Source organism: Metopolophium dirhodum, chromosome 7, assembly GCF_019925205.1.
Source record: "Metopolophium dirhodum isolate CAU chromosome 7, ASM1992520v1, whole genome shotgun sequence".
Classification (NCBI taxonomy): domain Eukaryota; kingdom Metazoa; phylum Arthropoda; class Insecta; order Hemiptera; family Aphididae; genus Metopolophium; species Metopolophium dirhodum.
In genome coordinates, this window is record NC_083566.1 from 22070282 (window position 1) to 22314074 (window position 243793).

Here is a 243793-nt window from a genome sequence, read left to right on the forward strand (position 1 = left end):
TCTGGACATTTTAGTTTGAAGTTTTTAATTTCAATTTTTTTTTGTTTTCTAAAATGCATTTGCCTGCGGGTGCCAACACCCTCCTTCAATTTTTTTTTTTTGTTATGTGACTAGTTGAATTTTTTGTATAGACTTTGAAATGTGCATTCCTACAATAATATTTTTTTAAAATTTTTTTTTGTGTTCTAAAATGATTTGCCTGTGGGCGCCAACACTCTCCTTCAATTTTTTTTTTAGTTATGTGACTAGTTGAATTTTTTGTATAGACTTTGTAATATGTATTCCTACAATAATATTTTTTTTAAATTTTTTTTTTGTTTTCTAAAATGCTTTTGCCTGCGGGCGCCCACACCCACCTTCAATTTTTTTTTTGTTATGTGACTAGTTGAATTTTTGTATAGACTTTTTGAACATTGATAACCTGGTGCACTTTGAATAATCCATCATTAATGAACTAAATATTTTGAATGGTTTTTTTCTGGTTAAGATTCTGGACATTTTAGTTAGTACTTTTTAATGTGTATTCATACACAATTACTAACAACTATAACAAACCATCAAAAAGTTATGAAGTAGTTGAAGTATTAAATTTTAAATAAGGATCGGGGTGATATCATACTTTTAAATTATAAAACTTCTGTATCTTTACTCCTCGAGTCCTCTTGGACAGTTGGACTCATAATGCAATGTGAAAATTATAAATCCCTCTGCTCTAGTAGCCTAGTTCGCCTCTGTAGAGGCAGAAACAGACTAAAATTCAACGCTATAGACTACTATGGTAAGCCGAAAATGTGCGAATGCCATTCTGCGACAAAATTAATACTTATTCAACGTTAAATTTGATATTTATTTATTTATATTAAAATATGTTTTATTGTTGTATAAATAACGAAAAATGTTATACCTACAAGAGAAGTGCAGTTTTTGCTTTCGATGTGGATTAGGCCTACAGGGGACACCTCAATAAAATGCACCACGTGTAATACCTCATGCTTTTAAATAATTTAGAAAGTGTGATATAATGTCGTTTAATAAGCATAGGTGGTGTGGAAACTTACTCGACGCTGCAGTAATCCTATACCTACATCGAGTACACTAAAGTAATATAGATAACAATAACCATTAACCAATAATAATAAGATAAAAAACTGTACCTATAACATAAGACCGTGGAAGAGATTAAAGAAATATATTTTTGAAGCTATTCAGATCACAGGTGGCTTTAGCGCAAATTTACGAAATCTCAGAGACTGGAGAAATATTCGGACGCTTCCCTTCATGACAAAATCGCATTTAAAAATTATTTTTTTCTAAACATCACTGCGGCAGGCACCATTTTAAGACGCGTAGGTATGTAAAAAATTGAAAAACAATTATTTTATGATAAATGATTCCTATTATAATAGTATATTCAATAAATTATAATCAATATACCTACTTCAATAACCAATTATAAACAAGGAGAGTGGAGACAATATCAATGCGCTCACATTCATAGACAGTCTTTCATCCTGTCAAAGATAAAGATAAAATGTCGTTATCCTGTGTTCAAAGTTATTTCGTCAACCGATAATATAATAATATTATGACTATAGTTACACAAATAAGTAATAACTACGTATCTATGACCTGTTCTGTTCAACACATTAAATAAGCTAAAGATTATTTCATAATATCATGTTATAGCTTGGAACATAATAGCGAAGTTTTATTCCTCAATATACAATAATATAATATAGCCATATAGGTATAGGTATTATAGTACAACATTTTTGTATTTATTGATAATTTTTAGTTCAAAATAATCAAAATATATAATGGAAAGTCTTTTTTCTTTTGGTAGGTGCACATTTTAAACTGAGGGGGGGGGGGGTACACAAGTCCCCTCAGTATATCCCTAGTTGCGTCAATGGAGATGAGGAGAATAATAAATAATATAATATTTTATGAAAAAATTTAAAAATAAAATTTGGCGGCTAGTGATAAATATATAGTGATAATATGATTTGTTATTTATTCCAAGTCGAACGGAAATATAATTATTTTATGATGATAATACACGGATTTACCTGATAACTGTTTATTTTCTAGTGATATAAAAGTATTTTTTTACTGTCTGGTAGCATTGAAATATTATTATCAATCGACAATCAGCAATCGTCGTCTAAAAGTTTATACCTTGATAAAAAATAAATGTTAACTTGAAATGAAACTACGACATGCTAAATTGCTAAGTGCTAACAACTAGTGTGTTATTATTCAACGTTTTTCAACCAATAACCCTAGTCAAATTAACATTTGACATATTTTTATTGAGGAGTTTACATTTTGCTCTACAATGATTTAAGAATCTGTACCCTCAAAACATTTCAATGCCAGGAAGTATGACATTTTATTTGTATTCGTTTTTTTTTTCCTTTTTATGTACTTTTTTGTTCGATTGATTAGCTAGATTGAACTATGACATGTTTTGTTTCATTCAATACATTCGATGGTTCTTTTAAAAATATTTTTTTTATTGGGATTCAATATCTGTTTTTCTAAATACCAATTTAATTAAATAGTAATTTATGATTAATTGTTACATAATTCAAAATTAATGAAAATGAATATTTTTTGTTCACTCTTTATGATCATATTTTTTTTAATCTTCAACGTTTTGAATGTTTATTGTTTAGAAATTTAAAATCTTTATAAACAACATATTATAATGATCTCAAGAAGTCTAAAAGGTAAGGATATTTTTAGGATATAATTGTTTTTAAATATTCTTTTTACAGTATATTTTTAATTTTAAAACCATAAGCATATAATGCAAAATATAATAATATGTGTGTATACATGGTACATATAATATAAATAATTTTATATTTAAATAGTTAACATATTTTGTAATTTTTTTTGTCTCAAATATTGAATATAAATTAGGTATACTTATAATATATTAATGTACCTATTATATTTTGTATAGTGTGCATTATCCATTCCTTTCTTATATACCTACACTTTTATTTACACGGTCATATCTTGTCAATTTTTGTGCACCATATCAATTGTTTTTATTACAACTACCTATTAATTTAGGTAGAATATATATTTTTGTAATGTTTTGTATGTTAAGTATAAAAAAATGTTAGATTAACTAAATTATAAATTGATTAGTGATCATTGTGAATTGAACATCCTGTATGTTTATCAATAACTTGATAATTATTTTATGACATCCTCTGTTTATTACAATACATTTGTCTGTTTTAGATGATAACATGTTACCCATTCCAAATAACACAGATGTTGTTTGTTACTTTGTAACGAAACATTCTTGGAGGGGCAAGTATGTAACAATAGTAATTCAATATTTATTTATTCCACTTAAAATATTCTATCTTTTTCAGATATAAAAGAATATTTAGTGTTGGTACTCATGGTATTACAACATATAATCCAAATAGCTTAGAAATAACCAATCGATACTCATATAACCAAATAATATCTATACAAGTAGATCCACAAAATGCAGGTGGTTTTGTGTTATCTGTTCGAGACAAAAATAAACTTGATAAATTTAAATTTTCAACTGATTTTCGTTCAAATTTATTAACTGATGCTCTCAAGTTTAGACATCAATTTTCTGAACGTGGTCAAGAAGAAATATATGTAAGCTATAAAATAATTATAGTCTCTTTTATTGTATACAAATTTAGATTTTTTAGTTGACACTGTTAAATTATTATAGAATTATGAAGCTCTAAAGTATCATTGGTCTGATACTCGACTTCCAGTAACTATAAATGTCACTCCTATTTCTATTGATCAATTAGATACTGCAACTGCTCAAGTTCTTGCTAGTTATCGATACAAGGACATAGAAGCTATTCAGCATGTTGAAGATATCCCAGGTGGTTTTGTTATTATATCACGGCCTTATGGAAGAATGGTAAAAATACAAACATTTTGATTTAAGTATTTATTTATTAATAAGGCATAATTGTTTAGCATTTATTCATCAGCTCAAATAGAGAAGAAATATTTCAAAAAGTCAAGGAAAGAGCTATGATATACTTGCAAATACCTATAGAATTTTTTCGACACAGTATAACACATGACGATTTTTTGACCAAAAGACTAGGGCGATATAGTTCAGATGAACATGTTACATCTGTCTGCGAGTTTCAAGTAAAAAAAATTGGTGTTCCTAGACATCAAGAATGTCCACAACGGAGATTACTATGCTTAAGTGAAGTTTGTTTACTGGAGAGAGATCCTCAAACATATACGGTTGTCACATTAAGACCATTGTCATCTGTGTTTGCATTAATACGAGATCCAGTTGATGCACAACAGTTCTGTATCGAGTATGCAGATTCATCATGTCGTTCATATACTGCTACCAATAGGTACTTAGTACACTAAACTCACCTAATAAATGTTTTACAGATTAATAATAATTATTACATTTATAGAGATTCCCTCCTGGCTACTTTATTAGATAGTGTAAGGTCATCTGGAAATCATCATATACATGTTAAACTTTCTCCTACTCCTCGAGATAAAAGGCTTATACCTTTTAATGTATCACCTGATCAAGAGGTAAGGTGGTTAATTCAATTTTTTAAGTATTGTTTGTTATAAAATTTATTTTATTTTATTGTTTAGATTGAATCTAACCATTTAAAGTGTATTAAAGAACCTCCACCGAGAAAGTCATTTGCTGAAGTTTTAGATAGATTTAATGCTAATATTGAGTACAGTGGCTTAATTCATTCTGTTTCTGAAGATGTAAGTTATAAAATTATATATACAAATAAGAACAATGTTTTAAATTAGGTAATACTTATTTACTATTATTTCTCAAAATTAATTTTTATATCATAAAAGACGAATAATATTAACTTATTATTTTAAGAAAATATTGCATAAAATTATGCAGTTAGTATTTGTTTATTTTATTGATATGACATTACTATAATTAGTATTTACAATCATTTCTGATTTTAAGAAGTCTTTAAATTTAATTATTGGGTTCATAAACAATGTAATGAAAACTGAGCTTTTAATTGCTACCTACCTATCAAAATTTCTTTAAAAGTGTTTATTTTATTCAACAAATAAATTTTCCATAAGAAAGAAAAAAAACAAATAAATTGATAGTGACTTAATATAATAAAATGTAATTTTGGGTCTTTGAGACTACAAAATTATATGTTTTATTGCTATATTCATATTATATAATAAAAGATTACTAGCTTGCTTTAATGGATTAAGCTTTAAGTATACTGTATTATAATTAGGTTTTTATTTATCTAGTTAATTTATTAATTATAAGTTAATGATGTGATGCTAAATAATTATTGTATTTAGTTATTAATTTAATTGAATTCAAAAGATTATTAGTATATTATTATTTCAAAAAGAAATAATTATATTCCTATTATCTAACATTGAATTTAAACGTGAATTTTCTTAATTTATAGAAACTATTTACTGAAAATAAAGAAAAATTGATTGTCATGGCTCTTACGTCAATTATTGCTCATCAAGGTGATCAGAATGAGATTGCTGTTCATGAACTAGAGGCACAATTTCATGCTTTAAGAAGATTATTTGCTACTAAAGCAGGCTTTTCTACTTTTATCATGTTACCAGAGTATGTAGTTTAAAAATATTTTTCTTGAATGCAAGCTGTATTTATATTATTATTATCATTCTAATATGTAATAGGTATTAAAATATTTACTTACACTTTTTATCTTCTACAATCAGCATTCAACATTGCATTATACAATAACAACTTAATTTGGATCAGTGGCACTACCAGTGGAAAGGGGGGGGGGGGTTGTGTTGTGTTATAACCCTTCCTCCCCCAACCAAAATTATTTTCTAGTAGCGCCACTGACTGGGATCTACTAATGATAATACACAAATAGCCATATGTTCTTAGGGTGTAATTGTAGATTAATGCATATAATATGCAGCTGATGGTTCATAGGCTGTATACATATTTATATATTTATAAACACCCTTATAGTAAATATAATGAAATACAACACATGATATGAATTATAAAGTAAAAACTAGACATTTAAGATAAGTAAAGAAGAAAAGAATAAACAAAATAAGAATATAATAATAATGAAATAACAAGTAACAAATATAAGTATATAATATATATATATATACATCTGTAATATTTTGGTCTAATTGTGAGTTGGTCAAATTATTGATATTTACTTTACATGTAGCTAATAATAAGTGTTGGATTGAGAGAAATATTTTGAACCAGTTGTTTCTCGTGGAATATAAAATTTAAAATTTATATTATTAATTTTTAAATGCTTATTCAAAATACATTACTATTTGTTGAGAAAATAATATCTAATCATAACATTTATCTGGTAATTAAAATTTTTGCTCAATGATAACAAACTTTGACCGTTTTATTTTTATGCTGCATCTGAAATAAAAATATGCGTAGGCCTATGATAGTAAAAAAGTATAATATCTTGTTTACATATTTATGCTACCTGATGATAAAATGCTACACAATTAAAAATTTTAAAATCATGAATGGTAACTACTGCTGCAGATAATATCAATTGGCGTAATTTAGTATAGTTATCCTATTGATGTTATTCGCACATTATTTTTCAATGTACTGTAATTCAGTCAACGTTACCTATAAACAGTTATAAAACTTATCTTTCATCTATGTTACCTACAAATATTATTTTATATGTATGCAAGTTGTATGTTGATAATTCTATTATTAACAAATTGGCGACAATAAAAAAGTCTTTTTTTTCTTACGCACATGTAAACATGACGTATACTAATATGACCAGCCGTGAATGTGTTAACTATAGTCTATTATATATAATTTAAAATTTTTCCTGATTCGTAGTAGTCAGTTTTACAGATAGAAAATAACAATTTTTAAGTTGAATAAAAAGCCTTTTTTCACTCTTAAAATTGTAGACAAATATCATTGTATTTGTTATAGAAAGCATACAAAACAACTACTAATGTATCAAAGTCTATAAATATTTATTACAAAAATAAAAATAATTATTTTTCTAGACTTAAAGACAAACTTGGAAGAAAAGTGACTCGAGCATTAAAAAGGGATCATGAAGCTATAACTCATGCTGCTTTAGATATGATATGTACTCTCATGCAACCTATGCATCGTGACAGTGATATACGGCAAGAGCAGCTCAATAAAGCATCCCTTTTGGCTACTTCTAGTTTTTTAGAATCATTGCTCGATATGTGGGTGGAACATATAGTAAGTTTCATATCTTTACAGTCTAAGTAAAAGAACTAAATTTAACATAACTTACTTTTTTTTTCTAAGAAACGTGGAACAGGTGCGTTAGTGGTATCTGCTATGTTGGATATTCTTACTTTTGCACTTTGTGTTCCCTATAGTGAAACAACTGATGGTACACATTTTGATACATTATTAGCATTGGTGGCAAAACGGGGAAGATATTTATTTCAACTTTTTCAGGTAAATAATTTCTTATTTTTAGTTTTTAGTTTTTGTTAGTATCCAAACAGTGCCTCTGCTTTGATTTTCAAGAATAAAATAACTTTTTAATAGGCATAATAATATGTGTACTGTATCTGAAATATTTATCTATTATTTTTTAAATATTATAAATATAAATATTATTTTATCAATTTTAAAAATGAACTATATAATGTGTCCCATTAAGAAGTGACCGGCCAGCGCCATATGATAGTATACCTTAAGTTATGAAAAAACCCCTTGAAAGCGGAAGAAAAAATTTCTAATTTAAATCTCAAAAATCCTTTTTGAATCATACAGTCTACTCTTTATAATATTACATATGTGCATGAATCAACATGCATACGTTCTGAGGTATTCTTGAAATTGGCAATAACAATGGACGACGCAATAGCAATTAGAAATATCACGGTGCGGTGGTCGTAAGTCCATCTCAATTATAATGACATATATATATATATATAAGCAGCGATCATTTTTCAATGTTTGCTGAAGAAACGACTACTCGATAGCAAATAAAAATCAGTAATGAACATCATTGCTTCTTTCTAGTTATTTCTGTAGAATAATGAAATAAAAATCCTATCAAAAATGCTACATTTTTATTTTCCTTTGTTTATGTTAAAAATAGTTTGTATATTAATGGTTTTATTGTGTATGTTAATGAGAGCATAATAATTAGAAATTAAAAAAAAATTTATGATAAAATGTTGAAAAGTCGTACATCAGCAAATATGCGGTTCGTTTTGTTTAAAAAAAAAGTTGAATTACCCATAACTAAAAAAATAAAAAGTTAGACCCATCCTTTAAAGGAGTTTTTTTTCATAACTTAAGTACACTATCATATTATGCCGGCCAGTCACTTACTGTGCTTGAGCCATCATAGGCGTTTATTCAAATAAATAAATAACTAATTTAAATTGTTGAATTTTATTTTGTAGCATCCATCATTAACTGTGGTAAAGGGTGCAGGATTAGTTATGAGAGCAATAATAGAAGAAGGTGATGCTGAAATATCTGGAAGAATGCAAGAATTAGCATTAGCTGAAGCAGCATTACCTAGTCATTTACTAACAGCATTATTTACTCGTGATGATAATAGACGTATGCTCGTACATAGACAGCTTTCTAGGCACTTGGTTGGATTGTGGGTCACTAATAATACTATTGCTATGGATTTATTAACCCGATTAATGGTAAATTTGATATGATGCCCAAATACTTTTTAGGAAAATTATTAATATTTAATATTTATTTATTTAGCCATCCGGGTTAATTCGGTTTTTGGAATCAAACGAGTCTGTAGAAATGGATGAAAATGAGGATCATTTAATTACTAGAGATAATCTAAAACTTGCTCAAGATCATGCAGCGAAAAATCAACGAAATCCACACTTGGCAGCGTTAGAAAGAAAACTTCGCACATTAGAGAAAGAAGTAGAAATTGCTTTGGGTCACTGGGGAGCATCATTAGGCTTAGAAAGAAAAGAAGACAAATTACAAGTCCGTCCAATCGTATTAAGAAGACGCAGAGAAAGAATTAAAAGTCAAGCAAATTGGAAATTATTTTATTACAAGTTCAATAAAAACCACACTTCTCCTAGTCTGTTATGGAATCATCAGGTACTTTTTTAGTTATTGTATACATTATTATGAATTATACTCTTGTTTCAGATATAAGGTAGTTATGTAAGAATAATTTTTAAAAAAATACGTGATTAATTTAAGATGAAATGAAATTAATAACGAATCCAAGTCTTATATTTGGCTTATCAGTCTCTAAAATTGAACCAATCTACTGTTGTTCCCTAGAAGTAATTATGTCTCCCAAAATGTTTTAATATTAATACATCTAACCAACTTACATGCCAAAATAAGACATTCAGCAGACAATTCCGATAACCAAGGTATCAGCTCTATAGACAAAAATCCTGTAACTGCTTCTGAGAGCTTACAAACTCATCTCAATTTGTTGTCTGAACTCTGAATATTATACTAATCATAATTAAAATAAATAAGTTCATATGTTACTGTTTTTCTCCTAGAATCTCTCAATACATTCCTACTTCTGTCTCATTCAGGGATATATTTAGGATTAAACACTTGTCTAGTCTGAAATAATCACATCAATATTAAGAGATTTTCTTTTAATTCTCATTTTCATAGGCTACGTAGTACATACTCTCACTTTCAAATAATGACCATACCAAACTATTAGTCAAAACCCTTGTGTATACAACGTAACTGAAAATTCTATGGACATAATATATACTATATAGTGTTTAATTATATGGTATTGCTCAAATCCTCATCACAAATTAAAATATTGTACTCAGGAAAACTAATAACATTCTTTTTTAAATGCTTCCGTAATAGTTAAAAATTACTACAACCTATTAATAAACAGTTTTTACATCAAACTTGGTATAAATCTTGTAACCTCTGGCATTGCCCTAAGTGAATTTAGTGTTGAAAACAACTCAAGTCTAGTGTCATTAAGAGGACATTGAATCCGAATATTTGTTATTTGTGCTAATAACGTACAAAGTATATAGCAATTTTGTGTTGTTAGCTTTAATATTAAAGTGAAGTGACCTATTATCAAACTTAAAAGTAGAAATTTTATCTAGAATGTCTCAAAGGCTTTTAACTATATTTAAATTTTAATATGAGTTATAACTTATGTAACTTACTAACTATGTAAAATATTACAATTTTAAAATGCCTTTAAATGACTTCTAAGTTTAAATATTATAGTTAATAATATATATGATAATAGGTAAATTCACTCATGTTATAGTTAACAACTCTAAATTGGTTCTGCAGAACGTATATTTGCTGTATTTTACATGTATGTATACTTGTATGATGGAGACAACACAGCAGGATCCTACTCAGTGTGTCTTCATATTCACGCGAGCTTTTATTCCATAACATCTTTTTGTGCTAATATTTATAGATTATTATTTTTCAATATAATATAAAAACTATATTTTTATTTTTTGATGATAGACCCGAGAAGAACTCCATGATGCTTTGAAAAAAGAAATACAAGCATTTAATTCAGATCGCCAACTTACTACAAATAGTTTAATTGCTTGGAATCATGATGAATTTGAGGTCCAATACCCTAGTTTACAAGATGAAGTTTGTATTGATGGTTACTACTTGAGATTACTTTTAGATGGAAGTATAGATTTTGCAATAAAAAATCCGTAAGACGTAAAAAAATGTATGTCATATCCAAGTTTTATTAATGTTTAATTATTTGCAGATTCCGATTTTTTTATGATTTATACCATCGATTTTTATTAGCTTTAAAAATAGAAATGAAATGTTTGTGTCTTCAAGCAATGACTGTGATTTATGGACAATATTTTGAGGAAATAGGACCTTTTACGGATACAAAATATATTCTAGTAAAATTAGAAAAGGCGAGTCAACTTTTAATAAATAATAATTATAATTAATTCAAAATTTTATTTTTATTCCTAATGATATCTGTATGTGGGTTGGATATTTGCTTTTCTCCGAGAGAATATAAAAATACTTTTACTTTATTAAAGAATTTAGAAATTATCAAACCTATTAAATAATATAATTATCAGTATGTGGCTTGGCGCGGTGTGGTAGCTGCAATCAATCATGCAACATGATTGAGAGTACATACCGCCCGATGGCTTTAGTTTCCAGATGGGTGACAAAACGGGTTCTTAGAGGCAAAAACCTTGCTACACATACATGTGTTGCCTGCTAACCAATCCAATCCTACCAATCATAACCCCTACAATAGCTAATGGCTATAGTTGCCGCGGTCAAATCAATAAAAAAAAATTATCAAAAAATTTTATACAATTTCAATTGTAATTTATAATTTTTGTTTTAGACTGTTGAAAAACTTGAAAGAGACAGGTTGCTCTTATTCCTGAACAAACTTGTACTAAATAAACAGAATGTTAAGGATATAATTGAATCGAAAGGTGTAACTATTCTTGTCGATTTGCTAACATTGGCACATTTACATACAACAAGAGCTGTTGTTCCTACACAATCCAACTTGATAGAGGCTGGCCAAGATATGTTACTTGATAATGAAAAACAGTGGTATTATGGACTTGGAAATGGTGATAAATCCAATGGTCCCATTACTTTTCAAGAGGTATAAGCAATAACAAATTATCTTATATTTTGTATTAAATTATTTGTAATTTACTAGATGAAAGATTTATACAAAGAAGGTGTTTTAAAACCTATGTCAAAATGTTGGACTCCTGGACTAGAGGGATGGAAACCTCTTTTTAAGTTAAGTCAGTTCAAATGGACAGTACTGGCAAAAGATCAAAGTTATATGAATGAAAGTGATCTAGCCTCTCTTATACTTTCTATGTTGATAAAAATGTGTCAATATTATCCCAGCAGGTAATAATTTTGGATGATTCTTTCAAATATATAAAAAAAATTGATGTTAATTCTATAATTGTTTGTATATTAGAGATAATGATGGGGCGATTATTTGGCCGATTGCACGTATCAGGAGAGCTTTAACTGATTCTCTTCATCTGCCCCATGTGGTTCAACTTCTTTTAACATTTGATCCTATTCTTGTTGAAAAAGTTGCTTATTTACTGTGTGAAATTGCATCAGACAACCCAAATGCGGCTAAGTTGTACATGACTGGAGTGTTCTTCTTTTTGCTGATGTATACAGGTTCAAACATTTTGCCGATTGCTAAATTTTTAAGGCTTACCCATACTTGTCAAGCTTTTCGAAATGAAGAAGTAAGAATATTATTTAATTGTACATATAATTATATGTAAATATGTGATGTTTTTATAGTATAATATTAATTTAACATTTGATAGGTGCAAAGTGGAGAACTTATGCAAAGAAGTGTACTTGGACCTTTACTGCCAGAAGCAATGGTCTTTTATTTAGAAAACCATGGCCCTGAAAAATTTGCTCAAATATTTTTAGGAGAATTTGATACTCCAGAAGCTATTTGGAACGCTGAAATGAGACGAATGTTGATTGAAAAAATTGCATGTCATATTGCTGATTTTACACCCAAACTTCGTGGCAATAATAGAGCATACTACCAATATTGTGCTATACCAGTTGTGCGTTACCCACAGCTGCAATCAGAATTATTTTGTAATATATTCTATTTAAGGCATTTGTGTGATGTACAAAGATTTCCAGACTGGCCAATTAATGATCCAGTAGGATTATATTATTTGTATTTTTAAACTATAGATTGCTTGAATAAGCACAATAATGTATTTATTTTGTATTATATTTACTTTAGATAACACTTTTGAAAGATGTACTAGAAGCTTGGAAAAATGAAGTTGAAAAAAAACCACCTGTCATGTCTATAGATGATGCATATATGTCTTTAGGCTTAGAACGAGGACATCATTATGACGAAGCCACTACTAGAAAAGCCTATTATAAACTTGCCCAAGCTAATCACCCTGATAAAAACCCTAAAGGGCGGGTAAGTAGCATTGCTATTTTAAGTTTAAATTTACTTATTGTTAATTTGATTTAATTTAATTAATTATTACTTAAAATTAATAATTAGTATATATATATATATATATATATACATATATTGATGAGTTAGATCAAATTTGAAGTAATTACTTTAGGACAACAGACAATAGGACTCCTAACGTTCACATATGACATCATTCTTAGGTTAGAATTGATTAGAAGTGATGTAAAGATAAATTGGGAGAAAAATGCATAAAACGCACAAAGACATTTGAATTAACTGTTAGCGGTAATAGGACAGAATATCTAATTGTTAGCTAAAGTAATAGAAACCATTTCTAAAAGAAAACATTAAATTAAAAGTACAAAATAAAAATATTTGAAGATGATTATTACTCAGAAAAACGATGTGAAAACAGAGGTATTGTCGAGAGTAAAATCAGTGAATATAGTATACTATAGAGTATTGACTAATAAACATTCTCAAATTAAGGACTTTTTGCAAAAACCTTAAAATAAAGATGTACATGATATTAATACAATTATTCTGAATGGTTCAGAGATGTGGCCATCGAGACAAACCAAAGATAATCAATATTCGAGAAAAAATTTCCTAGTAAAATATATGGCCTGATATTTGATGTTACTCGTAAGGTAAAGAGGAGAAGTAATGATGAACATTAAACTCAATTCCAAACGCTCAATGTAGTTTAACAGATGCTTAAAAAAATTCTAATTTTGCAAGGCGTAAACAAGAATCTTAATTAAGTTGGTAATTGAAAGAGAAAAATCCTCTAGAGAAACTAAGGTTAAGGTAGGAAGACTATTTTAAGGAAGATATTATGGCAATGGAGCCTAACATCCAATGCAGCAAACAGGCTGAGAACAGGGATAGGTTAGGTTATCTAGAGGTAATGTCTTGAAGACCTAAACCTATGAGAAAAGAAGAAAATGATACTATATAGATGAATAATTATAATATATAATGTATATTTCAAATTAAAATGGTTTTTAGTTGACAGGTGTAACATTTTTTTTTTACTTACGTTATGCTTTATTTAAAATATTGATTTATGAATGACTAATCTGCGATTATCTTGTTGACTATATCATTGTTGGTATCTCAGTTATATTCATCTATTATTTAACATCAATATTTAAAACATTAATTGGTGTTTTCTGTATCAAGCTTTAAGCTCTAAAATTAAAAATTATTACTGTTATTAATTCTTATGTTGGGAAAAATATCAACATTTTTGATTAAAAAAAATAGTTGTATTTTAAATAAAAATCCAGGTTTTTAAAAACCATAAAAAGAATTTCAAGTAAGAAATTATTATATAATAATCACATTTTACCATACAAAATAATTGATAACTTGGTTTCATAAAGATCCTAAAAGAAATGTTAACTAACCATATAAAACAAGAATATTACTTAATATAATTACTTAATATTTTAAATCAATTTAGGTTAGGTTATTTTTTAGCTAGCTATGTTCAAACATTTTTTCATGAAAATATAATATATGAATAATAATATTATATATTAAGATTAATTTATATTTCCTAGGAAATATTTGTTGCGGCAAATAGGGCATATGATTTTCTTTGCAGTAGAAGTCTATGGGTACATGATGGTCCAAATCCTAATAATATTCTTTTGATACTTCAAACCCAAAGCATTTTATTCCACCGTTATTCTAAAGGTTTGTTTCATTATTGATATTGTATTAAAATATTAAATAGGTTAATAGATTATTTATTTATTTATTCACAGATCTTGAACCTTATAAGTATGCTGGATACAAACAATTAGTTCAGACCATCAGGTTAGAAGCAAGTGATGAACAGTTGTTTTCTAAAGGTAACATGTTACTTGCCGCTGCTAGTGAACTTACATACCATACAGTCAATTGTTCAGCATTGAATGCAGAGGAGCTCAATCGAGAACAAGGATTTATTGTTAGTGAAATATGGATTTTATGTGTTATAATTTTATAAATACAAATATGTTTAATTTTTTCAGACTTATTTAGGTATATATTAATATTTTAACCCAAACTACCAGGCTGAACATTTAAATAGTAATGTGTATTTGCTGTGTTATAAATACATATTGTAACATGGTAAAATAGATATATTATTAACTATCCCTATAAAATTCACTTACCAAAATTGACCACCAGAATCATATCAGTTTACATAAATATAGTATAACTTATTGCCCAAAATTATAAATTTGACAGATTGTGATTTAAATATTATCAAATAGAATATTTGTATACATTTAATTTTAAAAACTCAAATTTAAAATGTAATAAATGGTTAAAAATCTAGTAATAAGTAGAGCAAAGTATTCACCATTCAACTAAAAATGGGTTAATTTTAAAACTAGATATTAACATACAAATTAGTCAATATATTTTTTTTTATAAAATACTAAATTTAAATCTAAAAGAATATTATTATCTTTAACAAACAATTTAATATTTATTATAATACATTTTTATATTTGGTTTTAGGATTTACTTGGAGCTTACTCTAGATGTGTCTCTGTATTAAATAAATCATCAACACAGACAGAAATGTCAGTATCAGTTTGTACATACTGTACACTTTGTTTTAAAGTTGCATCTCAATTTCCTATGTGCCGAGATACATTCTCTCAAATGCCTCAGCTAGTAAACGATATCACTAGAATATTGTATTTCAAGGTATTTATATATATATTTATTGTTTATTGTAATAAACAGCTAAGTAACATTGTATAAAAATATACAATTATAACTCCCCGCTTATGTTCCTAGTAGAGTGACTTAATTTAGGTAATTCTGTTTTAATAATCTATATTCATTAGTCAATACTCATAATTCCTTTTATGGGTTCAATATCAAAAAACTGAACTGTATTTGTAGAACTTACCAAAATTACATTGTGATGCTGTGGATTGTATTTCTGCAATGGCGTCTGATTCAAATCTTCAAATAAGTTTTCTACAAAAAGGTGCGATCTGGCATTTATTAACATACATGTTCTCATATGATTATACATTAGAAGAATGTGGAGTTGAACGGTCAGAAGAGGCTAATAATCAAGTAAGATTAAAGACATACATTTTATTCTTATATTTATCAAAAATTAAAAAGTAAATGTTAATTTAATTTAATTTTTAGGAAGTGCTTAATAGATTATCTAAGTTATCAGTAAAAGCATGTGCTAGATTAGGTGGTTATTATGAAGGCGATTTATCTACTCCTGAAAACTTAGTGGCAAAATCTCTGTTCGAAAAATTACTGACTCCTTATGTTGCAGAACAGCTGTCAGAAGAGAATCCGCATCAAGTAATATTTTTCTTTAGTATTTTAATTAAATTAATTTACATTTTATACGTCATACTTTCAGTTGCTAAAAACACTTGGCAGCAATTGTGAAACACCTTACATGGTTTGGGATAATAGTACAAGAGCTGAACTAAGTGATTTTCTGGATACTATGTGCAATCAGAAAGAATCTGTTAACTTAGAAACAATTGGATTAACATTTTCTAGTCATAGAAATGAATTAATTGTTGGAAATATATTTATAAGAGTGTTTAATGAACAACCTCAATACACAATCAAAGTAAATACTAAATTTTAATTTATTTAATTTAAAGTATAAACTATCAATATTACCCTTTAGATTGACTTAAATTAATAATATATTTACAGAATCCTAAAGCATTCTTGTTGGATCTCTTAGAATACATAAAAGCCAATAATCCACTGAATAATATTTTAGATGAAAAACGGGTTACCAGTTTTATAATGGTGTTGAACGCACTTAATAATTTAATTTTAAACAATCCTGGTAAGTACCGTTTTCAATTAATTTGTATTTGGTGACATTCCTAAATCAATTTTGTATTTTATAGGTCTTGAAGTGAGTTGTATAGGTTACTTTGATTTACTCTTCAGTTTATTACGTGTTGAAACTATTCGAATAGTACAGCATTGTGCTCTGAACATAATTTTAACAGTGACTAAAAATAATGAATGTATCACAGATATTGCTAATTCTGGAGTAGTTATTTATGTTTTACTTTGTTTGTACTCAACACCATCAGACCAAATGATCATTCTAGATATTCTTATTACATTATCAACATCCTCAACAATTGTAAAAGATATACTTAATAAAGGAGGACATTTGTTTGCTGTTGATTTATTATGTAATGGTGATAATGAATCTGGTCTTAGAGATAAAAGTGCAATGTTTTTGAGCCGTTTGATGACTGAAAAATTAAGTGGTCCAAGATTGCGTTTAGCATTGGCACAGATTTTACCATTAGCAATTGTGGATACTATGAGGGATTTACCATCATCTACTGTTAGACTTTTAGATAATGATCAGGAAAATCCTGAACTTGTCTGGAATGAAAAATCAAGAACTCATATTTTTGGAAATGTGAACAAAATATCTAGAGAGTAAGAATACATTTTTTAACCTCATCTATAATATAGTATAATAATTATTTTTCACTTACTTTAGGCATTACATAGCACTTCGGCAAAATCCTAAAGGTGTTATCAAATTACCAGATACCAGTATAGTTTTATCATCACCTACAAATGAGACTGTTGTTGCTGGAGTCTATTTAAGATTATTTAATAACAACCCTGGTTGGAATGTTAGGAGACCAAAAGAATTTTTATCAGAACTTTTAGACACATGTATTAGTTCTATGACAAAAGAAAAGGTATTTTACTAAATAGTACTAATAGAATTATTTAAGTTGAGATACTTATTTAATATTGGTGGTTTTTGATGGAATTAAAACTAAAATTTGTTTTATTATTTCAGAATGATAAGTTAGAAATAATAACAACGTCTATTGTTAAATTATTAGAAGCACAACCTCATCTCAGTGACCAAGTTCCAGCATTAGGTCACATACCTCGTCTTTGTTTTCAATTATCATTGCTATCCAATCCTGATGTACCAAAATCGGTGCTTATGATATTGCATCAATTATCACTTAATGAGGTACCATATTATTTAAATATTATATCAATAGTTTAAAATTGTAATATTGGTCTAATTTTAACAATATTTTTTTTTTGCTTTATTATTTTATTTTTATTTATTAATTGAAGGTTTTATTTTCAAAATCCCACCAATTCTTGGAATTTCTGTTAGGACATTGTTAAATGACTGGGTACTGTAATTTATTAAAAATAATCAAACTAAGAGTTTGGCAATTTCTTTTAGTATAATACTCATCTAGGCAATATACAATGTCTAATCATAATATTTTACAAGTTCATTTTTGTTCTGATATGTACATTGTACATAATATACTAATATTTTGTAATTTACACAATAATTGTACATCTATTACATATTTATATTATAACTATTACTAGATATGTGTTGGATGCATATCTCAAACTGAGTGTATTGGTCCAATGAAAAAAGCAATGCAAGAAAATTCCAGTTTAATTTATGTCTCATCTGAAACACTCAGTCGAATGTTTGCAGCAAAAAAAGATTACCTTGTAAAACAGGTATAAAATATCAGTTATAATTTATAATAAAAGAAATTGGTAATTTCTGACAATTTGAAAATATTTTTAGGCGTTAGATACAGACTTAATATCATATTTAGTTGGATTGCTTGATGGTCGGTTAGATGGAGTCAATGGAAGTGCCAGAGCTAAAGCACAGATTGTGAAAGCATTGAAAACAATGTCTTCAAGTTTGTCATATGGTAGTTTAGTCCAAGCACAACTGGATAAGCTTCCTGCGTGGTCTGCTTACAAAGATCAAAATCATGATCTATTCATTTCAAGTGCACCTTCAATGCCTTATTTAATGGGTAAGTTATGATGGTATATTTGTATGCTCATTAGAAAATAGCAAGATTCATTTTGAATTGAAAAATGTTGTATAATTTTATTTTCAGGTGTGCAAAGTGTTGGTGGCTACTTAACGGAGGGCCGTTCAAACTCTACTACAAGTAATGTACCTCCACCGTTGATTAAAAAAGACTTTTCTCCATATTAGCAGAATTCAAAACTATAATTTCCCATGTTTGGTTTTAGAATGTATAAAGTTAGATTTTATTTAAATTATGAACAACTCAAAATATGTAGTATTAATATAATTACTATTTACTTTCATTCATATAATATTACTTATACTAATATATTTCACGTTAAGTAACTATACTATTATAAATATATATATTCTATATTATTATGCATAATCTTTTTAATATTATAATGGTTAACATGTTTAATGTTTAGTCAATAACCCAGTACAATAAATGTTTAGAATTAAATTTAAAAAAAAAACTGTGATAATTTTATTTTTATAATACCACAATAAATTAGTTTTATAAGGTTATTAAATATTCCACTGTTTTATTTTGTACTATTTTATTTAATGCAATACCATCTTTTACAATTTATATTATTTATACTTAAACTTATTGTGTTTTATATATTATGTGTAAATGTAATGTATTTGTTATTATGTAATACCTATACATTTTATAAATCATAATTCATAATACTGGTAATATCTATAGAGCCTATAAATCACAGCATTAATCTGAATAAATTATTTAATGTTATAAATACAAACAGTGTAAATTTAATATGTATATATAAAAACTAAAAACAATTTAATATTTATCTAATGATGTAACATTTACTTAAATATATTTTTACATATATGTTCAGTTCAAATAATTATATCTGTAAAGTAAATTTCTTTGATTTTGATGTTCTATCGCTGCACTTAGGTATGATCAAAAAACTAAAAAAACGCAAAGAACAATATCACACACAGATTTTATTGAATTTTCAAATTTAAAAAAAATTATTTATTTAAGAGTGACATGTGTTTAATCACTATATGCTTTAGCAGGCAGTTAGGCAGTCATTGATGTGAACCTTAAAAACCAAGAATCCACTCTGCTGTTTGGTAGGTGTTGAGTAGGTCCATATTTGTTTAATTATTGCTACATACAATAGACAAACTTGAAAAAAAGAAACAATGCATAAGTATTTTTAATTGGTAAGTACTTATAAATAGCTATAAGCAGTGGCGTCAATTGGGGGGGGGGGGCAACTGGGGCATTCCAAACAAACTTAAGTCGGCCCATTTACCGTGCCCCCTCCCCTGTTAACCTCTATGGCACTATGCTATAAGAATCTGAGTGAAAAAAATTTTGAGTCGGAAAAACAGTAAAAAATTGCCCTAGTGTAATAAAAACTGAAATGACGCCACTGGCTATAAGAACAACTTACTTATGTGAGATCCTGTGTTCAATTTTCAAGCTTTTTGACCAAGCCTAAATATATTCATCAACACTAAAAAAAATTTACTATTTAGATACTACTAACTAGGGCACGGATTTTAATGCAAAGAGCATCTTTTTATAGGTTGAAAACTAATAAAAATATTTTGAAAATTTTATGGTGTATAGAAAATGCAAATTTAAACATTCAGTGAAAATTTCATGTATATACGATCATATGTTTTAAAGTTACACCAAAAACTAAAATCGATTTTGCGTAAAAATTCCCTTTTTTCCTTAATATTTTTTTGTTTTTCCTGGCGATTTTGTAAACTATTAGGAAATTTTACTTTTGACCCCCCCAAAATATCAACTAGATTCACTTTTCTATCAGAAAAGATACTTTTAAAGAAAATTAATCATTTTTATTGTCCTAAAAGGTGATTACAGACAAAAAAAAAATTTTGAAAAGCGGGTAAGTGGATGTTGCTCTACTGTACAGTAGGTTACAAGTGGATCCGTGTTTAATGGATTGAATTAAACTTGAATTCAATTTTAAAAATATCATTGTAAAAGAAAAACTATTCTGAGCGGAGACGGTTTGTCAGTCTGGATATTTTATACCAGGTTAAGCGCCACGTCATTTTTCGGTGCATTGCCAAAAGCGCTACGTGTACCATTTTTGGTACACGTTTTGTTTTACGAACTAGTCCATTGAAATTTTAAAAATTAAGTAAAAAAAATTTCAAAAAAAAAAGCTGGATATGTGGATGTCGCTCTGCTGTACAGTAGGTTACAAGTGGGTCACTGTAATGGATGGTGTTAAATTTGAATTCAATGATATAATATCATCGTATAAGAAAAACGATTCTGAGCGAAAACGGTCAGTCAGCCTATGATTTTACCAAGTATATTTGATGATATTATTGTGAATAAAGTAATTTATATATAACCTATTTACGTGGAGCCTTGTTTTAAATTTTCAATCCTTAGCCATAAAAGTTAAAATTCAAAAATTTATAAATTTTTAACCACAAAATAATTAATAAATTATAAATTTGATAAATGTTGTCAAAATTTGAACTTTAAATGCTTATAAAAAAAAATTGTGCCATTGTATTTTTAATATTTTTTAACTTCTATTAGAACGATATATCAGGAACCTTATATTAAATTTTAACGCTTTTTTACCCAACAAAAAATTTTTTATCGATATTTATAGATAAAAAAACTAAATAAATTGAAAACTGACAATGTCCGTAAACAGCTCAAAAAGAGTCAAAATATTTTCAAAATTTTATGGTGTATAGAAAATGCTAATATAAACATTCAGTCAAAATTTCATGTCCCTACGGTCATTTGTTTTAGAGTTCCACCAAAAACCAAAATCGATTTTCTCGAAAACAGATTTTGCGTAAAAATTCCCGTTTTTCCTTAATTTTTCTTTTGTTTTTCACGTCGCTTGTGAAAACTACTGGGAAATATTTACTTTTGACCCCCCCATAGTACTAACTAGATTCACTTTCCTATCAGAAAAGTTACTGATGAAGAAAATCCAAGCACTTTTACTGTCCTAAAAGGTAATGACAGACACAAAAAAAAAAAAAATAAAAAAAAAAAAAACATCATTGTAAAATCAATACATTCATCGCTTCGCTCAGAATCTATAAAACAATAATGTATTTGTTTCTAATAATATTATAAACGTGCGTATACGACAACTAATAACTATCAAGCGAAAGACAATGATGCAATATTATTTGTTGACAAGTCTAAAAATATACTTTTTCTAAACAAACATATTTTACAATTAATAATACAAAATCATCATCAGTTATGAAACCGCACTCAACAAGTGGTCAAAAATAGTATTATTTACATTCACTATTCAACGATATTATCTAACCAACGAAATTATAATTTATTAATTATCGAATTATATTAATATCTGACATTCCCAGGGGGCTACGTGTACCATATTTGGTACACGATTGAAAATCATCAATTCCGATACAAAATCTTGTATAATCATAATAAACTAAAATGAAAATCAAACGTTTTCATAAAATTTTAGGTCCGTAGCAAATCAGGCATGTTGAGTTAATATTATTATTTTTATTTTTTCATTCGTTTCTATGGTGATATTATATTATTGAATTCAAGTTTAATACAATCCATTATACACTGATCCACTTCTAACGCACTGCACAGCAGAGCGACATCCACTTACCCGCTTTTTTTATTTGTATATAGAAATTAGGAAAATTTGTTCACATTTTATTTAAAAAAAAATATTTAATCAACTCGTTATGAATTATGCTTTTTGGTGATAAGAAAAATAGCTTAATTGTTGCAAAAAATTGCCAGGGTAAAATTAAAGAAGATTTTGATATTGATGATCTTAAACAAGTAGTTACTGAAGATGTAAATATTTAAATTTATATACTACAATTAACTTTCACTATACCTACGTTAATTTCCTTCAATGCGGCGCTTAAAAGCTTGTCAGAGAACAAAAATGATACAAGAACGATTTTCAAATGTATTAATACAATATACCTAAATATCGAAAGAGATGTAACTATAAGGAACAAATTCACTTTAGCTGCTCACCGCGTTTTTGGAATTTTTTTTTTCGAAATATACGTATTTCGACGAGTTAACAACGATGGAGCAAAAACCATTTGCGGAAACCATTATTTTAGAAGTTATTATAGCCATCCAAAGTTTGCGTTATTACGTTTATACGCTGCGCGCCACACTACTTTAATGTCACGCGCAGCGCCGATAATTAATTACAAATTTTTCTTATACGTATTTTAATTTCGATTTGTTGTGTAAAACCACCTTGGGTGGCAGGCCTTGGAATTAAACAAAGCTGTTAAAAAGCACATAATGTGCTAGCGTTGCCACTCGCTCGTTGCGCTGCACTCGGACAAAAAAATCAAAAATATCCCCCGATTTGCTGTGTAAAACCACCTTGGGTAGGCCTCGGAATTAAACAAAGTTGTTGTGGCCAGTCTGTTAAAGTCACATAAGTATATTATAGTGGCTCCCTCCGCGTGGCATTAAGTATATAGTGTTGCGCACATGCGTATTAAACCGAAAACTTTGGATGGCTACAACTTCAAAAATAATGGTTTTTGCACCATCGTTCCTTGACTCGTTGAAACACGTATATTTCGAAAAAAAATTCCAAAAATTTACCGAGTAGCTAAAGTGAGTTTATGCCGTAACTAATAGTCTTGGCACACAAACAATAATTATTGATACATTTAGAAAATTATCATAGAAAATTATTATTGATTTAATATTATTTTATATGATTGATATTAGGTACTTTTATGTAACTACATTTTGTATTTGAGTAAAAGTTGAATTAATAATGTGTCGCGTGGTATTGGTATATAATTATTTGTAATTTTAATTAAGCTACCTAGTTTTATATGAATTTATTCGTGTATACTGTTAGTAGCCAGCCGGTATATTAGTTAGGGTGGTGCAGGGGTGAAGCACCTGCTGGTCTTTATTCTGGTTATTTATTTAACCTATAGGTACATACTGACATACTGTATACCCAATTTATCTATCAATTTTTCAATTTTTTGTCCGATTAATATCTTTAATATCTTACAGTGATGTATTGTAAAAAGGTTAAAAATACACTCTGCATAGTATTATAAATTATTATTTGTTATTGATGTGCAGTCGAAAAGGCGAATACGCCAGCGAATCGTGAAATACTGAAATTGTGCTCAAATGAGTTTTTTCTTAGATAAATGTGCGCAATATTGTTGTAGACAATGAGAAATTGTACCCAGGCGCGGACTGGTAAAATAGGGCACGGGATGCTACACAATTTAAAGGACAAATAACAAAAAATTGTTGGGGAAAATTTAATACATGTAGATTATTTATAAAATATTAATATATTTTATTTTGTTTTAAAAAATATTGAATATACGTTAAAAACGTAAATAAGTACCAATTTACAACTAACTTTCAATCAAAATTGTACAATATTATAGATTACTAGTAGGTAATCGTAAGTTGGTAACAATCTGCTGTTCATTAGGTGTCTAGAGTCTTTAAATATATAATAAACAATATTAGGAAAATGTATTTTGCCAGTTCGCTCCTGTTTGTACCCATTTTTAAGTACCGCGAAGACAAAATTACTCAAAGTTATCTCATTATGATATATCATATATATAATATATAATTTTTCATTTTTGTCCATCTGCAGTGGCCCGATACAGGCCTAGTTCCAACGTTTCACAAATGATTCAACTATTCGAGTATAAGTACTGCGCATAAAATAATATGTGTAGGTAGTAGGTATATACGAATTAAAATAGCATATCAAGTTGGCTTATTTTTTTTTTCTAAGATATATTTTGACGTTTTGATAGAGCAACAAATTTTGATTGGTTATAAACACGTGGTGTTTCTATAATGTTTCAGCTTCACAACCTTGCGCCAAGTGCTGTTGAAATAGTAGCTGTATATTATGCTTATACTTAACAACTTAACAATCAAAGAAGGTTATCCAGTCAACATATCAGGATTTACTGTTGTTATTAAAATTGACTAATTATTTTGCTTTTTGTTTTTCTATTTGTTGTACAGTTATAGTTATGTAAACACGGAGAAGTTATTCAATTGTATTTTATTAACAATTGTTCAAAACAAAAAATTTCAAAACAATAATTATATTTCTTTAAACTTTATAACATTATATTATTACATAATGATAATACATTATACTTTAAATTACCAAGTTGATATTTACCTACTCACTTTAAGCTGTAAGCAAGCTTGTGGTGAGAAAAGGGAGTTTATAAATGTATATAGGTAACAATAACTATAGCCTATAGGTTTACTGGTATAGTATATAGTAAGTACGTACAATAGTTGTTGTGTAATAGAATTTAACGTATATATTTAAATTTTCAATTTCAATACCTAACTGTTACGTGTTAACAATAGTAATAATACTAATGATATTGTTAATGAGACCCTAATAAAATTACCGCATGTATAGCTGTGCCGCTGTATAGACTATAGAGGTACCTACATATTTTTGTATTAATTTAAATTATAATCAATGAATGAATTGATGATTGATTGAAATATAATTGTATCCCTCTATTTATATAATAATTCCCCATAATCCACCAAATAGTTGTTGTTGGTTTAATTATTAATATTGAGTTGCCATTATTCTACTAATTTTGTTTTAAACGTATTATAAAATTAAAAATTTTTTAATCGTGTACATTTTAGGTTTTATAGTTTGTGTCTTTTTTTAATTTAATTTTTCTGACCGTCACCTTTTTGGAGCATTAAAAATGTTTTGATTTACAACTTTCAGGATGGTTTATGGAACTAAATTGGATCTTGTTGGTATATTAGCGAGTCAAAAGAAAAACATTACCAGACATTTTTAAAATAACTGGGAAAAACAAAAAATAAACAAAGGAAAAACAGGAATTTGTACTCAAAAAACCAATTTTTGACATAATCGATTGTTTTTTTTTGTAAATCAGGAATGAATAAAATATGCAGCGACTTCAAATTTTCACAAAATATTCATAAAAGCATTTAATAGTTCATGACCCAAACCATACGAGATGTCCAGCAGGGACGATGTTATTTTTGGCCACCTACGAATATAGGCCACATCCGCATGAAAAAAACCCGCCACCTCATGGCCAAAGAAGACCCACCCTCATGCCCTACTTGTGGAACACTCATTACTCATTATGGTCAAACATAATTTATTATACTCCTCGAATGTTACCAGCTAAATTAAATACGCATCAAACAGGAACTACCTGATTTTCCCCTATATGAGATACTTGCACCCACTCCCGAAGTCCCGAGACATCCAAAAAACTAAAGAATTTCATCAATAAAACTGCAGAACTCCGTCATCTTATTAAGAAATATTACCTGGAAAACAATGTACTGCAAGTATAAAATAGTAATTAAGTAATTAATTAATGTAATTTAATAAAGTGCAATGTGAAATTCAACCAATTATTTCAAATGTAATGATAGCTAATAAACCTATTGCAGTTGATGCCTTAAAAAAATTTACTATAAAAATTATAAAAAAAATTGAGCGCAATAATTCCTCAAATATTTTTTATGAGCGCCTGGAGAATAAATATTGATATTCACTACGCAATAATGGGTATTCGTCCAATATGCTATCTACCGCACGTTTGATGGTTTGGTATGCTATCTACCGTAAATATTTTATCTACCGTCATTTTATGTTGGTTTAGTATGATAAATGCAGTATTGCTACTTGTGTAGTTATGTATACAAATTGCTGACCACTCCGAGGAATGATTCGAACAAGTTATTTTGCAGGACATGTCTCCAAGGAGTTTCTATGGTTCGTGTCTCGGCACCAATTTTTGGGTCAGTGAAATTTTCCGAATGATTAACCGTTTTATGGATAAACCCGTGTTCATTTAAAGTAGAATAGGAAATATATTTTATAGGAATATATAGTAGTACCTTGTTCAACTTCATTTAATATAATTGGTAGTAAGGTATTTTGCCTTTGAACTTTAAAAATATGTCTCTCTCAAATGCAATCATGCTTACAACATAAGCCAAAAATCTATGGCTCTTGAGTTTGTTGTCCATAATTTAAATTATTTATTACACAGTATTCATCATCTTAATCATCATCAGACTTTTCCTCAGGTTTGCGATCTCCAAGATATTATTATCTTCCACGATTATATTTAATTTTATCTTAGAACAAGGTTTCATCTAAATCCTTTCATGCTTAATCTAGATTACGAAATGATAAAGTATATTATGATACAATATTTACTGTAGATGTCTTATTAAACTATCATACAATTATGGTAGATAACATATTTACAGTAGATAGCATATTGGACGAGTACCCAATAATGATTTGTTATAATTCAAAAAGTATTAGTCGTAGAAACTTAAGACATTCCACTAGCTGCGTTACCTTCATAAATTATAATTTCCCATACTCAATGAAATTTTTAAAATATTTAGACTAATATTTTATGCTATTTATCATAGGTATCATAGTAATAGGGTCCCGTTTTACCTTACGGAACCCTAAAAACAATAAATAACTATTTTAGTTATTTTGTTGTAATTCAAAAAATATTATTCGTAGAGACCTTAATATATTAATGGACGGTATACGGGCATGTTTGTTCGTCGGGTTTTTACAAGATTTTAATTTGTAAGCTTGTTATAAACATTTTAATTTCCAATATTTTTCTTAGGTACCAACCTATCTTGTTTAAACATATTTTAAATATAAAAAAACCTACGTAACTTGTTTTAATTTGAATTCCTGCAGTACTAAAAAATGTTAAGCAGTCTGCAGTAATGGTAAATCTCATTTTTTTTTTTATCGCATTTAGCATTTCTTAATTTTATGATAATGAAAATATGATGTAAATAAAGGTAGATATTATACTATTATTATTTCGCAAATTTATTTTTATATATACCTTAAATGTTTTAACTTTTTCAACTTGATATTGATAAAACTTCATAAATTACTTTGTATAATATTCTACCATTGCCTATACATGGCTACACAAGGCATGTCATATATTTCCTTATTTTATACTTTAATATTTTATCCGTTACAAAATATTTTTAGGTTGGTTTTCTACAACACTGGTAAATGGTAATATCATCACAACCAAATCGATTATAATATCTAATACCTTTCTGCAGGCTACCTATTTATATACCTTTGTATGCATAGTATATGACTGTAATATCTCTATATACATCGACTTGTACTTATTCGGTCTACAAATTAAAATACAAAATATGAAACTATATTATATTGTTAATTCATCGATATAGCCGATATAGGTACTTATGGAAAAATAGGTCCACGAGAAATAATAATATTACGTGTTATTGAGTCAGATTATATCATGCCTTGGCCGGTATATATACATATTATTATTATGCTCGTATACACCGGGACCGCTATATAGACGCCGATTTATCTGTTTTCAATGCTAACGTGAATGACGCCGACGACGACGACGACAATTAATTTTACGACGAGCAAGATGAATAAAATAAAATAAATACCTCAACACTGTGGGATTGTGGGAAACCAGTGTCCAGCTATACTATGATATTATGTATACTGTTTAACGAATGCCCTCTGTGACTGGGTGACTTGAGCATAAAATGTGTACAGTTGAGGACCGTGTGGTATATATGGTGGATGTTGGGTAATCGTCTCGTCGTATTATTAATTTATATACTGCTCTGCTCACCTTGGGGCGAGCCGGTATTGTACACGGGCACACGGCAATATATATGTGTGCTTAATATACCTATGGTATTATATTTAAAAAAAATACAAATATAATATTACTCGTTAAAAATGAAAGCCATAATAAAAAATATGTTAGGAAATCGGAAAACTATATTCAATAAGCTCGTGGTCAACTTTATATTAAATAAATATTATGTCCCACTATTCGCAGTACCTACTTATAGTTGTGATAATTAATAACTATATGGCTATATATTATCATTTAACAATTATCACAGTTCGTAATCATAATTATTGTTATTATAGTATTTTACTATGGACTTATTATTGAGTCTTAGGTACGAGGTACCCATAAATAAACAAGCTTCGCTTTTAAAAACGTCCAGAAAAGAGGGACACGATTAAATACGATTACGCTGTGGCCTGTGGTATCATCAGTTTTCTACTTTAGTCCATGTAATATATACGATATACCTATTAAGAATTATTTATATTATTTAATACACATGTTTCGAAAAAATACTTTAATACTAAATTAAAACAAATAAAGTATAAACAATGGGAAGTGGTCTAAAGATGCGATTGCAGGTAAATACATTTTAAGAAGTGAAAATAAAATAAATAAATAAACAAAATAAAACAAATAACTAATTTTATATAATGGTATATATTATGTATAAAATAAAATAAGTGGATGTCGCTCTGCTGTACAGTAGGTTACAAGTGGATCACTGTAATGGATGGTGTTAAATTTGAATTCAATGATATAATATCATTGTATGAGAAAAACGATTCTGAGCGAAAACGGTCAGTCAGCCTATGATTTTACCAAGTATATTTGATGATATTATTGTGAATAAAGTAATTTATATATAACCTATTTACTCGGAGCCTTGTTTTAAATTTTCAATCTTTAGCCATAAAAGTTAAACATTTTATCCATTTATAACCACAAAATAATTAATAAATTATAAATTTGATAAATGTTGTCAAAATTTGAACTTTAAATGCTTATAAAAAAAAATTGTGCCTATGTATTTTTAATATTTTTCAACTGCTATTAGAACGATATATCAGGAGCCTTATATTAAATTTTAACGCTTTTTTACCCAACAAATAAAAATTTATTGATATTTATAGAAAAAAAAACTAAATAAATTGAAAACTGACAATGTCCGTAAACAGCTCAAAAAGAGTCAAAATATTTTCAAAATGTTATGGTGTATAGAAAATGTTAATATAAACATTCAGTGAAATTTTCAAGTATCTACAGTCATTCATTTTTTAATTACAATAAAATAAGAAAATTGTTACATAAGAAATCGAGTAAATATCAAATGTTGTAAAAATATAAATTTCAGACGCTCATAAAAATTTAATTTAAGTTTCTTCTAGACATTTTTTTTTTTGATAAAGGTAGACAAACTTATGAGTAATCTTATATTACATTTACAAATCTTAGATTTAAAAAGAAAAATTTTTATGAATTCTCATCAAAATAATTTGCTATTTTTCGTGATTTTTCCGTATTTTGTCAAAATTTGAACTTTAAATGCTTATAAAAAAAAATTGTGCCATTGTATTTTTAATATTTTTTAACTGCTATTAGAACGATATATCAGGAACCTTATATTAAATTTTAACGCTTTTTTACCCAACAAAAAATTTTTTATCGATATTTATAGAAAAAAAAACTAAAAAAATTGAAAACTGACAATGTCCGTAAACTACTCAAAAAGAGTCAAAATATTTTCAAAATTTTATGGTGTATAGAAAATGCTAATATAAACATTCAGTCAAAATTTCATGTCCCTACGGTCATTTGTTTTAGAGTTACACCAAAAACCAAAATCGATTTTCTCGAAAACAGATTTTACGTAAAAATTCCCGTTTTTCCTTAATTTTTCTTTTGTTTTTCACGTCGCTTGTGACCCCCCAAAGTACCAACTAGATTCACTTTCCTATCAGAAAAGTTACTATTGAAGAAAATCCAAGCACTTTTACTGTCCTAAAAGGTGATGACAGACACAAAAATAAAAAAAAAAATAAAAATAAAAAATAAAAAATAAAAAAATAAAAAAAAAAACACACATCATTGTAGAATCAATACATTCATCGCTTCGCTCAGAATCTAAAATTGAAAACTGACAATGGCCGTAAACAGCTCAAAAAGAGTCAAAATATTTTCAAAATTGTATGGTGTATAGAAAATGCTAATATAAAACATTCAGTGAAATTTTCAAGTATCTAAATTCGTTCGTTTTTGAATTACAACAAAATAAGGAAATCGCTACATGAGAAATCGAATGAATATCCAATGTTGTAAAAATTTGAATTTCAAACGCTCATAAAAATTTAATTTGATTTTCTTATAGACATTTTCTTTTTGATAAAGGTAGACAAACTTATGAGGAATCTTTTATTACATTTTAAAACCTTAGATTTAAAAACAAAAATTTTTACGAATTTTTAACTCAAAATAATTTGCTAATTTTCATGATTTTTCCATATTTTGTCAATTTATGAACTTTGAATGCTTAGAAAAAAAAACTGTGACTAAGGATTTTTAATATTTTTCATCTGCCTTTGAAACAATATACTAGGAGCCTTCTATTAAATTTTCAAGCTTTTTTAGCCAACAAATAAAATTTTATTGATATCTTTAGAAAAAGAACTAAAAAAAAATGGAAAATGAAAATGTCCCTAAACAGTTCAAAATAAATCAAAATATTTTGAAAATGTTATAGTGTATAGAAAATGCAAATACAAACAACCAGTGAAAATTTCAAGTATCTACGGTCATTTGATTGGTGTAAAGTTACACCAAAAACCATTTTCAATTTTGTGAAAAATCAATTTTGTGTAAAAATTCCCGTTTTTCCTTAATTTTTCTTTTGTTTATCTTGTCGCTTGTGAAAACTATTGGGAAATTTTTACTTTTGACCCCCCAAAGTACCAACTAGATTCACTTTCCTATCAGAAAAGGTACTGTTGAAGAAAATCGAAGCATTTTTACTTCTCTAAAAGGTGTCCTCAGACACAAAAATAACAAAAAATAAAAAATAAAAAAACACACATCATTGTAAAATCAATACATTCATCGCTCCGCTCAGAATCTAAAACTAATTGGAAAAAGTCCAGGGCTATCCGCAGATAAATGAAATCAAAAATATGTATGATTAATTATAAATGTATGCGTTGTATTGGAAGTTGAAGACTGCAGTCTTATTCGAATCAAAAAAAATGAATGAAAGATAATGATGGGTGGAATTATAAGTATTAGGTAAATCGTATATGCCACTTACGACTTTCTAGTAATAACTAATAGGTTGCCAGGTTTGGTGTTTTTTCACCTGAACTGGTGATTTATAATACCTACGTAGTCTGGTGGCTGAATTTTTAAATAGACTGACATTCTTGTTGATTCACATTCATTGTATTTAATAATTTAATAGTTATTATTTAAAATATAAAATTATGTAAAACAATTTTTTGTGAAAAATGTGAACAATAATTTTAAATAATGTATAATGGTTCATAATGCCTACTGTTGAATTATCTCCATAGTTCAAAAGAAATATCTTTACCACGATATCGTGACGTATACTGTATGTTGAATTACTGTTTTATTTGTATGAATACCAATACAATATAGTATTGTTAAGAGGACACTACACCGAAATGTATTGTCTCTGTCTTACAAGTGCGTAACATAGCAAATTTTACGCTCAACAGATCACGTTTAGCTCCGTTAGTTTATCAGTTAAATCAGAGTGAATTTAACTCTAGAAAAGGTAAGATCATTATCTAGAGCATCTCATAGGATTTGTATTATATTTTAATTTTAAAGAGAGTTATGAGTATTTTAAAATTGTAAATCTCAAAATTCCTGTTTGAGTACCTTATTATAAGATAATAATTCTAAGTTTGTATTTATAATTACATAGGAATATTGGATACAAACATAAAATATAAAACCATTTTTATACAATCCAACGTATTTAGCTATATTTGAAGAACAGATTTTTTTTTTTTTTGGGGGGGGGGGAGATGATTAGCTGACGAATCAATTTCACACATGTCACATTTTATTATTTGCAGGGAGTTGGGAGCGTGTAACCCTATGACTGTGACACTGTGTGAGGGGACGAGTTTCCACACGAGTTATTTACTTGATTTTCTATTAATTGTATCCATAGGGCATAGACGATAGACATATTATTAATAAATGGCCAACGGGACGCTGATAAGTGATTATTGTAAAACCAGCGTCATAATATCATAATCACATGTTCAATTTGTATTTTAAATTTAAATTGTGTACACAGTGCAGAAGCCAGATGTACCACGTAGGTACCCAACGGTAGGCGTGTCGAACTTTAAATTTAAATACACAATGCGATGAACTATACGATTGCTCATTAGGTCTTCACTATTTTTAAACCATAACAACGTTACACAATAATAGATATTACTTATTAGCGAATAGTGGGGCAAACTAATAACAAAGTTGTGGCCTTGACGGCTTGGCACTACTGTTGTATAATATATAGTAGTTGTACTGTTGTAGTGTCGGGGTCGCCGAGGGAATACGTAGAACTGTAGAGTGTAGAAGTTCGACAAATTTAATTGAAGGCAACCAGTTTTTACTTCGTATGAGGTCCCCCCCCCGTAAAGATATCCGTCATATTATTTAAATTTTAAACTTTTAAAGCTTAATCTACAAGTGAGTGGTGGAGGATCAGACTGTAATAAGCATAGGTGCAAATAGCCCAATTTCTTGAGGGGAATAAAGCCCTATAATAATACAACTGATATATAAATGATATAATATGCTCAATACTAAGTGGGTAGGCACTGACTTTTTAATCGGGTGCACTTGGTAGACATTTGGAGGGATTAAGTCCCCCCCAACCCTCGCTATTTGCGGTAATTGTAATGACCACCTACCCAAATGTAGGAACTTGTACCATAGAATAGAATTATGCTTGTACCTATCTACGATATCTATACGACTATACACGATTTACATTTTAAATATCACGATTTAATCGATTAGCGGCCATTGGGATTTCTGTCTTCTGACCATAATGCATGGGATAATATTAAGTAATAAATAATAAATTATTGTTTGGTAGTAAAATTAAAAAAAAAAACTGATAATTTTACACGTCACGGTGTAGTATGAACCGTGTACACTGCACAGAACATAACTATCTGGTTCCGAGTTCTGACGGTCACAACAGCTGATCGATTAATGACCTCGTTATCATTCGATGGATTATCATTTATTAGTATTTAGTTGTTAAACAAAATAAACAAAACTCGGTAGGTAACAAATAACAATATTGAACACCTACCTACCTATTCCACGGACATTGTAGTCACTAGACAGTAGACAGTCTCCTCTCGGCGGTCACTAGTCAGTAGTCGCCAGTCTGTCGTACCTAAAATATTATTGTTTGGCTTCGAACTTCGAAGGATTTCTTGTGGGGCGTACATAGGTACTTGTAACGTTTTATTCCCGGGACGACGACGTGCCTATAGAAGAAGCTATTTCAAGTACGTACTCAATTTAAAAATAAGGTTTCATTTTTCGTCAGTCCTAAAAATTATTTTAATTTAAATTGTCAAAAGCAGGCTTGTTTTAAAAAAAAAATCGTGTTAAATTAACCCTAATGTTTGTTTTATTTTGACGCACAGGCTCTTGAAATGGCGACTAGATTGTGTTCAAAATGTATACAATCCAAACTGTACACTAATTATTTAAATTTATCAAGAAACTTGAGTAAGTAAAGATGATTATTAAAGTCCATAGATGATAATTTGGTGTATAACCTTGTCCTTGCATTTTGAAGGTGTGTTGACCCATGGCCATCACAAAAGAGACACTGTTCACCAACGTAATTTCCAGACGTCGCCTAGTTATTGGAATGTAGAAAACTCAGGAACAGGACGCAAGGGTGATAATACAGGTCATACGGGAATCGTTTGTCCAAAGTGCACAACTGCCAATTTAGAGTTCTTTTTAAGTAATATATTGACAACATTTAAAAATTATTAAATGCAAAATATATTTTATGTGTTTGTCCTGTTATAGCTTCTAATCGATTTTTGAGATGTCAGCGATGTTATCATATATTCAAAGTAATTTCTGCTGAAGAAAATAATTTAAAAGATGTAACAGAAGAACAAAATAAATATAAACCACCACCAATTCCAAAAGAAGTGAGTAATTATTTCTAGAATTATTATTTATCATTATTGTAGTACATTTATTATAGTACCTGCTATTGTAGAATTTACTAACATTATATTATAGTGTTTGACATTAGTGTAATCATTTAAAATTAAAATTAAAAAATTATTTTTGGTTGAAGTTGAGTATAAAGTTTTGATTTTATGTATTCAATCATGCCTAAAATTTATTTCAAAATTTAACTCATAATTTGTCAATTATTTTTATTATGCTAAAGTTTATTTTCATATTATTTTGATAAAGTTAAATTTATGATGAGTCTTTAGTTATGTACGTAAGTTTCAAAGTTCAGATATGTAATAATAATTAAGAATAATGAATAAAGTATTTTGAAATATAGATATGAAGATATTTATAATTAGATAAATACTGTCGTAATAATTGTGTTTGGTTCTTAACTAAATTAATTATTATTTAATCCATATATTTTAAATACTTTGTTCAATACAGATTTTTGTGAACCTTAATAAGTATGTGATTGGTCAAGACTTAGCTAAAAAAGTGTTAGCTGTGGCAGTTTACAATCATTGTAAACGTATTATTCATAATATTACAACACCAAAAAAGAATGATGTGATTGATCAACGGTTACTAGATAATTTACAAAATTCAAGAGGTAACAAAATATGAATGATGTGTTTATGATTATATACAAATACAACTTTGTTTTTATAAGTATACAAATTAATTTATCTATTTATATACAAAAAATATTAATAAGTACAAGGTCATTTAAATTTTATACAATAGAACCTCTTTATATTGAAATCGCTCTGGGCCAATTGATTTTTCGGATTTTTTCCCAATAAAAGAAGAGAGACTAAAATATGCAGGATATAGCCATTTGGGTTGAACGGAACTGATGTTATTGTTCGTTATTAGAAGATTTCTGTCTTATAGGGCAGGGATGGGCGACTCAATGCTACTAGAAGGCCAATTTTAAATGTGCAAAAATCTAGCGGGGCCAGAGTACACGGAAAGCAAAAAAAAAACCTAATGTTAACTATACTCCTTTAAATAATATAATATAATTTACATTTAATAATTCAATACTAGATAAGCATTTATATCTACGTTTTACGATAAACATTATATCAATTTTAATGATTTTTTAAATATAATAAAATGAAATACAAAAAAATCTTAACATTTTATATTTTGATAAACTAAATTGAAATGTAGCACATGTCAGTGAAAAATGATACGCGGCCTGCCAGTTGCCTATCCCTGTTATAGGGTGTTAATTATAAAGAGGTTGTAGTGTAGTGCTGTGTTACTATAACTATATATACAATATAATCATATAATTCTTACTATTTTTTTAAATACACAATTTAAATAATGATGTATGTTTGTTTATAATATGATAATATGATATACTTAATTTAAAAATTCTATAAATAATATCAAACATTGATGATATAATATTCTAATTTAGAGAATTTATCTAACAACCATATATTTGGAATGCCACAAATGGATAGTACAAAAAACAATCAAGACGAAATTAAAATTACTTCAATATTTGAAGATACACTGTTAGAAAAGAGTAACATTATATTGTTGGGGCCTACAGGATGTGGTTTGTAATTGTTCACCGTAATACTATTTTAGAAGTACAATATTTAAATATATACTTATTATTTAAAATGTATATTTGCCACAGTATAATTTATAAATTTGACTATATTTTAGTTATTTATTTTAATTAGGAAAAACATTATTGGCTCAAACAATAGCTAAGCAATTAGATGTACCATTTGCAATTTGTGATTGTACTAATTTGACACAAGCTGGTTATGTGGGAGAAGATATTGAAAGTGTAATTGGAAAACTCCTACAAGCCGCTAATTATGATGTTGAAAAAGCTCAAACTGGTAATATATAAATTGTAATAATTTATTTGTTCAATATTCTAATATCTATATAAAAATGTGTTTAATATTTAAGATATTAAAAATGAGTATGTCTATGACACTATCAGCACTAATGTGGCTTGAATTGAGTTTTAACATTTTATTTACAATATTCCAAATTAGGTATATTTATTATTTTTAGTATTTTCTGCCTTCTAAAATACTAATTTTACATTTATCTATTAGTTTTCTGATCTTACACCAAGAAGAGTTAGCTTCTCAATATATTAAAATTAAATCTTAGTTATTACTTATAAGTTTAAAAGGACATCACACCCATATATGTTGTCTCCGTCTTACACACGTACAATGTAGACAAAATGTGTTTATGCAGTCTGAGTAGAACAATTTTGGTGTTAGAATGGTTTAATAAAAAAATCTATTACAAAATTAAAAAATGACAATATTTTAGAGGGCAAGACGTTGAGTTTTTTTTTAAAAAATTTAAATTTTAAAAAGTTAAACGTATTTTATTAAATGTTGAAATTTTTGCTATTTCTAAACGATATAATGAATGTCATGTTGGGTATAATAGAAAAAACGCAACAACTTGCCCTCAGAAATATTGTCACAATTCAATTTAACAATAGGTATTTTTACCCTAGAACCAAAATTGAGCAAGTTCCACTCAGACTGCGTAAACATGTTTTGTCTATGTCGTACGTAAGTAAGACAGAGACAATACATGTGGGTGTGACGTCCTCTTAAGTACCAAGTACGCTAGTAGCTAGCTATGTTTTCAGGCATTATATTTTACCAGTCATCTAATTTATTACTCAAAATTGTATTATATATATTATATAATTTCATGACATAACTGAATGTTATGTGACATAATTTGTATGACTTAATCATGTATAAGATTCGTGGTTAGATTAAAAACATATAAACAATGTAATACTATTGGGTCAAATCAATGCTAACAATGCATTATGTATCATAATGCCTATGGATTATTATTATTCTATTGTTTTAAAATTTGTGAATAAAAACGATTAGGTATATTATATTAAAAATAACAATTGAAGCAAATGTTTGAAGGTTGTGAAGACATTTTTTAATCTATTATAATATCATCTGTTGTTGGAACTATAATTTGGTTGTTTATGTTTTCTAAACATGATTGAAACACTTAGTTTCAATAATTGGTATATAGTCTTGTTTTCAGGAAATAATGTAAATATTTTATCATAGAATTAAACATTCAATTTTTGAAATGTTCTATTGTTCACGATTCAGGAGTGCTAATAATATTATGGAATATGGATACAATTATTTATGTTTAGAAATTAATTTATGTATTGTAAAATATTTTTTACAAATGTATACATCATGTTGTGCTTAGAAATTAATTTATATATGGTAAAATATTTTTTACCAATGTACACAATATTATGATTGTGTATGATTTATTCTAATCTTTAGATCCTTATATATGAGTATATTGTCTTTAGCGTCTTAATTTTTAGTTATTTTTTCTGAACAACTGACAAGATTCTTTTTGTTGCCATCAATCGATCAGTTATGCCGGTTACATCTATAAATATTGTTGTATTTGCTGAATAGTGAATAGTCTTATGCTTACTTGATTTACCTGAATGTTGTCAAGTTTTATCTATATAATTTTATAAACTTATTTCTAAAATGTTAGAGTGGAATATTAGGACTTCCAACATTTTCATTCAATATAGTATACCAATGTAAATATATGTGTAGTTTTAACTGTTTTAAGTATAGTGATATTAAAATTTAAAATAGATTATTTATTTCTGTATTGAAAATTTATGTCTAAAAAATATTATTTATATTTTTTTTAATTTATCATTGTTTAATAAAAATGTGGTGACTATTCTCAGAAACTATCTAACAATTTAAAAGAAATCTCTATTTATAGTATTTTACATTAAGTCTAAAAGCAATTTCTTACTTGCTCTGCTAGGAATTCAAAAATAATTACAATATTAGTCAATTTAATTTTTTAAGTTATTTATGTAAGACAATACATATTATCAAATATGTATACAAATACGATAAAGTAGGTAGTACTTATTCATAAATACTATTAATATTATACATTTTATAATTCAATATGATAAAAAAAATGTTTTAGGTATTATTTTCTTGGATGAAATTGATAAAATCGGTGCAGTGCCCGGAATTCATCAATTGAGGGATGTTGGAGGTGAAGGAGTCCAACAGGGAATGTTGAAAGTAATTTTTAATTTTTAATCGTTAAATACATTTAATAAAGTTGTTTTAATAATGAATACATTATACATTATTTATACATTGATTAATCAATAATAAATGTTTTACAAATAAATTATTTATGTTTATTTGGAGTTCTTTGACGATAAATCTGTTTTGATTTAATCTCTTATATTTGACAAATGATTTTTAGAGGTGTTCTCTGGCATATATGAAAAAAAAAAACAAATGTGTAGTCTAATTTTTGATTGTGGTATTATTAACTTTATCCCTACCTTCTCCAAAAAAGGTTTGATTACTCAATAAACTGGAAATTTATGTTATAAATAATATATCTATTGGTTAATTTAGGCATTAATTAAGAAACTAAATTTCTAATAATTTATTATCTCAACATTTTTTTATAAATATACCTTTTACATTTTTTAAAAAGTAATAATTTTGGTAACATTAACAAAAAAAAATATGTACTTTACCCATGGGCTATGCACTGTCATTTTTATATATAGATTATTCTCAGAACTTATTATACAATAAATTGTAGAAATTGTTATAGGATCATTATCAAGAATATCATACATTAGGTATACTCATCAAAAATGTTATCAGATTTATTTGTTAGTCATTATATACGATTCATTTTTCCATTCCTTTCTCAGTTGATATACAACAATGACATTGATTAAATTATATTATTGAACAAAATAATTGTGAATCTAATAAGATGGTAGATAGGCTGAATGTATCGTTATTGATAATAATGAGCTAATAAATACCTTTCTCATCACAATTGGACATTGTACTAGGAAAATAAATCAGAAAAAATTACCATCACTAATATACAGCTATTATAATCTATTTTATAATACTTAGGACCGTTCTCACAATGTCCGGTTAAAGTTAATCGACACTTTACCGGACATTGTAAGAATGGCCCTTAATACATAAACTATTTTCAAGCATATAATATTTTTATTGAAGTTTTTGTCTCTTTTTCCATGGCAATTTGCAACAAATTCTTATTTTTAAAAACCGTCCTTTTATGATGTATTTTTTATGTATTGTAATGCTTACAGATGTTGGAAGGTACTGTTGTTAATGTACCAGAAAAAAATACCAGAAAACTTCGAAATGAAACAGTTCAAGTTGATACTACTAATATCCTGTTTGTTGCTTCTGGCGCATTTACTGGTCTTGATAGACTTATAAGTCGCAGGACAAACCAAAACGTAAGGAACGAAATAGCTTATTCACATTATACTGTCTTAAATTGAAGTTAATTAATTAATTTTATTTATATTTTTCAGAGTCTGGGATTTGGAGCAGAAATTAATAATGAAATGGGAAGTAGTAGAGCTGCTGCTGAAGCCGACCGTGTTGCTTCAACAACTTCATACACTGATATTGAAAAGGAAAATGCTGAACGAGATGGACTATTAAAAAAAGTTGAACCAAGAGATTTAATTCAATTTGGAATGATACCTGTAATTAATAATTCATTTATTATTAAAATTAATGTGGCATACCGAATAGACTTATTGATGTGGGTAGATTATTTATCTTCTTTAAAAATTGATTTAAAGTGTTATTTGAATTTCAATATATCATATATATATATATATATATCAATATATCGGAGGGATGCTAAGGTCACTAAGGCGTGAAGTAGCCGCCCTCGAGAAATATGGCTAAAGGTCTAACAACCCCCGGGGGAATGGTCTTATACTCCCCGTCACACAGTGGTTTACAATATCATTTTAATATTTTTTTTTTTATATACTAGAAATAATAATAATAATAAAAAAGTCTGAGGCACTAGGGAGCTGCCGCGGTAAAGGTATTGCATAACAATTTATTAATCGGAAATATTTTATTTGAGACTTTTTGCTTAGCAACTGGTTAGACTGTAAATAACAAAAATAACAATAACATCTTACGGTCACGCTTTTACGTTCTGAAAATTTTTTTACAGTCACCACGCCAGGCCCGCTATAAAAGCTATACAATAGCTTAAAAAAACCATTTCTCAATTACATTACATTTTCAGTTAAATTGTTGATAATTTATATATCATAGTTATTCAAAGTAAATTATTCACAAATTCCTTGAAATAACAGAACATTTTAAATCAAATAATTCTCATTGAGTTCAGATTTTAAATTTATGTAAAAAGTAATATGTAGAAAATAAAATATATTAACTTTTTTAATTAAATATAATTTTATTTAATATCATTAATTTTAAAATGCCCGTCCCTAGTCTCTATACCAAATTCTAAATCATGCCAATAATGATAAATGTTTAACAATTTTAATTTATATTAGTAAAATATTGCTTTACGATTGATAGAGTTTATCACTCATCAGTACTTTAAAATTATTTATTAAATACTTGAATATGTAGGTATTATACGCAATTTTCAGTAGGTATCATTAAGTATTTTATATGCTTTAAATAGCCAAATCTGAAAAAGGAATCGGTCATTGGATAATGTTTTTGTAAGGTCAAAAGTGGGTCAGGTGGAGATATTAAACAGTAATTATTAAAAGTTTTACAATAATTCATAAATTATAATTATTATAAGTGTTATATCATTGCTCCAGTAATTTGATCGAAACAAAGGTTCTCTGTCATGAATTATGTGTAGTTAAAATATTAATTTTAATAAAATTAATGTTTTATTCCAAGTTTTTTAATATAATATATTTTATTCATGTTAATTTTTTTACCAGGAGTTTGTGGGAAGGTTTCCAGTTTTAGTTCCATTCCACTCTTTAAATAGAAACTTGCTTGTACGAATTCTTACCGAGCCAAAAAATAGTACAGTTAAACAATTCAAATTACTGTTTGGATTAGACAAAGTTGAATTAACATTCACGGATGAAGCACTTAGAGCGATTGCCTCACAAGCCCTAGAAAAAAAAACAGGTGCTCGAGGATTACGAGCAATTGTGGTAATATTTCATTCTAAATTCTTATTTTATACAATAATGTGAACACTGAATAATTAGTAACTCAAACTTAACATTTACTAACAAAATACCATGAATATTAAATTCATTAATTATTTTAATTAAATATAATATCAGTAGAATTACTGTCTCGGCTTATTTGTGTCGTTGACTAAAAATGTGCTTACATACTATAAATTGCACTTTACTACTGCACTGCTAACTGTTAACTTTATCAACTGTGTAAATATTTCAATAATAATTTATATGACATTTTACTTACAATTTCTACAGGAATCCATTTTGTTGGACCCAATGTTTGAAATACCTGGATCTGATGTAGTTAGTGTTCATGTCACTGAAGATGCAGTCAATGGAAAAATGAATCCACATTGTATAAGAGGCCGTCCAATTGATGAAGGAGAAGCCAAAATGGATACAAGAGCTAAAGTTGAATGAATTAACATTGTTTTTAAAAATGTATATTAAATATTGTCAAAAACTACTAAAGTTTGTTAAAAAATGATAAAAACCTTCATTCTAGAAACATCTATTTCTTGTTAAATTAATTTTGTTTATTTATCATTAAATTATTTTAATATTTAGGTTTAAAATGTTCTGTAAATTGCATTATAAGATTATAGGTACATAGTTTATGTATTATTTGTGATACTATATGAGATATAAGTATTCATAAATAAATCAATTCTTAACAATAATATTTATTATTATTTTCTTTAGAATATTTAGTTATATTATTAAATATCGACTTATTTTTGGATATGTCATAACCATCGATTCATATTAGGTATGTTGTATACTTGTGTCACTGATTATAATTTATAAATAATATTTACAATATTTATAATCAATGGTTGTATGTATAGTTATTATTATTATGCAATATTAATATTTATTGAATTTTAAAAATAAATAATTTTTTTTCAAAGGTCATAAGTTATGAAGCACCATTTGTTTAACCCTTTCACTACTCTAGACGTACTATTACATCCAAAATATTTACCCCATTCACTGCTCCAGAAAGTGCCACAAAAACCGCAGGGGCAGCCAGGGCAATATCCCTGTAAAGAGGTAATGCCCCAATGCCCCTATAAAGGGGTCCCTTGGTTTTTGGTTCCAGGGCCCCGCCGTCATATAGGTCATTGCATTATGTTCTCATCATGTTCAATTCAAATTATTTAAAAGTTATTGATGAATATACACTAATTTTTATAATTTTACTGTGTTATTATATTTTATCAGAACAGGGCCCTCCGGTTTGCATACATTTGCGCTTCCGAGTGACCGAGTGTTTAAACAGACGATCTTAACCCGTTCCTAAGAAAACCACACGACCACACGGGTCGCAATTTGCGTACTATTCAACTATTGGGACAATATTATTATGATTATTTATAGATATAGTGATATTCTCAGAATACATAATTTGAGATGCGACAGCACCGCTTGTCATCCACCCCACCGTTCGCCATAAGAAATTGCAAACTACAGAGAAATTGAGGAAACTTTATTGGCTGATTGGTAAACACTCCGAACTAGACCTTACAAGTCAGAAAACACGAGATGAGGCTAGATCAACACACCAATCCAGCAGCAATTCAACTAGGTACTTGATAACTCTCAAGACATAAGGCGTATCAAACGCCGAAGACTATAATGACTTTAGACTTAGTATAAAATATTATACCAAGGCCGGGACCTCTCCACTGGGAGTGATAACCCAAGCATGTTCTTGTATATATTACTAAAATATTTATTCATTAATGTTTAATATTTATGTAAACCTCTAAAATGTATTGTTAAAGATCATTGAAACCTTGTAACTTATACTGTACTTAGCAGAGCGACATCCACTTACCCACCTTTTTTTTATTTGTGTTTGCGTACACAATAAGTAGTAGATATCATACATGGATTTTCTTCAACAAGTATCTTGTTCGATGGGAAAGTGAATCTATTTGGTGCATTCGGGAGGTTAAAGTTTAAAATTCCCAATAAGTAGTTTAAAAACGCCCGAAAAAAAAAACAAAATTAAGGAAAAACAGGAATTTTTTCGCAAAATTGATTTTTGATAAAATCTATTTTGGTTTATGGTGTAACTCTAAAATAAATGACCGTAGATACATGACATTTTCACTGAATGTTTATAATTAGACATTTACAGTCAAGTATAACCCATATAGAATAATAATAGCCAATAGTTATACTCCGGTTATAGGTAGGTATAAGTGTATAACAGAATTTATGGTAGACAAACCGTAGAGGTCCTCCATGACTGGTATGGTTGCCGACCACAGACCTATAAACTAATGGACGGCGCATAGAGAGAGAGGTCAGGGGTACGATATAGAGTAAAAGAGTAAAGAGAACGTGAGGGAAATACAGTATTAGTTTCCATAGACGATAGACATGTGATTACCCCCTTTATGTTCTTTCTCTCTTTTCTCTCTTCGTTCTTCGTTCTTTCTTTCTCTTATATGATTCCCGTGCATTGTTGGCAGGGCGGAGTGGAATGCGCTGTTCATAGGTTATAGGCACGAATTAAGATTTAGGTATATCTTAATTCGTGGTTATAGGTCTATGGTGCAGACTGCAGACAGAACGACAGATCAAAATAGAATTATGATAACGGTTTATCAGTGGTAACTATTATCATTGTGTATCCTTTTTTAGGTAAGCTGATGCATGATAGTAATTAGTGATAGGAATATAGGATTTGAGTGTTTGAGTTTGACTTAGATGTTGAAACAGAACTGTATACATTGTACAAGAGTGTCAGGAGTCCGTTCCGCATTCATACGAATTACGTTTTACTGTAGAACTTCTACTTTTTGTTACTTAGATTAACTGTAATAAACTCAACTAAAAGAGAAGAAAAAACATCAATCGGTTGGTGCTCAAGACATGCGAAAGAAAAAACACTAATATAGTCAGATATTTACAGCTCACCATGTCTCATATTGGTAAATTCGGACTACACGGAGGAAACTTTAAAAAACCGCCTCAGCGAAAAACTAGGTATGTGTACAAAGTGTAAAACAAAATGTAGCTGCATTTGTATTACCTACTGTATTAATAACGGGTCGGCTTGTTCGTTTAGATTGAACCGTTCATTTGAAGAGTTGACTCCTATATCTTGGAGTGAGTATTTTGAACACAAACGCTTTGTTGACATTGATGGTAACAAGTTTGCGACCTACTCACTGGGCAATGTTGAATCCGTGCTGATTGTCTTGCTCCACGGCGGGGGGTTTAATGCCCTCACATGGTCTCTTTTCGCAGTGAGTATATCCATAATGTAGTGATGTAATATCAGTTTGGTAGTTACTAGTATTAGTTTACCTGATATTTTGTCAGGATTAGTATTTAGTAGGTATTATGTTTATTTTAAGAAGAACATAATAATAAAACAAAAATAATATTTATTTAATCACAGTTTATTATTGAAAACAAATTAATAAATATCATTAAAAAAAAAATTTAAAAAACATTACGTCGCATTGTTACTATCACTAGTTTTCAATTAATACTAGTTGTATGAAATTATGTTTCCGTTTTTTTGATGCACAGTGTTGTAATGTATTATGTAGATATATATGTAAGCATTAAGCATTGCAAGCATAATATTCATGTAGTCTTTAGAATTTAAATTCTTGATTTTGTAAACAATTTTAATTTAATTAATATAATGTGAGTATACAACACCTAACCTTGGGTGATTGCTTTGAAAAATTAACCCACCTACATCACATTTTAAACAGTCATAAGCATTTGGTATTAGTAATTGAAAACACATATGACACAATTTAATGTAATCCTTTGAACTATTAAATTATTTTCTTTCTCAAACAAGAAACCAATTTTGTTCCATGACCCAAACTTATTCAGGGATTAAAATGTTATATAATTATTTTATATTTTATTGTAATTTCAAATTACATTATGAATGTTATTGCTTTAATACAATATTATGATTTTAAATTAAATAGTGTTCAAGAATCATAAATGGTATATTGTAAATTAAATCGTTTTTTTTTAGAAACATTTAGTAAAACAATGTGAATGCCAAGTTTTAGCAGTTGATCTTCGAGGGCATGGGAATTCATTTACAACAGATGATAATGATTTATCTATGACAACTTTTACTAGGTATACTATTTTGGTACATTTAAATTTTTGTACAGAATATTTTAATTGAATTATTAAAATTTATTGCAGCGATATCATAAGTTTACTACGTAAATCATATCCAGACAAAATGCCATCAATAGTTTTAATGGGCCATAGTCTTGGAGGAGCTATTGCTGTAAATATTGCTTCTACAGCAGAATCAGATTTGCCAATTATTGGTTTGGTTGTCATCGATGTAGTTGAAGGTTCAGCAATGGAATCATTAGCTAGTATGCAAAGTTTTTTGAGAAGTCGTCCAAAATCGTTTAAAAGTTTAATGGATGCTATTTCATGGGGGTATGTATATAATATATTATGTTTAAGACTTAGATTTAAAGTTACAGCTTAAGTATTTAACTAATTAATAATAACAGGTACACCAAAAACATTAAAGTATGTTAAAATTTACCTCAAAACGCTAGTACATTAGTAAAAATAACAATGATATTTAATAATATATAATATTTATTGTAATAAAATTTAATTCATTTAAAATTAGTTAACGTGTTTTAAGTGTCTAAAGAAAACATGTGTTTAAACTATTAAAAACTTGTAATTTTATAAGTTACTACTTAATGTTGAAATACCAGATTATCTGTACACATTTTCAAAAGTTATTGATAGAAAGTTACATGTTTTTAGTGTTCATTAAATGTATTTTGTTACTGTTTGCAAATTTAGAATGGGAAATGGTCATATAAAAAACGAAGAATCTGCCAGAGTTTCCATTCCAGGACAGATAAAAAAGTAATTTTATAATTATTCATTAATCTGTTATTTAAATTTTAAACATTGCTAATTGTTTTGGTTTTAGTGTTGCCACTGGTAAACTTGGTACGGACGAATTTGAGGAACCAACAATTGAGACTCCAGTATTAACAGAAGCTATTTCAGAACCTCAATATTCAATAGATTCTATTATAGAAGATGAAGAGTGTGGTGCATCTTCATTTTCTGTGAGTTTAACCTATGTAGTTACTAATATTATTATATTATATGAGTATGTTAATTTATATCTTATGTTTTCCAGAATGAAAAATCATTGGGCAATTATACATGGAGAATTGATTTGTGTAAGACAGAAAAGCATTGGCCTGGATGGTTTCAAGGACTTTCAAAAAAATTCTTATCTATACATGCGCAAAAATTATTATTACTGGCTAACATTGATCGTATGGACAAAGATTTGACTGTTGGTCAAATGCAAGGTAACATAATATTATTATTATTTTTTTTTTTATTGGTCTAGAGCCCGGTAACTATGGCAATTAGCTATTGTAGGGATTACGTTTGGTATGTTTGTTGGTTGGCAACACATGTATTTGTGGCAAGGTTTTTGCTACTATGGACTCGGGTGGTCATCTCTCCGGGAACTAGTGCAGCGGCCGTTGTTTACTCTCAATCACATTCGGTGATTGATTTTAGCCACTGCGCCGCGCCAAATCAATAACATATTAATATATTAATGAATAATTGTATTTATTAGAAGTGAATTTAATGCCTTGATTAGTATTATTCTGAATTGTTCATAAATTAAAAAATATTTTATTTTATTTTTCATTTTTAGGTAAATTTGAAATGCAAGTATTAACTAGAGTTGGACATGCTGTACAAGAAGATGATCCAGAAAAAGTCGCAAGTATTTTGTCAAATTTTTTGGTACGAAACAAATTTGCTAATCCAACAGGAGATTTTGTTCGGTAAGTTAAAATATTTGTTTAAATTTGAAATATTTTGTAAATATGGTGATTGTACAATGTACATGCATTTTTTAAAAATATTCAATAAAAATAAACTAAAATAAATAATTAGGTACATTTTGGAAGGGTCACAAGACTGCAGATAAAAGTTAATGAAAAGGTTAGGTTGTGTATCATACATTTGCATAACAATTCATTGATTCAAACAGGCAGCAATTAATTACAATTTATAAAATGAACTTATATAAAAAATAATGTCTATGTATGACAGTTTTTTAAATTTTTTTTTTTCATTTGGACAATATTGCGTTAATAAATAGTCTAGGATGGATGTGGATGGAAGTGACTAATACAATCAAACATACATTTTTTATAATATTTATATTAAATGTTGTTTTGATATCAATGTTGTATTCAATATACTTTCAAATGTGTGTTGCAGTATTCTTCCTGGCTGTTAAGCCATTTAATCAAGTATTCAGCTGACCAATGGTCTTCTCAAATAAATATGATTATTGGGTATGTCGATTTAAGAGTTAGACATATTTATATATTTTTAATACAAATGCTTATAACTATAACAAAAACATTGAATTATATAAACAATTATTAAAATGACAAACATATAATTGCGTGTATAAACTGTATCCTATTAATAATTAATACTGTACTTATAAAAATCAAGCATGTGTAATTAATTTTCCTATGCAGTTTACAATAATCTGTATTTTTATATACATATGGAATTTGATTTTGTTAAGTGTTCTTAATAAAATTTATTTGTGTTATATTTCTTTTGAAATTTCTTTTTTCATTAGTTATATCTATGAAAAAATTTAATTTAATTTAAGTATCTATTATAAATATTTATGTATTGAAAAACAAACAAGTTACTCAAGTTATTACAAAGAGACAAACATTTAATAAAATAAAACTTAATTTAAACTAGAGTTAATTATTAATTAGGAGTTTTAATTTCATGTTTCAAACAGATTTTGAATGCATCCCATCCTTCATTTTTTGTGTATGACTAAAACAAAGTACCAACATAAATTATTAAAATACATATTTTAATTTTTAAATACTATGAACAGTTTTATATATTAATATTTACAAAAAAATATGCTATGGATTTATCTAATAAGAATTTGTCACGAGTCATTGACGAAAGTACCTAAAAGGAATTAATTTATATAATGTTCATATTTTGAAAACAATCACAACGGTAGAATGAAATACTATAGCAAATTAGTACCTTGAATCCTCTATTTAGCCGGTCCTTCATAATAGCAATAAACTCTCTATAACTCAATTGACCATCACCGTCCTCGTCAAAGATGGCAAACACAGTATGCACAAGGTGCTTGCTCAAACTGGTCCCTGTACATATCTTAACAGCTCTATGAAATTCATCTGTAAAGTAAATTAAAATATTATTTTAATGGCTAAAATAAAAATATACCAATGAACGATGGAGTTTCTACATCTAAATGTTAATCAGTGTTAAACAATTGTAATTTAGCTGAGTTTCTTAAGTAAATAAATGATTGATAGGTAACATTATTTTTTTAACTGCAATAATTATAAAATATATTTTGTACAATATAAGCAAATTAAAATAATTTCATAACAACTAAAACCACACAACTTCATAGTTTGTAAAATGTATAATAATTATTAATAAATAAAGGGGCCCAGGTATGGGGGTCTGAGCCGACTGGGATCTATGGGTTAGTTGTAAATGATTATTAGTGTGCGTAAAATTATATGTGGTCACCATTCCTGTACGCGCATGCACATGAAATTAAATCTATGACAATATAAAATTAATTATACAAATTTTACGACAACTTGCTTATTGTTTTGAAAAACATTAAAATTAGTTAACATTGTCTGAGTTTGATTCTAAAAAATTTAATATGAACTTAAATTTAAATTATGATTTGAAAAAACTCATATTTTTAAGTTTTCAATTAGGTACAGTTCACAATAATATAAGATTTAGTTTTTATAATAGAGACAATCTACAATCTATAGACAATTTTCTGCATAGATCAAATTTTTTTTCAAAACCAAAATTAACTTCAATTTTGTCAAAACTATTTTGAGTTTTGAGCTAAAATTGACTGCAGTAGCAGGCCCCTTAAGTGATTTCCAGCCCCTCTGCATTTTCTATTTTGTATTAGTTGCTTATGCTGTTCAGATATTAATATTTTATTAATTAATTAGTTATTACCTTTAGATATTGGGTGATCGGCCAGTGTATACATTCTCATAGCAATAGTAAAGTCCTCCAAATTATTTAAGAATTGACAAAACACTTTAAACTCATCAAACGAAATGCCTGGTGGTATGCCTTTGTCCATTTTGATTCTCTCCAACAATCGGTCCAGATATGTATCGCACCTATTGTAAATATACATTTCCAAATTTTAAAAGACATCAACAGTGTATAAAATAAATTTAAATAGCTTACAGATCAGTATCCAAGTGAGTATATCTCAATAATATTTTGGCAAAATCCATTTCACTTATGGTATCTCCTCCTTTGGCAAACTGTTGGAACTCCATTTCAAGTACTTCAGTTTGTAGATTTTCCATAAAACTAACAGAAAGTATCAAAATACTGTGAAGATACCTTAATACCTATCTAATTTGTCATGGTCCGATGTACCTAACCTGATTATCTACGAGTAAAACGAATTTAAACGGTTTAAAACCTCTCATCCCATTTAATAAAAAATGCCCATAGTTTGAGTTTTCTACGCACACCACGATATATTATAAATGTGATAATATGTAAAAATAAAATACATAATAATGCAAAAATTATTACTTTCTGAAGTCTTCGTACAGTAGCACGTTGTCTCCCTTTTTGCCGAAAAAATGAACGATCAACGTGGTGTCGACCAAATGTTTTTTTTGTAGACCCTGAGCGTCATCAACAAAATCGTCGGCGCCTATTTTGTCCGTGTCGGGCTTGCCGTCTTCCACGCCGTGTTTGTCCTTCCAAGACTGGCTAAAGATTTTTTCCATCTAAACATCATACGTCAAATGTCAATTGTACACAGTTTATTGTGTTAGTATATTGTTAAGTAAGTAGTAGGTAGTGTAGCAATTGTGTAGGTACGTTTATTAAACAAAAAATATTTTGTGGATAAATGAAAAAAAGTCGTAAGCGCAACACGCAAACATAAAATGTACACAATATAAACAATATGTGTGTGTGTGTGTGTGTGTGTGTAGAAAGCAAAGCAAATAAATACGTAAACAAAAAGATAAACCGACCAAATCATCAGCAGCGCGGTTAATGATGTTTGAATCTTCGTCCGGCACCCGTTGAACGACAGCGACTTGTTTCGTAGATAATTGGGACAACTGTAATATCACATTTATATAACAAATAAGCACCCACTCATTTTTTTAAGCCACGTAACATTTTGTTCCCCTCACCAGATCGTCAAAATTTCCATTATTTTTTACTTTTACTTTGCAGGATAATAGGGTAGACAAATATACGGTGACGATGTTAATAATTCATAAGAATGTGTTATGTATTCATGTATACACAAATATATATATTTTTTTAGGGGAGGATGGGTGTGTGCGACAGATGAATTTATAGTCCTCGATGCAAAACGATAAAATCTTATCGTTTTTAACAATAATACTCGAGTGTCGAGTCCCATCTCCCCCCCAAACACAAGACATCAAGTTTTTAAAAGCAACCAATTTTAAAAAATAATATTATATTGAATGTTATTATATAGTATTTTGTGTGGCAAGGGCGGGAGTGAGATATTTCATTCGCGGGCAAAAATTTATTGTCACGCCTGCACCGAAAGTTTGGTTTTCAATAGCGGTTGACGCGTTGGAAAGCGTCCTTTTTCCGTCCAGCGGGCGGTAAAGTGGGAATCCCTAATAGTGCCGGGCGGTAAAGTGGATATCCCAAAAAGTGCTGCGCTCACTTTTCACGCGAGTATACCCTACACAATTACACAAACAGACACTTAAATCTATATCATGGTCCTTACAAAACATAAACCTTTGGTTACATCTTAATAATCTTATAGTCATATTATAATCATATTAACCTCCATGCGTGACGCTTAAAATAAATAAAACCAGATCGTTTCTTTCATGAAATATTGTTGTTGTAGAATTATAGTCTAGTTGTTGCATAGATCTCTGCATTGTTTTTGCCGTGATCGATGAATGCAGAGGAGTGACAAAAAATAGTATGTGTGTCAGTCTTGGGCGAAATAGCTCACTTCCCGCCCTTGCCACACAATATACTATTACTGGGAGCTGTCCACAGCCGTCATAGAACCATTAAGTAAAATAATTATTTTTTTAAATTAGAATCATTGAAAAAAATCGTAATTTTTGTGAATGAAAACGAGAATTAAAAATATATTTGCGGCTTACCTGTGATCTAATAATGTATACAGTCCACCTTGAACTTGTCTACCTATTTATATATATAAATAGTAAAATATTTTTTTAATGTAGGTATTTAGTTTTATAATAAAAATTATTATTGAAATTACAAATAATATGATATAATTATTTTTAAGATTTATAAATCACCGTTCAAACTACTTTAATGTAAATATATAATTGTTAAAAACAATGGACATGTCCCTCGAAAGCAACCAAATAGTTTTATTAAAAATAGTATTATAACTTATAAGGAATAAAGATACTCCACCACGATTCGATTAAAAATAAATTCTAAATTTACGTTTTTTAAAATTTTTAAATAGTTATATGTATATCATAAAACCTCGGGAGCAATCCTGGTGTTGTGCTACACCATTTTTTTTCACATAAGACACCATATAAACTCAATAATTATTGTATTTTTAGTTTTTACCAAGTTGTTACCGAGGATCAACAAAATTCTCGCTATAATTAACCATTTTTTGCACTTCATGGAAATATCCTATTTGAGAGGGGCCATTATAACCAGCTCATCCATTAAAATGGAGCATTAATCCAAGTTTCACTTCTTGTTCAACTATTTAATGTAAAGTTGTCTTGCCCCCTTCCAAAATCTTCCTTTACGCATATTCTATATGTGTACCGCTTACTATACTCCGTGGGCACAGATTAATATATTGAATACAAAACTAGGTGCCTTATCAGAAATATTTTATCATACGTTCGTTGCGTATCCAGTATATTAATCCGTGCCCATGGGTTCTGAAAATAACCTCCATTATATTTAAATTTTCTTATTTTCGTAATTTTCAGCGTAAATAGTTGAACTGGTACAACGCAACAAAATAATACTATGCCAACCGCTTTGACTGCTATTTTATCTAATACAGTAATACATAAAATTTTAATATTTTAACTATAGGCACGAGGGACCTATTGAATGCGATATTATATATTTAAATTCCATATAGAATAAGTTATATACTCATATGCAATATGTTACGGGTTTGTAATTTGTAAAGCATCATATTAGTAAAGTAAGTATAATTGGTTATTAGTGTTTTTACGTATTGTAACTATATATATTATATTATGTCCACGTTGTTCGTAAATTGTATTAAGTATAGGTATATTTTAATTTGTATTAATAAAAGCATACAAATTACATCGGACAAACCGCGAACAGATAATAGGCAACAAGACGAATATTAATTGTTTAGGTACCTATACTGGTGACGAGTGATGTGCGATCTTTGTTATTGTAATTTATGGGAGAATATTTGTTTAGTCAATATATTATAAATATAAACGACAGTTATATAGTTTGGACGAGAAATGAATGACCCAGACATTACACAAAATACAGACAAACAAGAGAAGCATGATATTAATTTACAATTCATCCAATTTTGTTTTATAAATATCGATTATAGAACAATCATATTTTTATTAATAAGTGCCTACGCATTTAAAGTTAAGATGAATAGAGTACTAAACATGTCAACGATTTTCCAGTTAAAGTTAGCTTTCTATATAAACTTTATTTTTAATTTTCCAATTTTACCTTTTTTAGTAGAACAAACAACAATAAAGTAATGATAATAGACAATATTATAAGGTGTTGTCGTGCATACGTAAAATATTTCGGTAGTAATAATAGTTATAATTATAGAGTTATTGTTTAATAATTATGAGTTATTATTATGTATGCTCCACACCGAATAGATTAATTTTAAATTTCTTAAAGGATACTTTATTTAGATATCATGAACCGTGGTATATTCAACCGTCATTATCACTAAGTACTGTTACCTAGATGCCACCCTATTATCCGTATTTAAAAAGTATAATAAATAAATAACCATATTATAGACAACTCACTCACAATTTCTTTAGCATGTTTATTAAGATCTATTCTGAAGGCTGGTTTTCCAGCTAGGAGCCGTGTTATCTGATAAAACATAAAATAAATAATAAAATAAAAGTAATGTGAACAACGACATTAAAAAACCCAATACATATTTTTTTTAAACGAAAAATATTTAGTGAGAACAAAAAAAACTGGAAAACTAAACCTTTATCTTATTATATTATACAATTGAACAACGTTCAAAACAAACAGTTGAATCAAGTATAGTTACCGCGATAAATAAATAAATACGAATCACTTAACTTTTATATATTGTTGTTTGTAGAAAATTTGTCTAATAAAACCGAACGAACTGTAAGATTTACATTTAAATGCAAAAGAATTCAAATGAAATAGGTATAAAATTGAGGCATTGAACTCAGTTTAATTAGCTACTAGGGTGAAAAAAAAATATTATTTTAGTTTGGAAGAAAGCTATACAGGTACCAGCTATACACGTACCTATATCATTTTAACTGTATACTTTGATTGTAAGATAAAATACATATCTACCTATATATTATCAATGCATGCAATATGAACGTTAAACCCCAATAAGAGAAAAAGTTTTACGTCCAGAAATTATAAAAGTGAAAATATATAAATGAAAATGGTGAAAACATGCAGGATGGTATAAGGTAAAACTCAATGTTTCAAAAATACAGTAAGACGCCGATAACTCATAATTATTATAACATAAAATATTAATATAATATAATTACCTACGTTATGAAGATAATTTATTTGTTAAAAAATTTAAACCCGAATAAGTTTAATCTTTGTATTACTGTATTATTAAAAATACTTATAGGTACTATATTACGTACAATAATTAATAATTATGTGGTAACGGTATGTGCGATAATATTATTCTTACCACCAGAAATTCATTTTTGTCTACCCTATGGTTACCATCCGTATCAAACATATTAAATGCTATACGAAATCCACTCTGTGGTTCTGCAAAACGATTTTAAATTCACAATTAGTATAAAATATATTATGCCAAATCGGAAATATATATTTAATATCATGATTTACTTACTGGTTAACACGGATAGTAAGAACAAATATTCTGTATACGATATGATTCCTTTGTCTCTGAGTGTTCGAAAAAGTTGTGAAGATCCCTTTTTTAGCCCAGGTACTTTATCTCGAATTTCATCCAAATCTTTATCAGTCATAAAGTGTCTCTGAAGCCGAGCTAGAAAAAAAAACACAAATTTGGAAATTAAAGGAGGATCTATATTATGTATGCATTATTTAGTAAATATAATATATTATTATGGTAAATATAGTGTACAAGCCAAATTTATGAAAAATAACGGTTATTCCTCCACCAAATTTAGTTATTATATGTTTTATTTATAAAATATTAATCATAGGCACTTAAAACTTTTCGCCATTACGTATATTATTATTTTTTATACATAGTAACATTTTTTTAAATATTTAGACTAATTTTAAGGTGTTTATGCTCTAGGATCATGTTTACAAGTTAATAACATCAATATATGATATAATATTATAATAATTATTAATTAATTAATAATATATTATATGCGATGTTTTGACAAAAAAATAGTTCAACACAGGTAGGTCACCTACCGCATTTCTAATAAAATAAAATAAAATCACGTATAAATTAGTAATACAATTACTAATAGCATTTTTACTACCCCAAAAGGTGAACGACAGACACAACATTCAAATATACAAACTCTTCAGTTTTATAATATTAGTATAGTCTATACTCTATAGATTATATATTTTAATATTTTAAACGTTAATGAAATAATCTTATTATTTTGTTAGTAGATGATTTTTTTATACCTCTAGGTTGCTCGTCAACGAATGATTCCAAAAAGTCTTGCGGAGTCATATAAAGTTGTCCATGGTATTCAACTGAAGCGAACTTAATGAAACGTTTCTCGCGTGATGTCAAGTGTAGACCGCTTAGATATTCGTCATTTGCTCTCTGTATAATGTAAATAAATTGTAAAATTGTTGTTAAATGTTTGTTGTATTGTATAATTTTACCAATTTGAAAATCAATAACAATCTACAATCTAAATATATTTAATAGGTAACTAAAAAGTAATTAGGTATGTGTTGGATAATTTTGGAAGTTATACATATAACACTTGTAATATAAATTATTTAAAATCATAATTATTAATTACTAAAAAATACAATTACAAAATTGTCTTCAATTTACATGTATTACTATTTATTATACATTACAAATTTTCAACCTATAGCCAGAAAAATAATTAAAATGTATATTATTATTATTTATTACATTATCTTCAAATTATTTCAATGAATTACATTTTTACAGGTTTCATAATATTTTCTGATATTTTGTATCATTGATGGATTTCAATAAAAAAAAAACATTACGTGTGAATATAGTTCATATTAATTATTTAATTTGGGTCTTTCGGTATAGAAGCATTCAAGCCATTGCTAACAGTTATTCTTTGAAAATGTTCTAATAGTTAATATGTATTATTTAAATTAACTGCGTCATCTTATCACTGTTATGTGAATAATTTTGCTACACGTACTCAAATCCGAAACAATAACCTTAGATTGTCTAATGTCTAATCTAGAATGCCAATTAGATTCCAATAACCTCAAGGGCGTTATAATAACAATATTTTTTAATTTTAAAGATACTTTAAAAGTATTACGGAAAACGTAGTGTTTATTAATTATTATTAACCAGTGTTGCAGAAGTAGATTATTCGACTGAATATTATTTTAAATTATGGTTATTGTGCTGTCTTAAAAATTCTTAGACAAAACTTAAATATTCAAAAATCTTTAAATTTCTGAAAAGAAAGTAAAAACAATCGTACCATCGTGATTGTACCAATAGTTACTCAGTAGCTTTTAGAACTCGGTGATGATCACCATTAAATTGCATAAAACATATTCTTCAAGAAAATATCATATGTTTGAATATTTCTTATTTTAATATAACATATTAAAATAATTCGTGCACATATTTAGTTACAATTTATTGAACTTTTTTAACTTTGTTAGTGGTAAAATAAAATAAGACATATTGATATACAGTCATATTATTTGCGTATAATACAAGTACCTATTATGAAATAGTAATAATTATTAAATACAGGATTATTGTAAACTTACTAAGTATAAAACATTAAATTTAAATCATATTATTTAATACCTATAATACAAAATTATAAATATTTTAAAAGTTTAAAAATCTTTTTGTTGAGATAAATAAATATTTTTTTCCCAACAAGTGATCAACTATAAAAAAACATAATCCTTATCAATTTAAAGACGTACTGTCGTACTGGTTGTTCAGAAGTTAGGATGGTTCGGTCGAATATCATCTTTGACACTCCATATTAATATACCATGTTAAGTATATTATTTATTTATTCATCAAGAAAAAAATGAGACCCACTGAATAGATTTGTGTAGAGGCAACATAATGCCCGAACATAAGTGTTCACCCCCAAAAATGTAACGGCAGACCCTTGTAGCAGCTGTTAAAATAACAAATAATTATCCCAAAAAGTATTTTTAAAATTAGTTGTGAATAAATACAAGAAACAAAATTGATTGATTTCTTCCTTCATAGCTATTGGATTTTATTTCACACACGTGGGTCATTCAAGGCGTATGTCATCAAATGCGTCTAACAGATGGACTATCAAACTTTCTCGGAAAAAAACACAGCTGTAAATTCGGACACCTTTCAACGCTACTATATGAAGCCGAAAAAAAATACGAGAGTAATAAAGAAGAGTCAGCAGTTAAGAACTTCTTGATAAGAACAATAATATTAAGGGTATATAAATTATCAAGACACAATTTAAATTAAACACATTTACCCTTTTATAGTAAAAATATAGCTTGGCGATTGATTGAACAATCAATCATGATGTCAAAATGTACGTGATGTTTAGTTTCACACGACTGTGATCTTGGAAATGAATCTAATGGGCTGTTAAAATAAAAGATATCGTGAAGACATCAGACTATTAAGGAGAACAACAAAGGGTTGTTTTTATTGTTCAAAGACCCAAGCCATACTTAAACACACTAAAACAATGAATATTTACGATCTCACGAATTTTTAGATGGTATCCAACTATTCAAGGAAAACATTATGTGGACATGTATGTTGTATATAGGTACGTAGAAGTATGTTGTACTCCAGTAGTAGTGTTGTATATTGTGTAATACTACATGTCTACATAAGTATTTTAAATTACCTTATGGTAATATGCAACTACAAAGGTATATGATTACAGTTTAACTAGTTTAAGTGAGATGATGATAGGCATTAGGAAATTTATTACATCGCCACATCGGTATAATAGGTTTGGTTCTTAGGTAAGGCCCTTTAAGGAACTTAGGTAAACTCGAAAATCACCTAGAGACTATTTGCTATATTACATAATATTTTACTAATCTATAGTAGTTTATAAATATAACAGAACATATTTCTAAGTTAATTTAATAATCAAAATTAGTTCATTATTTTTGGTCAAGTTGAGATTTTTTGAATTTTTTTTTACCACACGAAAATGACAATAATACAAATAGGTAATTATAATATAAGTAAAAATTAAATGTTTTGAAAATACACTAGTTGAATAAAAATTTGAAATTAAATGGAAATGGGTGTAGCAGCCGATTTCGCAAACAAAAATATACCTAGGGTAGGCCTAACCTAACTCAGCGGCGTAACTAGAACTTCAATGCCCGTGGAAAAATAATCCAGCGGGCCTTTAGTTTTACAAATTTATAGGGACAACCACTGCAGATTTATCATAATCGTAGTTTTTATTTGTAAATGTTTTGATTGGAATCATGAACTTAGATAGTTCATAGTATCTTAGTTCTGTATAAGAATTTAAACATTTTTTCTTATTAAAATATTGGGAGTTAAGCATTGATATCAAATATTAATTAGATTTCATAATTTTATTATATTATCATGGGCCAATATTTCATAATCACCACAGATTACCTGTATAGGTAGTAGGTACCTCTATACCTACATATTAAAATAGATTAGAAACTCATTTTAATAGGCAAAATCCATTATTTCGTGAGAATTATTTCAAAGAAATTTGTCAGAGTTAATTACTTTATTCGCAGTAATATCATCAAATATACTTGGTAATATCATAGGTTGAATGACCGTTTTCACTCAGAATCGTTTTTCTTATACAATAATATTATATCATTAATCATTGAATTCAAATTTAACACCATCCATTACAGTGACCCACTTGTAACCTACTATACAGCAGAGCGACATCCACTTAACCACCTTTTTTTTTGTATTTAGCTGGGTATATTAAAAAGATCGGCATACTCTGCGAAAAAAGTCTACGCACGCCAATAATAGCCTGGACTATCTACAACACGCTTTTTGAATTATAATCGTATAACACAGCCACTAAATCCTATTTTTAAACAAGATTTGAACATTGTAAAATAATATTTTTCTGAAAAGGATCTACATCTACTATCTATATTTTTAGCAAAAGGATAACCTAAGCTAACCGTTCCACAATTATTGGTAATAGATAGGTACTTCAATTTGTTTTAAGCTTTTATTATACTTACATAACATAGGTAACATATTGCCGCGATACCGCTAGTAGGTACTACCTACTACATAAAGTATAAATAACTATTATAGTATTAAATAGTATACCTAACATAGTAACATATTATATAATACCTATGTTTAGTATTTTAAATATTAAACCCATTATTTTTATATTATCTATAAAAATAGAAAATTACTTCATAAGTTCAAATTATTTATTATGTATATACGTTAATTTACATACCTAGGTAATTAATGTTATTTTGAAAGGTAAATTTTTCAGAGCAAATAACTAAATATTTCAATATTTGACATTTGGAACAATATATTATGTAGGCAAATATTAATATAGGTACATAATTATAAATCAATAATCTTTAATTACGCGGTTGAATAATAAATAAACTGAAGATTGAAAAGATAAACTCTCTAAGTAATTTTCCAGTCTTAGTATAATATAAAACGTATAATGAACATAGATAATAATATAATATTATGATGGAAATATGGAATAAATATTATCAAGAAATAAAACTAAGATAAACGATCTTCAATAAATGTTAAACTTGACATCCAACTTTTTTTTTACTAACGTGCTAGCAGGGAGCAATATTTGTGTGTTTTACTATATTTATGTAAGTAGACCTAAACATTTAACAATAAGGTGACAAGGGGGTAGACCGACCGAGTTCAGATAGCATCAGTGTTATAAATGGCCGGTTGGTGAGACACCACAGGGTATTTTTGTCGACTGTTTCATCATTGCTTTTCAAAAGCTGTTGTTACTGTAGAATACTGATTGTATTATATCGTTATCGTCATCTTTAATTATGTGTAAATACTTAATACTAACTGGATGAGGTAAATCTCTTGGGGAAAAAAAAACTTTTTAAATATTCCTACTATGATTGCTGTACGTCCTCCGTCGACATGCTTTGCATCTTGAAATATACTTATCTACCTTTAGATAATTTAGATATACATATTATATTGTGTACTACTCATATACTACTAATAGTACTAGTCAATTTTATTCTTATATTACAATTTATAAAAACTATTCAAATCTTAACAAAAAATGAAAAAAAATATCATTTTAGTTTTAAGTTTAAATAAATAATACTGACATCTCTGCAAAATTTTTTGGTTGGCCACTTTTTTTTCTCTAATTTTTGTAGAACTATTGCTGGACAGAGTATAGAATACTTATCACATTTTTTTTTTTAGGGGAGGCACTTAACACCATTGTCCTCTGGCTACAGCACTGATACCTAGTGTTATATAATTATTCAATACATTTATATTAAATTGTTGTAAAAAAATGAATTTAAATTTTAAATGGACAAAACATAAATAGTTTAATTAAAAATATTAGACATTTAAAATTAATAAGTTTAAAAAATGTTTCTAAGAAAAGTAGGTAGGTACTTAAGTAAGTGTATATATTATATATATATATATATATATATATATAATATTATAGGCATACATAGGTTCATATAAACAACTTAATTAATTTAACTCCAATAGTTATTTTTATTTAGTTAAAAAAACTAACATTATAATAATACATATAAGTAAGAATTTTCTAATACAGTTTTTAAGACCCATGGTCCACGGAAAAACACCTTTTTTGTACTATAAACATACTATATTACATATTTTTTCATATTTTACCAATTGTTATGATACATAAATCCTAGCCCTAGTTATTACTTAGTAATATACTTTTGTAAAACCAAATCCATTTATGTTTAGCTTTATTTTGGTTTTTAGTTATGCAGGTTATACTGTTACTGTAAAATAACAATCACATTACAGATAAATAGATTTGAGTTAGATGAAAAGCTCCAGTGTTTAATAAAGTACATGTTAGTGAAAATAATAGTACAAGAGTGAGAGTTGAGAAGGAGGTTGATATTGTGGGAAGTTAGCAGCCGATCTGTGAAATAGGAAAAGAGTCCTGATAATGAATCATTAAAATAGAAATTAGTGGTTGAAAGTAAATAGTAATATTGTATAGAATTTTTCAAAAAGTAATAATTAAAGTAGGCCATGTGATTATTAACTAAAAATTACATCTAATAACAACTAGGTAGGTATCTCATATCTTTGTATGCCAGTGCCGTGCCAACTTTCATTGGCACCCCTAAAAAAGTACATATATAAACATTTTCCGCCCTTTAAAATAATTGTCTAGGGCACTTGCCCCCCCTCCCATGTCCCTATAATCATTTTTGTTTGGAACAATGAATATATTATAACATGTCAATAAATATTTACCTCCCATTTAAAAGGACTAAAAAAAAATTACCACCTTCAGTATTGTACATTTGCTTCCAAGCCCCAAACAAATACATGACTATTAGTTGACCGCTAAAAAGTTATTTTCCTATGCTGGTCTGAAATTTCAATTTTTCCCTGCCTATGGTTTAGCCTTATCAAATATGGGACGGCGCATTAGTAGTAGAACATTTATTAATTTATGACAAATGTCCACCGTTGAAGTTATTTATTAGCATTCGGTTATTCAAAATTTAAAGAATGGGTATATATCATAATGTATAAGATACATTGTGATAATAAGACCTAGTAGTATGACTAATTTATAATAATATACCTATCTACATTTATAGAATTGTAATTTGCATTTTAGGCATTTATATATTTCACGTATCAATTATACGTATTTTAAGTGGTTACACGTTAAAAATATACATCTTAAATCTATACACCTATTAAAGGTAAATCATATAAGTGTAAATTTAATTAGGTATTTTCTCTCAATCGACAATATTCTGGTACAGTTGTAGCCCTCTTATAGATCATGATTGTGTATTTGTGTATATCAAAATAAAATGTTTTGTAGATGTACTCGCTATCAATAAGAGTTTATCATCTTTATGTACAAAATTGTCAACTTCAATGAATTACATTTGTAATAAGTTTTACTTACATCTTTCTTTGAATAGGCATACACTTTGAAGTCAGATGTAAACCCATATGCTATGATACTTATAATGCCTGCTCCTGTGATCCCAGCAACCTTTGAATATTTCCGTAATAGTTGAGAACCCGTGGAAAATCTACGGCCAACAGGAATATTATTGATTTTATGCAGTCTAGTTAACTGAATGCTACATCTCAACACTTTAGAAGAATTCATTTCTCTAGCAAGTTCATAAACTATACTATATTAAAAACAATATTTATAATTAAACCAGGGTAATATTATTATTAAGTTAATTTTTATTGCTTACTAAATTTCAGAAATTCAATTAATAAATAATATTAAAATAGTTTGTATAATAATAATATATCGGTACTGAATGATGATAAATTGATAAGTTTTCTGATATTAAAATGATGATAATAAAACATATGGCAGTTTTTTAGTATATTCCAATTACTAGATGGCGATAGTGAGATATTAAATAGTAGAATTTACTATAAATAAAAAAATAAAACCTATACCTATAATAGTATTATTATGCTACTCAGCTACTGGGCTCTCGGCATCGGGCACTGACACATTTAGGCACATATGAGTAGGTTAGTCAGTAGGTACTTACTTGACACGGCAGTCGCCAAGTTGCATTAATTTACTCACATTTAATAGTTTAATACCAGTTGCCATATATAAATTATAATATAGGTATATTGTATATAATAATAATATTAGATTCTGATTGTACTAATTTTTCAATGATGTGTGTTTTTTTTATTTTTATTTGTGTCTGGGTACACGATACGTAGTCAAAATAATGCTTCGATTTTCATCTTCAGTACCTTGTTTGATGAAAAAGTGAATCTAGTTGGTGCATGGGTAGGTCTGCAAAATAAAAAACGACCGGAAGTAGTACCGGAAAATACCGGGAAAAACAAAAAAAATTAAGGGAAAAGAGGAGTTTTTACGCAAAACCAGTTTTTGACAAAGTCAATTTTGGTTATTGATGTAACTCTAAAACAAATTACCGTAGATACTTTACATTTTCACTGAACATTTATAACAGCATTTGCTATACACCATAAAATATTCAAAATATTTTGTTTTGAGCTTTTTATGGATATTTTCAATTTCCAATTTTTTTAGGCTTTTTTATATATATGTCAATAAAATTTTATTCTTTGGGTCAAATGCTTGAAAATGCAATGCATTAACAACCATATTAATAATTATAATATAATATAAAATATCCTTGGTGAACAAACCGTCTCGGCTCAGAATCGTTTTTCGACATGATTTTAACAATTTAACATGGGGTGTACCTAATACTGTTCATGTTCATTTTTTTTGGCATGGACTTACATGACTTTTTGATCATAAAATATGATATTTAATATTGTTATAAAGCAAAAAATATATGATGACATTATATTATTAGCTGCAAAAACCAGGGAAGCCCAGACTTGCCTTGTTTTTAACCATAAACTACTAAAGGTGGTAAGTCCATTAGCACGTTATCTCCGTAAACAACGATTGGGCATACCTTGTTTTTGAACAGTATTAACCGTGACGATAATATGGCGCATTCGAAACAATCAAAAAATGATTTTCGAGAAAAGTTGACTTGCCTAGTTGTTGCAGTAAGCCCTTCAATAACTAGTGTAAAACAACGAAGACTGAAAACGTTTGAAAACAAAATCTGGAGAAGGATATGCGATCGGGTCAGGGATACAAAGACGGATGACCGGTCAATGACATATGAAGTTTAACCAAGAATTGAAGGAAGAATTAAAAATGGTAATATTTAATAGCTTCATAAAGGTTAATAAAGTCAAAGGATACATTGGCTAGGACATGTCACGAGGCGTAATACAGAAGCAGTAACCAAGATAGTGTTAAATTGGAAACTGAAAGGAAAAATATCACGGGGTCGAAAGCTCTTGGAATACAAAATTAGAGAGATATAGTACAGGGTCGAGACAAGTGGAGGGATTTGGCGATGGCGGCGAAACAAAAGAGGTCTTGGAGAGTTACGAAGACTGGAAGAAGAAAAAGAACTAACCTTTTAAATGCCAATGACTCATTGACTCAGCTGCATAATTTATAGTTTGTAGGTATCCTTATCCAGAATTTCAGTCCTAATTTCTGAAGGATATGTGTTAGAAACAATGTATATCTCTAAAATGTAATCATACTGGCCATTTCGGGATATACACATACAGTTTTATATCGGTTATTTTACTTTTTCTAGTAAATTAATATTGTTCTCAAAACTTTATACTCTGATATAGCTAACTGTATACGTCGGTAAGTACAATTTCTACTAATATTATCAAATACATTCAAATACACTTCACTTGAAGCAAAACGTATACGGAATATAGGGAAATTACACGCAAGCTGATAATGTTTATCCTACTGGTGGGGTAACCGCCTAACCATCAGTATGGCAGGCGTCGACAGCAAGCCCACTGTTAATTTGTTTTCCCAATATTTGACATTTTTAGATGCAAGTCATTTAATAAAGGTAAATAGAGTATTATAAATTATAATTTATAATAAACAAATAAAATGTAAAAATACTAGGTTAATATTATAGTTATTAAAGGTTAATATTTGAGAAACAGTATTTATATATTTCTATTTTTAAAACTTTTAGTTCAATATTTCTTCTTTAGTAATTGTTTGAATTATTCTAAAAACTTGATTTTAGATTCTGAGCGAAGCGATGAATGTATTGATTTTACAATGAAGTGTGTTTTTTTTTTTGTGTGTCTGTCATCACCTTTTAGGACAGTAAAAGTGCTTGGATTTTCTTCAACAGTAACTTTTCTGATAGGAAAGTGAATCTAGTTGGTACTTTGGGCGGTCAAAAGTAAAAATTTCCCAGTAGTTTCCAAAAGCGACGTGAAAAACGAAAGAAAAATTAAGGAAAAACGGGAATTTTTACGCAAAATCTGTTTTCGAGAAAATCGATTTTGGTTTTTGGTGTAACTCTAAAACAAATGGGGACATGACATTTTGACTGAATGTTTATATTAGCATTTTCTATACACCATAAAATTTACAAAATATTTTGACTCTTTTTGAGCTGTTTACGGCCATTGTCAGTTTTCAATTTTTTTAGTTTTTTTTTCTATAAATATCAATAAAATTTTATCTGTTGAGTAAAAAAGCTTGAAAATTTAATAGAAGGCTCCTGATATATCGTTGTTTAAAATGTAATATAAGATTACTCATAAGTTTGTCTACCTTTATCAAAAAAAAAAAATGTCTACAAGAAACTTAAATTAAATTTTTATGAGCGTCTGAAATTTATATTTTTACAACATTTGATATTCACTCGATTTCTCATGTAACAATTTTCTTATTTTATTGTAATTAAAAAACGAATGATTGTAGATACTTGAAAATTTCACTGAATGTTTATATTAGCATTTTCTATACACCATAAAATTTTGAAAATATTTTGACTCTTTTTCAGCAGTTTACGGACATTGTCAGTTTTCAATTTTTTTAGTTTTTTTTTCTATAAATATCGATAAAAATTTTTTTGTTGGGTAAAAAAGCGTTAAAATTTAATATAAGGCTCCTGATATATCGTTCTAATATCAGTTAAAAAATATTAAAAATACATAGGCACAATTTTTTTTATAAGCATTTAAAGTTCAAATTTTGACAACATTTATCAAATTTATAATTTATTAATTATTTTGTAGTTAAAAATGTATAAAATGTTTAACTTTTATGGCTAAGGATTGAAAATTTAAAACAAGGCTCCACGTAAATAGGTTATATATAAATTACTTTATTCACAATAATATCATCAAATATACTTGGTAAAATCATAGGCTGACTAGTGACTGACCGTTTTCTCTCAGAATCGTTTTTCTTATACAATGATATTATATCATTTCAAAATTCAAATTTAACACCATCCATTACAGTGACCCACTTGTAACCTACTGTACAGCAGAGCGTCATCCACTTATCCACCTTTTTTAATTTACATTTTTGAATATGAATATTATATATTCCTATTATAGGAATAATTATCTATAATAATGGCATGCAGAGTTGATAAAGTTGTTATTTGTTTTTATTAATAATTACGTATACATAATATAGACTCGGTATAGGAGTACCAAAATAATATTAAAATAAACTAAATTAATCAAATATAGCTATCAACTATATTTATTATTCATGTTTAATAAAATAAATAATTCTAAAATCACCGTATATATTTTACTAACTAATAACGTGCAATAATTCATAAGTGTATTAATTATTTTTTTTATTAACATCAAATGATCCCAATAAGTAACATTAGTAAAAACTATAAACCCGTTAAATTGGTTGATAAATACTTAATGTGAGATTGTATAATATATTATATAGATATAGCATAGTGTAAATAGGGTACTTTGTAAGTTTTTATCTATGTAATTTTAAATGGATAATATTTTTAACCTTTTACATTTTAAATTAGAAATTACACCTCTAGGCTCTAATTATTGTTAATGATAAATGTATATGATAGATAAATCATAAATGTAATAAATTGGTGCATTTAAATATGATTAAATAATATCGATTAGGTAGGTATGTACTATGTGCGTAGTATCTTAAATTATATTTAGTTAAATGTTATTGACGTTGCATTTTGGCAATATAAATAAATTATATTATAACTAGCTAATCCCGTGCACTTCGTTGTCCTTAAAAAATGACAACCCTTTAAAAAATTGTAATTGTTCAAATCCTTATTGGGATGTAACTCGCAGCAGTAAGTGCAATACAGCCACCCTGGTAGGCAATCCGACCATTATACGTCGGATCGCGGACAATGTGCGACAGCATATCAAAGATACCTATGTATAGTATATCTAATATTTAAAATAATTAGGAAAAACAAAAGTAAAATATAATTATCTGTGAATATTTTAATATTATTATTAAAATAATAAAATAAAATTTTATGTACCTTTTTATAAAAAAAAAATATGTTCAGATTCATTTTTTCCTAGAGCTCTATTATTATGTAATTCAATTTGTAATGAAGTCGATTTATTTTTTATGTCTCGTGAATCTTTTAAATCAAAAGCTTTATACCTACTATCTAATTGAAATTTAATTATTTTATATATATGTAAATTTTTGTTATAATTCACCTTTCAAACTGTATTAATTATTTTTATATGTATGGTTTTTCTTGATTATTATGTATTATATCCTATGTAAAAGGGCTTGTCCCGTTAAACTTAATAATAAATAAATAAATAAATAAATAAAAATAATAAATTGTTTAATATCCTTGGTTTTGTTTTTTGTTATTTTCTATAAAGTGTTCCAAAAGCTTAAAAATATAATACAAGGTTCCAATATAAATTATTAATACTGAAATAAGAAAAAAATAATTAGACCGTAGATCGTAAATAATTTTTAATGATTCTGCATGCATTTTAAATGTTGAGAAAATTGAATTTACACATAAAATATTTCTCTTAAAACGATATGTTCTTATATATGCTGACTGACCGTCTATGCTTAAAATCGTTTTTTATGTATAATTATTTATTATTGAATTGACATTTAACACATACCTGCATTTTAGTAACTTACTCAATGTCGAGGTATTTACTTGAAACCTATTTAATACTGGAGAGCTACAGCCCCCTATTTTGTTTTACTTATATTTCTAAGACAATATGGTAAAATGATTTTATTAATTTGTATATCATATATACTGTATAAAAGATTCTATTGAAATGTAACATAATATGTTATATATTTAGAGATTACCTATCTATAGAGTGTCTATCTACAGCACAATCAAAAAGTTTAATATTAGTATGTAATGCAAAGTACAATAACCAAGATAGAATAGAATGTTTATACATTTCAGCAATGTAACAATTTTTTTCCCAATATAGCGTAATGAGCTCAATGGCAAATAAATAGTAATAAAATATGTTACTGTTGCAACTTGCAATCCTTACGAGTTACTCTCAAATCTAAATAAAAAAATCTCTCAATTCTAAATCTATATGTCATAAACATTTTAATTACTACGAAATAAATTTTAAAAAAATTGGGAAAGTATCTCTGCTGTATAGTAGAATTTAAGAGTAACTCGCGTCAATTTGTAGGTCAATGTAATAGATGTTTTATTTGAATTAAATGATAAACTATTGCATAAAATGATTCTGAGCGGAGACTGCAGTAGTCTTTATTTCTAAGGATATATAATTTTTTTTTTTTTATTACATACTAGCTGGTATACTGTATAGGTTAAACTAATTTTGCCAATATCAAAGCGACAACGCATGTTAATTTTGTGAATTCAAGCTATAAATCAATACCCTCGTACCATAGAATGGTATAAATACGTTTGTCAAATAAATACTTTAAAAATAATCAAAATATTTTGAAAATGATAGTGTAAATAAAAAATAATTATAGGTAGGTACGCATAAAATAATAAAAAGTATCAATGCCTATTAAGTAATAATTAAATTTTTTTTAAATATTATAATTCATAACAAGGTAACTAGAATTATTCTTATTTTCCGTTTAAAGGTTTAATATTCAATTTATTCAAAATTGTATTTGAAAAGTCTATACAAATTGTATGCATATTTATTTTTGAGATTTTTTGGTTGCCATAAGAATATCTAAATATATTTAAGAGTCTTAGTTATTAAAATTTGAAACTTCAAACGATTAAAAAAATTGTGCCTAATTATTTCCAATATTTTTATTTTGCTATAAGAATAACTTATATGGAGTCTTATACTCAATTTTAAAGCTTTTTGACTGACCTAAAATTTTTCATAAAAACTGAAAATTCAACAATTTTAAATGCCTTAAAATAGTTTAAATGTCACGGTGTACCGATGAGTAATGACAATTTATGTAGGTATAGACGTATAGTGGAATGTTTTTAGTTTCTAAAGTTAATTTATTTGAAAAATAACAAATTATCAACAATTTTGAGGATAAATCTTTATAAGATGTTTAAGTAGGTATCCCGCGCAATGTCGTTATTATTTGAAGTACAATCGCTCAAAAAATATATTTGTGGCTTTAAACTTTTTTTTAAATATCAGTAAAAATGAATTATGAGGAATCTTCAGAGCTGACAAACAAAAGTTCAATCATTCATAAATAAAAAATATGTTAAAAATTATAGTAGCTATAATGTATATCTAGTAAATGCTAATATAAAAATTCTGTAAAAATCTATTTTTTTGAAAACTGAATTGGCATAGACATTTTTTCGCGATTATTTTGAAGACTACTAAGAATTCTTACATTTGGTCCTTAAGGTAACAACTAGATCAGTTTCTTCTATAGCCAACCCTCGTCCCTCTATGTTGAAACTTAAAGCAGTGTTCAGTAGTAATGCTTCAAATATAGTTATGACAGACATAGGCTTAATTTGGGGGGGGGGGGATTGAGTGTGCTTAGCATCCCTAATTTGTTTCATGTTAATTTACATTTTAACATTCATTATGTGGGAATCCATTACTATAAGAAAATATAAAAATAAAAGGGGAAACCCCAGTTTTTTCATTGAAATTGCGCCCGTGACAGAAACAAAAAAATACAAAATAACACATATTTATATAAAACATTTATTGCTATATTTTTCAAATAAACCTGCTCATAATATCAAAAAGACATTTCCATAAAATATAAATCGTCATTGGCCATGAATGATCATTTGTTGTCATTATCACTTATTCAGTATTCTAGACTATAGTATAAGAGTTAGTGGATATCTTTAGATTCGCTATGTAATTATTATTTTAGTTAAACAATTTTCTTGATCAAAACCTAAATAAATTATAAAATAAATATAGAAATTACCTACTATACATGCATAGGCGCAACGAGGGACATTATTCTGGCGGGGAAGGGGTCTTAAAATTGTATCAGCAGCACAATCCAGATAATTAATATAATTATATAATGGGGGCTACGTACAAAACAAGGGGGCTTAGCCCCCCCCCAAGTCACCCCTAATTTTACCTAAGACTACAGTCTACATTACATGACTCAATCAAACAAATATTTAATATTTGTATACCTGGTAACTACTAGCTAGTAGATATAATAATATATGAGTTTATTTTTGAAGACAGCTAACTTTTCTTTAAGTATAATTTAACTCAATACATAAAATTGAATATTAATATATTAAATATGCATATAATTTAATCTTATTTAAATGATCTATTATGTCTTGAAACAGTAGTTAGTTCAATTAAATTATAATACTGATTGTTCGTTCCTTTAACCTTTTATGTTTATGTCCAACGTTACATCATCATTCATGCCAAGAGAATTTGACGTTTAAAAACTTTCTAGTCTATTTGTATTGATTATTTCTACTATCATTCAATTGGCATAGTCATCTAGGTATTAGGCACTACTAAGGTAGTGAGGTCTGAGAATAATATATTACCATAAAATATATTATTTTATTGAACAATTAAATGTTTTAAGATCTTTAGATCATAACCAAAATATTAAGGAGTAATATTTAGGCAATTTACATGACATGTACATTTGGGCTATGTCTGTGTGTGAGTAATAAATGAATATTAGCGAGTGTTTTCGAGAATCGCTACCGATCCGAGTATTTCTCGCACGCGCACATACTTGTCAATACTTCGCGAAAATGAAATATATTCTTGTTTGCGTAACTATAAAAACTACTAGAAGTGGTAGTAAATTAAACATACTTTCTGAAGTTCGATTGTAATAAAAAAAAAATGGTTGAATTCATAAGCTTTTAGTCTAGCGTATGCTCTTTAGGTTTAGGAATCACTTTTTTGATTTACAATCAGATGTGCCCAAAATAAATACAAATGTAATGCAATTATTTCATGGGATTTTTAAGAAAAATCTTAATTTCAAGGTTTTTTAATATTGAAAATCAACTTTCTAAAAAGCCTAGATGTTTTGTCAAAAATAATATGACGTATAAAAAATAAAAATCGGACATTTCGAAGTATGTGTACTTAACCACCGCTTATTGGTCTAATATTTATATTTATTAATTTCATAATTAATTGCGTTATTATTATCAATTATACATTTGTATGGGAGGCATCTGTCATACAAATATATCATGAAAAATAATAAAAAAAAAATTACTAGACCAAAGTTTTTGAGTAGTTATTTAGTTTAGTTAGTTCTATAAAAAATAATAGTTATCATATATTTTAATATGACCTTAGAGACACATTAGGTATAAATAAAATATTTTACATGCCTATCTGGCTAATGGTAACTATAATTACTTATTATAGTAAGTACTAAGTAGTAACTATATAATGCATAGTCTATTTTTGTAAATTACATATACCTTGACACAATAGATATAAATTGTACCTAAATAATATTTTTATTTAAAAAATGAACATGCTTGAATGTTTTATACTCTTAATAGGCAGTTAATTTAATATTATATATTAATTAATTTGTAATTAGGTTATTTTATTTACTTATCATATGGCTATTAACTATTACAAACATTAATCACACAACATCAATACCTATGGTACCTATAATCTATAATAATTCTACAGTATGATTATATACCGGCTGATGATTTTGTTCTATATTTCATAAGTAACTCGTAAATAACGTTTATAATAAATTAAATAAAATAATTTATATACGTCTGCATTGAATTCATTGTTAAATTGATTGTTTTTTTTCTAAAAATAAGTAGGTGATAAAATGTGATTTTTAACATATTATTTGACAATCAACACCTGCATTATATTCAGTAAAGTGTAAAGCATTAAGCAATTAGATATTTTAATTAATTTTGATGATCTACGATCACAGATATATAAAAATAAAAGTTAGATAATTCTATTTTCTTTTGACGTAGTTTATCAATTTGTGTAGGTATATAATATATACGGATGTATCAATAATTGTGAGTAATACACTGATGCCATGTTGCATAAAAAATTGATTAATTTAATGGACCAATCACGGGCCACTAAATCTTTTTTAAGGTTCCATTAGCTCACAATTGATTCATTAAATGTTTAGTGATTGTTTGTGTGACTTGGCATTAGTAGTTTGTAATTTAAAATTTAAATAATATTTAGGTAGATACAAATAAATTTGCTTATGGCTTGCACATTTCATACAAATTATTTGCATATTGTAGTGTAAAAATACACGTAATATGTATATGTAAAAATAAAAATAATATTTTCAATTTTTTAAAAAGAGCGATTTATTAGAAGCGCAGCGAATTGGAAATTGTGGTTTCCACGTGTATAAGCACGTGATTTATCAAGGATAACAATTTGCAAATTGCTGCAAATTGCAAATAACACGATCGTTGGAGAGGTAGCAGGCAATATTGCCCAGGGTATTGCTATTTATTTGCGTACGTGATTGGCGACATGTGTGCGAATTCGATTATTTTTTTTTCTCCTACGTCACGTCCGCTGGTATGGAGTACAGACCAGTGGCCAAACGTATAGCCGACACCGGGCACAGACCGTGTCCCGACGACGTCATCACAGATTTCGCAGACCCGCGCATACCATATTACCATCACAGCCACGAGTCGTCATAATAATAATTAATTACAACTAGGCAATCATTCCCACTGAATTATATGCATCGTGTCTGTACTCCCAAACGGTTATTATGTGTTGCTATAACCTATATATAATAGTTATTATTACACTTTTGGCGGTTTACCGTTAGCTATATAGGTACACAAATATATTAAAATATATATATAAATGAATAGGGACCTACCTAACTCTGCAGTCTGCGGTATTTCATATTATATTTTATTTTATTTTGGATCACTTTTGCAGACTCACCTATATTTGAACGACATAGAGATATTGTAAATCTATAGAAGCACAATAATTCTTTATTTAATGTCGATTGTTTTTTTTCTTACTACAAATTACAAGTGTTGGTCAAGGTCTTATATAGGTGAATGGGTTTGTAAATAGTAAATGCGATATCACTATATCGGGATATAATACAATACTTAGTTTAGTGTGAATAAACTAGCTGTGCTTTTTGGAATTTATCGTGAACCGATTGGTAAGGATAAACTGATTTTAAGGTTTATATAGTTTTTTGTTGGTTAAAATAGTGTCATGTAACATTAACTACACCAGCGAATAAATTATATAACTATGTAGGTATTAATTTTATATTTACAAACAACGTATTATTTTCAAATATTTACGTATTACGTGTCATTTTTTTCATTAGTTTTACGATTAATTTTATTTAATTACATTTTTTTTTTTATTGGCAATAAATGTCGATAAATTAAATTTTATATTACACTTATAAATATATTATTATATTATGTGTTTATATCATTTGTTTCATACATCACTACCTATGTATTTTTTTTCTAATTTTAGATCAGAATTTTGTATTTAATCTGAATTATATCGTAAATTAGTAGCGTTGACAAAATATGTAGAACAATTATTTGATAAAACGATATAATATGGATTACGTTTAATATTATCAAAGAGTAAAGACCTGCGTCCCATGTATATCTATGTATAAATAAAAGATAAGATTGTTCCAATAAAAGTAAAATTTAAAAAAATTACCACTTCAAATTACCAACTAATAACTATATTCGATTTCTACTCAATAGATAGGGCTAACAAATATATTTGGTATACCTAACACCCGCACAGTAATTAATTGTTAAAAAATACTTAGCTGTTGGGTAATTTGATTGTTCAAATCAGTGCAATAGGTACTAATATTTATTACACATAATATTGACATATTATGAGTTTATGAGATGTACCTACATTGTTGATTATACACTACTACACTAATATACTCATTAATCACAAATAAAATCAATTTTTAAGAGCACAATAATTTATATTATAAAAATGATACTTATAAGTTATATCTTTACATTTTTCAAATATCGTAGTAGTATAATGTATTCATTATAATATTATATGGTGTTAGTCAATGCAGATATTCTGGCCATGGGTTACATATAAAAGTTCATTTGAGTTTAAAATAAAAACTAAACTTTTAGTACCTAAAATGCTTAAACATCCATAAACTATATAGTTGAAAATTTTAGGAAGTATTAAATTTTAATGATCTGTTAAATTTAACAAATTGTTTTGCAATTCGTCATCAATCATAATATTTTTTTGTTGTCGTTGCAAATAAATTCATGTTTTTTTAGTGGATATTAGGTAGGTACCTACATATTATATGATAAACTACTATACTATAGTATACCTACAACATGTACATAATATTATTATATGATTTATATGCATCTACATTCTATACACAATTTCGTTAAGGATTAAAGTATTTTACTAAGGTACCTAATTAAAACAATGTTTCAAGTGCTAACTTAAGTGTTGAGATATTCACTTTCATTTTATCTATAACGAATTACTGAACCACAGCTAGGGCTATAATAATACTTCCTCTAGATTTTTTATTATCCAAAATATTCATAGAACATAAATTATTTTTGAAACTTACAGTTTTTACATGTATCTATTACCTAGTATAGCTGTCTTATTTATTCAACCATTTAAAATTGTTTAAAGGTCCTCACACCCGAATTTATTATAATATATATATAACAATTTTTCTTTCAGAAGTTTCAGTTTTGCTTTGTTAGTTTTTGTATTAATGTACATATTTGCCTATAATCAAACTTTCAAGTAAGAACATTATCTGTGTTCTTTCGTTGGTTTTTTACACTAAAATATGTTACATACTCAAAACTTTAGCTTAAAAATTAAAATATTGTAAAATACCAACTGGTAACGAGGGTACGGGACACACAGATTGTAAGTTCTTACCTTTATGTTTGATAATAATATAGTTCAATCATCCAAATATAAAATACAATACAAAATTGGAACTGTTGAACGCTAATTTGCTAATTACTATGTTGTACACGTTTGTAAGACAGAGACAACTGTTGTGGAGGTCTTCTTAAATACTTTGAAAAAAAGTTAAGCTTTTAAATAAAACGTAAATATACCTATAATATATTATTTATTTTGCAATCGTGTTATGTGATCTTAATAAATACAATATGTTTATGGTTTATCTTCTTTTTTTTTTTTATTAGGGTTAAGGCTTCGACTACTAGGTTATTAGCCTGTGGTACTGTAGATTTGTTTACACGTATGTGTTAGTTTTGCAGAATTTTTGATTTGGGTACCCGTAGGTATCTGCCATGCCCGGGTGGGGGATGGCGGCACTTGTTCTCCGGACACCGTGACTTGCCCGAAGAAAAATGCCGCCCGCGACCGAGGTACGAACCAGCGCCGGTGTGCGTTGCAACCGACGCCTTAGTCCGCTCGGCCACTCCGTCCCCCTCTTCTTCTTTATATTTGTTATTATTATTTATTATTTATATATAATTAATGTACCTATATAAATATTTGTTTTGATTTTTGGGTCACAAAATAGTGAATCACGATAGCCAATAGGTCTATTAGGTACTACCTATGTACGATGAACCTCTGAAGTTGTAATTCTTTTATTCTTAAAGATTCTTAGCATTCTAATTTAATAATATTATGTTTTGCGTTGGTATGCAATACGATACCAATTACCATTGTCGAATAACGCCAATAAGTCTTTACTCGTTATTAATTTTATCACGAAATATTCGGAATAAACAATTAATACCCATACCTACCTATCAAAGTAATTTATATTTTTTAAATGAAAAGTACCTACTAACCTACTATAGATTTACGTGGATGATAGAATTGTAAATTTGCCGGACAAAAAATTCCTATACGGCTATACACAAAAAATACACATTACACAATACACATATCGTGGCAAAAGTTTTCCAACAAGTATAGGTAAGCGCTTATTAAAATAGGTGACTAAACTATATCTTAACGTGTATTTAACTACTGTTATAGGTACGACTGGTACAAGTATAAGACAATCACGAACACGTTCGAGTTTTATGTTTGCATATTATCATGATCATACAATATAATAATAACTAGGGACGGATGAGAGAGAAAATAAGAAACTGTAGTCATTGCAGAATCACATACAGGAAACCGCGAACACATTTATGGTATATAAATTAAAAGTGACAGGTATAGACTACATAGGTATTAATGTACAGAACTGTACTACCATGCAAGCAGGTAATAAAGCACGGTAAGCAACGCGGTGGTATACGTATTATAACATATAGCCGAATGGCGCGGTTTTAATAGTGTTGTCATAACCGGGCGTCCGTGTTATTCTCGGTCCGACGATTGCTAAAATAGCGACAACAACAACGAAAAGCACCGTGTACGAGGTCCAAACGAAACGGACAGTAATATTATAACAAATAACAACACGCCATTCCGGCACAACAACGCGTACCTAAATGTTGGTTGGCCACGCGCGCGTGCCGTTCCGGCGGGATAACAAACATAATAATTTAACATTATATTATTAATTGTCTATACTACCTCGGTGGCTAGGTATACGCTATGACTTATGACCAGAGTACGGATTTTGACGTCGTTTGGTTTTTTTTACCTCCACAAAACGAATCTTTATCGGCTGCAGCAAGCTGCTGCATACATGTATATTATGTGCGATTTAAACATGGCGAAATCGCGTAGAATAAATGGACAACATTTTATTTATCTTTTTCGGAGTTGATTTCAGATTCTTTATGGTTATGTTATTTTAAATGCCTTTTATTATTAATTACCTAACCTTTATTAATGAATGAAAGAGTACTAATTATTTAAAACGACATACATTTTTTTTCAATTTCTAATAAAAATTAAAATCGAGTATAAATAAAACACTTGATTGTAAGTTATAGTGCTTCAGATAAAAGGCCATTTTATCGTGCAGCCGTGCAGGTTACAGGTACATATTATTAGAACCCTATATTATCTTTTTAATTACTAGTATATGTTTATTAAATACTAAATAACAATATATTATACGAAAAAAAATGGTAATAATTTTAAGGGCTTTAAAGGTATAATACGTAGGTTTATTATTACTTGATTTTAAATGCTGTTACAGGATTTTACTTTATAGTGCTTCAATGTCCGTACTCTACTCATGACGAACGTTTGAATTTCAACACAATATAGTTTATTATACTTAACTTAACGATAATCGTATCAACCACAACAAGAACAAGAACAAAATAATAAACACATCCATATCCATACTAATCGAGCATCGCAGCGGCGCGGCGCGCGCGAACCACCAGACCGGCTATAGTGGCTCCATCTGTGGGCCGCACGCGCGCGCCGGGTCACATGGTCTGACCGACAAATTGAATACCGTCTGGCGGTCCCCGTGATTCCGTGATTCCTCGCGTTCGCCACTCTCTCGGCCAGTCACCAACCGCACGTCGCGCAGTTTATTAGAGGGGAAAGAACAGAAGACGTAAAGAGGAAAAAATTAAATAAATAGTGATCCGATCGACAAGACGACGCGAGCGAGACGGACGCGGCACACGACGTGACCGACCGGCCGGCCGTTTCTCGAGTAAAAACGATAATAACATAAATAATAATATTAATATTATACAAAAAACGAGACGAACAAGTGACCTTTTTTTTCGCGCAAATTTATCAGTTTGATTTTTTTTTTATTATCATTACCTACCTACGTTTTCGCGCGTTCGACCTCTAACGCGTTGCAAAATTCGAGCGCGCGTGATCCGGCCTCGTACCTATTATAGTCGCATGCCTAATATTCACACGTAGTTTTTCCGCCAGTTTAAATTTTTTCCGTTGGTTTTAAAAAAAAAAATTTATTAAAAGTTGTTTTTTGGAGCTTTTGGATTACGAAAACCGCGGCGTAACCGCCGTTTGATCGGTCCGCGGATATGTCGGCGGGACGGGTCACCCCGTAGGGTAAACACTCGCCGTAACAATATTTCGGCCTTTGATCAGCCGAATAATATTATCCTCGTCGTCGACACCCGCAAATCGCTCGCCCGATCATCGCGTACCCGCCGGCGGTATGCGGACGCCGTGCGAAGCGGGCACCGGCGTCCGGCGCGACGGACCCTGACCCGGCGGTACCCTGCCCGGTACCACCCAGCAATGGCCTAAAGTCATGGTGAAACGGTCGCACTGCAGCAGCAGCAACAGTGGCGGCGGCCACCGGCGGAGTGTTGTGGTGACGGTCAGCGTGTTGGCGTTATACGCCGTGTTGTGCGGTGGCGCGGTGTCGGGCACGTCTGCACTCGGGGACCGGGCCGCGTATTACGGCGTCGCGGCGGCCGCGGAACGGGTGGACGACGTGGCGCTGGTGGCCGCGGTCGCGGGCTCGGCGGCCAGGAACGGCCGGTCGTCGGCCAACCTGTCACACATAACAGGCACCGCCAGGAAAATCAAGATGTTCATTAAAAACAGATACCTGCAGGTGTTCCCGGACGGCACGGTGAACAGCACGGCCGAGGATACGAACGATTATGGTGAGTCCGACATTGTTATTATTGCCTATAATATATAAAGACTAAAGACGGGAGTACTATAATATTATACAATGATAATAATAATAATAATAATATAATACCTACCTACCGATATACCTACGCCTACCTACCTATATAATATAATATTATAATAATTATTATATAATACGCACAACGTTTTATATGTTTTATCGTATAATATCGCTGTGTCGGTCAAGATGAGTAGTGGTAACGTTTATTAAAAAATAATTTTTCTATTTTTTTCCTTATTTATTCCACCGACAAGATAATGCGCGCGATTTAAACGCGACCGCACTGCCGGGTCGTCGTCGGAAATCCTAAATCTCCAATGCCCACACGTTCCTATTAACCGAAATACGTCTTGTAAGCATTTATAATACCTGTAGCATTATGTATAATGTGTATCGAACGAAACGATCGGTTGTTATTACTCTATATATTATAATATTATAATGTTATACGCGCCATATTATCGAAACGCCTCAGCGCCGAGGTGCAAATTTAATGTTGTGTTGCGATAGGTAAAATATTATCAGTCACACGACGCTCCGAGATTATTATTTATTAATCGGATATAATCACGGTTAATGGGCCTATAATAATAATAATAACACGGCCTATACGGCTGTATTATATACGTGTTTTATATTATACCTCCACACACGGCGGAAACGAATATTCCTGTTTTCGGTACCGACGCCTCAGGTACCGATCGATATCTTTCAATTTGACAAGTTTCAAGCGATGTATGCATGCATGTAATATGTGTATATGTGTGCGTGTGTGTGAATGTGTTTTTAAACACTGCGATTACATATTTTTATGTCTAAAGCGATTACGTTTTGTTTTAACTTATCTGAATTATAGTACAGGCACAAAAATATTGTATATTATAACATATACATCTGTTGTCGAATTAACCAATGTTTACGCAGATAAAACGAGAATACTTAAAATCATTGAACGATTCTTAAACAGAAAGACATTTTGGCGATTTTAACATTATTAGCACAGTAGTCATAGTAACTATGGAAATAGGTTATTAAACTAAATAATGCATTAATGCATCATAATTCATACATATTATATAGTATTACCTATTATAGATTATTTGTACACAATTAACCGTTTGATCACGTGGTCGTAGGTTTCACCACATATTACAATGATATATATAAATGTCCCTAATATTGTAATTAAATGCATACAACTAATAAGTGATTTAAAGTTACACAATTTGTGAATATTTGAAACGTATAGGTGATAAAATTTGGTTTTACTTCAATCACGTAAGAAATATTGTATTTTGTTTTGTAACTTGACTATTACGTATACACTCGAGGTTTTTGGATTAAATATTTCATAATTATTTTCAAAGTAGGTATATCAATAAATAAATTCCACGAGGTCTTACGTTTATTTTTATAAGTATTCAGTGTTTATTTAAATGGAACTTTAAAGTAAATTGTTTTTAAAGTGCAAGACATTTTATCTGCAATTAAGTAAGTGCTTAAACAAATGTTGGTTTGGCTAAATTAGTCATTAGTAACATTAAAATATTAATCAAAGTAATCATCACGAATTGTATAAAATATTATTATTACGATATTTGATTTCTTTGTGAGTATAATTAAATTAAATTCAATTAACTATTATCAATCAATTTTAACAACAGTGTATCAAAATATTATACACATCAACATTTAATATGACATCAGTTTAAACTAAAATTCATCGTTATAGCTTATAAGTTATAACATAATATAAACGATACGTGTTCGCACTTATAACAAAAAGGAAAAAAAATGTAAATATATTTGTATAATTAATGTCTAAATTAAAAATGCAATTTATAAAATATATTATACTATCTTTCGATCAAAATGTAAATTACATAGGTACATATAGCTGTATGTATATTAAGTAGGAGATCTAATGAACTGTTTTGTTCACAATAAAAAATAAAAAAACAATTAGATACATTTTAATATAAAATGCATTGAGTTCTAGTTACTTATATTTATAAAGTAATTTCGTTGCAAAACACCTCTTAAAAACAGTTTATTATAATTTAAAATAAATCCTGATTATTTATTAAAATTGGTATTATGAAAACAAATCTATATATATATATATTTTATTTAATAATATTACATTAAGTTTGTAGGTTTACACAGTTTTAATAAATTGTTATCATTATCGTTTATAACTATTTAATACTACTCGAATCATAATATTGATGTATTGTTTTAATTTATTATTAATTATTCATTTATTATTATATAATATTTATCAAATATTTTTTATATAAATGTAAAATATCGCCTTTGAATTTTGATGGATACAACATAATTAGTTTTATAAATCTTTTTTTTATTAAATTGTTGTAATTAGTATATTGAAAATGGATCATGTTTTTTTTATCAATCTATAATAATTATAATACAAGAGATTTTATTTTGTGAAGAACAAACAAAATTGTCAACATATTACGTAACATTTATGTTTTTAGTGCAATTATTTATCATTGACCATTATATTCATATATTATAAAGACTTTAAAGTTTCAGTGGTTTATACAACTCTCCTATTTTATTTTTTAAATATTGTGCTACATATCTACTTCCTCGATCAAAACTCGTGTGATATAACTTTTTGAATTATTTAATCATTAAAAAATATTTAGCAATTAAACACCGTTTAAATACATTTATGTATATATATTAATATATTAGGTTAGGTTTCCCTATTTAACTTGTCTATCTCGGAAAAATTATAGGTAGGTACCTATCTACCATCTTCAATAGTTTAGTCACTTTATCCTCTTTAACTCTTTAAGGATGGCTTAATAAATATTTTTTTTTGGGAGGGGTATAAATCTAATTATAATTTTCTTTCAATAAGTAGTATTATTTATTTATATATTTTCTCAGGTAATTGATATTTAATTTCTTAATTGTTACCTACCAATATAAAATAACTCAATTCCATTAAACATAATTGACCTTTCTGGGTGTTTAAAAAAATAACTAGATATTGTATGAAATAGATTTTGAATTTAATATATGGAACAAAGTGAAGTTTTTCGTATTTTAAAAATAACACTCAAACGCCACTACGAAACCAAAATCGTTGTTCGAGAGTTAAAGTTCATCGTTACTTTCAATTTTAAACTCAAAACTTAACTCTGAAATAACCGTTAAACGTAAACTATCCAATTCTGGCATTTGGGTCTATTCTTTTAAACTTAAATTGTATTTTCGACTGTACTGAAATATAAGTATGTCTACAGACAGGCGCCAATCCTGCTTATCCTTTACTGAAATAGTTTTTATATGTTTTTATTTTTAATCTTGTGTTTTATTTTAAATTTGAATTATTTTGTTAATGTTATCTTAATTATTTTTGAATGATAAAATCTATATTGTTTCTAAATATACTTGTTTACATCATAAATAATTTTATACCATGCTACAATGATACATACTTCAGAAAATACTATTAATTATTTGGATATAAATTATATAATTGTTTTTATCTTCTTTAAAATGTGTATTTCGATAAGAAATAGAATTAACGAGTGATCTACTATTTGTTTGAAGTATGATGTCAGAAAAATAATTATGTAAACATCAATTACAATTTTTCTACTACAAAGAACTAAATTTAATATAGCACGTATCTCGATGTTTGTATTTTTTATATAAACGTAATTTAAATTTTTTGGTATTTGTAGCATAAATTTCCAGTCCAATTTAAAAAAAATAAATACAATTTGGGTATCAAGGTCACCCAATGTTAAGTTGAGAATAATTTTTCCCTTCACACACATATATAATATATATACAACATAGATAGTTGAATTTTGTGAAAACGTAAAGAGAACCGGCTTCTGTTCATTGTCCTCCGGAATTCTTTAGATTCGGATGATGATGAAAAGATAATTTGTTAATAAACGAATGTTGAATGAACTACCATTGGCAATAAATCAATAGGACCAGCTAGTTTACCAATACCAAAAAAACTCCATTCGTTATACCAAAAGATTTTAATATTTTAATTTTATACAAGTATCATTTTGGTTACAAACAATTCTTTTCTATTCCGTAATATACTAGTTATAACAATTAATTGTTTAAAAATGTCTAAATTATAAATAAATAATTTATTTTTTACTCCATACCTAGTAACAAAATTGGTACCTACGTAAACCGTATGTAACCGTTGCGCTAGGAGCAAATAAAATATTGTTCAGAATTACTCAATTACATTTTATGATGTGTAGATTTGGTGTTTTGAATAATGCTCGAAAGTAGGTAACTTTTATAGAAGTAGTTGTTTTTACAAGTATGTTGACAATTATGAATGAACGTTACCTTCTCGAAGTTAATATTATAATAGATTGTTTTTTAGTAATTTTACGGTGTAGTGTTTAATAAGTAGTTTCTTATACTACAGCCAGCAGACCATAACCAAAAACCATACTACCCGATTGTTACTCCACCGCTAAGAAAACCGATAAACACCATTCGTAGTTCGTTTTTGACGTAAGTAGGTAAATCATTATTTTCTCTGTATAATTTATTATTTTAATATGCAATTTTATTGGTATTCGTCTTTTGTAAATCATTGTAATTTAACATAATTATTGTATTACTATTATAACGAAGTTCATGGCTAATACGCTTATAAGTAATATTAATTTATATAAAAATAATTGATAATAATATAACATTAAATTAATTTCTAAAGTATAATATGCATATTTACTCATAGAATTCCACAACAATTACGTTTATATCCTACACTTTTCACAGTATTCAGCAAACTTATCATGGCTTTAACTTTCACATCATATATGTATTTGTTAGCAATTTTGTTATTGATTGTCTAATTTATTTTTAGTCATAAAATAATTCTCGTAATTGTGATTTTAAAACACTACCGTACATTTACACGATATTTACATATTTATACTGCATTGTAATAGTAATGTAAGAAATTTATAAATATATAACCAGATGATGTTTAAAATTGAATATATTTTTTAAATATTATTTCGCAATACAAATATATAGGTATTTACATACGCGTGGCTTATCTCCATTCAAAAAATCAAAAATAAATATAATACGTATAGACATTTTATTGGTGGTCACACGTGTGTGTACTAAATAGGACAATATAGGTACTAATAAAAAATAAGGTGTACCGTGTACCAGGTACCTACTGAGGAGTGAGAAAGCTTATAAAATCTTTATAACGATATGTATAGGTATTTAACCGTTGGTTTATTATTACAATTTTTTGTATGCAATAGATTAGAACTCTAGTGGATGTGACTTCTAAAAAAATTATCAGTTATTACTTATTATGTAGCATAAATGTTAAATGTAAATACAATGAATTTGACACTAATTATAATTATTATTATAATTTAACTAAGTATATAATATTACATTCATGTGGGTTACAAGAACCTTCAGCAAAAGAGTCGAGGTCAAATTGTTTTAATGCTATATAGATACAAACAAAAATTAAGATCTAACGGTCAAATTAATTTGCTAATGCCACATCAAACTGAATAATTTGACAACGTAAATAAAATATGAATATAACATAATAGTTATATTATGTCAGTGATTGACGGCACCTATAGTTATTATTACAATAATCCACATTTTTTGATAAAATCACACTATCTTAGATAATTATATTTGACATATTTTTTAGTTTTTGTTTTAATTCTGATCAGGTTTAAGCATCACGATTTAAATTCTCATTGACCAATGAAAAAATATCGAACATACGAATTTTTAAATGTGTACAGTTAAAACGAAATTACAGAAGCTGTTGATTCTATATACTATAATATCTTATGTAGACCATACAATCTTAACGCTATAACCAGTTTACAACAGTAGTGGACATAGAAAACTGTTTTTTCACATCAACAGTTGCACAATTCAATAAACTGTTTAGTTCCGATAATTAACAAATAACACTTCCTTGTTCATAATAAATAAAAAAAACAATGTGCAAAATAGAAATATTCAGACTAATAACGTACTTACTACTTACTATAGCCACTTCAATATTTTAAAAACATACAAATAATCGAATACAATCATCAGGGTTGATAAAAATAGCTTTCGTTAAATATTATTGATTAAATCTGTTCTAAAATAATACGAGTTAACTTTATAAAAAATCATTTTTAAATTAAAATTGTATCATTACAAAATTGAACTAGATCATTGTAATATTCATATAAGCCATAACTGATACTAAAAAATATATTTTAAAAAGATTAAATAATGAATTTAAATTATGCATGGTGCCTACTACTAAGTACCTAGTACTTATCACATACCAACTGAAAATGATTTACAACTTAGCTTAAAATATATTATATTTTTAAAAATCTATTTTATAATCTTTAAAAATTATTTTTAAGTTATATTCCATAGTTAATTTTTACATTTTTAATGCGTCACTGAACTTTATATTATAGTAGCCAATATGTATTAGGTGTGTTATGTATATTAACTATTAAATGATAAATTTTTTAGTATTTTTTTTTCAATAATAAATGAAAACACAAAGAACTTCAACGTGTACCTATACAAGTTGTGTGTGATTACTAATTTATTTATAATTTTTACTATATTAAGACGTGTGCATTTTGTCCAAAACCATCATGACGACATAGGTATATATTTTTTTATAAGCAGAAAATACTCCGTAAGGCGTAATTAGTATCAATAAACGTAAGTTACTGTTATTTTGAAAAATGAAACTTTTTGTTGGCATATTGTCATTTTAAAATAAACCCCGAGTACCCCCTACGTGTTTTTAAATGGGCTTAAAAATATATACAATATGGAAGACTGATTAGTTATCATATTTTTAGTGCTAATCCTCTTTAGTTTGATTCTCATAGATATTACAGCTCTATGACCTCAATGAACTGTCTCGTTATTATTCTTTTCTCATTCATATTTCATTTTTAACTATTTACATCCAAGTCCATTACACTAATAACGTGTTACATGTGTATTATGACCTCTTGTAAGTTGCAACGATTACATTTAGTTACTCGTAATATATTAATATACTAGTATTAATATATATAATCTTTTTTAATCTATTCAAGGACATATCTGGGTAATAATCAAAAAATCAATATGGAAAAAATAAAACTTATGTCAATCCATATTTGAATCGATAGTATATAATTCAAAATTGTACATCAATGTTTTTTAGTTAGGGGGATTTGAAGTGCAGTTTTTCTGTCTTTGTCTGACACAGGTACGCCAAATTAGAATTTAGACATGTTTTCATTTCAATGTGCCGTGGTTGATCTAATACAGGGATAAGAATCATGAAAAACCAAATTTCCATAAAATAATGATTTCAAAACATCATAAATATGAGGTGTATTATTGACTATTGTGCTTTACAAAGTTAATGTTAAAAGTTTATTATGACGATTATATTATGTTGATTAAAATAAAGAATAAAATAAAACTATTGATAATAATAATATATTAGTAAAACCTTTTTTTTTTTTTTTTTTCATTGAAGTAATCTACAATCTATATACATGTTCTTAGTATAATAAATAGGTTTGATGAGTGACGAGTAAGAATGATATGATAATAAGATTAGGGAAGGTACCCAGTGGTAACACCCAATTGTAAAACCTTAGTCATAATTTTTTTTTCAAATTTATTTGCAATATATTAAGGTAATGTTAACATTATAATTATTGTTATATTTTTCACGACTCTATAGAGCAATCGTATGAACTGATTTCTTCGTAAAACTATGATATTAAAAATATATTTTCATTTTCTCATTTTCTATTTTATTTGACTTTATGCCGATTATGTAGGTATTTGTTATTTATAATACAATATAATTTGTTTATAAAGAGTTTAATGTTTCAAACTATTTAAATCGAATAACTTTAATATAGGCTATGATTTAATAACCTGTATTTATTAGATCTATTGTTTTTAGATATATTTATCTTTAATAACAATTATTTTTATATGGCAACGTAAATTGACGTTACATTAATCTTACGAGTAGGTATATTATAGTCTATGCTGTCTATGGCCTAAAAAGTACGGGTGCTTTCACATTGACGTGACATTGGAGACGACTATCCAACAAACGTCACACGTACGTTCTCACGGCGAGATGAAAACACTGATATAAATATTATACTTAATCTTAATACATCTGTGTATGGATGTGTCGATGTGAACGATAATCATTTGATGCATTTCAATCGGTAACATATGGACAACAATAGTTGGTAGTTGAGTCTTAGATTTAGCTAAATAGCCATAACTCTTTAGGTTGTGCGCCACTCTCGTCAATATTATTTTATTACGTTTATCTCCGTGGAAAGATTCTTTATTCCGTGAACCATGTATTTTTTTCATCTTGGGAATCACACTCACGTATTGTTCATTATGTTGTGTTTGTATTACATTATAATAATATATTCTAACAGAATGTGAAATAAAAAATTTAAGTTAAGAAAAAATGTCGTTCGTGTAATTTATGATGACCGCGTTCATTAGAAATATTAATAATTTGAAAATTAAAATCAACATTATAATAATTGTAGGTACAAGTTACTTGTATCATATCTAATTAATGTTATTACAGTTTAATAACATGGCGGATAAACTATAATGAATAATCTCAACATGCAATTTTGCACCAATTAATAAAAAAATCATCAACAAAGATCATAGACAAATTTGTTTTAATAATTATTATATAATTTATAACATTTGTATACAGCGATAGTATTTAGTTTTTAAAGTATAATTATAATATATTTTCATATCTAGGTACATGAAATGGTCTCGGAAATAGGATATCGGGAAATCGTTTTAGATGTAATTTAGTGTATATTAAGCACTATGTCCCGGGGGGGCATTTCAAGGTGTGGGACCGCTTGTTAAACACTTCGATTTTAGGTTCGTATATTCTTTTTATTACCTATGTTAAACAGTTGGGAAGAAGTGTTGTTATATAATATTATTGTCGAGTTATTACTTATTTTCTCTGGGCCACTAGACCGCCGCGAAAACGTATTTTTTTAAATATTGTTTATTTGAATTAAAAGTGTAAATTGAATAATTCTGAATTCCATTAACTCCAAATCATCTATTCGTGAATGAGTTATTGAAACGTTTGTTTAGATTTTCACAAACCAGTTTAGTTTATTTTGGAGGTCTCCAATATCCAGCATGCCGGTAATATTTACGTATTTGAACATCTGGAATACGTTTTCATATAGGTACGTTCGGACGTTCATCTTAAGATCAGATACCACTTGGACTTGGTTCAATTATAAATAACTAATATATAAATTAACTAAAAATCTAAATCTTTGTGTACGACGTAGGTACGTGTATATTTTAAATTATCTTATGATAACTTTTATTAACCATTTTTAAAATAAATAATTTAATGCTATTAATACACTTTTATCCACTTATAATGTCGTTATAGGATTTATAGTGAGTTAAAAGAAAATTGTTTTTGTTACCTACTAAAATGGTCTGCTGAAAATAGAAAATCTGAATAAGTTGTTTAAAATTTCAAACACTCGTTTCTAAAGGCCGAGAGAGTCGTTACAAATAAAAATTATGCCAAAATATTTGATGTTACGTGCGGTTAAAATATTAATACATATGTTTTTGTTTATATATAACACTAAAATATAATATGTACCTCTTTAACTGTCAAATATATATTTATATATATATATTGTTAAAAGATTTTATTGTTAGAAAAGTTATGATTTCGAAGATAGGTCGACTTAATATCATAACGGTATTTACGATATTAGTACCTTATGTATTATATTTATATGGAGTAATTTTATATCACTAAATTTAGAATACATAATTTGTTTTGTGATATATATCACTGACGTTTACAATGTACGCATACTATTTTTATTTTTGGCATATGACGATATTGATACAAACAATAAGTACCATGTCCGCAAACTTGTTAACAAAATATGCAAAATATTCTTTTAAGGATAAAGTAGATTATTTTTTTTTTATGTATATTATGTTTTAATATTATTGATTTTCAACTTATAATTGTGTTATAATTTTTTACGTTTTATTAATTTTTTATAATATAGATACTTGTAGTAAAATAGTAACAACTAACAATATTGAATACCTAACTAGTTATAATTATGTTAAAATAATTTTAACTATCGTATAATATATTATGATTTAAAATCGAATGACATGAAAGTGATAAATATAGTATGTATTGGCATACTTTCAAAGACAGAAATGAGAAAAGGTATGTAATTGGTATCTAAAATTATCTCGATACTTTGGTCAAAGAGTTTCTTACTGTAGTTGGTACCTACATAATATAAATATTACAGAACATTTTGTTTTCTAGTATAAATTATATCAATATAATTAATTTTTGATAATAGATGATGGGTACTTTACTTAATCTTTCTTTCTATAAAAGCTCTACATATCTCCTAATTTTCATAATATTATTTTACAATTTACGTAGTACTTTTTGTGTATTTAAATTGATGCACATGATTATATAATTATAATAAACACATTGTTATACTTTATATTTAAAAAATAACACTGTAAGTATAACTTTAGTGGCTCATTTTAATGTTTAGTATAAAAACAAATTCAGTTGTACTGAGGTTTCAATTATTGTTTTTTGTTTTTATATTTTGTTGATAATTTTAAATTTTAAACACTTATCTGTGTAGTGTGTACTATTACAAATTACAACAGTAATCAAATGAAAAATGTTAAATGAACACCCAATGTTTAGACTAATAGTTTATACTGTTTATAGTGTGTGAAATGTTTAAATAATATTAATTAGTAATTCTTTTATATTATTCGATTACAATAATTGTATACTGGTAACAAGTGTAACTTAAAAATAGTGCGATTAATATAATTACATAGTGTATCATTTTTAGATTAAAATGCATAATACTACATAATTTTCGTACCCATTCATAATATGGTTAATATAATATAAGTATGCACTGTTAAAATCTTTAAATTAAAATTTTTCACTGATACAGATCGGCATCACATTTTACAGCAGAGGATATTTTGTAATTAATATTAGTTTCCTTTGAGTGCGCTGTTTGATAAATAATAACCGTATGACCTATTAAAAATATTCTTAATATCACACACGCGCTCATTGTACTAATGGACTTTTTAAACGACAATATTATTATTACGCTATATCGGTTGTTTGGTAATTTCAAAGATCGTGTTTCGTAGAATAGAATTCCTAAACTGTTGTTGGAGTGCATAATTCGAATTATTTAGACTCAAGGGACAGCGCCACCGGGATATTTATCGTGGGCACCGTTCATTTTTACCGGTCCGACGTACACAATAGAGACCAAAAAGCGTTTGTAAATAACTTCAGTGGCGTATTAACTCACAAAAGTAGCCCGGAACCACACACATACTTGAAGGTATGCGAGATTTTCCAAAAAAATATAGTTACGTATGATCGGAATTTCATTTGCCTCCTTACTGATCTCTCACGGATCTCAGTAAAGTGTTATGTATTTTTTACGTACAAAACTCGACCAACAAGTCGAAGCCCACACTGCTGTGTGCCGTGAGAACGTCATGCGCCTACTCATTGGAGTAATAATAGTGCCTATTATATATTTTTAAGAAGTATTTTTTTTAATAGTATTTATATTTTTAATTGTTCTACTATACAAGTCGACCAGTATAATATATATTAATGGAAGAAATCATCTTTAGGCCACCTATTACCTTCTATAGTTAATGCACAGAGTTGCATTATTTTTGTTTTCGATGTTTGTTTTTATTTGATTTGTGTAAAAAGGTAATAGAATATATTAGAATATAAATGCCTGCATAGATGATATTTTTAAAAGGAGACTTTCTTGCCTGTGACAAAAAAAAATTAAATAATAATCAGCGTTTGTTTTTTTTTCTATTATATAAATCACCAGCAATAATAAAAAAAAACCTTAATTTTTGTATTTTAAAGACAAAATGCGTGACGTGTGTGCCACCAGCTTGTAGGGGTTGAATTCCGGAATAAAAAGTATATCTTTATAAAGATCACGCATTGCAAAGCCTTCTATCTGTTTGTGAAAATTACGTTAAAATTGGTTCTGCCGTTTCAAAGATTAGATACATAGACAGACACAGCAATTTTATTTATTAGTATGGACTATAGACTAGGTATATAATATAGATAGTTTTAATTTCAACATTACCTTCTACCGATGTATGGTTAATAATCATTGATTATCATTTAAACTGGTGTAACTGTGTAAGGTTATCCACTACTATATACTTCAATTATTATTCGTTATAACAATAAATTATCCTTTATTACTACCTACACCTACCTACGGTTTTAGACTTCTTGAAATGATTTAATTTCTTATCTAGTTCGATCTTTTTGGGTTGTAAAAGTAAGGGTGTAGAAGTAAAAATATGCATGAACAATTCTCATATTTCACATATAAAGTATACAAAGCATTAAAAAAAATCGTTGATATACTTAAGATAAATTTGAATATTAAATACTTAATAGTTAATATGTATAATCAAAGTTTTCGTAAAATCACATTTTTTATCAAATTCAGAGTTGTATAATAATTAGGTACTGTTTACATATACGTCACGGATACTGTTCAGTGATTAAATGTGTTTTAAATTATTATCTAACATGTCTTCAAATCTTCTTAACGTTATAATGTCAATATGAAGAGTCTGGGGAATCGTAAGTAATCGATGTGGATTATACGAGTACAGTGCATGCCTTTACTTAACGTGTGACTAGGCGAGAAAAATTCCTAATGGCCGATGGAGCGGGCACGCGTCTCCCAGATTTGGTAATAACCGGTCAAGTTTGGTAAACGAGTCGAAATAAACGGTTGGATCTCAAGGGAATCGATCAAACTACAAACCGTAGTTTCTAGTCAGTTTACCGATTGTATCAAATAATACATATATATATATATATATATATAATAATAATAATAAGACAAACGCAATAATATATCATCGACCGGTATCCTCGATAGACACAATAGAATCAAATTTGTACTCATTCAAAGTCAAGAATTTGTATTGTTACACTTCAGTAGCTGTATGACTAAACTGGTTAGTAATCTTGATCCCTCGATCCGCAACTAAAAATCAAGCCATAGTTACTGGAAATATATAATATGATAATATTGTTTTGATTCCTTAAATTAATCTATCTTGCACAGACATACCAAACGGCGGATACGTATAGGTATATGTTTTATAATATTTGAGCAACGGAGCCTATATTATTATTTTATTTTGTCACTGGTACTTCGAATTTGTATGCATGTACGTCACATTAAAAATATATTGGTAGGCTGGTACTAAGATCGGACTACAGTTTCAGAAATTATGTTTTTTTTTTGGCCTGATGTATTATGATAATTCATACGAAAGAGAAAGAGAAAACAATAATTTACTGTGGAATATTCGAGAGTGGCGTCTACACGAATTTCATCTCGAATTTAAAACTGAAATAATCGATTCATCAAAATCTGTCTGTTTGTACCTGCAGTGCAAATAGTGCCTAGATAGGTACTATTATTTTGTATACCTACCGTTTGATATCCGACCGAAGTTTTCGGGACACGATTCTCGATGTTCAGGGGCCCCCCTCGACGATCGCGATTAAGTTAATCGATTCGTCTGCACGTTATAACATAATTATATAGGCGCGGGTTCTTGGCGAGTTATTACACATGTATTCATGTAAACGTGTGGAGTGTACCCACAGACAATTAAAATAAAATAAAAAAACCTACACGCGACAAAACGCCGCGGTATCGTATACGCGATCGACACGCGAATAATATTACATTATGAACGTACGGCTACCGTAATATTGAAACACTCAAACACGTCGGGCAGGCGGTCCGTAAATAGTAGGACTTGGTGTCGTTTATTGTATACCTGTATTGCATAATTATTGCTCGACCTCGGTATAAAATGTCTATAGTGTTATTAGATAGCGGTATATAAGGCTCAGTAGATTTCGTACGATTGCGGTGCGCGCTAAAAATGATACATATTCAATAAACAATGAAATAAGCATATTGATAACGAATTAACAATATTATATAAAAAAAACATTACAATTTGAAAATTAATAACCAACTTAAAATAGAAAAAATTACACCACAATATTATAAGGGGAAGTACCTACGAAAAGTTATACCGTCACGCGGCGCATTATAGAGTATCACACGATAAAGCGAGGAGTTGTAAAATTGACTGGTAGTTATGGAATATAAAAGATATTGGTGAATCTAGTTTGACGGATAGGCATACATTAAAAATAATTTTTGAAACACGTGCTGGAATTGCACTAGATACTAGATATTGTTAAGAAATAAATTTCACGGCATGAGTGGAATTTAAGGGGGTAATATACGATTCCGAATGGAACGATTGCGAACGGACCTTTTCCGGATTATACGTTTTTACCTGCCTTTAATCGTGCGGTGTTGTCAGATTTGGTGTTAGTCAATAACAAATTTTTAAATGCCCGAATGCCCCAGCCTTGAAGAAGGTCGTGTATTTACAGACTATTTAGTATCGACATATATTGCACCTGATGCATTATTTCCACCATATCTTTGGGCACAAGAACCTTCAGTAAATCCAAGGTATGATTTAAAAAAAAATTTACTTGAATTCTTGTTCTTTCCCAAATTTTACCAGTAAATACAAGATCTCTAAGTTTTTATAATTATTTTGTAGAACTACCAATGGCCCAGAGAGCTTTCATAGGACGTACAATGGTCAGTTTTATATAGCCCCCATCCTCCAACACACGTCGTGATATCAGTTTTAAAAGAAACACAAGCTCTAACTTTGACAATAATAAATTCAATTAAAAACAACGTATATAATCCTATGGCTAAAAAAGATAAATCTAAAATTGAATTAACATTACAAAATTATGATGATTATAAAATACACAAGGATCTAATTTTATATTTAAGAAAAACTGGAAAGGAAAAAATTTAAAAAAAGCAAAAATGTAGAAAACAATTTTTAAAAACCATTATTTTGTATGTATTATTTTATTTATTTTTCAGCCTTTAACGTAACATTAACACGTAGATTTTGTAATAGAATTATTAATATTTATAATTAAACTATATTTTATTTTATTTTAGTTTGTAACGTAGTTATTGTTTTCATTGTGTAATTAATATCAATAGTTTTTATTTAAAAAAATATTTTGGAAACTTGGCAACGTGGTCTATAAAAACGTTCGCAATCGTTCGTTTTTCAGCTAAAACACCAAATTCTCTGATAAGCGTCATTCGTTCGCAATCGTGTTATAAAAAAGGTAAAACGATCGCAATCGTGTTGTAACCAATTTAAGGAACCTTAAGGATACCTAATATAATAGGCATCAAAGTGCAAGAATCTGCGTTGAACTCTCTCAATCGATACGAGAGCAGTAGAGACTAAAGTGTTTATACTAAAGTAAACACGGTCCGGAAACGGTTTCCGTATTGAATTAGAGACTTACGTGTCATAATTTATGTAGCTATAGTGAAGAATGGATATGTGATACGGTACATTTTATTCATAATATTCGCTTAAATATATCGTGTTATCTTATTCTAGTTTGATTAATATTAAAATAACGCATTATTTTATGAAATCACAACTTTATCGCATGAGCGTTGTCAATCGTTAGAAATAAGTCACAGCTATACTTTATATAACAAGTAATTAATTCACTAAATTAGTGTTAAATTGGTAAACTCGGTGTTGGGTAAGTAACTTATCTAACAGTGCATATAAATTCATAATACTAATCGTGGGTAATGGAATGTGTTTTTCAAACAGAGACGAGACACAACGAACGTAATACGATTCCCTCTCCTCTCCACCATATAATTTGTACCGTAGGTACTTCTATATACGTAATACTAAAATCACAAATATGTAGTAACTGTGTTGCCGCAGTAGAGGGAAGTCTTCTACGAACTAAATAATTTTTTCAATAAATATTTAAATGTTATGATACAATATAATATTACATAGTTATATTACAATTTACATACATTTATACCTACTCACTACCTCACAACCTTACCTTCATAAGTATATCAATATTTAGATTTTTAATTTATATCTTGTATCAATAGTAATATTTGTAGGTAGCTTAGAGTCCAGGAGTTTATATAGAATGACTCTGATGAGCTGAAAGCAGTTATATATATATAGGTACTGCAGTGAAAATGGTATAAATTAATATGGTACCATATTACAATATTCAGTTAAAATTCAAATCATCCGTATAGGATGTTATTAAAATTAATCAAATTAGTATATTATATGTGTATAGAATATAAATAATGTAAAATAATAGCACACGCTGGCACGCTGTTATATAACAATGGAATACCGAATAGGTATAAAATAGCGAAAAACTATAATGTATGAAAAAAAAATCACAATACAATCACGAACTCGTTTAATATATTTGACTGTACAATCAACTGAATTTTGGCTAAAAATCAATTCAAAATATTTATTTTGCATAAATTAAATAAACCACGCCACAATATAATATACCTACCCTACGTTCTTAGTATATTCTACATAATTGTAATATAATTATTAACATTTTTGTTTTTCATCATTTTTGTGCCTGCTATAGGTACCTGCTGCAACTCTATACCTTTTTGATATCTCTGTACGAATTACGATCAAGTTTTCAGCTATTTTACCCACCGCGAAGTGAAAAGTCTCAGATCTGTGTATACTTTGGCGTGACCGCGTGAGTTCTAAATGCCAATTCTGCGATGCGGCCGGTCGCCAAAAACGCATATCGGGCTATAATATTAATATATAGGAGCGACATAATGATAATAATATTATACTTTATACGAAATATTATAACATATATAGTTATACCTGCGTAGTGTTCCAAGTTACAATCTCGCGTAATATTATATATAGCCACACCTGATTTCGTGCGTGTAACATTCTTGTGTGCCGCGTGCGTATCACCCGTATACATAAATGTCCGTCAGCTATTTATCAATAATAATAATAATAATAATAACACGATGATTTATGCGAAACCAAGTCCGTTGGAACGTTCGTGCGCGTACCTAGGTATCATAATAATATCAGAGAGCTTATACGCGGTGATGGACGGTGAAGTTACAAACAGGTTCGAGGTGTTAACGCGCGTCGATATTCAAAAAATCCGCGGGCCACGTATTATTATTATTATTATTAATATGCCAAGTGCAGTGGTCGTGTTAAGTCGAACACGGAATGAAAAAAATACCAACATACTATTATACAGGGCGAGCCTCTGCATTTACCCTCAGCAAAGACTGTCCATCATATTGTACACAATAAATACATTATTATTTATCATGGAATATTTTTCCAAACGGAATAATATCCTCCATTTCGTATCGTATCATAATAATATGTATATTGTATAGTCGGATTTCGATTTTCATACCGGTAGCTCCGATACAACCAGTTCTGCGCGGACGACAACAATCTAATTAAGACCGACCGTGTTTTTTTCTACTTAAAATCGTAAACAGTCGAATTACAATGGGGCCGAACCGAGTTTTTTCATCTCTCAGTGTCTGAATTTACCGACAGGGCAATACCGGGGACCGACGCATAATTATTGCGCGCTGATTTGCGTCAAAACTTACTATAAAATTAATATAGAATAAATATTGTTTATTAAATATAAATACCTAATATACACGTCCACACTATAATAATATTATGTCCCATGGGCAACGAATACCTATAATATTATATTCCATACCTATTTTAGATGGAATTCGTAGAGAATAAAATAATATTGTTTGTTGTACATATTATAATAATTACCGCTCATCTATTTCGAATATTATAATATAGTCACACAATATACTGCAACAGTAAAATTTAACTGATTTATATATTTTGAAATACAGGTTAACCTATGTTTTTTTTAAGCTATTTGACTGATTAATTTAATATAATCTCATAAGCTTATAATACAAAAAACAATATACATCCTACGTATTATTATTATTATTATTATGTAATTCCACATCTTAACTTATGATTATAGCATACTATTTGATCAATTAATTTACATTTATACACTTCAAACCATAAAATATCGTCACTTATTTTAATTTATATTGCAAATAAAACCAATTAGTTCGGTAGGAATTTTTAGTCATTATTCAAATGCGTTTATACACAAGCAAAATTATTACTGCAATACTGAGTACTATAAAGAATTGCATTTTCTACGTATAGAATATAGATAATTTTAAATTATATATATATCGTACATTCTGCGTGGAACCCAATTTGTCAACACACAGACAATAAAACAGAACTATAAGTTATTGGAGTATCATAAATTCATATTTAATAACTAATAACTAATATAAGTATTATAATTATGCTAAATGACTGCACACTTTAGATTTGAGCTACGCTATAAAACTGCACACTACAAAAATCATTAAATTTTTTTATTTTTGTTGGTCAACATAAAAACATAAAATATTGCTGTGCAATTATTAGTCGTGTTGCAATTATATGACATTTATTATAAACAGCAAACATTTCAAGTACATATTTTTATATGCGGAAACACTTATGAATGCACATATGCACTATATATGAATATTGAATATAATATACTTTCATTCTTTATTGGATTTATTTTTAGCTTAAACATTAATAAACTCATTAGAACATTGTAACGGTATTTATGATCGCTTGTTAAGATTATTTTTTTTTTTTTTTTTTTATTGGGTAACCCGCGGCAACTTAGGCCATTGGGTGTGGGGAGGGCACTGTAGGTTTTATATTGGGTAGGTTTGGTAGGTTTTATATTGGGTAGGTTGGTACACGTGTGTGTTGTGTTTTGGCAGAATTTCTAATGGGGCACCCGTAGGTTTCTGCCGTGCCCCGGGGTGGGGGGATGGCGGCACTTGTTCTCCGGACACCGTGACTTGCACGGAGAAAAATGCCGCCCAGTGGTCGAGGATCGAACTCGGACCGGCTGTGCCGAATCCGTCGCGTTAGACCACTCGGCCACCTCGTCCCCCCGTTAAGATTATTATATTTTACAATAATCATATAATACTGCAACCATTTGATTAGAATATAACACTTGTGGTTTTTTTTTAAACGTATTTACTATGCAATCGAATTAGCGCAGAATTGCATCTGGTCAATTTAAACATAAGTGTAAAGTGTTTTACACTACACAACTGGTTCGAAATGAGATATTTTAGACAAATATTTTGAATGATATATTAAAAATTATATTCTCATAATACGACTACTTAATATACAATATTATAATATGTATTCTCGTATTTAAAATATTATTGCAATTATTTTAACCATAGTCGTTTCTCTTGGAAAATTGCACTTTTAATGGCCGTATGTAAAAACTTTTGCAGCAATAACTTTTTGAAAATATAATACGTGTAAACTAATATTAATTTAATTTTTCACTGTCAACCATCCGCAAAGATAAAACTAACAAATTGTGGTTCATAGTTATAATGATGCGCAAAATTCATTCACAAACTATAGGTACAAATCGGAACATGAAGATGTAACTTAATTCTACAGACCCAACGCACAATTTGATGCTTACTAAATGGAAATTCGGAGTGATGTAGATTCAAAAAACTTCAGTTACTCGGTCTGTTAATATTTTTCGGAAAGTAGCAAAGAATTTTAATAATCATATTTTAGGTTTACAGATTTTTTTTCATAGAATGTGATGTAAAATATTGTTTTATGTTTGAGTCAATGCCTTACCAATCACACAACTCCAAATATCGATACTTAGTTTTGTTAAATAATTTTTTGTTCATACCTTAACGTGGGCTTCTGAAGATAATTAGTTGAAAAAAAATTGACTAATAGTCTATAAAAAGTAGTAATTATTATACGATCATCGTTTTAAGAATGACGCGATCGACTAAATTTCTATTTGAATCATTATGTATATACCATTGTACCTTTGTAGTATTATATTCTATACATGGATATTTTAATAAATACAGTTATGTATAAGATCAATTTTTTTGTAAGAGCTTACATATATAAACCAATATTATAGATTTTTTCGTAGGAGTTTGCAACCTCCTGTTCTAGCAACGAGCCCAATATTATAATCGTTATCCTCCTCCTCCTCACCATATGATACGTCTGATATTACTATTATGATACCTACATGTAAGAATATAATTTAAAAAACCAAGCTATTATTATATATTACTGCAGAGTCAGACTTGTGATGACTTACACATTATATGCTATTAATAAATATTATACACACATATTACTGTAAGTACACAATAATAATATAGTATATTATTGCGTATATTACTATGGATATTGCGATTAATTCGGCTGCAAACGGTAGATGGTGACAAACGATTTTGAGCGATTTATGTATTTTTATACAGTACAATTCGGCGCGCATAATATAGGTCGAGATAGCAATCTCATGAGCGGCGGCACGTTTATTGTTTCGATGTACATTTTTTGTCAGCTCGTGTTCACCTATATACCTACGTATTATATGATACGTGATATATATATACGATGAGCAGATTTCGGTTTATAAAATAACCACCCCCGCCGATTCGCGACCACCAAATCACGGGGTTCGTCTTAAATGAAACCAAGACTCCGTGGACTCGCCGTCAACCACATCGCGAGTCTGTCTGTCACGGCGGTGCCTTTGTGTCTGCAGCAAAAGGTCATATTCTATAAACCAATACTGAAGATATCGCATTTCGCGGGTTCTCCGAGGAGGCCGGCTGACGTGTGAAACCTTTTCGAACGAATATGCGCGATAATATACGACATGCATTATATATCGGCTGTTTGTAAAATATAATATAATAGTAATATTTTGTGTGCGATGGATTTTCTGCAGTAGGTAGTGTTCTCGAAATACGATACTCTGTGCTCGCATGTCGATGATCGAGTGGTACCCCTCCCCCGACACAACCGCGATTGGTTTGGCGGACGTTAAAAAACATCAATGAACGATGTACACAAAGCGTTCCCGTTCCTACGCGAGTTCCAGAGGAGCCAATAAAGATCCCATTAAAATAATAAATTTTGATTTCGGCAGTGTCGTCGTAATGGTTTTTTGTCAATTAACCGGAGCAAAATGATGATATATGGCCGCTATACGTATATACTATATAACACACACACACACACACACACACACACACACACACACACACACACACACACACATATATATAGTTTATTAGTGCTACGCTGACGGCGCCGCAATACGCGTAAACACGAATAATAATATGATCGAAAATAATAATAAATCGCCTCAACTATTTATCACGGGTGTCATAAAAATACTCGTGCGTATATCTGCTGCGTACCTATATAGTTGTACGAATCAATAGTAATAGGATAATAATATTATTACACAACATCAAACATATTATGATATTATGATAAGTAACTATAGTGTTAGTTGTGAGCATAATAATATTATCATTACTTATTACTTATTAGTTTCCGAACGATTTTCGGACTAAACTACAGTGTAGAACGAACGGTAATGAGATTTAAAATTATTTTACATATTTTGAGAGTTGAACACACCACTATATGTTGTGACCAGTGGTTTTCGTTTACGATATAATCAATTATTATGATCGTTCTACAGTTATTTCGTAACAGAATCGAGAAAATATTTGCATAACATAATGTGTCTGAAATTAAATACCATTCCTCTAATTAATATTATGTATATTTGTACGCGCATCGTTAACCGTAATATATATTATAATATATTACCGTATGCTAAAGATATAAATATATATTTTCACGGTGTGATAGATATTATTCGTCTGTTAATTATTATGCTGCACATGAACGGGTGTTTCTGTTGTTGTCTTGACCGTTTGATAATATCCTTGTACATGTACCTCATTTTTTAGGTTAATTCGAAGTGATAATGTTATCGGCTTGCCAAAAATGACGACGAGTTCAATGTTCTTATTTGAAACGTGCTCTATGCGTTTATACGCCTATAATACACAACTGTCTAATCGAAATAGATTGTTTGATATTGTAAAAAAGTAGTGACGTATTCTCATATTATGCGTATTAACATGGCGTAGGTACTTAATATCAAACATAGAATTAATATGAACATATGGCTGAGATAATGTATAATTATTTTTTATAGTCTTTCTAAAAATTAATTTTTTTTTTATGTAATTATTTTGAATGCTGTCCGTAATGAAATTCGTGTTTAGGATGTTTAGATAAACGTATGCAAAGCATTTTGGAGTTCTCCGTTATAAAAATGATATGTGTGAGTTAGTAAATCAATTAATACTTAAACTTAATTCTATATAAAACATTATTTAATGTCGTATACGTTGTATAGTTATATCTATATTTTACTTTTAAGACACTTATTTATAATAATTCAATCTTAAAGTTCGTCAATACAGTCATTAGTGATCATCACATTTAATTTAAAATTACAATATAGTTAATGCATATTCGTATTTTTTTTGTGATACCTACATATAATACTTTTTTTTTGTGAAGATAATAACATTTCATTAGAAATCATATTTATAAAAACAACAGAAATCGTGTATTTAATTGTTTACAACTAGCTGATAGAAGTTTCAAATTAAATGTGTAAAAAAAAAATTGATTAGGATTTAAATATTGGAAAATATTTAGTATTAACTAATAAAAGGAATTTTAATTAATTTAATTTTAATAATTTACTGCAATTATTTTATATTATTGAATATTTTTTTCCGATAGATTTAAAATTAAATTATTTATCAATTGTATCATAAAAAAAAAACATTCTCTATATTCTATAATAATTGTAGTTTAATCTTTTGAATAATTAAAAAGATGTAAGAAGAAACTTTAACTATATAGTATTCATATAAGCAAAATTGTACCTATAAAGTTCATGGCTATGGTAATAATTAAAATCATTTAAACTTAACGTAGAAAATATTACTTTTATATCATATGGTTGTGGGTTTGATTGGTTTTTTGTGTTTATGTAATTTACTTTATTTGCCAGCCAATTATTTGTGTTTAATCAATGGTTCGTTCTTTGTTTGATTAACAATTATTTTATTTCAAGCGTTACTATTTGCTTATTATGTTATGTTAAAATATAGTTATTCAAATATGGCTTCGAAAAGATCCTAACAGCAGCACTCATAAGTCGCATTATCCGAGAAAAATCACAACATCGCAATGTTTAACATTTTATCATGTGAAAAACAAAGTGGCTTCTATTATAATATTCTAAATGCATTGCCTTTTAAGTTCAGATCCATAAACTAGTTTTTTAACTCTTTGAAAGCAAGAGTAAATCAACTGATATAAAGAGGGGACGTTTTTTATTTGTTTATTTTTAAATTGTTTTAAAATGTTTATTATTCGAATGGCGTCTAAATGGTCCGCGCGTCTATGCGTACACTCCGATTGTGTCTAGCCGAAAAAAACTCTTCAGACTTCATTGCGTATTTATTGCCTACCTAAAACGCCGAGATAAAATGCCGAATGCTTGATAAATTTGGATATCGATTAGCCACCGTAGAAATGTAGATTGATAATATACGAGTTAAACGTAAGCATTTGTTTCAATTCAAAAACGAACCACCCGTTGTCGGATATGTGACTGCAGCAAATGAGATATAAGTATTCAAACCGGCAACCGACCAAAATAATGACTTATACTCGTTTATTTTAAAAATAGTTTGTTCATTTATATCAATCGTTTATATTTTTGTTTTTTATTAAATGCGTTATTTTAATTGGCTTTATTAAAGTAAAGAGTACCTACTAACCTATCTTCTAGGCATTGCTTTTTGACAGGTTTGGGAAATGTCAGTTGCGACATGAAACGTTTTATTTTGTTTTATTTTTTTTTTTTGACGTTGTGACGACTACAAGGTGGCCTGAGACGTATACCGGTATTTCGTACGATTCATATTATGTATATAAAAAAATGTAGACCTTCTCAATAATTGACAATGGACGGGCGGACCTTACCCGAGGGCAATTCTCTATTAATTACCGAAATAAAAAATATAAACACTGCGGTGCTTGTATTTATTATTTACATTTCAGTGTAAAATGTTAAAAGACGTAAACTTTCACAAAACTCCATGAGCGAGGGATTCGTTTTTAAAATCAAATACAGTTACCTATCATTCTGTAAAATATTCATAATTATCATTTAGGTAGATATTCATATTTGTTTTTAATTTATTTCTCATTTCCCCGTGCAAGTATATTGTAGGTATACATAATTTATATTTTGATATATAATTGACCTACCTAACTTCGTTTATTTTATTCAATTTACAGCATTTAAACATTGCGTAAATGAACAAAAGCGTATATGTAGGAAGTATTACATACTATTTTATTAAAATAATATAATCGTTATTATAGTGTAAATTCGTTTTAACTTATAATATTTTAAAACTTAAGTGTTTCTAGTAACTGGCTTGAAACGTAGCGCAAACCATATCAATGAAATTTATGTTTTTAAAATTGATGATCAAGAATATAACTCGGCATATTAATAACATTTTGATTTACCTACTATTTTAGAAGTATTCACAGATTATAAAGTGATTTGTAATTAGAATGCCTAAAACTACACACCATTTACAAAATTTATAATGGAGGTAATTTGCATAATGAGCAGCCACTTTATAAACACGATCTTCCAATGCTATTTGTGAAAATGGGCTGGTCCTTGATTTATGCATTCATTTGATTCACGGCCCACACAATTTACAATTATGTCTAATGTCTATAACCATTAGCAAAATATACAAATTCGCAAAAATAGTTTTTATTAGCTTATGCGTACATATTTGTATCAGTGATTTCTTTTTAGAATTTTAGAAGTGCATTTTATTTAATAGTTACACAATACACATAATATACAAATTTAAATTGTACAATATAAACTCAGCCCAAGAGGGGCGGTAGTCCTCATTCCTCACCCGTATTATAATATAAGACGGCACTGTGCACAATATAGAATTATAGGAATTTGATTTTTTATACAAAAATAATAATTATTGTGTAGATATAATTTAAGAGAATTCTAGTTTCATTTATGTTTTTTTATGCTACACTTCTATACTTACGACAATAGTGTTTTTTTAGACAACAGTTCGTATTTTTGAAAATAAATACCTAAATATAAAAGATTACTTATATTTCCTTATTTTAAACAATAATATACGTACTTATCACATCGTTTACTGGTAATAATAACTGTTTGTATAAAAATATACCGTATTGCCTTCCCTATAATGATTACGCAGTTGCAGTAAAAACTGATTTGAGATTTCACATAACACATTACGCATAAAATATATTATGTGTTTCGACTGTATGAATTCAACATGGTAAAGTGTACGACGATTGCCGTTATAAAAGCATACAGGGAACGTGTGTGAATATCTATTGCATGCGAACGCATGTTTAAGATTACAATGCTATTTTTTGTATCAAGTGTACTGAAGTAATAAAAATTTACGAGTTATAAAACGTGTCGCTGCAGTATTATACGTTCGGAGCGCAGAGGTGCCGAAGGATTCGGAAATAAATAATAATACAAAATGCCAAAAAACGACACTCACCGTTCCGTATCGTATAGAAACACATCACCATAGTCCATAAGTATAATATGTTATACTATATACATAATATATAATAGACATATAGTATAATATTCAATCATCATAGTTATGAATGATTTAAATACTTTTCCCATTTAAATGCCACCTATATGGCGCGTGTCGTTTTCCGGTATTTCGATCCAAATTTTGTGGTCTCTATACATGACAACGCGGTAACACAACAGTGATTTTCAAACAGCAGCCCTAATAACTGCATACCTACTAAGCTACAGTTTGGTAGGACCCTCCCCTAACACAACCATAATATTGCGTCGCTGAGCTCGATTTTATTTCATTATATTATGTATACACCGCGATGCAGCGATGCGAGAAACATATTGTATCAACCATATTTTACACGCAAGGGCCGAAGCTCGAGGGGGAGGGATCGTATAGTTCCGCCTGCAGCAGACTGTTTCCGCGGCAATTCGAATGGTCACAATTTTTATTTTTTCGGATTTTCGGGGAAATTTTGTTCGGCTTCTGTGTTATTGAACCGCACGCACGCGCGGCTCTGCTTTTATAAAATATAATAATAATAATATGCGCACACTGCACCGAAAATACATCGTTTATATTTATGACTTTCATTTGTTATAAACGCGCGGTTACGCTTATACGTTATGACTTACATACAAATACTCACACACACATATATTTGTATAATGTATATGGTATATATATATTATTAAGTGGCCCACCATCGTCTCGGCGTGTGACGATGACAATAACTTAGAACGGATTCTTTTTATTCTGTTCCGCACTCTTCTCGTGCGTCGTCCACCGACTACCCAACACGACACAACCCCTCCCCCCTCTACCCACGACACCACGGTATGTGCGTGTATAAACACATCCGTACATAATATAATATACAAGACTTACACGTGTAATACTCGCTGTAGGATTACACTCGGCTCGGATTTATTGTTATTATTATTTTATTACAAACACTCGAGTGCGACTGGTGCCCGGTTAAGTATACTATGTACTAGGTATGTATATAAATACGTTATGATTTGAAACGAGGGAAAGCGCGTAATATATAAGCTCGCGGACACCGGGGTCGTGCGGACTCGCGCGGGTCAAAGGGATCCGATACATGACGATTATAATTAAAGAACAAACTGGAGTCCTTTAGCAAACCTATTTAAAAAAAAAAAATAAATAAATACGGGTTGGTGTGTAAAGTAATTTGTTCGTAAAGATTAATGTCTTTTCGGAGATATGTATATCTCGTTATGACTTCATTTAAATGCGTCCATAAATCAGGTGTGCGCGCAAGTATAATAGACTCTCCTGCGTAAGGGAAACACAAACTACGTCTTACCTACTTGTATAAATCACATCTGAATGAAAATACAAAATCGTTTTTGGAATATTTTTTTGACGGGTAAGGTATACACTATTGTAGAGTTCAATGTAGATTCATATACAAATACAGGTATCTCTACCTATGTTTAGGTAAACACACCCAAGTGGGGCTTTAGTTCTTTAAATACATAACAATAGTTTATGTACATCGCTCTCCTGTAAGATGGGACTTTTTAAATCGTTCATGATATTATATTAGTAGGACTGTGCGTACAATAATACAAATATCAAAATATTACGATACATAATATAATTATTTAGGTAATATATCAATATCGTATAGGTATCGGTATCGTCCATTACTTCCTAAATTAATATTAGCGTTTTATTTTTCTATTATATAATATATAATATTAATATAGTTTGTTTCCAAAAGTTCCAACATGCGATAATGTTTTCTTATTATAATAATTATACACCAACCACCTACATCGTACGGAAATGTGTAAAATGCCTAGCTATTTGCATAATCATAAAAAACTAGAATTTATATGCGTATAAGTATGTATATTGTATGTATTCGTGTGTAGGTATATGTGTGTAAATGCGTACATAATTTATTATATTTTCATAGTTGTATACTACTGATATACAACCGTATAATATATTATAATACTGTAAGACATAAATATTTACTCGCTAGTAGTTTTACATACTTCCTGAATTATGTCATCAATAAATATTAATTTGTGTTTTAGATTTCAATAGCAATACATATTCTAATCTACTAAGTGTTCTGGAATCTGGCTTACATTTTTGTACTATAATTTTTTTATCTGTTCTTCGATTTACCATCACCGACAAATTATGGTAATAAAAAATATTTTGTGTGTATTAAAAAATGCGTATATCTACCGTTTAGGTACACATTATTATTCTATATACTTATATATTATGATGACACGCATAATGCGTATAATATACCCATTGTACCTATATTATAAATGATAACATATAATATATTGACGATTAATGAAAAATATAATACACACTTCACGTATATAGGTGACTGTACTAAAATAGTATATTGCTTTACCGATGGGTATTATGTGTGTAAAAACAAATATAATTATTGTCAACTGAGCCATATAAAACTCAAACTGTCGGCGATGCGGCGGTCGTTGAACAATAATGATAGCCATGTGGCTATATTCACGTGTTTATTTTCTTAGACAATTGCGTTCTGTACCATAAAAACTGTACATAATATCCCGTACGGCCGTATATCGGACGAAAACGACAAAATACGTACAGATTTTGAGTGTCGTGCGCAGAAAAAAAAAATAATAATAACAAAATAGCTTTGAATATAATATATAACTCTACCTATATACGCATTATACGGATCATACGGTATTTGAATAGACATTTTTCAGCAGAAGCAGCAGCTGTAGCTGTAAAACGAGCAGTGTTCGAAATTCTAAAAGAACTCCTAATAGCGCGGCGGCGCGACGTTTGTATATCAGTGTGAGGTCGAATCGTAAATTTCCCGGATAGGTACTTGCGTTTTATTCGAAAGCCAGACGCGCATGTGTAACGCGTCTTTATGCAGCTCAATGAAAGATTCGTATATGGCCATAAAAATCAGTACCTAAATATGCAACGAAAATGCCCGCGCAGACTTCAAGGTCCCCCCCTTCCCCTGCAGTAGGTATTTAATATTGTATATTCATTATACAATAATGGTGTTCGGGTTTGATCACACACACACACACATACCAATAATATATATCATTCGAATGTGACAAATTATCGGGATAATAACACTGCGGGAATCGCACGTGTCCGGTTTTTATTATATCGTGGAAATAATAATAATAATAATAATAATAATACGTATACAGGAAAACACACATACTATACTATATCGCGGGTAGGTGTAGTTATGTACAATATAATGTATGCGTATATCATATTGTTAGATATTCGATTTTTTTCGATTACAAAAACATTCCGAAAACCCTGCAGTGGACTCGGTGCAGCACTATTCGTTTATGTAGAGCGGTGCCGTATACTCGCAGCATTTTATGGCCACTGCCAGCCGATAATTTATGGTCAACCCCCGAGCGTTAAATGTCCCCGAGGCTCGACGATATCCGCATTTACTCGGTGTATAAATGCTCATTGATAGATATTCATATTATTATAATAATATCAAATCATTGCGATGCGTTTTGTTTGGACGCATTGTGCAGCTCTTCAAATACGATATTATCGTTGGTATATATACTATATTCCGTATGCATGTATATGGTTGTACTTTATATAATAAAATATGTCTGTATATATACTATAATATATTATATCATGGTAGTCTGTCTGTATATCTGTATATATATACGTGGAAGAGAGGAATCACGTATGTCCCCGTAAATGGGTACACACAGCATATACGATACATATTATATTATATTATTATGTATGCACAATATGTGAATGCCAACAAAACCAAATCGTGATTTACATTTTTGGGGATTGATTTTTCAACTTTTTCGTACGGTTTACTTTATAGTTGTATACCTATAAGTATATAATATATTTAACGACACAAAATGTGTACACCATATTATATTATATCTAAATTTATCTGATTTGCTATTATCGTTTTTAAATGTACATACAGATGGTAGGTACTTATATCTATAAATAATAAATACACGTGTTCGATAAAAATATAATAACCAACGATCTGTCGATCTCCAGTGTCGATATGTAGTAAATTAAAACATTAAAATAATTTAAATATAAAATATTTCTCATCTTCGTATTACTTGTAGGTACAATGTCATTGTCCATTTCTATGGTCTATAGTCTCTCGTGTACAAATAGCTAACCTAGGTCGAGGTAAATGGTACCCAATCGTTTGAAATTCTATTACTATTCTGGCCAATACATCATTACTATAAAAATACGTAGTATAGATTTTGATTATACGATGGATGAAATATTATCATTTATCACATAATTATATTATCACATATATCTACTGCAGTAGCCAAGACTTATATAAAGTATAATTTTCAAAACAAATTGGGTATTCTTAATATGTTTTAATTGTAAAAAAATGTTTTTAAATATATTATTATTTGATACATTTGCAGATAATAGTATAAGATTTTCAAATGGTGCAGTTTGTGTATGATTTTCTGACATAAATAATGAATTATTAAAAACAAATCTACCTATAATTAGTTTGCTATATAGCCACTACAAACCTATTAACATTGTAAAGTGCATAAGTAAATATTTTGTTCGGAAGACCAAATTATTAATGTAAAATAATAAATGTATGTGTTAAATCATATATTATATATATATAATATATATATACTCGTATCTGTATAAATTAGACGAAAAATTGTATTCAATATTTTGAGTTATTCGCATCCAGTCAAATTGTTCTTTTATTTTTGGAAATCTGAATAAATCTAATCTTATTTAAATAACTTATACTCACATTATTATGTACTGCCATTTGCGTATTACGCTACAACATATAATAAAGATAATATGTTCATGCAGTTTTGTAAAAAAAAAAAAAACACCTTTATCCAGCCTCAAACAGCTGTAAAAAGAATGCGCGTGTGAAATATATTTTTTTTACATCTCATTCGTCGTTTGTGGTCTAAAACATCTGAGAAAAATAAATAGTTATTGTACAGCTTCTTTATTTGCATTTATGTGTTCAAGTTTAATCTGAAGCCCTATTATGTAGACGATTTAATTAGTCAATGGCCCATTAAAGTTTTAATTTTTTCTTCAGTTGTACAACTTATAACGTATTAACTCCTAAATAAGTAATAACAGTTATAACATTTATGAGTTATTTATTGGTATATACGATTTGATTACATTTTATTAATTTTATAATGAGTGTGACACGAGTTGAATAATAACTGAGTGTATGGTACTATATAGTTGTACTATTAAAGGAAAAAAAATTATATTATTTTATTAGAAATGGTACCTAATTAGGTATCTCTAGATTATCGAATAAGGTAGGTATAACTTTATACGAATAGGCGGTAATGATGTCATATCAGTGTATCACGAACATATTCTAGTTAATTACATTTTCGTAAACTATATTCGTACCCACGGTTGAGTATCGTTATACTGTGACTTACTACAGAATAATAGACACCGCAGAGCAATAAAACAATATCAATTTGTAATACTAATGTGTATGCAAATCGTGGATCAGATAAGAGCGCGATTGTCTGATGAACACGCTGACGATGGCCGTTCATCTATATTATATCCGTTGCGCATATACCTATAACCCCTATATATCTATACACACAGCGAATCGGGCCGATCGACATAGGTGTTACATACAATATATATACCGCCGCCTATAGTATTTACGTGTTTATCAATTAAAAAGTAATTTATTCTCTGTCCGCCGCATAATCGATCGTCGGGCCCGTTCGCGCCGTACCGGAGTACCAGACAACTATTAGCATAAAAGATTTACGATCGAAATGTATATACATCGCACGGAACGGATTACCAACACGGCGCAGGGGCCGCCGATAAGGTCGAAGCGTTAGAAATCAAAAAAAAAAACCAAAAACAGAAAGAAAAAAAAGAAGATATTCACTGCGTCTAGCCGAATATAACGTAAATCATTCGTTCTGGAAACGCCACGCGGTTCATTAATATTCCCAGACGTCCGGTTTGTCGCGGGCCACGTCGGATAGAACCGCTCCAGCACGAAGCGAACCAAATTTCAAGACCACGCATGTCCTCCGTATAATAATAAGTAAATTTAAGAAAAAAATTCTTTAATATAATGCGATTTTAAGTATAAGATACATTTTGTATTTGTATTCATATGGAATTATTATGGAGTGTAATATAAGCTATACAAATGTTTGACAGATGTCAATTTTATTTTTTATTGCATATATATTTTAAGATCTTCAATTTCAGTTTCCATATTCTGAAGTTATATATTTTTTATTGGCATTTAAGGTCTTAATGAGCAAACCAATGGATAGCTTTTCCCTCTCTTATCTCTTAAATAAAAAACTTGTATTTTAAATAAATTTTCATAAAATTATCAGTTCAGTTTCAACTTCTATAATGGCTATATATAAAAAAAAAAAAATTGCAACAGTGATTAATGATTGACCTGTATGATTACTTGATTTTTTAGCGAGAGGTAAGAGAATAATAATTAATAACAAACCATAGAATTGAAAATTTTGATCATGGCGTTGGTTATTAGTAATGACTTACTATAGGTAGTTATTACCCATTAGGTATATAATTCATCAAATGACGGGTGATTCATAGGCGGAGATATGCTCCACCTCCCGGCTTACAGGGGCCTAGCCCTCCCACAAATAATAATAATAATACATATTTTACAGGTCTAAATTAGATTTACATCAAATGATTTTAGGTTCTGAGTGAAGGGATCTATTGGTTTATCGACTTATCCAAAAAATTCATCTTTGTACCTCTCTTTAAACCAAAAATCGCCTCATTTTGGAACTTTAGATAGGTAATTTTTTTTAATTATTAAGCGTTTATCAAAAATTGTATAATTCTTTTTTTTTTTTTGGAGCTGTTGCTTACACAATTAAGCTCAACTATTAAAATTGGATTAAAAACAGTAAATTGGCCGAATCATGAAATTTATTTTAATTTTTTTGTCGCAACTCCAACAGTCATAATCTAAGGCTTGAAATCTTAACACTTATCACCAAATGTCCTTGAAAATATTGAAATTATAAACATTAAACGCATATCAAAAATAATTGTTTGAGCCAATATTTATGAAACTTTAAACTTAAATAGTCCGGTCGGTTTCGTAACACTACAAAAGTTCCAAGAAAGTAAAATATTGTAACGGTAAGACAGATGGAGGTTAGGGACAAGGGCCCAACCCCAGGGAAGATCTATTTGCGACCAGATACTCCCCAAATACCGAAGTCTCCCTCAAATATTTTAAAGGTCATCCATCAATGGTGTGATTTAAAAAAACTGCTAAAATAATATTATAAGAATATAAATTTAACATTAATTCATAAAATAATCATTATAATAGGTACTGTCATCTTCTTCTTCAATCAAAAGATTCACTACAACTATACTATTTAAAAAATCTTTATCACATTAGTAAATGTTAATTTTTTAATGGTAAAAAGTGGTTTTTACCCTAGTGTTTCCTAGTATTCCCACTTTTCAACTTTTGCTTAATAAAGCATATTACAAACAATCATACACATTTAACTATAAACGCAATACTATTATATCTATCACTACCTATTATAAGTATATAATAACATATAATAATTCTACATGTATATTTTTTCTTTGCCATTTTCTTTGATTCCACTGAATCATTTTTCTGTGTTGTATACCTACTTTTACGTAGTTATTTTTTAACGGGTGATCTTCTATTTTACTTATCTTAATAATTGGATGCACGGGACGTATCAAAAACAAGTCCATGATGGAAATATGTGTCATCAATATTGGGATTTCTACTCGAAAAAAATCAAATAATGATCTCTATAAATTATACCGATTACCTACGGTCGGTAGACCAATATGGGGTTAGTAAATAAAACATTATAAAAAGTGAAGCAAATGAGCTGAGACATCATAATGCAATGATTATAAAATGCCGCCGTAGCCGTCACGACGATGAGAAGTGGTGTTTCTCTCCAGTTGTGGCACGTGGGAGAGCATGACGTAGTGCGATCCCCACGGTCAGTCGGTGTGTTTTCGCGAACACGAGCATTGACGATACCACGATATAATTTGTGTTTTATTAAAAAGTATTTGTTTATTAATGAACTAAATTACTTTACTTCTTTGGGTCCAAATATTGTTTATGAATTTGTATTATGATTATAAGTATTTAACCCATGCTTATCATCGAGGTCGTTTATATTAAAATATGTATGGGTATAGTTACGACTTACGAGTTTCATCCAAAACTATTCAGTACTTGTTATCGTGGTCGTCTAGTTTGGATATTTTAATAGTCATTATTTGGCTAAGTCGGTTATTAACTATTGGTTTTACAGATATTCTGAACTAAGTATTTTGTAAATATACCGAGTGCTTGTGGGAGTGAACCGTACGCCATTGCCTACCACATAACTAGGTATAGATTACATTTTAGATAAACCTAAAAAAATCGTAACTGGTATAGTGATATATTACTTGGTTTTTTTAGTGAAATGTATGCAAGGTGATTCAAAGCCGTGTATGCAAAATGTAAAACACATTTAAAATATATATACATATAATTATTGGACACTCATTGCAGTTAATTAAATACATATCGAAAAAATTCCGAGTTAACCTAAACTATAAAAATAATTTAATAGTAGCTGACACCATTCAGACAAAATGAATTTGTTGGAGAGTTGAACTAATAAACTACATACACTTTGAATTCTTTGAAGCTTAACAATCCTAGTACCTATGCGGTTCCCGACCGGACAGTATATATTTTATACTATTATACCTACCTAATAATATGTTCATTATAATATAATAATTGGTCAGTATCAGTTTTTTTCATGCCAATTTAAATAAACAGGTACGTACGCAGAAAACAGTTTCAGGGGGTGTTTTTACTTTTTATAATCAGGCGTTGGAAATTACATTCCATTAATTTTTCTATACCACAAACTAACATTGCATACAATACTGTTTTTTGTATTATAATTATACGAGTAGGTACTATAGTACTGTAGTACCTACCTATCATAAAAAATAAAATGAGGTAGGCACCTTCCAACAGAATTTGTAATAACTAATAAGTAATAACCGTAGGTACAAAAATACGGGCATACGGATTACATACAAAACGGAGATAAAAATTGTCCAAATTTAACAAAAACCAAACTAAAAAATTACTCGGGTATGGATGGAAAAAAAAATCGAAAGTTGGCAAAATAGAAGTTTAGAGTAACTTAAGTTGTATGGGTGGCAACTGTGGAAATCATTCTCTGAGGTATGCAACAGAATATTATACCGATACAACGCGCGTAACACGGGTTTTGTACATATTTTATTATAAATTATTATAAACACGCGGTGCAAAGACGAGGTGCGAGACCCGTAGGTAGCTATATAGTAGACCACATTAATAATAATAATAATAATAATATCATTATTGTGCATTTGTACTCGATTAAACGGAATGGAAAAAAAGTGAAATAAATGATCTCTAAGATTAATGGCTGTAAAACGAGAAACCGAGACGGTGAGACCGTCGCTTGATAATAATATTACAACGTGCGGTCCATTGAAGGGATCACGCGCGCCGCCAACAATGCACACACACACACCGGTGCCTACACGTTTGGTGTCGGCGTGTACTGTCTGTATATAATATGGTACCTAAATACTATACTTATATATTATTATTATATTTTATTCTCCTCTAGAGAATGCATACGACGCATAATAATAATAATATGATGGGTACAATATTGCAGTGCACGCGGTGCTTGCCGCCGTCTAGTCTCCCGCGGGATTCGAGTGTCCGCGCGAGTTCGGTCTCTCGCGACCGTCCATATAATGATATAATAATAATATATATGACACGAAATATCGCCGGACAATGTCCGCGGCGGCCGGTTGGACCCTCCCCCGACAACGCCAACAGATTTGTCTCTCTGACAAGCCGAGGAATGAAAAGAAAACGAAACAAAAGAAATGAAAAGAAATAGCGCGACTTCTGTTGTAGTGTTGTATAATACTCCGCGGTTAAAATTCCCAGAGGAGAAAAAAAAGCGTATATATTATAATATTATAATGATAATATGTCCTTTTCGCGCACACCGATGCGCACACACACCGCGTACCTATTATTATTTCACAATCGCCATCAAACCGCGGTATGGGCACTGCAACCACTGGACCGGTGTGCGTTGGTGTGGTGGTGTGTTGGAGTTGGATAATAATATATTATAATATAATTTATAATATTTAGGTGCCAATGATGCGCAAGGGAACCACAATGATCTGTAGTTGCAGCCTGCAACGGTATTCATAGCTTAGGTTAGGCATATAACATTATAGTGTAACGGCTGTCACATTTCCCTATGTATTATATTATACGCTGCAGCGTAAATATAATGTACCTGAAACTCAGTCACTTCTTGTGAGGTCGTTTCCCCTGCTTCGGAATTTCTGTTTATTCTTCTTATTATTATCGTTATCATTATTATTATTATTAATATTTATTATTTGCCTCGTTATAGTTGTTACCGAATAGTAGAGGTACCTATATTCCGTTCTGGCGTGTCGCCCCGCGGGTCCGTTTGGACTCGCGCACACTTGTTGTTATCGCTGTCAAGACTTCCTCGTCGTTTCGACTACACCGCGGCTAATTGTTCCCGCAACCGCTTGTCACAAACTCACAACTATCTATTATAGATATACTATATAATATATATCATATTATATACATACATAGTATATATGATATTATATACCGTCATAGCAACTGTTTATACGTCCAATCGGTCTGGACCTCCACAAGTTCTGGATATAATATCCATGACACATGTGTTGAGTTATGAAATTTTTGTCTGTACATCAACATTCCACATATTTAAATTTTAAACACTAATTATATTGTTATAAGAGTTCGACTGGAGATACCGGATTCGATTCCTATAACGTAATTTTTACCGTTTAGCGTAAGTGACAGGGTATATGTCGTAGCCACTTCGTGAAATCAATCTTTTCATGTAAAGTTGTCCATTAAACTAGGTGGAAACGGCATTTTACACTTTGTGAAATACAAAAATATTTCACGAAACGGTCACTCTTTTTTTTAGTATGGCTAAATATTCATCAATATTACTGTGTATGTACATACCGATGTAACGTATCATTAGATTAGTAAAAATCTTGTATGGTATTAAATATTATGTCTTAATCAATAATTAACAGTCGTGTTTACTTTCAATAACTAAGAATAATTATAATAATAATAATGGTATGCGATAAATATTTCAAAAATTATTATACATTCTGTTAAATTGGAGTGACTATTTTGTGAAATATTTTCGTACTTCAGGAAGTGCGAAAAAGGCGACGTTTCCATTACATCAAATTTCATGAAGATATCGATTACACAAAGTGACTAAGTATAAGTAGGCCTATACTGCACGGCGAAAGTGCTACGATGAAAAACTCGCATAGCAGGTCGTGGGCACTATATAATTAATGCTATAATATGAGAAAGACTTGTGTTCTCGACTGTCCATGTTATATTTGAAATATACTCGTATAGGTTGGATATACGTATAGGTACGATATTATGTGCGCGTGCTGCAGTATATATTAACGGTGTGTATTACCATCATATACCTATTATTATTATTATTATTATTATACACGAGATGCCGCACACGTGAATTTAAATGCTGTATAATAATATGTAATACCGAGTAAATATGTATGACACATATATTATATATACACACGATATACCTACGATAATAACTAGTCGCACAATATCACGATAATTTTATATTATTTTTAGGCGCATTCGTTAGCGCGGCGGACATCCGATACGATGTTCGCCACCAGAAAAAACGTTTGGAAACCATCCGCAGAATTTGTAAGCCTATACCTATGCCTAAACCTGTGTATACATAATAAATACGTATATTTTAATAGATCGACGGAAATTGGATATATTTCGCGGGCATATATAGGTACTTTATGATATTATATTATTATTATCATCACGACTGGACCATAACTATCCGCACGTATAATAGACCTCACGTATGCGATGAGATTGGACACACGCGGGACCGCAAATGTCGGGAAAACCGGTTCGGGGCCACTCGATTGAGTCGTCGCTGTCGCCTATAATAATGTACTATGTTCCTACATACCGATGAAGTGTTCGAATGGTTTATATTATAATATATAATATACATAATATAGTATATAATACAGTGGGTACCGCCTGTGTGTCCGATTCGCGATTACGTTTCAATAATACGTGTTTAACGAATCGGAAGCGAATTGATAAATCGCCATATAACACCAACATATATTATGGTAATATAATACTTACGCACGTGGTAGGTTAGGTACATTATACGTTATGGTCTGCAGCACCAGTCGAAGACCTGTCTTGTATTGAGTATATTGATGATCGTGAGAATATTGTTCATTCGCACCGCGTTTTGCGTTATTTTTGCGTCGTACGAAATGGACATTAACGTAACACATCGAAACTTCAACAGTATATTAAGTAAGTATAACTAACTGCCATTTAACGAAATTTTCTGATGAATTAAATATTTTTGAGCAAAACAACCAAGTTAGAACCAAATTTATTCATTCTACGTTCAAAAAATTTTTCTACAAAACGAATTTCTTATGTTACCCGCTGGGACTACGTAGCATTCAGGAAATTTCACTGTGACTATAATATAGGAGTGATCAAAGGGTGTAGCGGTACCCTGACCGCAAAAATTTACCCAAATATTAATTTTTTTATTTTTGGCGTTTTATTAAATTATTCTATCATAAATAATTGCTTTAAATTTAAAAAAGTTAATTTTATCCTATATTTTAGTACACATCTAATAAGTCATTTTTTTTAGTTTGGCTAAAAAAAGAATACCTATTATATATCCGTTTTCTAATTGGTTTATGGTCATTTTGATTATAGCAAAAAATAATAATGTCTATATTTTATACAACCAAAATTAGTACAATATTGCATAAGTAATACAGTCTAAATAAAAAAAAAATGCCTATTTTCTTCGGCGGTCTGCTAAATATGAGCATAATATAATATGAGGCCAAAATGATCGAGTCCCGGTGCAAAATGATAAAGTTACTCCACTGTAAATACATATACTATCGTACCTTTATGAATTATTTAAATATATATACCTATGTAAAAAAAAATCAGACACATTTTTGAATCATAAAATCGAAAGTTGTCATCTTGCACGTGTATATCTGGTCGATAAACTGCGACCAAAAATGCATGTTTACATAAAAGTGTAGTACATAATAGTGCATATATTATACAGTGTGATCGTCATAACTATTTAAAAAACATATACTGTAACATATTATTTACCAACAGTGCCTAGTAAAACAGTAATATTATTCGAAGAATTACAATTTGGATTAACGATTTCATTTGAAACAATATTTATTCAATTAAGACGATCGTAAAGCTAAAAATGTTGTATTTAAAGTCATCAATTCTTCTGGCATTTTGATTTTCATGCCATTAAATTTTTATTAAACAATCATGAGCGGAAGCTATTTTAAAAATCTTTTACGACTTTTAAAATTGAAATAGACTTCCAAAATACACGCAATTAAGTATAATATATACCATATTGTATATTATATTTACGTATGTTTTCTGTAGGGCTTCTTGATCGTTTTATGTACATTTTTTATTGTCCATGAAATATGTTTAATTGAATACGTCTGATTTTTGATGTAGTTTTTAATACATCGTTAAATTTAATTTGTATTTGATATTTTGATGCAATGAATTTCAATTCAAAAGTCTATTTCACATTTCCACATAATATACATTCACCAAGCACGCTCGTCCTCGTGTAATCCATTAATAATGAATTTATTCAAATTCTGATTTTTGTAATTTTTATATATATTTAAAGACCGTATTTTCAAATTCTTGAATTCTTTTTTAGGATTTTAGGAAGTGTCCTGTAGTGATAAAAACTTCTATCTTTCAAACGAATATCCCCAGTTTTTACTGTAAATTATTTAGTTAAATATTTTTTGAAAAATTTGATGTACCTAAGTAGGTATCTAATTCAAAATGCAAGCGGATATAGTGTTGCTGTTACTAAAATGTTTTTAGTAAGAATAATAGGTAGTCTAAAATTGGTATACAAACATATAAAATAGATATATTAATATTGTATCTAGTATTTATTATACTTGGATAATTTTTACAAATTATTAATGTTGATAGATTGATTTAATCACTATAGTTTTCAAAGCACTACAACCCCAATATCTTCCAAACCCATTATCATTAACCTTTTATTCTTATTACACATAAAGGACTTGAGGACCTAGTGACCTACCTTGGTAAGCTAATAGCTATGACTAATAAAAAAATAAATTATAAGATATTCTTAGAAATAAATTCTGGCAAAATGATACTCAGAATCGTTTTTCGTGTGTCATGATTTATCCTTGAATTAATATTTCAAACTCATTGTTATTTATTTTATTCCTTAAACTATACCTACCTATACTCAACGACGACAAACACTAGAAACCTGCAGCTATACAGCATAGCGACTTCTCCGGTTTTTCATACTACTGTTAAATTTGAATTATTACACAGAGATTAATATGGGTGGAGTCCAATATTACGGTAATGATATGTCCATAATTATATTGTCGCTAGTTAACCTGGATAATTTAATGGCGATGATAATATAATTATTATTGAATGCTAATATACTATAAAAGCATGCTTATGCGAAATGTCAATACTATTATATATTATATAAATTGTATTAATTTATTGTAAGTATTAACTATTAAATACTAATCTATTCACGTTAAAATGTTAAATAATATCCTATACTATTCTCGACTACGTTCTGTACGTCCATGTAGTAAATTATTCTTCGATACATATTTTTCAACGCGTCGAACTATTTACACTCGAAATATGCTCACGTGATCCAGGAGTGTTAATAGTTCCATATAGGTATATATATCTCGTACATGATCTCAAGTATCTATCCGTGTCATAAACAAAATTAATTTGTTTTTGTCTTATCTAAATGTCTTTTTCAGATTTCATGATAGATTATAGGTAGTACTAGTACAATAAATGTCAAGGTCTTCTACTCTGCGTTCAATTATTAAGCATTTTTTTTTTGTGTTGTTTTAATATTCAAGAACTAATAATTTTTGATTCTAATTAAATAATGTCAGTATTGTTACTAAACGTGCCAATTTTGTTTTTATTGTGACCATTATTATTTTATTTTGAATGAATTAATATAGAGTAAGTTATTAAATATAATATATAGTGCTTAAAATGTTTCAAGTAGTACTTTCGAGATTGGATATTCATTCAAATTGATATTTCGATGATTTTTTATTTATATCAGTAACTTCCTTGGACGTAAGAAAAAATAACCGTCGAATAATTTTGAAAAATCTCAGTGGCTTAAATCAAACATTGAGTAGTAATGTATTCGTCGTATTAGGATTAAACTTTTGAATTGTTTTCTCTTTAATTTACCAAAATAAATAATCATTACATTAAAGGGTTATGTATAGATACCACTAGTATACCTACTATTTGGTCAATGGACCATGTATAATGTAGATGATAACAATTTATTAAACTATGATCCAATTTGTTTGTATTTAAAAACATAACTACTATACAGTATACACACTCGTACAAAGTTACTTTAAACTTTTAAAGAAACATTCAAACTTACGAATACTACCTTGAAAATTGTATAGGAACACATAACACGTGAGGGCTTTTACAAGTGTATACCTATATATTTACCTTATCAAATTAAAAATCAATTAGCGTCTATAAATCAAACTATATCATAATTCGTAATTTGTGTTGGCGAATATTATATTTAATTTATAATAATATAATACCTAACGTATAACCGCGTGTTTGTCGGCCCATTGTAGTGGGACGATGTTTGTCGGAAATAATATTGAAATTAAGTCAAGGTTATCTTTTAGACACTCGTGGGTTTAAAGACACAAAGTTTATTACTTTATTACATTAATATATTGTGTTGTCATTACTTAACAGATTTTTTCTACCAATTGCATTTTAATGTAGGTATATGCGAGTACCTATATAATATTTCACATGGATATATTTTATTATATTATACACCATATTATAAGAGGCTTATAAGGATATTAAACGCACAAACAATTTTTTTTTAATACATAGTCCGAAAACTGAAGGATAGATTTAACATCGAAATTTGTAGTAAAAACAATCACTAGAAATGTAATTTAGACATTGTTATATTTAGTGATAATTCCTAATGTATAATATCATTCTAATGTCATCTGTATATACATCATACACTATTAATTTAATATAATATTAATTTTGTTCTACCAACAGTAAACGTCGAGCGATAACAAAGCATATAATAATCCTATAGGCTATAACGGTATGATATGTCCTAAAGCTGCCATGGATCGGCCACATAGGCGCAATTCGGGGGGAGCTTGGGAGTGCCCCACTGATTACTTTAGCCCACATTTATCTAGCACCCAGATAAATTTAACTCAAATTGCGCATATGATCGGCAAAACAAAACGCAAACACATTATTGAAAATAAACTATTTTTTATTGAAGAAATGATCCGGATGAATCTGCGTTGCAATTTCCGCACCAGCTAGGACATAAACGTATAATAGGAATCACGTACGCACCGCATGAAACCTGTTGTGGTTCGCTTATTGCTACAAAGTCGTTTGAAGTTTACATTCGCTAATTATGATATATATAATATACAATATCGAGTTCAACTACAGCAACGCACGCAATACTATATTAATAATAATATTATGTTAGTTAATAATCCGGCTGGAATCGACTGAAAGTATTCTATGTGAATGGGTCACTGAAAATGAATGGAATCCATGCGATTTTATGATCGGATATCGGATATAATCGGTATATTAATTTGCTTACTTAAGAGCTAAAAATTTGTTTTTTTTCTATTTTATTTAAAAATATTTTTATCGGTTTACTGACCCTAAGATAACGTCATTAGATATCGTAAAGCACTAAAGCGTGTATTTTATATTTTTATAATGTAGAGGTATCTACTATATAGTGTTACTTCGCGTATAGTAGTACTTATACAGCATTGCTGCACTATATTATCATCATATAACTATATAAGACATAAACTATAAATATCTAGCACAGTTTAAGATTAAACATTAGTGCGTGTAGTATTAAAAAAATGTGGGCAAGTGGGTGTCGCTCTGCTGTACAGTAGATTACAAGTGGGTCACTGTAATGGGTGGTGTTAAATTTTATTTCAATGATAGAATTTCATTGTTTAAGAAAAACGATTCTAGTAGGCGAAGACGGTCAGGCAGCCTATGATAATTGATATTACTAAGTATATTTGATGATATTATTGCGAATAAAGTTATTTATATATAAACTATTTACGTGGAATCTTGTTTTAAATTTTCAATCCTTAGCTATAAAAGTTTAATATTTTATAAATTTTTAAATACAAAATAATTATTAAATTTTAAATTTGATAAATTTTGTTAAAATTTGAACTTTAAATGCTTATAAAAAAAACTGTGCCTATGTATTTCTAATATTTTTCAACTGCTATTGTAACAATATATCAGGAGCCTTGTACATTTTAACGCTTTTTGGCCCAACAAATAAAACTTTATTGATATTCATAGAAAAAAAAAAACTAGGTTTGAGTTTGTTAAATTTAATAACAGTTTACTTCGGGTTCGTAAAATCACTTTATTTATGATATTTTATAACATATGAACTAATTGCAACGTTAATCCAACATACGCCATGTGCCCATGTACCTGAATAAACTAAATAAATATTAAATACCGGTGATGATAGTAGCAGCAATTTCCACTCACGCGGCAATCGTATATAATACATTGCGCCTACATCACGGCATCGGTTTATTTTTCTTGATTTTAAATTGATTTCTTTTTTCATACAATTTCCTATTCATCATTGCCTTAGTACATTCTGTGCGACACGTTATTATTTATTATCATATAACGCATATATTATGTAGGTAGGTAAACGCGAACCTATGATATTATATTATAGGTAGGTACAAGCACGACGGAGACGATTCCGCTGCCAGCGCCACTATAATCTTATTATGACGGTCCGCCGCTCGGTGGTCGTGCGCCTAATTGAAACGATCCGAACGTCACGCGTCATAAACTTCGTTTATTACTTAAATATTGTTATTATTATTATAATATCTCTTACCGGGTGGAACCGTGGTATAATGGGCACACACACCGCGGTTGGTCGTCGCGCGGGTAACAAACGATTGACCGTATAAACGTCATTAATTAATTGATATCCCACTGGCGTGCGTCTCCGCGTGCCGCAGTTGTTGTCGCGACTCGACTCCGATGCGGTTCACCCCCGTAGGTAGGTATACTGTGCGGTATAATGTGACCTGTACACGGTCATAAATATATATATATATAATATAAGCATTCAGCTAATCCGTGTACCATAGTATACAGGGTGTGTCTTGACGGGTTCGGTCTGGTATACATTCCCAGACTACTTAACATTCAATTTTACCTACTTATTTATATAAAGGCATTGTGGGAACTCAGCTTTCAAACCCCACGCGCGGCACTCGAACACGGCAATAGTATGTTGAAAATTGGACTACATGATGTTATGTTTATACATATATAGGTAAATGTATGTGACTGACGATTGGTGACAATGCACGGTGACAATACGACGGGAATGATTAACGATTTTACTTTTAAAATATTTACCTAAAGCAAAGTTTGTAATTATAATTATTTCGAGTTATATGGTAAACCGAAAAATATTTAAAATGTGACCCTCGGTGCAATAATTTTCAAAAAATAATAGTTGGAAAACAAATCATCGGCTGGAACAAACATGGCGTGACACCCTGTACCGGCAAGTCCGAGTACAATAAAAAACGGGTTACAGCGGGGTACGTTTGCGTGTCCACGTGCCGACCGGCGGAAAACAACTTGATAAACGCGTACTCCGTGCATATAATAACAATAATGATGATAATAATAATAATACAATATGGACATAATTTTATTACCGTCGTGATATATTGTGGGTACGTTTGTACGCCGGCCGTACGCGTGTATAATATAAATTAATTATCGACGATTTATTAACGCGACTGTTTAGACGTTTTTTTTCTCCCTTCCCTATACGTGTGGGGTGGCCCGAACGACCACAGTGTTTATATACTTTCTCGTCATACTGACGTAATATTAAAATAATATCCGAGCTTCGTGGACCGTGGTAAACGAATTCACGTAAATAACATATTAATATTATAATTTAATATTATTGTATATTACTATATCATACGCGTAAGAGTGATATAAAGGGTTAGCCGCACCGATTAAAAGACGAACCGAAGGCGTTTCGTTATTTACCAATTTTGTACATAACGTATTGTTACTTGTTGTCATGATCAAATCTCATTAGCCACAGGTGATCGAAAATTTCTGATCGGAGAAAAGTTAGGATTACTAAACGCCTCGTCTGTTCTTCCCGCCCCTCGGGTCTTGCGTGGTAGGCATATATCGTATAGTATAGACAAGGCTGTAATCGTGTTACACTTGTTACAGTTTCTTTTTTAATTCGAACTGTTATTTATAGTCTATATATACATATCATAACATATATTAAACCATGCGTAGTTCAGATATACAGTTCAGTTTAGACTTGGTATTTTAAAGTTTTATACTTCGAACATTTCAATGCAAAACCTTGTATACTTCCCCACCAGTCCCAAACAGTTTATGGAAATATATTGGATGTTTTCAGTGGAAAATGTACGACATTTTGTTTTTTTTTTGGCACACTGATACACAGTGCAATTTAATTCAATATAGTTTAAAAGGCGAAGGAATTATTATGTTCAAACCTATAAGTTAGTAAGGACGATAATCATAACTGTACCTACATAACTATATTATGTATTATCGTTTATCTGTGTAACTTGAAATATTATGAATTTAATTTACTTTTTAGAATTGATTGCTAATAATTAATGAGTAATAACCTATATTTCGATGAATATACTGAGAATTAAATATTTGGTTTATCTTCCATATAGTATATACCTCTTTTTTGTGGTTTATCATAAAATAATTTGAGTATAACGAGAAGTTGAATGATTTATTTTATGGTCTTAGTTGTATTATGTATATAGCATTAAAAATGGTTGTAAAACATGCGCATCGTATTGTATTTTAAAATAAAGTAATACGTTTGAGTACAGAATGACCCTATAATTTAATTCTAACTTAAAACGATCGTTTATATAGGATAGATGTGGCTCATTTATTTTAATTTCATATAGGTACAGACTCAATGCAAATTTCAAATAATGCATGAGAATAAATTATTTTTCCTTTAAAAGAGGATGCATTGTACAATATTACATTATGAAAATACTCTTAACTCTATTAATAATTATTGAAATATCGTAAAAATAAACGTAAAAACACGGTTAATGTTCTTACCTTTAAATTGTATAATAGGTCAATTCACTCTATAGTATTAAAGCTATAATCGGTTCTGTCGAACACAATTGTTTTGGTATGCTGTATGCTGTATGTTTGTAAGATGGACTATGGAGACAACACATTCAGGTGTGGTGTCCCCTTAAGATTTAAGTAGAATTTGGTGAGTTATGAAGAGAAACATATAGTTGTATATTATTTTACCTGCAACGTTATGTTTTACTAATTAAATATAAGAACGTTTTTATCTACTCTAAAAACTATTTTAATGTATTATAATTTAGTATCGTAACATGTTTCTTTCGAAGTAGACATTTTGTTTCTAGTTAAATAAAATTAATTTTATTGATGCTCTTAATTTTCTTAATCACTTATTTGGAAAATATTTAACAAACTCACGGGACATTATGATACCTAAGCTGTTCTATAAAAGCATTTTTTCTACTAATGCGATTCGTTAATAAATATAGAACTTAACACAACATATCACTTTTCTATATACACAAAATAGTTGCCAGTGGGATTTTCTACGTTTTCTACGCAACGAAACCTAAAAGACCTCGTATAATATCTACCTAATTATATAAATGTATATTGTGAACAAGGACGAGTTTAACAAATGTTGACGTACATGCGTGTGTTTGTGTTTGTGTGTGTGTGTTAGTGTATGCACGCTATCAGCGTATGTGTAAAATATGTGTGTGGTGCTTTTAAAAATATAATTTTAATGATATAATATAATCACCATATTATATAGTTTGTTCAGCCTGAAAAATGAAGCATACTTTAGAATCATTAGTCATAATTATTATTTCTGATCGGATTTCAACGGATTACCCTCACGTAGAACGTGATAATACGATATACCTGTTATTCGTTTGAATTTTCGAATGCTTCCATTTATACACGCACACTGCGACATATTATACTATATATGCTATTATATACTTATGTATACGATGTGTACGTAACTCTTTTGTGTGCGGAATCCGCATCGTCGGGAAAGCGTCGTTTAAAGTCGTTATGACCGGAAATTTTTCAAATAAGGGGAGAACATAACATTATTATTATAAATGGACGCGGTCTTAACGTATATCAACTCATCGGGCGGTATTGTGTGAAAATGAAAAACGCGCCGCATTATACACGTTATACACGCATATACGTTTTCGTCGCGTTGTTTGTCAACGGTATAATATTATGTACCCATCTTATTCTTATATATTATATTACGTGCTTTGATATAATAATATATAAATCCGTTGGTTTACGGAGAAGCGATTCCGCCCGCCGCTCTGCAAACGCATCTTGGGATAAAGGTCATAAAACGATATGAAGGTAGGTACAATACGAGTACAATGCGTCCGGCAATTTCACTTTTTAGACGCCTCTATATATAGTATTTTCTATTATTTTCTTGAAAGCCCGTGTAATTCGGTCGTAATCGTAAAATACTCGCACAGGGTGATATATAAAAAAAAAAAACTAAATAAACACGCGTTTTTGTTCACGGTGACGGGACATACACATAAAGTTTGTTTTTGGATATAAAAATGTAAGCTGCAATGCGTATCTATATAATAATAATATGTGTGTGCATGTGTGTGTGTGTTTTAATCACGGTCAGTGGTCGGTGTGTGGCGGTGCCGGTTTCTATCTATATAATATAATAGCTGGTGTCAATTTGAGTAAAATTCCTGAATCCCACTCGAGATCGGAACAATACTTTGGGGTTTAGATAAGGATAAGTGTTTTATTATTTTCCCTTTAAATTCAAATTTGTGTTAATGAGCTTGGGAGTCACGTATAAATATGTTCTCGTACACACACATAAACATATTTTATATATTATATACATACTGACGAACCGGTTGCCGCACAGGAACCTTATGGTACTATTTTTCTGACCGGCAACTATATTATAATAATATTATATGCATTTAATATTCTAATCGATTTCGAACATAGGCGCCTCCTTTTTACCGACAGTTATTATTCTTTTGACTCGGATGCTTTAAATGCAACCGCCAACCGCCCCCTTCTATAATAAACGTTTTCGGTTACATCAATGATGATGATAATAATAATAATAATATTATTATATTTTTTTTATATGGATCGTCGTTAGAAACTTATATAAGTAATAACAATAATAATAATAATAGTAACTATTCGACTCGTTAGCCTTAACACGGCCTCCTCTCTATAATGGACTCATTTACGTAGTGAAATATGTCTATGATATTCACGTTACAGGACAGTCGAAAACAATTTTGCTATACCTATAATATGAATATCCGGTTTTAACAACTGCAATATTATACAAAACTATCGAAGGGACTCATTTGGTCATTAAATATTATATAATATAAACGCTTACGATAATCTCAATTATTATGTATTTATTTTAATTTTTTTTTCACACAACAGACAAAGTCGAATGGCAAAACATGTGAAAGATGTTTTCGTGTTTTATGTTATGTTATGGGTACATTTATTGTTAAATTTTATTACGTTAAAATAATATATTAACTATGATCTTGAGTTAGTTCGCCTTAAGCTGCCACGAGTTCCTACACACATATTACCTATAAATAGAGGAGCTTAAAATATGTCTACCATAAAGACATAATATTATTATATATTTTTATATTTTTACTAAAATATTTATACATATAAAAGTACAGTTTAGCATTACAATATACGATATAATAGCTAACGGAATGGCATAAACGTCACGGATTGAATATATAACTTATTACAGCAGTTATATGTGTATTTTATTATATTCTATTATACGACAAAAAAGTATGTTTTTCAGATTCCAGAATAATAGACCCTACATTTATCAGCGCAATAGCAATTATTATTTAGAAAATACTAATTATTCGAGATTATAACCTGTCCTATTTATTACGTTATGAAAAAATATTTCAACTAAATAATTTAAGCCAATCACAATTGTGGGGAATTATTATTAAAACCAATCGGCTTATATTTTGTTTACTGTGGATTATAATTATATGGCGTTACCATGATGTTGATCACTACGAAGATGCGAACACAATACAAAAAACCTATGCACTACTTTACCATAATATTGTTATTGTATAGGTACAATAACATTAGGTACCTATATCTATAGATGTATATTTATCGTAATTCGGCTCTATTAAAAACGATAGTATAAAAAATCCACCGTGTAACTACATAATTATGATCGATCAACGCCTTTAATTAGACAGGAGTAATTCGCGATTAAGTAGGTACGTGATGTAGGTATATTAGAATTTTGATAACATTTACATGTTATGCCAGATCGTCGGAAAAATAATATATATATATCTATTTTTTGGCGCCACATTATCACAGTATATACGGTTGTCATTATAACGCAAATATGTATACCTATACCTATATAGTACCGCACTATTTAATCGTCATTCTGTATAACCACTACGATAATTTGTATAATATTGTAATAAGATCTTTATGCCAAAACTTTTTACTAAACAATGGAACGTGTCACGCGTATATAAATAAGTATAAATTGGCGCCAGGCGCCCAGGTGGTGTACATTCACTAAACTACAATATAATACACGTACATACATTTTATTTACCACAAATTATACACTTGTATCGTGCATACGTGCATTATTATAATATATATTGAAGAGTTTATGAACATTTATATTTTTTTTTTTCAGTTATCCTGCAAAGAACTTCGGTGAACATGGGACAGCTAAACATCCAAGGCGTAGCGACGTGTATGTACTTGTGCATGGACGCATGCGGCTTACTTTATGGCTCGGTAAGGCAATCACGCATACTATAATAATGTATAGCCACAAATTACAATCTACACATTATTATTATTATATATTTACATTATAATATTATGATAGCATTATGATAATATCGAAACCCGGCCTCGACTTAAGTAGTGACGCAATCGCGTATTATAATACAATATATAGAAACTTAAATCTTTAAAAACAAAAAAGATGATCGCGGCTCGTATAATAATGCGCTTGTTTATCGAACTATCGTTTTTCCTTTGTAATTAAATAACGATGATAAAGCGATATACCATTATAGGTAACGGCTGGTTTAATATCACAACATGGTAGAACGCGATCGCGCGTGTGCGTGTTTTCTATACATCTTATCGAGCAGCTTTACAGCCTATTTGTGACAATTATGTACTCTGTTATAGTCGCATCACTGCCCGCAGCAGTGATTTTTTTCTCATACAAACCGCCATATTTTTATAGTTATAAGTACACATTGTAAATACAACGTATATTATATCGTAGGTATACTCAGGGGCGTATTTTCAGTTTTTTTTTCGGCTGTGCAAGGTTCCAAGCAGGCCATTTTGAAATTTCACCAGGTCATATGAATATAGATATACCAGCTATATTCATTATCCTGCTTTTAATTTTTTCTATAGATCATGGACCGTATAAATACTCAACATAAATGGCAAAGAGCAATATTTAAAAACAAAACGATAATAAATAATTGATTACTTACTTAGTCTGTGAATACTGAAAACCAAAAAATAATATGCATAAAATGCATACAATTCTCGAAAAAGATAAATGCAGAAAAAAAATTAAAACCCACAATATTATAATTATTTTTATTAATTGTCATAATTATATTTTATACTTATACAAGCAACATTCTATAAAAAAATAATAATTATATTTAAGAAAAATATATTAGGTACTTAATTTCAATAATATAATAATATATTTTAGCTATCGTTAGATTTTACATTTATCAGTTCATTACTGTTGTCACTTATCAGTTGCCTATAAACTACCGTCAACTGTACAACGTAAAAAACAGTTGTAAACTATGTACTAAGATTCAATCACAAATGTCTATAATATTATAGTATATATTCAATATAATAATTTAACCAGTGGTTCAGTGTGATAACTGATAACCAACGATTGTAGATTATATCTTATAGTTACAGAATATATAGAGTATATCTACTACAATCATAATTCTTATTGTTTTCTCAATTAATTGATAACACAATATTTTTTTATATTTAATTTCCACTGTTAATATAAAAATACAATTTAAATTTAATCATATATGTTACAATGGTGCATTATTTCAGCAGGCAAATTATTATGACAAAATTATTTCAAAAGTAAGGGGTACAAAATATAAACACACCCTAGCTGACACCCTCCTCCCACCCCCAAATGAAGCCCCTAATCGTGTAATTAGTCTTCGGTCGATGTTCCTGCGACGTTTTATTTGTATAATATTTCGTATATTGCAGGATATATTCTTGAAATAGTATATTGTGTGGTTATATAGTGTCGATTTCCCGTGTGATGAATAATAATATGTGAATTTTAGAGCCTCAGAGGTGTTTAAAACTTTACACGACATTGTATTTTAGAGCCGATCGGTTTTAAGGATTTTTTTTTCATTTTGATTGTGATCTCGCTTCTATTTGGTCTTGCGTGAACAAAATATAGGTACTTATCTATTACATAAGCTTTGTGTATTCATAAAATATATTATAGTATGTTACACACAATATAACATATTATATTCGATAATATCGATTCGTGTATACTTTCGTGTGGGTCTTTACACGTACAGAAAAATATACGTTTATAAAATATATAATAAAATACTGCGATCTGTAACTAGGACGACGTCCGTTCTTAATGTGCTATGTTTAGCAGAAATATGCACGTGTATATGACAGCGATTTAACCTACACCATACACAAAACCCATGTATTTCGTATCTGGTTTATCTTAGCGAACAGTTGTAGAACTTCGTTCCGAATGAAAATCATTATAAATCAAACACAAGAAACATAACGTGTCCAAAAATGTATAATTTGCATTCTGGTTAGGTATAATATTGGGATGCACGTCTTGTAAAAAATAAAATTATATTTGACAGCACGCAACTGGCGTGTGTATAGAATGTAGTATTTTGACAGATTAAACGTTCAGGATTTTTTTTTATGTATACCTACTTAATAATTTCATAAAGTTTGAAAGAATTAGTTATACCTATATATATATTTTTTAAATTCATTTAATTTTAACGCCTACATAGTATTTTGAGATTCGATCGGTGTATACATTATAATTTACAACACATAATATGTTGTCCAATATCCATACGATGTAGACCAAAAATATCAGAATGTGCCATGAGCTATTAAAGTTATTAACAATTATAAACATTTTAATTTGTAAACGCGTATCAATATATGATATATATTATTATCATCGTTCCGAGTGTCGAACATATTATGTGTATACTGTTTATGAGTAGTGTAAATGAACGTCAGTCGTTGTACTTAAATTTTAAATTGATTGGAATCTTTTTAGTTGAATGAAAAAAATTGCAACTTTTAAATTGCAAATCAATAATTGTTAAGTATCCTGACTTCTATCGTTGTCTGTAATTTTAGTTTAATTTAATTTAAATATTTCAATGAACTACTAGACTGGTTATCGACCATAATATACAGAGTGCGGAGGACAAATTATAATATTTACCTGTTGGAATTTACTGTGCGTGGAGATGTTTAATATTATATAATATATATATATATACGGGCGTTAATAAAATTACGGTGAAAATACTCGGGCATTTATTTAATAGGACATGTACGATTTATAATTTGTTCGTATAATTCGAAATTAATATAGGTATAATATTATGGCACAAAATAATCGTTTTGGAAATATGAAAATGTATAATTTACGCATAGAATAAACTGTATATAAGAGTAGTATTATAGTCTGTACCACGCTGTAATAGCAGAATATTTGATAAATATTTATCATGCGTGTTACCTGCATTATTTTCAAACACGGCTCGGTAAATTATTGTTATTATTTGTTCATAATTATTGGTTATTACACGTTATTATTTTATCGTCTAATAATTGCGTCGATATCACGGCGGTACATACATATTATAACAATCGTAAGAAGTAGGTAGGTATAAAGCGCGTACATTCGTTCGCAATCGATACACCAGCTATATTATCGATATTATATTTACTAATCATAATTATCGTTTTGGGAGCGGGACATTTTCTCTGTTGGTTTCCAATTCAATAGAGATTAATCGATTATTCGATTAATCATTTAAAAGGATTTTGATTTTGTTTTACTTTCTAATGATGTATATATAGTACCTATTATGGACCTTAGCCTATAGCTAACCCACGATTGCGTAGGTACAAAAACATCGGTATTAGTTGTAGAGTACTATACGTAAATATTAAGTTCTACGATATCATATTTTGTTCCCTGCGTTATTTTAGACAAAATAATATAGATGGATTACAATATTATGAGCTATTCAAGATTATATCATACAACTAATAACGATCATTTTCCAAAAAAAACAAACAATTTTCTTTGCCGATGTTACATATAAAAAAAACGTCCACGACATTACGCACGTGTCTCACCTGTCCGCCTTAAAATAATCATAATAATAAAAAAAAATTGTTATCTTTTTAATTATGTTTAACTCATCCGTCACTGCAGCACTGTACACGCATATTTTGTTGCGTAATTTAATTGGGGACAGTCGTTAATCCAAGTGGGGTTATAACACAATCAATGGGTTAACGTCACATCACATATATATAACATACATATATAGGCTGCAACAGAGCTGCAGTGGTGGCTGATGCTGCGACCGATCATTGTTATAATTAGTGATACGTACGGGCGTTGAACTCGGCGAAACAATAATACGAATCACATATGAAACCGATGTCCCGGTCGTCTCGGTTTCGCCAAACGGAATTTGTGGAAACGCTTCCTGTGCATTGTGCAACGTATAGTTTATACGTACACGCGTGACATTATAATATTATTATGTCTTGGTATATTTGAGTGGTGTTCATTATATTATTATTGTATAAACCTAACATTAGTATAATATAGTCTGTAATTACTATTATATGTATCATGTATGTACAGTGTACGTGTACACACCTATATTATATATTATATTATATTGGTCTTATAATGTTCGTTGATTTCTATACGCTACACCGCCGCCGATAGATCGCAGAAACCACGTTGAGAATATTATTTTCTTTATCGTGCGTGTATAATATTATTATATTTTGACTTCATCGATTCCTCCCGTAGGTACCTACCTACATATTATACCCGGCTACAGCTTACCATACACACCGTTATTAGTTACATATTTTTCTACTTCAACACATTTTTTTCGTCGGCTTTACGTAAGTACAACAATTATAAACCACCGATTCGTAAAAGTTTTTTTTTCTTCAATAATGCGGTTTCACAAAATCTGATTTTTGTAATTTTTAAATATAATTAAAGATGACCATATAGTTTCAAAATCTTGAGATTTTTTGTGCTACGTAAGGAGAGTGTTTTGTGAAGATACAGACTTCTGTTTTGATAATAAGTTCATCCTTTTTTTACTATAAATTATTTATAACGACTATTTTTTCTGAGTATTTTGCGTTATCAAAATCAAAATTTAACCAATACCTATATCAAGTTAAGGAGTTATTTACTAGTTGTACTTAGGATAATAGGTCCATGATAATGGGCTCTGGACGATATGACGGGGCTGTGATGATTTTAAAATTGTTGTAATTGTAATTAGTAATATTAATCTATTAAAATGTTTAATAATTAGTAAAAATGGCCAAGTATAATAAATACTAGATCCAATATTACATATAATATATTATACCTCTGTGAACCCATTATTAAGGATTGTTTTTCAAAAAAATTATGAACTAAATAAATAATATTAAAAAAGGGGGTTCTCATTCGAAAAACAGAATTTCGTATCACCACATGACAATCCTTGAGTACCTTCTAAGACAAATGTCAAGAATTTGAAAATATGGTAGGTACTTTAAATTGGTATATTTAAAAGTTCCAGAAATCAGAAAGAGGAAACACATGGGATGAGCTGCATGCTTGGCGGTGGATCATCTTCTATTACGGTATATGTTAATCTAACTATAATTTAACTAATTTATCGAAATCACATCTTACAAAAAGTCAGTGTCGAGAACGAGCACGCGTGGCGAGTACAGCATGTGAACATGAATGTAATGGATGTATGTTTTTTTTTTTATTATTTCGTCCGTATTTCACTCATCGTTGTCTGGTCATCACCGCTCAATCGTAATGATATCTGCACTTAATATGCTCGGTGGACACAATTCGCCGCTTTATACATATAAAATAATATACGCTTATCAATGAATTCGGTTTATATAATAAGAATTACACGTTATCTTCCCATCATATTAGATAGATATATATTATAATATGGGTATTATATTTTCTACGACGCCGCACGGTCGCCTGTATATACCATAACATTAAATAATAATATATTCACTATACAGGTCCACGTGCTTTAAATCGTGCCGACTGTATAATATCATAGTATACAATATAATATATTATATATATATGTGTAATATACACAATTATTGTGACGCACAGCCGCGACCGTGTTATTTATTATTATAATCACAGTTTTGTTTTTTTTATTTTTTTTAAATTAAAAACGCGTAATCAAAGATGGTAATCAAAATTAATTTTTCCATCACGTGTACTTCTTTGCTGTTTATCAAATATATAATAATATTATGTAGTAATGTACCGATCCAGATTTTCTCAGTGATTCACTTTTTGTGTTTATACCTATTTCCTATTAGCTATATATTTATTATCATTCGTATTATACAATATTATTATATATTGCGTATAGATATAGGAATCTCTACAATATATACGTAATAATATAATTTGTCTTCGTTCGTTTGGTACAAAAGAAAAAAAATGTTTTAATAAGATTTATTTTAAAATAATTTACTACAAGCTTCAATAATAGTATTAAAAAAAACACATACACATGACCACGTGATTAAAAAAAAAAACTCGTTTTACCTAAATTACGGGGACGTCCGTTTACACTTTTCGCTAGTATTAGTACACACAGTCCGCGGCTACATTTATAATATTATTATAGCGCTATAACAGCAATCGCCGCTATATATGGTGAAGGGCACACACGTATTCGAGCATAAATAGTAAATACCAACGAATGTTCCTAACATATTAGATATCGCATAGTATAGTGATAACGTAATATTATGTCTGAACAAGCCATAGAAATTCGACACTGTATTATGTCCAAAAATGAAATCAATTTGCTAAAAAACAAATAAATGAGTAAAAACGACGAGCAATATAGTTGGCTTTCCGAGCACATAATAATATTATTCGCTCCATCATCGTGTAATCTTGATCGCACGTCGGTAGTAAAATACACGAATATATTGTTGTCCGGTCGGCCGATTTGTACGTATATATTTGTGAGGCCGTCAATTTCTCACGTCTTTATTACACACATCCAGAATATTACCCAAACCACCTGGTGATTTACATCCTATCGTCGTCGTCGTATATTTTAGCGTCTCCCAGCTGGACTTATAATTACTTAATAATAATATTATACATCATATAATATTATGTGATATTATTATGTCCTAGGTTTGACCTATTACAACTGTATGACGCGTATTATGTTATAACAGTTTAAATGGATATTTTTTTTCTATTGAAAAGTTCTACTCGTAATACTAAAATGTATGGGTATATGCATTATCATATCCTTTTAATTCTTTTTACGCTTTTCCTTTATAGAGCAATAACGTTTTTTTAAACATAAAATCTACAAATTTCACCTGTGTTTAGAATCCTTATTTATTTTTATTAGATATAACATATTTGAACATTGAGGTAAACTACTTAATTTTTACAAAGTTGAAATTATTGTTTGTAGTGGTAAATACTTGCATTTTTTCTTTTCAAAACTCACGAGATAGGTACTGATCGACGAATAAGTCGATTCATTTTGTGTATCCAACATTTAAAAATATAGCATATCATGTGCTATATAATATTTTCTACAATTATTATGAGTTGATCGAAATATATAAGTTTCCTTACAGAAATAAATATTGCCATTTATTGATTGATTCGTACTTGTTATATAGGAATAGAAAATGCATGTGAATAAAAAAGAGAAACTTTAAAATAATACCCCATGCGTGCTGTATGCCCCAATATAAGAAGTAGTTTGGAGAGTAGATTATGAACTCCTTATATAGATTTAAATATTAGATCAGTGTAATAAAATAACTGTAAATATAAGTATATGCAAAGAGCATTAAAGCGGCACCCCATTGAAAACCAGAGAAACAATAAGAATGATTGCTTTAAGTCCACGAGTACGTATTACTTACTCAGTATTAAGTCTTACTGTATTAGTAAATAATGATTCTATTATTGTTCATCGTCAACGTGGTAATAAATACATTAGTGTTATAAGTGGTAACTTTAGCTTAAACTTGGTCGTGTCATATCTTAAATGAATTCAATAAAATAGAATATTATGTAGTACCTAATACCTATAAAATAAATTAAATAAATACAATGAACTACTATTGTTTATGTGTGCTTATTTCTGTCCAGTGTTAGATTTTGTAATTTTTAAACCACAGGATCCATATAGGTACTAAAAATGCTGAAACATTCCTTTTTCAGAGACGCTTTTTGTGATGGCCACGTTTCTCTATACACTAATAATATATCGTACGTATTTTTTTTATTCCTAAATTTATATTGTCTTCGTATTGTTCCCAGATAGTCAATCGGAACTCGGGGTGGGCGGGCGGAGCCGATCAAAGGCATATAAGCATACCATCCGACCCTATAGGTCTAAATTAAAACGTTTAAAAATCCTGTTGTCCCCGTCCGTTTTACTCCTCTCTTCTCCACCCCTAACCAATATCGTGTTCGTACGTGTGTGTGTAGCGCCTAATTGAGAGGCTCGGAGTATTATAGTACTAGTATTTATTGCCACCTACAAATATACGGTTCAGTAAAAGCGTACGCCTAACCATAATTTTTACCACCTTGACAGTTATAGGGTGTGCCGACCAAATTAACCGGTATCATATGCATTCGATGTCCGACGGAGTGTTGTTTACGGTTTTTCTTCTCCCTCGGAAAAAAAAAATAAAACGTACAACAAAAAACAAAATGTGTATAAATATTGTCCGGAGGGTTTTTATTTTATATTTATTATGTATATAGTTTTTTTTTTTTTTGTTTGTTTGTTTAACAAACAGAGTCTTTCACACCAATTTATTACCGCAACAAAAAGAACACGCCGCGGTGGTCGGTGTCTTGTGTTTATATACTTTATCGTTTTCATCCCCCGCGTGATAATATTTCAGGGAGTTAAAAGTAATTTCTTATGTCAACCACTTGTGTCTGCACCTACTGCTGCTGCGGGTTAAGAATCAGCGTTTGGCGGCCGCTAGCTGCAATATACCATATTATTATTATTACCATTGTAATGTGAGAAGACCATAGAAATGTACACGCACAAAACAATTTCTGTGGTATAAACAATATTTTATACACATGCCTAAAATCGTTACCCACAGTGCTCGCATACTGTTGGACATAATTACGCGTGACTTTAAGGTTTAAAGTTTAGAGCATAACAACGAGGAAACACTGACCATACACTTCAACTTTTCAGTCAAGTATTTTGTTTTGCTTACTCTACATGTCGTAATGGTCAATAAAAAATCCAAATTGTTATCTGCCGTTGCACGCTTGATATGAAGACAGTCGTCGATAGCAGAATCATACTTAACTATTCTGCGGGAATCGTTGATATCGGGTGGCTTGACCAATAGGAACAAAGGGAGACTAGAGAAACTTTCAAACGCTTGTAGATATTAATGACAGTATAGTTTATTCGTTTCAAACCGTTTTTGAATTAAAAGATCCCGCGTGATCACCTAATAGGTATAATATAGATACAATATTGACAAAGATAATTTCTTATGATATTGCAATTTGCAATATTGCATAGTATGTAATTTAGTCACAATCGATTTTTTTGTTGAGATTTCAGTAAAGCATAATAATAAATAATTTACGAATTTCCTTTAACTTGATAATATAATTTAATGAAACGTGTAGTAATCGTTATCCACATATTATCCAATCACACACAAACGACATTTTTATCTATTTAAACTTAGAATAATACCTTTTTAAATACGCTCCACAAAAATGGTAAATAATGAAACATTTAAATCGTGTCGACTAAATGTAGGTACTCGCTTGTATATGTATATAACATCAAAAGTTGTGTCTTTTAAATATATTTTTCCTCTTACAAAAATACCTGTACCTACATATTTTTAATTCATTTTTCAGAATAATCATACGTACGTACCTATATTATACACGGAAGAAGGTTTATAACATGTTCGAAAAAATGTACCTATGGTATACATGGGTTATGGTACTTCATTACGTCATTTCAATAATACCGTACTACAAAGTAATAACTAAAAAAAACATCTTTTGTAGTATTTTACACAATGAATAATGATTTATAAGAAAAAAAACGGTACATTCTATAAATTATATGATATTTTAACGTAGGTACAACTCACTTACTATAAAGTACCTATTTACATTTTATTTGACTATCATAAAAAATACTGTTTTTGTTACACTTATTAAGATTTATAAAAATATATACGCTGTGCGTACCTACCTAAATGTATTATGTTTAATACGAATTAGCATAAAATGAGTATAAAACAGTATGATGACATAGCATATTTATCACTATAGATCTATGTATAGATATTATTATTATATTATATATACTTTCTTAAAGTAAAAATTATTATCTTCTACTCATGAATTTTTATTTTAATCGGCAATATTCTGTTTTATGAAACCGCTTTCGCGTTACTTCGTGAGAACAAATAGATTTGTATTATTTTTTAGAATCACTAATAGAGTCCCATCAACATGAATTCCTCCCGCAATTTTGTTCAACGGTGTATGAAATATATAATATTATAATGATAATAATATGTACATTTTTATTTTCTATTTTATTTAATTTTTAAATTGCTGTATTTATAAGACTGTTAGTACCTATTTCCAAACAAAATATTGATAATAATTATAGTGGTATAGGCGTATTATAGCGTTCACAATATTTAAAAGTGTATTTTATATGAGCCTTCAAAGAACTACTAGCTGTGCATGTCACACACACCCCCTGTAATATAATTATGTATATGAGTTATGACAACTCTAAATGAATTAAAAATTGATTTGTTCATCTCACCAAACTTCTTCTTGTATTAGTTACTTATTGTAATTTCTTACAATAGCTAAATGTAGTTATTGTATTATCCCTATATTATTTTATTGCACCTATTCATTATTAATATGTATTATATAATATTGTTTCGAAAAATTATTAATAATAATTTAAGTTTTTTTTCTGTGTGCCTCTCACGTTTAAAATAAAAATTAATACATTAAACCGATATTAAAATGTTAAAATAATTATACATATTGCAGCATTTCTAAAATATAAATCTACTAACTACTTACAGCATAATATGTACAATGCACACCTTAAAATGTTTATAATGATGGTCCCCAATCGTGTTCCGATCGGTAAAAATGTTGTTAATGCCAAAGTCCACACATATTTCTATAAACTACTGAAATTAGCAATCTCAGTATGCTCAAAATCAGTGTTTCCCCTCCTTTTTGATATTGTGGTCCTTCAATAATCTAGACCCTTATTCTGCCTGCAGATGAGTAGGTGACACGCATAAAAAACTATCTGTACTGTTTTATAATACCGTAATATCTTCTCGTATAGTTATTATATAATTTGGTATTTTTATTTGTGTATTTCAGCCGTATATAATATATACTAGGTATATAGGTATAGAAAAACTAACACATTATAAATATATAATTATTTTTACTAACACATAGTTGAATGACAAAATTTTTCATTTTATATTTATAATATACGAATTTTTGTCATCGCGTGATGACTGTTTGTGATTTTGAAAATCCTTGTATCACAAATCACAAACAACTTAGAAAAAACGTAGACGAATGCAGATTTCCCGGCATTTACCGCAGAAAGTATGCGATATATGTACCATTATCGCGTAGGTATGCCATCCACTAAAGCACAGTGTTAAAATGTGTCTGTAGGCAAATGCAGTTCATACCTTGTAATGTCGTAAAATCAAAACGGTTTTAGAATATTTTGCTTTTCGCGTTGAACTACGGACCGCGCCGAGCATTTCCGTTATCTGTTGGCGGACTCTCGAAAGCGCAGCGGCCGTCCAATATACTGCAAGGACAAAAAGACACGAGAACTGGCAAAGTCTTGTCAAATGACGCAACGACCTAACAACACTCCATGTGCAATATATTAAGCGAGGACGTATAATATTATCATTATATTTCATTTTTGCGCGCGTGCGTCTGGCTATCAATCGTTATTTTCTACGATATATTATATTATATATACATACCAACACATATTATTGAGTCGTATGCGTAGACGTAGAGAGAGAGAGAGAGAGAGAGAGAGAGAGAGAGAGAGGAGAAAAGAACTGCCCGAATGATAATAGAAATACATTATACAATAATTATTATCGTGTCTATATAAATCAAAAAACTAGTAACGCGTTTTTGCGGCGGTCGGGAGAACAAGAAGTTCGTTTTACATTTTTTAAACGCTGTGGCTTAGCCGCGAGCCATCGTATAAATTTATTTGTGATCTCATATTTTATTTTAACGTTTCGGCGGCACCGTAATATATCAATTTTATTTCGCGTAGTCACAAAAAAAAAACGGATATACCATACATAATATATTATAAAATTGAATCTATGCCGTAATTCATTTGTGTGTCATTCATGAGTCACACACACACGGACACGTTTCGGGAAAATTATGTATTTAATATAATACGTATTTTTTTTTCTACAGCACGCGCAATTTGACTTATGTCTATAACGATGTATTGTTGACTGTCATGTTTGAATGAGTATTCGTAATAAAAATCACACGCACAAAACGTCCGAAAACACTTGTAAAACGTATTCCTAAACACATAAAATCGCGTTAAAACGTACAGTAAACAATGGCGCTTAATATTTCACACCTTTTCACGTACGTTCGACACGTTTAGGATAATATACGAAAACCAGTTATACCGCGCCACTATATTGGAGGTACCAGTTTGAACCATTCAAGAAGAAATCTCCGAAATATATATTATATATATATATACTTACAATTTAAGCACTTCTGAAGTGAAAGCATGCGTGAAAATAAACCGCGCTAAATATGTTATGAATTATAATATTATATATACACAATATTAAAATATACCTATAGCCATTAGCCATATAGGCGTGCTATAGTCTGTAAGTCGTATCTACACAACAAGTCTACCTACAATAGCTTCGGATCGGACGTTTACCGACATTGACCCTAAACTCTGTACTGCAGCAGGCGGTAATTGTTTAAGAATTGCATGCAATAAATAAATACATTAAGCGCCAAACATGTTATTACTCGTAATATTATTATTACGTTTCAATTGTTGACCCTTACCTGCAGGATAAACCGTCGAAGGTGGAATTCATAATTGGTCATTCAGTCGTAATTATGTCGGAATAACTTTGACTTTAGCACAGCGTTTAGCCGAGTGGGTAACCTACATACAGGTTAATATGTGTTATATTATTATGATCGTGCGCCAGAGAACTATTGCTATATAATAAATAACAATATACTGTACATAAAACCACCATGTTACAACACTGGGAATAGCGATTATATATTACTATTTATTTTAAACGGATGTCGCGGAATATGCGTGAGCAGAACATCTGTAATGTCTTCGCCGAAGTGGTTGAATTGAATATACAAAGTGGTAAAGGAGCACAACAATACACCAATAAATCGTGATCCCAAAGACTGTTGAACGACTATGCCTTATATTTTATTTGGAAAAACAATGAGGGGTGTGAACCGAAACACCTACTTAAAAAAAATTGAAAATAATCAAATTATTCTATACAATACTTGAGAAAATTCAGCTGTACCTACCCCATATTTCACATAGTCACGATTACATATCTTTTTCATAATATTTTGTCACTAAGAGAAATAGCAATAAAAATAACAATACCACCTAACAAAATATTATAGCAATAATACAAATTTCTATAAAAACAAATAAGGGTGGCCTTTATTTAATCGTTTCGTGCTACCATTTTGAGTTTATTCTTGAAATGCGCATGAACCAGTGAACACCATTAGAAAATTTCACTATAAATGCTAATAATAAATCATACCAACAACCAATAAACATCAGTACCTATCTTACCATTTCGATTTATCATATTCTGTTAGGATACAATTTGCCTTGGACATAATATTCAATTATTCGCAATACATAATATACTTTTGAAAATATATTGCTAAGATATAAGTTATACGGTTTATCGGTTAAAAAAAAAGGTCGAGGTCGTCCAAATGTGTCTATAATACCTAATAAAAGTGTACCGTCTACTGCATGGCGACAATAATAAGTTCGTCGCCTATAACAATATAGTGCGGTAGTTAACATATTATTATTATTATCTACTGCATTCGAACTGCGCCGAGTAATAGTTTATACGACCGAAAATTGTGATATTGTGTCCCATCTACAATATAATATGATATGATATCATAGCGTTAATAATATGATATACATTTTGTCATTTTGAACGGTGCTGTACAGTTCCTATATATGTATACACTTATAATATACCTACCGAATCATTGTGCATAGACGAGTGACAATTATATTTATGTATCATACCATTATTCGGCCGTCGTGGGTGCGAGTCCGCTGTTGGTCGTATAAAATATTGTGTTAGCCCTCGCCGCACAAGTCATATTATATATTATGCGTATATACGAGAGAAATTATTATTATTATTCTTCCCCCATCCCACCTCATGGGATACAATACGTGAACGCAGACGAGCACCGCAGCTCGTAAAAATTTATTGGGCGCCGTTTTCGTATATATTAATACTATCATATTAACGCGTGCGGTGCGACACACACACTTATACGTATATTAGGTATGTATAATAATATGCATGCGTTTTCTTTAAGCAACCGACTGTGTTATGTTTGTTGAAGAGTGTTATTTTTTAAATTATAATATTCGATGGTTCAATTAACTCTCATCGTATATACGGTTATACGTTACGTTCTCGGAAACGACCGGCGCTAACAGCAAATTAGGTATCATTATTATTGCAATTTATTATTATGCAGCTGCATTACAATATTATAATAGCAAATCACTGCCCCGAGTGCATATTATTTTTTTAGACGCACAACCGACGTTGATTACAAATACGCACGCATTACGCGGTTCGTGATGGTGCTAGGTGGATACGTGGCTGTAATATTTTTAAAGCTGGGCCGATATCACTTTTCCCTGACATTCGATTAACCGCATCGACATATTTGACCTATACGTTAAACCAACAACCGATCCTTAAGTGCACAGGCGCACAGCACCTAGTCCACGAACCGATTCAAAGAACATAATATATATATCGTTGAGAATCAATTGGAAGAAAAAATTCTAAAATTTGAAAGACGGCGTTGTCAATCGTTAATATATAAAATATATTAAACACGGACGAATATCGGATTTACTGGTAGTTGTTATGTTCGATACCCGACGACATAACGACCTAAAACGTCGGTTGAGTTCTAAATATTATTAATTTTATCTTGGATGTGCAAACGCTTCTGGTGTAGGTTGTACGTACAATATTAATATAATATATTATTATAGTCGATACTATTTTATGGTGCATGCACCAAATTATATCGACGAAATGATTTCTTTCGTAAAATATTATATTCCGTCTGTACCCGGTGTGATGGACAACGAATACAACAATCGCCGTTGCAGCCGATTTCGCCCTCTCGAAACATAATAGTTATATAGCCGCGTGCAAGTCAAGTTAGGTCTATAGGCGCGTGTTTACCATATCATATTATAATAATATATAATAAACCATGCTTATATGCGTATAATATAATTAATGTCTGTATAGTGTGTGTATACTTTTAACGTTTTCTCTACAAAATCGAGTCGGGCGACCATCGACATCAATTCACACGCGTAGGTATTATGAGTATTATAATAGAATATCGGCAAAACGCATACAGTATATATATAAGCATGTGAAATTATAATTTCATGTATAGATAGGTAATATTAAAAAAATACCTTCTGTGCCCATCGGTATATCTTTTTGTAAAATCGTATATTAAATATAGGTATCTATTATATACAGATAAAATATATTGTAATGGAAACGGGTTACCGTTCGCGATACGCTGATTGGGCGATACATAATACCTACCATGTGTACTGCCTACGACCTACCACATCGTGTACGGTTGATAAAGTGGTCACTGGTAATCGATGATATTTTCCGGACAACGAGCGACGATCCGGGATTAATAATGACATTATACGCTGTATAACCATGTGCAGTGTCTCGGCGTGGAACTATGGGTTAGGTACTCGATATATTATAATATTATCGATACGTCTCGATCTCGGAAGAAGCGCCTCGCGACGAAATCGTTATTTTAACGCTTATAATGTGTAATTATTTATATATCACTTGTCTTATTTCACGATAGTATCCAATTTATCGAGCCAAAGGCCCTCGTCGTCACCCCACCAATCTTACTCGGCTTACGTAATATCGATGATAATAATAATATCAACAAAAATAACATTACACCCGTGTCCGCAGCCACACCTGGCCAGTGTCCACCCCACAGCCAGACCACCGTTACCTCCCGCTCCCTCCTCCTCCTCCTCATCCACCTTGCCACCGCAGGAGACACCGCGAAAACCGCCGTCGTGTCGCGTACGACTTATCTCACCGGCAAATCTTTGTGCGAATCGCAAACCTCTACAATATACCTACCGAGTTCTTTGCTTGCGATGCCACCTGTGCGAGCTCTCGTGTGTACGCGTATTTTTTTCGTATTATATTGTTTTTTTTTTACCGGTTTGACGTTTATGATATACGACCGGGAGGACGAGACCGCACGAGTAGTTGCGTCGGCGACGGCGGCGATGGCGGAACCCATTCGTCCGGCGATGACGTTGTTTCGCGTTCGTTTTTATAGTGTCGCAACAGACCCCGCAAGACCCCGTCACCCCCCCCCCCCCCCACCCGTTATACTATTAGCCATTAGGATAGGAATTTTTTTCTTTCTTACCGCCGCAGCCGTCAGCTCTTGACGCCCCGTTTATTTTGCCACAGTAGTCGCATATATATATATATATGTGTGATGTAGGTATACGCGATATAATAAAATATCAGTCCTTTAGGTCGGTTTATTTATTATTATTTTATTTGTGAAAATTTTTTATTTTTTCATTTTTTTTTTTTTTTGCAAAACGTATAACGCGCGAATATAAATACGATATAATGCACTACTATATGTGACGGTTTGCGATATAAAAATGAAATATTATACCTATCGGTCGAGATTTTCCTTGAGGTTTTAACGTCAAAACATTTTTTTCAAATAAATATTAATACACATGGCATTTTATTATTAATATTGTTCTGTGGGCGTACGTATTTAACACTGACACACAACTCGTTTCGGTTTCAATCGTGCCTTGCTTGACTGCACCATTTAGCGCAGCTGCAGGTCGGTCCGACCGAAGTTCTGTGCGCTTTTTTCATTCCCATTGTTTGGAGATATTATATTCTACGCAATTATCATATTTTACGATATCAGCATGGCTCCAAGCTCAGACGTTCGGACTATACAGTACGTAACGTACCGAATGTAATGTGAATATTATTAATGTTCCAATGTCAACAACTGGTACAGTCTACATTAAACATATTATATATTATATCAAACTAAACGACGAGCCGTATATATTATTGCTATAAGTCATAAGGCATTGTATATTGTTTCGGCCGTTTAATCTATCTTCGTTACCTATACCAAATAGCGGCACGGGCAACTGCGTATAAATGAATAATATGTGTCTATACATTGTGTTTTAAATAAAATTATGGAGATATTTATTTATCGCCGCACTCTAGTGTCCACATACTTCATATTTTATGTAGAATAAATATAGTTTTAAGAGGATTCGAAAAAAAGGACCCTTTTTTATTGGTTTCAATATGTGTACCTACCTATCGCATTAAATGATCTCAAGTGTGTATAATTATTATAATACCAACAATAACTTTTTTGTGTACCCAAAGAGTTAGCCAGATCCACCTATGTGACGTATAACGATTGCCATATAAGGTATCTACACTTAAAGTATAATATTCAGGATATTACTTTTTTAAATAACTGTTAAACAGCTTATACAAACTATTCGTTAAACATTAATTTATACATCGAAGTTTTTGAAAAGTACTCTGCTCTACTCTAAATTATAAGTTATGTATACCATTTAAAAAATGAAAATATTTCAGATATTTTTGTAAATATTTTTTGTTAAGTAGTAACAAGGTTAGGTTAGGTATGAATAACATTTTTTTAAAAATTACCGACATTTTTTAAGAAGATTAGTATTTAGTGTTGCCAGTTGCATTTTTCTTTCTGTAAATATAATAACAATTTATTTGATTGATAGAACTTCACCAAAAATTCACCCTGAAACACGACAATATACAGTCTATACATGTATGGTGTTTAATGGATGAATCTTTAGTATTTACTTCTTACAGAAATTGAGAGACGTGAATATAAAACATGTTTATATTATTTAAGTCTAAATAATACTACTAAAAATAATATAAAGGTATAATAATATATATTACTAGATATTATCGGTATTTTAGGTTATGGTCACAAAACATTTTATTCATACATTTTTTTAGCCTCTAAAATTAATGTATATACCTATCTAACTACTAACTTTATTAAATTTTATATTTTATATTAATAAATCGCCGTTTAAGATTTAATTGTAGTCGTGAAATGTATGCATTGTTATTAATGACAACTTGACTAATCGGATACTTTGATCATCATCATTTTTTTATCAAAAATATTATGTTTAACATTATGTAGGTACTTATAAAAATTACGTTTATTATTGTAATAAACTATGGACATTTTTAGTATTCTGTTTGAAAGTGGAATGATACTTAATAGCTCAATTATAATACTACTTAAAAACTCGTGTACGAAATCAAAAAAAGGGTTGTTTCCTATATGTATTCTAAAATTAAACACCAGAGAAGAAAGCCAGACACTTAGGGTCCTTGCCAATATTTCAAAAGTTTTTTTTTGACACGCCGCCATTGATACTAAACGTTTTTATCGAAGGTGATACCAAAACGACGTGTTGAAATCCATTGAGATCTAGTAAAAGAAATGTTTAAACTAAAAATTCATAATTATAACCAAACAGACATTTAAACATAAATTATATGCATAATATAAATGAAAGTGAATTGAAGTGTTATGAGTATAAAATAAGTAATAAAATAGTATTTATAATGTATATATAGGTATTGTAAAAAAATATTGACGACCAATGAACGAAAGTATGTATTTTCTATGTACCTATTTATTTTGTACTTATTTAATGACTTAATTGAAATTCGTTCAATAATAATTAATAATAATAGTATTATAGATACGTATGAAATTTGTATTATTATTATTATTAATATTCATTATTTATTTGTTTATTAAACCTACGTTCCTACTGCGTGTATCAATTGTTCATACAAGTAGTAAATAGTTATCTATATGTTAAATATTTAATTGTGTGAAAACTAACAATTATTATAGTATTGTTATAGTCTATACTGTGTAGAACATAATATTATGTCATTATAACAACTATAATAGTAAGATACATCTTTACTAACCCCAAAACGACTTAATTGGCAATTGTTCAATACTGTGTTTTTAGTGCACTTTGAATTCCTGGCCACGCGATTAAACAAACGTTAAAATAGTATTTGTGATCTATTATAATTTATAAGTATAGGTACACAATAATATGTAACACACACAAACGTTGGAAAATTGTACTTAAGATTGTATGGTGAAATTTTCATTATATTTGCCCACACGGAACAGTGTTAAAAATAGCTTTAACTTCAAGTATAAACCGTTTATTCTGCGCCAGTTAGCGATATATAAAGAAACTTAAAAAAAAATGTATTCGTAGAACAAAACTGCGTTTGAGTTATTTGGAATATTGTTCATTGCGATCCCGGTGTTGAAAGAAATACACATCACTACATCAGTATAAATAATATGTATTCAAACGCTTTCAACTTCAAAAGTTAAGTGATGGCGCTATTTTCAGATAAACAAATATTCTATTTCTGATTCCATTGATGACAATAAAACTTACAATTAATCAATACATTGAAAATCTATTAAAGTAATTTTAGAATTAAAGTGGTGTAAAGAGGCTATTAGTAAGAACGATGTTATTTTGTTTACACACTACTACTACACACTCATTGTCTATTATTATTATTATTGTTTTTTTTTTTTTGGTTTTAATGGTGTTAATTACACATTTTCATCTATTTAACCATTCATTTATGTCCAAGCGATGGCTCTATTAAAATAAGTAGTACTTTCTGTTTGAAGTACGTGAAGCTATTTTAATGTGTATTATTTTTTTGCTCTCTAATAAAAAGGATTAAATGCACATTTCGTCTGTTACATATATATATATACTATAACTCAGAACTATTTCATTTCGTGGAAAGCACGATAATACTATAATACGATCATATAGCAAACACGACAATACGTCCGGATATAACGGACCTTATAGTCTAAATTTTTGTGCACATCAAAAAATTGGCATTTTATAAATGGATCATGGTGGATTTATATATTATATACCTATCACTGATATGTATAGGTACGTTGAAGATAACGGGCCTTTGTATAAAAATACGAACACTGTACGTTTTTTTTTATTTAATGATTGGTTATGTCGTAGGCATGTACCTACGTCGTAGAGAATTTTGTAAACAGGGTACCGGATTCTGTATTTATATACATGTATAGTTTTATTCAAAGAATTAAAGAATACTCGTATGGTCACATGCAATAATGTGGACGAAATTAATACCGAACGCAATGCATTACCGAGAGACGTGAGTGTACCTATACGTGTAAGTGGGCAGTGGTACGAAATTTACCAAACCCGTTTCGATTTTGAGACAGCGTCACGTATATTATATACCTATACATACCGCTTTAATGGTTCGTGCGGAAAAATTCTACCTGGTCACTTGATTTCACGCATGAACTGCGTCCGTCAATTTTTTAAATTTTTTCTGTCGATAACAGACCTTTAAAAAATAAGCGCAGATAACGTTTTACCGTTTAGCGTAGCATAATAATTGTTATATTACTAAACAAATGACAAATAGTTAAACATTGCGTTTATCGTTGTATATATATGTCCATTACTATAAATACTGGTAATATTAACGAAAATAAAAATGTTTTCGTGAATAATAATTAGTTGGTAGATATACGTATAGTCTTTTATATTATATACATATATCTGCGTTTGTCATAATGTTAGTCAGCGTATATTATGTTTGGCGTTTTAAAATGTGATTAATTTATCTCTACAAGTATTTAAATTGTTTTTGAACAAAAATTTCAAGTATCAAGTAGGTATTAAGTAGGTACACATTAAGTATTTACATAAATACACGTCCATCTTAACTTTTTACACCATTCAATAAAAAATATTCGAAGTATAGGTTCAAGTTATAATGTATGCTTTTAATTGTTCAGACTTAAACTCGATTCTACAAAAAGCAGGTACGCCACTAGGCTTGTATACAGACCAATAGCATAATATGTGGAAACTTCACTGGAAATGATTTGTAAATAATTCGAATAAAATATAGTTTTTCATAAAAACTATTTAATTTAATTTAATATCTCAAGTAATGGTTTCCAAAAAAAAAAAAAAAATAACCACACATTGTAATACAACCAATTGGTTCCTCGCTCCGTTTAGAATCTAAAAAATAATGTTCAGACTATCGCCAACAGAAAGGGGAGGTTGACCTCTTCTTATTGCCACCCTTACTACTGCATGTCTACTTCAACAATAGCCATAAACAAAATGGAAATTCCTTTCACAAAAATTTGAGGGAAGCTTTCTGGACAATAATAAGTAATATCATATGCTGTCCCGATTTAGGAATTTCTATCGTCCGAAAACTGAATTTTCGTTTCGTTTATCGTCCAATCAATAGCCTGCAGGCCGAGAATGTACATTATAATATCTGCAGGCTGTAAAGTGTAAACTATATATACAAAGTTCTCCACCATATTGGTGCAAAGAATTCTTCGAGAGCTTCTTGGGGGAGGATTATTCGGGGCAGAAAATATGGAATCTATCCGTAGCGGGCATCAACCCGCTGGCGAAAGAACGGCACATCGTAATTCGTTCATGGTAGTTGGCGTTGTATGGAGGGTGCCGTATATAGCACAATACCACATAAGTGGTTTCAGTGGTTTATACTGTTCGATGGATGAGTTAAACGGGAATCCGTTTCATTGCCTTGTCACATCTCAACATGACTGTTGAACCATCGCGAATCTCATACACATACTGCGGTAGGTTTTACAGACTACCCGAACCCACGGCCCGAATCGCGGAGTAAATACGTACCCGTTCGGGGCCTAAACGGGTACTAATATTATCAATTATGTATCTAATAATATTATATAGGTGCTTACTATATTATTTTCAGAATAAGTTTTAGCTTCAGTTGGCCAAATGGTCCACGAATGGCCGCTCCCATATCTCATCATTCCTATATTGAGCCTTTGATCCGTGTATATAACATGTACACACATATATAAGTGTACATTCATATTATATATAACTGTCATTTTGACGTTTTCTGTTATTTGTTGCAGAAGGACTTCGAGGACGAATGCGTGTTCAACGAGATGATCGAACAGAACCATTACAACACGTACTCGTCCGTCAAGTACACGAACGACCGGCGCACCCTTTACCTGGCGCTCAACAAGCGGGGCACGCCGCGCAAGGTGCAGATAAAGGCGGACGCGCCGCTTGGCAAGCTGTCCACGTACACGCGGGTGCTGACGCAACCAGTGCCGGCGGAACGGGTGGAACGGCTGTTGGCCAACCGGCGCCCTTTGCAGTCGGCCGAGTGGCCGGCGTCCATACCACACGCACACCGGCACCAACACGCGTGTCCACCGCACATGGGGCCACCGCACGCCACCGCCAAGAACCGCAAGTCCCTAGGCCGCAAGTGCCAAGTCAAAGGCGGCGGCGGCGGCAGCCGGAAGAAGAACAAGGACGACGGGAACAGGGACAGTGGCAGCAGAGAGGACGAAGACTGCGGCGGCGGAGGTGGAAACAAGAAGAACAACAACCGGTGTGGCGACGGCGGCGACGAAATCAGTCACCGGAAAGTGGACGCCGCCGGCCGGAAAAAGAAATCGAAAAAGCCTACGGCCGGCGGCGGCAAAGGTGGCAAAGGCGACAAGCCGCCGCGGCAACACGGCGCAAAGGCCGGGAAAAAATCGGAGACTGGCGCTCCGCCACCACCGCCGTTGGAACCCGTCGTCGCTGTCCAGACGGTTACCACGGTCGTTGCCCCGTCGTCGATTGTCGACGCGGACGGCGGTGGCGACGACGACGAAGACGACGACGCGGTGGCGGCTTTGGCGGCCACGGCTCCGACAGACGAGTTCCTAAATTTTAACGACAATTAACCGTAATAATAATATTAATAATGATAATAATAATAATAATAATAAAACAATAATTAATTATATTATACGCACTAATATTGTTATTATTACTATTATTGTCATATATTTATACAAACACTGTACTGCTTTTCTTATTATATAATAATATTATCATTTTCTACATTTTATTGTTATTATTATGTTGTGTTCGCCGCGATCGGTTCGTGTACGGGCCCCGGCTGACGGGGAATCGAATCCACATCGTCCGCGTTCGACCTGATCCTAACGCGAATAATATAACCTAATAATATTACAATCATATTATGCCTACCTACTATACTTACTTATATTATCTATTATTACTCATACTATTTTTTTAGTGTTATGTAATATATATCCTCTTAGCTGTACGTCCATGCATGCGACCATCATAATATTATATTCATAATATATAGATATACCTACCATAAACGAATATAATAATAATGATAATTGAATATACTTATTGATTATTATACGCACCGAAAAACCACAATGTTATCGTAAAGTCTGCCCCCGCCAAGTCTAGGATCTTCACACACCGCCGCCGCCTTCGAGTGTGCTTATTTCCCGCGCCAGTCTATTGCTTCCTACACCACCCCCGCCCACTCAGGGTTTTGAGTAAGCATTGACCGTTTTTTATTATTTATTTATATTTCGCAGCATCACTCATCGGTATTCAGTGAACGTTCAGTATTTCTTCTTCTAAAATGTACAATAATATTATAATATAAGTATAATATAATAATATATTATTTCCGTCGACTTCCCGCAATGTGCCATTTTTAAGTTATAAAAAATGAAAAAATATATTTATTAGTTTTGTACTTTCTTGATATTAGTATGTTATAATACACGCCGTGTTTTATTCTGAATGATATTGTATAATATATAACGTACAGTAAAAATATGTTTAGACGATAAACTTGTTCGTCTCAATCAAATGTTAATAACTCGTGTTTAGACAATATAAAAATGTGTTTACATTCCAAATTTCGAATAGTATAAAATGTACGTGACAAACTACTGACAGGCTAGCATCGTTTCAAATTGTCGTGACCTTATGATATTATTAATACTAATAATAATATATTCACACCAGTCCGATTAATGACGAATATATTTTTACTACTATGCGCCTAAGTCGTCCCTCGCTGAATCTAAAATACCAACTCGTGAAATCTCGTGTGCTTAACAAACGCAACAATGTTTTTGTAAAAATAAAAATACATTTTTTATACCAAATAAGTTTATATATTTTAGTTTTCCTATGTTGTACAAATTTATATTAAAGTGTCATTTTTTTTTTTCAATTTGTAATTTTTAAATGTGCCTGACTAGTTTTATATTATGCGTATAATATTAGCATTATGATATCTGTCTAATATTACTATTTATTTACTATCCGTACGCGGTGATTTGAAATTTTCCCATGACGGTTTTTAATGAATTTTTTTCCTAAGAAATAAAATATTTTAGTGATTTTTGTACTCCACATTGTTAAATATTACAGAGAAAAGCACCTAGTCAATGATCGTTAAATATAAGTGTTCAGAACATTGGAGAGACGTACATATAAAAACAAAATAATCAATTTTCTAAGGTTTGTACTTTTTAGAGATTTTGTTTTGTTTTTACTTATTTATATTTTAAATGTGAAAATTGTATATACCTCTCTCTGGTGATCGAGGAGCTAGTGTGTTTATTACTTAAGTATTAATTCTGAAAGCGGCTCGCGTTGTTGTGTCCATCGTATTATGTAATTTTACTAGATTAAATATCTACAATACTTACTTGTATAAGTATATCGCGTATACTTATATTTTAGTCCATCATTGTTTATTTATACTACTACCAGTTCTATGTTCCCAAAAATGATTTTTTGTGTTAGTTTGATATTGTAACCATTGTATAACAAACGTTGTGTCCAAAAATGAAAAAAATCAAACCGTTCAAATATAATATTATAAGTACCTAATATCATTATTATTTTATTTTATTGTAAATAAACGTCAGTATTTTTAAATGTTGCAAAAATATATTTATTCAACTAAAAACACTTAAACAATATATTCCTACTATACTATAATAGATACGTGTGGTTTGGTTACCATTATACTATAAATGTGTACGTGATGTTATAATACCATGCACTGTCGCCTGTTATAGGTACCCACTCAAAAAAATTGTCTTCTACCAATGGAATTTTCTCATAAATACCTAGTTATTATGCGGAATGAATATTTCGTCCTCGTCACGACGTATTATAGCGAAATACAGAACAATGTAAACCGACCAACTCCTAATAGCGATTTAAGCATAGGCGTATCTAAGGCGGTGTATCTAGACACTGACCCTCTCCCACCAGAATTATTGTTGTCTATATCGTTCAGGTAAATGTAATTATACTTATCGTACTCGACTTGACGTGGTGAATGACAATAATAACACCAACTAATATTATCACTTTTGTAATTATTTATCATAAAAATAGTGTTAGAACATAATAAATAATATAATTTTAGATTCTAAGCAGAGTGATTTGGTACTTTTGAGAGGTAAAACTTTAAAATTCCATTGGCATTCATGTACTTTTCTTTCAAAAACTTTCAAAAAGAATCAAGAAACACAAATAACCGTAAATACTTGACATTTTCACCAAATGCTTGTATATTAGCATTTTAAAACTATTTTGTCGCATTTTGATATAATATTTAAAATTTAAAAAATACTTGGCATGGTTTTATTTTTAATGAATTTCATTGACGCATAAATCGTCGAAAGGGGGTATGGGGTGCTCCACCTCCCACGAAACGCCACATTAAAAATGTATAGTGGAGATTCACACCCAATATATTTGATCACCCTGTGGATTTAAGATTGTAACTCACGGACGAGATCTGATCAGTGATGGTTACCTATATCGGCGGCAAAAGCGTCAAAAAGTATATTTATGTACATTGCGTTATGTAGCACAATAGTACCAATACAGATAACAGAGAAACACCGCCGTTCCACGCATATATAGATATGATGTCTATATATATTTGTGTGTTTGACTTAAACGTCTATACGTACTTACATTTACCGAGATGACGGCTCGAGCAGACGGTCGTTCGCAGTCCCATCCCCGCGCTCTCGTCTTGCGTCGTTACGCCTCTGCAGTGACCATTAAATTTAGAACTGCCTTAAAATTAGATGATTAGTGCAATTTTCTGTCGTCGTTTAATAATGCTTATGGTTTTCTTTTTCATTTCCACACTTCGTTCTGGCTCTGGGCGGGCAGTGTAATAAAAATATGTACTGGCGCGTTTAAAAGTTTTTAATTAAGTTGTGTGTACACACAATACACGCGGAACACCACGTTTTTTGTTTGTATTTTTAAATAAGAATAATATGTTAACGCTCGATATCAACACTGTAATATCGTTATTTTGAATGTTTTCAATTTCGATTGATGATATAGTAGTATAAAATAGCTGATTCAGCTGATTTCCTCACCCACTTACCCTAATCCTTGGTGAGTAGGCGAGGTTTCTAAATCGGCTAATTTATCTTACTGATGATTAATAATTTAAGGATTAATAAATTACAATTTACTTCTTTAAAAGATACAAATTTTTTTTTATGCTAGATACTCAATAAAGAATAAACTAAGGAAAATTTCACATTTTTTAGTTATTATTATTTAAACAATTGACACGCTGCGCCCTTGGTAATTCCTCTAGATTATAAGAGTTAATAAGGTATACTTATCATCTTGGCTACCACAGTCACGAAATTCTGCTGAAAACTTGGATATAGTTATTAAAAGTAAAACGTAAATCCTTGTATATGAATGAAAAAAAAAATCACTTCGTTAAACGCATATATCTGACAATGGTTACTGGTAAGTATACTGTAAATATAATAGCATTACTTTTATTTTTTTTAAGTTAGTCATTTCAAACATTTTATTTTATACATTCTGAGCGGAGAAATTTATGTATTGATTTAACAATGATGTGTGTTTTCAATATTTTGTCAATTTTGAAATTTCTGATTTAAATTCCGAATAATCATGTTGAAATGTCCGAAATGTTCAAAATATTTAAACTAAATTTATAGTTATTTGGGTGTGGGGTGTTGAAATTAGGAAACGTGTACTGACCGATCTCATAAAATACAGATTGGTATGTTTTGGCTAAAATAACTGTCCACCGCACCGATCCCCTTAATTATCTAATAATAATAATGAATGTCGACATTGACTGAAAAGCGGGTCTTATAAAACTAATAATTTGTAACCTACTCTAATAGCCCACCGTAATAATATCTGCTACAGATATTATCACTGCAGATCAGGTTCATCACTTTATATTGTAAAATTCATTCTAAAGTATACGCTGAATAATTATGAGTGCTGCAGTATGTAAGCATCTAACACGTCCTAGCTACTATCATTGCCTATAGGTTAGTCAGGACATTAAAACATTCGTATGCTGAAGTACCATGGTACTTTGTGCACGTGAATTTCTATAAAATGGTTTTTATTTATTTAAATCCAACCATCTGTTATGTGCGATACGCATCAAACGTTTTGTCGATGATGATGGTCTACAGTTTCACGGTTTAAATTATAGAGATATTATATAATATATGAATAGCAATAAAACTGGTTTTCTAAGAGATAGGTAATTTATACCCACCCACCTATCGTTCAAAAATTCCGGAAGTTTTTTGAATTTTTCACTGTATATGTTATATATGTCAAAAGGGTAATACCTATAAAGGTTAAGATATACTAAGTATGATATACTTATAATAATATAATTATTTAGCCATTTTATGTTAAACCGATTTTCTAAATATTATAGGTAATCTATTCGTTGACTTTCATTTCTGTTATAAACTTCACAGACTGATATTGGACTTTGTCATCTATGTCCATATACCTAAAATCGATATAATGTTTATCGAAGAACCACATTCAATAGATTATATGCTCGAAAGTAGAACCTATATACTACATGTAGTGTTACAGGACCTAGTAGTCAACATAACTGTAAATTGAAATCCGTTTGGTTCAAGGAGTTCGTAAATATTGCTTAAATTTCAACTAAAAATATTAAAACTACATTTTCAATATACCTACAATATAAATAGTAATAAATAATAATAATAATAATTGCAATTAAAAATAAACCATAATGTATTCATTGCATCATTATTTCTATTTAATTTTTGAAATTTTGTTTGATGTACGTTAGGTATCATGTGGAATGTGGATCACTGTACTAAATGTGATAAATTTGAATTCAATGATATGAAATCATTGTATATAAAAACCTTCCGAGCGAGGGTGGTTAGCCTATATATTAATAAGTATTTTTTATGGTAATATTGCTATTAAAGTAATTTATTTTATTATTAAGTAATTCAGTAGGTTGAATTCATATGAACCCAAAAAAATTGCTTTTAGATATGTCATTTCGTGTATAATATATAATTACGCGTATATACTTAAAAAGTTTTTTATATCATAATAAAATAACTGAAATTGTTATTCTTCGTTAAAATATCTAATTTCGTTTAAAATTTTACTTATAATATCTATAAAAAAAAACTGTGTTTATGTATTATTTATTTATCGTTTATTACTATTTTATCGTTGCATTATGAACTACTTATGAGAAATCTTTTTTAAAATTTTAGTCAAGCCTTTTAACCCAGTGACATTTTTTTTAACAATATTTACGGAAAAAAAACTAAAAAAATGGTAAATGTCTGTGGACAATATCTTACAACCAATCAATTTGGACTTAAGGAAAAAACATACAAATGCTGAAATGCTAATTAGCCCTAAATATAACTATTTATAATGTAGGTACTTTAAAAATACATAATACATATTATTATATTAAATTAATGTACGAATATGAAATTTCGTTTGTAATAATTTGTAATTCACCCAAAATTCCTTCAAGCATAATTTGTTTTTTTGGGCGTGGTCATAGTGATGTCACACTACAGCGTGCCATAACTAAAGTTCAACTTGAAGATATTTGAAATATAATGTAAACTACGTATAATATTGCTATATATTAGTATAACCACCCTAAAATAAATTATAACCCATCCAAAATCACTATAAACAAAGTCATATTATTAACTATTATAGATAACTTGTAAGCAGTGGCGTAGTCAGGATTTTTTTAGGGGGTTTTTTTTTCGTAATAAAATGTAATTTGTGCAGGATTTCACACTCCTTACAATGTAGTCATAAATTGTTTAAATGAATTATAATATGTATTTTATAATGATGGTATTTATATTGATAACAATTATTGACACATTTGACAGTGCTTATATATAAATTATGTTTTAAAATTACGATGTATATCTAATGGTTTGTATTCCTATATAATAAACATTATATTTTTGATATAAATACGGTCGTTTAGCACCCAAAACCACCCCCTGGCTACGATATTGCATTTTAAGTGTACTCTACTGTTAAAATAGATGTCTCAAATGAGTAAGACATCGTATCTATATTATAATATTCTAGGGCCAGACATCTATTTTTTTCGCACAACATACCTTGCAGTACTTATAGCTTATCGGTCAATACCACAAATAAATCATATTTTCCGTCGTCTATTCACTCATTGAATTGAACGATTATCGGTCATTCCGAAATCAAAAATTATTTAAATGTTACCTATCTACATATTTACTTGTATAATAGTTGAATGTACTGCCAGTATCTTAGAGCATACCTAATATAGATTAATATACTGAATGTATTTTACCTAATATATATGTACCTTTCAGTAAAATAAATTTGTTATGTAAAATGAATCGCTTAAATAATTGGGAGGTACCTACGAAAAGATAAATAAAAAAAATTAGACAAATTGTACCAATACGTGTTTTCATTAAATTAGGACTCAATCGTATATGGAGCCATAGGGTAATAATAATTATTATTATATGTTACCCACGCACGTTATATGACTATGATAATTATTAGCATGGAATTTGTCTAAATCTACTGGCACCAAAGTGATAAAAAAAAAAATGGAAAAGTCGCAGCTTTACGATAACGAGCCAAATACCTATTACACAACACAATAATATTATATAACGTGTGCCGCGTAGCTCATAGACTACAGAGCATAATAACATTTGAGTAACTCTGTATAACTCTGTAGAGATATAGGTGGTAGTTTCAATAGTAATAGTATTATATTATACAGAGTGGTGTAACTACCGTGGTGTGCAGGACTATATATAGTATACACTATACGGTATACGGGGCGGTGCGCGTCGCAGAGACGAAAAAAAAAAGTATCGGGATCAAATCGTCAGTAAACTTTTCAAAAAAAAAATGTGCGATCGACGACGACGTCGGTTCGATTTCGCTTCTGTCGTAAACGATTCGATTTCGAAAAATCGTGTTGCTGTAGTCCCTCGTCATACCTGTATGGCTATATTTTCTGCGATGCGATAACGCGGCGCCGGTCGCGACGCGTGCACAGGGCACGTGCCAAAACTGCAGTAAACGCGTCGAAGACTATTTACGACGACAAAACGCGTTCGGCCGAGTGCATTGTCGCCGACCGTTCAAGTACGGACGGTGAAACGGCGGGGGGAGTGGGGGGGAGGGGGTTGCTTCGAAAACTGCACTCGCGTCGCCAACAGCCGGGCGGCGCGGCAGACGTCTATTTTTAGGCGGACGCGCCACGACGTCAGGTGCGATTGTCTCACCGGAAGACGAGAGATATAAAAACGAATTCTACGGCTGCAGTGCACCTTGAATACACCAATACGCGTATATATTGTCGCACTTTATGCGCGTGCGATTCGGCAATATCGAATTAACCCATATTCTCCGGAAGTTTCTCGAGGCGCTTTACTGCGGCTTTAGCAAAACGTTGCAGGTCGATTCGACGTATTTGGACTTTGCCAAGTATTTTGACAGCGTGGTCCACCGCGTGCTCTATTAAACGATTTGTCGATGTGTGGTCACGGGGCCCCCACAAGGGGGAGATGTTGGACCCGGAGTTCGGGGGCCCGGCTATTTTAGGGGCCCGTTGAAACGAGTTTGTAATTTTTGAAATGTTGATAGGAATACTTATTTTATATTAAATAATATTTTATAGGCTCCGCAAAAACATTTAGTACAGGGACCCAAATTTTGATGTGGGAAGCATGTGTTTAGATCTCGGTTTTGGTGAGCTCTTGCGAATTCGTAGTTTCAGCCTTTATAAATTCTCCTCAGCAGATGTATCACAAGGTGGGTATTTGTCTCCTGTTATTTTTGCTATATCTATCCTTTAAACAATATGGTATCAAGGTTATAGCACAATTGTACACGTTCGTGAAGTTGGCCCACCTAAGTACTTCACAAGTTCAAAAGTTTATAGCGGCCGCCTGATGGACTTGCAAATTCTAAAACCAGACTTGCAAATTCTGGCTAACCAGTAGCTTTCATTTGGTGCTGATTTTGAAGTTCTAGGACAAAGTAGGTGGGCCAACTTCACAAGTTCAAAAGTTTATAGCGGCCGCCTGATGGACTTGCAAATTTCAAAAAGAGGCTTTCAGATACTTGCTAATCATTAGCTTTCGTTTGATACCGATTTTGAAGTTCTCGGTCAAAATGGGTGGGCTACGTGAAGTTGGCCCACCTTTTCAGTTTTTGGATTCACGGTGAAAGTTTGGACTTGCAAATTCTAAAAATAGACTTGCAAATACTTGCAAATAACTTGCAAAATAATGGCATAGCTTTAAAAAAAATTGAAGTACTTAGGTGGGCCAACTTCACGAACGTCAATTGTACAACACCCGACACTGTGACTTTCTAGTATTTGGTAATGATATTAAGATATTCCTCCGTGTTGGCTCTACTGAGGATTTCAAACTGTTTACAAGATAATATAACTTCTGACGTTCATTGGGCCATGGAACTTGTCGATCGGAGAAAACAAGATAATTTATAATTTCTATCCAAACTAATTAATGGTAAAATGGAGACCCCTGCCCAGCTATCTAAAGGACCCAGCAATCAGTTCCAAAAACATTTTCCCATTACATGTACCTTTCAGAAATTTAAACTACTTTACCATAATCACACTTTTGTTGGAATTGACGAAACTGGTCAATAAGGACCATAGGTACAATTAGTATAAGGTAATACAATTATTGTATCTTTTTCAATAAATATAAATTGAATTGTATTCAAATTTTATACATGTACAATATGTAGTTGGGCTCATCCTGTATATTTAAATATAAAGAAATAACTATTGTAATTAATAATAAAAAAAAATTGGTATAACTGCAGAGATGCTATATTTTTTGTATTTTTTTTTTCGTATCATTTAAAATTACATTTATATTAATTAAATATAATATAAAACTACAAAGTATAATTGAAATGACACTACGCATAAAGTTGTCGAGGTTGTTGAAAACTATAACCATTAAACCATTAAAAGATATTTTTCCTTTTTCAGAGATGATAAAACTCAATTATCTGCCCGGGTGATTAATCACAAAACTCACCACAAAACACTTAACTTTTTAAAACCAAATGGTACTAAGTTTCAAACTATAGCTACATACATCTACACAGAGCATTATAAAACTTTTACTACCCACTAATCAAAAACTAATTCGTTTAGTTTTACTTAGCTTTAGCAGTTAGCAGTTGAACTTGTTTTACACATTTAAACAATTAAACGTGTAACACTATTGGCGTACAAGTTGCATTTATCTCTAGTAACGTTAATCATTTGAGTATGTTTTATAATTATTGTATAAATGTTATGTAATTGTAATTGTTTTAATGTATCAATTGAAAAAAATTAACGCGCCGTCGTTGCCACAAAAAAAATATGTTTTATTCCATACTATTTAGATTTTAAACATGTGGTCAACAACTTTAACATGCTTTAAAATTGCTTACACACGCGTTTCAAGTTTGAACATCTACTTAAATATTAAAAAATGTATTCAAATAGTTAAAAATCCGACATGCCTTGACTAAGATCATTGAAATATAATTACCAACTAATTTAGTATTAGTTTTTTATATTATTATTTATTATATATTTTTTTTAAAGTTGATTCATTATATTATACATTACTTTTAATATCCGATAAATATAATTAGTATTAAAGGACATCACAATAACACTGAATTTTTTTTTTTAATTTTAAGTTTATTGATGTATTATTGTAGTGAAAATAATAAAAAAGGTTTTGGTAAAAATCCGAAGTTAAAAAAATGATTATTCAACAATAAGAGTTGATGAATAGCCGCGAGACGTCTACAGAACTGACGAGGAAGCAGCCACCGATGTTTTACGAGTAAAAGTAGTTTGATTTAAACAATAGTTTTAATTACTTACGATAGTATTTCAGAATTTTTTTTCATAATTCCAAGTATATGTATATTTATGTGCTTTAAGAGATGATGTGATTTAAAATGTAATATATCTTTTTATTGTATATATATATTATTAATTATAATTAAGTAAAATTATTGAGTTCATGACTCGCGTCGTATTTCCAAATTTTACTAAATTTACTATAATAGTTTAATTATTTATACTATGAAAAAAACTAGAAAGTATATCAAACTTATTATCACACCTGCTGTGTCATAAACTCAAAAAAACATTTAAGGTTACATAAAAAAAATATTATCTTTAATGATTGAAATTTTTGTATTAATCTAGACACTTTTACACGTAAAACAAACGTCACCATTCAGAATTTCGGCTCTAAGACGTCACACGCCTATATTTCATTCAATAATTAGTGTTAAAGTGTAAAATTCACACCATATTTCACACCATAAATTAAAATGTTAAAATTTTTACATCAACCGATTATATTTCAACTGTGACATATTTTCATTAAAAGAAAGTACGTAAGTCATATATATTATATTTTAATTACATAAATTAAGAAACTAACAAATAAGAAAAAAAATTAAATTGTAATCAATGTAATTTAAATATATATTTACCTGTATAATGATCTGTTGGTAACATTCTACAATGTAGGAGAAGAACCATAATTCACATTTCACTTATCAAAATTACTTAACAAATACTTTTAGATATTTTTTCGTGCTTCAAATTCGCGAAAAATAATAAGAATAAGAATTAAATAATTCAGGAGGTTACCAACTAATACAACAATTTAAGTTGGACGATGTGTTTCGCTTATAGGAATACAATACAATCTTTTATCTGTAGAAAACTAAATTATTGTATTTACTTCCTTTATTTTTACTCACGGATTGTGTTCAGTTATAATTAAGGAAATATTAAACTAAAAATAATTTAAGACTATAATATAAAATAGATAAAAAAAAAAAAAAAAATGGTTGTTAAAATTGATAGAATGTCTAATGTCTATACAGTATACGGTATAATGCTTACATAATATGACGTATTAATATGTGTAGTTGACCGGAGAGGTGTATTTGTTAAAATTTGAATACTATAATTTTTGATATTATCGAATCTGTCTTTATTTAACTGATATATTTTGCACTAATGTGTAACCAATTATAATAATTTTAAATGATTATTATTTTGATAAACGTTTCAATGATTCGAGTCACATATATTTGATAGTAAATTCGCATTTATAATAATAGTTGACAATATATTATATAATATTGAAATTAGTAGAATTACAAATTGTTTTCGATCCATACCTACATCGTCATTTAACATCTTACGCCCCAGTAAAGCGAGAAAAGTATTGATATTTACGATAATGTCTAAATGTTTTATTAATTAATATTAATATTTTTTCCAGTCACTAGGCATAGAAATACTACCTACTTAAAAGTTTCATACAGCCATTTAGCAGTAGGAAATAGAGTTTAGACTGTAACTACCTACTTTGATGATGAATTTTTTCATGAATGTATAATTAACCGCAAAGGAAACATAAATAGATCTCCCCATTCATACAATAATGTCATATATATTAACCTACGCTCGAAATAATTGTTCAAATGCGATGATATAACGTAACTTTCAAATATAATACCTCAACACTATAATATATAATATATATATATATCCCTTAAACATTATCCTGTACCAAAGCCCACCGACATTCGGTACTATTTTAAATATTTATTTTTTTAAATACAGTCCCTTAAAAAAAATACTAACAATATTATAGATAAATAATACTTGGGACAGTTGCCTAGGTTGTAGGTAGGTTCTGAAAATATCAACATGTAATTCAAAATGTTTAATTATATTAACTTTGTGTAGTATTAATTAGGTATACAATAACAATTTGGTAACAAATAATTACATAATAACTTAAAAGTCAAAAATCTTAAGATCCAACTCTACTTGACATATAAACAAAATAAAAATAAATTAGGTACCTATATTTTAGTTAATAATATAAATATTAATTAAACGGGCTTCAGTACATAATTTAAAGTTAAAAAATTAGGAATACTGTACCTGATATTCCTAAAGTAAATACCTACATGTATTTCTCACTGAACAAAAATTAGCTAAAACTTAATTTAACTGCAACTTACATTCGATGTATATACTTATCACTAATAAAGGAGTATAATTTAATTTTACAATATTTATGAATTTGGTAAAATTATAATATAACTTATTAATATTAATATTTTAATTTTATTTAACACAAATTTAAGCATACGACTATAATAATTATGATAAATATAATGATAATAATAATAGTGATAATAAGAAAATGACAAAGAACGATAATGAAAATAAATGGCAATAATAATGAGAATTTATAAACAACGAAATATTCAATATAATTAATAAATAAATTATAATTTACGAAAAATCATGAAAAAAAATGCATCGTAATAACGTTAATAACTCCATATAATTGAGGAAACCCTAATAATAACATCCACTCGAAATATAGATAGGGAGTTAGGGGGTTTGACGCAGTAAAATGTTGGCGAACCTCTGTATCATACATTCATACAATGGCACTAAAGCGGCAAAACCATCATAGGAGCAAATACTGAAATATGTACGTTAACCTCGCGCAAATACGAATACAATAGTGCGTGTAAGGTTTTTATGGGTAGTTAAGGATATACATACATGTGCGCTAGTTACAGTATTGATATATGCTAATAACTAACAAGTAATAATACAATAAATAATTATCGATTGAATGGTGATACACTAATACTACATTGATCGTGCTACAGTGACGCCGACGATACATCTATACAAAATATCAGACACACCGATTCGGTAGGTATACAATATATTATAAAGGAACGGATTTGAACCAAACAAAGAACGATTCCGTTCAGAGTTATTGGCTCTATAACGACCCATCCACCAACCCAACATAGTTTAAAAGGATCAAGTGAACTGATCTGAGTGTTATGCTCGGCGCCACTGTCAGACCACTTGCAGTAGATACCTATCTGTCCTATCTATGCATAGTGCATACGCACACTGGTCATCACGCAATATCGGAGAAACGTGTTATAAACTAAAAATTTATAATATCCATCTGCAGAGGTCCACGAACGATCTTTAAACCAGAGACTATAATGTATTTGAGGGATGCGTTTCCTACACCGGATCCGCGACCCATCACACGTGCCACAACAACAAGTGGTTAGTAGAGTCCTCGCGACCAGCCACTTCCGACGTGGCCGTCGACCGGAAATCCTCGTACCCGTCGCCGCCCGAAATCAGCAGCAGCTTGCCGGACGAGCTCATCTTCCTCTGGTTCAACGATTGCCGTCGCTGTTTGGAAAAATTCTGCGGCAAATGGCCGACCAGAGTCAGGAACCGCACGTGGCCCGTGTGACCGTGTGGCACACCTGTGGGAAATAGAAAAGAGTATATTAATACAACAGAACAAATACTCAAATACATTTAGGATAAATTATAAATTCGTTTTACTGCCAGTCTTGTAAAAATATATTTTAACAATGATTTTACATTTGCATGAAAAAAAAACATTTCAAATACTTTTAACAAATTGTTGAATTAAAAATACATATAAATATTTAACTATTTTTAAAAGTTTTAAATTTAAAACATAACTTCTTATCTTGCATACCTATACTTCATTTAAACATCTACTTTTATTTATATTAAGCATTGAGATTCTTGATTTGTTATACTATTAACAAACTTGTTATACTGTAATTACTGCCTAGCAAAAATAAATTCCGTGCGATTTTTGATGAACGAGATGATCCTAAGACTTTTCCACTCCATTCCCTCCCCACACGGCACACACATGCTTTAGAGATAACATCGCTGCATGTTTCAGAATGTCTTATACATAAACCTAGGTATAACCATAGGTTTAGAGTAATAACTAACCAATAGGAACAGGGAGTGTGACGAGTTTGCCGGAGTTCGCGACCACGGCCGGTATGGACATGGTCAAGACGACGCCCGCGCTGGTGCCGATCCACAAAAGGTCTTTGACCGCCAACAGCGACGTCACTCTAAGACACGCCGCTTTGTGTTGCCTTATGATGTCGTCGCAGCCTGCAAAGGACAAACGGTAAAAAATGCGATTAAAAAAAAAAAAAAAAAAACAAGAAATGGACTATTATATATATTGACATTAGTCGTATATGTTACCTATACATAAGATTATTATGTCGCAGTGAAACGATCGCAGAACTATATCGGCACGACAACACACGACCGGAAAACGGTGCGACACACATTATATGTATATATAGGTAGGCAGGTATATACTTACTCGACAGCATTTTAGTGACGGCCGGTGCCGTGTTCACTTCGGCCAGAATTTCGCACGTGACCGAGTGGACGAGCCGGAGCACGGCCGAGTTCTGCAGAGACAGCCACACGCCCATTCCCGACACGACCATGTTGGTGATCGATCGGTTCGAGTCACCGCCGATCACGAAAGAATGCTGAAAACGATAAACGGGTAAGTAACTCGCTTCCATATAATATCACTCACATATAGGTACCTACACTGTGGGTATATATGCACACGTTGTATATACATTAATAATATTATAAATAGGTAGGTATAATAATCGTGCGAGATAAAGGTATAGGTTATGGGTCAGATAGGGGGGGGGGGAGCAGCGGAGCGGTTGAGAGTTAAGAGATTGTAGGTCGGGTTAGTGGTCACGCACAAAATATGCGCGCATCGTCACACTGCAGAAGTATATAGTGATATTAACCGAATAATATGTCAATGGCGATTAGCGAATGCCGACCAACCAAATGTTGAAATGTGTGTGTAATATATTCATCAACTATTATATTTACTATAGGTATGACGTATACTCGGAGCTTATACAATAATGTTGAGACATGAGAGTATCTCCCCATTATACATCTAACCGTGGTATGCTGAGTACATCTATCCTGCAGTACCCATCAACTGCCCTATACGCATGAACATTATAAGATTCAGCACCATTGCTGTTTTCAAAGTATTATTTAAACCATTTTAAAAGTTTTGAATTTAAAACATAACTTAATAATTGTTTATGTTTTATTTGCAGGTACAGTTTTTTTTTTTTATTATTATTATACTGAGCTTATAGATATTTTATAATTTATAGTTTATATTTTAGCATAGGTACTTATTTTAATATCACCTTTGTCGACAATAAGTGTGCATATTATCATGAATTTTCTACAGTAATTGACCGAATCTTTTTTTATTCCAACACAAATGTTTAAATATTATTAAACATTCCGAAAATATATTAAAAGTTTAAAGGTATCAATTGGTAGCATTTATATGCTTTCGTCCGAATAACTAGTCCAAGCCTTTAGTTTAAGGCAGTTGCATTATGAGTGGGCAATTTACAAATTATTGAATAACCGTAATTTTTTTGTGGACAACTTTGTCATTATTTTTACTCACTTGAAATTGTAACGTGACCGTGTCAAATATCTTAACAGTATTGTGACATGAACACCAGAGCTTATCACCAACAGGCAACATTTTGGAAACCGGGATAGCAGCTGAACCAACGTTGATGGTCACCGGATCCGATGTATTCCAACTACCGTCTAGAAGGTGTAAGATATTGTGTTTGTTTAAAAACATTGACACTCAAATATCAATATATTTTTGTATACTTACTCGTGTCTGGGTAGTAGATGCAAATATCGCCATTTGCTAATGAAACATAAACGCGATTGTTCAGATATCTATTAAACAGAAAAATTTTTTATATAATTTCCTATATAAAAATACTCAATTGTAGTTAGTAATCAAATCATTGTTCCGTTTACTTTTCAAATCACTTACAATAATATAATAATACATTTTTAAATCGTATTATATTATTATAAAATTAATATTAATGGTTCTCTCCATTTTCGTGATGCACTTACATGATACAATGCACCGCAGACCCATGTTGAATTTTAACTTTATTTCGTTTTATGCGAATGTTGTCCATCGAATTGTACACGTGTATGCATCCGTCCTCTGTACCCAACCACATGGTTGGCTCACCTTCGAAGTCCACAGGGTCTGTGGGGTACATTCCGTCAGGGACGCGATCGTGACCGGCGTCCTTGTCATCATCCTCTTCACTCGACGAGCTGTGTGACAAAACAATATGAGTATACCTATACTGGAACTGCTGTAGCATTACCTACATCCTACGAACAATGCTAGTTTAAGGATTGCATTTTCTTAGTAGATAAAAAAAGCTGCACATATAATATTATTGTGCACAATATTAGTCTTTCCCAACACATTTATTTTTATTTTTTTATACTTCTTACAACTTTTAATGTTAAAAAATAAAATTAATGAGGTATTCAAATATTTTAAAAACATATTTTCTGGCATTCTTTGTAGGGAAATTATTAATAGCCATCATTGGTTTGAAGCACAATTTTATTCAATTATATCTTACATATAATTTGATTTTGATATGTTAAGTTAGGTGATGAATACATAGTAGTAGTTACAACACTACAATATAATACTATACATTTATATAACTTAACTCTAATTAAATTATGATTATATAGTATTATTTTAATTATGTACACTTGTATCTATAGTTAGATCAAGAGTTTGTAAATTCTATACTCTTGGCTTTTTTAATTGTTGAAGCAAATTTCGAGCCACTTTTATACAAACGGTGCATCGCCGTTAGATGGATCCCATCCCCCCCTCCAAACTTTAGAATTGGCACAGCCTGTATATGACTCTTGAGTGCGTAAATCGTTAATGGTTTTCTGTGAACACATAACGCTCATTACCTGTCCAATTTGATGTCCGGCCCGGTCTGCTCAGCACAGTCTTCGATCGATATGCTGATCTCTGGATTACTGCTCTGATCGTCCTTGTTGGCACTGTTGGCTTGACTGATCGAACCAAAGTGGAGAAGAAAATTGAAAAAATTTAAATTATCATCACAGTATATTTTCATAAAACCCTTGATGTAGACAGTGCACAGATGGGCGACTTACTCAACGCGCTGCGGTGCCGGTATCGAGGTGACACACAGTATGCGTGCGTTACATACGCCGTTACACGAAGTGACCGTCGGCTCGGGGTAGAGGCTCAGCACGCACACTTGGCCCACGTACCCGTCACTGTTGCACACCCACACGTCCCTTTGGTTCAACGCCGGCGCTGCACACGTAAACTGCAAGCCAGCTCGGGTCTTTCGTATAGGTACCGGGCCGACGAAATCAGCATTCGGTCTCCGGTCCGTGGACAGGACTGAAATGCACGAAAAAAATAACCGGTGAGAAACGTGTTTCCAGTCGCGACAGATGACTTAAATACATTCAAAAGCATCCAAAGAATGTGTATATTATGGGGGATGACGCAAAGTATAGCGTTGTATGACTATAACCACCGAACGTTTTAGCCACAAACCTATACATAATATATTTTTACTGCTTGGAATCGAATACCTATACAATGAAATAGTCTCTTGACTGCGTCTCTTTTGCCATCCAGATTTCCTATTTTTCCGGTGGATTTTCCTAAACATTTCTTTAGTACAAACCTTGTCCTGACAATTACGAACATAACAGAACAAATATCAGCCAAATAAGTCAAGGCGTTCTCAAGTTATGGCGTGAACAAGGGAAATAGAGATTGATTTTTATATAGATTATAGATTATTATGTAGCCTTAATGTGCTCGTATGAATGCATAACGCAAAGTTAGTTCTTAGAGAATGACCTATGGACGCATCAGGTGCATTATTGTTGAATTACTAATTCGCCTATATTATTGTACTCACCGAGTTTTTGTTTGGCCTCGTTAAAAGACTCTTCCCAGTTTGCTCGTTTTTCTGGTTTCGAAAACATTATTGACACGGTCTCAGTACCATTCCTAAAAAAAATTTGGTATATTAAACTTTTATCCCATTCGATCTTGTGATTTATCATATCGAAAATCATTTTCCCTGTTAATTAAGTAATAACTACTAGTTAAGTTGTTATACTGCATATTATAATAACTTAATGTGCGTTTTACTTTTTATATCCACCTTTTGATTTAATAATATAATTTTTTTTATAGATTTTCTTTCTGAAGAATTATTTTTATATATAATTTGGCCCTTAACTTACAGTTTTCATCAACAATATTATATTAATTTAAAACAATCGTTTTCTTATTTCAAATTTTCCATTCGCACACAATAGACGCCGTACCTACGCTGCACCGTAAATATTCTGTTTACCTGGTGTGCAAGTTCAGTTCTAGATAACATAGTTGAGTGTCACTGGCTTGCCGTTCTGACAGTTGTTTGTTTAGTGCACTGAGCATATCTTTAATCGAGTCTTCCAGATGACTGTGCGGACAGTGCAACATGGAAACCATATCTGTCATTTGCGTCAGCGTGGAGACATCTTCCGACAAATACTCCATTTCGCGAAGCATACGGCGAACGTTTTCATCTTTAACTGAAATACCAAAGAGTATTTAATTATTTATGATGGAAAATTTATAACTTCAAACGTGCAAGTTATATTATCTCTTATTAAGTATACAATGTATCTGCATGACTGCGTCCTATTAACAATGTTATAATAAACAGTGTTGTTCTGACAGTTGCATTAGCAGTCTTTAAAATAATAAATTTGAATAACATAGTTTTAACTTTAGTCTAGTGAATAAATAAATAATTAATTTGCAAACATCAAACAGATTTTTTTGAATTTATTTGAATCAACACGTTTTTTGTGTACACTTTAAATTCTAAATAATATTTAAATATAAAAGCATATTAATATATAATATATATTGTGAAAGAAATATTGTTTTAATTGATCATGAAAAACTTGAAATAAAAAGTTACCTATAATGAGTTATAAGTGTTTAAATTTTGTAACTAATATATAAAACCTTATATAGTTATACTATTATAACCTACTGATATATTGAATCTAAAACCAAATTTTTTAATTATTAAATGACAGTAATGTTAATATTTTATACCTTTAACTATTTCAACATCATCCAATGGTATCTTCATAAGTAACTTATATTTGTTTGCTTCTAAATTGCTCACGACGCTGTTTGGCGTAGTCCTGTAAAATGTCCAATAATAATATTTTACAGAATTCATTTCAAAACATCTATTATAAACGTCTCATACTGTTTTTCTTGGCTCATTAGCGTGTATTACATTAAAATGCATGTAACATTTTTAAATTTTAAATCTTATTAGAAATGTTTTCGATAGTCTTTTATATAATATATTTTGGTTGCGTGGTTTGTACTACCATCTAAGTAATCTGTACATTTTAAACGAACGCATTCGTAAAAATAAACGCACTAATTCATTAATTGCAACGACTAACAACGGATACGAGATATTATTGCACGAATAGATAGAAAAACGAATGGCGCAAAAAGAACTAAAGAAGAGTTATGTTAAGCTGCAGCTGCAGTTAGGAATCCGTAGTTGATTTTACACTCGTTGGTGTCAATGTTATACACAGTTATGTGTTGATTTCAAGCTGGGGAGCTTCTTGGTGTTGATTTCGCATTAAGCGATAGTTAAAATAATTAAAATTCGTTAGTTAAAACTGATAATAGTTATAACATAGAGGTAAATGCAGTGGCATAATGGTGAACTAAAAATTGTCCGGAGGCAAGTTACAAACATCCCAAGTATTAACGCATAATAATGTATTAATATAATATAACTAATTATATTTCATATCATTATTGACTACCTATTGAGTATATCATATTATATTTACTAGGGAACCCACCGGCTACAACCCACTCCTCTATTTAAGTAAAATCTTAGAGGTAATTGCCTCTGAAATTACTGATCACAACGGCACTGGGTAAATGCAACACCAATCGATTTTAAAATAAGCTCAGTACTGTTTACGTCCTAACAAACGAAGCGATGTCAAAATAACTGATGGTGTTTTAAAACATCTAAAAGTAAAAAAAAAATACAATTAGACAAATTATTCTTATAGTCGATGGGAATGGATCGGTATCTACAGGCTACAGTTTCTTACCTAACGCCAAATAAACATATCGACTATCAACTAGGTATTTACATTGTTACAATGACACAGTAAATGGATATATACATAATATACTGGATGATCCTTGTATATAGGAGAACACTTATTATTTCAAAAACTATTAATGTTTATGAAAAAAAACATTTGTACATAATTGTAAGTGGTTACAAAACAACATAACTGAAAATAAATTATATTTTTATTGCTATTGTTTTTATTTTAATTTGTTCCTTTTTGTTATGACAATTTGCCTTTTTAATTCCTCATTCCAAAGCAAAATATTTTTCGATCATAGGTATCGCTATTGATATACTTAATGAATTTATTATATTAAATTAATTTACTTATCAAATGACTTTTAAAATAGTTTGAAATATGTGTAAATGATCTAGAAGTTTTTTATACAAATTACAATACATCAATGTAAGTTGAACAACAAATAATTTAATACTAATGTAAAATTTAATTATTTAGCTCCGTTTTGGAGCTAAATAATTAATTAATAAATTAATCTCTACAATATATGTGTGTCAACATATACTGTAGAGATTAATATGTTTAATTCGACAATACACTGATATTATTTTTATTATAAACCATTGGATAATGTAGTATTCAACTATTCAAAATCTATACAAACTGTTTGTTTCTAACAAATTTGTTAAAATATAAAATCAACTAAAGATTTTTAACCGTGTGGCAAACACCACATTGAAAACTTCTATATCCGACAGATTCAAATTGTAGTAGGTATAGAACACAACTCCAAAATAATTTTTCAAGATTTTTGCGCCATTCACGTCCGGTATCTATTTAACCTTAAACATAATGATGTTCCTCTTACGTGGATGGTTTACGTATGGTTCCGCTTTTTCTTTTGATACTGGTAACGATCAGCAAGTCGGAGAACAAGAAAAGCGCTCGTTCCTTACGGTTCATCGACTGCCCGGAAACGATGGTCACCAAGTCGTGTCTGAGGAATGTTCGGTCGGTGGCCGCCAAATGTATCAGTCCGTCGATCAAAGACTCAATCTGCTCCAGCTCCATATTGTCTTTTTCGGTGCAGTTGATTTTTACGGCCATTTCGTGCACTTGTTTTTGCGATTCGATCAGTGACTCGTGATCTGGATGCGTTGGTTCGGTGTGTTTTAATAGCGTCTGAATAAATCAAAGCAAAAACACTTATAGTAATAAGTATGAATTACCTACTACACGTAGTTTTCAAGTCGTGCACGGCCCGTAAGACTAAATAATGTTTTAATGAATAAAAAAAGGAAAATTGAGTTGGGTTTCGATCTATAGTATAATTCAGTTTAATATAGGTATATTAACAATGTGGTAAATAATGGAGATAAACAAACGTGTATGCCTGTTATTGGTAGATGTTGAAATGACAACTGCCAAGACCATTGAGTTAGTAGTAAATTATAAATAGTTAAAAAATAAAAATAACTACGAAAATTATATTATATAACAAATTACGTAATAATATGTTCGCTGAATGGTGGATAAAGAGGTAGATGCAGACACATAGGAATATTGGAGTTAAATTTGGTTTCAATCAATTGTTAAGGACCTAAATGTTAAATTAACTGTAATTTGTATATTCAATTAAAACATTGGGGTGTTGTATTAATTGTTGAAGTCCTACACTACGTATACCTAGAAAACCTATTATGTACCTATTGTACCTATATTTATAGTTAACCATATTATACTATATTTGAATTTAAAAAAAAAAATTTTGTATATGAACGATTAAATCAAGTTTTTGTTATGTGACTTTAAAATTGTATTCATTAATAACTTTTCATTAAGAACGATTCCATGTTTGATAAATTTACCATCGAATATTTTGATAATCGACAAGCAGTTCTTGTTAATATAATCATAGAAATGTTAATTAATAATTTTACTCTAAATATATTGTTAAATAGTATAATATTTTTCCTTGTTAAAATAACAGAGGTTTTGTATTTTTTTTAAATTTTTGATTTTAAGATTTATTACTAATACTGTACTAAAAATAACAAATGCTACATAATGTGATTTTGAATAATTATAATGTTGTTTGTCAAATTAAATGATGTGCGTTTAAAAGTTTAAAATACCTATAGTTTATTTAGCATTAATATAAATTCGGAATGCATTTAAGACTTTTGAATTAATATGTCATGATTTGTGAAATACACAATATGTATATAATATAATATAGTAGGTACCTACACAACTTTGGAGAGTCCAATAATCCTGGAGACTAGTAAATACATCACCACCCAAGTAGGAAAATAAATATAATAGGTATGATATACATAAATATATAAGTAAAATCATTATTTTTTATTACCTCACAAAATATGGGGAGTACGCCAAGTTTGTGATAATACGAAACAATGTTTTTACGGGCCCTATGCAAAACTTCCAATAATGAAATACAATTCATTAGATACCCATGACGACTAGTTTAATTAGTATATATTTTTCATACGTACCATACCCATCATGACAGGTAGTCTAATGGTTTAACGCGTATAGGAATGAAAGTAGGATATTTCAATATTCGTGAAGTAATTACCTAATGTAGATGATGGTGACCATCGGAAAAAATAACCTCGAATTTTTAATCAAAAAATATATTATCAAAAATCAATTATAATATAGTGTTGCCTTATAATATATTCCATTTAACATTTATAATATGATAATAAGTTTTAAATTAATATAATTATTAAACTCGGCTTAATTTATTAGTCAAAAAAGCACTTACCCTAATCGCGGACTTACCCTACCTTATCCTACATGTTATTTTGATAGTAAGTGGAATTAGAATAATCTATAATTGGTGTAATCGTAAAACAATTATAGCTGTTGAATAAACTCCAAAATAATTAAAAATTACTGCCTTTAAAAGTACTTATTTTGACCATACGTCTTATGTGGTATCAACATCAAGCTTATAGTAAGTGAAAATCTACACGCTATCTTAGTTATTTTAACACTAATTCGTACAAAATTAAATACATTTTTCTATCTATGATAGGCACATAAATTTAAAATCAAAGGTGTGACATTTTTATTTATCATACTTCAAACTTTTAAGAACCTAAAAATCGATTCTTTACAGTGATAATAATAATGACTATTTAACAATATTAATAATAATAATATACATTGACGTCTACACAAGTGTATAATATGTATTATTTTACTAGGACATTTTAAGTCAAAATATTTTAGTTTGAGGAGATTTGGTTATTATAGCTACATGAAAACATCAAGTCGACAACAATCGACAAAATAAATTCATAAATCACAATTGGTGAAGTTTTTCCTTTAAATATTTAATTATATGTAGGTAATAGGTATGAATAATTAAACTAATTAACCCTACTACCTAGGTATTTGATAAAAAAAAAATACCTGTATGAGAAGTTCATATCTGGGTATTCGCTGAACAGGCATGATGAGAAGTGAATCTAGTGCCAACTTTCCTTTATGTTCTCGAGCTGTAGACTGTAATACAAAAATATACAGATAAAATTTGATATTTAATTTGTGTACATTTTAAATTGATAATAATATGATTCTTGAAGAAACATTTTTTTAAAACGATCTACTCAATTTATATAATTGTTTTTGCATACCTCTAAATATCTTGCAAATGCTGGTTTTGAATTGCAAGTCGATTTGATAGCTTCTTTGGCTTGCTTCCAGTTATTTATGAATGATGTATATGAATCTATCACAGGCTTTTTCGAAAACTATAGAGGAAAAAAAAATCATACAAAATAATTTCCATGCCAGTTATATTACAAACGTTTCTCCCTACAAACCATTTCTAATAAGATGTCACCGATTCTCTGATGTGCGTCCCAAATTTCGAGACGCTTATGTAGATCTTTTAGGAATTGTTCGTGCTCCATTAAAATGTCTGGTATCTAAGATCAGAGTACATTATTTTAATACGTGTAAATAAGCATACGATATAGTGAAAAAGATTTATCTACCTGGTAAAATATCTCGTCAACTACAGACGGTTCAATTAGTACCGAGTTTTCGACACTTTTCAAAGGCAACAGGTATTTCTAAAATAAAATATGTATATATATATCAATAAAACTATAATATTTAACATTATAATCTAGATTCAATTTATAAACATATAGGTACCATTGGAGAGATTTGAGGAAACCACAACAAGTGCGGTTTTAAATTATAACTATGGTCAACTAAGTAAATTTTGTAATACGGTAATATTTTATAATTTCTTTCAAATTTGTAATAATAAAGACCATTGTCAACATTATTTTTAGTCTCGTTATCTTAATATTATTCGTTTATTATTGTATATAAGTAATATAAGTAATATAAGTAATATAAGATATTATGTAATTAATTATATTTTTTTTTAATTGAATTCACTTAAGTTGGTTTTCTTGTCAAGTTATTAATTTGTATGGAATTTATTCCAAGGGATGTAGAAAGTACTAGTTACTTATAACTTATAAGTTATATTTATTATTTAATATCAAACCTACCTATGATCAATGAACGAAAATAAAATAACACGGCACTGTGATAAATCACTTACCTATATTGTAATGGATATAAGCGCATTGTTTGAGTTCTCTCTCTGGTCCATGTGCAACATAGATAAAACGCATTCACGTAAAATCAATGCATCTATATTTTTGAGTAATCTTATAGGCGCATCGATTTGTCTATAAATGTAGGTATAAATGCAATTTAATAGTCAATTAAATTTACAAACATTTTATTTTTTATTTTTAAAGTCGAATATAAAATTAAATAACAATAATATATAAAACCCTAAAAAAAATGATCCTCTATAATTTTTGTAAGAAAGTTTACCCTATAAGATTACTCAAAATGCATAAGAATCCATTGTACATAAATGCGTTTTTTTCTAGGTTGTGCGTAGATCAGAGAGAGAAACAATATTGCGCAGACATCCTATTAATAATTATAACTTTACAGTGATGTGTGTATGGTTCTTTTTTACATCTGACAACACTTTTTTTAGTAGATAAATTGCTTCAATCTTCAACTTTAATGAGTTTTCTACCTTTACATGTAGGACCTTGTTAGTATTTTGGGGGTCGGAAGTAGAACATATTTTCTTGTGCATTTCATAACAATTGGGAAAAACTAATAAAAACTGATAGAAAACTTGATTATTAATATAGCAACAGTTTAAAAAAAAATTGCAGATTTCAAATGTTCATCAAATATTTGTATTACCTATAATTTGATAAACATGAAATATAATATTTTTCAAAATAAATTTTAGATGTTCTTAAGCAACCAAGGTATTCATTATTGGCCTTTTGAATGTTCAACTTTATTCAATTTAGGTTGATAAAAATTTCGTTTCTTTGTCTAAAAATTTGAAAGTTTATGCAAGGTTCATTATATTGTGTACTTTGTTCTTTTAGCAGAATAAATATCGAAAATACATGGGCATATAATATTATATACTAAAAACCTGTTCACGCCATTTTAGGGTACGATGGTTTAGCAAAAACTAGTTCAACTTACTGAATTATGGAGATGATTGTAATAATATAAATACAATATCATACAAATTATATGGTTATAACTTTATAAGGAAATAAAACACTATTCAACTTTTAAATATTGTATTTAACGTTTTGAAGATTTTTTTCTGTTTTTGATAGCCAAATGAGGGTAGACCGTTTTCGTATTACTTCTCCTGGACCGTTTTGAGAAATTACATAAGTTAATGTTTATGTTTAACGTTAAAATAATTTTAAACTTTGGTGTTGGAATCAATTGCGTGTTTTATCATCTCCACCCATGTTACTCGTTAATTTTATTATTTAAGATATATTATTGTACATAATATTAAAATTATAATATGGATTCAAGGTTTTGTAAGAGTTTTTTTTTAAATAAATATATTCAACAAAAGTTTTATATTTTGTAAAAATAAATTCATGTATTAATGCACTTAATTAAATACCTATACTCTATACGCTATACCTATACTCTGCAGTAGGCTATAACGGTTTATTATTTTTCACAGGCGCTCATGACGTGATAGTTTAAAATAGTATATGTAATAGCTACACACATGGAAGTTAAATTTCAATTTTACAGATATAGGTCAAGTTCGACCACGGGATCATTAATGTCTGCCAATGAAGACAAATCAAGATTGAGTCTGCAGAAGGTTGACCCCTTAAAAAATAAATGAATATTCAATATATCACTCTTCAGTAATTATTACGCTGTCAAACACATTTTTAGAAATATATTTTCTACAAGGGTGAAAATTTTCCGAGCATATAACATGTATTCGTAACAAGAAATAATTAAAGTTTATGGGTGTTAATGAATTTAATATCTTATCTCAGGCAATCATTAATTATTCAATGTTGATCACGGTCCAGACGATCTAATTGAGACGACTAGGCAACGATAATATCATAAATGAATATATGGTTAAATGTAATTTATTGTCATGAAATGAGTACGAATAATTTACCAGGAAGCTTTTACAATATTTTACATACAAAATGATAACGTCGATGCAAAGTTAGTCATGGTTATTATGTCTTACAGTATACAATTTATATTTTGAAAACCTTTAGTTATTGCAATTATTACAATTTTTTTTATGATTTGATCAAATTTATAAAACTGTTCAAAACGTTAGATCATGGTTGATTTATTATTGATGAACACGACGTACAGGTTGATTTTTCAACCAATAAATAATCACCGCAGATTTGTTGTCTCTAGGATGTTATTATCACAGTCAATAAGCTATCGAAATATTTATAATAAAAATCGTGCAACGTTGCCAAAATATTGATATTCAAACAATGCATTTTTTTTACGCTGTACTAACGACTAGTATGGAAATCTTTCAATACATAATATTATGTAACATATAAACACAATGGAAGTCAATAATAGCCCCAGCTGGCTCTATAAGATATGTATAGAGATCATATTATATACAATGTATTGAATTTGCGTGTACGACTTGTCTCAGATTTATGAAACAAAATAGTTTTCGTTGAGATTTAAGAATATCTTCTTACATTCAATTTAATTAGTTTCACAGGTATATTAAATAAAAATTTAACATATCTACTAATTATTTATTACTATCTGGATGCCTGTACAATATCCTACAATTTGTACCATTTGCTCCATTACTTATTAGTTTCGTTGAATGTCATATTATATTGTTGACAATATTATGTTAAACATAATTGTTTGAGTAATAGTTGGTTTTGTTAGTTGTCATTTGATTACTTACATATTATAGGCTATAGGTAGTTAACTAATACTTTGTTGATTCTTGTAGATTATTATTTTTGCAACAGTAAAATAGAGTTGATTTAACCGATTAATAATGGATGTAACGTTAGGTTATCTGTGGAATCTAGATTTTGAACCATCGAACATACCTATATTAATATACTAAATACACGTATTAAACAATAAACAGACCGGATACCGTAGCCAAGAGAAAACGTTAGGGGCATGACGACAAAGTATAAAAGACCAAAAAAATAAAAAATTATGCGATTCAAGTGAAAAAAGACACTATGGCTGTGGTTTCACTAAGCGTATATGTGTGTGCGTATGTGTGTGTATGTGCGTGTGCGTGTGCGTGTGCGCTCGCGAGAGTATCGGAGAAGAAACCCGGACCTATAAACTACGTTGAACAAAATCTGACCGCGATATAGACACGTGAAATTAACATTTTCGTATATAATATCGTGATATTATGATGTGCTATTGTGTGCTGTAAATTATAATGAAACGTATATACAGGGTGATCAGTTTAACCAGCAACGCTATTATTTTCTCGGAGAACGTTTTTATTTCATAACATAAAATTATTTTTGTACAGTTTTTAGTATTTATAACATAACATTTTGGCAAAGAAACCTAATTCGTATTACGAATATTGTTCATTAGGATTTTCGGTAAACGACATAAAAAAAATGTTATATTTCATTATTTCTTATCGAAATAATTGAATAGACATTTTGACTTATAAATATCACTTGAGTAGTATTTTATGGCGAGCGTTTAACATATTGATGTGAGAACTATTGCTATACACTACTGCAGGGTATCTGCCAGATGGGTACCTACCCGCCACACATCACAATATTCGTATTACCTATATCTAAACTTTAAATAAAATAGCAACTGCCTATTGCATCAATTTCAATTTAATTTTTACAAGCCGACAGTTACATATTATAGACATAATATTCTGCTCCACGATACAGAATTTAAACATCATGCATGTTTTTTTTCTCTGCAGGAATATTATTTTATATACAACTTTCAGTTATTTTTCAAACAACATAATATATTATTTTTCTTCAAAATCATTGCTAGAACAGTTAAATCGTTTACCCTGTATATACATGCCGTAAAATAAAAATAATGCGATATTATATTAAAATAATAATATAAAATGCTGCTAAACAACGGGTTTGCCTCGGACGCCATTCCGTCACGGCACCGTGTGTTATAAGCACATGTATCATATTATTTAGCCCGGCGATCCGATTATTAATAATAGTAATACGTAATGACAGGCGCCTAAAAATATAAACGGTGCAAAAATATCGGATTACTGTGTGTGCCCACGGGTTCTTACGGGATTATAATTCAATTTTTTTTTTTTTTTTAATTACGTGGCGCTCTCTCGGACTCTGCGTACACGTCTTGTCGTTTTATGAAATATATTATTTTATCCTATTATACGTAGGTACCTGCCTACGTGATAACGTGCGAGCGGCGACGCCGCGCCGTCGCATCAGTCCGTATAATATAATATATTAATATCGGAATATTCACCTCAAGGGACTTGGGCCAAGTTCAGATTAAAATTCCAAGCGTAAGACGAAATTTTCATTAATAAACGCCGTCGTCGAATATAATGTATATATACCTAGGTATTATATACGACGTGTACTGTGGGTAAAGATGTAAGTCGGTTATATGCGCCTCCTTGGATTCTTCTGCTCCCGTTCGCCACGTACCATATTAGGGCGTGGAAGTCAATTTAATTGAAAAAACATCGGTTTTACCATGCTATTATACATTTATAATAAAACCCGTCCGTGTCGGTTGAATAAACGACTGATACTAATTCATTTGCGGTTTACTAATAGATATACCTACAAAATAAACAAATCTCCCTATACATATTGCTGACCTATTTGTTTTCAACTAATACCAGTAACACCATCTTGTATACATTACTTATATACTTTGACCTCTATATCATACAATATGGAATATAAACTCAGAGGAGGGTAATTTATATAGTGCTCGATTGTTTTTTTTTTGTATGTGAGAGGGGCTATGGAGATTATTTATTTTACGATTGTTCCTTAGATTTACCACTTGGAGGCAGGGGCGGATCGACTAGGGTGAGGAGATATGGAAATCTCCACCTGGGCTGATGCAAATTGGACCCGAAATCTCGTATGGTATTTAGCAATAATTAGATAATTGGGCTGGTTAAGACAGTTTCCCGGCATGGCCGATTTATAGTCTATCCACCTTTGCTTGGAGGTAAGCCATTATGAAAAGGCCAATCATTCTTATATTAAAATAACGTTTTCATGTACTTATTTACTTTATTTTCATATGTATATTAGTCTTGAACAGAGTATCAGTATTTGAGAACTTGTATAAATAAATATTATTAACTACCTATGACATTATTATTTATTTGCTCGGGCAGATTATTAATCTATTAATTTTCTTTACATTTAACAAATCGTTTCTATATGCCGGTTATGAAAATATTATACACCTATAATCTTCAAAATATAAATATATTTGTAATATATCACGTGGTTCGGCAAGAAATATTATCAGGCGAAACTGGGCCACCGCATTTACCGTCGATGAGTAGGTACTACCAATGACATTTGTCGGCGTCGGTCATATCGGCCAATTTTCTGAAATAAACGCGTCCGACAGAAGTTTATCGTCCATAAAACAGTCGACAACATACATTATGTACATCATATACTTGTGAGGGATGCCCATTTAACACACCAACTTAATTTTTCAGTCAATGTTGATAAATATTTTTAAGTTCTTAATACTACATATTTTTTAGCATAGTTATATTTTTTAGGTGTTTTCTTTTCTTTTATGGTATTCCATAATTTTAATTTCATACTCAGCAACAAATTACTTTTCTTACAATTTTCGTGTATATTATGTAATATGACGAGCATTTCCGTATGACTGCCTTTTCGTTCATCAAATTTGAAATGCGTACAAATAAAAATGTGTTCGTTATATAATACCGCATTGTGTACTACACGGGTTGTATCTACACAATATTACATTTTTTTATCATCATTTTATCCATCGATTTCGAAAATATCTGCATTTGGGGCTTGGGGAATCACTGAAAAAAAACGAGGATTGAGGAACGGTAGAGTAAATGTGATGATGTGTTAGCACAAGACGAGTACAATATATTTCACTTAAGTAGTTAAGTGCTCTACTGGCTATTGTGAGAACGGTAAAATATTGTTTCTTTGCATATGGTTAGTCTTAGTTTATAGCCTACAGGTATCAATGTGACAATGTATCACGGGAAATCAAGTTTGTCTACCGAGAAGAAACTTGAAATCTTTTCTTTTTTTTTTACAGTCTTCTGGGAAGACTTCACAGTTTATGGTTTCCATAATATAGGCGATATATGATGTGTAGTATATTTTATTGCTTTTTGATGACGTATATTTAACGATAACACTCCAATACAAAATCCTGTAGTAGGTACACAAAATTTTTTTTTTAGGTGTATAACTGTTTTCTACCACCATAAAAGATTAAATTCTTGCTCTTGCACATATTATTAAAAAAAAAAATGTGTTAAGCCCCGTCCTCTTGAAAGATTGAAATCAGTGTACGAAAAAGATATTTGCAAGTTCTTCGCACTGTGTAAAGCGTCAAAATAATTCGTGTCGACCACTCCGTTCAAATATAATACAGTATTGTACACATTTAAAATGTTTCAACTTGATTTTTTTAATTTAAGGATTATCTAAGTGCTAATTTTAGCACTTCCAGAATTGTTCAACACTCATCACTCAAAAAGTTTAAAAGTAGGTATACATACACAAAACAACAACACGACGAATGGTCACGTGTTATTTTTAAACGAATTAAAAATCCGTTCGTTCTGCTTAAATTGTACGCGAATTTCGTCCACGCAGCGCTATAGCTACCCCACGTGATTCTTAAAAATAAACATCCGATATTCGCGAATTCCGGGTTTGAGTCATTGAGCATCATATACTAATATACATATTAGTATACTACATATATTACATTTGTATATAATATACGTCTATACAAAGCAGCACCATCAGCGCTCGTGTATGATTAACCCGATCGGTGTTTTCCGGTTCAGAACGGCCGCGGAGCCCTTCGTTTATTATTTACGCATTCCTAATACTATATTATTGTTATTACACGATAAAAAAAAACCGAACTATTATAATATAATCAAAAATACAATTTTGCACGTATACACATATTATATTATATACGTCACGGCCAACGCATCTCAAACACACATACAAACGTGCACACACACACCAGAACAAGTACATATATTTTTAGAAACGTTTGATTTATAAACTGCTGCTGCAAAAAAAAAAATTATAAAAAAAAAAAAACGAGAGAAAATAAAGCGGCGGAGCCCATTGACGACGAGAGTGCGATGATGTATTATATAGAGACGAAGCAGCACAATAACGTTTCGCTATATAACTGCCACATAGGGACGACTATATACGTCATCAAGAATGTGCACCTATTTTACACTCAGTGTGTGTCTGAAAAATCGACCTCAGAGAAGAACTTACTGCTGTTGGATGTCTGACAAAATCGAGACGCATATACGAACGAATTAATTACTACTGTGTGCATATAATATGCCTGTATCGTGTATTTTGTGTATTCGAACACTTTGAACGGTATAGAGTACGGAATAGGACATATGTATATAATATTATGATTGGGGCTCGGATTTCAACTCCATTAACCCCTCCCCTCGTGAGTACGCCGATGTATGAGTGATTATGCACAAGTTATATGATAATAATACCTATTATATATAGTTTCAATACATTTGCGATATTTTTTATTGAGCGCTTGACAAGGTTCAAATCCGTATCAACTATATATTTCACAACGTTTTTTTAAGGCGTTTTAAACTGTTTTTTTTTTAGGTTTTTTTAACATTTCATTAATTTATTATTGATTACTTATTATGAATTTCCGGCACTACGATACCAACACTACAATATCCATAGTGCCACGTCAATATAGTATAAAATTAGAATTTTTTTTATTCAAAAACAAAAAAAAAACAGATCTCGCTGACAATCGTATATTATAATATTATATAATATAGTTATGTAAACAAAAAAACAATATCGTTTCAGCAGTCCGACAAAAAGCAGACATTTTACATTTACTGACAATATACAACGTTTCAAAAACAATAAAGACAGCCCCGCAGGGGTTTAGTCCTGTTCGATGGCCGTAAGTATAAGCCTAGGGAAATTATCATGTAAAATACTCTACATGTTCCTGGAAATGTGTGCAACAGACACACAATTCTACGAGGCACAAATAGATTTTATATTCGACGAGGAACAAATTGTTTTTTACAAAATATTATTATGTAATTACTAAGTATGTCCATGAGCATTTTATTAAAATATGATCGAAATTATTATTCAACTTGTGGACTTGTGTGCTTGTTGAGCTACGATCTCGTATTATTATGATATTATTATTATTAGGCTCGGATAATAATTACATTCGAATCATTTGATGCATTTTATAAAAAAAAAAAAATGACAACAATCTCTGGTTTACGAAGGAGAGATGTAAGAAGGAGTAATGATAAATAGACACACATATTATACCTATATTATAGTATTATGTTTCAGAAATATATTAGGAACCTAATAAATATTAAATTATTGTTAGGTATTATAGGTATACTTACTTTTGTGGGTGCCTAGTTAGCTAGTATTGTTGTTTATAAAAATGTAATTAATACAGTATTCATTTTAAAATATATTATAAACAACCAATTTCGTCTAAAAACTTTCTAGTTATCTATACATTTTTTTTTTATTAAAAATATTCAACTAAATTTAGAAATAAAAACATTTATCTAGCAACTAGGTCTAAGCAATTATTATCAAATCAACGCATTACGGCAATACGACATCTCAAATAATAGAAAATACGTGCATTTTTAGTTAATTTAATTTAATTTATTTGTTAATCCCGTTTTTATTATCTACCTTGACCCCGTTAGGGATTTTGATGTCATCCATAGTATATTTAAGCTTTCGTTTAGTTTATTTTGTTTTCAATCGCATACAGCATCCATTTATAAGTCACGGACACTGATATTCTGACGAACTCGTGGGTTATTCACTCTCGATACAATACTACAATAGTTCATGCCAGAAAATTAGACTGAATCATCCGAAAAACATTTGGCACCGCACTATGCCACGAGGAAATGTACGTTCAAATATCGTTCTTCTGGCACAAGATTGATACCATATACATTAATAAAAAAATAAAATCACAAAAAATCATGATTATTTATCATTAAATAATATCGCTTTGATTAGTGATTGCGAGTACTATAACGATAATATATTATATGCTACACGGCAAATATTGCGCCAACGGAAACATTTTCTATATACGTAAAACTCCGGGTAGTTTTCTATTCATATATTTTATTATTTAAAACAGTTATCTATACGCTATCGCATATTACGTAGGTATATATACGCAACAACAGGTTCATAGATTTCGAACCAATAGTTGTGGAAAGTTTTTATTAGTATACGTCTCCGATAAATAAATATTTTCGCTAAATTCGATCGATTCATGCAATAATTGTCAAATAAAACATATAAACATTTTTTTAACAGCTCCATTTAATAACATAAATACATTTCGATTTACAACCTATTTTATCAAAATTGGTAATGTATTTATTAACACTAATTTTGTATTTACACATACATCATAAATAAGTGTACGAAAACGTAATTTCGATAAAAATAATTTTTTATTTAATGGTTTAAGGTGTTATTAATGCTAATAAAAAATGAAATTCTATGACGTGTTAGAATTTACAACCAATACAAATCAACAAATTTATGAAATAACTATTAAATCAAATCTTATAATATGTATATGTTACCGTCAATGATGTAAATTAGGTAATAACGTAAATGCCTAGCTATTATCATATATTCCTAACATTGGTAGACAATATTATCGTCAATGCCTAGGCATTAACTGACAGCATATAGGCAAGGTTGTGAAATTCAAATATTTTGTTAACACATTTACAACTATGACAAGGAAATTACTTACATTTCTAATACTGATAGACAATGTTGATAATTTTGTTTAGAGACATATTTAAATTGGGTCAGAAATTTAATAATGCACATAAGATAAATTTAAACTTAATATTACATTATTAAAATAAATAAATTGAATCATTTATTTTCACAATTTGATGTACCCCAAAACTTTGAAGATACTATAGGCATGCGTGTGTACAAAAAATTATAATTAAATTAAAGTATAATTATTAATCAATTATTATAACAAATAATTAATCACGATTTATATTTTTTTTTTTTTTTTTATTGGGTAACCCGCGGCAACATAGGCTATTGGGTGTGGGGGAGGGCACTGTAGGTTTTTAAATTACGATTTATATTGTAAACCTACTATATAGATGATATATGTATCCGATAGACGGCTATTTTTCACTTAAAATGTAGTAGTAAAAAGGATGTTATTGTTACTTGTTAGTATTGATTATTGATAAATCGACTTTACAACGCAAGGCCGTTTCTAATTATTAAAATTTACAAATACATTATTTCTAATTTCTTTATGCACCAGTGCCTGAAAATAATGGACATTAGATTTATTTCCTAGTCAATATCGTATACTGTCTAATTTGATATCGGAAATATCATTATTGACTAGGTAGTCATTTACGTTAATTCCTTAATTTACATCTTTGCCGGTAACATATACAAGTATAAAACTATAAAAGCATTCAATATGCAGATACTGCAATTTATAGTGTATACCCAACACACCTATATATTTTTTTATTATTATTAATAGTATAATATATTATAACAATGTTTCAAAACAAATATATATATATTTAATTATTAAGTACCTAATAATGTTACATGACGTTAATGGTGTTCTGTCTTGAAGAGGAAGTCACTTATTAGCTTATAACTTATAATTCATTCGCGTGTTGTTCATTACTAGACACTTTTGAACTAGGCATATTACACCTACACGTGTAATTGTTAATATTGAGTTCACAAATCAAAAATACTTTTGTCTTTTACCAGTTACTATAGTATGTTAAGATAATAATATCTACTGTTGACGTAGTTATGGAAATTTGGTCTGCGGAGGAATATTATTTAGAGTACGTGCATCATGCAGAGATCGATAGGGATCAGCACACACACACACACACACACACACACACACACACACACACACACACACACAGATTTTGAATACCGGATAGTTTAAATCAAACCATTACTTCAAAGAAAACATATACTTCGATGAACATATTCTTTTTTTATAGAAGAACACATAAAAAAACGTATACAATAATACCTCTTTAGTTATAAATTATTTTATAATATATTTACATGATGCATAATAGGTACCTACGGATAACTATAGAATTTTATTATATATTATATATATTCACATTTCATATTTCACAAACAAAATTAAATTAAATTAAATCCAAGTACTAAGGTTTATTTTCCAGTATTAACACATCTTCAAAAATTATGCAGAAGCATAACTGCAAATTGTGTTACTTAAAAATCATGAAATTTTTTGAAATATCTAATTTATACGTTTATTTACATAATATCTGCATATGCGAGTATAATAGGAACTTATAAATACATGAACTCGGGTTAGAATAGGAATTACCTAGTACCAAGTAATATTTTTTGAAGAGATATAAATTATCATAATACACTATATGAATTTGAATATTTGATAAGGGTTTATTAGTTTTTGAATAAATTTTAAAAATGAAAAAACATGTAGGTACAACAATAATAATGAACATATATTTTAAAACTACATTTTATTTGGAACATAGAGAAACGAGAATACGAGATTGCAATATTATCATGTAAATAATAGCTTCAAATTTGAGAAGTATTCAATAGACTTGTCTTAACCTCATAGTTGTTTTTTTAATTTTAGAAAATGACTTAAGGGGATTCGATACTGTGATTTTCTGTTTTTGTCTAACACACGCGTGACTTGTATTTTAGACGTGTTTTTTGCCAAACATACCAATTTATCTAAGGAATTGATAAGAATTCTCAAAATAGATTTGAATTTGTCGTCAAGTCTATTTGAAATTGACTTTCCCACATTTTTGATATAATCCGCCAAATTTCTAAAAATGTCATATTAAAAAAGAGTATTTAAAAATTGTTATATTTCAATTTTTGGAGAAGTTAAAATCAAAAATTCAAAAATGTGGGAAAGTCGATTTCAAGAAGACTTGAAGACAAATTCAAATCTGTTTTTAGAATTCTTATCGCTTCATTAGATCAATTGGTATGTTTGGCAAAAAACACGTCTAAAATACTATGTCGCGCGTGTGTTAGACAAAAACAGAAAATCACGGTATCGAATCCCCTTAACTGTCCGTTAGTAAAGTGAACAATTTGACGATTCGCCTTATATTCTATGACTAAATCTAAGTTATATGTAATCTTACCTATATGATATAATCTAAAAGTGATATTTTGTATAAGTTTATAGTTTTGTACAGTTCAACAACTGACTATTTATTGTGGGCTGTGGGAGGCTTAACTTTTACAACAAAAAAGATAAAAAAAATAAAAGACAAATTCTTATTTTAGTTGATATGAATCAAAGGTAATCTTATGTAGGTAAAAAAAACAATTTTACTTGCTTTTATAAATTGCATATAATATAATAGCCAATAGGCATATCATTGTAATATTATATTAAATGTTTTTTTTTTTTTTATTTTTATAATTTTTATTTACAATCTGTTACAATAAAATGAACAATAAGTAAAATAGATAATAGAATAAGTGGCTTGAGGAAAGGACGGATTTAAGAAGCCTTCCAGTGAAGACACTTTGTCAAATATTAAATGTAATTTAGATTTTCTACGTACTAAATTGTTTAAAGAAGATTTTAAACACTAATACAAATGTACATTAAAGAGAAATTATTAACGTCGTTGTGAAAAAAAATTGTCGAAGGAAAGATTACACTATAGATTAACTAAACATATAGCAGAGCTGACATTTTTATGGTGTTTTCTGTTGCGTAAAAAATATATATAAAACTCAAGAGCCAGGTACTCGCTGAATCTCGAGAATTAATTTAAATTATGGAACCAGTGCAGAAAACTAATATTATGATTTTCAGTTATAAATTATATAATAACCATTATTTACTCATCTCGGAAAATGTAACTTGAAAGTGTGCAATTTAATTTTAGATTTACAATTTATAAAAGCAATTTATTGATCAATTTATTTATGAAAATACAAAGTAAAAATGCGTATTTTCAAATACAATTAATTAACACACGACCTAACTAATAAACATACCGAAGCAGTACTAAAGATTCTTTCTTATATAATATTTGTGCATATAATATATTATATTGTTTATTGTAATATACCTAAATATGGTTACGCAATATACAATTATAATATTATGTTTGAAAGTGTATACTACACGAGAGTATTTATTACTAGTAATATATAAAATTACTTAGTTTTACATTATGTTATATTGTTTTCTCAAATGTCTATAAATTGTTTTGTAAAACTTTTAGAAAATCCTTAAAGTTTTGTTTTCTTAAAAATATTCCTAAACTAATTAATATATAATATGATTTCAAAGCATTTAATAATAACACACAGCAACTGCATATTACACACATGGACAATAATTTAAGTAAAAATTAAAATTGTATATTAGCCGCATAGAAAGGTAATTTCCGAATCACCCTTTTCGAGACGGAATACGGAAATCTATCACCGTTACAGTTATACTTAATTAGTAGGTATTGTGAATTTCTGTAACTTAATATTAATGATGACGATTATTAAACCATTATTATACGTGCAATAAGTTAAATCAAGATGTAAAGCATAGGTACGTCGATATAATATAGGTGAAAAAAGGATTTTTGAAATTACTCTACAAATGGTTTCTACTATCATTCATAAACCATATATAGACTTCCCTCTTCCCTAACACATATAATCAAAAATAATAGCAAATTGTATGTAAAATAATGATGAGACACATTCGAAATGAAAATATTTTAATTTCAAATACAATTTTACGTCCAACTATACCTACGCGTTAGTTAAAATTTTAAAAGAGGGACGACAAGATTTTCATTAGTATATGACCATAGTAAATATTATTAACAGAAATAAGATGGTAGTTTAAGTAAAAATATTGTTATTGGTAATACGGCTATACGATATAATAAATTATACTAATATTCCGTGTTAATTGCATTGAACATCTATACACTGATGTTATTAATGAACGGCTTAAAAAATTAGTCAAACCTATGTTTTTGGACTTGGAACAACATTTTGTATGATTTGTTTCAAAAGATTTTCGTTGATATTTCAACAGCTGATACAGAGAAAATACTTTCACATTTTCTAAAACGACCGATCACTATTATAGTTATATATGTATCATGTTCATGTATGCGATTAACATGTTTGATAGAATCTATTTTATTGATTGAAATTTGATTCCTAAGTATATTGTTATAAAATATTAAAATGTATAAAGTATATTTATATTATAACAAACATAGTATTTAAATTTAAACCAATAAAGTATAGCTGATTATAACAAACATAATATTATATATAGGTACAAAAAGTATGTATTTTTTGTTTTATATCAGTTACTTGTAAATGTATAAACGAATAGGAAATACAGAAAACCATTCATATAAAATCGTTTCGGTGTAAAATATTAATGTTGAAATAATAATAATAATAAATTGACTGTCCGTAATTCGTTAAGGACCAAAGGATGAAAATCAATACAGTAGGAATAAGCATTAAAGGTTTACCTTTGTACGATTTGCTCAACTTTAAATCAGTGATCACCTAACCGATAGGTCCTAACGTATCAGTATAACATGGGACTTGAGTCTTAACAGCGACCGTGATAAACCTGCCAGCGTAAGCACCCTCGTCAAACTCAAAACGGGATAAAGATATCTGGAGGCCGCATAAAATTATTTCGAGGATTAAGTTTATGTTGCGTAATATATCATATTGTTATCGTTTACCATAATATGTGTAAACCGTTTATAAAAACACGTGTATTATTTAGATTTCAAAAATGTGTGAAAGAATAATATTTTAACGAATTTCTCCGTATATATTATAAAACAATAATATACTTGAGCCTTTTCATTATAGTTTTAGAGCCAACACATATACCAACGATATAATGTCAAGTTCACAGAGCTGCTGATACTATCTCTACATCGCTCGAAAACAAAGTTTATGGCACCAGTGTCTTTTTAGACGTATAATGTCAGGCTTTTGACAAAGTATCGCATACCAAAGCCTCCTTACATTTATATCCTTTACATTTTTGCCCCTACTCTCTTCATTTAAATTTAACTATACTGTACGGACCGTTACTTCAAAGTACGATACTGTTCGGTAACCTCCGTGGTACAGCGATATTACACATATTAACGCTGGATAATCTGGTATTATTTCATCTAAATAGGGTACCCCTCCCTTCCCCCCAGCCTAATGAATCACTAATGGATGGCTCTAATCACGTAACTCTAATTTGTATTTTTCCTCCCCCTCCCCCATTATCACAAATACTTGTTAGTTATTAGTATAGATTGTATGTATTCTTAAATTCTTATAAACAAAAATTACTTTATTATGTAATAATACGTCACATAACGTAATTATTAGTCTCATGTCCATATATATGCATAGTCAATTTATGTATCACATAAGGCATGGTTTAACATGTCTTATGTGACAAATACTTAACTATGCATACGGGCATATATTATATATGCATATACTATTATACTGCCCAACATTGAAATAAAATGTTTCGTATATACTTTAATAATATTATTATACTGTTTCTCATGATATATATACGCATGAATAGGATACGACCTACAAACTACAGATCAAGTTATAATAATCATTTAAAAAGCTCCCAAATTTGTGCAAAATTTAGTTAAATTATGCACAACAACAGCATCTCTGACGACTAACAATATTATCAGACCACAATAAGAGCTATTAATAATAAAACAGACCACTACAGAACTTTGGAGCCCTGTTAAATTTCGATATTTCCAATAATATTCAAATATAATTAGGTTAGCCTTAAAATGTAGTCAAGACTCGCGATGGTAGTGTCGAATACGGTGCGAGATTTTACGTATAATAATATATTATATATTATATTATCATTTTACTGACGTCTTCTCGTTATCAACCGATGGCTTCGACGTGAAGAATCAAAAAACCAAAAAAGTATATTCAAATAATATTGTAATAATAACAATATTTTTAGTCCGTCGCCACTGCGCGTTATTAATTTTTTTTTCGCTCGTCCGTTCGCAGCACTAGGCGGCTACGGCGCACGCGACGGATTGATTGCGTGGTCCGATTAAAATTTCGAATTTATTTATACCACCGCCAGCTGCTGTGGTATACGCGTAGTTCGTTCGTTTCCTACGCCGCGCAAAGGGGCAAGGTCGGCCGTGTAAAAGCAATAATATCGCAAGAGATGACTTGCGGCTCCGGCGACGGAGCTGTCTAGAAATAGACGGTCGCGGCGCGGCGCACAGACTTAGGCCCCGGCGGCGTCGGTGGTCAGGCGCCACGCGATTGCGATTATTATTAATATATTTATTACTATCTTAACGACGACGACAATAATATTACAGACAACAACAATGATGACAGTATCGTCTCGAGTGTCAGCTTACTGATTTTTCACTCACGAATGTCGACAAAATATCGTCCGAGCAGTTTGATGTTTCCGAAGCTCGTTGCTGTTTTTTTTTTTTAAATCGATATATTTTTATCGCCTCGGGGTTATAGACGAGAAACAATAACATGAACAAACCATACGCCACGAAATGAAATGGTTGTTACGATTACCGAGCTATTGCATGTGTCACTACAGTTATAGCTGTGGAGCGAAAATAACAAACAGTAATCACATCAATTTGAGGTATATATGTAGTACAGCATTAGCTCCGCGGGCATGGCGAATGTGGCGGTCGTCAAGAGTTTTTTTAAAACGACTGAACGATACGCGTACCTACATCAACAATAAATACATAACGATAAATTGTGTGCGCTACATTATTATTTTTTATTTATTATTAATTAATAATAGACCACTATCACGTTAATTGCACATTAGTTAGGTATTACTTATGTTGTATATTAAATTATTATAAGAGGTATGTAAGTTATACCTATACGCAAGTACGCAACATTGGTAAATATCAAGCTTGTATTGAGTCAAATTGATTTTCAATGTTTAGCTAAATATACTATACTGTAAGAATACTGTCTTTTTAATTTAAAAATAACATTGTTTTTACTAATGCACTATAATATCACAATCCCTCCTCTGAACTACTACACCTCACGAAATTTTTTTTTCTAACAGTATCTATATTTAATAATAATCATCTGGGGCATTGATTATTTTTTAGTGGAGTAGAATCTTATTACTATATAACAGCGACGGAAAGAACGGTGAAAAACTGAAGAGTATATTATGCGTAAATGGTGAACATCAGTTTAAAAATCAAAAACAAATCAGCCAAAATACCTATTTTATGCAACATTGAGTGTATTTAAAACAAGCTGCATTCCATTGTTTCGTACACAATATTATTATGTATAATATATACTATGTCCGCCATAATATGTCATAATATACACATTACACACGGAGTTCGTGTTGTAGATTATAATTTTTGTTTTAATTCTCTGGATACATTTAGGTCATGTGTACATAATATAGGTATTCAAATATTTTTATATGTAGTTACGCAGTGTATTATAATGTGTTAAACGTGTCGTTAGGTTATTGTTGCGTTGTTTTGTTCCAAATTGCCTGTAATATTGTAATACTATTAAGCCCGTGGGGTATGAGCATCAGTACAAAAAATGAATCCAAATAACATCGTAAACATTAAAATAGTAAATTTTATGAGAAAAAAAACAATCAAAGTATAACCTGTCTAAACGTACCCAGAAAGCTAGGGCAATAAAACGGTATACTATTTAGATTTTAGAGAAAAATAATTAATCATATCATATGCAATCGGCCGTCTAGAGGATTTCTTTTGGCACACATATGCGATAAACATGCTCCAAACAAACACTGGAACACACCTGCAAGATTATTTACATCATATTATAATTTATATAATATTACCTATTAGGGTTTCGAATTATAAAATAATATTTCAGTGAAATTATGAAAAATATAATATAATATGTTCCTTAATAATCCGTATTCTATTCCGTATCCTGTAAGTTATTTAATTTTCGTATTGATTAGACTAGTCGTGCCTCTAAAACAAGACTGCAAATCTATAGTTTTGACTTTTGATAAAAAGTGGTTTGAAGTTTGAATCTAAGATATTTTAAAGAGTTCTTTAAATATCCTACCTATATGCGTTTGAAACTAAAAACTTAAATACTTGCAACGTACTTTACAAATACCTGAAATACTATTTTAATCTCAAAAAGTTAAACTTGTGGCCTTATACAATTTTTTTAGGGCAAGGAATGACTGCCATATTTTGAAATGTGGCTGTATTTCATATATAAATTGATTTTAAGACAGCCATATACTAAAATATGGGTTTGTTGAATTATTTCATATTGTACCTGCAATATCACAAATTATAAAATGCAATACGGCCACAACTTTAAATATTGCTAGAACGCCACAAATTGAAAGAAGACAGTCTTGAATTTTTACTTCGGTGATTAATTGGATAAATTAAAATAAGTATACTGTCATAAAGTAAATATGGCCTCTTGCTTTGAAAATTAGCGAAAAGTTCAATACTGACACATATTTTTAGTAAATAAAATGATATTGAATGTGGGCGTTCTTGCAGATATTTTGTATTTTTTCACTATAAGAAAGAAATCATAACACAAAATATATGAATTTTGAGTTGTGACAGTTTATTCTAGAGGTGCGTAGTGATAACACATAGAAAATAATGGTAATGAATAAGACGTGGTTCAGGAATTATCTTGCTAATGTAGTATATAACTTGTTAGTTGTTATTACATATAAATTGGGTTATGTTAGGCTAGGTTACCAAAGTTTTTCTTTATTAATAACTTGGTGAGTAGGTTAGGTTAGGTTAACCTACCTAAAATATTAATAAAATAACGTAAAAAATAACGTATTTTATAATTTGAAATAATCATCAAACAATATTAATTTACAAATTAATAAATATTAAATATAAAAAAAAATGTATTTTAGTTTAAAATGTGTTTTGACATTGTTGTTAAGTTTAATTGTTTTATATAGATGTAGACATAAATCTGTAAAGCAACTTCTACATTGTATGTCAAAGGTATATCTTTGTTTCATTTAGTAAACATACTTTTAAAAATGTTCTCTCGCGAGAATAAAAAAAGATCATCAAGTGAATACTAAACGTGGAATTAAATTTTTTTTTTTAAATTATTTAATTTTTTACAAATAAAAAAAGTTATTTTTCGCTAGATTTTCATTTAGCGAGGTAGATTTCTGAAACTGAAGAACGGATTTTGTTGTTTGGGGTCTTGTTAGATTCACATTGGTTAGGAGAAGTGCAGTGAAGATTTTCAGAACTTTATCTCCAATCGTTAATTCACTACAAAGCTGTAAAGCTGAAAAACATCAAAAAACGCCCAATAAAATTTCTTTTAATTTTTTTTTATGTTCTGTAGTGAATTAACTATTAAAAGATAAAGTTCTGAAAGTCTTCACTGCAGTTTTCCTAACCAATGTAAATCTAACAAGACCCCAAACAATGAAATCCGCTTTCGGAAATCTATCTCACTAAATGAAAATGAAAATTATTTTTTGTGGGGCTGTTCACACAGACATTTTTCTGGATTCAAATTGTTATACCGCTTGGGTATGATATAAGTTAATAAATTTCTAAAAATTAAAAATCAAGACATTTTACATGCCGATCCCTGACTTGGCAAGCGTTTTTAATTTAAGGTTAATTTTTTATTCATATAACTAAAATATGAATACATTAGTAAATTAATAATATTATTTTGAACGACACTATGTTTTTATTTGTATTTTATATACAACCTTAACGCAATGAGTAGGTTACCTATTTAAATGAATCAGATAATACTTTATTATATAATAGCGTATTATATTATACTACCTGAGAGGCTGAGTGGTATTTTGCAATACAAGCCAGGAATATAACATGTTTAATGAGCTTCTGACAAGTGTCCAGCTTATATATACGTCAGTGATATACTCGTATAAATCAGTTTAAAAATTAAAAATGTTAATAATTATAAAAGGTATTTGGTACAATATAAACTATAAAGATATTAGCGTCGTCATTCGACGATAAACTTAGACGCCGAGTAAACCGGAAGCAATGTTTTATTTGTATCACAACATGACGAACATTCGCATAACAAAATCCCTGAATTAGTCCAATTATATTACGGCAAATTAATATCTACAGTATTGGCTCCATATATTGTTGTCGTTATGTTTTTTGTACACAACAACATATTTCAAGACGTAAAAATCTAAAGATGTAAAACGTGGCAAACACTTTCTTAACAAATCCGCGATGTAAACATTTTGCGTATATATACTTCCCGGCGGGCATAGGAAGTGTGGACTTGTGGTGTTATGCGTCTCGGTGGCCGCTACATTTAGGTCGATAAAATATACAAAAATGTTTCTTCTTTACTGTATTTATACATGAATATAATAAATAAATCAATCGTTTGAGAAAAAGGCAAACAAATGATGAAACAACACGGACTGCACCAAAAAAAGGCCTGACAAAATGTAGCTACCTTTAGCTAGGAATCTAATATAAGTAATAACATGCTCGAGCACGATCGTTATTAAAATGAATATTATGCATGTGTTTATCCCGCGCTTACGATTACCCATAGTGTACAGTCTTCTAATTTAGTGTTTATAATACCTTAATTATTAATATTTAAAGATTTAACAACTTCAAAAAAAAAAAAAACTAAACGAACATTGATGAGTTTCATGTATGCATCTGTTATACGAGACTGTCCAGTGGACATTATTAGAGCTATCGATTTGAAATTTTGAGGGTAGATTAATATTATAATTTCACCGTGCACTAAGAAAGGATTTTTCAAAAATTAAAGGGGTTAAAATCGGAAAAAAACAAAATTTTACGTGTAAATTGTATACCTGTATACGTAAATGGTTGGTATTGGTAAAAGAAAAATAATTAGTAGAAAAATTAGTATTTATTTATTATTATTGGTTGCCATTAATGGCAATTAACCCTGGTTATTCGGGCAAACCAGGTACAAGCTTGCATCGAATTTTTGAACATTACCTACCCGGGTGGCCGAGTTGCAATATTATTGCAATAATTTACACCCAAAAGGAGTTGAATAATCATAATTTTTTTAAGGGTTGCCATTTTTTACGGGCAACAAAGTGCACGGGATCAGCTAGTACTGTATATTACGATTTACGACCTAATGCTTAACCCGAATTATGTTTAGAGTGTATATTAGAGCTTGTAATATATTACTATAGTATTAATTAATTATACATAAGTATAACGTTTCAAACAATTCAAACAATATTTGAGTAACGTTTGACTTTTCTATAGTACCTATGTACCTTCCTAAAGTGTATAAAACTATAAACAACTCAGACATAAGATTGTGTTATATGCGTATACCTACTATTGTGTCAAACATGTACACAATAACACTTATTATGGCTCGGTGTGGCGCGGTGTTTGCATTCAGTCACGAATGTGCTCTACCTAACCGAACTAGTGTTCTCGAATGGGTGACCATCCTGGATTTTTAGTGACAAATCCTTGCCATACATACACACACGTGTTCAAACCAACAGTACCCTCCCACCACAGTAACAAGATAAATTTCAAATAAAAAAAAATAATCATTTAAAAGAGGTTGCTTTCAAAATATTATTCTGAATGGAACTCGATTTAAAAAAATTGGGAAAAATGAAACCACACTAAAACCAACATACCACTAGGGATTTGCGTAGCATATAGATATAACGTGTTGTTTAGAAAATGTAATTTTTAACTGTTTGTAATTACTAACTAGTATAATAATATGAAATGTGTGGTACATATCGAACTTTTTATGTTCATAATCACTGACAAAATCCATTCATTATTATAAGTACGTATACCTATGAATTGTATAGGTACCTATTAAAATTTTTAAATCGTCCTTATAAACTTAAACAAAAGCTTGTAACATAGATAAAACAAAAAAAAAAACATCGGATCAATCATAATTAACATATTAGAAGCAAGGTCAAATGTTTAAATAATCGATATATTATTAGAAAACAACTTATTATTCCAATTATTGTGGGTCAAAAGAGCTGCGAACGTCAGTGGTTCAGGCCAAACCGATATTTTCAGTAATAAAAAATGATAGTGTCTGATCATAAAAATGCTCAATTAGCGATGCTTTCTATGAACTTGACTAATAAACAATTTAATATTTCCGTTAACTTTCTAGGATATGAAAGCCGATAGTGTGAAATATAAGAAATATATCTAGATGACAAAAATAATGGTCCTATAGCGATTTGAGTTGAATGGATGGGAATAACATTGGTTAATAGTCCAAAGTGAACAATTATCAAAGATTGTAATGTGTTTCTTTTTTGTGTGTTTGTATCATGCAGAATATTTTATTAATCTTGGTATATATTTAACCTAACTATTTTGGATTAAAAAAAAAAAATACTGAAGACTGTTGAGTCAATAAAAAAAGTCAAGCTCTTATTTTGAGTGTAGAGACTATAACTCAGACTCTAAAGTTAGATACAACCAAAAGAAAAAAAACCCGATAAAATTCGGTGTTATTAAAATGGAAGATCTTGAAACCTTGATCGCGAAAAACAAAAATCGTGCCAAATCAATAATTCATCTAGATTCTTGATAGAGTTATCTTTTTTTTTACTATAAAGTTTATTAATATTTACATATCTGAAACATCGTTGTATAAAGTTTTAGAATTTAGTAAAGTCGATTTAAAATAAAATTCTAATACAATAGTAAATGTTGTCTAAGAAAGTCCAAGTATTCTTGTCGAGACGTATATAGGGGTAGGAATTATATATTATATATACCTATAGGCTATAGATATATAAATCTATAATATTTTTATACTAGGTAGGTAGGTATAGGTACGTTAAGTTCAATCAAACCCATCACGTGCATTTCAGGTATTTTTTAGTGTAGGTACTAGAAATCGTCTGAAGAGAACGCCACACTCGCATGTATTTTTTCCTAGTTACAAGCGTACAACACGTCAAATTTAACGTTCACAATAATCGATCTAACTCTGTTATTTTTAAAATTAGAGTGAATGAACTAATCATACAATTAAAAGGTAAGATTATTATCCATGACAACTATTAGTAGTTTTTATTTATATTTTAATTACAATATGCAAGTTATGAGCATTTTAAAACTATAATTTTTTATACATTTTAAAATCATCATAGTTTGCTTTAAAATCAATAAATTTAATAAAATTCCTCAGGATGCCCTTGGTAATCTTACTATTACATTGTGTAGTAAATTAATTCACTCTAATTTTAAATAGAACAGAGCAAATTGGATTATTGTGAACGTATAATTTTCTATGTTGTATACGTTTGTAGGACGGAGACAACACATGTGGGTGTGTCATCATCTTAACAAGAAATAGATGCAATTTAAAACATTTTGATATTATTTAGACGCAATAATTACATCTACACGCATAGAAACATTAGAATAATCCCATAGAGAGTGATGAGCAATTTAAAATTTGCATTTTGTCATTAAAATATATTATATTAGTTAGCTGAACATAATATACCTATCACCTATGTATATAAATTATATGTAATATGTATATCTAATGATTTATTTATGTATATTACAAAAATAAATCACAGACAGGAATTATTTTGTCACGCAAGAAATTGAAATTATTTCAATCTAATTATAGGAGTATTATACAGGTCAGTATACTATATCTATATAGACTATAATATAATGTAGGTAATTTCTCACTATTTAATATTTCTATGTAAGTACATAGGTACATATTATACTGTGTATGTCGTATGAGATAATATATTATGTAGTCACTGGCCACAACCAATAAATAAAATACAAATATTATGTATGTTGTATAGTACATAATATCATCATTATACTCAATGCTTCTGTATGACTTAAATACGGCACTGGACTGGGAACTTCCATAAAAACTTAATATTATACAAACCCACCTTGCTAGGAGGATAGCTATTTATCACTTAGCGTGGCATTTATACGATTATATGTTGTGTGTCGGCCCCACAAGTTTCGTTTGGGAAAATAATACTCGCTATATCCTCCTATTCTTCGGCGCTCTATAAACTGTACCGGAAAATTCAATCAATGTCATATTATGCGATCATATTATTACACACACGGTCGTGTCCCACGACAGGACCACACCGCGATGTTCACAGTCGTCATACGCAAGGTAATAATATAGGTATACAAAGATTGGAAAACAACAAAATACGACAAAAATGTACGTCGAACCCGTTGTGTAATTGTTGAGGGTCCCACGATGAAACATAAAATATGCTATGTAATATCATTTAAAATAACGTGGAATTAAGGAATCGCATTTCCACGTCCGTTTCGGTTAAATTCACGAGCCTGCAGGAGGTATCGATGGTGTAAACTACTGTGAATACGTGAACGCCGCGATAATCGATCGGTCGGGCGACGCGTAATTCTTTGATTTTGACGGGCCAATTTACAATTTTATTGCATTTTATTAATATAACGGTCCGCACGTCACACTATACGCTACGGTGCTGTATTTGTTGCTACCGGGGGCGATAAATCCACGCTGGAACTTTCTCTCTCCGTCTACGCGATCTATGTCGCCGGCGGTGGCGGCGTCGCCGTTGACGATGTAATTTATTCGCCGACTTTTACATAAAACTATTATTATTGTTATTAATAATATTTTAAACGTATTTATGTACACAGACCGGGGTTTAATGACTGTCGACGTATTAATAGTGTAATCGTAAAAAATGTATATGGATATTATTTATGTACCTATACATATATATTATAATGAATTTATAATGTACATATATCTATGTATATAAATAGAGCTACGTAAATAATTTATTATATACATAAAAAATCTCAATAAAAATAATGTTCCAAAATGCGTGATCATAATAATTCATGTTTTTGATTTGTCAAAAAAAAATGTGGTAGGTACATAGCAACTCTAAAACGAATAACTATTACCTACATTATTATTATATTTACGCTGATACAATAATAATAATAAATATATTATACACTTGTTTTGATACTGTTGCAGGACCTAACAAATTCTGACCATGCACCCCCTCAGGAGACAACGAAATTCAGTGGTAATGCAACCAATATCCGGATTTGTATGTTAATTGGATAATCCTAACCTACCTACCTAATAACCTATACAGTCTTTAACTGACATATTTTTCTATCAGCACCTAAACAAACAACGTTCAAAATATTAGGTACCTTTATCGATATGTTCAGAAATCCCACTATTGATTTAAATAAATATTGAAAACTGTAATAGTTTTACTCTGAAAACTTATCTACACATATAATATATTAAATCACATAGTACCTGATACCTATATAAATTATACTTCGACTGTAACTTATTTGATTTACCCGGTACTTTTTTTAAAAAAATTGTAGTTTTATAAAAAAAAATTTTTGATTAACAAAAAAATAATTTTAGTATTTTAAGTCATTTGTCCTTAAAAAGCAAAAAATATATTAAAATTGATTAAACTTGAAGAAACGTTTAGAATCTAATGTTAAAATGCTTTAAAGTCAATATAAGAACTTATATTAAATTCCAGTACTATATCGTACTGTATTATATTAACTGAACATTGAACCCTTTAAAAAGTGTTCTGGCCTCGAGGGAATTAACGGAAAATTGTATTTTTGAATGTCCTTTAAAAAATAAGGAATCGCTAGTCATAAAAATGAATGCCATCGGATACGTGGAAATGGCATAATAAATAAAACTGAGGGAGCAAAATACAACAAATTCGGTATCGGAATTATGTTTATGATTTAACCATATTTTGATGTGCATTGTTTCGTGATAAATTATAGTACCTATAATCAAAACTATTTTAAATAATAAACACAGGGTAAAAATAATATAAATATTAAGTAACATATAGTAAATATCAACCTTAAATGTATTTACTGAGAAGTTCATTTTCTGTAGGCTTACAAACAATTTTTATATTACATTTTACCATACAGCGTATTGGGGAAATAATTTAAACTTAACATTCCTCTTAAGACACTGAAAGATATACTATTTAAGTATAATAGATGTAATATATATTATATTTTATAGCCATAATTCTACATATATCCAAACAAAATAAATAAATTGTAAGCATCATATCCTAGTTTGTACTAATTTCATTTTTATTAAAGTTTATATATTAGTCAAACTTGTGTAAAATCATAAGGTTAACAGTAATACATTTTTTTTGGTAGGTATAGGTAGTTACAGGTATTATCTTTATTTTGCCTATTATACAAAGATTTAAAAATAATTGTTTATTTACTCATCAACAAGTAAGTACACAGGGATATGATATTATTAAATATATCAACATTGTATTGAGGTCATAGACCGGTTCATCGATTGTGGTAGTCGTCGGGTTGGGGTGTGTAGGAAAGGGGAAGGTTATATAATATCTTCTTTTATTTGATTTTGCTATTACTTTTTAACTATAATTATATAATATTATTGCGTAATACTTCACACTATTGCCTATTGAGTACTTGCAACTATGGTACCTATTGCTGCAGCTGTATTTAAGAAGTTTAAACTATTACTTACGTTCACTAAGGTGTGTAGAGATTCGACATACGAACGCTCCGTATCATAAAGCTCAACCACTACATGTGTTCTCGTATCCTGCAACAAAAAATATAATAAAAATCTAATTTTTAAAACACCGTCGTTATTATAGTATACACATTATAATTATTTATATATATATTATGTAAGTGTGTGTGTGCTTAAAACGAAAATTAACGTGAGTATATAACGTGTGACGTCTGGCCACATAAATTATTTTAGATCTTTTTTTAATTCTTTAACAACCGGCAATGATTTTCACTCCCTCTTCATCGTCGTCTTTACTAGACCGGGGATGGCGCGTGGCGGTAAAGAAAATGTATTTTTTGGCCAACTTCCTAACAAATGGCGTGCGTCTGGTGGCGAAAATGACGTTCGCAATAATAATATTGTCGTCACGTTTCCTCGACCGCCTCTGCCTCCATCACACACCCCGTCCACCCCTACCATCCCCCATACCACGACATCGGTAACAAACGCCAGCAGCGGCGCAATAGGTAGGTACACGATAATATTATACAAGACGAAACACGCGCACATATACGATATCTCCAAAGACTAAAATACACTCGACGGGTGCTCTACACCATTGACAACGGCGAGGACGAGGATAAATCGAAATTTTAATTGGCCAATAAAACGCGTCCGTCGTCCCGGCGTTTTGCGATGATTATGCGCGTAATTGTAAATACATAAAATAATAAAATATAGGTACATATGCGGATTGTTACCGAACACGATAGGTAGTAGGTACATAAATATATAATTATATGATATTCTAGTCTTTGCTAATGGGACTCCGATGAACGGCCGAGGGGAAGCAAACTAGTCGTTATAATAGTTATATAAGTAATACGACCCCTACACATAGAGTCCTCTCGTTGGTTTGCTCATTTCGTGATGACGTAAGTCCGGAGATGTCATACTATATAGGAGCCAATGAACCACACCCCGACCCCCGTTCATTACCGGGTAAAGTTATAACGACGTGAGAGGGCGATATCCCGCGAAAGATGTTATTTTATAAATAGGTACCTACACAAACTACATACGCGTTTCCGAGAACGGAAACAGCGCCCCGCCAGGGTTGTGGAGAAAACATGTTTTCTATCCGAAAGAGACATCTCAAATAGTAATTTTGCTCAACTATGGTCCATGGTCCATACTTTATTATGTAACCGTAAAAGTGTAAAACACCAATATTTCGTATTGGAATATCGATACGTTTGTAATTGTGTGTACTTACTAAACATTGCATTGTTTAGCTGATCACACGCTTAAAACACACTTTAGTAATAATATAATAATATCTAAAAATGTATCATTAGAAATATGAACAAAAATTTGTACCGGACACCTGTAATTTTATAAATTATAATTGATAATAATAAATTTGTATTAATATTTTAGAGCGGTATTCATAAACATATGTGCAACACAAAGCTTAATAAAATTTATTTAACCAACATTTAACGATAATCCGATTGCGGATTTTCAAACTAATATAATACATTAATTTATACACAGCAAGTATATAATATTATGATAAATAATTTAAATTAACACAAAAGTTAATAATATTATTTAAAAAGTAATTGATGAAACTCTTGTGACTTTTTACGGCATCCCAGCCTCTTTTACTCATACTATATGAATCTTTAATACTGTTAAGAGGATGTCAGCACACTATTTGTTTTCTCTCTCTGGCCCACGCGCAACATAGACAAAACGCAATTACGCAGACTCATTTTTTCTATGTTTATAAGTTATCTTAGGGTAAAATCACCCATTAAGTACAAAAAAGATAGAGAATAATATTTTTGAGGGAATGGCATATTGATTTGTCTGAATATTGTCTCAAAACAATTTAAACATAATTTAAATTTACAATAATTTTTTTGTTTATTTTGAAAGTCATATACAAAGTTAAATAACAACAAAATATAAAATCGATGTCATTCCCTCAAAAATATTATTCTCTATCTTTTTTGTAATGAGTGATTTTATTTTAAAATTACTTAAAATCGTAGAAAAAATGATTCTGCGTAAATGCATTGTCGATGTTGCGCGTGGGTCAGAGAGAGAAAACAAATAGTGCACTAACATCCTCTTAAGACTACTTGAACATTTGAACAATCAACAAATTGTTAACACTTAAAGTTCTTATCGTGAACAAATAATAATACCTTTAAATTGTATCGCTAAGAGAAAAACAATAAAATAAATATTAATTAAGATGTGTTGTGGTATGTACCTAATATAATATTATAGGTAATTACTATGTATAGTAAAATATCTTGTACATTCCTCTTTTTGAAATTAATTTTTTAACTGCACAATTTTTATTGTTTATATTATCATTTACAAATATTCATAAAAGCGTGGGTTTATGGTTGAGTTGTAGCCCACTGGGAAGAATTTTAATTTCTAATGTTTTCTTAATATTTATTACGTCTATTTATAAAAAATGTGTTCTCCAAATACGTCCAAGTATTTAAATTTTTTTCGAGAAATGTTTTAAAAAGTTATTTAGTTTTCTTCGAATTAAAACTCTAATTTAATTTTTTAACTTTTAACGGAAATTAAAATATATGTTATTCGTGTATATGAATTTTATATGATGAATACAATTTATATTCCTGTTAAATAAGAGGAAGTAACCAGGTAAAAATCTAATTTAAATGTATGTTGCACCCGAATTGAAAAAACTCTACGCACACCTTCTTGGTATTATTGCTGGAAACGAAATTAAAATTAATTTCCTAAAATAATAATCAGACGGTCAGATACATTTCTTGATTGTTTTCAAACTTCAATCCTTCTCCTACTACTCGTCCTCCTCCTCCTTCTCCTTCTAAACGTCTAAAAAAAACCATCGAAAGTACCACCCGAAGACAACGGCTCTTACCGGTGTGGCGACTTTGACGGCGGCCAATAGTTGTTGCGCGGCTGTTGCTGCGTTTTCGTTTAGTGACCGATCGTCGTCATCTCCGTGAACGGCGTTCGCAGTCATTACACTTCATGTTGGACACTTCGTCGTCATCGGTGACTGACGATAATGATATTCCATCGGAACGTGGTCGAGCGACATCCGGATTTTGTGAATATTATAATTTACCTACCTATTTATAGTATACCGGTACCGCGGTCTCGCGGTATTAGTTAGAGGGGCCGGAGGAATACTAAAATTAACCGGCGACGGATTTGCGCGTAAAAAATGAAATACGAAAAAAAAAATCGAAAAAAGCTCGACGCGATTACGCACCCCTCGTGTTTGAGGCAACCGACGCCGTCGCCGCTGCCGTGAAAATCTCTTGCCAATAAGTGTATTATACAATATATTATATTATTGCCATATTATAAGTATTATTATTATTATAAAAGCGCATATAATCGCGAGTGGTCCGACGACATCGACTGTACCACCTGCAGTATCGCCGACGCTGGTGCCGAGAGTGTATATAATACGTACGCCCGCGCCGACGGACGGGAGGCGAGCTGTAGACAAGCGGGCAGACTCGAGCACGCGCGGCTTACGTCACGTTTAATACACGCGCGACATGACGAGAGACTCTGACGGGCTATGTAACATTATTATTATTATACACGCGCGCCACACACACAAAATTATTATATATATATATATATATATATATTATTATTATTATTATTATATACGTAGTTTGCTATTTTGTCGGTCTCGTTGCTATGGACACGATTCGGATAAAAGTCGGAAAATCATCCATTCAAGGACTATATCCGTCGAATGGTGGTGTGGTACTAGTGGTGTGGGTGGTCATGGTCGGAGGGTGATGCCGTTTTCTCCCGACACACCTGTTGTGTATGTATCGGGGTGTGTGTGTAGTTGGAGGATTCTACTACCCCTTCCACCACGACACCCGTCGGGAGTACCGACTAATTCACGCACCACACATATGGTTACAAAAATATACGGTTTGAGTTCGTCGTTTTTATGCGATGTACCACCAATTCCTATGCGCTGTACAGGGTTTGGATGATAATTATCTGTTAGCATGTCCTACAGTATATCATAATATACGAGAGTTTGACTGATAACTTTATAGATACTCTAAATAATATTAAATATATAAAACCAACTTTTTGTAAAAAAAACTAGTACAAATCATATAAGTATATTTCCTTAGTGCTTCCCTAAATAAAATAAAAATAAAGCTGCAACTTGCAATTTATTCTCATTATAATAATTTAGAAATGGTATACAAAGAGAAGTGTGAGAAACAAAAAACCACTCTAGAACACATAATCTCAATGTTCAAAAACATAAGTAATGAAAATTTTATAAAAAAAAAAAATAAGGGCTGGCTATATGTGTAGCGAAAAAATAAGGTTTTATGGCTAAGTGTATAGTTGAATGTTGAAAGAATATTATGAGTTTGTGAAAAACATCAAACAAACTATTGCCTTGGAAAATGTATTTAGGTACCTATACTATACGTCTAAAATAGGTATCTATATTATATTATATATTAATATATGTTTCGATAAAGTCATAGTGTCATTCTAATTTAACGAAAACTATTTTCCTTCAGATGAACTTAACTGAAACAGTTAAAGCTGTTAAAGCTGCATTCGAATATTCAAGAAAGACGTTTTTTCAAAGATAAAAAAAAATTATGAAAATGTAAAAGAAATAATTAATACGCGTCGTAGAGTCCAAGTGTAAAAAAACCAACGATAGGTACCTATACAACTTTAAAAAAATATATATAAGAAAATCCACTCCAAAGCAAGTAAAACAGCTGCCATAAGAGTTCTCCACGAACTTATTCAGCAAATTTTTAACATTTTTCGCCTGACATAAGTATATCACCGACGAATCAACTTAATAATTAAACTTTATAAGCTTCACAGTATCGTCAATTTATTGAAAAACTGGATCAATAATGAAGAGTCTAATAAAATTCAGATAGTCATATTGACAAAAAATAATCAAAAAATAAATTAAAGTCCTCATCTAATATACCTAGTAGAAACGTAAAATCGGAATTTTAAACAGCTGTAGATAGTGAATTATAATATATAGTATTAGTACTAATATACCATAGCACTATAATACAAACAAACACCAATAATCTTCAAAAATTACGAAAGTAATTAAATAATTTGCTTGAACACGAGTTCTAGTTTGAAATAATGAAACAACTTAAATTGTTCAGTAATTTTCGTACCCAAAAGAACATACATAGCCACATAGGTACCTATAATTACATAAAAAAATATTTTAAATACGCCTTTTCAATTGTTGGACAACTTGGACACAAGAAATAAAACAAATTATTTTGATAAACATCAAACATTGTTACTCTAGGTATATCCACCTGTTTGAAATATAATACAAAACCATTTAAATGAAATAATAGGTAACCTCAAAATAATATTAACATTGATTATACCTAAATACTAGTATTTATAATCAATGGTATTAATAATTCTCGAAGATCATTTACAATATTAACTCCCTCGATAGTTATTACTTATTATATTAAACGATAAAGAATTATTATTATTATTAATATATGACGTCAATGTTATAAATATTTGACTAAAAATTGAAAATACCTAGATATATCTATCTATAGGTACCAATTATAGAAATAATATTGAACAAAAATACAAAATACAAATAATAATAATTAATACTATTTTAATTTTTTTGTATGTAAGTAAATGTGCAACATATTTTTCGGTTCATGATTCGTCGTCTAAAATAGTTCAAAAATTATTTATTTTATAATCTAACTTAAGAGGCAAAATATATCGAAAAAATAATCGTTATAATTAAACAAAATGCGTATTAAAATTAATGTTTGCTTTTACTTTACTTATTTTTATTGTACATTTTAATACTAACTAACCCATAAATTAACGAGTACCTAAAATATATTTTTGTTTTTTTATTAGTTAACCCGCGGCAACTTAGGCTATTGGGTGGTTTTTAAACTGTGGGGGAGGGAACTGTAGGTGTAAACACGTGTGTGTAGTTTTGGCAGAATTTTTAGTGGGCACCCGTGGGTATCTGCCATGTCCGGGTGGGGGATGGCTGCAAATATATTTTTTTAAGTATCTATTAGGTACATAATTACATACCGTCATCACATCAAATAATTAAACATAAAATAATAATGTAAAAATATTTATCCCCCTGTTTGACTGTATTAAGTTAAGTAATATTATTTATAGATATAAAACTTATATTTATAGAAACTAGGTATACAAAAGTTAAAAATTTGCATATTAGTTTGACTTAATCACAATAATATATACAATATGTACCTAATATAAGTCAGTAAAAAATAATTCAACTAAATTTGGAACAAATACATACAGACTTTGGTTTGTACCTATCTTATTCTCTTATACGAGGTCATTATAGTTACTAGTATATAAACACATTAATTTCTTTGTAATATTTTACATAATATTAACTGAATTTTTCATCGACAAAATTAATATTAAAAAAGGTGGATAAGTGGATGTCGCTCTGTTGTACAGTAGGTTACAAGTGGGTTACTGTAATGGATGGCGTGTTAAATTTGAATTCAATGATATAATATCATTGTATAAGAAAAACGATTCTGAGCGAAAACGGTCAGTCAGCCTATGATATTATTGTGAATAAAGTAATTTATATATAACCTATTTACGTGGAGCCTTGTTTTAAATTTTCAATCCTTAGCCATAAAAGTTAAACATTTTATACATTTTTAACTACGAAATAATTAATAAATTATAAATTTGATAAATGTTGCTAAAATTTGAACTTTAAATGCTTATAAAAAAAAAATGTGCCTATGTATTTTTAATATTTTTCAACCACTATTAGAACGATATATCAGGAGCCTTATATTAAATTTTCACGCTTTTTTACCCAACAAATAAAATTTTATTGATATTTATAGAAAAAAAAACTAAAAAAATTTAAAACTGACAATGTCCGTAAACAGCTCAAAATAAGTAAAAATATTTTCAACATTTTATGGTGTATAGAAAATGCTAATATAAACATTCAGTGAAATTTTCAAGTATTTACAGTCATACATTTTTTAATTATAAGAAAATAAGACAATTGTTACATGAGAAATCGAGTCAATATCAAATGTTGTAAAAATATAAATTTCAGACGCTTATAAAAATTTAATTTAAGTTTCTTGTAGACATTTTTTTTTTATATAAAGGTAGACAAACTCATGAGTAATCTTATATTTCATTTTCAAATCTTAGATTTAAAAAGAAAATTTTTTATGAATTCTCAACTCAAAATAATTTGCTAATTTTCGTGATTTTTCCGTATTTTGTCAAAATTTGAACTTTAAATGCTTATAAATAAATAAATTATGATTAATGATATATTATGTTTAATGGTATTAGATTATTTTCTTCTTTCGTTTATCGATTGCGTTTATTCTCCGTTATAACGTTATATATAACGTTTTGAAGAGCTGATTTTTCATATAACGATTTTTTTGTTACTGCGTATATGTTAATGCAAATTCATTACACGATGACATTTTTAAAATATTTAGATTAATATTGTATGCTGTTTAATGTTTATACCACAAACCTCACTATAGTATATAATAGGTACACCGGTATTGACTATTATATATTATTCGTTTTATACCATTATTAAACAGGCTCATTTTTTAAGCATGCTCATTCTATTTTTATGCTTCGATTATACATATACCTAATCAAATTCTGATTTATGGAATTTGTAAATACACTTGAAGACCGTATTTTCGAATACTTGAGATTTTTTGTACCACTTAAGGAATAAGGATGATCGTGTGACAATACAAACTTCTGTTTTTTCAAATAAGAACCCTCTTTTTCAATTTTAATTATTCAGCAGATATTTTTTTTTGAGAATTTTGATGTGTTTAAATCGAAACTTGAACGAGTAATTTTTTAGTTCTATAACTTTGTGTATGATAATGGGTTAATTAGATATGGGTAAAGATGATTTGAAAATGTTAGTTATTACTATTGATATATCAATGTAATTAATAATTTGTAAAAATTATCTAAGTATAATGACTACCACATCTAATAGGTATTACGTCAATATTAATATAGTTAATATTTTTGCAAAACCATATTTAAATATAATTATCCTTAGTAAAAACATTTAAATAACTCAGAAACTAATTGGTAAGATACTTACATCAAAATCTTCAAGAAAATTCCCGCTAAATAATTTACAGTAAAAAGGGGGATTCTAATAAAAAAAATAGAAGTTTATATCGCCACAGGACACTCCCTAAGTAATACAAAAAATATCAGGAAATTGAAAATATTATGGCCTTTCATTATACCTACTTAAAAATGCCAAAAAACAGAATTTGAATAAAAGTATCATTAAATGGAAAATGGGGGTGAGCATGCTTAAAAAATCACCCTGTATATCTTTATATATTTTTAATTACAGCTAATGATAAATAATATTATAATAATTTCTATATGTATAATATTATATTATGTGATTTGTTTTGTGCAAAAATTAGTCCAACCTACAGTGGTATTAACCCAATATAAAATGAATTACTAATTACAATATAAATATATAATAAAATATAGGTATTTGGGCAATAGTCTGTCTCAGCTGAAAACAAAATCGTTTTTGGTGTACATTGATATTAATTATATGGTTCATTGAAATTCATCACATCTATTACATGTAAGTACTGCAGTAATCTACTCAAAGACTCTACACTTACAAACAACAGAACGACTTCCCCAGGTTTTTTTAAAATTATTTAATTGGAAAATAATTAATAACAATATTTTACTAAGAAAATTAGTGTATCTGTTATAAATGTATATATGAAGCTACGATCTATAAATATAAAGTTTTTATATTTTTATACTTTTTTAGTTTTTACCTAGATATTTAATTTTACCGTTATTTTTATTTATTATGATAGATATTTTATGATTTTACAAATATTTATAAACAACTATATATTTTGTACAGTGAACACGTTTCATACGTTTAACAACCAATAAATAATAAGTAGCTATGTGGCAAAGTAATCCGTATAAAAAGACGCTATAAAATACATTTTTACCACGGATATCGAATAAACTGTATTCTACAACGCGCAAATTCCCAAGTTCAAAATAGCTTAAATGGCTTAATGGTTCGAATCGTGAGCAACAAATTATGATTCATGCAAACTATCTAAAACGACTAAAACAGCAAAATCCACAGCAAAATTACGTCACATTCACGTAAACGTCATATTATGCGTTATAGTCACTTATTTTTTCGCGTTAAATTCGTGTCTGAACAAAATCTAATATCACGTAATCGCGAGTATTTCTGATTGTTGCAAGGAAAATGTGACCGTTTTGCCGTTATCGAACGATTGATCCCAATCACGAAGGTAGGTAGGTACTAATAAGTAGTAGTATTAATAAATAGTAGTAATATAGCCGCAGAGGTAAAAGTAATATTGCAAGAACACAGGAAAAAAAACAAAGTTCAGATTATTTTTGGTTAAAAAAGTGAAAACGGCATGGTTGTGTAAAAACACTGTGCTTAAGGGGACGTTACAGTGACATTTGTTGTCTCCGTCTTACAAGTGTGTAACGTAGCAAATTTTACGCTCAGCAGAACACGTTTATCTCGGTTAATTTAAAAATTAAAGCAAATTGTCCTCTAATAAAATTTAAAGGTGAGATTTTTATCTAGACAATGACATAGACTTTTTATTACATTTTAATTTTAAAGCGAGTTATAAGTATTTTAAGATGTACAAACAGTTTAAAATTTCAAAATGCATATAAATCACCTTAAGTGATTAACGAAACTTATTAGTGTAATAATAAAATATCCCATATTAAGTATTAACACAACGCGTATTACGGGCATTTTCGCGACCATCTCCGACGAGGTTAATGCACCGCATTTATGAGCGCAGCGCACACAAACACGCACGCACTAGTTCGCGGCACTCAAATAATATATTATTTCGTCTCGAAAACGTCAAACGGGTAAGCCAACGTCGTTGTCGTCCACGTCCCTGGTGCATATTATAGCAAACTGTCGTCGACGCCGATCGGCTTTTCTTTCACTCTCCGTGCCCGTATCAACGAAAACGTCATTGGATAATAATTTGGATACTGCTGTCATGTTTCCTGTCATCTTCACCATCAACGTGTACCGAGGAAGTATCTGGAGAAGTTTGAATGTTTCAACATATTATACAAGTAGATTCATCGGTAGTTGTTATCGGTAGATGGTCTCAATAATAAAATATATAGATCGACTATACAGCGTTACGACACTCTACGTCGATAATATTGCACACGTCTCTAAAGGTACTAGGTAAGTACCAGCGTGTTTTACCTGTGGACGTGCAGCGGTCGTGCGTTCGACTGTGAATTGTGATACAATAAATAACAATATTGTGTGCGATCCGTGAGAAAATAGTATAGAGATGTACCTCTGTATAATATTGACATAATATATTGTTATTACTTATTATTATAATGTTTTTTCCCCCGATGGAAAACGACAAGCAATTAGCGCACAGGCGTCATGACATCGTTTTGTGAACACTCTCCTCCTCGCGCTCCGTTACGGGTACATGATGCATAATATACAAACTACGACGAGGACGACGACGACGACGGCGGCGACCGCCGTACGAGCTTTTCTATTTTTGATGTTGCCTGCAGGGACGGCGGAAACGAGAAACGATGACCGTGTGACTACCAATTCTCTCCTGCTCAATCACTCTCTCTCTCTCTCTCTCTCTCTCTCTCTCTCTCTCTCTCTCTCTCTCTCTCTCTCTCTCTCTCTATCTCTCTCTCCCTCTCTGTCACATACTTTATGTACACAATACTGCACATATTATTCCATTACCCCATCACCAACCATGTCGGCGGAGCGAACAGAGATTCAATAAGAACACTACTTTATAGTTTTATACCTATATAATAGGTGTGTAATAATATAATACATAATATAATACATATTTTTATAAAACGAATATTTACATAATTAAAATCTATAATTGATTGTCACCCTAATAAAATATAATAATGTACCTATATGTGTGTACGAACAATACATATTCTGTATTGTACACACAAACTTGTATTTTTTACCGCACTCAAATGTATGAAGGTACAACGAACGTAAAATGTGTACTTCTCAGCCGCCATTATACATTTATATTTTTACTACACCTACTCCACGATAGGGTTGACGGTTATTTCGGTATACCGGTTATTGTTCTAATACCGCTTGAACGGTCTACCGACATACCGTTCAATACCAAATTGATACCGTATATACTATATTATGGGTTGACGTTTTTCCGCGATCCATATAATACCGGTATCCAATTACAATACCATCTACCTACTACACGATTGATATGACTGTGCTTAAATTTTAATTTCCAAGGGTGCCATCCAAATTGTTATTGCGTTGGTATTTTAATAACTTTTAATAATATTATAATTTATTTGGACTGGTGCAAACAACGAATGACCACGCTATTGACATTTATAATATCTTAATGTTTTTGTTTACCTCGTTATACTGTTGTATATTTTAGTAAAACTATTATTATTTCTCATTTTTGTTGTTCCTATTATCGTGATTTCAATTCCACGTGGAGGTACCCGACAAAAATTAATAGATTGTTTAAACGGGTAAATCTATTTAGATGCTTTTCAAAATAGGTAAATAATAAAAAAAAATTAATCGGTAATTAAATATATTACTGCAGTTAAAAAAAACGTTGACACAGAAAATATTTTAATGAGCGTATATTACCTAGAAGACCACATTACCTGACCATACTATCTGCCTATGAGCGACAAATAAACCAAGTCAATATTTTATATGCCTATATATATTATATTTAATAAAACTATAGTTATACCAGTGTATATTGTATACTGTACACTGATTGCGATACACATTATTTTAAAATGTTTAAATTATTCAAAAAATCTTTTCGATTTAAAAATGCAATATTTCATATCTTTTTTTTGCATAAGGTAAAATGTGTCAACGTTTTAAAATTCAAAGGCAAAATGTAATAAACCATAAGTGGGTACGGAAGAAGTGCTGAGCAAATTCATCGGTACCTACTTATGGTTTATTACATTTTTCCTTTAAATTTTAAAACGTTGCAAATACTGAGTGTTAAGCGTATATAGGTACACGTATAGTATGTAAGTTATGTACAGGTAAAAATCGCTTACATAAATCTAACCAAGTTACATCACAAGCGACACAAGCCAACTAATTAATTATTCATATTTTATTCATTCATTCATTCATTGATTTTCAGTGTAAAATAAGACTGGTGTCATTATTTATCTAATAAATATACAAATATTAGGATTAGGTACCTATGTAATTTAAATACCTGCGTTGTATTCCTACTCTGACTTATATATTAGCATGTTAATATTTTAATAATTAAATGAATTACTATAATAATTGTTTTATTTAAAAATTGTATATATTGTGATTACTGGTTAGAGATTTACTGTAACATAAATAGTTCCAAATAATATTATAATTTATAATACACGTGATAAATGATTGTATACATGTATTTTCTTGAACTATTTGGAATTTGTCCTAGAATTACTAATAGTAAATAGACCACCCTGAATAAAGTACACGTTTATGTTGAAGGAGATGGAACAAGATCGCTCCAGTCAACACAAAAATAAAAATGTATCCGAGGAAAATGTTGTCGTTAAATTAAAGAAACAATTTACAATAAAATCAGAAAACTTTAGTTTTTACATTTATATTTTATAATGAATTTAGTCCTTTGTTACTTGATACATATTAATAAGTTTTGGTATTTTTAACGAATTTGAGATAAAATAAAATTATAAAGATAATTTTTACATTTTGATGAATGTTACTATAGATTACCTATGTAGTATTTATTTTTATGGAGAACTATTTGGATAAAACATCTGAAAAATTCTAACTTTTAGAAAGTTTATATTTATTTTATTTTAATGACATGAAATAATAAAAGAATACAATTTAATTAATTACTTAAGAACATTGTTTTCAAAGTAATGATTATTTTTTTATGAATATTTAAAAATAATCAAAATATTGAAATACTATGAATATATTATACAGTGTATAATAATAATAAAGAACAGCAAGATTTTATTTTTAAAGTTAAAAAATAATTTATAGAGTAATAAATATATTTAAAATTAAGGTTAAGAACAATGTTACACTTACATTAACCAATAAGACATATAACAATGTTACACATTGACATTTCAACAACTGCAAAAATGCGAGTACATAACCTTGTTCAAAATCATATCTATGTAGCTTATTTAAAAATTTAAAATACATATGTATATTAATAACGGGTTTCAATAAACTTTAGTGATTTAAGATTTAAACATTTTGTGTTCCAAAAATATGTGCTCTGGTATATTAATAAAACTCAAATATAATAACGTCAGTACATTTCATTTTGGACACGTTTTATGTAGGAATGACATTTACATGGAACGAAAAACAATAAAAAATACCTATTACTGGTGTTGGCGTTCTTGAGCTTGGTTCGAACTAAAAAATTAAAATAATAAAATTTGTGTTTTCATAAAATGTGGGAACAAAAGATAAAAAAAATTAAAAACTTTCAAATTTACTCAAATTACGCAACTGTAGAACTATTTGATTAGAATTTTCTAAAAAATTCTTCATCATAAATAAGACACTAAGACGTAAGTTAAATGAATAATTATATAAGTTAACTATTCATTCGACATAAAACCATGCTATCCACACTGAAAAAACGAGGACTTCATAATTTGAAAATATTTTTTATGCTGCAGAATTGGAACTACTATTATCGTCTAAACAATTGACAATATAAATTTAAATGGTGTTTAAATAAAAATTAAATACACAATACACTACTAACTACCAGTAACTAGTAACTATGGATACCTACATTAAAATACCGAAATTATTTTATGATTAAACGAAAAAACTTAATAACGAACTTACGATTATATACTACGATGATCAAGTATTACATTATTATTATTTATAAAACAGAAGATAAATAAATTAAACTTAGTTTAATGTGTAGGTATTTTTATTATAAAAACAAAAACAAAAAATGTGTTTGGATAATAAATTTAAATGTGCTAAAAGAATATACATGAATTAATCCATTTTATGACAATGAACCCTTGAAATTAGAATGTAATTTAAATGCAAATGGGAAAACCTAACCTAACCTAACCTTATACATCAACAGATAATTAATACAAACTTTATCATGTAATTTCTACGATTTTAATATAGGTTTATCATTTTTTCTAGTTATGAACTGTTTGATTTTAAGGTCAAGTTTAAATTTATAATTAATTTAAAGTTAAATTAAATAAAAATAATTATTTATTTTTATAACTTAAAATTTAATTAACCAAATAAAATATAGTCATGTGAAAGAAATGAAAACAATAAATTACGCAAATTAGTTTTAATTTCAGTTCAGTTCATTTTTAATTCATAAATTTAAAAAAAAAAGTTCTGGGTCTAGTTTTGTTATTTCAAAAATCAGAATTCTTAACATCACTACAGTTTTTTCAAGTCTATTTTTTAACAATACAATCTGTAAGTATATTTTAACAACAAAAATATTGCTATTATTATTTATTTATTGCAAAATTATAACTAATAATCTAAACAAAACTTTTTTTTCTACTTTATATAAATGTATAATGTATACATTTTTTTTATGTATTTTTGTTATATTTTCTATTGTTATTATTCATATTATAATAAAATATATTAAAATCGTGTAAAAAAGTCATTTTAGTGAACATGTTATTATAATTTTTGAATCTCAAAAACTATGCACGAATAATCCAATATAATATAATATATAATCTAGAACTGGTCATAAATATTTAATATAAGCAATATATTATTATGTAAGTACTGTATGTAATAAAAATATTATATTGATTATTTATTTATTTGTTCATTATAGGTACCTATTATAAAAAATAATAGTTGGTCAATAAAATTAATTATGTTTTGTGCATCGATAGTAGGTAAAATATAATTAAATTTACCTTTAATGGGTTTGTCAAAGGTCCATACACTTGTTCTGAGCTTCCTTTCAATAATTGTGCTAAAAGCTGAGGACTAGGTTCGGGCGTATTTTTCACTCTCGAACATCCTTCCAACTGACTTGGACTAGATGTTGTTCTTTGATGACAAACCACTGTTTCATTAATGCCGTGTTTCTTTACGGTCGTAACTGACAATGGTATATTTGCACTAGTTTTTCTTTTTGGCGATGTTCTGAGTCTTAACCGGTCCGATGGCTGGTCGGGCGAAGTGTAGCTTCTTTTCAGCTGACAATCGTCGGCCGATCGGATTTGCTTAGGATATTCATCTAGGAACTTCAAGGCATCTTGCTTCTTACCATTCACTTCCGGTTTTTTTTTTTCATTTACTATCATTTCCAAATACGGACCACGGAGAGGTCTTTTTGAATAAGGCACGGGTGGACCAGAATTTTTTTCGGAATCAGAATTTTCATTGCATGGAGATGATGTACACTCTCTTGTCGGTGATAACGTTTGACTATGGTTACCTTGGTCACTTTCACCTTCAGATAACGAGTCTGCTTTTGACAACAGATATTGACGGTAATTTACTTTTGGTGATGAACATATTTTGTCTTCGTCTTTTTCTTCGGAACTCTGCGCAGATAATTTAGGTCGTAATAGGGGCAGTTCTGTGAGAGACGACCATTGAGGCATTTGTGGATATTCTGGACTCTGTGGTTCTTCTTTTGGTGAATCAACAGGTGTGCTAGTAGAACTGTCTTCGGGATTCTGAACAGTACCGTCAGTCTCAGATTTCCACTCCGATAAAAATGTTTCTTCAGTGACTTGATCGGGAGATTCTTCAACTGATATTTCTAACGACTCTTCAATTATCGCTACGTCTGACTGACTCAATTGATCTGACGACTTGAACGATTTATTTTTTCGTCTAGGGGGCGTAGGTACATCTATAGCATCGTGGTCTTGAGAATAAGCTCTTACAGGTTCAGACGAATGAGCTTTACGAGAAAGGGCAACAGGATTTGGTGTGCTCCTTTTCCTTCCATCGGACCTTATATATTTACCGTCGGATGGTGAATAATACACTTGGGAAAATGATGCACTCCTAAACGGTATAGACCGCTGGTAATAGGAACCTACTATAGTTCTAGATTCAGGTTTTCGTATACCATCTTCAAACTTATCTAACGATTCCTCACCACTTAAATTCGCTGTCGATGTGGCTGTGCTACCCATCAGATTTTCATCCTTGGTATCTGACGTCTGTGCCTCACAAGCCGATGGCTGCTTGAGCTTGTCTGTGAGCTTTCTTAGCCGGTCGGATTTGTCAGTAGTTCTCGGTGTCACGTTTTGTTTGGTTTTTTTATTTTGCGTACCGCCTCTACCGTTGCGACCGCCGAAACGAAACCTTTGGAACCGGTCCAGATTAGTAGCTTCTTGTTCTTGTAAAGGTAGATCTTTTGAGTCGTCACAAATTTTAGCGACTAACGGAACACGATCGACAGTTAACTTCCCGAAACAACCGGACGATGGTTTTTGAACGCGGTTAGACCAATCCAATGAGCTACGGTATACTGGCGCCTGTATTCGGGGCAGACAAGTAGCGCCAGTAGTGTGTCTATTATTAGAGCCGGTCGGAAGAGGGATTCGGGATGTTACTCCGCAGCAGCACGACGATTCTTTAGCGTCAGTATCTAGTTGGAACTCACCATTAGATGGAGCCACGGTGACATCATTTTTGGTAGAAATTGGACCAAAACGAACTCGTACGGAGCCAATACTAAAATATTGAGGTTGCCTGAAAAATGATCAATATAATTAATACATTTTTATTTATATATATAAACATAATATAGTATATATAATGTGTATTCATTAACATTCGAATTAAATCTAAAAAGTTTAATAAATCTTTCTGTTATAAAAATAGATATCCTTTGCACAATACATTTTTTTATTGTTATTTACTTGTTTTTTAAAATAATGTTTATATTTTATAATAAATATATATAATATAGTAATTTGTAATATTATATATTTTTATACTATTAGACACAAAATAATTACTATATTGTTTTATATTAAATAGTTATATTATATATTTTAATATTAAAAAAATTCGTGCATTGTTTCGTAAAATTATTCAAAATTATAAATTACTTTTCAAAACTAGTTTTTTTCTTTATTTTGTATGAAACCATATTACACTTTTTAAAGAAGAATAACAAATAAATAGTAATTTTTGAAACTATACGTTAACAGTTTAATTTATTGAATAAAAACAAATGTACAGGCGTGACTAAAATTCTAAATCATTTAATTAACATTTAGCATTTGCTATTCTATTACTATCCATTTAAATACGCCAATAATTTATATATTTCCAAACTTAACGTATGGTATCCTTTAATTTATTATCGTTTAAAATGGACGAGCCTTCAGTCGATAAAAACAAAATATATTACTTAGTACATACTTACTATGTACTAGTATTTGCGTTCGAAATTATAAATACAGACATACAGTATTAACAGATCAAGGGCCAATACGATAATTTAAATTGTCATAATATTGAGTATATTATGATAATTACATACATATTTTTTCTTTTTATACAATTTATAAATAGTTTAATTGTATTACCAAAATAAATTGTTACTCGAGTTCCTGATAAAAACTAACAAATACATTTTAAAACCGATAGATGCATAGCACTTTGTCTAATATGTATACTTATATTGAATAATAATGATGAAAATGAAGATAATTTCTATATCTCTCACTATTATATACACAAATATAATATAAAAAGTATAAGTAACAATAATAACACGAATGTAGATAATATTTAAATAAATCAACTAGAAAAATACGTTATAAATTTGATTATTTACCAATATTAAGCTAATTATTAACATATAGATACATCTTATAACATAGCTTTTTATCTGTAATAAATTAGACTAAATGCATGTTTTAGAAAATATTTGATAAAATTCAAAATTAGTTTTAATATTTAAACGTAGGTAAATTAAATACCTAAATAAATAGCTAATAGGAATTATTAGTTTACAATATAATGAATTAAAAATAAAAATAATATTTACACAAAGAACATAATATTAATACTATTATACCCATAAAAATAACAAAAAAGATAAAAAAACGAACCAAACAAACTTATTATATTATTTTTGAATGGTTGTGTCAAATAGTTCTGAAAATTTATGGTGTCATGGGTTTTACTTAAATATAAAATGTCAAGCAAAATGATTAACATTGTCATCACTGCGCGTATGGGAACTGATGACATATTAGTTTTGTAAAATGATTCAAAAGCAAAATTCTTATAATACTCGTTAAATTATCATAACTTTATGTATATGTAATATGTATGTAACCTGATATCAATAGAAAATATTTTGAGAAAAAACCTTTTTCAGTATTCTACTGTATGTCTGTATATTTTAATAGTATACGATTATGTACTATATTGGTAGGTTAGTTAATGTATTAATACTGTCGACATTTACAAACCGTTACGACTTTTATCAGTATAATCAATAACTATAAATATAATATTCATATAGATTGATAACGACAACGATCCTTCGAAAATCTAAATGTTGTCTAAGTCCAAACGCTTCAAAATAATAGAAATTTGTAATGATAATAGGTACGTTAGGAAAGTAGATTACACATTCTATCCGTGGCCTGGTACGGCTCGGTGGATGGCTTCAGTCACAAACGTGTTCTGAAGTCTAGCATCAACCGGTGTCACTAGTTCCCGGATGGGTGACCACACGAGTTTTAGTGACAAATCCTCGCCACATATACACGTGTTCTAACCAACCATACCCTCCACCACATTTAAATACCTAAAAAATAACCTTCAGAATAATGACCATAAATGTTGAAGCCGCAACTCAATAAAAAAAAAAAAATAATAATAATAATAATATAGCAAACAACTATCATAAATGTTATAAATATACATTTAAATAGAATAACTATGAGTCCAGCACACAGTTGCAATAAACAAATATTCCTCAAATTTTTTACTGCAAATTTCAATAGATTATAATCATTACAATCTCCTGATTTAAAGTCATTTAAAATTATCCTATTTCAACTAAATTAAAATGTTGGTATAGGGAATACAATTAATATTCAATCGAATATTTATAATTGTTCTGTTATACATTTTAACAATATATACGTGTCAAATTGGTCTGCAGACTTGAAAAGTCTTTTTAAGTTTTTATAGTAAATCTTTTAAGACGAGTTTTTAAATTTAATAACTATTGCTTTTATTGTGAATTCGTCAGTCACACAAGTCATTGAAATATTGGATAGAAAAATGGCAGCTACTTACAAAAGAACTTTTCAAACTACAATAGTTAAAATAAAAATAATATTCAAGCTTTAAACGAATGAGTACTGAATATCTATTAAATTACTCAAATGCAAAAAATAATGGTGAATTGCAACTACTCGTAATGGCATGTTACTGGACGGAACAGCTATAATATTAATTGAAAGTAGGTAGCATATTATTATGTTATTATCAAATAATTGTCTTTGTAAAATACTTATCAAAATGTGATTTAGTTAGTATGTAGGTAATTAAAATCTAATCCGTTAAGTATGAACAGTAGTTAATAAGCCAGTTATTTTATTATTTACCCGTTTACATAATTAATTTAAGAGTTTTAGTTCTTTATAACGAAGATAATAAATAAATATATAATGATTTTATACAAAATATTTTATTTTTAATTCATTTTTCAGGGTTAACTTTATTGGGTACAAAAAAGTTTTAAAAAATATAAAATTTAACGATATAAGCCATATAATCGATTAGAAATTGAATATATTTGGTACTTTATACATTATATAGACTATAGAGCCATTTTTAATTTTATCAATATTCTTTCTCTTACTTACCAACTATTGTTGAAAGTAAATGTCATTAATAAGCGCTGTTAAATGCTATATTTATAGCAAAACTATTTGTTTGGTTAAAAATTAAATAGTTATTTAATTATTATATAATTATAATAAACTAAAAAACTAACTACCTATAAGATAATATTCGTAAATGTAATTCAAAAATAACTACCAACGATGTATTATATAAATAATAAAGTTGGTACTATAGTTAATATTTAAGTAATAAATAAACTTCATTAAAATCCAACAACAATAATAATTGTATGGTAAGAGTATTACAATTTTTTTTTAAAGATCTGTTGGTAAAATATTACATTGGACGTTGATATTAATATTGTCTAATATAATAATATGTGTGCAAAAAAATGAATCTTTTAGTTATAGTTTTCCTGAACATATATTGTGTCAAAATAATATAAGGTATAAAATATAAATCCACAGGGGTTTAATAATAATTACTACGTGTATTTCACATTGTACAAGGCTTAGTAAAAATAAGAAAAATAGAATATTAAACTGATGCTGAAAATGTAATCTTGATGTACTAATACCAATTTATTGTCATTGATAAATAAATGAGTTTGAATAATTTCTTTACCGTTTTTTGACGAGTTTTGCGAGTTTGACAAGCTGCTGCACATTATATGAAAAGTTAAGAATGTTAAGATAGGTTTAGTTTTTCAAGTATAAAATAATATAGGTATAATCTGATATATGAATAGAAAATGCAAACATTGGTAATGGTTGGAGCAATTAAATCATAAGTCTTTAACTGTGTAAATAATTGAATGCACTAAGAAACTGTAATATTTATTATATTATTGAACTCTTGCACAGAAAATTTAAAATAACAATATAATATTTAAACGATCTTATTAAACAGTTGTAGAATAAATTATTTTGTAGGTACTCTGTTCGTGATAAAAAAAAAATTGCACATTATTAAATAATAAATACCTACCTACACTTAATATAATCAATACAATTTGTAAACAGAGAATCTCACCTGAGGTCTCACCATATATATGCTTATTGCTTGCCCACTAATAACACTAGGTACCTAATCTCCCAGGCACTGGTTATAAATTCTATAAACTATATAGTATATTATGCTCATCTTCGTCGCCACTTAGGTATATATAAAAACGTGTACAACTATATTAAACATTTTAATAATTAATAGAAATTATATTCAACATTGAAAAATGTATATAATATGGCTACCTTACATTTTCATGAAAATTTTAATTTTAGGTACACCTTAATACCATAATATAATAATTTTGACTCTCTGTAATACAGTTATAATTTTCCAAAATAACCTTTAAAAACCATTAACTACAAAAATAAGTTACTGACGGAAAAGAACACGGTATAATACAGTATAGTTATAATAGGTACATTAATATTTGTATTAATGGTCATAAGAATATTTCTAATAGCTGGTAGGCAATACCTACTAATAAAGTATACACTTTTGTTGTATTAATAAAAATTCATTTTTAAAATTGACTGTGTAGGTCAATACCTTACAATATGTAGATATATAATGTTCAATATATGATTTAATCAAATACGTGAATAGCGTAATAATTATAAATTATAATCAAATAAATATAAATATCCATGTTGAACATTTTTTAGTTTAGGCATGTTGTTATATGTTAATTTATATAAGTACGTGCGGTATTCAACCATACGAGTCTTTTGATTCAAAATTATTATAACAGGATTAATAATTTTAAGTTGGACGAATCAATGTGAACGCATGTAAGTACCTATGTAACTGTATACGCTGACACTTAAAAAACAAACGTGAGTGTACGTAGGTTTGTAACGCACGTGGAACATCATGTTTTTTCAGAAGAAAACAAACGACAAACTCGTTATCAATAATGCAAAACGGATCAAAATAGTAATAATAAAAAAAAACCACGTCTCTATATTATACGTTATCGATCACCGCGCGTGTCACATACTTTTTCAATCAGACGAACGAATCACAATGACGGTCTAAAAAGTGTATCCGAATATAACAATATTATACCTACTCTCAATTCGTGATAAGAATTTTATAGTCGAATATAGGTAGGTACGACCACTCTATATTGGCTGGCACCATTACGAAGTATTTTCTCGTTACGTGAAACTACTATGATATTATTGTTATTTGTTATCATATTAGAGCCGACGACGGACACTCACCTGATCCATGTGGTAGGTCGGGCGACGACAGTGGCGGCGTGAGGTGCGCCGTAAGCAGCGGCCGTTCCGCCGCCCCCGCCGCCGTAGTCGGCGTTATTGAGCAACGAAGTCTTGCTGTTGTGCGTCATGACGATTTCGGCTGCGCGGGGTCCGGACGCCGTGCGTATGTCACTCCGGCAGTTATCGCGTACCGATTCGATGATGATGATGATGATGATGATGATATATTAGTAATTGTGTATAATGTGTGAAAACGAAAAGAGAAAAACCAAGTAGGTAGATACTACGACATTATTGTTGACGAGGTGCTTGTGTTTATATTATAGCGTGCTTTTGTAACGTGGTACGGGAGTTAGGTGCTCGGCACATTATATTTTAATTTAACATTATATTGTGGTATGAAATGTAAAATAATATTGTCACGGTCGCGAATGCGGTGTCGTTCGGACCGTGGTTTCGGATCGTCGGCGGACGGACACTGATGTGGCGGGAAGGGGGCCCGGAGGGATGAAAAATCGTACTGGCGACAAACCTCGGGAACGGTAGCTCACACTTGAAACTCGTGAAATTTTTTTATGCGATTTACATTTTATATTACATAATATACGATACACGTTTGACGCAGGTTTTACCCTCGTGCACGCGTTCAGCGTCCGCCGTACCACCGACGATTCGGTGTCTCCGGCGACGCGATTTAATTTACACTCCGTATACACAACGGCTGCGGCTGATATGCCACTCGTTCGCTCGCGTCCCACCACAACCGTTGCTGCCGCCGACACGACTTCGCTGTCCGTTGGTGATTTTATATTTAGAACGCGGTTTTCAAAACGCATCGGACCCCGCGGCCACCGCCGCTGGACCGGCTGACGCCGCCTCCGCCACCGGCTGCATCGAGGAGCGGTGCATTCCTCGCGAAGGGCAAATTCCTCTGGAACAAAAAAATTTAAAAATTAAAACAAGAAATTAGAAGTAAATACAATTTAGAGCGTTCTTAAATTCCGAGGTTATGTGAAAAAGTTGGAAGAGGAAGAAAGGAGGAAGAGTCACGATTCTCACATTATGCTAGCATTATCCCTATATATCAAAACTTAATGTATTATTATTATATTATGTATTTACCAAATTGTGTGGCAAAGATGACGGAGATTCCTTAAGAACCCACCATTTTTGTCACACAATTTGGAAATGCGTAAATACTGCACGTAATTTATATTAAGTTTTGATATCCGCAAGAATAATATGTACAATAGATGGCCCCAAATTTGAAAGACCCTGCAGGTATATATTTAATATATCAATCTATAGTTAAGTTAAATTATGTACATGCGCAATGTAAAATTAAAAATTATAGAACTAAAAAATCTTTTCAATAAAAAAAATTCAGTTTTGTAATAAATATTAAAGTCTATGTTTAAGACAAGAATAAATAGTCAAAAGAAACTACGTCTAAAAGTGAATGTCATAAACTGGATTATATTCAAAAACATTAGCAAAATTAGTTTCATCTTAGATAACCTCTATTTTAATTTTGTTAAAATAACAAGGCATTAAAACTAATGTGTTGATAAGTAACATGAAGCATAGTAGTGCTTTTTATACTTTTTTAGATTTTATAAACATAGACGCATAGTTATTGTGATTCATGTAATGGGTAAGTTAAAAGTAGGTATTATTAATTTAATTATAAAGCTTAATTTATATTTTTTAAACTTATAATATAAGAATGATACAATAATATCGTTATATAAGATATAACATTTCGGATATTTACATAAGCCAATTAAAATAATAATTAATCTAAATTAATTAATATTATTGAAATAATAATTAATCTAAATTAATTAATATTATTGAAATAATAATTAATCTAAATTATAACTGTTTACCATACCTATCGTAATTCATAGTTATAGATATTCATAGTTTATTATGTAACAATAATATTACAAAATAATTATATCAATAATAATAATTATTATTAAGACTAATTTCTATCAATAAAAGAAAATACTATTAATTCTTTATCCTTATATTGCTCAATACAATATTATAATCAACGTATCAACCTCAATAATAACCCTCAATATATTATATCAATTTCAATAGTAACCTTAAGGGACCCATTAACAAAAGCAAAACATTAACGAATTCAATTTGCAGATATCTAACAAACAATGCAGGGACACCTAATAAAACGATACTCAACTGTTGTAGGTACTAAAAATGTCAATATGCACAATATAAGAAAACAGCCTGGAAATTATTTGTCAAAAGGAATAAGGATGACTGTTAAATATTGACTGACACCGTATTTACAATAAATTTAATTACATTTAAAACATGAAAAAATATGTTGTATTGCTGTATTAATCTGCAAAGCTCCGTCCAAACAATAAACTATAAAAGGTTAATAAAACTATAATATACCTTTTTATGTACAATGTAGACATTGTAAGACATTTAGACTTATAGTGTAGGTGTATCAGTACCGTAGGCAATGATTTATTTTTCGAAGGTAGTGGGCCACTCATTTTATCATTATTTATTAGTTTTTAAAATTATAAAACATACGTTTAAGTAAAACATACACATTTATTTTTGAGTATAAAATAATAATCAAAATTATTGGTTTATTAGTGACAATCAAATAAATAACTTAACGTCTAAAATTATAATTAAATTGAATTAGTCATGATGAGGAGAATAATAATAATCAAGTTGAACTTTAAAATCTAAACGCATTACGTTTTTAGCGGCAAATTAATCAATAATTTTGTCAATATTTATTTCAATGTTCTAATGAATTATAAGTGGCATAGTGCCAAACCATTTGGTCGATTTTCACTAATTAAATAGCTCAAAAATATTTTGATACGCTTCAGACTAGAGAGCTCGCTTTCTACTAAAGGTGTTGTCACAGGTTAAATTGAGTATAATAGGTATAGGTATTTAATAATGTTTTACATTAGGAAAGATATATCTCGAGCAACATAATATCCAGTGGTCGGTGGGTTGGTTGGCGCTATTTTTTCCGTCTTCCATTTAATTTTCCCTAACTCAAATTCTCCTTTAAATATGGATGTATATTAAACAAATTCATTTAAAGCCTTTATAAAAAATCATAAGACAGTTTAACACCATCAAAATAAATGTGCTGCTGCATAAGTACTCACGATGGTAACAATAAGGAAGACAGTAAAATTAAATATCTGAATACTATTTAAGCACTTCAATATAATAGTAGAAAGCAAACCCATCCTAAATAAGGATAAAAAAAATGGAAACTCTAGCTATCTGTAGTACTAGTAAGTATAATAATCATTATTAGTAATATCATAATTAGCTCTGTATTTTTTCTTCTTTTAAAGACAAAAGCTGAAGTGAAAATGTTATCTATAATCATAATCGAATGATAATTGATCATAGTTATACACTTGTACTTATTATAATGTTAATATTGGTTATAACATTATAATAATCTAATAACCAATAATTTAAAAACAAATGATTCTGAGTGGTGAGGGACACGCCAGCGTCAGCGGTGGTGGGAGGGAGGGGGGAGTGAGTGCTTCGGCACTGGTGTATATATTTATATTTTATGTGTAACTATTATATATTATTTATATCACTCATACTTTTTAAAAAGTTGTGGAATGTATCAGTTTGTGATATTACGTTATATTCGGATACCTAGTAGAAAAGTTTTTTTGTCCAAGATTTTCAAGTTATAAGTTATAATTTTTTTTTTTTTTGTAACAACACAGACAGCCTTATGACATATATATACTGTATAGCCCATTTAAAATTATAGAGTTATTAATAATTTAAGAAGAAGTAGGTAGATCCAGTGGAATAAATTGGGCTCGTTATCAAAGGTTAAAAAATGAATTCAGAACATTGCAGGAACCAACTTTACTCAGCAATATTACCCTCCAATAACCATCATACATATTGTATTTAACGATCTCTTAAAATGGATATCTAACATACACCCTAAAAATTAAAATTAAATATAAAGCTTAAAAAATGCATTAAATTTTAAAACATAATACTTTTTTCAATCTAGTTATTATCTTTGATTTTTAAAATAGCTACTTTAATAAGTATTATAATATCATAGTAATTATTTACTATATACGAGTAATAACTAGATTAATTGTTTCGTTGTGCCTAATGCCTCAATACTACCATTAACCCAGACAACATTTTGTAATGATAATATTATAACAGTATTATAATAACGTTATACTAATATTATTCGTTAGTATAATGTTATAATAATATTATTAAACAAAAAATTGATGTCTGGGAAGCAACACACCACCTGATGGGTCTCAAATGTCCCTAAATACCTATTTACTTATGCCTCTAATTTTATCATATAGGAACATGTTTTTTAAATATAATATTTACGTAGAACATATAAGAATATTTTCGATACATACAAATTAGGTATTTTAACTAATGTAGGTAGGTACTTTAATGATTCTCAATTATTTCTATAACATTATTAAATATTATGGCTATGCGAGAAGCTATATGACTAGAAGTCCGTAACAATCACGACACCCGACACCACGTCATGGTCACAAAATATTCTAACAATTATTGTTGACACAATTATTCAGTATTATAATATTATATATAGTATATTTTGGTTAAAGGCCCACCGCCGTTTCAGAAGTGTGGCTCACGGAGTTCCGATAGTTTTAAATTAATTTCAACCAACGGTAATATAGTCAATAATTATAAAATAAATGATTAAGCTGTATAATATTAATTTAAAAAGTTGACCTAAAAATGTATACTTTAATACTTGAATGTTTATAACTTAAATAAGTTTTCAGAGGTGCATTCAAAATTATTGTTCCACTGGGCCATTTTATTGTTTCCCTCATCCTATACTTCTAAATTTCAAAAATTGTATTATTATAACATACGTTCGGCAAACAGTATCTACTGAGTATTCGTTCGTCGACCTTTTGATAACGAGATAAATAAAAAAAAGTTACATATTCAACAAAATTGCCTAAATATTTGTCACAAACATTATATTGCAAATAACCCATCCTAAATTCATCTTTTGTATAATATGTGTAGATTTTTTTAAGCATGCTCAGTGCTTAATTATGCATTTATTGGTATTTGGTATAAATCGGTATACTTCTATTTTTTAGACCTTTTTAAGGAATTTGAGAAAGTAGCAATCATGCGACTATTTTATCAAGCTCTTATTTAGATTTTACTAAATGAAATCCTGACTGAACATAACCCGAAAACTTGTGGGGAAGGTAATATTACTTATTAGTGTAATTACTTACTGCAAACGATTCTGCATTAAACGATTGTCAGATTTGGTTAATTATTTTGCGTTAATTTGATGGTTGATATGGACACTGTGTTACTATACTGGATTGAATTGAAATTCTCAATTCCTTGTTAAATTAAAAAAAATCTTCGAATACATTTTTGAAATTATTGACTGAAATTATTGTAGGAAAGACATCATGTCACACGTAACCAAGTTTTTTAGTGGGTTTTGGCCCAGTTTTGAGCAGAAAAGCTGTAGAAAAAGCGGGAGACCGTGGAGAAGATGACACACATCCGAATATTCCGAAATCCGAATACAATGATAACTGACGAAAATTACAAACAATTTTTTTTTAATTATCAACGTCTTTGTATACGAATGATTTCAAGTAAAATAACATTTAAAATGAAACTGTTTGAATAATTTTTAAAGACTTATGTCAAGAACAATGCGTGGTTTTTGCAACAATTTTTGGTCATAAAATAATGTTTGGCTGATATTCGTAACGCAGGCTCCCCTCCGATATTCACTAGATTTAACATTTTGTGACTTTTTAGTTTTATCTATTGTCAAAAGTGAAAACTGCGTTGAAGGCATCTAATTTTGAGTCCATCAAAAAAAGTGAAAATTAAAGCAACAGATCAGCTTAAAACCTTGACATCTGATAATCAGAAGCACTGTAGATAAAAAAAAAAAGACGCAGCAATGTTTTCATAAAAGGCCCAGAGTGCATAGAAAATAGAAGTGGGTCACAATTGAATTGTAAAATTATTAAAATTCGTCTTCCTTTTAATAAAATTTTGAGTTCAATTTAAAATCAACAAAATTAATTACGTTTATTACAGAAATCTTGTTCTTAAATAACCAAATTTTGTGTAAAGATACGTAGGTATAGAATTTAATAAACACGTTAGTTATTTCGCAGAAATGTCTTCACACTGAACAACACTTAACGCACTTTCCAACAGTGACGTGAAATCGAGTTGATCGAGACATTTTTTTTTTACCAATGCTTCTCGAATAAAAAGAATTGTTAACATGAATTTTTAAAACGAAAACTACATACAACATTATAATATTTTTCCATTCGTCAGTCTTAAAAGAAATATTGAGAATCAAACGTGGGAAAAAATGGGCGGCGACGGGGTAACCACCACCGTTTTACCATCAATCAACGAAAAATATCGCAATTACCTGATCGCGAGTAACGTTAACAATATTGGCAATGGTAAAATTTGTAGATCGCGGTATACATTTACTCACATACTGGTAACTGTGGTAATTACCGTAGTCGGTCAATTAAACCGGGTTCACAGCCTGCAATGTCGTCTGTAGACATGTCCGCTGTCGTGTCGTATCCAAAAGTTGAGATTGGCCTAATTTGTGGAAATTTCCCGGTAGGTTGTGGTTAGTGGATGACACCATGATTACAACAACAATAGGAATACGATAAAAGAAACAATACACAACGGACGATGTAACTGTGAACATTGTGAACCTGTCTTGAAAATCTGTCTGAAAAAACTAAGGCTCTACATATATTGGGTATGCTATGCCACCATGTTACGACTCATTTATCAATGATTAAATAAAGGGGGGAAAAATTCATATTTACAGAACATTATAAGTCGCAAAATGGCGGCGTAGCATACCTAGTATCTATAGTGCCCTGAAAAACGTGTGGCCATGGTGAAAGCCTCCCCTCAACTTATTTATTCCATAATCAATATAATAAAGATGTATTCGGAGCTTCAAACTACATCAATTGAAAACTTAATGAAGCACTATTATCTGAAATGTGTTATCTTAAGAGTGAATTTATGTATACAACTAATAGGATAAAACAATTTGCAAAGGTAAATACAATAATATATTTTTAATTATATATTAATATATTATGTACATTATGCTCTAGAATCAAAATTTTATTTATGCATAACTATTTTATTTTTATTATTAACATGTTTACAATATTTATATTATAGTGTGGCTGTTAACATTTCGCATAGTTTCTCATCTACGTTTTGACATTTAAATCATTTTCATATTTTGTTTTTTTTTTTTGAAATTCAATACTGTTGGCTACAATGCGATATGCCAACTAGTATTTAGTATTTAAAATCACATTAGTAGAAAGCAGAGCCTCGTACAGTTTCCTTGTGGGTTCGTATTACATGACATTTTTGAGTAGGTACTAGATAGTAAGTTCCTACTTATATACGAATTACAATGATGCCTGAGGTATAAGAAAATATATATTTATATACTAAATTATTATTCATTAATCACGAGATATTGTGCACTTTATTATTTAAAAATAGCTTAGTGTCTAACAATAAAAATAATAACTAAATAGATAATTTCAAATAAATATTTAATGTAACACAGCTATTAATCAATGAAGTTGGAGCCTGTAAAACATAATAATAATAAATATTAAATTGGTTAGGTGAAATCATATACGGTCTGTAGTGAAACGCGTAGGAGGGTTAATGAAGGACCTACCAGTGTAGTTGTACAAATGATAAATACGCTAAATTCTATTAATTAAAGAGAACACCACGGTTAATAATATTAAGTATATATTTAGCGCATGACTATTAGGTATAGTATTATGAAATAATAATATGATCATATACAGACAACTTGTTTGTTGAATGTTTTGTTTCTTGAAAAAGTGCCAATATAACGAACGGATACATTTAACAGCAAATCGCACTTAACAAACAATAAAGATATTAAATAATTTTCATTAATCGTCTCACAAGATACTATTTTTGAACTCAAAAAAACAAATAGAAGTGTTGGTTTTTGACTTTTGTGTATGGAAACAGACAACATTATTAACTCCGATCAATAATTTAAGTTAGATTTTATCTAAATTGTATCTGAATTATAGCCATCTTTATCATTATACTTAACATCGAACTTAGGGATCCAACTTATTATATTAATAAAACCAAAGTAAATTAATGAACGAAATAAAGTACCTATTGATGATTTAGGTAAGAAATATTCATTAATTACCAGATTGCCTCGATTTCTTTATGAATGTATTTCAGTATCAAATAAGAATTGATGTTGAATGTCAAAAATAAAACTAAAATAAAACATAGAAACCATTTTAAAAATCAACAAAATAAATAATAAATATTAGATACTTTATTTTTATTATTGTTTTTAAATCTTGTATTGTTATTGTTTAATCAATTTGAAGAATTATATACTTGAAAAAAATATTAAAACGTCCTTCTAAGTATGGATATTTATGTGGTTCGTGCAAATGATTTAGCAACCTGTATGAAAATAAATACCGAGAACCAAATTTTGAATTTAAAAAAATCAAGTACAGAAGAAGACAGTTTGTTAATTGGTACCTACCTTTATATTATTACAATGACATTTCAATTTTAATATTAAATACAATTTACTATTTTCAAATAATAGTAATGACCTAAATTTACTAAAACCAAAATACAATTAATGATAAATTAGTAGCAAATAAAACTGACCAACTAGAGAGTGGTATTTTGTTTTAGATAATGAGAATGTAACAAAATTATGCTTTGATGAAAGATTAAGTGTAGTAAATGAAAAAAAAGAAGTATTAGGTGAATTTGTTGGTCAAATACAGAAAAGTAATTCAAATACTAATTCTGAATCTTTAATAATAAATTTAAACTCGACTAGTATTTCCAAGCATGGAAAAGAAATTGGTATGAGTGTAATAACATTCACCACAACAAATTTACTATCTTATGAAGAAAAATGGTCACAAACGTATTACATGACTACATTGAAACTAAATAAATTATAATTCTAAATAATTAGTGAAAATATTTAACAACTATAGGTACTCTAAGGAATCGGCAATGGAATGTAAAACAGTTTTAGTTTCAAATAAAAACAATGATGGAAGAATACAAATCTGCACGAATATAAACAACGGTGAATTAATTGATCAAACCAAAAACATAAATTTAAAATACATAAAAGTAAGGTTACAAATAATTAATAACTAACTTTAACTTTATAGATGTAGTTATTACTATACTTATTATTTATTAATTACCTAACATTCAACTTAATATATAAGTAATATGTGTTTACTTTATCCGAGTTTATGTAGCATGAAAATTAAATTTCCTTACCTAGTTTAAAGATCAAAACGTTGTTTATATTATTGTATGCATTACATCAGACTGAAACTCACCTTCCTATATCTATATTCTATATATTATATATATCGTTGTGAGAGAATGTTAATTAAAATAAACTATTGTAATAACATTTGTGTTGTACACCTTACAGATTCACTATGATAATATTATGAAATATATTCCCCCTTAGGTATAACAATATTCCATATTTTTTTTTTTAATTTAAGCATTTAATTTCTAAAATTGTTTTTGTATAAGTCACGAACATTTTTAACTGCCTAACAGTAGTTCTGTTCGAGTGTTCGAGTAACTACTAATTTATTCTGACATCTGGGGAGGGATAATTATTCAAAGCATCGTGAGGTTAAAGTCCCTTATTACATCCACTATTAGTCAAAATCCAAAGTTTGAATACTTTTACAGTGTAAATTCTATAAGTATGCAAAACTAATTGATACATATTACCTATATTGGACATTATTGGTATTATTATTTATATAGATATATTATTTTAAAAATACATATTTATCAATAAATATGTATTTTCTTTTTTAAAACATAAGAAAGATAAATAGATCTTAAATAATTTTTGTATTAAAATTATTACTAAAATAAATAATAAATAATACAAATCTATAACTTAACCTACCTTGTATAAACAGTCAAAATTAAAATATATATTATAATACGTTATAATATATCTGTACTATGGTGTACTAGCCACTGGGTATCTACTACAAATCAATCTCATTTTGTTTTTCCCTGGGAGTAGCGTGTTATAATGTTGTATATTAAAACAGGATTCGTGTAATTTATATTAGATACTGTTGCAATAACTACTGCAGAATGAAAAAATAATTTATTTAATAATCAGGTAGGTAGTGGGTATAGTTAGTAATTTAGTATAGATATTACATTTTAATTTTTAACATAACAATCGTTTCGATTTTTCATAATCTTAAAATAATTACTTACCAAATTAATTTTTTTATTGTTTTATGTTTGGAAAAAATCGAGGAAAAAATATTAAATTTTTTCAAATATTTTTGTGATGCACTAAAAAGTATAATTGCAGAGTTTGCTAACCGAGGGTATGAACTACGCTTTCCTCCGAAATCTTGCAATAGTAGGATTTGAGGGTACCATTAAAAATAAAACAGCCATCACCATCAACGGAACATTGTGTAAAACAATATACGTACGTGGACAGTAGACACTTATAACATCGTAATAAATATAAATTATATTCACTAATTCATCCCCTTTTTACTATAGGTATGTTCATTAAAAGACAATTACAAAATAAATAAAATGTCAGTATCAGTCATAATTATAAAGAGGGCTATACAATTAGGAAAATCTTTTAAAATTCCAATTAGAGAAACGATTACTATTTTAACCCGTTTGGGTTATATATTAAATCATTCATGGGGTAAAACAATTAATCAGAAATTGATCATCAATAAGTCAATGCGAATCACCAAAGATGGTTTTGTATATAACGACAATATGACACATCTAAAGAATAATTTGGATCAAGATATTCGATTCAAATTAATGTATCTAAATAAATATGTAAGAATAAACCAACTCTCAGAAATATGATTTAATTTAATTTATTAATTACATTTTCAGCCTGAAATGAAAATAAAGTACAACACTTACATAAAAAACAACAGAGATGTGTATGACATGATCATTGACTATATAAAAGCTGTATTAATAGCCAAGCCAGATAATGTATTACAGTTTTCAATCGATTACTTTGAAGAGTTCTAAAGAATTTTCAATACCTACCTAATTAATTGTGTGCATTTAGGTATATGAAATTATGACTTTTTAAACAATCAAAATCGTGCGACAATAATGGCCATTATTACTCGCATATAATAATATTATAGGCACACATTACTATTAATTGTTCATACACAATTAAATATCAATACTTAAGTCCATAAATTATTTCTTATTCGGATTAAATGCATAATAATAAACCTAGTCCTAAAACTCTTCTGATTGGGAAAGTTAATGATCGATGACTTCTTTCAGTAGGTACTTATTTAATCACTTTTCAAACACTAACCGGTCGTAAAACTAAGTATAAATTCTCCAAAAGTTTTACATTGGCTTAATTAATTGAAAAATGGATGCTGATAGAAATTATTCCTAATTGTAATTTTGGCATATTTACAGTAGAAAATTCCTAATAAAAATCGTATATTCAGTAAATTTTAGATTCTGAGTGAAACGATGAATGTATTGATTTTACAATGATGTGTGTTTTTTATTTTATTTTTTTTTATTTTTTTTTTCATTTTTTTTTTTATTTTTGTGTCTGTGTACACGATAAGTAGTCGAAATAATGCTTCGATTTTCGACTTCAGTATCTTGTTCGATGGGAAAGTGAATATCGTTGGTGCATTGGGGAGGTCAAAATTTTAATTTCCCAGTAGTTTTCAAAAGCGATGTGAAAAACAAAAGAAAAATTAAGGAAAAACGGGAATTTTTACGCAAAATCGATTTTTAACAAAATCGATTTTGGTTATTGGTGTAACTCTAAAACAAATGACCGTAGATGCATGAAATTTTCACTGGTTGTTTATATTTGCATTTTCTATACACAATACAATTTTGAAAATAATTTGACTTTTTTTGAACTGTTTACGGACATTGTCAGTTTTCAGTTTTTTTAAATTTTTTTTCTATAAATATCAATAAAATTTTATTTGTTGGGTAAAAAAGCTTGAAAATTTAATAGAAGGCTCCTAGGTTATTGTTTCAAAGGCAGATGAAAAAAATTAAAAATCCTTAGTCACAGTTTTTTTTTATACACGTTTAAAGTTCAAATCTTGAAAAAATACGGAAAAATCACGAAAATTTGCAAATTATTTTGAGTTAGAAATTCATAAAAAATTTTCTTTTTAAATCTAAGATTTTAAAATCTAATACAAGATTCCTCATAAGTTTGTCTAACTTTATCAAAAAAAAAATTTCTACAAGAAAGTCAAATTAAATTTTTATGAGCGTTTTAAATTCATATTTTTACAACATTAGATATTCACTCGATTTCTCATGTACCGATTTCCTTATTTTCTAGTAATTCAAAAACGAATAACTGTAGATACATGAAAATTTCACTGAATGTTTATATTAGCATTTCCTATACACCATACAATTTTGAAAATATTTTGACACTTTTTGAGCTGTTTACGGGCATTTTCAGTTTTCAATTTTTTTAGTTTTTTTTTCTATAAATATCAATAAAGTTTTATCTGTTGGGCCAAAAAGTGTAAAAATTTAATACAAGACTCCTGATATATTTTTACAATAGCAGTTGAAAAATATTGAAAATACATAGGCACAGTTTTTTTTTATAAGCATTTAAAGATCAAATTTGGACAGAATTTATCAAATTTATAATTTAATAATTATTTTGTAGTTAAAAATTTATAAAATGTTCAACTTTTATAGCTAAGGATTGAAAATTGAAAACAAGGCTCCACGTAAATAGGTTATTTATAAATTACTTTATTCACAATAATATCATCAAATATACTTGGTAATATCATAGGCTGACTGACCGTTTTCGCTCAGAATCGTTTTTCTTATACAATGATATTATATCATTGAATTCAAATTTAACACCATCCATTACAGTGACCCACTTGTAACCTACTGTACAGCAGAGCGACATCCACTTATCCACCTTTTTTTTTATTTTAACCTGAAAATAGCTTAAAATTGTTGTGTATGTACATATTTTATTGCCAAATACCAATTTAATATTAACCAAATAAATATAAGTACGTAATATTTAACAGAAATTTTACGTTTTCAATTTACTAAATAACCTTTAGTACCAACCAATTCCAATTTCTAAACTACGAGTATAAAGAAGCTTTACAGCCACTGACCTAAAAACTCAATGGTCAAACGTAAATTTCGCCCAATACATTGCAGGTATAAATGTCTATGTACCTATAGCAAATTGCACCCAGAAGAGACTAATAAGTATTAATAACTAGTTGATCCCACGCACTTCGTTGCCCGTAGAAAATGACAACTCTTAAAAAAATTGTGATTGTTCAACCCCTCTTGGGTGTTACTACAGTAAATGCAACTCAACAACCTTGGTAGGCAATGTGCGAAAATTCGAATATAGGTATTAGGTATGCTAGCTTGTACTAATCTGCCCGATTAATCAATGGCAACTAAAATACTTATTGGCGCAGTTTACTATAGGTACAATTTTTATGACCTGTTCACCGTCGCCTAACTTTATTCCAAAACTAATTAACATTTCATACGAAAACCATTACCTATTATGCTACTAGTGCTTCTCTTATTTTGAACAAATGTATAAATGATAAATAAGAAAATTAGTTATTATTTATAGTATAAATCACGATGTTTTCCTGTAATAGTTAATGGAATAATTAAATAATAGAAAAAGGGGAAACGCTACGATTGTTCACACCCATTTATATATTATAGTGTAAGAAGGTGTAACCACTTAAATTAATAGTTTCAAATTAATCAATATTTATTTCAAATATGGTTTTATCGATTCGTTATTTATTTTATTGATAGGTAATAGTTGAAAATAAATAAATTTGATATTAACTATTATTGATACTTAACCTCGATGCTAATAGAAAACCTACAATACCTTCAAAAAATAAAATAAAATGCAACAGAGGCAGCTCTGCACTGGGGCCTAGGCCAGAGCACAAGGAACAGAGTACCTACCACCCCCCTCCCTGTATTCTGTTTTGCTCCATCTGTATATTTTGTAATATAATTTATTTTTTTAATGTTTATTTGTGTATATGTATTTTATAATTTAATATAAATCTAATTGTATATAGGTAACATGATTTAGGTATTATTACAACATTTTTTTAAACTTTTATTGACCATAAAATATATTTTGTATTATGCATAGGTAATATTATTTTTATTTATTGATAATATTAAAAAAAAGAATATTAAGAGGATGTCAGCGCACTATTTGTTTTCTCTCTCTAGCCCATGCGCAACATAGATAAAATTAATTTGCGCAGAACCGTTTTTGCTCTGTTTTTAAGTAATCTTCGAGGTAATCTTAGAGTAAAATCAATCATTACAAAAAAGATAGAAAATAATATTTTTGAGGGAATGACATATAAATTTCTCTAAATATTGTTTCAAAACGATTTAAACATAATTTAAATTTACAGCATTTTTTGTTTATTTTGATAGTCGAATACAAAGTCAAATAACAATAAAATATAAAACCGATATGTCATTCCCTCTAAAATATTATTCTCTATCTTTTTTGTAATGGGTGATTTTTCTCTAAAATTACTTAAAAACATAGAAAAAACGATTCTGCGTAAATGCATTTTGTCTATGTTGCGCGTGGGTCAGAGAGAGAAAACAAATAGTACGCTGACATCCTCTTAAGTACTACTTATATATTTGCATTTGTATTGACTATTGCTTATTTAAATAAAAGGAGAATTCTTTTTACTATTTATACAATAGTTTAATTGTGGTATTAGCCATTAGGTAGTTTTGTATAATTTAAAATTAAATAAAAATATATTTTTGGATAGCAAGAAAATATTTCACTTTTTAGAAATTTATAAATAGTGGTCAAACTTTTGAAGTGTTACTACAAAATGTTTTCAATATTCAAGTACCCATTTGTTGTAGCCCCCCCCCCTCCTCCCCCAATCAAAACATCCTAGCTATGCCATGGTATAATACAGACGCATACAGTTACTACAGTTAATAGTTATTACAGTTATACACATAATGTAAAATACTTTAATATAATATAGAGAACGTACAATGCATATTACATATGTAAGTATCATAATATGGTAAGTGGTAACCCTAAATAGATAAATTCCTAACCAAGTTTGCAAGTGTACGTTCGTTATTACGGTATTATCTGTACCGAAGATCTTTCAACACTTTCAAATCGATTGTTTGGGAGCATATTATTATTACGTGGATACCTATAAGTAAAGGGGACAAAAGAAATATATCCACTGAAAACGAATTCGGTGTTGTGCTGCGGTAAGCGGTTCTCGCAAGAAAAAACCGAGGATAATTATGAATTATAATATCGGCGAAAAAGCTAAAGCCCGGCCAAAATAAAACGTGTACGCTCTTAGGTAGGTACCACAGCTACCACATAATAATATTATTACTACCACGCGTGCCGTCGCGATGGAAACAGACGCGCGCAGACGCGAAACGCGAGATAATGAACAAAACCGACGAAAACGATTCGGTAAAAAAACAAACAAACCTGCGCTTTAACAGTATCTTGACCGCGTTGTACCTACACGACGCGCCGTCGTCGTCGGTCCCAGATGGAGACGGATCGTCGAAAAATCGGATCCGGCACGAGTCGCGTACGACACGCCAATAATATACAATTGTTTTACATGGCACGCATATCAATATTACGAATCGAACAATACCGACGTTGTAATATTATTGTAGCAATATTACTAATAGTACATGTTGTCGAGATGAAAATTATATGGAAAGAAACCGGACGAGACGCGAAATAGTTTAACGACCGAATTGTATACGAACGGCCAAAGGATTTTTTTCCGGATTTTTCTTTTGAAAAACTTCTACGACTCGGCGGTGTGTATACGCGGACGCGCGCGAACCGGCGCACTCGTCTAAGACGCGACTGCCGCGCCGTGTACGTGTACGCGTGTGCCCACAGAAGAGCGAGCGAGAGAGCTTCAGACGTCCACGTAGGACGGAGAGGAAAACATAAACTCCCGATGTTGGTGTACGCACGCACGCACTGACGCCACTCGCTGTCCGGGGCCAAAGACGTCGTCGTCGGTCGTGTTGTTCTTGCCTCCACCGGTTATGATGCGACGTCGTCATCGCCGCCGCCGCCGCGGACCCGTTTTTTTCAGACGTTCTCAAACATAGTTGTGTATAATAGTATTATAATAATAATATAATATAGGTACAGTATACATTTATGATACCTGAGTACCGGACGGCATTGTCGTGTGTGTGTACACATGTTTTATAATAATATCGTAGGTATGACGTGCCCGCCGAGGTGGGTCGGGTTCATACCGCACCGCGCGGTAGATGGTTGGTAAGAAGCCGATAGATATAAAAATATCTCCGAATGGAGTAGCTACCTATTATGTTGTTATTTTATATTGGGCTCTCGTGTACTAGCGGCGGGTAGGTACTACCAGCTATAAAGCATAATGCTTGTAGTAGACTAGTAGACATGACTTTTAACTCGTATACTCGAGTAACAAAAAAGAATTTCA

At 29.6% G+C, this 243793-nt stretch overlaps 7 protein-coding genes across 13 annotated transcripts; 5 read left to right on the forward strand and 2 right to left on the reverse strand.

Annotated features, from left to right (window-relative positions):
• The first annotated feature begins 2163 nt into the window (after positions 1-2163).
• LOC132948756 (dnaJ homolog subfamily C member 13) lies at positions 2164-19631 on the forward strand. Of its 2 annotated transcripts, XM_061019395.1 has the most exons (33): positions 2164-2382; positions 2679-2732; positions 3259-3334; positions 3396-3657; positions 3737-3937; positions 3997-4397; positions 4464-4590; positions 4657-4779; positions 5475-5647; positions 7078-7285; positions 7355-7510; positions 8473-8727; positions 8795-9154; positions 10544-10746; positions 10806-10965; positions 11418-11690; positions 11748-11950; positions 12024-12309; positions 12394-12750; positions 12837-13028; positions 14600-14735; positions 14807-14991; positions 15552-15743; positions 15945-16124; positions 16203-16370; positions 16432-16650; positions 16740-16878; positions 16943-17495; positions 17560-17767; positions 17872-18054; positions 18435-18575; positions 18646-18886; positions 18974-19631. In XM_061019395.1, the coding sequence occupies exons 2-33, from the start codon at positions 2711-2713 to the stop codon at positions 19072-19074; spliced, it is 6684 nt and encodes a 2227-aa protein (XP_060875378.1). In that variant the 5' UTR covers positions 2164-2382; positions 2679-2710; the 3' UTR covers positions 19075-19631. The 2 variants fall into 2 exon arrangements, with proteins under 2 accessions (XP_060875378.1, XP_060875379.1); XM_061019396.1 differs by lacking the exon at positions 2679-2732.
• Positions 19632-33931: 14300 nt separating this feature from the next.
• Positions 33932-42919, forward strand: LOC132949265 (ATP-dependent Clp protease ATP-binding subunit clpX-like, mitochondrial). The gene is made up of 12 exons (XM_061020060.1): positions 33932-34196; positions 34338-34422; positions 34493-34666; positions 34735-34862; positions 35344-35509; positions 36332-36475; positions 36606-36770; positions 38920-39020; positions 40094-40246; positions 40325-40501; positions 41750-41971; positions 42263-42919. Exons 2-12 carry the CDS (start codon positions 34347-34349, stop codon positions 42425-42427), a joined length of 1671 nt encoding a protein of 556 aa, XP_060876043.1. The 5' UTR covers positions 33932-34196; positions 34338-34346; the 3' UTR covers positions 42428-42919.
• Positions 42920-44674: 1755 nt separating this feature from the next.
• LOC132949416 (protein phosphatase methylesterase 1) lies at positions 44675-56424 on the forward strand. 3 transcript variants are annotated; one of them, XM_061020296.1, is made up of 9 exons: positions 44675-45007; positions 45090-45270; positions 46029-46138; positions 46208-46456; positions 46841-46906; positions 46974-47115; positions 47190-47367; positions 47727-47859; positions 53116-56424. In XM_061020296.1, the coding sequence occupies exons 1-9, from the start codon at positions 44940-44942 to the stop codon at positions 53126-53128; spliced, it is 1140 nt and encodes a 379-aa protein (XP_060876279.1). In that variant the 5' UTR covers positions 44675-44939; the 3' UTR covers positions 53129-56424. The 3 variants fall into 3 exon arrangements, with proteins under 3 accessions (XP_060876279.1, XP_060876278.1, XP_060876277.1); XM_061020295.1 differs by having other exon boundaries at positions 56051-56424; XM_061020294.1 differs by lacking the exon at positions 53116-56424 and adding an exon at positions 48302-48649 and having other exon boundaries at positions 44676-45007.
• LOC132949414 (calcium uptake protein 3, mitochondrial) lies at positions 48222-63141 on the reverse strand. 4 transcript variants are annotated; one of them, XM_061020289.1, is made up of 11 exons: positions 62782-63141; positions 56045-56189; positions 55257-55415; positions 55089-55171; positions 54188-54253; positions 51148-51237; positions 50696-50895; positions 50336-50464; positions 50096-50265; positions 49115-49272; positions 48222-48889 (listed from the first exon to the last, which is right to left on the reverse strand). In XM_061020289.1, exons 1-11 carry the CDS (start codon positions 62989-62991, stop codon positions 48818-48820), a joined length of 1482 nt encoding a protein of 493 aa, XP_060876272.1. In that variant the 5' UTR covers positions 62992-63141; the 3' UTR covers positions 48222-48817. The 4 variants fall into 4 exon arrangements, with proteins under 4 accessions (XP_060876272.1, XP_060876273.1, XP_060876274.1 ...); XM_061020290.1 differs by lacking the exon at positions 54188-54253 and having other exon boundaries at positions 62782-63140; XM_061020291.1 differs by lacking the exon at positions 51148-51237 and having other exon boundaries at positions 62782-63140.
• Positions 63142-78131: 14990 nt separating this feature from the next.
• Positions 78132-154721, forward strand: LOC132949415 (uncharacterized). The gene is made up of 3 exons (XM_061020293.1): positions 78132-79276; positions 129566-129669; positions 151847-154721. Exons 1-3 carry the CDS (start codon positions 78916-78918, stop codon positions 152675-152677), a joined length of 1296 nt encoding a protein of 431 aa, XP_060876276.1. The 5' UTR covers positions 78132-78915; the 3' UTR covers positions 152678-154721.
• Positions 154722-164791: 10070 nt separating this feature from the next.
• Positions 164792-243297, reverse strand: LOC132948494 (rho guanine nucleotide exchange factor 17). Its single transcript, XM_061018983.1, has 20 exons — positions 242785-243297; positions 227010-227940; positions 219849-221649; positions 204681-204758; positions 177237-177314; positions 177063-177167; positions 176874-176990; positions 176650-176742; positions 174074-174387; positions 172178-172269; positions 171420-171642; positions 170976-171067; positions 170188-170443; positions 169978-170082; positions 169093-169305; positions 168839-168906; positions 168617-168765; positions 167468-167642; positions 167077-167247; positions 164792-166565 (listed from the first exon to the last, which is right to left on the reverse strand). The coding sequence occupies exons 2-20, from the start codon at positions 227135-227137 to the stop codon at positions 166333-166335; spliced, it is 4491 nt and encodes a 1496-aa protein (XP_060874966.1). The 5' UTR covers positions 227138-227940; positions 242785-243297; the 3' UTR covers positions 164792-166332.
• LOC132949230 (ciliogenesis-associated TTC17-interacting protein-like) lies at positions 235582-240512 on the forward strand. The gene is made up of 6 exons (XM_061020010.1): positions 235582-235696; positions 235863-236103; positions 236177-236318; positions 237559-237681; positions 237759-238058; positions 238119-240512. The coding sequence occupies exons 1-6, from the start codon at positions 235582-235584 to the stop codon at positions 238260-238262; spliced, it is 1065 nt and encodes a 354-aa protein (XP_060875993.1). The 3' UTR covers positions 238263-240512.
• Positions 243298-243793: the final 496 nt, after the last annotated feature.

Bases quoted from the DNA above. Each gene is read 5' to 3' on its own strand.
- LOC132949265 (XM_061020060.1), top strand. From the start codon at position 34,347: ATGGCGACTAGATTGTGTTCAAAATGTATACAATCCAAACTGTACACT. The intron at 36,476-36,605 runs GTTTGTAATTGT...TATTTTAATTAG, and splicing joins GTTGGGGCCTACAGGATGTG to GAAAAACATTATTGGCTCAA. The intron at 40,502-41,749 runs GTAATTAATAAT...TTTTTTTACCAG, and splicing joins TTCAATTTGGAATGATACCT to GAGTTTGTGGGAAGGTTTCC.
- LOC132949230 (XM_061020010.1), top strand. From the start codon at position 235,582: ATGGATATTTATGTGGTTCGTGCAAATGATTTAGCAACCTGTATGAAA. The intron at 236,319-237,558 runs GTAAGGTTACAA...GTATAATTGCAG, and splicing joins TAAATTTAAAATACATAAAA to AGTTTGCTAACCGAGGGTAT. The intron at 237,682-237,758 runs GTACGTGGACAG...TTTTTACTATAG, and splicing joins CATTGTGTAAAACAATATAC to GTATGTTCATTAAAAGACAA.
- LOC132949415 (XM_061020293.1), top strand. From the start codon at position 78,916: ATGGTGAAACGGTCGCACTGCAGCAGCAGCAACAGTGGCGGCGGCCAC. The intron at 79,277-129,565 runs GTGAGTCCGACA...TTTTTTTTTCAG, and splicing joins CGAGGATACGAACGATTATG to TTATCCTGCAAAGAACTTCG. The intron at 129,670-151,846 runs GTAAGGCAATCA...TATTTGTTGCAG, and splicing joins GCGGCTTACTTTATGGCTCG to AAGGACTTCGAGGACGAATG.
- LOC132948756 (XM_061019395.1), top strand. From the start codon at position 2,711: ATGATCTCAAGAAGTCTAAAAG. The intron at 11,691-11,747 runs GTATAAGCAATA...GTAATTTACTAG, and splicing joins GTCCCATTACTTTTCAAGAG to ATGAAAGATTTATACAAAGA. The intron at 14,736-14,806 runs GTTTGTTTCATT...ATTTATTCACAG, and splicing joins ATTCCACCGTTATTCTAAAG to ATCTTGAACCTTATAAGTAT.
- LOC132948494 (XM_061018983.1), bottom strand. From the start codon at position 227,137: ATGACGCACAACAGCAAGACTTCGTTGCTCAATAACGCCGACTACGGC. The intron at 176,991-177,062 runs GTTTGTAGGGAG...TTTCCTCTATAG, and splicing joins GTGACATCTTATTAGAAATG to TTTTCGAAAAAGCCTGTGAT. The intron at 167,643-168,616 runs GTGAGTAAAAAT...TATCGTTTTCAG, and splicing joins CGGTCACGTTACAATTTCAA to CATTCTTTCGTGATCGGCGG.
- LOC132949416 (XM_061020295.1), top strand. From the start codon at position 44,940: ATGTCTCATATTGGTAAATTCGGACTACACGGAGGAAACTTTAAAAAA. The intron at 46,907-46,973 runs GTAATTTTATAA...TTTTGGTTTTAG, and splicing joins ATTCCAGGACAGATAAAAAA to TGTTGCCACTGGTAAACTTG. The intron at 47,116-47,189 runs GTGAGTTTAACC...TATGTTTTCCAG, and splicing joins GTGGTGCATCTTCATTTTCT to AATGAAAAATCATTGGGCAA.
- LOC132949414 (XM_061020289.1), bottom strand. From the start codon at position 62,991: ATGAATTCTTCTAAAGTGTTGAGATGTAGCATTCAGTTAACTAGACTG. The intron at 56,190-62,781 runs GTAAGTAAAACT...TACATTATACAG, and splicing joins ATGCCTATTCAAAGAAAGAT to AGAGCAAATGACGAATATCT. The intron at 49,273-50,095 runs GTAATAACTAAT...TTTACTTTACAG, and splicing joins CGATCACCCAATATCTAAAG to ATGAATTTCATAGAGCTGTT.